Source organism: Trichogramma pretiosum, unplaced genomic scaffold, assembly GCF_000599845.2.
Source record: "Trichogramma pretiosum strain Unisexual culture from Peru unplaced genomic scaffold, Tpre_2.0 scaffold40, whole genome shotgun sequence".
Lineage (NCBI taxonomy): Eukaryota > Metazoa > Arthropoda > Insecta > Hymenoptera > Trichogrammatidae > Trichogramma > Trichogramma pretiosum.
Genome location: NW_019641657.1, coordinates 196,455 through 432,396, shown reverse-complemented (window position 1 = coordinate 432,396; position 235,942 = coordinate 196,455). Strand labels below are relative to the sequence as shown.

The following is a 235,942-nucleotide window of genomic DNA, read 5'->3' as shown; positions in this document are numbered from 1 at the left end:
GTGTGTGTGTGTGTGTGTGTGTGTGTGTGTGTGTGTGTGTGTGTGTGTGTGTGTGTGTGTGTGTGTGTGTGTGTGTGTGTGTGTGTGCGCGAATGAGTGAGGCGGATTAACCACTCTTTTAAAAATAAACATTTTACTTCCCTTATAATAAAAATTGTGTAAGAAAATTTTATTTCTTTTTTCTGTGAGTTGCCTTTCTCCTGTTACCCTTTCCCGATCGTAATATCGCTTCAAACGTCCCATTACGGGCCCGCGTCCTTCTTCAGTACGACTGTGTGGGGGATAATAGTTCATCGTGACGCAGTGCATTTGGTAGTGAGGAAGCTGTATTATTTTCATCACATTTCTGGGTAAAATTATTAGCTGACCCGATCGGTTAAATTCCACTATCTTCCGTCCGGGAGGCCATGAAAATCGATGCGGAAACACATAAGGTTTGGTTAACACCCAAATGCGAGAGTTTGCACTATACCCTTATGGTAGTTATTTTCCCATTGAAGAAGATCATTCACTTCGATTCTCTTTATGGACCCGCGAGTAATGACCGCTTTTCAAAAGATCCTTGAAAAATGATATAATTAATATACATCTTTGTAAACTCATCAATAAAATGATGCCGAATATTCGATTCCTTTGATGATTGGAAACTCCATCATCCATAAGATGTTCCATCAAAATTGCATGAAAATGGTGGATTGAATAATTGCGGTACGCATATTATCCTTTGGGGGTACCTTATCTTATCTGGCAAAAACTACCGATTCAGTGCAAATTCAATGCATAAAGCTAGACGATGGATATTGAATACCTTTAATCAGCCCCAAAAATGTCCCTCGTTCCAATTGAAACGAACTTTGCCAACGTTAATAAACAGATTAGCGAAGATACTTACAAGAAACAACTGTTTCCACAGAACATCTCAAATACCAAACCAATGATGAAGCGGACACTTTTAATTTTTGCGCTACCGTAGTGAAAAATGTACGAACAGAAAATCAACCATTCATTTAACACAGTCAGTAAGCCAGCCTAAGGTGTTAGAAGCTACTCTTTTTAGATAAAATTCGGTGTTGACGCAGAGCACAGCATATTCTCGTTCCGTTATAGTTAAATTATAGTTGAGTAAGGTTTTTGGGAAAAAATAATAGTCTTTTATATCACTTTTATTTGTTCACATTTTTTTTTAGTTTTGCTTGAGCTTTTTACTTTTTGATTTATTATAAGCATTTCTATTGTTTCACAACTTATGAACATCGTTTATTTAAAACTCATTTCAAACATTCTACTGAATAATAAAACTGTTCAAGCTTTTTTTTATTTCTACTAAAGTAGAAAAATGGCTTTATCAAACATATTATTTCACAAACATGATGTCTCAAGTAAAAATACAAGAAAATCAAGAGTGGTATAGGCAAATTTTTACTCAGTTTCCTTTACAAGTAATAGTATTGAAAATATGCTTTTTATGGCCGTATCAAAGTAAATTTACGCAAATCATTGGACGATTATTCATTAATCTTTTTTTTTATACTTCAATTATTGGAGTAGTATGTATCGTTGAAATAAGGAGAAAAATTTGTTCAACAAATAATTTCTAATGCCGAATTTTTTCAGTTATCAAAGATGTATGAAGGTATCCAAAAAGGAGGTGCTGACAGTAGAATGCTGGAGGGCTTATGTCAAGCTATAATTGGTTTCGTTACAATATATTGCTATGATTATGTAACTTTAAAGTACGAAAAGGTTACTATAATTTTTTAATTGTATTTTCTAATAATATATGACCATATAATAACCAAAACTGCACGTCATTTAGGTTCAGAATTGTTGGGCAGTAATGGGCAGAATATTTCAAGACAACGATCCGTCAGGTCAAAAAGTGATTTTGCAATCAGTAACAAAATTCATGAATTTCAATTCTATTTTAACAGGTAGTAATTATATTTTTTTGGGGCCGTACTAAATAATTATACAATTTGTATACAATGCCAAAGTCAAACGTTTATTAAAAATAGTATGGTACATGAAAATGAAAAAAGCCCATTTTCATGCGACCAAATCGGCATTTGATCGAATACTTCATCGGTCTCTTCACGACTGATTAAATAATTATAAAAGTAATAATACACTTCTGCAGTGACGTTCATTTTGATGTCTGTAATCGGTGGTGCAGGTTCAGTGGTTATTCCAGATTTACTGACATGGGCATTGCCAGGAAATAAAACATTTAAAAAATCATTGCCTTATAATTGGGATTTTTTCATGGACGAAGATGAGTATTTTTATCAAATTTTTGCTTTCCAGTCGATTCTTCTTGCTCTCTTCAATTTTATAGTTGTATCATTGAGCCAGTACGAATTCTCATGTATAGGATTTATCATTGGCGAATTCCTTCAATTGCAGTACGTGAGAAAGTTACTTCCATCTCTCGATAACGTTTTTTGCTCATGATAGTATTGTAATTCAACTTGACTTACTTTTAGAAATTATTTAAAAAAAACAGATGTCGAGTATATGCGTATGCTTGATGAAAATGAAGAAAACCCTCACCAATATCTTATCAAAAAATTAAACCGAGTAATACGTCACCACAACGAATGCATCGAGTAACTCATTTTACACCGACTGTGCTTACGAAGAATATCACTGTTTCAGTGATGTGCGATCAAAAAAACTCTCTTTCGAAGATGAGGTCAAGAAAATCTCTCCAAAAGAAAACGCGGTTCTTGACTGCAGTTTTTTTAAAGAGATTTTCTTGATCGCAGATTTTTTAGAGAGATTTTCTTGACCGCTTTTTTGAAGGAGAGTTTTTTTTCGCCGCAGATTTCTAACAGAGTTTTATTTGACCGCATTCGCATGAGTGATAGTCTTCGCAGGCACGGTCGATACGTATTTAGACAATTGACAAGTTATTCAAAAAGAATGTAATTGGTAAAATAAAAACGATACATTCTACCTGATTTTATAGGCTTTTCCAACAACTGTATAACTTGACCAGTACACTTATGTTTGTCCTTATCCTATGCACATCGTGCAACATTATTTTAAGTGGTACTGCGGTAAGTATGAAACCTATTATAAAACGAGTTATTAATTTCATTTATGATATAAAAGTATTAACTTCAAACTTATAGATATCAATGAAAATAGACTTATATTAATAATATATTTAATGACCGATTGCAGATGGTAGTTTTAATGGACACGAGCTCAGCGACAGCTATGAAAATGTTGATAGTACATTTTCTTTCTTTGATTTCCATTATATGTGTATGCGTTCCTAGTCAGTTTCTCAGCAATGCCTGTCATGATATTTTCATCAAATCGTAAGATTTCTGGATACTTCAAAATTAAGTATAATTGATAAAAATTAAAAATAATTTAAAAAAATTCACCTTTGTAGTTATTGCATCAATTGGTATGAATATCCACCAAAGGCTAGGCTCATGGTAGTATTGCTTTTATTAAGGTCAATGAAACCTTTGGTACTAGAGGCTGGGTCGATTATTGAATTAAATCTCGAAACGTGCAGTAATGTAAGTCTCTCAATTTATACCTGTTATATCAACTAATAACCAAAACAATAATTGGTTGTGATTGAAAAATTTCCTTTCAGGTTCTAAAAAGAACATTATCGTTTACAGCAGCCTTTCGATCATTTTATATTTCAGGTTCTACGTAAAACAAAAAGTTTTTCGTCTTTACCACGTCTTGTTGTGTATGTCTTTAGATAAGTTAAAAAAACTGAATTCCAGCCATTGAAAAATTTTGTATTATCGTTGAAAGCTCGTGATTTCATTTTTTTCAAATGGTACACTCGAAATAAATTTAAAAAGTCGGGCATGTATGTCTCTTTTCTTAAAAAAGACTCTGTGGTTATTGTATTAAGTGCATAGCGATTTAAACAAAAAAATCAAAGAGAAGATGAAAATGATTGAAACATATTTTGTTTTGTAATTTAAAAAGTATATTTTTTTGGGAAACTTATTGATTAGCATTTATCATAAACTCCTTAAAAGACCTTTCAATGCTCATATGCGTACTCATGCCTGCGCACACGTGCCTACAATTGAGCATTTTTCAAGGATTTACTGTATAAGACTCTCAATTATTTTGAAAACAAAAGTATTCACTGTGAGGTCATGGAAAAAACAAGCTTTTATCAATTACATATTCAAAGAAAATTTTTTATTGTTTCTAATGTTTGAAAACTTTTCCATTATCTTAAGAACTACTAGAAGCATAATTTATTTAGACCTCATTCTTCAAATTTCGACTGCATAGTAAACGAATAACATTGGTCAATTTTTTTTTGTTTGTTTCCATTGTTTTTCAACGAGTTCAAAGAGACAAGGAATATAGCGTAATGTTGAAAAAATCGTTACGTCCATATCTGCTGTCCTATAAAATAAAGGGTAATGCTCAGAATTGAATTTCTACTTTATCATAGCTCGAAATACATTAAAATATTTATATTATATTATAGCTAATACATATATGAATTCAATGAATCGTTATTATTATAAATATAAGAACTTTAAAAAAAAAAAAAAAACAATTATACCAGTCGTTGGTTATCAAATAATTCTGTATACTTTAGTACATGTACTTCTTAAAAGAGGGCAGCTTCGATCACACCAGTGACCGTAGAAAGTGGATTATTCAAATATACAAGTACATAAACACTATTATTACAAATATCTCAGACGATTATTAACTTAACAACAATTATTTTCTAAAGAAAATTCAAGATAATCAAGTTAAAGTGTACTTTTTAAATTAGCTATAAGTGACCTAGTCCGTTTCTTTAATATTAAATCGGAGCAATGATTTAATATTTCCTTACAGACGTTCATTGACAATTCAAGTTTTAAAAAATAAACTAGTGGCAAGTTAACGTAGTTATCACGCAACGACCCAATCGTAAACGTCGTTGATTTAATGAGCACGAAATTCTCAGTAAGGATACACGTTTATGCATTGAAATATACATTTATCATTTTAGAGTTCTGACGAGTGAAAAAAAAAATGTTGACGCGCACCGTACACCTACACACACACACACACACACACACACACTTGCAGACGCACGGCAAGAAGTCGTCCTCGTGCCTCATTGAAAGCAGCGGTGTGCTCGCGCCTTCGTGCCATCAAATCAGCCGTGTCATTCGGGAAAAATCGATCGCGACCAAATAACCAACGTACGTATAACAACCCTTGGCTGGCGAGGCACGAGACTCTGTACCGACGATAACGTCGTGCTGCACACGACGCACACATATATATTTAACAACAACAATATAACGACGACGAGGTGCTTATTCATGCAGTTGCGCGTCGTGTGTATCGCGCGGCGTCCTCGAGATTCTATTTTTTTCCGTTGCATTTTCACGTATATACAGCAGCAGCAGCAGTAGAGCTTGCGGATAGCGGGTAGACATCGCGCGCTCGATTTTTTCGAGGTCACGTGCTTTTTTGTCGTCTTCGTCGTCGTCGGGGGCGCCGCGCGCTTAAATTCGTCATTATATTCGAAAACTGCACGGCTCTCACGGATAGAGCGGCGTCGATGCTGTACAGATATACACGAACAAGATATTATTTCACCTGTTTTGTCATGGCTCGAAAATTGAAGTTACCGAGTTTTTACACGCTTCTTTAACGCGACTCTTTCTTTTTTTGTTTCATCAATCCTTTTCTTTCTCTCTCTTCCTTGTTCGTATATACATCTCTGTTGGCTGCTGTTGTGCGTCTGAAATATATAAGAGTGTATATATACGTAGAGAGCCACTGCAAGCTCTGCTGGCCGTGTCTGCAAGAAGCTCGAGCTCCGAATAAGCATGAATGCTTCGTTTAATGCGCATTCAGCGCTATCGAAGCGAAAGTATCGTTTTCTCTCGTTCTCGTGTTCTTTCTTCTCGTTGACGGGCGTCGTCGATGTCGCGAAACAACCTCCGTCGTGTATAAGGCAGCGGCAGCGTCACTCGGGCTTTCTCTCGTCGTCGAGTGTGTGGTACTGCTGGTGGTCTAACTCCCCTGACGGTGCAGCTCGCCCGAGCTAAAGCTCGTATCTTGTTAAAGCAGCTCGCTGCAGTGCAAAAAAAAAAAGAAAAAGAAAAAAAAAGAAATCTCTCGCGCTCGGCAATGGCTCTTTAAGTAAGGCATTAACAATTTTTCGTCGTGATTACTATTGAAAGTTGTTCTTGCGTCAGAGCTTTAACCAGATATATATTATATAAGCAGCCGTGTGCCGTGCACCGAGAGATAGAGAGAGAGCTTTAATGAGTAAAAAATGCGAACGATCAGAAATAACTTCGCGCGTGGCAAACTTTTTTTATATCAATGTCGCGCGCGCGCCTGCAACTTTGATGTTACGAATTCGGATTTGTTTACACGAGAGTTTGTTGCCGCGCGCGTGTTTTTCAAAACTCGCCTTCGTTGCGCCGCGGGACGCAAAAACTAATTTCCATTCAGATCATGTGCTTTTATTTATTTTTATTTTTTATTTTTTGCTTCGCCTTGCTTCTCTTGTATGTACGCGCGCTGTACAGGGATCGTTTTTTCCGTTTTCCCTACTGGGCTTTACGTGCTCGCAGTTTTCAATCTTTTCTTCGGTGAAACATTTTCTTTAATGTTCGTTTTATCACCCGTATTGTGTTCAAGAGAGAGAAAGAGCAAAAAAAAAAAATGATGGATAAAAGTAACGATCTCGGAAGTACTTGAAATTATCATTCTATTCCATGCCGAAACGCGAGTAAAAAAAGCGCAATCCAAGGCACGGCGAGGAATGAATCCGATCGTAAAAAAATAGAAAATTACGGTTCCCAAGATATAATTATATACAAACGACAAATATGCTAAGCCGCGCATTGATTGAATCAATAAGTAAAAGCATTAACTCAATCAAAGCATCAAAAATCCATCAATCTTCAATACACATCCATCGTATAGCGGCCCGCCGGGTATCTTTATCGCGAATCTATAACGCCCCGCATCCTGCACTTAAACTAACGTGTGGGCGGGGGAGGGTCGTCAAAGATGTTTTTATCGCGAGCGACATCAGCGCGACGTGTCGTGTGTCGTGGGAGACAGAGAGAGAGTGAGAGAGCCGAGAGAGGATTTACGCGAATAAAGTGCTCAAACGAGTGCTGCACTTTGAAGGAAATAAAAAAAGAAAATAAGAGCGTAGTAAGCAGTCGCGCTCGCGCTTCCATATCGAGCTTATATGTATGTACACACACAGACGAAAGAATTTGGCGAACTTTTCTCGGGATAGGAAAACCGATGCCACGCGCGACGTAAATACTGTGTCTCTCTCAATCGAAGTCGTCGTTTCGCGACACGCGAACGAACGACATTTAAGATCGAAAAGTGATGGATGGTTGCCCGAAGTATCTCATCGATGCCGAGGTATACCTATGCTACGTACATCGATAAATCAAAGCACGCGCGGGATTTATTTTAACCCTTACACGGCGCGGTTTATATTGTAACTTTAATTTGATTTATTGTTGCGTGAAAATACACTCGAATTTCGAAGCCGCGGAGAGTAGCGTTTCGTGTCGTTCCTAGCTTAACTATACCTATTTCGTAATAGGCTATTTTTATTACGTCGCGTGTCGTAAAATTAATTAGAGAAACAAAGAGATGTAGCTCCTGTGTGCTTGTGTATGTATACATCGAACATATTTATATATATTACATAGGTATGATCAAGGCCTGTATTTAAATTTCTAATCTCTCGCGCATTTCACTTGCAAATGAGATGCAGCGAGTAAATAGCACTCTCCATCCATCCCTTTCTCTCTCTCTCTCTCTCTCTCTCTCTCTCTCTCTCTTTGCCTTTCTCGCCCATCTTGTCGCGCGAAGAATGATTAATCGAAAATGTTAATTTCGTTTATGGGTCATTGACTATATCGGGTTTCTCCTACGCGCGCTGCGTCGTGTATAGGTGCAATACGTTACAAGTCAAATGTTGATCAATTAAGTCCTGGCCTAGGATAGCTAAAAATACTCGCAGACTGAATTTTTTGTTGTTGCAAATTCAATCTCAATACGTGGGAAAAATTATACCGACGAAATGTTACATTGAGCTAAAATGTATAATTAGAATGAAATTTGCTCGTGATGTACTATAAGAGGGAGCTTTTCGTCCCCGTCCTTAGCTCGTCCTTGATTTCTAATGGCAGTTGAAAAAAATTGTCCCTTGTCACGTTGATTTTTTTTTGCTGGTGTTTAATATTTGACGGACGATACAAAAGTGGTACGTTAATGCCAAAATCTAATTAAAAATTTCAACTTTTTTTGAGAACGACTGTTTTTTTTAATTCAAGTTAATCATGCACGCTCGATTTTTATATTTATACGCGGGGAATCTCGCTCATTTTTTAAGGTTGATTATCTGACTCTTTTTTGTTGTACGAGTGACCCATTGGAGTTTCCGAGAAAGTTTTAACGATATACGTGCGGTATAACGGCGATCCTTGTAATTATGAAAAGAAGCTCATAATAATTGTCCATTATGCGAAAGTATTAAAACCCCCTCGCAGGAAAGTGTATTATCTAAACTTCTTAAAAGCTCAACTTTAAATATTCAAGACTTATTCGTGCACGCAAAAAGATAACGCAATCTGTATGATGGTGCGTGATGTATGACGGGGGTTTCTGCTACCAAAAAAACTTTTAACAATTCATTGGTAAGAAGTTTCCCTCTTAAAAGTAATAAGTTATTTGTATTGATTAACAGACTTACATTACTTCTCGTGTCTCTCCTTCATCTAGAGGTTACAAATAAGCCCATGTCCAGAATATTGTGAGCTCTTTCCAGAATCATGCTCCGACTTATAGAATTATTTTAACTTTACCGCTAGCAGATTCAAAGATAAAGGTATACTCGCCATCTATTGTCAGAGACTTAAACTAGAATTGTCTTTTCAACATTCGTCGAGAATTGGTTTGAATTATTTGAAACAGTTAAAATGTAATTTTCATGTCATTTAAAATGTGCACTTGATATGTGTAACATAATAGTTCAAGAAAAATCGCTAAAAACTAGTATTAGTTTAGATCGGATGACCAGTTGCTTTAGGCTATTATTTGGTATCAGGTAATGTATTTGTTATTTTTATTAGTTCATTTTGTATTTCAAGTTTTGTAGTATTTTTTACTTAATACAAACACTCAAATTTCATAATCCAAATAAAGACATCAAAAAGAGAACGAACGATTTTTATTAATATTTTTTGCGAAGATTCGGATAATTTTCACAAAATTGCTTCCTTTCCTTGCATTTATAAGCTTTTTTCATATTCATTGAACCTCTATCAAATACACAGTATCAAATTGACTCGAATTTATATATGTCACGCGGTATTCGTCAAAGCACATGGCAAAAAAAGGCTCTAAATATAATGACGGAGCTATATAGCTGTGCTCGTCACGTCAGCTATGCGCGTTTGCGAACGCGAAGCGAAATCTTAACGAGAGGACGAAGCAGCTCCGCTCAGTACAGTAGATACAGACTACAGAGAGAAACACTGTTGCTGCGCGCGGCGTTCCAACCGGGCACCGGACTACATAGATAATACCTAACGACGTATCTTCGCTTCCTCGGTATATACACAAGCGTCGGCGGCGGCGGCGGCCCTTGCGGTCGATGGTATTAGTGCTTTTGCATAGATAACTTGATCTCTCCCTCTCTCCTTCTCTTTTCTCTGTGTCTCGCTACATTGGCCGCGCAGTGCACCGACTTATACACAATTATACTCCCTAAACTAAACATTATACAGAGACATGTAAATACGTCTATATAATATAGACGTTTTGCTGCTCAGCGCGAGACAAGGGCCAAGAAGTACACATACACACACAGTACCAACTTGGACCGCAAAGCTGTTATATATATAGCTGCACACGATGTTGCGCGAATGGACGTGCACAAGTATATACATATAGGTGCTGCATGCATGTATATAAGTTTTCTACTCGACCCATCGGGCGCTCGCCCAGGCCAGACCCGTACCGTCAGCGACCTTATATACACAGGTATATTATACAACGTATATGTACGGTTCCTCTTGTTACACTTTGACTCTCTCTCGCGGGCGCCTCTGGCTCGACGACACGAGCTTTTGAACCTGCGGCACAGCAGCTCCGCGAACCCACCCCCGCAGTCGCGCGGTCTTTTCTCTTTGTTTCGCGCGGCGGTGCGGACGGTCGTCGTCGTCGTCGTCGTCGTCGTCACTGCACCGATTCGACGCAGACCCCCTCGTTCTCTTCCTCTTTCTCTCTCCCTCATCTGCTTCTTCTTCTTCTTCGTGCTGCTGCTTCTCGTACGTGGCACGAATGTGTGCAGAGGCATGTACTCGAGGGCCGGTTCGTGTAATTAATGATACTAGGTCAAGTGCAAGCGAGTTGCTGCTGCTGCTATAGTCCCTCGCTTCCCTCTTCGCTCGGTCAGGTCGTTCTCTCGCTCTCTCGTTTCTCTAGCTTCTATACTTTTCGTTCTTTGCGATACATGATATATACTACTACTACTATAGCGAAATATAATGAGATCTACCATCCACTAGCCGCCGAGAGCAGTAGGCCAGCGGCAGAGCTGCAGCACACACAATACTCTGCCTGTGCCCTGCATCATCCCTTATGCATGCATCGTATATAGTATATGCAGCCCCTTTGGCAGCGCTCGAGCGGATCGTTATATATCTATACGCGATATACGAGTTAATAAATGAAATCGTCGTCGTGGCGTCCTTCCTCCGGCCTTTTACTGGAATACGTAAGCTGCCCGTATAACGAGAGCCGTTTTACAATGGAATAAAGTACGCGCCACCTCGGGCTAATAGTCGTACACTAATTTCGTATCACAGCCATACAATACAATAGTTATATGTGCACAGCGACGTCGAACGATCGTTTGTCCGGCGCCTGTGCACATTTCTCGCGTATTATATATGACATATACATATACATCACACACGTGTATAAATTGCCTCGCTGAGCTCTCGTTTATCGCGCGCGAGACTTAATACCGGAAATCAATCAATTTGTTCATGCACGAAGAACTCTCGTGACCGAACGACGGGAGCGCGAGCTCCAAAGAATCCTGTACGTGTGTACGTGTCTGTGTGAGATCGTCCTGGATGCGAGTGTTTAATAATCTCCGTCTCTCTCTCTCTTTCGAAGTAGCGGCTAATTGCGCTTCCGAGCTTTGTGGCGCCACGTCTATTGTGAGGCTATTCTCGCGACGATGTCAACATCGTGCCCGGGTCCATTTGCAGTGATTTACAATGAAAGTCGCGACTCTTCCAGCTCGAATCTCACGCGGATGAAACGTGTTTTAAAAATTTTTCCATCTCGAGTGTGCGATTCACGTAGATCGCTTTATTCACGCAGGAAAAAATGCATCACGGAGCATCGGCCAAACTATTCGGACGTAATTAACTTTTTTGCTCCTGCGTTTTGATCAACGAAATTGCGAGATGCGATCCTCGATACTCGATCGATTTTTATCCTATATATACCTCTGCGGTACGCGTATGGCCCAGTTATATATCGAATCTTTCGAGAGTTGGCTTTTCAAACCTCCGCTGCCGCCGCCGCGTGATAGGTGCTTCAATCGCTCGTTAGTGGCTGCGGGCTGTGCTCCCCCGGTTGCCGAGCAGCTGATAATTGAAGCGCCCGGGCGAGCACTCGAGGATACTCGCTGACTTTTTCTCCCTCTCTCTCTCTTTTTATTTAATTTTTAATGCAACAATTGCGAGTCGAGCTTGTGTGTGTTTTACCGAGGAAAGCAGCACCAGCTGCTGCTGCTGCTGCTGCTTCGATCACAATCAATTTTATCGCGCGATAATTCGGAATCTAGTTGCGCGTCGCGCACTAATTAGTGCAGACGACTCGGTGTTGCGTAGTCGCATCGCGCAATGTGTATGACGAACCAAACGAATCGATTACTTTTAATTGACACGCGGAAGGAGGGAATGATATCGATGTATTTTTAACGTCGACTCTCGTATACTTACACTTATACTTACTTAATCGGAAAAGGCCGAGGATTCAGTTTACTCGCTTCGTTTGTGTCTGCGACTTGTAGAGTATTATTATTTTCTGAACAGCTGATCCCGGATGAAAATTGCCTCGTAAAATAATAATAAATCTCTCCCTTGTTTGAATCGAGAATCGCGTTGAAATTCTATTTTTTTTGTGCTATACGTTTGGGATCAGTGCGTATATATATAAAAAAAGTTGGATGATTAGAGGACGAGGACGAAGGATGATTAAGCATCCGCGAGGAATAAAGCTCGTAAGCTTCAGCGGTGATATATTTTTAATTACTTCTCGGTTGGCGAGCGAATCTCTCTCTCTCCGTTGCATAAACTCTTTGAGTGCATAATGGAAAGTTGACCTGTAGCTTTTGCTATATCCACGAGGACGTCGCATTCACATGTATAATATGTAAAACCTCGGAAAGAAAGTGCTTCTTTCTTGAATTTATTTTTTTTTTTTGAAAAGGTATTCGAGAAACTTGGCTTACCGATTTTAACGAGAACGTATTTTGAAAATGTTTTATATCTGATGCGGCTTTGTGTGTTATATTTTATGAAGCTTCGGATTTTGAGTGAAAAATTATTTATTGAAACATCTGGTCACAGCTTTCATAATTTACATGAAAATATTTGAAATTACTTGGTAGCCGTGAATGACTGCTCGACGTCCTTTTAGTTGAGATCTTGGTCGTCGAACATATCGCCGAACTCTGAAAAAATATCGCAAAAAAAAATCGTTCTTAAAATTCAACACCTTTCATAGTATTTAATACGAAAAGAAGAATCTCGAAAATTCGACGATCGATTCGATCGTCAAACGGCGCGCAGTGCCGAGTCCGCGTTAGATTCAAAATATTTACATTCGCGTTCAGGAATGTATCGCGGGCCAACACGACGATACAATCATCGCGTCGAGTCCTCGAGATTTCTACCGCTCGTACGCCGAACAAGCTTAACTTGGATACTTTTGTTTCGTATTACGCTCGAATTAATCCAAAAAGTATTTTTTCTCGGCAACGCGATCGTAATGAAAATAAAATGAAACTCCGGGTACTCACTGTTGTAGAAATCCGCGTGCAGCATGTTTTCCGGCTCTCCAGCGGCCTCCATCATGATTTCCTTCTCCGTCATATCGTCTGACGAGATCTGAATTTCGGGTCCCGTCATCTGCCGTGCCACTTCCTGTTCCGTGGTACCGAATTGACTGAACATACTCATAACCGAGGAAAATCGAGTCGACGCAGCATAGTACGGTGACTCGTTCTGGTTCTGCTGGTCCTCCTGCTGAGTCGCGCCGACGTGGTTGTCGTTACGTTGGCGGCCGGACTCGGACGCGGATACGTCGGACTCGGACACCTCGGGCAAGCAATCGAAGTCGGGAACCGCCCGATCGGGCATCTCTTCGTCCCTGTAACCGTCGTCGATAACCGGGCAGTTGGTTGTCATTTTGCGAATGTATGCGAGTGTGTGTGTGTGTGTGTGTGTGTGTGTGTGTATGTGTGTGTGAAAATGTAACGTCGCGCGCGAGAGTCAACTTTAAGAGTGAGCAGCGGTGGTAGCAGAAGTTGAAATTATCGTACAGCTGCGTACCGCCGGCTATCGTGGCTCGCGCGTGAAGATGGTCGCGATTACGTGGCGCGGCCGAATCGAGATATCAATTACGCGTCGCGCTTTTATTACTCACCTCGATCGTGCTGTAAGGGATCTGTACAATTTCTGCAGTTTACCCAAGTTAAAGGCTGACATCCTGGAACACCGATAAGGGGAAGCCGCTGCGCCGCTTCTCTTTCGTAAAAATAAAACAAACAAAAACAACAACAAGAACAAAACGAGGAAGAAATTCGCGAGTAATAGAATCATGAATTTCGACTGACGCCTATTTACATGCAAATCGTTATTAAAGCTCCTTGCCGAACTCGAGTCGTCTGTATATACACGCGCTATCCCATTCAGACGGTACGTGTGTCGCTCGTCGCGCGCGACCTACTCCAGCCCTGTCTTTCTCTTTCCGCTCGCGCGGGGGAAACGAGAAGTTATCCCGAGCGTCCCTCGCCCCTCGCAGCAGCAGCAGCAGCACAGATTAAAACGTCTTGTGCTTGTCAAAGCTCGGCACCCGAGAGTTTCAACGAGCAACCCCTGCAGAGGCGAGAGACTAAAATACGCCCGCACCAACATCACCAGCGAGTTGCATATATACCGTGCACGAACGGCCTAATAGAACACGAAGAAAGTTCGCGAATATAAATTCACTTGGCACTCGCCGTATATAAATTGCGTATATTAGGCCGGGCCTCGAGCCGCGTCGTGTCCTTCTTTTTCGCGCGCCAAAAACTGCGTTTTTATATCCTCGAGCTTTTATGACCGCGCCGAGGATTATACTTATTTTTTAATGCCTTTTTCGAGCATGTAAATTTTGTCGATAAAAAGAGCGTTATACGACGATTTCGGGCGTTTACAGTTGGGAGGCGTAAGATTTTTCGCAAAATGTTTGCTCGACAAAGTCTCATCGTCGATGCTCTCTTAATCACCGAGGCCAGGCTCAAACGAGACCGAAGTTGCACAAGCTCCAAACTGTAGAGAAACTCGAGTATTTTACGTTTGACTTTGAGCGTAAAGGGTAGAGGCTCGCTAGTCACCGGGCCGAGACTCTCCGTTTGAAATTTCTCAACTCCTTTGGCGTTGTCACGAGCCACGGCTCTCAATGACGCGACGACGGTTTTTCAGCTTGGGAATAATTTGTTTTAGCCCCCCCTCCCGTTGCGCGAGAACCACGCGATACACGGCATTTTATTATTATCAATATTTGAATGCAAATTTTATTCTTGTAAAACTATTCATTTATTCCGGCGGGGGTAGCTGGTTTATTTAAAGCCCGCCACGATGCAGAAAGAGTGAGGGTTTTAGAGAGCTGCGAGCCGTTACGCGCGAAATATTGTTATATCGCTCGGCGCGCGAAAGAGGGACAATTGCGCGTCGTTTAATAACGATGCAATTTTGCACGCTCTCGAGAGCCAAAATATATATATCTGGTTGTGAACTATCTCTCGTCGAGTCTCGCGGATGGAAAACATTACTCGTTAAGGCAAAAGGATTTACGAATTTCTCGGTTGTACAAAATTGTGTGTTGGTTATAATGTACGTATACGCGCTCAAACGCATTTTAAGCAGATGTTCCTCCTCCAATGAAAGCACTTGATTACGAATTACGTTTCGGAAAATCGAATTTTCCCTTTCATCGACGTTTCTTTGTATAGTCAATTTTTATCGAAGTTTTTCCGCCCGATCGGCGTGTGATGAATAGAGAAGATGCCGAAAATTGAGAGAAAGCTGCACGCAAGGCATTATTTTCTTCGGAGGCGCGATAGGCTTTAACATTTCGCTATACATAATACCGAACGCATACGCTTATATGTATGCCAGCCATTTCGAGAAATCACGGGCAGAGAGTGATGCTCGGATATATACTGCGATATAAAGGCGCACAGACACAGAGACGATCGTATAGTATACGTTCTCGCACGAATCCAATTGGCAAAGAGCTTCAAGTGCGTCGTTGGCGTCGCTAGCCTATAGTAAATCTTGTCTCTATATCGCTCTATCTCTAGCTCTCTGTGTTCGTTTCTCTCCGCTCTGCGGAGATCTTCGTTGCCTATATAACACACAAACACACGTACACACAGGAGCGCAAACTAATAAGCACGAGCTCGTGCGAATCGATGCCACATTCGACTCCTGCGAGCTCTTGTCTGACTGCGTGCATGTGCCTTTTGTGCAATGGGTATACAGATATGCACCACTATGTATATACGTATCGACGGAGCTTGTAAAACATATATAGTAGTAGTAGTAGCTGATCGCACTGCGTTATATCGAAGACGACGAATCCACCTTGGGAATTAATTAACGCGGAGGTATAACCGATTGTATCTCCCCGGCAGGCTGCGACCGCACAAGCCGCTGCTTTTTCGTTCCGTTACACGCGCAGAGCTTATCGTTAAAACGCAGATATATATCCGCTTGTACCCGATATATATTATATGTACAGAGAGAGAGCTGCTCCAGTGGTCGAGAAAAGCTTTGTGTTTCGCCTTTGATCTTTACCATCCATTTTCACCTTTTTCTTTTCTTTTTTTTTTTTGCTTGCAAGACGCTGTGTGAACTGCTACTGCCGCTGCTGCTGCTATAGACGAAGGCAGAGAAATCTAGGTACGGAATAAAATTTTTGTAGCGCGCGAAAAAAAGATGCGATTAAAGGGCAGTATAGCAACGGCGGCCGCAGCGCAATTGGACCCCTCTCCCTAACAATGGCAAAGGCTTTTCTGCCCCGGTGTATACATATACGTACCACGTATGCAGTATATACGGTAGAGCGGTGCAAAAGAGTCTGTTACCTGCCGTACATATACATAGCTATACACACATGTGCGCTTGTTCGTTCTCGTCGAGAGCCGAGGCGCGACTATACACGGAGTTTAAGACGTGCCTTCTTGCCCGAAACACGCGAGAGTCGAGTAGAAGAAGAGGAAATTTTACACGTAACTGGGTCATGGAGTATAGCAACAGCAGCGAGTCACACTTGTTTCTTGCTCGCACATGCACGCTTGTTTCACCCTCTCTCTCTCTCTCTCTATTCTTCGCTACTTTATTTTTTATTTTTACACTCTTTTTTTCCTGCCCGAAAATTCTTGGGAAAAGATAATAATCAGATTGCGCCCGCGTGCGCGAAGATTATATAATACGCGCACGGCTGAGCAATGCGCTTTACGCCTATATATAGATTATGCTCACAGGGTGCAGTTCTATATACACGGGTTTTTAAATTCCTTTAAATTCCCGCGCTCAACGAGCATTACGATACGCGCGCGCACTTCGTTCGAAATCCTTACCATGCCGATATAGGTAGACTTTTTTGAATACCCTCGTGTTTATTATTCCATTTGAGCTTAGCTCTCGTTTGTTCATAAACTGCGTTTGGTCTGCTCCATTGTGCGCGCGAGGTAGAGAAAGGATATAATGCGCTTTTGGAAAATTTTCCGTACATTTCTGTTTTTTTTTTTTTTTTTTTTAATTTGTTAGCCGGCCGTTCATCGAAATGGCCCAAATGTAGTGGGGTTTCAATAATGTGCGATCAAAATTTTGTGTAAAAAATGAACAAGTTGCCCCGGTCTGCGGGGGAAAAAAGCGAAGTAGTTAATGCCGTAATGCGTAAATGTGGATGCGAGAGCCGAGAGACTAACGTCGAGCTTTTCCTCGCACTACATAACGCGGAGGCTAAAATAAACGATCATCGAGTTTATGTATGCAACACGTATGTAAAAGGGTGCACAATGACCTTGCTGTATACTTATACAACGCGAGTCTCACCGCATAAATATACGTTCGCCGACCTGCGCACATGTGTGTATGTGTGTGTGTTCACGTGTGTGCGACGTTTACCCTATGGCCTCACGTACCCCTAGTAATGGCTTATTCGATGCAGCCTTGCCCTGCTGAATACACACACACACACACACACACACACACATCACTTGGCCGAGCTGAAGCGTAAACGGTACATAACCCACGATATGGTAAATGTGTATGCAAGCGCGCAAAAGGCTGCTTGCGAGATAAAGCGAGCGCACGACGAGCTCCGGGCTGTGCTGCTGTGAGTAGACGTGTATGCAGTGGCATCAAAATGACCGAGAATTTTACCGACGAGTAATACGACTACTTCTTTTTAGGGGCTATTTTTTCTCGCTTCAACTACTCTCCTTCGTCCTGCGATTGATGCGTATATTACACGGTCGGTTCTTGTTGTTGAATTTAATGGACGAAAGAACAAATTTCTTTTCTGATTACGACTCGACGAACACGAGTGATAGCCTGAAACGATCCGGAATTTTACTAAAATTCACAGGGCAATGTTTGATGGACACTTTGCGATGGCTTTGAATCGGCAATTTTACTAGATTCGGGGTTTGACTTATATGATTATATACTTCATAATAGAATATTTTATTTAGTTTTGATCATTTTTTACATCATTTTGATTTCAAATAATTCAAATTCATAAAAACCCCTTCATTTGTTTAAATGCTCAATAGATTATACCTTTTCCAACATATATCAAAGCATCTAGGAATAAATATTGATAAATATTAGTACATAAAATCTAAATAAGTATAGTATAGGAAACAGGTTCACGGAAATAGCTGTATCTCAGTACAAAATTAAAATTTTGAAGTTTTGAATTATACAGTGGAAAGAGGAGGAAAAATCCTACTCAAAAATTCAATAAAAAAATTTTAAGTTATGGCGTTGAACTAAAATAGTGTTTCTTATAATTCAGTTACAGATCAGGATAAAGTAGAGATGTTTTAAAAAAATTGTCAATCCCGAGAAAAACTTTGAGACACCGAAAAAGTTGAGAGTCAAACGTAAGTTTCCATGAATTCTAATGTAAATTTTCTTGTTGAATTGATAGTAAAAAGTGCACAGCTACTTATCAATAATATATAACTTTCTAACACATAATTGACCTTAAATTCATTCATGTACAGCATAGACCTGGTTGGAATAATTTGTATGCTGAAGTAAATAAATTACAAAAAATAATTATCTCATTAATCATAAGTTTAATACCATCGAACCAAGCAAATATAACATGTCCACGTGAAAAATTAGCTTTATAAATGTTCATCACACGATCATTTTTTAATCTATTATTATTTCTCAGTTAATAGTTTTGTAAAATGTCGAACGTTGATTGACATGATAATTAAAGGAAAATATAAAAAATTAACAATATAAGAGGACATCGAAGGTAAAAAGATTTCGTTTTCCTCGAAATTAGAGCAAATAATATTGATAAACTTGTACGCTCGTTATAAAGTCTGAGGTATTTGAGTCTAGCCACGCACGATGATTGATCGTGCCTTCTTCCCGCTCCACAACGCGCGTAAATGGCGCTTGCGCGCGGTGATTAATTTTTCCGCAAAATTTTCAAGCGCGAGCTTATATGAGCTTCGATGAATGCGACGCGCACATTCCGCAAATGATGAATACATTTATCCGCGACGATCGTTTTTATTTTTGGGGAGAAAAATGAACTCAGATTTTCATTCGCGTCATTTTTCAAGTTACCATGGAGTAAAAAAAAAAAGAAAAAAAGGAAAGATAGACGTAGGGAAAAGGTTTGGCTTTATCGCTTTGCTTTCACGCAAATAACATAAACGTTGAAAGGAGTTTGCTCAAGTTTCATGGCTGAAAAAAAATATATAAAAAAAAAAATTTACAAGAGAATACGGTAAGATAAATGTTACTTATGGAGTTTTTTCCGGAGAAGGGGCCGGAGCAAAAAAATTTTCCTCTACAGAAAAGTGCGCGCGGTCTTTTGCCCGCAACTCTTTTCACGCAATACTTTGTTTGGTTTGCTTCTCTTTTTTTTTCAATGTTTTCCAGAACATTTTATTCGCTTATAAAAGTTCTCTCCTCTTTTAAATATAAAAAGTATACGTATATACCGTTGCAAATGTGGGATATGCGCGGCGTAAGTCGTATAAACGAAATGGCCCTGGGAACCGCGTGGCAGCTCTCCAGCAGAAGCAGTAGTTATAATCCTACGTAGTTTTTGCTTACTCAGAAATGCTCAACATCTAATTGTTTCAGGCGTGGGGAGTAAAGTGCAAGGAGAGAGAGAGAGAGAGTCCGGAGTTGTTGCTAATTAAGAAAATACTTGAAATTCTTTGGACGAGGGGGAGAGAGAAGAAAAAGGTGAAAAAGAAGAAAAACAGGTATTCGAACGATATAATGCAGTTTAGATCGTTACTTTCGGCAATGGGGGCTAATGGCAATCATAAAACACGAATTTCATTCTCTAACTTTAAAAAAGAAAGAAGTCACGTGTGTAGTGGCTTAGATTGCTGGATATACTTCGTTGATTACAGCTTTTACCCTCTCACGAAGGCTTAATTCTTACAATTTCTTACTTGGCGAAAAAAGATCTCTTACAGTCTGACCAACCTTTACGAAACTAGTGAATTTCGATTAACATGCGTATTGTATTTTCGTTGCAACCAATACACAAATTTTCAGAAAAAGTGCAAAAATCCTACTTCATAAAACAAACGCATCTTCTTATTTATCACGTTCGTTGCATATCACGGCCAGTAGACGACGTCGCGAATGTTTGCAATCGCAATTTTCTTTATAACCACGACTCGAAACCCTAAAAATATCCCCTCGCTTTAACGCAGTAGTAGTGGTAGTAGTAGTAGTAGCAGTAGCAGTACACAACGTGTATACCGCACACGCGTGTCTCGCTCGGTTCGAAAAATTCAGACTGACATAATATGTGCGCGCATGTGTGTGTGTGTGTGTGTGCCGCCGCTACACGACGCTCGTACACGATGTAGCTCGTGTCGTCTAATGCAATCGTCTAATCTCTCTCTCTATCTCTCTCTCTTTCGCTCGCTCGGCGTCGGATACCGGCTCTAATATGTAAAAATAAACGGGAATGAGATTCCGGCCACAGCTACACGTACACATTTATGCAGCGTGTCTCGCTACCTGTACATTATGTGTGTGTACATGTGTGTGTGTACGAGGTGAGCTTGCGATGCTGTGCGACGAGGTGTGAGCGAGAGAGCTTGACTATTATGTGCACGTCGAGCTCTCTAGGCCGCGAGCAGAGCTCTATAGCTAGCCAGAGAGCCGTGTGCTATAGGTGCTGCTGCTGTGCGCGCACGTTGCGCGTCTGCGCGCGCCGTGTAACGCCTTCGCGTACACACGAGCTCTATAACGTAGACAGAAGCAGCAGCAGCGAGAGAGAGAGCGACAGAGAGAACGATGCATCAGCGAACCGGCCGTGTGCTGTGCTGTGCTTGCAAGCTCTGCTACTGCTACGGCTGCTGACTGCTTCTGTGCGCGCGAGCTTGCGCTGCTGCTGCTGCTACTGCTGGTGGCGGTGGCGGTGACTCTCTCTCTCTCTCGCGGGCGCTCTCCTCTCTGTCTCTCCGTAGTTCAGTTGCTCATCTGCCCTGAAGCAGTGTGCCAGCCACCCCGCGCTCAACGCACCCGTTTAATATACAGATATATATAATTCACGTGTTTTCGCTATCGTCACTATAATATATATAATATATAACTTGGTTCATCTCATCGTAGCTCTCTCTATCTTTCTCTCCGTATACAGTGTCTCACGCGCGGCTCTCTGTGCGCGCTCGCTCGTCGACCGATCAAATTATCGGTGTGACAAATAAAGAGAAAAAAGTGATTATCAAAAAAAAAAAAAGCTTCTTCCGATAATTCGTCGCAGCACTCGCGCGGTCGATTCTGATCGTCGTTGCCAGCGCGTGTGCGATGTCCGCGATACAGTGAGTGTGAATCAGATAGTTGTATGGTTTATATATAAAACATCGATTTTCGCGCGTGAGAGAGAAAAAAAAGAAAGAATTACGCTACAGGACGACTACTGCTCGACTTCTCTCCGTAATGCAGTTTCTGGTTTTTGATGCGAAGCCTCCCGAGCCGGATTTATTTTCTCCTTCCTTTTTTTTCGTTCTTTCTTTTACTCTTCGAGTACCGAGAGTTGGAGTACGCACTCGACGCGTGCACGCGCATGCCTGCGGTGCATATACAAGTACGCGCAATTTACGAGTGTGCGTAAGCCGCAATATATACGACACAAGCGTTCCACATCGTAACGCGTAAGATATGTAGACGGGACGTGTATAAACAACCCGAAATCGCGATCAAAGTCAAAGGGAACATTTTTCGTGTAATTTCGAGTCGCGCACACGTGCGTACATATATTGACAGCTCGGACGATGTATGTACGTAATGTTATAAGCTTATATGTATACGCTACTATTGTAGCTGCAGACCTCGCGCGCAGATTGACGCTAATCAGCCGGTGAATATAATACAACGTATATACGTACGAACGGCTAAACGAATTTACCCGCGTCGACGTGTACGCGTATACGTACGTATTTTATACGAAGAAGAGGAAAAACTCGTCGCTAATACCTACGTTTCGCCCTTTTTCATATATACGCTTACCACTATTATAACTTGTTACACACATTGTCCGCACGCGCGCGCGGCTGTACATAACGTATACCCGCGTTGCCGCGTATTATACTTTATGCGAGAGACGGGAAAAAAGGAGCGAAAAGCTCCGCGACTATAAGGGAAAGCTTTGATGCTCGTACACACATGCTTGCGCGCCGTTACGTAACGCGCTTAAGATTTAACTTGGTCACAGACGCAGAAGAAGAAGCTTATTACTTCGAAAGTTGTGCCTTAGCTTTGCCGCCTCCGTCTTCGCCGCGTCGCTTAATCGGAGCTTTCGTGCCATCTTCGACGCATAGAGAGTATCGAGCATTCGTGGAAATTCTTTTTTCGTGTGTGTACCTCGAGTCAAGGTGTTCAAACGAGCTTAATAAAGCTCTTCATCGACGAATGCATGATTCGCGTTATATCGAATATAACAACGGTGGATACGACAGCGGTGGATTTCCAACGCGCTCATGTACGCATGTACGCGCGATGCATCGGCTCGAAAGCTCGCTGCAGGTGCGCGACTATCTCTCGCGCTCTCTTCACGCAGCGCTAATTGCGGCGCACGCATCCGCGCACACAAGTGGTTTATAACGCCAACGAATAACTTTGGCCCCCGTGCGTGCCAGCTCGCGCGTGTACGCAGCGATCGTCGTCGTATATAATAACGTACATATATAACGCGAGTGCGTGCGCGTGTTCAGCGGTGTGCCTCGAGTGTACTAGCGGATCGAGCACTACTACTAGCTGCTGTTCCGGAAAAGCGATCAGCGCTGCTGCTGCTGCAAGCTCGCCTCTATTTCTCATCGTGTTTTCACCCATCGCTGAACGGTGTGCGAGAGAAAAAAGAAAAGGAGGAAAATAAGGTTGAAGAAGAAGAAGGAGGAGGAGGTGGAGGGAAAATACACGCGCGAGAGAATCGAGTGGTAGTTGCTGCAGCATGATTATATTCTTCTTTCGGTTGATAGAAGAAAAAAAAAAGGAAGGCATCGACCACTAAGTAGAAACAATCAATCGTCACGAGCTCGCGAGAGACTACTACAGGTCGAGCTATATACGTATACACGTGGAGGATAGGGAATTGCTGCAGTCGAAGTGAGAGAGAGAGAGAGAGAAAAGTGCATTGAATTCGTTCTATTCCGCAGCAATGGATTTTCTCACTCTTTCTCTCACGAAGTCCGTAGGGGGGTAGGGGAGGAGGACTGTTGAAGACTACTACCACCGACTGCATAGAGAGAAAAAGAGAGTCAAGCGTCAGAGAGAAAGAGACGCTGGTGACGAGGAAACGAGGAATATATATATTTTTTTCCTTCCTTTTTTTCTATATCCTCTTTCTTCTTTTTTCTCGCACAATCGCAAACAATACACGGCAACTCGCAAGTAGTATATGCACACGCGGAATACGGAATACACGCGTATATTATATACAATGTGCCAACTAGCTCGTCTGTCACAGCGCTCTATATATACGCTATATATATGCACATAGCCGTACACACAGGTATACACAGACTACTTTTTCCGATTCAAATACGCGAGCGAGCGAACGCGCCCGGCGGAACAGCAGCAGCAGCAGCAGCAAGAAAAGTTTCAAACAAATAAATCCGGACGAGCTCCGCGCGTTCCCTCTCTCTCTTCTGTTGCATCCTATATACACCTATACACGTAGCTGTGTGTGTGTTTCGCGACTTACTCTAGCTCGCACTATGCACACTCCACTCTCTGTGCAGCAGCAGAAACGCGTGCGAGTATACTCTCCCGCAAGTGCGTGCTTGCGGCGGCAGACAAGCTTATATACAGAGAAGGCGGCCCGGTGTTTATACATATCGCGTATACGTAAGTGCACACGACGCACGTGCGTTATAACGAATATAAACAGGCGAGATATTTACACCGGATAGATCACTCGATAAATCGGAGATGCGGTATGCGTAAATGCTTATGGAATAAACGCGCGCTGGCAAATGTCGAATTGGCTACGCGTGTGTGCGAGCGACGAATATATCGATGTTATTACGTATACGAATGTGCGGCGTGTGCACTTCGCGTGCATCCCCGTATACGTAGTACACGCGACGATAATGAAAGTGTCGACGTTTCTCCGAGTTGCAGTTGTTTTTTCTGCTCGATGCGTAATAATACACGCGCTTAGGAACATCCTCGGATAAGAAGAAAAAAAAGAAATGTGATTGTTGCTCTCTGCCATCGTCGTCCAATCGTCAACGTATTGGAACCGGCGCACTTATCTCCCCGCCGTCGTGTATATGGCGACGAGTGTATCGTACCACAGGTAAGTTAACGAGAGTACGAGGACTCGTCGTCGTAGTGCGGACACTGCAGGCGTCAACCGGAGCAACAACGTCGCGGGCGATTGCGGCAGCGGCGATGATCGGGACGATCGTGGCGATGTCGCGCTACTGATCTCGAGGCGAGAATATATAGAAGATATACATTATTGCGAGCGACGAGGCTCGAGGAAAAGAGATAAGCAGCAGCAGCAGCTGTAGTGACAGAATTGTCAGAGATCGATCTTAGCTCATTCGCCACCTCCTTGGTAGATTATTTTTTGGGACATGGAAAAGGACCGCTATGTTCGAGGTGAGTGACAATTTCGCAGCAGTTTTTAACGCATTACCCATTGGTTTCGACACACAATGTCGAGTTTATAGTTTCATTGAAAATATACCACTTTTTCGTTAACGATTGACTATAACAAATTAGCAAACTAGTAAAAATGCCCAGCGTTTGTTAAGCAAAGCTAGCGATTTAAAATGTTTCAAGATAAGCGAGTACGATTGAGGTTGATTTAGTTTTTGGCGATTTTTCAAAGACGCATTCGAAATCTCAACCTCTTTACTAAATTTTCAATACCTTATACATTTTATATACATTTATTGTTACTTCGCCACTTGCGGGTACACAGGTAAATGTCCTCGCCATCTACTGGTGGATGCGTGAAATAAGTCAAAACTCGGGGTTTTAAAAATATTATCCTGGCATTTATAAAGTTGGAAAGTAACAATAGTTGTATGTAAGTCAAAGCTCGGATTTTTAAAAAAAAAGTTATAGTTTGACAACGATTTTGTCATCGAAAATTATTATTGCTGGTAATGAATGCGACATAATTAAATTCATTTCTAAATAAAGGCCTAAACGATTATGCTATTTAATCTAAACTCGAAACAACGAGTCTTCTTTATACCGAATTATAGAAAACGTAATTTTTTTTGTTGGCTATTCGATTTCACAGAGAATCGGCCGTATTATCCAGCAAAGAGGACAGAAACGGGTGAAAATTATACGTTCATTCGCTCAAAGGTTAGAGAAAGAGAGAGAGAGAGAGAACGAGAGAAAATGAGAGGAACGCTGGTTAAATCCAATTATCTGCGCGACAGTTTTCGGTCGATATATAGTGCGGGCGGGCGGGCGACACGTGCACACCGAGAAGAGGAGGCTTATCACACGCCCCGAGAGTTTTCAAACGAGCCACTGCTCTCTCTCTCTCTCTTTCTCTCTCACTCTCTCTCTAGACCAGGAGCAACATTTTCATCTCTGTTGATCGTGGAAGATGTCGTATAAACACGGCGCAATATTCGAATTTTGCATTTCTTCTGGCGGAGGAAGAGAGCCAGAACTGCGCTTGATTGCGCCTGGCAGCTGTGCTTTTGGGTATATAATATTATGTTTTGTTTAGATTAACGAAACTATCTTGCACGATTGTCAAAAATGTACTGGCTTTTATTTTCAACTATCGTTCAACTATGCTTGCTCCTCCAAATACTGCAACGCAACAACATTTCGAAGCGCCTGTAGAGCTCGGGTATAATTGATAAGCGTTTTGTGCATTTAGCGGAAACCTCGGCGGATTATAATAATTTATATATATCATATAATCGCCAAGCCCCTCCGGTGATATCACATTAAATTCGGTTGCATACGCGTATCGATGTAATGCCTACACATAATATACGCGTGCTTTATTAAGCGCATACATTGTAGTGCACGTATATCTTTGAACTCGCGCGCGCAAGTAGTGCGTGCGTTACGCGTAAAGTTCCCAAACTCATTTACGCGTTTACAGCGATGCTCGCGGGACTCGGTGGCTTTGCTCTCTATGCGCATATATTATATAGCGTGTAATATATATATATATACGGCCCCAAGCCACCCTATATATGTAAACTGGCGCGCGAATCGTCATAATCTCGCGGAGCTCGCGCGAGAGATGCTGCACTTCTCTCTATGTAGTACCCAAAGATAGTTGTATAAGGTACTACAAGTTGCAGTACGCCGCGCATATGCGGCTGTAAATGTGTGGTTTAGCGGCGGCATGACTTATATGTACGTATAATACACGCGACTGCGCACAAAACTACATAAGGATTTAGTTAATTGTATATGTACCGCGCGAATACCGCCGCCGGTTTATACTGTATAACAATAATAATAAGTGGCGACGACGACGACTATCTCGAGAAACTCAGGGCGTATTATACATTTAAACGCGCGCACATAGACAAATTAAGGCGAATCGCTTTGCTAGCGCTGAGCGCTGCGGCATTGCACTGTAAATTAGAGCAAAGGGAGAGAGAGATCCCCACGCGTATATACAGACAATTGTATATATGTGTGTGTGCGATACGTATGGCTCCTTCAATTTATTACGTCTAACTGAGTGCGCAACAGAGTGCATACTGATGTGTGTGTATATGCACGTTCGAGAGACACGCGTGCCATTTTCGATGCGCTTTGCGGCTTCGATATGCGTCGTAACTTTATATACCCGTGCTGGAGCTTCTTGAGATTTTTCATCTCAACGGTTGAACGATCGCTCGAGTATTACGATCGAGTCGCTTATACTTACGTTACTTGCGTCGTGCGACTATTTTCGTAAACTGAGCGCACAACTTGATGATTTTGTAAAATTTAATGCTGACTTAATGTATAATCAGACTTTGAAATTAACGTAACCCATATGAGCTTTTATTTAGGGTACTCTTACACGAGATCTTTGTTGAGAAATGAATGAGTACTGCTCCGTTTGTTCACATGATTATTTTTTATTATTATTTTTTATTATACTTCATTATTTCTATTTATTGTTTGGACCAATCCTATGTACGGGATCCTTTTCTGTATGATTTTTGTAATGAGAAGGAGTAATTGGCAAATATATTATAATTATAAGCTGGACGAAAAAGCAATCACATAATCTATATTCAATGCGCTGATGAATAAAAAAGATTTAATTATGTTTAATCAAATTTAAACATTTGACACGGTGTGCAGTTCAGAATCTGCCACGTGAACCACATACTCACATGCTCACCCTTACACCATATACTGCCACGTGAACGCTGTCAGTATATCACCACTAGATGGCGAGTACCTTTAAATCTGTTTATCTACAAGTGTTTGTGGATAAACAGATCTACATTATACAGATCTACATTATATATTTAATTTAACGCGACAATTCATGAAAAAGTCTTTTAATTTAGTTGCGCGTGGACACAAAAATCCCGAGCTAGCATCTTGCCAGCTTGCTAATAACTTGTATAACATAAAATAAAATCAATCTTTTATTCAGCAAAACTGATAGCTATATAGGCCTCGTCGCGTGTGGCTGTAAAATAGTGCGCATCAGCATCAATGAAACAACAGCGGAAATTGGAAAATCTTTTAAGAGAAGCATAGCATCGTCGTCGTAACGCGAGCAAAATCGTCGACGGTCGGCATTCCCAGTAGTGGCATCGTAGTACTGCGACGTGTCCTAGTTTCTCGGCTCTAGCGCAGCAGGCCAAAATCCCTGAGCAGCTGATAACAGCAGCAGCAGCAGTAGAGCCACGAGGCCATAAAGAGGCCGGTCCTCGCGTCGCCGTCGTCAACGAATTAATGTATCGGCCCCCCCGCCCCCACCTCGCGCGGACTCGCTGGATTAGGAGTGGCTGAAAATTTCCTAGCGTCAACCGCTGTGTATTTACTCGTTGTATCTATAGTACTACTACTGTTACAGGTGCGCGTCTGTTATTTTACATAATGCCAGAATGGCTGAGTTGTGGAGACGCTGCGACAATGTGTCACCTACATGTCGACGCTGTCATTATAATAATTTGCATCGAAACAAAAAACGAGGCCTCGAATTTGACGGCCAGTTTTTCGACGCTGACCCTTCGCATAATAATCAATCAGCTGTAGATGAGAGTATGTATTGTGTACGAGTATGTGTCTCCAACAGCTGCTCTATAAAGGCTCGGTTTAATCTTATTTTTACATTTATGCATGAGGTACATATTATGTATACCGTACGTATTTGACAGAGGATATTATCAATGCACACCCACGCATATAATCATGCATTTACGCGCGTAGCATAGCTGCAAGCGTTACACGTGCAGAATCCTCCGCGATGAAACGAGGTAAAACCGAAGTGGCGCGAGAGTCGTATTAAAATATTATCACAATTAAGAATTAAAACAATTGCAAAGTCAAATTGAGAAAGTCCTCATCCTGGAGATTTAGATCCTGCGTCCGAGCTTACGGAGATTATAACGCGTGGCAATGAAATAATTTGCTCATAAATTTAGCTCGCGCACGTCGAGAGAGCTCTATATTAACACAATCTCGAGGATAAATTTTGATCTCACCTTTATTTAATCTTCGCCCCGACACTCTACATCTCGATGTTTCAACTTGCTGCGAGTTTCAACAGAAGTTGATTCATTATCGGTGAAATCGGAGGACGTATCTCGAGCTCGTGGAGGAATAAATATTTAATAAGTTTTGAGCTCGTTTCGAAGAAAGTCAAATTCGATTGCGTATAGCAGACTATAGCCACGCGATCGACTAAATTTATTTTCAAACAGAAGTTTAATGCAGATTTAATTTAAAATCAGACATTAAAATTAATGCGATCGATTCTAAATTGTGTTTAAGGTACTTTTACTTGAAATTATTGTTAAATATTAATTTATGAGTAATCATTTATTTTTTTACATAAAGTGTACCAAAAATGCAGCAAAATGCAATAACATAAATTATTTTTAAAGCAGAAATAAACAAAATGAATTCATTTCGATTGGGTTTGAGCCTTTACTTTGATTAGCGCTTTGGTGATTTCAAGAACACCTCGATTCAAAGCTCAAAACACAGCATCACAGCTGACGTTTCGGTAGCGGACGTAAAGTTCAAAATCTGCCACATGAACTGAGCGCTGGCTTTACGACATGCTCCAAGCAAATAATAAAGTTTAAACATTTTGATTGAAATTGCTAAACAATTATATAAAAATTCAATCATAATGAAAGCCAGCATTCGCCACCAGATGGCGAGTATCTTTACATTTGTAAATCTGCAAGTGGCAAAGTAGAAATGATTTTATAAAGGCAAATTAGTGTATTAATTTTGATCCAATATACTTCTATATACATAGGTTTCAAAAAGACAATTTTTCTACACGAAATCCTCTATTTTTTAAAATGAATATCCTTGACTACTTTTTAATCACCGCTTTAATGATAAAAAATAGCGAGTAGCATCGCATTAAAGCTAAATCAATTTTTATTACGTGCCTTTGTTACACAAAACAAAACAACGGCTTTCTAAACCTCGACGCGCCCAGTTTACCGAAACTTTGGTTATTAAGCACAAATGTTTTTTGCTGCGCGTCAACATAAAAGTATTGCAATAAAGTGACGTAACGCAGTTTTGCCCCTCGTCGAATGTAAAAGCGCGCGTCGTCGTCGTCGTCGAGTGCAAAAAAGCCCATGAATATACGATCAAACTGGAGGCAAGTTTTTTACCCACCCCGTCACGTACTTATGTTATACGCGCGTGCTCTCAAGCTCAAAGTGTTCGGAAATCAAAAAATGTTTCATATATAAATCGCATTAGGGGAAGGGAGATGCGATCGAAGCATCTTGTGCATACACAATCGATTTACACAAAAAAGGGGAACCTTTTAAGATTTTCGCGTTGCGATGATCGCGCGACAAACGTGACGCGTGTTGTGTATACGTGCGTATATCTTCGATTGTATCGGAGGCACCATCAATTATTTTGACATATCGTGGATGCCCATGTGTAAACACGTCTGCCACGCGGCGCATAAAACGTAATTGGAGCAGAGAGAGAGAGAGAGAGAAAACTTCGCTCCAGTTTATATCTTTTAAAAGGCAATTTTTAATATTATCGCCCCCGCTCGCGAGAGTGTGAGAGAGAACACGATTTCCTGCGAATAACGAGCGAATATTGATTTTGTAGTAAATAGATGCACGAAATACGTTTGTGTCGTCGCCTCCTCGATTAATAATTTTTTTTGCGTATACGATTCCTGATTTTCTCCTCAGATTAAAAAAAAAAAAAATAACAATAATAAATGGCTTTAATATTTGACGGTATACGTGATACAATCTTCGTTAAATATCAATACTTTACGCATCGACGAGCGATGTACATAGCTATATAGTACACGGGGCTACTGCTACTGCTGCTGCTGCAGTGTCCGATCAATCGAACGCGAACAAGTATAAATAACTGTGAAAGTTCGCCCGTATCATATATTGTATAAATAAATCCCGCCAAAGCAGCGAACGTACGTACACGCTTTATTTTTAAAACAAAAAGTTTTAGCACCACGTAAGTCTTGATTAGATGACGCCATTTCAGTCCGCGACTCCTATATAGAATATTATTGATTTTGAGATGAGCTTTCGACGATGATTGGATTTACTTCTGATAAGTTTTAATGTGACGGCTATAGAGCTGCTCCTGCGTACAGGATGAAAAACTTTGATCTTTTATAACGCGTATAATATGAAAAGTGTACCGTATAGAGAGAGATATAAATTATGACGTACACATCGAGTGACAATTTGGGATACGTCGAAACGAAAATTATTACCTACGCGATAATGATCCGCGGCAAAATAACGAAAGTAGTGATTTTCATTATACGGGCCGAAGCGAGGCGAGGACGTATAAAACATCAAAGAATATCACGTGCGGAGAGCGTAACTCGATCTTAAATTACGCTGAAAATCCTGCCGGGGTGAGCTCTCGACGTATAACCTCGTAATAATAACGTTTTTGATGGAAGTCGCGGCGGTGAGATAGCGACTTCTCGAGGCTAAATGTGAATCCGCGCGTCGATAATACAAGTTTTTGCGCGTCACTTATGGATTCCATTGTTTGGCCGTGGATTCGCTCGAATTCAATACCTGTCCTCCAGTGCAAAGAAAAGGGAGGCGAAGAAAAATAATTATATTGAAATTCAAGTTTTGCCGACCAATATGCGTGCGCCATTAATCCGATATCGAGTTTCGTCGAACGAAATCAATACGATATACAACTTGTCCCGCGCGCCCACACATATACACGCGATAATTCGCGCATTGAAATTCTGCGCGCGAAGAAATTCGCGAACGCGCAGCAGCTGGAAGCGTTGATTTCGTTACGAGCCGCCGACCGCGACAAAATAATTCAAAATAATTCGCCGTGTAATTTCGAATTGTGCGAACACCACAACGCCTGCACCAAGCCCTTGGCCGTTGCGAGTTCGTTTACATAATTCGTCGATAATGCAGCCGCGCGCGTGCGATGAGATGCATTCGTGTTCCAAATTGTATCACACGTACGCTGAAAAACCGGTCGAAAGAAAAGCTCAAAACGCGACAGGTGTACAATCTGAATGAATGTATATTACAAATGCTAAGTACAGTCGCTCGCGAGGATCGAATTTCATAATCGCAACGAACGAGAGAAGAAGAGGAATAAGATAAGAAGAAGAATAATAATAAGAAAAAATGTATGCAAAGTGCCCTACGGTGTACAGCAGACACACGATATAATATGTGTATATAGCATACGATACACAACTGTGTGATTTAAAAGTGACGGAAGCTAGCTATACGTATAGCCTCTCGCGCTCTTCACGCAGGAAAGTAAGCTTGTTACAGAGAGAAATATATACCTACACGGTCGGACGTATATTACGCGCTCGGCTTCGCGGCTCTCGCCGCGCGCGTCTTATTAGATTATTTGTCTTTCTTTTTTTTTTCACAGACGAGCGCGTTTTACTCGCACATATAATGTACTCCATATCGCACTCATCTCTGTCGTCTTTTCTCTCTTTTTATGCGGCGTGGGTGTGCGTTAATTCTGCCGATATATATTCGCGATTTACGAGTCTAGCTCTCTCTCTTCGCTGTATTATATATGCATAAAAAAGCTTAGGGGCCAAGCGGAGTCAAAGGCCCAATCGACTGTTATTCGTGTAACACGCCACCGCCTTTTACTTTTCTTTATATTTTTTTTCTGTTTTTTTGTGTTTCTCAAGGCAGCACAAGCCGAGCGTCGATGCTCGCGGTTTATAGAATAAGGAGGTAGCGCAGAGGAATTTCATTCATTCGAGTAAATATCTTCGCCCTTCTCGTTTTAATGAAATATAAAATACGCAGGATCTTCGCGGCCGAGTAATTTTCGAAATTAAACGCAGGAGCCCATTTGTATTTGTTCGGGTCTGCGCGTATAGTTTGAATCTCAATTGAATTTTACGATGTAATTGATGAAGCGCTCTCGATATTCGATTATTTTCGCATAAATATAAAAACCTTATATAGTGGCTGATTTTTGTTTTGTTCCCGAGGCAGGCTCGAATCCGATTAATCGAGGCTTTCACAAAAAAAAAAAAAAAAAGATTTCGAACGCAAACAGAATCGGGTCGTTTCTTTTGTTTACGCAGCAATGTAGAAGGCAGCTCTCCGTGTGACGCGATGTAAAAGTCACCCTTTGAAAACCATAGACGAAATTTAATTAATATTTTTGGCGCAGTCTCGTCACGCTCGTCCGTCGTTCATCCGTATATTATTGTATATAAAAAAGAGGGAACCGGATTTAATATTAATTTTTGAAAAGAACTAATTGTCGGTGGCTTTATTTACTCCGAATCGGAAAAAGCGTCGAATTCTTATCGATCGTAGTGTACACACGTGAATTATACGCGATATACGTTCTCGTCAAACGAGGGACGACCGAACGAGGTCGAACGAGAGACTTTTTTGCGCGCACGAAAAAGTCCTCTCTCTATCTTGCTGTACGCGATAATAAATTACGACGACGAGGGACGTCTAATAACTCGAATTAACAAGAAAGAAAGAAAATATCGCAATTTTCAATTCACCGCGGAGAGATAGAGAGAGACAATAGCGCGAAAAGTGTGCGGCGCGCTCGATAGTCTCGTAAATTACACTTGTCAAAAACATTTACGCGCACTAATTTCGCAATAATTGGCACTTTGCGCAGCGACTGCAGCAGGGGCAGTAGTATATAGTCGGTCCAACCGGTGGCCCTTTGTTAAACTTTGCTCTTCATGCGGCTAGTGTTAATCTTCCCAACGCGCGCTTAATGTCCGCCTATATACGCGTGCATAGTATAGTTGTATGTATGCATGCGCGATGCAGTTCACGGAGTGTACGCGACTACATACAAGCCTTCACGTGGCTCTCGCGCGTTTATACGCGTCTATATGTGTAGTCGTCTATGCGCCTACCTCCATACATACATTATAGGGCTTTACGACGGTTCGTGGTGTGCGTATACATGGTATGAGTGCCACTGGCCATTGGTCGTGTATAGTAATTGCGATAATGCACACAGGTATGAGGTGCATAGAAACGGAGGTGGCGTGGTACACTGCACACAAGCGCACACAATCGCGTGGTGTTATAAGAGAGGGAGAGAGGCTGCGAGGCCGATAAATGCGTATAAATACACGACAAATTTGTATCGGGGGGATGAAGCGAAGCACGCTCGAGGCTTTCACTATACTTATAATCCATACTTGATCTCACCAAAATCATTCGAAATTCTTTTCTGATTGTCTTTTTGTCTTACGAAACATCGATCACTGAGATCCAAAGAATATCTGTTTGACATTTTTCGGATCAAATTCAAAACATCGGGAATTTGGGATATTGGACAAGGTCACAAAAAATTTTGAATGCTTGAATGAACTACAACCAAGTCGTGATTTTCGATGCATTTGTTCCCAATTAACGTACAGTTTACAGTGGTAATCAGAGGCCCTCGTTGATAAATATAACAGACAATAATGTATACAGATAAAATTATGATAAATTTTTTCCACGAAATTGAAATAAAATATATCTAATGTTAAAAAAGGACACATTTATAGTACATAACAATTTTTAGGCTTAACGGGTTTTGTATCAATATATTTAAAATCAATGTACATTTTGAGTTCGTATTTTTTGCTAGTGTACCCTAATAATGTTAATTTTCACATTTGAAGGCTTTAATACCTTTGTGTTTTAAGTTTGACCGAGTCCTACCTCTCTCTCTCTCTCTCTCTCTCTCTCTCTCTCTCTCTATTTCTCTCGCGCGCGCCGATAAAGGCCATAAAACGGGCAACGTGTGGTTGATGTTTGCCCGTTCGCCCGAACGAGCGCACCTTGATTAATGTATATAGTACTACCGTCGCATATCTGCGTATACGCCTCTGGTCCGTCCGTCACCGTACTTCAATTTTAGACTCAAATGTACATACGCATACGAGAAACATTAAACGGATCTGGGATTTATATATGTAGGCGCGGGACGCAAATCATTAGCCTATATAATACATACGTGCGCACGGAAAAAAGTATGATGAAAAAAAAAAGAAGAACAGGCATCTAGCCGAACATCCAGTTAAGGAGCTTAAGCATCCAAGTAAATGAAACTTTTTCACCGCGGCCGGCCAGGCTTACAGCTTTTACAGAGTTTCATTTGCTTGGGAGTACTTTTTTTTCCTCCTTTCAATACACGTGGAAAAATGCGGGTAGATGAAAAAAGAATGGAACGGCCCCCTATACGCGGTGAATAGAAAATAGTTCGATGCATTGTCGAGAGCGTTAATTACTCGAAAGTAATTAAAGGACGAAACGAAGACTTGGAAAGTAATCGAGCCTTTCCCCCCCACGTGGCGCGCATAGCAACGACAACGACGACGACGACAAAAAATTTTTTTGACAAAATCAGAGTCGGGAAAATCGACGCTCGATCGATTACAGAGCAGAGGAGCCGAGCGAGATTCCTCTCACGTTACGACGATTTCCACCCAATCTGTCAGGTAGCGCCTGCCGCTGCTGCTGCTGCTGCTCGAATTACAAAGCTTACAACTGCGACGTACTATGGGACGTACGTCGACGTCGACGACATCCATATATATAGTTTGACTTTATAAGTTGTCTGCCTCGCTCGTGTGCAGTACGTATATAGTATATAATTCCTACCAGCAGTAGTTTCACACCTCGGTTTGGCCGACTCGACTCGATTTTGCCTCACACATACACACTGGTGCTCGACTAACCACCTCTGCACAGAAGTCGCATCTTCAACTCGTTCTCTCGCTCTCGGTCGCGGTTGAATGCCAAATGGATATCGGTGGCTTTCTACCTGGGAGTTGCTCGACACTTGACTTCTATTACATTTTTAATGTTTACGAGTATGGTCCTCTGTACGATAGAGGATACAACCGCACGCGTTCTCGCTCCTCGTTTATATTCACCTTTGACTCTCGCTCGTATAATGAGACAGGACAGAACACGAGTCGAGGGTAAACTAGATTTTACTTTTTCATTTTTCTTTTTTGTTTCTTACGCTTGAAATCTGAATTATCATTAGACGTATATCAATCTCGAATACAATAACAGCAAAATCTTTGCACACAAACACACAAATGGCTATATAAGAAATGGCAATGATAAATTATTACATCATCGCATTTTACGCGCTGTTTCTGTTTATACATCATTCGGAATCTTTGAACTCCGATCGTATAAGGACGGCTCGCGCTCGCTCACGGTTTTATCGCGTTACTTTTTATATCGATCGTATAATGTATATGACCGATTCTCCGTGAAGTCGAACGTTCGAAAAATTTTTTTTCTGCAAATATGAAAAACTTGTTGTTTTAAAAAAGTTTTAGAAAAATTGGGACCTTCTATGACACTTTTTCAGAGGCCCAAAGTTGGACATTTTAACGTTTTTTCGAAATTCATTAAAAATCGCAAATATTCAACGAAATATTCATTCGGTAAATCGGCCATATATGTGCGTGAAAATTTTCATGCAAATTTTATGTCTCTGTCATTATATGACGCTCAAGGTCCTTTATGCAGAAAATAGCTCATTACGCGCGCGCGCAAAGTAGTAAACATACACTAAGACTACCCCCTCTCTCTCTCTCTCTCTCTCTCTCTCGCCGTTATGTTTTTGCATGATAAAAAAAGCCCATAACGACCGAGATAAAATATCAATGCGCCTGAAAATAGTGCTCCGAAACATCGCATCCTTTCAATTTTAATACGATCCTATTTATCGCGGAAAATACGTTCGAACTAATTCGCAAGCGTTTTCGTATATATATGCGCGCCCATATTCTTCCCGAGCACGAGTTATCGCGAGCGATAAGTACCCTCATTCACCGAACTTTGAACTAGTTTATGTTGTTTCATTCTGTAAGTCTACGTTGATGATGAATATTTTCTATTGTAATGACAATTAATTTGCGCGAAATTTCAAAACTTTGACTTCTTTTTGTTCGCTATTATGCAGATAATGTCACTTCAATGCAAATCAAGTTACACGTGTAGCGCAATTTCTGGCTTGTGAGCAATTTAGAAATTCACCGACGTGTAGCTGCAAATGTCAAGTGAAGATGCGCAACAAAGTTGGTTATTTAATTTTAAATTCATTCACCGAGCTAGGCCAGTTTTATTTGACATTTCTAGAAAAACAATTGTTTACAGTCGAGAACCAAAGCATCTAAAATTGAAAGCAGGTCAATGGGATAAAATTAACTAATGCAGTTAGAGTCTTTCGCGAAAAAAACCAGCACTCTAATTATCTCTCGAATCTCATTGAAAATTTACCCTATATATCAGCTTTTCTATCGCAAAAATACGTACGCATTTTGCCGCACGTCATTGTCATCGAAACTTTTTTTTCTCATCGAAAGATTTTCGACTGTGAATTCTTTTTCGTGGAACTCTCGAATAACTTCGAGCTAGATCTTATATATCGAAATAGCTCTTGATGTACTCGAAAAGTCAGCTTTTCGAGCTTCTTTTTTTTTCGAGCGTATAAGATAAAAAATCGAAAACGAATTCTGTCCTCGTCGTGGTTTCGAACTTTCACTCGACATTCTTTGGAATCTTCGATTTTCAATTCAGGTTTTGTAATTTGTTGTGCCACATTGTAATTTTTCCAGCTTCGATAGAAGATACTTATATAAAGAATGTTTTTCAAGATAAATAATTATTCTTCATTATTGAAGGAAATAGTTTGAAATAAACTTTTAATGACCAAACAACAGTGGTTCTTTTTTCTCTGAAAATTAATGAAAATTTTGGCAGACAGATTCAAAGGTTGAACTAACATTATTTAATTCGTACATTTCTAGTTAAATTTATCGATTCGTAAGCTAATTGTTGAAGCCTGTCAGTTAAATAAGGACACTAAATAATACGGCAAAGCAAACCATTAGCCATCAAATGGATTTGATCGTTGACCACGTTTGCCTAGAAATATAAACGTTGCGGGTGCTTTCGACCGTTTTTTTATTAAGGATTTTCTTTCCAAAAAAAGGTAAGGTCAGTAGTTTTGTCAATCGTGATTATATCGCCTCAAAATACTCGCTTGTTTACACTCAAAAAAAATTCTAGCTGTCGAACAGAACTTGACAATTCCATTGTCCATTTAATTGGCTCCCGATCAATTTGGCCAGTTAATGTAATTATAGTCGTTCAAATCTCTTAATGGCTCGAATTCATTTACGTAACAAGTCATCGATTTTACCATTGAAAACGTTCCCCGCCTACGAATTACAGAAAGCAAAAAAATATTGATAAAATTTTTGTGTATCAAATTGCATCGCCGATGAAAATAAAAGAGAAAAAATAAATAAATCAGAGCTGTTGCGAAGATACTTTTTACCCACTGCACATTTGTATGAAGTTACAAGTAGCGTTGATCTAGATTCAGCCAGACGTCGGCAAAAAAATTGATCCGTTTCTGCAGAGTGATATCATTTTCACCCTAATGATTCTGAAGAACTCTTCGCTCGCCTCGTAAATTAAAATTCCTGGTATTTTTTGAAAAATTTTCTGTCGAGAATCACCGCGCTATTTTGAAAAAATAATTATCGCGTACAATTGAAAAGTTCTATTTTTGCACTCTAGCTTCACTTAGTTACGAGATACTTTGAGAATTTCCAGAGGTTAAGTGGTAGCATTATTATCCGAATTTCGTTTTCATCCCCTTTTCATTTTATAATTTTTTTTCTCCTTTAACTCTTAGTATTTCTTACTAATATCAGTTACTGCAGTAAATTTATTTTTAAAAAAATATAAATTACTTGAAACTTGTTTCATATCAGTTGACATTATTCAAAATAAGGTGTTTTTTGACAATAGAAAGAGTTTCAGTTTGTGTACATAGACTCTTGGATTATTGAGCATTGTTGAAGCTAAAAAGATGGCTTCGCAAAGGTATCTAAGGACGTGCATAAAGTCCAATAAACTTTACTTTCAGAGTGTGCTAGATACGAAAAAAAATAATAATGTAGTTATAGCTATCTCATTCAAAAACTTGATATTGCATTAATAGTGTGTTTATGAACGCCAAGTTGTAAAAATTATCTACAATCTCGATTGTTTAAATACAAGCCAATTTCGTAATACTCTAACGATTTTGTCGAAGCAAGGTCACACGGACATATTCAAGCTAATGAAAAACGTCGTCAAATTAACTAATGCCTTTCTCGAATTTTCAGCCCGCTCGCGCGCAATATTTTTCAATTTTTTAAATTGAAACTTGAAAAATATTAAGCGACCTACTTCGAGATAAGCCCATTGTTAAAAATCAGCTTTGCCCGCGCGCTGGCGGGCGCCCCCCAAGTGTCAAGTGATCGTCAACGATGTCAAGTGTCTTAAAAGCCTATCCATATTCGTTAAAGAGAAAGCTACTTTCATCAATTTTGTTGTCGCGCGCGCGCGCGAGAATCCGTGCTTTTTATTTCGAATCTCGTTTTTTCATTTTTTATTACAGCGATAAAGCGGGTTTTAGTAGCAAGGACGGTTCGTAAAATATATGAAAAAAAAAAAAAGAAAATTAACGCGTTTTACACTATTCCGCGTACGCGGATTACAACGTTTATCGATTAAGCGGCACGAGTAAAATAAAATCAGCGATACAACTATCGCTATAGCGTAAAATAATTTTTCAAAAAATGTCGTCGTTCTCGTTGCTTTTTCACAGTTCCCCAACGTATCGTATTCTTCTTGGCCGGGTCATGAGCGTTGTAACTCGTCCACGATCAAACCATTATTTATAGTTTATTTACACAGCTCCGTGACGGTGACGTTTTAAGCGAGAGCTATATGTACACCGCTTGCTGCTGCAGCGAGAGAGTGACGCATTTGAGAAATCGGCCCGACATTATGGAACTATTTAACTACCCCTGCGTCGTTGTGTCGGTGTCCAATTACGTGGACGATGAATCATTTTGATATTTTTGCTCCCCGTCTTTTTCTCGTCGTCGTCGTCGTCGCTTTGTACTCGTCGCCGAGCCGCGCCGGCACTGTATATACACACGTCTCTTTTCTCTCTGGATACGAGCTTTTGCCCAGCATCAGCACCTGTGTGTGCGCGCGTGTGTGTATACCGTATCGTGGGCTTTATAGAGATATAAACTAGACAAAAAAAATCTATAAAAAAATTTAAAGCTCAAACAAGTCAAAATATAATTGAACAAACAAGAATATTAAATCGAAAAAAGTTGAATAAAATTCCAAAATGAAATGGGAATGTTCCCTTAATCGGTTGATGGATAGCGAATTTATAGAAGCGAGAGGGTATGCATAATTTCTTGAAAAATTATTCATTACCTATTAACTAAGTATGCATTAGTGTGTACTTACATGGATTTATATAAGCGTTTCATACGAAGTTTTACTTGAAATACGTAAAACTAGCAATAAGAAAAACCTAATTGTCAAAAAATCGTCGTTTCTGAAAGAACATCCGATCGAATGATCTCGAGCTAGATAGAGTCGATTAAATCACGACATAACACCTATCGATAAACTTCCCGAAACTTTGTCCACGAGGTCAACGGCTCAAAAACTAGATACCGTATACGTCGAAGCTCGCAGCAAGTCGCAGATTTCGAGAGCTGTTTTTGTATACTTCGTGACCCTCGTGGTATTCTGCAAATTGAATTCTCTTCGCCCGCTGCTTCTGCTGCTGGTCACACGAACGATATAGCTACGGGACCTCTTCATTTCCACTTCGATCACACACGTACACACGCTTTAACCCACACAACGATTTCTACTATAGCAGCTTATATCGCTGCGCTATTACACAATAGCGTGCCAGGACGACGACGACGACTGGCTTGATATTCCGTGCCATTCGGCGCGTCGCGCTCTGTGTGCTACTCTGCGCCTGGACGTCTATCTGCTGAAAAGCTGCTGCTGGGACGATGTCGTTGCGGCAGCGAAGGGCGCATGCAATTCGCATTATCTTCCGGTTACAAGCCGCGCTACAACATCTATATACAGGGGCGCCTTTACATACCCCCTTCGACGCTATACCGTACCACACACACGAATCGATGTATAGCTGTAGTCCGAGGTATAGCCGTCACCGACTCACGCGCGCATATAGTCAGTGTATATTGTTTCGCGTGTTTACTCTGTGGCAGGTGCACACATGTATACGCGTTTAATGTTTGTGCGTATGTGTAGTACTGTGATCAGGCCATATACCCACAATGAGCGATATATTGGCCGAGAGGTATGTGCAGTTTCCCTCCCATTTCTCCACGGCAAATATAGTCCGCACCGTACGTTGCTTACATACGCGTGCACTCGCGTATGTACGTGCCTATATGCGTGTGTATTCCGATCAAATACGGCGAGCAGTGTATGCCTTTCATATGTCTGCCTTCGAGGAGTGCATGTAATAGTCTTGTTGACACTGCACTGCACTCCCCGTTAGTGTACGAGATGATAATTGAATTTTTTTTCGTTGCTTATTCTCCGCGCGAGATTTCTTGGATCGATTGACACCTAACACCAAAGATTCTGAAAAAAATCGTATATACCTCTCGCGAGTTGTTGGGACGTAAATTTATGTTGAAGTCAAAAAAAAACCGGGAAAGACGCGAAACTAAATAGTAGCTTGAAATTATTCACAAATTCTGCAGAAGAAATAACCAGGCGACGAACTATTTTTCTTTTAATTTATCTGAAATACGAAAGAAAGAAAATAAACTCTTTTATAATCGATTAAAAAGTCTTATTAAAATTTTAGAAACCACATATACTATAAATACAGTTTTTTACAATAAAAACAATTTTTTCATAATTAAAAATACAGTAATTATGATCAGAAGATTATAAGTCATAAGGTTAACAGAAATTTCTCCTTTTAATATCTAACATAGCCAATGCCACTGCATCGATGAAGGAATTTTTTGTCGTATCGGGACTCACAGTCACGGAATTGATTTCTTCTTTGAAAAAGTTCCTCACGTCTTTATCCGATGTAATTACGCGGTTTTCTTCCGGGCTTGCAAAAAATTTAACGCGCATCGACCAATCGCTCAATTCTATTATGCGCGCTGGCCAGAAGTACTTATTGGACTGTCTCGCTAATATTATCTGGTCGCGTAGGTAACGCAGAGTAAAGCCAGGGTTTTCCGATTTCGACGCGACTGAAGGCGAAGCAGACTTAACCGAAGAAACTTTTGACTTGATCAATTTTGACGTGACTGAAGGCGAAGCAGACTCGACCGAAGAAACGACTGGCTTATCCGATTTCGATGCAATGGAAGAAGGAGCAGAATAGTCTGCGAATGTTACTGTTTTTGGAGGACGGGGTTGCTGGTAGTCCGTGGACAAGGTTGTTTCACGATCTTCGACGCGATCAAACGTATTTGGCGGTGGAACATTTTCTTTAGATCCACTGAGTGGACTGAAAAGGCTGTGCAATCAAAAATTACAATACCGTATGAGCTATTTTTAAAAACAAGTATTGCGACAACACCTAGCTGTCAAGAATAAAAAAATTATCGAGACGTTTTAATTTATGATAATGTAATTACTTACATCGATTGAATCGACGCTTGTTTTATATATGCCTTCTCTTCATCGTCAATTTCAATGCCTTTCAGATACGATCGTATCCTGTTCAATAATCCCTTGTCCTTTGTAAACTTCTGGCATCTGAAAAAAGATCTGGCCGATCTAATTACGAACTCGTCGGGTTTGTTGCGCTTTGGAAGACCGCACAATTCGTTGTACAGTTTGATCACGTGAAAGTCGTTGCTACGATATATCTTCTCGTATTCTTCGTCACTTTTGCCCGGATACATGACGTATTCGACGCAGGCTACGGCCAATATGCCGCGATTTATTCGATAAAGATTAACCAGCTTCAAGTAATCGATGGTAAGAGTGCGAATCGTTTTTCTGAACGTGTCCGATTCGGACGAGTCGGGTGGACAAGTCACGAATCTGGACATCCCGTCGCGCAGCACCTTCCACACCATGTCATCGTCCTGTAAATCTTCTAGTTCAATCTTTTCGGTCTTTAAATAATCCACCAAATTAATAAGATCGTCCGCGTGGATTTTATTAGTGAAGTACGCTGGACTCATTGTAACTGACGTCATTTTTTTTTCTTAGCGTCTAATGCTCTGACACCGATGAAACGATATATATTTGAAACTATTGGATGTTTGATGAATAATATAAATATTTTATTCAGAATATAGATTAATTAAAATTACAATCTGATTTGAGAGACGTCCGAGTATAATCACGAGTCTATCGATACTAGCAGTTACACAAACATATACCCTCTTTGTGTCGTGTCAACATCGTATTCCCGCGCTCACACTCATACCAATACAAACACAACCGTCGTAGAATTACAAATACGAGCACTTAATTTTAAAATTTCTCTTGTAACATTATTTTACTTTCTTGTCAATTAAATATTTCAGTTTTGAGAACTAAGCTGCCTGTCGTGCTTGATCGGTCAAAACTTCCGCCAACTAATCTTTCAAGATATCTGCATTTTCAGCATATGAATAGGCTTAATTTTCCACATTCTCTTTAGTTTCAAGATTCTTTCTATCGTCTCCCAGTGTATTCTGCAATGTGCTCGTCAAAAAACGACTCAAAATATGTATTTACAATGTATATTGATCCGCTATTAGCTCTGTTTTTTCACGTGGTTTTATTTTTCCAGGCTTTTTCGTGGCGCAACATTATATCATCATACATTGCGTTAAGTTTTTTTTTCTAATTTCTTTAACAAATCTGATTTATATCCAAATTTCTTTTGACACCTGTCGCATGTGTAATCTTTGTGACCTTCGAGGACTGTTTTTTGGTGTCTTCGCAAATTGCTTTGTTCCGCAAATTTCTTATCGCACTTGTCACAAGCGAAATCTTTGCAACCCTCATGGATTTTTTTTGGTGGGGCAACAAGTTGATTTATTTCTAAATTTCTCGTCCTAATACAAATCAAATGCGACTTTAGTTCGAATCGTGCTTCAACTTATGCGATTATTTTATCTTTACCACTTGTGGGTATGCAGATAAAGGTACTCGCCATCTAGTGGTGGCAGCTTAAAGTAATATCATAGTATTTAAAGTGATTCCAAATTGGCCTAAAGATTTCAAAACAATAAAATTACTATTTTCAGGTCATTCAAAATGCGCTCCGTACAGCCAACATATAATCCCTTAAAACCAGCCTGATAAAGATACAATAGACTTTCTAAAAAATCGATCCAGGAGAGTCCTCAAACTGCTCGATCGGAATCCATTTATGCCTTCTCCGTAATGAACCGACCTGCCAAAGACACTGCCATAAGCTCGTGCGCAACTTTGTCGATAGCTTTATACATCATACATATATTATGCAGATAAACGATCGACGCTCGCGAGCCTCGCAGGCGCAGCTCCCCGAGAGCTGCCGCTGACGCGCCCGCCGCGCGTTCGGTGCCACGTGGATATAAGATTCTATTAACGCCGCGATAAATGAAATTGATAAAGTTCGCCTGGCTAGCCCTCGTTGGGTTATCTCTCTGTATTATGCGCGCGTCGAGTCGACTAAAGACGCACGTCGGAGCTGCTGCTTCTTCTTCATTTTTTTTCTTTTTTTTTTTGGCTCTTCCTTATATATACACCTCTTTTTATCGACTATCGAGTGCAGCGTAAGATATTCTCTTTTCCATCGACTACGGACCTTTATGGTCGCGTGCGTTCTTACGCGATGTATATATAGCAACTTTAACGAAGTTTTATCTTTTGGTCTAAAGCACTTTACAAAGAAAATTAATAAAAGAAGGATGAAAATCTCATCTAGGACGGCAGCTGCATTGCGACACCTCTCCTCGTGATCGATATAGAAATTCTTTTGCTCGGATATCGAGAGATAATTCGCGGATCATTTTGAAATTCAATCGCTACGATTGCGCGCACGTTTCCATGTGCAGTATCGCGATAATATTAACCTTTCCCCGGATACATATGAGATATGCATTTCAAGCCCGCGAGCGAGATGATTAAATTTTTTTTTTTCGGAAAATTCATAGATACATATAAAATTTAATCACGGGCGAATTCGATTACTTCGCCTACATACACCAGGCAACTATCGGTACCGCCGCGCGCGTTTCTACGTATATAACGGCAGGGCTACTACGCGGGGGCGAGTAATATAAAAGTTTATATATACGAAAATCTCTCCGGGGTTATCGAACGCGCGAGCCCGAGCCCTGCAGAGTACACGTAATGAGATAAGAAAATGAGTTTCTTCTTCTTCTCCTCCTTCTTTTTTTTTAATCCCAACCAGAGATGTGCGAGTAGTGTATGTGTGTGTGTGGGTTAACTCGGATGCCGCACAGGGAGGTGAATCAACACGCTGCTGGTGGCGATGGCTGGTGCGGTGATGCTTGTGTATTGGTAAAGCGATACAAGAAGCGCGTAGCGATCGATAGCGCGTGTAAGGGGGTTAGCTGTACAGCAGCATCAGCAGCAGCAGCAGCAGCAGCACCGTGCTAATCTTGGGTTTGAGAGAAAAAAGTAACTTTCCCAGTCTCTCCAGTGTGTATAGAGCTCTCTCCCTCTCTTCGGTGAAGGAAACAGGATTTTTTTTACTTTTGCCCTTCTTCGGCTACTACTACTACTACTACGCGCACGCAACGACCTTTTGACTTTTTCCACGCGCGCGAAAAGAGAGATGCGAGTAAGAGTGCAGCGAAGAATGAGAAAAAAAGAGAAAGAGAGAGCGAGCTATAAGGCTGTACACACACAGTACTTTTGGCTGCTATTGCCGAGCAAGTTGGATTCTCTCGCTCTCTCTGTGGTTCTCGAAACTTTTTTCCTCGCTAGCCGGCCCTTTCGCTCCCAATCCATCCTCGTGCTGGCACGAGATCCGGGGCTGGCTGTCGATACAACATAATTTTTACACTCAATTTAAAGTTTGAGCCGTTGCAAGCTGCTGCGCGTGCAACATGCTATACAGCAGCTACATTTATACTGCTGACCGGGTGCGCGCCAGCCAGCAGGGCAAATTCCTTCGAAGATCAAGCGCGCGGGGGTCGTCGAGCTTTGAAAAGAAATATACCGGATGATCAGCTTACTGCTCCCTCTGGTTTTTTTTTTGTGTAAGACTCGTGACACGAGGAAAGTAGACGAAGAAGAAGAAAAAAGTAAATCTCACAAAAATGTTTGTATTGTATCGTTTTAACGATACCTACTGCACAAGTAATACGTCGGCGAAAGAGCTAAAAATAATCTTTTTTTTATTTTTGTTTCGTTCCATATAATAACACTGGAGATCGGAGATTTACCCTCATTTTATCATTGTTATTATCATCGTACGTATGGAAAAGCTAAAGGGCAATTAGTAACTGCGGAAAGAGAGCGAGGGAGATCCTTTAAGACTTCCGGCTATTTAGCCGGAGTTCTCGTTTTCGAACACGCAACTCCGGCTGTGTATTATAGTTGAAGCGTCACGCGCGTTTCAGTCGCGCCGAGACTATATCGTCGCCCCAGCGCAAGAACAGCACTAATAAACTCAAGTGGCAAAAAGGTGCCTTAATCGTATCCTTTTAACATAGGACTAAGGCACGTTTTTGCTACTTGAGTTATTTGTGCGGTTCTTGCGCTGGGGCGACGATATACCGATAAAAAAAAAGAACGAACGAGAGAGAGAGAAAAGGAAGAAAGACTTTTCATTAGTTTAAATGAACTTGCCACGCTCGGGGTTTATTACTTTTCCCCGAGACCTCCTCGCACCCGCACACACACAGACACACACACACATACACACACTATGAGCAATAAAGTTGTGCCACAGTCGCCGCCGAGTTTTGTTCTCCTATAAATCGCGCTTTACGCCGCGCGGCATTTAAAAGCTCGTTACTTAAAGAAAACTACACCCGTGGGAAAATCCGCGCAGATCTCTTCTTTCTCTCTCCCTCGGCTCTGTGTCGATGCAATAATCTCGAATGGGCGCCGGGGCGTAGTGTACTGTACGCGGTCGTCGTCGTCGTCGTGTTGTGTGCATGTTTCCCTTTGTCTTTGCTCTTATATGTCGTTTTACAATCTATTTAAAAACTTGTTTTCGTCTTTGACGAGACGTTTCGGCGCTGTGTTCCTATATTATATTAATAGAAAATCAATGCGGTGTAAATTCGTTCTGTTGTTGGACTTCTTTTTTTTTTTTTCATCGTGACACAGTGCAGTGGCCCAGCGTGTAGCCAACAGCTCGCCCAAATCCCCCCGAGGCCAAAGTAGTGGTAGCAAAGTGAATCCCTTGTCGAATTCGTTGCGAAAACGACGATGTGGATATATATGGCTGATTCTCTGGGAAATGGAGTGGCCGAGAAAATGATTTTCCGGTGGTGGTTATCATTTGTGTATGAAATTTTTAGAATGTTAGATATATGAATTTTAACAATTTAGCTAGATGCCTTTGAAAATAGGTGATTAGTGATATCCATAATTCGCTCTTATTCACTTTTGTGTTCAGTAATCAGCCGGTATAAAGCCAGGTTATCATCTGAAGTTTGATTGAATTGTTAATTTAATCTAGGTCGCATACAATATTGACTCGACTCAATCTTTTTTACTTTATTTCTACACAACAAATCAAGCATTGTATGTATTTTTAATATAGCTTGAGTTATTTATACTGGTACTTCGGAAGGTAAAATAGCAATGAAAAAATTCACGATCCCGATTAGTTTAAATTTTATTTTTAATCAATAACGCCGGTGCAAAAATGGCAATTGAAATGTGAAAAACAACTTTATTTATATAAATTGTGGTTAGCCAAGAGCAATGTAGATGTTGCGTGTATGCATTTATTGTATTAGGATGTTAAGGAAGGTCTCGTATGGAATACAAAAGTTATTCACGCAACGATGTACGCTGCACTTTGCGGTCGTTCGAAACTCGAAGTTATACGGTTCTCGAGATACCTGAATATACATGGACGAAATGGGTGAAACTCCTCAATGATTTTTGGTAAATAAAAACTGAATATACAAAAATACACATTTTATTTATTTCCATGGTAAAATTTACTAATTACGAAAATCAAATTATGCCCCAAATCATGAGCTTTTTGCTTTTATTAAATTCACAACAAGAATTAAAGAAAATCTTCACAATCACCACACAATTTGCAGCCTATCTGGAGCTCTTCTAGACCTCACGGGTCTTTTGTTATTACAATTGATTAAATCTTGTTTGCTGTCCTCGTGACTCGGGCTTGGGACCGCCAAGATAATACTGCATAGATCTTTATTCCTTAGCTTCTCAAGAATCAAGTCACAACAAAGAATCGGTAATTGGTGTCGTGACAGCTCCAATAGAGGATCCAGTGCCCAACGTCTGCAAAATCTTCTCGGAAGTTTCTCGCTAAGGTGCATAATGCACGGCCAAAAATCTTCGTCCGACATCCGTATGAATTTATCGCGCAAGAATGCGAAGTACTCCCAGGATGCGAATACTTTCTCGCCATCTTCTTCTAGATGGATAAGATCGCTGAGTGACATGCTCGGGCTTATCATTATTATTTTTTTATCACTCTCGCGATAGAATTCTCGGTCGACGTACCAAAATTCCTCAATTTTTGCCATCTAATCGTCGTAAACGAATACTTCGTACTTAGCGAACAATTTTACGATCGTCAGGACGTCGCTTCGTTTCAGTGCGTATCCTCTGCTTTCTAAACGCTCGATGACGCCCAAAGCCCCAGACATAATTTGCAATTTGGTATAAGCCCAAATATCATAAAACTGCTTTTTAATTCCCTCATCGAAAACACTCTCAGAAGGAAAAACGAATTTAGACATATCGGCGACACCAAGATCCAAAAGTAGACCGACCGAACGCGGCGAAAGATTCGCCACAGCCACTTGCAGTGGTGTCCGGCCTTTTTTGTCTTCGACGTCGGGCTGTACCCGACGACGTTTACCGTAACAAATCTCGAAGTATGGCACCGCCATATCATCGGAAATTCCATCCAACTTTCTCATGCAGATAATATGCAGAGGCGTCAATCCTTCTGCATCGGCTAAATTTGGGTTGGCGTCGTTTACAAGAAGCGCTTCGGCCAAGTCACTTTCACAACTGTGCAGAGCATAATGTAACGGTGCCCGACCGAACTTGTCCAAGGCGTTGACCCGTATCGGCAGATATTTTTCGTGGCTGCACTCGAACAAAATCCTCATCAAAGGTTCTTCACTATACTTCTTGCTTATAACGTGCAATGGTGTGGCTCCATCCTTATTTGCCAAATTAGGTTTAGCCCCACTTCTCAACAGCAATTCGGCTATTTTCTGTTGCCCTTCGTCGAGTGCCACATGCAGCGGCGAGTCACCTGTTTTTTCAACGAGGCAATTTGGATCCTCGCCGAACTCCAAGAATTTCTCGACGACATCGGCACAGCCATTTTTGCAAGCCACGTGAAAATGCGTCATCCCGGTAGCCTCATCGACGTAATTCACGTCGAATCTCGTGAAAATTTCAAAAAGTTTCCGAACGCAGTCGGGGTGTCCAAACTCACGTTTATCCGCCCGATGTATCGCAGTAGTGTGACGTAAAATTGGCTTGCCGTTTTGGTCGAGTTTGGGCTGGTCTTTGTAGCCAGTGTTTATCACAAAATTGATGAATTTTTCTCCCGTATAGTTGTCCATGCGATCACTCCAGTTAGGTACGGCGTCGTAGAGAAGTTGATCGATTTCTCTATGTTGAAATATGTCTTGGAGATTTGGAAGTTGGTCAATGTCATACCAATCATCGTCGGTTAAACGAGCAAGTTTCCATATAAATGTATATCGATCATATTCGTTATCCCACTCGATATTTTCTCGTAAGCTCTTCAATTTTTTGATAAGCTCCGACGTAGACATCGTTCTGTAAACTCACGCACAAACACACAGTCACTATTATAATTCACAATCTTTTTTTCGTGAATATCACTTGTCACGAACGATACGACAATTCCCTTCTTTACTCTGCGTGGCGTCGTAACCTCAACTGACTAAAACTTTTACTGCACTACGATCCGTGAACTGTTGAGACTGAAGCGAGCGATAATCTGTACAATTAGGGATTGCGTGTGCCAACTATAAGTGTCGTTTGATTGTATCAACCGACATAGTGCACAGTACACCAAGCGAGCGAGACAATACGAGGGCGAGAGGAAGAGACAACATTTCACGACGTTACGCACGAATAGTCGTTACAAAAAGGCGCGAACGCCGTAGGTATACTCACTCGCCGCAGGCCGCAGCACAAGTGAAGCGAGCAGACTCTCGGCACTCGACAGACGGCCAATCATAGCGCGCGAACCAGCTAGACACTCTTGAGTCACAAAACCGACACACAATATTATACGATTATCGCACTCGCTCATTTTTCACAAATACATTCATTACATAAGAAATTTAATATCAAAACGTAGTGAAGTGGTTTTTTATTTGCGCTTTGAATCGTTTGTGTTCTGTCACGTTGGCGAGACGTGAATTCACAGAACAGAGGTGATTGTCGTTGCCAATTATTAAATACTTCAAGAGTCGAGATCGCGTGATTCTGTATTTTATGATCTTGATACTTAATCTTTTATCATACCTAATTGTCAAATGTTATTCTGGTATTAGATGGTAAGAAATAAATATCAATTTAATCAAAGAGTCTAGCTCGACTAATATAAGGCTTGCTAGAATCTTGATGAGTTCCATCACATCGACTGTTAGAGTGTAGATAGGTATTTTTGGTTGATTTATATTGGGGCCTGCCAGGGTAACCCTGACAGGCGGCCTAATTAGCCTAATTCCAAAGAGCCCTATGAGCCCAATGCCGAACAAGCCTAATAAGCCTAATTTTGTTGGGGCCTGTCAGGGTAACCCTGGCAGGCGGCCTAATAAGCCTATTTCAAAAGAGCCCTATGGGCCAAATGCCAAATATGCCTAATAAGCCTCATGGTTGGCGGGTTTACACAGAACCTTTAAGGCCCCAAAACCACGATTATTCCAAATCAGTCGCCAGCTTATGTGCAAAAATAAATGCTTTTTCTCTTGCGGATTCGAAAGTGACACCTAGCGGCGGAGCGCGAACTGCCCAGCACGGCGATGTCTCGGTAGCAGCCCGCGGACTCGGAACGTTTCGAACGTCAAGAGTAGTAACGAGTTTTTCGTGCGGCAGTAAAGCCGCCGTGTGTACAAAATCAGGCCGTATAAATCCAATCGTATACACGGTGCGAATCGTGATCTTAATACACGTGCGTCGTGTATGTATACGCGTCAGCGTGCTTTAGTGCGGCCAGGACTGCACTCGGTCGAGTCTAAAGTCCGACGAAATAGGCACTTAAACTACTGCAGCGCAGCACACGTACAGGTCTACACCTGTTCAGTATTCCATGCTACGATTTCGCACGCGCGCGCGTGTGTGTGTGTGTGTGTGTGTGTGTTATTTGCATGTGTTGCGCATACGAGGCACACGAGGAGGGTCGCGCGAGATTCTCTTTTCCATCGTGTTTAGCTGCTGCTGCTGCTGCAGCTTCGTGTAGTGCGCGATGCACTTGGCGTGTCCTACATTGTCATATACACACACGTATAGCGTGTACAGTGGATAGTCGTTGTTGTGCTCGGCGTCTCTCTCTCTTCTACGGTGCTCTATACTGACTGCTGCTGCTGCTGCTGCTGCTGCTGCTGCCATGCCTGTCGTCGCCCCCCGAAGTAGACAGAGCGAGCGAGAACGAGCTCGAAACAACTAATGAGAAGTCATCAGGACGGAAGAAAGGCCGTGGGGGCGAGAGCGAACGAATTTGTGCAGCGATCGCGCGCGCAATCTCGCTCACGGACTTTTGCGCTGTAAAGGTAAAATGTTTTTACTTTTTTACACGACGACAACGGCAACGACAAAAAAAGTCAGGTTATGTACCGAGCTAGAGGAGAAAGAGTGTCATTAGCCCGGCACACGAGCGGCATGCGGCACAAGCCGTGTAAATGCTCTCTCCTCCTTACTATACTGTTGTTCGTGCGCGAGGCGCCGTCTTTCGCTGCAGAGATCGTTCCGAGAGTAAAAGAAAGAGACACACACGAGAACGAGATGTCTTTGTCGCCCTGTCGAGCTGCTATCTGCTGCGACTGCAGCATTAGTACAACCGAGCGACGGCCGTGTGTATAGTTGCTTTATATACTGGAAACGAAGAGAGAAAGAGAAAAAAGGCGACGCTTCGTATACACACGAATATATATAGGTGTGTGTGTGTGTGTGTGAGCTCCGCTCGCAAGCGGACGGGCTTTTGTTAATAAGGAACTAAGCAACCGAAGCTTGAAAGTGCGATAAAGCGAGAAAAATGGACTACATTGCGGCGCGCGCGCGCGCTGTTAACGTTCGCGCTGCTGCTGACGATGTGACCTCAACCTTCTATTATTATCGTTCGTTCGACTACACCTATACCTTATACACATGCTATAAAGCTCGTGTTATATAGCGCATCGTGAATTTCAGTGTGTATGTGCGTCTGTCTGTGTGTGTGTGCGTCGTTCTCTCCTCTCGCTGAAGCGAAGGTGGCTAGCGATCGATAACTATTCATGGATTGCCTGGATAAACGTCTACTGAACTTCTATATTTACCTACAAAAGAGAGAGAGAGACTGGTCGCTCTCGCGCGAGCTCCAGCTCGATCGCACGATACATAGGTATATATATAGGGGTGCACAGGGGGAGAAAGGCGTTAATTAAAGCTCTAGTCGTATGGCATGCTGTTTAAGATTTTGTGCCGTGCAGTAGATACTGGAAAAAAGGCGATAAACCGAGGCCATTGAATGTTGTTGCGCGCGCGGAGACATCGTTGTTGTTATGCGCGGCGAGGCTCGTGAATAATACGACCAAGTTTGCAAAGTCGTTAACGAGCGCGGGGAATTTTACATCGATGCACGGCTTTTATCGGCTATTTTTTTTTATTTACTTGAATAATTACTCTCGCGTTCGAAAGTACTCGCGCAGCTCGTCGATATTTTTCAAAGTATAATTTATTACAACGTACGAGAGAGAAAAAAAATGAGTCGAGAAGAGGATCAATCGGCGATCAAACGTACACAGATATCCCTTTGGCTATTTCAAATCGCGCGGTGGATACTCTAGACTTCAAAAGTCATCCTGTGCGCATTGAAACGAAATCCAATTTTTTTTTTTTTGCAGACCATTCGCGAAATTGGTACTGCTGCTGCTTTATACCGTGATCCCATGCTCGCGAGTCCGTTATCTCGTTATAATTTACCTTCCAATTATAATTTCGCTTTGACTAATCTTTCGTACTTTCCACATCTGCTTATGTGTATTACGGTAATATCGCGTGCCGCATTAAAAAGTCAAAAGTAGAAATGGACGTAGTTAATTTTTATCCTTTTTCATTACTAGCTCCTCGTCGTCGTGGTCGTAAAATATAAAAAACATATTTTTTTCATCCGCAACAGAAATGAAACACGAAAAGGACATTTCCTTTCAGCCAAAGCTATCCGCTGATTATATATTGAATACAAATAATGCACGAATTTCTCTGTATCTCTCAGGGCGATTGCGTTACCTCGCGGACTACTGCAAAGCCCCCGAAGCTTAATGACGTTCGTTAATTATGAATTCGTATAAAATGGCAAATCCACCACCTCGTCGCGTCTCTATATATATACGTATCGTGTCCTCGGCGAGGTTCCGTTCATTTTTGTCGATGCGTATATAACATTGAATAATTTGAGAAGCGCTTAGCCGACTCGTGCAGTAAATGGACTTTGCCGCGCGCGCAGAAATGACAAAGAATATCGCGCGCGCCATTAATCATAATATATAGTCTACTACTACTACTACAGCTCCTGCTGCGGATGAGATTTTCTCGTCCGGCTGGTGTATTATAAAATCGAGGCTGACGCGCTGCTGCTATTGCTGCTGCGGTGCGGGCAAAGCCCAGGTAAAAGGCTATCGGTGAATATTGAATGGGCTCAATCTTAAATATCGGCCGCAAGCTCGTGCAGAGAAAAAAAAAGCTGCCTCGGCTGTTATATTCGTTTTTGAAAACACGCGCGTGACACGTCGTTAAGCTCCGTAAAAAAAAAAGAAGAAGAAGAAGACGAGTATATACTTCAAGTTGCGAAGTTTTCGTAGACTTTAATTTTCCCCGTGTACATAATGAAGATGAACGAGAGAGAAAAGTGTACGTACACTCTCTTGCGCACGCGAGAGTCTTGTAAAAAACGCGTAATTAATTTTTTTTTATTTTGTATTCGTTGGCAAAATTTAAAAGCTCATCCTCGGCCGTCTTTACACTAAATACTCGTTAAAGTATACAGTACACCCTTCCCGCTTATTCTTACGGCATAATATGCTTAATTAAAAACTTATTATCGTATAAATCATTGCGTCTAATTTTACCATCGAGATAACGACTCGTGTAAATAAGTCTTGGACGCGTGTAATAGTCCAACGTGAAAATTTTATTAATTTTCGCTCGGTACGGCAGAGTCGCGAGCGAATCGTTCAATTAAACGAGAATTATAGCGTCGATAAAATGTGCTCCACATAAAGAGAGAGACAGAGAGAGAGAGAGAGAGATATCGAGAGGGCCACGCACACGCGAGGAATAATGCCCTACTTTACGATCGCGTTTGTCACGTATAGACACGCGTGTAATCAGCCATTACAGTGGCTGCGCGCGGCTGTGCTGATCTCTCATCCGCTGTAAGAGTCGCGAGCTTCCTCGTACTACTACTACTACAACCACCACCACCAACGACCGACGACGGCGACCTGTTGCGCGCCGCACGCGCGTAAAAATAAATGAATTTTTTTCTACATTACTTTTGCGTGACTCGCACAACTCCGCCCTCCTCCTGCTCCGCACACCGTATATATAGCGCTGTATTATTATACACGCGTCCTCCAATCCTCCCGCTGCGAACGAAAAGAGACTCTCGAATTTTCATTTCGCTCATCTCCCTCGCAGCGGCACGAGTATGTATATCTACGAATCGAGAGCTGCTATCTGCATAAACGCGTATACACGTGCGATCGTACACAGCAGCAGCAGCAGCTTTTTTTCCTATTTCTATTTCGTTTTTGTTTATTTTTTTTTCGCTCGCGCGCGTGTGGATTGACTGCCGGATAAATGGTCAAACTCGTTTATCATCTCTCTAACGGCCTGGACAAAAAGAGAGAGAGAGAGAGAAGGGGGAGGAAAAAAATAGTTCATCGCGGCGGCACGAGGCGGTGCATTCAGTGAATTCTCTCCATCCGCGTCGAAGGTATTTTTTTAGCTTATAACGCTCCAACTTTTCCCCTCAGCCATCGATTTTCCTTTTTTTCACTTTCTCACTCTCTGCAGTCTGTCTTTCTCTCTCGTGAATATATACGCCTCTCTTGTTCTCCATCTTTACGCTCTCTCTCTCTTCTCTTCTCTGCAGGCATAGCTGACTGCCTGCCGAGCATATCGTTCAATGGAATCCGGCGTGCGGATAATGAGGATCCCGGCGCGGCGCATCGAGCAGCAGTTCGATTCAAATTCAAATCCTTTATCCTATAAATATATCGATGCGGGTGAGCGTGGGTGCATAGAGTCTTCGAACCCTTTTGCCTATGTATAAGACGCATAGCGGAATATGAGCAGCGACTATATCTGCTGGATGACTAACATTCCAGCGGGCTAAAAGTGCGTTTGCGCATCTGTATATATACTATAATATACAACAGCAATTTCAGTATATAGTCGCTCGCGGAGTCTCTGTATAATAATTGCAGTTGCGCGACGACGACGACGACGACTCGAGAGGATCGACGTGCCGGTGCAGATAGACAGATATAGATAGAGAGACGCAGAGCAGTGTATATACTCGACAGCACACAGTAAAGCCCAGCGGCAGCTCGAAAAAATTTAATAATGCCTCGGCACTTCCGAGAAGCTTTATATATAGGAGATAGAGAGAGTGAGTGAGGGAGAGAGAGAGAGAGGAAAAGACATATAGGCGCTGCTCTGCCTCGAGTCCGCTGCTGCGGTGCACAGTACATATTACTGCGCTGAACAGAAGCTGCTGCTGCCTGCCTCTGCACAGCTGTGTGCCCCGCGCGCGGTGGTGCAAAATGGCAAAGTTTCTCGAAGTATTCCCCGAGACCTGTTGTTGTGTATATAGTTCACTATAGCGATCCTGAGCCGGTGGTAGACTGAGAGAGAGCCTTTGGCGGTTGTACGCGCGGCGCGGCCACATCCCTCTTCCCTCTCTGAGGAAGAGAGTGAGAGAGAGAGAAGCTGCAATAATCAGATTCTTGGAACGACTTCGCCGGGGCACCCCTTTATCTTAAGTGCTTCGTCTCTCTCGCTACCTCGAGCTCGTGCTCCATATACATACCCTTCATCGGGCTTCGCTTTCTTCTTCGTTATACTTTCCTTTTTTCCCCGCTACTTTTTTCCATATACGGCGTATACGCATACCTTTTTTTTCGACTCGAGAGTGCCGTAATGCGCGCGCACGCACACGTGTAAAACGCACGAATAAAACAATCTCTTTTTATGTACACGCGCGAAAACATTGTTTGCTCGACGAAAAAAGTGCATACGCGATCATCTCCCACGCGAGTCATTTTGCGCGAGTTGTCGCGCGCGCGGCTCGCTTATATTATTAGATTGCGCGCTCGAAGCGCCTGAATAACAATAAAAAATAAATAAAAGCCCGGGTAACGCGGCTGGCGCTGAATTATTCGTTGTTTGACGACGGTACGTTCGCGAATTCATAGTCGCCGCAGCAGCAGCAGCTACTGCTTGCATGTATTTAAAAGCACCGCTGGGCTGACAGTGTGGACACGGAATATATTACACCGCCCCCGACGTAACGATGACGACAACGACCAAGTGTGTACTTTCTATTTTGAAAAATTTAAGCTTCGTCACGTATATACTTTATTATTTGAATAAACAGAAAAAAAAGCGACAATATCGCGTTGTTGCGCCGATGCGCGCGAGGATGATGATCGTTATATACTATATAGCTTTTTTTTTCTTTTTCTTCGTCGTTCGTTCGTTCGTTCGTTCGCGTGCATGCATATATATCGAGCTCATTTTTATCCCCAAAAAGTATATATATCTATATATATACGGCGGCGTGTATACATAAATTCAAAAGAATCATGAAAACGCCGAGGAACGGTTTCACGCTCCAGTAAACTTTTTACAACTCTCTCTCTCTCTCGTTCTCTACACCCCTGCACTTGCCACCTATAGCTGCCGAGTGCATGCAGTTGTGCTGCGGAGAGCAGCGTCGGACCCCCCTGCGCTCGACTCTTCGGGAAAAGCCCGAAGAGTATTTTTACAGTCCGCGCGACGAGCGAGCGAGCTGTAAAGGGCTTTTCACTTATCGCGCTGGCACGAAGCTCTGTAGCTAGCTAGCTAGCTAGCTCTTGCTCGAGACAACGTGTACTACAACGCGTATTATATATAAAGTTAAAACGTTGGCTCTTCTGTAAGTGACAAGGCTCGCTGTAAAAAAGTATACGAAAAAAAAAATAATGTAAATAGCAATAACAACACTTGCGGAAATAAAAACATGCGAATGGCGACGGATGCAAAGTTTCTCGAGCGATTTCAAATTAGTTCAAAGTATCATGCCAACAACAACGACGACGACGGCAGAAACGTATTACAATTCTCCGAGACTCGGAGCAGCGAATCAATGATAGAAAAAAAATAAAGTAAGAAAAGCCGTACAAATAGAGCGATTGTTCCCGATGCATAATAATAAAAAAATGAAAAACGAGCCGGAGCACAGCCGTCCGTGTCACGTGATACTTTGGATTGTCTCTACCTGTGCGCGCCCCCGCTTGTGTATACGATCGCGCCAAACACACACACACACACACAGAGTCCGTGTGTATACGCCAACACGAGAGCGAGAGAGAGAGAGAGAGAGCAAAAAAAAATTTCCATATCTCGAGCTGTGCTCCGCGCGGCGCAAAAGAATACGAAAGATGACGAAAGAAAACTGCAGTCGAGGCTATGTATATAAGATTCAACACGCTCCAATTTGCATATCGTTTGGAATTCGCGTTTCGTTGTTCGGTGTACTACGTGTGTGTATACAGATAGAGAGAGAGCGAAAAAAAGGAAGGAAGGATGCAAAAGCGTACGCGCGTGTGTGTGCGCAAGTGCTCAAACTAAGAGGAAATACTCTGCGTCGTCGTCGTCGCAGCCACCAATTTCCAAATGCCGCACGCGAATGCATGAATTTCCACCCGATGACAATACGCTGCTGCTGCTCTCCAACTCTATCTCTTTCTCTCTCTCTGTACGCGCAAGTATTGAGCATCTCCTCTCGATCTCATTAAGGTCTCGTGGAAAGTACCGTTACTCGATGTCGCGCAATTCTAGTACGGCGCGCAGAGGCATCTCTAGCCTAGCTCGTCTCGATCGTAATGAAGCGCGCAAAACACGGCGATTTATTGTCTCGGCGAGTCGGAGCTTAAAATGTCGACCGACTGTACAGGCTATTACTTTTGACCAATTTCTTCATTTTTCGTCGATATAGACGGTAACAAAGTTCCGAACGAAGCTTCTTATACGTAGCTTTGAAATTGAAGTTCTCCGAGAGTGGATTTTTTTCCAAAATGTATTACGCTTTATTGCGAATTCATCCCGCCGTGAGAAATGCATTTCGACCGTGCGCAGTTTCTCGCAGTTTCTATTTTTCGGAGTAAGATGTACTCGAGATCCAGCTTTGACGTCTGTATAAATACATTTTACTAAAAATATAAAAACCATCGGATCGAAAATTTCAAAATGCAAAATTCCCTCGCACGCTCCTGTTTTGAGAGAGAGAAGAGAAAAAAAGACTCGGAATCACGTTTTTTTCGAGGCTTTACTCGCGCGATCGAACAACGCGCACACACACGAGTGGTTAACGTTTTGCTCGATCGCCTTTTTTTTCCTCCTCGCCCCTCCCGCATATATACTTATTGCCTCAAAGTCGTCGATATAGTATTTTCTTTCCGGCTTTTCTTCTTATCCGTCTATACTCTCTCGTATTATTTGATGTTTATTTCTATTCAATAAAATCCATTGTGAAACGCGGCCGAACTTATTCGTAAAAAAAAAAGGAAACAGAAATAAGAATGATGTATACGATTTATCCCAAAGGCTATCCCCTGAGAAAAGTTTTTCGAGATAAAGTATATAAAACAAAAAAAATGCTCGCTGATTTTTGAAACGAAAACTTTGATAATTTAACTTTGACTCACGCCGCAGCCCCCGAAGAGCCAATAAAACAAACTCGAAAAAAAATGTAACGATAAAAGAGCGACGCGGCTAAATTGATTTAGACGACGACGATATCGAGTCAATGTTGCTCGTCGCGCAAGTGCCAACTAAAACGTCCCTTTCTTGCCACTTACAACGAATCGCAGTTCTCTCAGGACGCGCACGACCGCAAAAGTACTGCTATGACAGTCGCGCGTGACAGTTCGGGCCAACTCCATATACTCTCTTTCTCTTCTTCAGTAGTTTGGGCACGCGTCGAGTCGGACACGTCTCCATGCGCAGCGGCAGCAGCCTGCACATTTCGGAGAACCTGTCGCGCTTCGCGGCGGCGGATCGCCGATTCATTAAGATTGCGGGTCGGGTACTGTCGGTAAAACCTCGTCGTATATATATATATAGAAACGCAGTTATTATATACGAGCACTCGCGCACACAGTCTCGAGGCTCGATCCATCATCTTTTCATCCGCGACTCGCCCTTTGTTTCACGCGTTTACTTCGTCGAGATAGACACGGACAGGGTCGATAATTTATCGTTTCGTTGTGCTGCTATACATCCGACGGGCTTTATATATCCTCGGGGCGCGGTATTAATGCAACAAACAATTTACCTTTATTCAATATCGTGTGTATACATGAAACGCACACGCCAGGTTAGATTTAGATTCAATTATTGTGCGCTCGATCAATTAGTAATTGTTTCCGTATATCGACTCTACTCTCTCTCTCTCTCTCTTTCGCATATATGTACGCATGCATGTTCGCCGGCTATTCACTCGCGCCCACAAAGCTGCCGCGTATCGTCGTTGTTACGAGCGCCAAATGGAATTGCTGGTATTAAAAGTCGAAACGAAATTGATAGGTGTGCGCGTATGTATGTGTATACGTGAATGATACAGTCGTCGTGCGGCGTCAGGCATGTAAAATTTATGGATGAATATTCATATTGCTCTAATCAAAGTCTCCGCGAATATCGTTCCTTTTTTTTGTTTTTTTTTTCTTTCTTTGTCAATATTCCAATGCTCGCGTACACACTAACGAACCTTAGAGATGCAGCAGTGGTACAACGACGCAATCAAAAACTTTATAACGAGCTTCGATAACTCTTGCGGTTATTATGAATGAATTCAAAGTCTTGATTTATTTTCGGGCTTTCGATGATGTCCGAACTTGGCTGTAAGCGAAGTGCAATTCAATGACTGAGTTGATTTTTGGTCTGGCACTCGAATACAAATAATAAATTATACAAATTAATTGTTTTAGGATTCCGACAATAAAAAAAAAATCATCCGTGCAATCAGGTTTCTGTTCTCGGAACAATATCTCCGCAGGACACGGTACTTCATATATACGCAGTTGTCCAATTCACTGAACTTCGACTACTTGGCCTCTCTCTCTCTCTTTCTCTCTCTCTCTCTCTCTACGTGTCATTGTTCGTTTTGTGTTCGATCACAAAGCTGCTGCTTTGCCCCGCGGGACGATGTCTGAACTGCTACCGCCTCGTCGATGTATGCACCTCACTTATACATTCAATATTCTTGACTTTGAATCGGGGCTGTTGCGAAATTTCGCCTCTTTTCGTATACATACGTACAAAATCCTTGACACACCCTCGGGCCTAATGTAGAGTACGAAGTACACGTTTACACGCGAGAGACTCAAAGATATGCTCTTGGCGAAAACATCCTTCGAACGACTCATCGTGACGATTCAATCAAAGAGATATAATTTTTAATTCGAGAAATGAATTTGTGCTCGGTCGAGTGGCAAGCATTCGCAATTTCGAGGGCTCTTATATACATTTGAACAGCTCGAAAATGTTATATTCATCCAAGAATCGCGTTAAATACGAACTTTATTCCGCAATTTTCTTTGCGCGCGACGATAAATTGATTGCAATTTGTCTCGCTCGGCGGCCTCATTAGCCGCCGTATATACGTATATCTGACGCGTACAAAGCACGAGCAATGCTATTTTCCGCTTTATGAGAATAAAAACTTTGTGACAAGACACGAGCGCGACGGCGGCGGGGGGTGCAAGAAAAAGAGAATGTAAAGCATATGTTATACGTACGCGAGGGAGAGAGAGAGAGGCAGAAACAAGCGAGAGTGAACTAAAGAAAATTGTGAAATCCTTTCGTTCTTTTACTTTTTTTTCTTCTTTTCCCGTCGTCGTCGTCGCCGTACACGCTCGTTCCATATGCCAAGGGATTATATTTCTGCTTTTGAATGTGCTCCATCGCGCGAATTTATAGAAGTTCCAGTGTACGTGAGCCGGAGTTTTGTTCTTCGTCCGTATGCACGCGTATGTAAGGGTATTATTTTATAAAAAGGCACATTTGGAGCTTCGCGTGACGTTGCCCCGAACTTATTATTATTATTATTATTATTATTACGATGTATTATCGAGAAATCATTTCACGAACGAAAAGCTCCCCACTGAATATAATACCCGGCAGCCAGTTTCGATGAAAAACATAGGGAATTGTTTACCGTATCGTTTTACCGCTGCTGCCTGCCTGCCTGCCCGCTAGATGCCAAAAGCTCAAAGTTTAATCACGTTAAAAAGAGCAAACTGCATAGAGCTATTAAAATTTACGCGCTTGATTATGGTCTGCGCGATACATTCCCTGTATAATGAAATAAAATTATAATTATTGTAATTTCCATGGCGGGAAGACAAATTTTTTTAATCGAAATTTAATCATTCAAATACAAAGGATTTGACTTTGGAAGGCTCAGTCTTCTACGTCAATAATTTATACTAGATTTTTTCAAAGTGATTATAAGAGATCTGCACACAGGCACGTCGTCGTTCATTTTTTACCATTCGAATCTTTTATTTAAAAAAAGAAAAAAAAAAATGTAGCGCGGCTGACCGAACGATTTTCAAATCCCTGCTGCTGCTGCTTCCGGATTAACGACGAGCGAGTAATCTTTCACCGTTATAACTAAATCTTTTTTGATAAAAGTGCCGACTCATCTCTTCGAGCCCCGACAATAAATGCATCGTTGCGAAATCTTTCAGAATTTTTCGTGGACGAGCGAGCGCTGCCCGAGTGGCACAAAAAAAATTTTTTTTACTCTCTCGAGTCTCGAGACTGCGAGCGACTCATTTGCGTCGATATATGTATAATTAAATTCTCGTCGTCCTCGTGTTATACCGAGGAGCACACGACTCTCTACGTTATTTATAAATTCGTTAAATTATTTCTTCGACTTCGGCTTTGATTACGTATGTGTGTGTGAGAGAGAAAAACCCCCTAGCTTGCGTATCCAAGCTGGCGACCCGCAGTGGAATTAATATTGAACAAACCACTCGTCCTAATCTCAGCTCAATATAAAATGTCAAGTACTCGCCACTATACATCAGCTGGATATATATACGTATAATAATATAGGAGTACATACTCGTAAAAAAGAACTAGGCCTTTATATTTCAGTCAATAGTTTTTGAAGAGAGAAAGAGAACGAGAATATATGTATAAGAACGACAGTGAACAAGAAAGAGAAAGAGAGACACGAGGCGAGATTCATGTCAATATGGTCGACTTGACTCATCGTTAAACTTTTCTCTTTCTCTTTCTCTCCGCGACGCGATCAGGCGGTAACTTTGTGGCTTGTTTTCTCTTATCCGCATCTTCCTCCCTGTTTTCCCTCTTACTCTCTCTCCGTCTTTCTTTCTCCCTCTCTCTCTCTCTCTCTTTCTACCGCTACTGCTTCTGCTGCCGTTTTGCGTTTATGTATGTGTACATAAGTGCGTGACTGTATCCGCACCCGAGTAACCTTTTAAATTAGCGTAGATATAGGTTTGTGTACGTATATTACCCGGCGTTTGCTCAACCCACACAGATGCACGCACACACATTCACCCGCGCCTCATTCTCCGAGCTTACGTCATCGAGTTAGGACTATATGAGCAATTCCACAATTTACAATTTAAATTTTCTGTTAGAAACGGATTCGATCAACTGGATCCCTTTTCATTGGATGCTTCTAATGTTATTGATTACTTTCCTAAAAAACTAGATAAATGAAGCAATAATAAAAATTTAAATATTTATTTTTTATGCCTATTTCTATGTAATAATACGTTTCTTAGAGAATTTTAGTTATCTTACACAGTTTTTTAGTTATCTCCTGCCATTAAGAGTGTATGGCATGGCCGCAATTACTATACACAATATAGAGTAGACCATTAAGAAATTCATTTTTTTTTGTTACATAAGATTATTTCTATATACTATAACAATATATAAACAGATAAATCCGTGTCTTAATTGTAAGCTATATAAACGTAAACAATCTTAACATCCTCTCTTGATAACTGAAAATTCATACAGCAAAACAAATTAGTACGAATGTTGTCTTAGACGACGAAACAAGACGTAACGCTAACTGAAAAATTTTGCTCGTTTAATTTTCATCGTTAATCGGAAAATCAAACATTCAATTTAAACATCAAAATGGATAAAATTAAGGAGAAATCCGAGGAAGTTTTTAAAAATAATTCAAGTGTATACGAAATTGTAGTTTCAAACGACGAAAAATATATTTGTGATATTTGTCACAAGGGATTTACACACAAATCAAACATAATTAGACACATAAACACAATTCATAATAAACAAACAAATTACGCATGCATTTTAGTCCACGAGGGTCGTAAAGATTTTGCATGCAACAAATGCGAGAAGAAATTCAGGGTTCGATGCAATTTGATAGTACACCAAAGAATAACACATGAAAGTCGCAGAGATTTTACATGCGACAATTGCAAACAGAAATTTAGTAATCCAAGAAGCGTGATCAGGCACAAAAAAACAGTCCACGAAGGACGCAAAGATTACCCATGCGACAAGTGTGAAACAAAATTTGCACAAAAATCAGATTTGCTCAAACACCAAAGGACAGTACATGAAGGCCGCAAAGATTTTGCATGCGGCAAATGTAAGAAGAAATTTGGATATAAGTCAGATTTGTTAAAGCACCAACAACTAGTACACGAGGGTCGTAAAGATTACCCATGCAACAATTGCGAGCAGAAATTCGGAGAAAAATCAAAATTATTTCGACACCAAAAAACAGTCCACGAAGGTCGTAAAGAGTACGTATGCGACAAATGCGAAAAGAACTTTGGGTATAAACAGCATTTGCTTGTTCACCAAAAGACAGTTCATGAAGGTCGCAAAGATTTCGCATGCGACAAGTGCGATAAGAAATTTGGATATAAATCAGATTTATTAAAGCACCAAAGAACAGTACATGAAGGTCGCAAAGATTATGCATGCGACAAGTGCGAGAAAAAATTTGGGAAGCAATACACTTTGATCAGACATAAAAAAACTGTACACGAAGGTCGCAAAAATTATGCATGCGACAAGTGCGAGAAAAAATTTGTGGGACGAGGCAATTTGATAAAACACCAAAAAGCAGTTCATGAAGGTCGTACATATTTTTCCTCTGAAAAGTACAAAAATGAATCTGGGACTCGGTCGAAGTCGAGTGTACACCAAAAAACAGTCCAAGAAGATTGCAAAGATTACGAATGCAACAAATGCGAAATGAAATTTGGACTAAAATGTAATTTGCTCACCCACCAAAAGGCAGTACACGAAAATTGCAAAGACTATTCTCGCGAAAAGTGTAAAAAAGTTATTCAAACTCCATCAGAATCGAGTGACCATCAAGAAACAGTCTATGAAGGTCGCAAAGCTGATGAATGTAACCCGTGCGTGAGAAAATTTGGACTAAAATGCAACTGGCTTCTTCGTCAAAATAGCGAAAATAACGAAGATTCACATTCTCGCGAAAGTGGCAAAAACGAAAGTGAGACTCCATTGGAACCGAGCATACAACAGGAAACGCTCAATGAAGTTCACAAGGATCACAGAGATCTGGAAGATCACTTATTGAACAAGTGTAATGAGTGGTACTGGCAAGTGCCCAATTTCATTCATCTCCCAATAAATATTTATGCAGACGATGAACTATGAAGATTGAGTATGTAGATGCAATAAAATGTATGCCTAAAAATGCAATTGGATTCATCACATTAGATTTGCTCGGGAAGGCAAATTTTTGCACGTGACACGTGAGAAAAGAGGTACAAAACAAGAATCCGTATTTTGACCGTTCAAAAATAAGTTTTTCATAACAAATATGAAAACTTGGAGTCTCAAAAAAATTACCTCATAAGAAAAATTGGAACTTTGGAAAATTAGTAAATTTCGACTAAAAAATGTGACATTCATTTAATAATGAACACTAGAAGTTTATTCTAGGTCAAATTTGATTTCGGTTGTGAATGTCTTGAACAATGTTTTGAATATTTGAAAAATTTGAAGAAAGTTTACAATCAGATAACCAATTTTTCATTATTTATGTACATAATTTATATGTATTTTATTTTAAATATAAGTATGAATTGCATTCATCAAAAATGTATTAATTATAATATTAATTACACGAGGTAAAAATATTATTTTCTGAAGTTTTTTTTTAATCTTTTAAATAAAAAATCATTGTGAAAAGATTCGTTATATGACCTAAAATATTTCGTGGATTGGATTTTTGAAATAACATTCATTGAAGAGAATATTCCCTTTTTTATGAATAAAATACAGAAAAAACGTAAAAATAAAATTGCTATCTTCGACGTGTGGCATACTATCTGAATGTTATTTATGCGAATGAAACTCGGTTTATAACTTGGCTTCACATTTCAAAAATTCGAGGGGATCGTAAGGGCAGTGATTCCGGCTATATCAAACATTCTTAAACGGCAAAAACGCGTCTTTTTTTCAAGCAATGCGTGTTACTGCAACGCTTGTTCTAATTTTAATCGTGGAAGCATTTCTCAAACTTTCCAGGACCTTCCAGAACAATAACCAATGTTTATTACAAGGGTCCAATGGAAAAAAAATTGGATGCGTTTCCCAGTGGAAAATTTGGCAAGTAAATCGCGGAATCGCTCGTATACATACGAGCAGCGGAGGCAAATCGCGATAAGGGAGACGCATGCGCTATAAATGATATTTCTTATATATACCAACCACTGTGTAGCAGCAGCCAAGTGTGTATAGACTCGCGGCGCGGCTGCAGCTTTTACACAGTCGGGACGAACGAGTAAGAGAGAGAGAGAGAGAGAGAGAAAGAAAGAGACCTACATACCGATGATCCACGTGGATTTGGCTCGCGCCACTAGCCGCCCCCTCGAGCATTAGTATCTCGCTCACTTTCGGACGGTTTATATGTCCTGCGTCGCCGCCGCTGTTCCGCAGTTCGAGTCCTTAATTTTTTCCTCCTTTTACTTTTTCTCGATTCAGTGATTGTATACAGTTTGCGTTCGTACTGCAGTGCCGACTTGTTTTTTAAAACAACAATAATAATAATAACTCGCGGCAAGTTTATATGTGCGGTGTAAAAGTTGTAAATATCGAAATACCGATCGCGTCTCTGGGTGTTAACTAGTGGTATATTGCTTTCCATTCATATATAGAGAGAGAAAATACTTCCGCCGCTATGTGTGCATCGAAACTGCCTGCGGGTGAAATTAGAAAATTCCAATACTTCGACAACGGTCTGAGACAATTTTTTTTCTCTGTCCCGTTGGAAGCATCGAGCTTGCGCTGCCGCGCCGCGCTGCTCTCGTTTCAATGAACTTTTTTCATAATGTTACAATGTCGTAACGGGCGAGCGCAAAGTTTATTGTTTGTCGATAGCGTCAATCAACCTCTCGTGTCTCGTTCGACTAAAAATAGTTTTCTAAAAGCCAGTCGCGATTACATTGACGAATTAAAGCTCCTCCCCCAGCTGCGTTCAGCGCGCACTCGCGCAAAGAAGGATTATAGCGAAAAACAATGCAATATTTAATCACGAGACACAACGCGTTCAGAGAGAGAGAGAAAAAAAAGCACGATAAATTTCACGTTTAATTCGTTTTTTTTTTGTTGTACTATCTACCCGCGGGGTGAAATTGTGATTTGCAAAAGTTATGCGCGCAAAATAATGCAGAAACTTATGCATGTTTGTGCCACTAAAAGCGGCATTTAATGAAATGAAATTAGCCAACGAAATCTTCTATTCGCTCGTCAACATTGCGAATAAATGCTGATTCTCGTGCCGCTCATTAAAATATTTCAATTTCGCATAAACCGTGCGTATGAATATGAAAAATTTGCCTCGACAGTCGCGCATTTTTTTTATTACGTCGCTTCATTCATTCTCAACGAATTCACGTCAAATTATCGTGACTGCAAATATTTTCCTTGCTTTCTTCGGCGTATATAAATTTTGGGTGAAAAAAAAATGTAAAGTTTCCACGCGCACGGAGCTCGACGTTCGTACATAATAACTCGTTTACGTATTACACAAGTTGTAACGCTTTGAGGCAAGTTCAACGATTCACTTAAGAACAAAACTTAAACGACGGGCTCGAATGCATTTAAGTCTTTTGCACAAAGCGAATGGCGTATAGTTAATGAATTTCGGGTGGAGTTTTTGGTTATAACAAAAACAAAGGACGCTATATCGACTTTGTGTATGAAATAGTTTTACTATTCAAAATTCTATTGACGTCTGCCTCTCTTTCTAGACTTGCTTTTGTGCTTTCACGAGCCACTTCAGAAGTGCAGTGAAATGAAAAAAAATATGAATAAATAAGAGAAAATCTTTTTTTAACTGTACAGACAAGTACATCGTTATAAAGTCTCTACGTAAAGAAATACAGAAAGTTTATTTACGAAAACACTATTATTTCCCACGTGAATACACAATTCCGTTTTTTATGAAAAAGCATAGGTTTTCGATTAATCAAATTGTGTCCTGAATAAACTAAATGCAATGCACGTATCTAATTGAATTATAAAAACTATTCTTGATAACGTTTCAATTATAAACCGCATCTTCAATTCGCTTTTATTTTTTCTTCCTTTTTTCATTTCCATCGAACTCGAAGTCTATTTTCCTCTCAGCCACTCTAAAATCTTATCGTTGCGGGTATTTGTTTTCTCCTGTCATTGATTTTACGTCTTGAGGTTTTCGAATCGCGAGACCCGAAAAGTGGTCCTTTCGAAAAGTGCCTCGCTCGACACCGACACGACCCTGAAAGTTAACCGCTATCGATTTGTCAATATAATCGCCAGATACAAATATATACACATGAAAACATCGAAAGAAAAGCAGCTCGCTCGAATTATCAGCTCACTCAATAATTGATGCGCCCGACACACACCGCACGTGTGCGATATATATTGTATATATTTTCGAGAGTGCTGGGGCTCTCTCCGTTGACGATAAAGTTTTGAGCTTGCAGCAGCAGCAGCAGCAGCTTCGTATATAATATACCAAGAGTTGACGTGCAGCGCGTCAAAACTTGCCGACGAAATTCGGTTTGAAGAATGTAAAGCGAGACAAGCTTATGTACGGTTTTGCCCCCTCGGGCGATCGAACGTGCACATATAATGAAGTTTAATTTTTGCTCAATTATAAATAATTGCTGCGGTTTATGTTTGCTCGAGTACGCCGCGAGAAACGACGATACGTTCTTCACGCGAACGTGTAAATATTTATTCTTTCTCGGGAAAACGCAAAAAAAAAGAAGAAGAAGAAGTTTTTCCGAACCGACGCGCGTGCTCGCAGCCAACTAATCGAAAAAGGTAATTACGCCAATGACTGATATCCAGGAGGTCAAAAAAGACCCGTGTACAATAAAAGCGCATTCGCTGTGTTATATATTATACGTATCGCAAATCGGAGAAGTTCGTTGTATTTTTTTGCATTATTCATAATACTTACTTTTTACCGATAATCGATTTTTCCGCATTCTCGCTGTTTTTGTCATTCTGCCGCGCGTCGTCGTCTCTCTCTCTCTCTCTCTCTCTCGTTCTCTGCGCTTTTGTAAATGCTGTATCGCATAAACGGGATATTCGTGTCTCGGGTTTTATTCATGGTGAAAATTTAATCATTGAATATTGCGGTTAAACCTCAAACGCGAATTGTGCAATCGATCCGACAAATTATTTATAACATCATTATAAAGGATGAACGGAAAATACTTTGAATTTATCCGAGCATCAAGCTGCAAAAATTCATGTTCGATCTGATCATACGGTGTAAATGTTATATTATAACAAGATAATCGTGAGAGATTATAAAAATTTATGGAATTTGCTTCTATTTGACTTAATTTTGTAACTACATTGAAAGATCTTTCAAAAAATCATGTCATTTAATGTTTTGAATTCGTGCACTTCTTGAATTTAAGATTGGAAAAAATTATTTTCGTCTTGCAAGTAGAGATCCCATTGAAAATATGTGGAATCCACAAGTCAAGAGTTGTCATATACCGTGCGCAATGCCGAAAAATCGTCACGGGGACAAAGACGAATGCGCGACGTTAAGTGCATTTCTACGCTAAATCGAATAAATATCAAAGGAGCCGGCGAAGCAAAATATATCCTTGTCATGCAAATTTCGAGCTAAATGCAGCAGCAGCAGCTGCCAGCACAGCATGCACACATACAAGCGAGGCGACGAGCACACACACACACATGCACAGTATATATCACATCGCCTCTCGTGTCCTTCACGTGGATTTCGTATATTATATAAAGTAAGAAGGCAATGCCCGAAAATACGGCCAAGTGTGCGAAGTGACGTCGCGCGCGCGCGGGGGGGACGCTCGAAAGTAACTTTTTTGATGTATTAAATTGTGCAAAAATCAAAGATTAAACTCGTTTGCGTTTGGGTCGAAATAATGCCCGGATCGTGGACGGCAATCGAGATTAGAGCCTCGACGAAACTTGAACTCCGAGCGAACTCTTCAAATATCTTAGATAGGATCGAGCGATAAATTTTTTAAGTTCAGAGCTAATAATCTAAGTACGTTTTGTAACGTCATTGTACGAGATTTGTACTTTAAAATTGAATTTCATAGATTCGGCACGTTTCGAAACGTTGGTGAATTTTTTTATGGTAGACATTTAAAACATCAAGAAAATAAATTATTATTGAAATCAATATATTATCTCCTGTATTATAAAAATGATGCAAAGCTGTTGTATTTTATATTGATACACGTATACTAGAAACACGAATAGTAATTCTGAACCTATGATCATTTTACAATTCGTATGGATTATAACGAAAAAACGTTACATTTTAATTTAATATTTAAATTTGTTCAAAACAAAAAGCACAATTTTTTTTCTTGAGAACAAACAATTTATTTATTTACATTTTAAGTTGTTTTCAATTGTGAGATAAAATAACATAAAATGAATTCATTATGATAAATATCATATAAACCGTCAAAATTTTTAAATTAGTATTTTAAACCGTTACAATAGATCGTACATCGCTATTTTAGTCACAATAACAAATAAATTTTATACATTTATTCGGACTTGATGCGTGAACTATGCGTTTTTTGATGGGCTTTGAGATTTTGTTTTTGACTGAATGTTTTCCCGCACGTGTCGCAAGTATGGGCGATATTATTATGTACTGCATTGACATGCTTTTTGAGATCAGACTTTTGAATGAAGGTCTTTTGACATTTATCACATGCATGAGTGAAACCCTTATGCACTGCATTAATGTGAGCTTTGAGATAAGTCTTACTTGAACATTTCATTTCGCAAATATCACATTCATGAATGATTTTATTATGCACCGCGTCGATATGTTTTTACAGATTACGATTAGTTGAGAAATTCTTTTCGCAAATATCACATACATGTCTAACACCATTGTGCGCCACATCAATGTGTTTCTTGAGATTACTCTTCTCTGAGAATTTCTTTCCGCAAATATCACATTTATGAGTGATTCTGTCATGTACAGAATTGATATGGCGTTTGAGATCATCCAGTCGTGCAAATGTCTTACCACATGTCTTACAGCTATGGGTGACACCATTGTGAACCACATCGATGTGTGTTTTGAGGTTACTCTTAGTTGAGCATTTCTTTCCGCAAATATCACATTCATGAATGATTTTATTATGCACCGCGTCGATATGTTTTTTCAGATTACGATTAGTTGAGAAATTCTTTTTGCACATATCACAAGTATAGATGACACCATTGTGCACTGAATCGATGTGTTTCTTGAGAGTATTCTTATCTGAGTACTTCTTTCCGCAAATATTACATTCATGAGTAATTCTGTCATGTACCGAATTGATGTGGCGTATGAGATTACCTATTTGTGCAAATGTCTTACTACATGTCTTACAGCTATGGATGATACCATTGTGCGCCACATCGATGTGTTTCTTTAGATAACTCTTATCTGAGTACTTCTTTCCGCAAATAACACATGCATGAGTGATTTTGAGATGTATCGAATCGATGTGGCGTTTGAGAGTATTTAGTTGTGCAAATGTCTTACCACATGTCTTACAGCTATGGATGATACCATTGTGCGCCACATCGATGTGTTTCTTGAGATTACTCTTGTCTGAGAAACTCTTTTTGCACATATCACAAGTATGGGTGACACCATTGTGCGCCACATCAATGTGTTTCTTAAGATTACTCTTGTTTGAGAATTTTTTTCCGCAAATATTGCATTCATGAGTGATTTTGTCATGTACCGAATTGATATGGCGTTTGAGATCATATAGTCGTGCAAATGTCTTACCACATGTCTTACAGCTATGGATGATACCATTGTGCGCCACATCGATGTGATTTTTGAGGGTAATCTTATGTGAATATGTCTTTCTTTTTTTATTTTTTTCAACGAGCTCGTAATTCGAATTCGGTGCTTCAGAAACGTCACCAGCAATTTCTTGTTTTACTTGTTCCACAGTTTCCATTTTCATCGTGCTTTGAGTTTTATAATAATCGTTATACTTTGCAAGCTGCAAGTGATTACGAGAATAACCGTCAATCTTATTATTCGCTAATAAACTCATGGTATGTTTGAAGTCTTCACATTCAATCTCAATTTTCACCTCGTCATTCATTTCACTTTCTGGATTTTTGTCATTTTCTCGAAACACTTGGGTCTGTTAATAAAATTTAAGTTTTGAAAAAATTTCCATTAAAAAATGTTTATCTTATTAGTCGATTATAATCGTAAACTCTTACGGTATTTTCTCGCAGAAATTCGAAAAGTTGAAAATTTTTAACATCAGGTTTCTCATTCTTATGATCATCTTCATTAAATGTCACATCAATTGGTTCTTTTTTCACTCTGAAATAGCGCAATATTATCAAGTGTCAGACTACAATATTTTTCATACTTTAAATCTCATAAAAAAAATAATTACCTCACCGCACCATAAAATATATCACTGGATTCCATCTTTCTGACTTGAATCTCACCGATGATTAATATACCTGTGACAATATCAAACCGACTGACTTGAATTTAATTCGATAATATTTACAAATCTTTGTACGAAAGTCGAAAATCTCAACAAACAAATGTAAACAAAGAACACTTAGTCGTGATGTGTTGTCGAAGAAATTATATTATTAATTTTCCTCGTCAAAAGTTGTTATTATTCTACGAATAATATTTTATTGAAAAGAATTCAAAAATCCCCAAAAAACATTGCTTCCACGGCGCGTGAATGAAACTAAGAGAAAACTATAGTTAGATTATAAAAATCAAAAAAATCGTAGTACGTTGGCTTCTTTAATAAAAAAAATGTCCCGAGTAAGTCCGCAAATTTATGCGTAGGAGCTACGCCGGACGTGTTTCGGATACAGAAACGTTCCTCGAGCCAACTTCCGCTCGTTGAAAAATTTAATTTGACGAGCATTTTATTTTCAAATTTACGATAACTTCTGGACTTCGAATCTCCGAGAAAGCAGAGACGCAATTCCAAATAAAATCTCTCTCTCTCGTAAGTTCCTCCACTCAGAGGTAATCTGCACCGCGAACCGAGAACAGTGGAGGAGATTTCATTTCGAGACACAAATAATTTTCTAAATAATCCCTCCTGATGAATATTTTAGCCACTGAAAAAAAGCCCACGTAATTAGGGATGCAGTGAGCGGCGGCAGAAAATCAGTTTCGAAACAAATAACTTTACAGGGCGCGTGGGCCACCGGCCGCAAAGCCAATTTCGGGGTAAAGTCGAGGGAAAAGCGAAGGAGCGATATAATGAATAAACTTCGTTCGAGATGAAGTTAATAACGGAATAATTTTAATGGCCGGGGGTAGACAGTTGAGCGGCGGCGGCGACGCGCATTAGTTCCATGTGACCAAAATATTTCGCAGCTGCAACGACGAGCGCCCCGCGGAGCGTGCCAGTAGAGAGAGAGAAAACAAGAGAAAATTCATGCATAACACAGATGCTGCAGCTTATGCTGATGTGATGAACGCACAGAGATTTTATAACGTGTGCGGCAGTGAGCAGTTAAAATGATTTGAAAAGTTTTGTGTCTGGAAACATAAATGATGATGTGCGTGTGTGTGATTTTGTGATATCATCGTGTTGATAATTTTCCTGCTTTTTTTCGTACACGATATGCAAAAATGAACGATGAAACTGCGAGCGACGCTTCGAACAGTGACAGTGCCGTAGATGACGCGTTAGCTGCAGCTGCAGGACAACGTGGGATTTTTGAAAAATGCCAAAGCGCGACTTTTCACCTGGACGGAGCGATTTATACCATAGGTAATTCCTATACATGTTATAAATTATTAAGATAAAAATTCGAATGAAAAATTCAACAATGAAACATATTTTGTGTTTGAAGTAAAAAAAAAAAACTACCCAACTGATATTACGCGATTACTTACCGCAGCAGCAGCTGCAGGCAGCGATGTGCACTACGCGGGCGCGCGTCACTGTTGATTTTCTCCAGAGCCGATGTCTTGAATATTTGAACAGACTTTTATTGGCACGACGAGGGATCGTGAATTTGAATGCAGAGAGAGAGATACTTCCCCCTTTTTTTCTCCTATTGTAGAAAACTTTCATGGATACGTAATGTATGCGTTTATTATTTTATATTGAAGGGTCTCGTATACCTTTTGAACATTTCCGGCAAGCAAGTGTATTATCCTGTGTATACGTAACGCTTTATTTACATTACGAGTATATCATTTATATAAATAAAAAGTACGGAGCATTATGTATTTTTATTTAAAACTGTTTTCACTTTATTCAGCCGGGGTAAAAGCGAATCCAATAATTGCAGGCCGAAAATCTATAATGACCTCCTTTCAACTGGAGCACGTGCTTGCATTTCACAGGGTTCATTTACCCCGAACAACTACGGATAAATTGTGGGAAATTTGACACCGGCGCTGCCGCTGGGTTATAGTATCCTTTTTTGTTTTTCAGCTTCTTTTTTTTTTATTATGAGTTTATAAGAGTTGAAAGAAAAATTTTAGCGGTGAAAACTTTTCAAGTATCTAATGCTTCGAATTAAAGTTTGATATTGCGTTAAACTCTTTATTATAATAAAAAGTTTCGTATCGATTATTCAAATTCATTTGCATTTCGATATAAGATACGATCCGGCAACGAATGCGGTATAATATAATATTTTTGCACTCCGGAGAAAGAGAGTAAAAAATGGAAGTAAGCAAATAAGTTTTTTGCACTTGAAATCCATTTATATATTTTATTGTAAATGTGTGGCGATCGTATCGAACATTTTTTCTCTCTCTATCCCAGTTGACGCTTCAATTTTCAACGATATTACTCAACGTAAATAAATCTAAACTCGAGGTTACACGTCATGAATGCAAAAAATATGCGCCCCTCTTACTCTTCTTTGTAAATGTGTAATATCGACATTTGCCGCGCACGCTGGAACAAAAATAAACTTGTTTAATTCGAACGAACATTCGCGCGATAAATTTAACTTGCAGCTTGATACGATCAACGCGAGCATGAAAGGGAACAATTAAAATTGTTTATTGTTTTGTCGTTTGTCTTTGTCGACTTTTACTGACACGACGCAAAAAGTTAATTATCGATATGATGTACTCCCTTGTTTGACTTGAATCGGAAAAGTCCATGCATCGATTGATAATCGCGCGCCGATCGACTTCGCCTCGTTTTTTTTTCTACTACTTTCATTCGCTTTACCCTCCAAAAAAAAATATGAAAATGTAACCGAATATTAGAATCCTGTTATTGGAATTTCCATGCGAATATTCGATTCATCGACACAAAATTCCAATAAAATGACTCGAAATGTGCCCGGCGCGATACGTCTGTGCGATCGCGTACACCCCCGCACGCACACACTGACTCACACTCGAAAGGGTTATCGTTTGCAGCCCAAAGAGTGCAGTATATGCGCTCGGGCGTGTGTATAGCCGCACAGACCCACTCGTATACGCGCTCACGGCACATAATCAAAGTCAGGAATGAACTCGTTCGTTCGCCCACTCTGTCCGCGGCCGATTTCAATCACACATTATATATCGCGGGGATGCGATTGCAGCAGCAGCAGCGCACGGAGCGCGACGAGTTAGTTCCCCCGCCAACCCTAATGCGATCGAACGTAAGAGAGAGAGAGAGAGAGAGAGAGAGAGAGAGAGAAACAGAGAGGAAAAAAGTGAGAGAAAAATTGATTGATTGATCGTATTTATACGAGCGAATAAAGCCCTCGTTACTTTCTCTCTTTTTTTTGCTACCATCTGCTGGCCCAGTTCGCGAGGCGTAAAGTAATGACGAAACAGCATTGAATTATAAAACCGTTTAGCAAAATTAATGCTTCGCGACGCGCAATGACTCGGAGAGTTGCGGCGCAGCATGTTTTTGGTTGCGCAGCTTTCGAGGGCTATTATCATGTATAGTTCCATTTTATCTATCGTTAAAGTTCGCGAATAAAATATATATATAGGCCGACGTTCGGACTGCGGAGATCGTTCGAGCGTCGGCGGGGCCATTCAGGTATACAAATTCAAACTCTGGCGAATATCAATCGGACGCGATTGTGTAACGCAATTTATTCATTTAAAAGTTTCAAAGGCGCGCTAAATTTTAAAATGATTACGAGGATATACAGTCGAGGATTCGATTAATTATACGTATAATTGTTGATAAATAGTTGAAATTGTGTGAGCGAAAGCAAGAGTGCGGCAACTTTATTTTCTCGCAAAATTCAAGCTCCATTAGTGGAGTCAGAATAGCTCGCCTGGATTTTAAATGATTAACGGGCAAGACAGAGAAAGTATTGTTGAATTAAAAAGCATGTTGGGTCGAGATACTGGAAAAATAGTGTATTGGATTATACGAAGTTTACGACTATTTATACTTATTATAATTAATTCCACGTTATAGAAGAATCACAAAAAATGCCAATGTGCTTATTTTATTTCATTTTTATTTTCATTTTTATTTGTTCAATTCGTTCACAATTCTGATAATTTTTAAATAATCAAAGAATTTTTTTTATTGCCTTAATTTGGCCATATAATTTTCTTGGCCAAACGTTGAAATAACATTCAACATTGGTCTGTTGAAGTTTTCTGAGGAAGATTTAAATTTAGATTTTTTAGTATACTTTGATAAAAATGTCAACATTTTTTATAATTTATAAATTTCAAATCCAGTGTTTATACGCTACGATAATAAAATTAGCAAATTTTTGTAAGAACAAGACCGGATTTATTTTGAAGATGTTTTTCTGTGAATGGCCTGCTTGGTTTATCGATCTTAACGTTGACACGTTAATAAAATACTCAGAGAAAAACATAAAATGAGAATCTATCCAATAGGTACTTTTCCGCAAAATCTATTGACAGAATTACATACAGATAAAAATGCGATGCACGTGTACACGATTAAACTGCGAATTTACGTAGTCGACGATAGAGGGGGAAATTTTTGCTAAGAAGCTATCGTAGTAGTCGAATCACCTCGCTAATACCTAAATGGAACTGATGTGTTCACTAGCTATTGTGCGAAGCTACATACCACTACGAGCGAGTGTTTTTTACAAATTATTATCGTAAAAGTGTATAGGTTAAATTGCAAGGTACATTGCCGGCTATTGTAGAGCCACGTTTAACCTCTAATTTTTTCTTAGTGAATACCGAGCAAATTCACAGTGCCATTCTATATAATCGAGAAAGCAATGGAAAGCATGAGTAATGTAGTAAGCTATAATATTTTTCTGTAGTATTGACATGATTGTTTTTCAAGCGATCGTCTGTAAAACTGTAAACTGTATTAATCTTCAGAGTAAAGGAAGAGCCGAACGATACTTTGCAGGATGTAGGTGAAGGTTATGTTTTTGATTTGGTCGACTCTTGCGAAGCCAAGACCTTAGAAACATTGTCATTTCATGAATTATCGGTGAGTTCGAATTATATTCTGTTGATTGACTTAAAAGACTTGAAAGATTTAAAACTACACGAAAATGTTTATTCTAGGCTAAACTCTCAAATAAGGTTGTGGCATTACGGAAAAGTTTAGATGAAAATATACGTATAGAGCTGGAGTGCAAAGATGTTAAACTTGAACTGCCTCCAACAATCTGTAAAACGGAGTATCAAAGTTGTCAACCTATTGTGAAAATAGAAAACGAAAACCCAACCAATTACATCATTCAAAAAGAGCGAATAATTTTTGAATGTAACACTTGTCCCAAATCATTTAGACGAAAAAGTGACCTCAAGAGACACATAAGTGAAGCACACGATCGTATTAAACCCTTCGAATGTGAGATTTGTCACAAATCATTTGGACGAAAAAATCAACTCAATAGGCACATAATGAGAGTACATGATCGCAGCAAACCATTTTTATGTGAGATTTGTCGTAAATCATTTGCGGAAAAAGGTACCCTCAAAACTCACATAAACTTAGTACATATTGGGAATAAACCCTTTGAGTGTGACATTTGTCATAAATCATTTGGACAAAAAAGTGGCCTCAATAAACACATAAATGCAGTACATAATCGGAGCAAACCCTTTGAATGTGAGATTTGTCTGAAATCATTTGGAGAAAAAGATAAGCTCAAAATTCACATAAATGCAGTACATAATCGGAGCAAACCTTTTGAATGTGAAATTTGTCACAAATCATTTGGACAAAAATCTAGCCTCAAATCTCATATAAATGCAGTACATGATCAGAGTAAACCCTTCGAGTGTAACATTTGTCAAAACTCATTTGGACGAAAATATGACCTTAAAATTCACGTGAATATTGTACATGATCGTATTAAGCCCTTCACATGTGACATTTGTCACAAATTATTTGGATACCAGGATACACTCAAAAGGCACATAATAACAGTACATAATCAGAGCAAATCGTTCGAATGTAAAATTTGTCATAAATCTTTCGGACGAAAAGACCATCTTAAACTTCACACAAGTACAGTACATGATCGTAGCAAACCCTTTGAATGTGAGATTTGTCAAAAATAATTTGGAATGAAGCAAAACCTCATGAAGCATATTAGTTCAGTACATGATCGAAAATAATGTTTCAATACAAACCCCTTCGAATGTGAGATTTGTCACAAGTTTTACCATCGCAAGTATAGCCTAAAAGTTTACATAAATTCAGTTCACGATCATAGTGAATTTTCAAAAAAATGAGATTGTTCCCCAAATATTTGAACTCAATAAATTTTTACTTGCTTAAATATCGTAATGGTTGAATACTTTCGACAAAAATTTTCTTTAATTTTGTGGAAAAACTTCAATTGTTTATCAACTGTTATTATTTTTGCAATGTCAATGAAATTTTTCTTTTCATCCTTTATAAATAAAACAATTTATTAAATAACCGGTGTTTGTTTTCAAATTATTTATTTCCTTTTAATAGAGTTCCTAAATCCAGAACTATTTTAACACTTCCCTTACATTTTCGTATACGTGAACGATTCTCAATCTTAAATGATCAATAAAAAATCCTCTTTCAGCTGTAACAATTTTGCTAGCCAAATACACATATGACGCTTGCTTAATATTATTTTTTTACAATGTTTGGACTTGAATCAACGACGTACATACATGGATATTTCTGCGCCTGAAATGTACAGAAGTGTTTTTCAAGACTGCTAATTACCGAGAAGGTACATTATATCTGCTGCCGTATCGTGAATAAATAAACTTTTTAAAGAGAAAGCATATCGTGTAACTAACAATCACATAACATTTCACGTATAGTTCCACATTCAATTACATACATTAAACAGAAAAGCACAGGTATGGAGCGGCGACCCTAAAAATTCACAATTTCTCGAATTTTATCGATTTCTGGTGGGAAAATGCATTTGAACATAAAAATAATCTTTTTTGGGGTCTAGAAATGTGAAAACAGGTGGTTGGAATTTCTGAAACAAAATCAACCACCAAAAAATCGATTTATTGTCACTAATTGGTGCAAGTCTTCCCTTTATGTTGATAAATAATGAGTAATGATCGTCTCACTCGTTAACGAGCCACTTCTCGTTTCGTCCGCTGGCAATCTACTACGAGGCGAGATTCGGGTCGTTGTCAATACGGTCGATCTTAGCGTGTAAGCCAAGGCTTACATCCAAAAAGTGCGATCCAGCGAGGATCGCGTTCTGTTGTCAGCTGTCCAATTGGAATAACGTTAATCCATTAGAGACCCGACACCGTGCACATATAGCGTTACAATATTGAGATCGAATTCTGTTCGCCGGATAATTTTCCCTTGTAAATCCACACGAGTTTTCTCTTCATTAATTTTTAATGACTCATCGCCGGCCAATTTTAACAAGTATGGATCGCCTGACTATATCGGTATATTACTACTTAATTGAATAATCAATGGTGTATTTTTAATCAACGATATGCATAGCTACATACGTTTATAAATAATCGCAAAATGAGCGAATGATTATTCATACGAAATTACTCGAAAGTATAAGCGCATTAAATAAACAAATTATTTCTTGTTTCTGTTGCAGGTATGAGGTTAATTTACTGTGTACTCAATTTTACGTTACTCAAAAGGTACGCTCAGTTTTAAAATTTAGCCCATATAAACCACGTATACAGCGATCATATTCCATACACAAATTGTGTACACGCGCTCGCCGAAATAGTTTTGCGTTGGTTCGCTTTATCGGGTCGTTCGGTCGGCTAGGTACGCCCGAAACGTGAAACGTGTGTAACATAACAAAACACTATACTGCGTGCCGTCTCTCGAAGGACCCGCTGTCGCCCGTCTGTCCGTGTTATTCCGCCGAACGAATTAATTAGAGTATATGATTGTGCGCAATGTCTGTGCAAATAGGATATCACTCGAGTGCTTTGCGCGCGGAGACTGGCAGCGAATGCAGAGACTTTTTTTAAACTGATGTCGTAATTTTCTTGAATACTTTTTTTTTATGCCTTTGAAATTGAACGGCTTTTGATGCGTTCAAAGTAAATGTATTGATTAATAAAAAAATCAATAGAATTAATTAGTGTATGAAAAGTAAATAATACGAAATCGGATATCTTGTAATTATTTTAATTGGTATTACTACATTTGAGTATGAAAGTAAGCATATTATGCACTAACTCTAGAGTTACGCTGATAATCTTCTTAAAATCATGCATCAAGTATTCAAAACTAATTATACTAAGCGACACAAGATAAATGCACTTTCCTCGTCACCGTAACTTAAGCCCTAATTATTCACATTACGATGCTTTAAAAAAAAAAACTATTTTTAGAAAAGATAAGTAATTTAAAATTTGTGAATATTGTCACATTTTCATACGAAATTTCTATATTCAAACTATGCGAACATCTCGAATATCTCACGTACCAAACGAGTTCGATAGGCAAAAATTTGCAGAATATTATAGAGGAAACGTGAAATTTTATACATTACTGAAGGAATGTAAAAAATATTCAATTATACCGTACAGAGTGATAATAATCACGATCTAGGAATAATTTTTCATTTTAAAATTAGCAAAATTTAGTAACGAGCGCTCGTTGGTTTCTTCGTTATCTCATTAATGTATGTTACTATTCGTGCACCTATTGAAAAAAGTGGTGAAATTAAATTTTATTTTTTTTCTTGCGTGCTCGACGAGAAAATTATAAGACGGATTAATACGTTTCGTACTGATTAAATTGCAGTGTACTAAATTCAGTGGAACAAGTTCTACATAAAACAGAAGTAAAGTAGTAAAACAATAGACTTTGAAGCGAACTCGCATACTCATAACTTTCATTTTAATAAACAGTCAAATTTGCAGTTAAATTTACAAACCAAGAACTTTTTGTAAATTTCAACAATGATTACGACGAGAGAACTAATAATTACAGTCAACTTAATTTCACGACAATCGAATCGCGTTTCATCCGTACAATGCATATCATTACAGACACGCACCCGAACCGTAGCTCGATATTCCGGGCGAATGAAGACTTTACCTTCACGTTTATAAGAGTATTATGCCGCGAAATACGAGCACGTGCAGTTTTATTAGACAAACAAAGCCCAGCAGTAGTATATATTTGTGTAGTTCAAAAGCAAACAGAAAAGCTAATTCAAACAAGTAGTAGTACCCCGCCCGAAAAGCTAGCTTTTCTCTCTCTCTCTCTCTCTCTCCATACGCGTGCTCTTTCGCTCTCTGTACGCAGTACGCCCTATACCCGTTTTCACGGTTACAAGATTTTCGCTAGACTTGGCTTGACAGTTGGCTTGGCTTCTCCAGCCCTGTAAATAGTTTACAGGGAAAATTGTGTACGAGGCACTCCTTTTAACGTGTAACCTCTGGGTTGAATGAAGCTTCGAGTTATTAAATATGCTTGCGCCGTTACGGTAACCAGTTTCACATTCCTCCGTGCTGCACCGACCGGATGTATAAAGTTTGTGACTCTGCGCGGAGCTTTTGATTTTGCCCCGATGCATCATCGCGTTAATTATGCACTTGGCTTCGTTACATAATATTCTGCTGCTGCTGCTGCTGCATCGACGTCGACGACGACGACGACGATGACGGCGATGAAATTCCCTGCAGAGAAATTTGGTAGCTCGATTGTCAACTTGATAATCAGTTACAAGCTGGAAGCGGTTATATCAACGTTAATTTAAAGCGATTTTAACATTTTTCGATTTAACGTTGGTTCGTGAAAAATTTAAAAATTATCAATTTATTTGACTAAACGTCTTAGCGCAAAGCCTCGAAAATGATGTAGACGTGAAAGCGTGACGGGCTTTTAGCTATTATATGGAACAGCGTGACGTTGCTTACGAGAGTAAAATAGTGCTTAATTTGCTTTTTTAATCAATTTTTGATGAATTAAAGCATTGGACTAAAATTTTACGTAATTATCTTTTCAATTCTGTTGAATATTCTTTCGAGAAACGTCTAGATTGTAAAGAAAAAAATTAAAGTTTATTTGTCATTTGATGGACAAATTCCTCATCAGATTAATTTAATTTAGTGTTTGGCTTAACATCTTTTAACCGAATAAATCACCCATTTTTATTGAAATAAAATTTTTTATCCTGCCATTTGTATACAGAAACTGCGATTAGCAATAATTAACTTAAAAAATCTTATAAAAATCTTTCTCTCGAGCAAACAATTTGCTGCGTCCCTCGATTCGTGCGTTATCTCGACATACTTTCGCGAGACCCGATAGTTCAACTTTCTTCCTTTTTTTTTTCATTCGATTAAACGCGCAATGACTCACGCGTTCTAAGTTTATAACGTATAAGAGTAACTTTGCGCATGTTTTATGCGCGCGCGCGCGGCAACCTCGTCGTCGTCGTCTATCGTGGCAGCCGTGGCAACCCCAGTATTTTACGCAGTTGACACAGAAGATACCGAGCCGAGGGAGAGAAAGTATAATCGTGTTATAGTTTAATAGAACGATAGGGATATAATTAAGTTTTGCAAAGACGCTCCGAGCGCTCATGGTGTATGTTATTAATAGTTAACGTAGGGTAAATACGATATAAGCGCGCGGAGAGGCTTTGACAGGTTCGAGTTTCATCGAATTAGCCTCCTCCTCCCTCAAATATACTTTTGAGTCGTGTAAACGAGTTTCGGATTTATTTTTTTGTTCCAACGAGCTCGTAAAGATTCGAATTGCAGAGTGTAACTTGATGAGAAACAAGAGGGAAACTCTGCAAATTGTGACAATTTTGTTGATATCAGATTATGTGCAAGCATATTGAAAATGTTAAACCATGCTTTTTTGTGTAATTTGTTAATCCTGCAACGATATATCACTCGATTCATGATTAAGAATAAATTCTTATTCATCGAAGAAAAAATTGTCGGTAAAAAATGAGGAAACTTGAATTTGATTATTGCAAAAAAAAACAGCGATACTTACCACGAGAGCTTTATGCAGCGTCGGTAATGTTGAAAATTTCCCGTCGCTACCGATCGTCAGCTTTTCTCTTTATACCCTCTCGAGTATTATAACGGAGCTTGCACGACGTATGCGGTAAATTTTGCAACTTTGCGCAGAGCTTACCCCTTGCAGCCGGTGGTAAAGTAGAGAGTTTGTGCTTGCGGAGTTTCTAGCTGATGGTGAACGTCGAATGAATTTGCCGGAAAAATCGATACTCACAAAGAACGAAAGTTTTTATCATATCCAGCTAGTTTCAAATACTTTTTAAACGACTTGGAATAAAAGCAATACAAAAACTATTTAAAAAACACTTGGAAAGCTGAAAAATCTTTGAAAATTAAAACGATGTATTATGCTTATGATGCAAACATAATCGCAAGTTTGCACGATAGGTAGAAGGGATCCAATAATCCGTCAGACTATAATAGTGACATTAACAAGATACGTAAGCAGCCGAGCATTTCTGGATTAATTTGTATGCTTTCAAACATATTTGACATTGAAAATTAAAGTTTGCTTACGCGATCAATGTTGACACGCGAAATATTTCCATAATACCCACTCAACGTATTCAGAATCAATTCGCATCGTGACGTCAGACAGGAACGTTTGGAATTGCTAAATAAGTATTTTGAAATATTTTACATTGCATAGGGACATTGTAGATTCATAAGACTTTTAGTGAAATTTGATATTTTTCGAGTTGAAAAAAAAAAATTAAATTTGTAATATTTTTTCAGTGAAAATATTTACGTAATAGTTCGAGTGATACATAGCTTGCAAACTGTAACATCTTAAAAAAAGAACGAGTCACTTTTTAAAAAGTAATGCATTTATTTTTTCAATTGAAAGTCCCCCGAGACAGCCTTGAAAAACTAAAAACGTTTTGCATAATTACGCGGAGAAAATTCCGGACGTTTTAGAATTTTTGAAAAATCGGACGTTGAGACTGATGATGAACGACGGACGTGTAAAGCGAAAGTCGCACACCTCGCGCCGTCACTGCCTATTTTCAGAGCCACCTTACAATCAAATTTTTCAATCAACTTGAGTCTCTCGTGGCGAAATTCTTCGCATTTTTTTTTTTTTTTTTTTCATCAAAATGCGAGGATGTCAAAATTATTTCTAATTATTATGTCGTAATTCTAACAGGTCTAATACGGCACTAATTCCAAATGCTCGCATTAATCCAGCCATCCGTAATCAGTACATGTCTGAACTGGAAGAACACGCGCGCGTGCTCTGTAATTAGATTAATTACTCCAACTTTTTTTTCGCGAATCTGAGTTTCTAGATCGAATTAAAACTTTCCTTCTGCCCCTCGTACAAGTACGAAAATGACTTTATGCACTGCGAGATGAAATAAAAAGAAAAAGAAGAAATTATGACATCGAAACATTTTTCGCTTCCATAAAAATGTTACTCCGACGCATGATAATTAGATTGCAAACTTAAAAATAATAATGCAGCCGATTGTGTGTACCTCTGCGAGATTGACATTTATAAAATTGCGAAATTCGAAATCGTCAATTACGTATTTCGCAACGGAATATTAACAATTTAATCGATGCATTAAATTTACTTTGGCTATTATTCACGTATTTGCCAATCGTATGCGTATAGAGCATAATGATGAATGTCTATTGCGCTCGAATCCAGCCCGAATAGTTATGAAACGCAATTTAAATATAATATTCAAAAGTTAATGCCACATTCGACTCAAAAACAAATAGTAAATCATGCGAATCTGCTGTGTACAAAAAGCAGAAATAATTCAGTATCTCGCATTATCATCACGAAATCATAATTAACAATACATGCATTACTGTATATCAATATGTATCGATGTGAAAATGATTGTCAAAATTACAATTTTATAAATATCAAATATTCAAGGATAACGAACGAAATTTTACATGTGATAATTGCTCTTTTGCAGGTAAATCGAACGCGTGACAAATATGGCATTTTTAAAATCCCTATACCAACGCGTATCGGACATTGTTAAAGAAGGTAAAAAGCAAACAAAAAAAAAACGAAAAGATCGATCGCGAGCTCGATATTGTCGTAGATAATTCGTACTTAGCAATCTCTTACTCTCTATCTATAACTTTCTGTCTCTATCTCTTTCTCAATCTTTGTTTTTGTTTTTTTTTTTCTCAATGTGACTGAACTGAAACCAATCGATGTGTATTAAACATTTTATATACACGAACGATTATCACACAAATATTATATGATATACCTCCATACGGAACGAGTTTACAACACATTTAAATGCGTCATATATTCGTTTATAATCAAGCGAAAAGGAAACTGACACAACAAGTGCATGTTTCAGTTTTATTATACTAATACATTTCAGGGCACAATATTATACATAACTACCGTTGGGGTTCAAAGCGACGCATTGATTACGATGAATAATCCCGTCGAGATTTATTGCTTCGTTAGGCTCTGTCTCTCTCGTTCGAAGACGCGCCACAGCAGCTGTTTTATATAGTTACGAAAAACACGTGTCCCGAGCCAGATGACTGTCACACATAACGTATTATTTTTCGATATTATTACACTCGAGACCAATCTTCAAACACCGACACGCACATCATCGAACAGACGAATGGAAGTGCCGTTCTCTCTTTTGTACTTTTGTTGTTGTTATTGTTGTTGTTTGTTACTTATGTCACGAAAATCTTCTCGATATGTTAGCGAGCACTTGTTTGTTGTTGTTGAAATTTTAACTGGCAATTAATGCATATAACTTTATATCTGTGTGTGTTACACTCAATTTATAGAGGCGTCTATATCGTCGCCCCAGCGCAAGAACAGCACTAATAAACTCAAGTGGCAAAAAGGTGCCTTAATCGTATCCTTTTAACATAGGACTAAGGCACGTTTTTGCTACTTGAGTTATTTGTGCGGTTCTTGCGCTGGGGCGACGATATACAAAACTCAAGGAAATCAATAAATTCAGATTCATCTGAGCATATTGATTGCATTGTTACGGCCGGGCATTGTTGATATTCAAGTTACAGTTAATTATTCAAGCAAATTAATTGATGTTTTTGTTTCGAAACTTGGTATATACCTTGCGTTGAATACTACACATTATTTGGAGTCACTCGAGCTGGAGAATATCTGTAACGACTCTCTCTCTCTTTCTCTTTCTCTCTCTACTGCATGTATTGACTCTATTGTTTCAAGTCATTGTTGATCTTTTAGTATATCTTACGTACTTGTGCAGAATTTAATTGAAAAAAAGCTCTTCGGAATGCTTGATAATATAGAAATTGTTTTGAAACCAAGTATTCGTATCAATTATTGATCTTTCATATAAATGTGCACATTGCACTCTTGTATAAGAGCTTTTCTGTCGAATGTGTTTTAATTACTGATATAGTATTATTTCATGTGCACGATTTTTTTTTATATTAATTAATATAACAATTATAAAGTAAGGTATGTTGATTAATACAATGATAGATAACATAAATAAATATATTTTCGACAATTACAACCTTTTTATAGGAAATTCGATTCTCTATAAAGATCAGTCAAATTTTTAGAGTGCTGCGCTGCTTTTAATGAAAAATAACCAAGTGTTAAATACGACCTATTCTGTTTCACAGCTCTCGTTCGTCAAATAACTTTGTTTGTAATTCAAACTACTGCGCAGCGCGAAGGCTCGATAAGCACGCATCGCTCGCGCGTGTATTTTTTTTTCACGCGCAGCGATGGAAAATAAAATAACACGCACAAAAAAAAGTGGCGAGCGTCGAGCTGGTTGTCAAAATATTTGATCGATTTAATCCCCCAATCGCGCGCCGCTAAAGCAAACGTATTTCCCCAATTACAAGCGCGCCCGCAGCCAGTGTACTCATCGTTGCATTAATTAAAAAAATGAGGTATAATTCGCACGTTTTCATTTTTTTATTATGACTTTGGAGCTCCCCAAACGAAAGCTGCACAAACGAGGCATTCAATAACGTCATCCTCATTGTATGTGTACGCGCGAGGTAAAAAGAGCCCATAATACATCCTCCTCACACAGTCACATTGACGTCTCTCAACTTTGAAATTCGTATATAGTCGTGTATATAAGGAAACAAAAGAGACGAGCGAGAGAGCTGTTATCAATCGCAGCCAAGAAGGTAATTCCCGGATATACTCTTGGATCCTCTCGACTCTCTCTCTCTCTATCCTATATGCTGCAGCTTTGGTGTGCGCGTATGCGTGTGCTCGTCGGCAGGAGAACGTCGACGATGGGCGCGCGCGCACATCTTCGAATCGGTATTATAAACTCACGCGCGCGCGTATACAGCGGCAATGGCGTAGAGATATACGTCATAATATATATATATATATACGCGCAGGCAGCAACTGCATCAGCAGCAGCTATATAGCCGCGCGTTATAAACTTCATTTCGAGGAGCTTACATCAGAAATTCAAGAGTCGAGTTGCTGCTGCTCTCGTGTTGCGCTGCTCGTATCGCAGCCCTCTAGGTATATAGTATATAGTACTATATATATAAAGGTAGGCAACGTTTGCACTCGCCTGGCGCATAATACATGCACATACACACACACATACTCACGCACATTTGCTCGTAGGGCCATTGATTCGCACACATCTGCACTCGTGCGTTTTAATGCAGGTGCGTTTGTGTGTACGTGTAATAATGTCGAGTTGTTGCCGCTGCTGCTGCCCTGTAATTGCATTACGCAGCGGCCGTCGTGTCGTATGGGCACATAATATCGTATATATGTATTCGTTATTATACATATACCTATAGGTATTTATACTCGCGCTGATTAGGTAAGAGGAGGATATATCGATGCGAGAGAGAGAGAGAGAGAGTTAAGTTAAATATACGTATATAATAATATAGCTGCTGCCGCTGGCGGGAAAACATGCGGTGCGCATCCCGCGCGCGCGCGGGCGGTAGAGCGTGTTTTTTCCGCTTGATTAACCGCTGGTACGTACACATATAAGTTCGTAGTACGTATACGCCGAGTACGTGTATACACATTATTACACATATACCAGTTGCGTCGTAGTCGTGTGCGCCTTCTGATTTTTGCGGTAAATTAGTAAGTAGTTGCCGAGGGGATTAATCGTTTCAACGGCTGCGATCGCAGCCACTGCGATGCTATCGGATCGATACTTATCTATATATGTACGTACATATAACGCGCATATAAACATTGAATATATATCTCATCTGCTTCTCGGTCGCGTAAGCAAGCAAGCAGGAACGGGTGTGGGCGAAATTTCCTACGCGGATACATGTACATTCGCGGGGGTGTGCGGGTAGATATATATATTAAAAGCTCGGCAACCGCACTAATGCCGGTATTCCTGCGATTTTCCGATTATACGAGCATTCGAGGAAACGCGATCCGATATATTGCGATGCTGCTCGCGAAATTGCGCGCAGCAGCTTGTACTATCGGAATATAATAATTTTTCATTTTCTATACGTAATCTGCACGCATACACGTACGCACACGCGTGGATTCTATCGTAGCCAAAGATACTAATAAAAACTTCGACAAGAACATCATTCATGTCGGCACGATCTTTTTTATTGACACTTTCGAATTTACAATAATACATCGGTCAATGAAATTGCTTGACGAAAAAATATATACAGATCAAGAGGTGCAGTGCGGTAGTACTTATCCGAAAAAACTAATTTTCATTAGTTTAAAATAATTATGTTAATAAAATATGATCATTCCATGGAGACTAGCCTTATTTAACTGAGAAATTTTGGTTACGGGGAGTGCATAGTTCGAAAAAATATTCTCAACCTTATTGATTCACGCGCGCGTCATAACGCATTTTGCCTCAATAAATCATTGAAAACTCGATGAAAAGGAAGAAGAAGTCGAAAAGAGTCGTTCAACGTGCACGCGAGAAAAGCCGCTTGCTGCGTCTCGTTTAAAAGAAACAAAGTGTAAGGAGATAAAGATGATTGAGCGACATACAAAGATTGCTAGCGAAAATATAACAGCACTTGTTTTTACGAATTTCGTTTTTATACTATCTCAAGATCTCAGGATGAGTTCGTGATTCATCACTTTGACTTAGCGATCGACAAACATGAAATATTTTGACAAATTAAATACATGGGATTATTTAAAAATGTCAAATGTACACGTTACAATTACATAGTTTTTTCTCGTATGTAAAAATTAATGTATCGTCGTATCCCGACGGAATGAATTTGACTCCGATTCATGATAATCGCTTTCTTTTTTCCTCGCTATTATCTTGTATCGATTCGTCGTTCATAATTGGTCTCTTGCGCGACTCTGTCTCCGCCTGCATACATTTGTTGATCATAAAGTAATCGTAACGTATCTCCTCTACTGAAATCTTTTCGTGTTCTACCAGTTCTCTGAGCTTAGAGATTCCCACTTTTAGTCTTTCCTCGGCAGCCAATAGATCCGAACTTGTTTTTTCCATTATCAACCTTTGCGCTTCTAAGATCTTGTTTCTATCTTCATAGCTTAATCTCGAGTTATTATAAGCGCGATTCCTTTCGCTTCTACTCCTTGAGAGAATGGACTGGAGCTCCGTAAATATCCGCTCGTGTTGTGTTATATCGAGCTCCTCGTCCTGTTCCATTTCAGTGACGTTCCCTTCCTTCGACTCACATAATTCCATACCTTCCATTTTTTGTCACGAGTTTCTTTTGCGCCTGCGATATGGATGGATCGATTTGAGTTTTTAATAGCCGATAATTGATCACACATCACACACATAGACTCGGCCGTTGAGACGTCTGACAGTTGCGCGAAAGATGCGAAACGAGTGCCCGAGACTCTCAACTCTCTTTCGGCTGTGTTTACGTTGAGAGCGAGATCGAGAAATCAACCACAACAAATGAGATCGAGGCTCAGGCTCGTGAGCGAGCGTAAAAACGTGACTTATATATTTTTCGATCGAATCAACTGATGAATTCGGAGTTTCGATCGAACGCTTTACCGATTTATCGAAAACTTTTGTTCAAACCACTGGCATCCAAATGTACTCATTAATAAATTCGGGCACCAAGTCAGTCGATAAAGAGTTGGCTTGAAAGCAACTGATTTCTATGAATCAATTACTCTCTCGGTGATGAGACCAGTTGTCGTTCTCACTTACCTAATTGATTGGGATTTTTACGATGTGCTCTGATGTATCATCATCAGCTCTTCTACTTTTATCGCGACGATGAAGTAGATCTAAAATCCAATTTTCTTGATCCTACCTATTCGGACTCATTAAAATCTCGATACGTCGAAAGAGTCTTGAAATATGATCTCGGTACTGGCGATCAAGAAATCGTTTTTAAACGCAAAAACGAAGTGCGTTTGTAAAATCGAAAAATGTTGAATTCTTGCTAAACATATTTTTGGCAAGGCATTTGAAAAGAAATTATTTTTTACAATTATCTTACGTAGAATAAGTATCTTAAGTAGGAATAAGTTTCACGTGAAAAATCGCGACACACCTCAATTAGATTCATATGATTCGTGTCAGGGGCCCTCGACTCGCTCAAAGCTGAATGAAAAGCAGGAAATGTTTGTACACACGACACAGCGTGCAATTCTATTTGCACGTAATGTAGGATAGAATGTATATTATTGCACGTTACATTATGGTAGTGTATCGCGTCACACGAATGACGTATTCTACATGCGATTATTACGATTATTTCGCATAAAATCGGTGTAGTGGCTTACATATCGATCGTCGAGAGAAAGACACATCCGTGACTTTTACTGATCGTTATATCATTGCTACATATATTTGTACGGGCGTTCGAGTCCGTTTACGCACGCGGAGCTTCGAGTACACACCCATCACAATCGTCTGCATTGTGTATCTCGAGCTATACACACGTTATATATTACGCATATCGATGAGATGGCATACACATGTATTATTAAGCTCTCGGGATCATCGTGCGTTCGACTTTTCTGCTTATTAGGTACACATATTAGAGTGGAGCGAAAATCGCCTATTTTTGAAAATCGCTTTGTAATAGTGTAAAAAGTTATTATTTCGTCATGAAAAAAATGTTACTCTTTTCTTCGATTCGGGATTATTCGATTCGGGAGCCACGAATCTCTTTGTTTTGAGTGTATTTTTCACAGGGTTAGTGCCGCGAGGGCCTAAGATGGAGGTAGTAATTAGGCATTTTTTAAGCTAAAAAAATCAAATCAAAATAAATGTTTATACGGTTGTAACTCCTAAACTATTCAATGTTTACGAAAACAATGTTATTTCATCTCATTCTAAACAAAAAGAAAAACATTTCCTTTTTTTATTCGTCTAAATACGAACATTAAAACCGAAGATATTATAATTATAATTAATAGTTAAAATAACGATATTGCATAGGGTCAATGCATAGCTCGGACTGCCGCGTCCATGCATCGTTGAATTACCACAATTTTTCACCAATAATATCTCCAGTTTCAGGACCCTTTCTAGCGTCTCTCAGGGTACTTTTCTGTGCTGGCATAAAAACTTCCGATTGGATACCGGTGGTTTGAACAAAAGTTTTCGATAAATCGGTAAAGCGTTCGATCGAGATTCCGAATTCTTCAGTTCCTCGGCTCATTCGATCGAAATATATATAAGTCACGTTTTCACGCTCGCTCACGAGCCTGAGCCTCGATCTCATTTGTTGTGGTTGATTTCTCGATCTCGCTCTCAACGTAAACACAGCCGAAAGAGAGTTGAGAGTCTCGGGCACTCGTTTCGCATCTTTCGCGCAACTGTCAGACGTCTCAACGGCCGAGTCTATGTGTGTGATGTGTGATCAATTATCGGCTATTAAAAACTCAAATCGATCCATCCATATCGCAGGCGCAAAAGAAACTCGTGACAAAAAATGGAAGGTATGGAATTATGTGAGTCGAAGGAAGGGAACGTCACTGAAATGGAACAGGACGAGGAGCCCGACATGACACAACACCACCGGATGTTAACGGAGCTCCAGGCCATTCTCTTAAGGAGTAGAAGCGAAAGGAATCGCGCTTATAATAACTCGAGATTAAGCTATGAAGATAGAAACAAGATCGTAGAAGCGCAAAGTTTGATAATGGGAAAAACAAGTTCGGATCTATTGGCTGCCGAGGAAAGACTAAAAGTGGAAACATCTAAGCTCAGAGAACTGGTAGAACACGAAAAGATTTCAGTAGAGGAGATACGTTACGATTACTTTATGATCAACAAACGTATGCAGGCGGAGACAGAGTCGCGCAAGAGACCAATTATGAACGACGAACAAGATAATAGCGAGGAAAAAAGAAAACGATTATCATGAATCGAAGTCAAATTCATTCCGTTGGGATGCGACGATACATTAATTTTTACATATAAGAAAAAACTATGTAATTGTAACGTGTACATTTGACATTTTAAAATATTCCTATTTATTCAACTTTCAATAAAAGAGGTCGACTGTACGACCGAAAAAGACATCTACAACTTTTTCGATAAATTATATACCTTTGGCAAAAATTGGCAGGGCCAACTTGCGAATCTGCGAGATATTTTTCGGCGCGAGCAGATGGATCGGTTTCTCTCGGAGGCCACAGGAAGCATGGGCAATCGTCCCGAGCGATTTATGGAGTTCGTGATCGAAACCGGCTACAGGGACGAGCCCGACAAAGTCGACGAACCACGCCGATACGTTGCGTCTCCAGACTGAGCGACGAGAGTCGCGCCCATCAGCTCTTTGAGATATAAGACAGGTTTGAGGCGAACTACGTCGACGAGGTGACCAGCTTCACACATTTTCACGTAGTCTGCATGGCTCGTTGCAACAACGTCGTCGAGAAATTTTTCGAGCTCGGCCAGGTGAATGAGAAATTTGTCACAAATCATTTGTACATAAAAGTACCTTCAAAGCCGTCGAATAAGAGAATTGTCCCACATCATTTGGATCTCGGAGTATACTTAAAAGGCACATAAAGGCAGTAAAACAGCTATAAAATAGCTATAGAAAAAATACCTATCAAAATTGTGGTTGTTCGCGCATTTTCAAATTTCGAGGATTTTTTGAAAGAATAGCTAGGAAAAAAATTCACTCGGTCGTACAAACGAGTACGCTACGCGCGCGAAAGTCAATAATGTAATATACGCGGCGTTGCGACATATTCTCCTCGTTTTTTCCACGCTCACAGGATACTCGCGCGGCAAAAAATAAAAACACCCACGAGCGAGCGAGCGAGCGAGTATGCAGAAAACAATACGATACACGTAAGAGAGAATATATACGCGCGCACGCAAAGTAGAAAAAGTTACGTGGCATATTGCATTCTGTTATATAGCGGGGGCAATTGTCGGTAGCTGTATTAGAGCTGCGCTCGTTGCCACACACATACACAGACACGCACATGTCTACGTACCGAGCCGAGAGCCGCGAGAGCGAAAAACAAAATTTCGCGCTCGGTCGTTAGATTTATATAGACGCGCGAGCAACGGTGAGCATAACTCGCGCAACGAGCCGCGGTTTGTCTGCCTTCGCACACTTGTACACATCGAGTCGTACTGCGCACTGCGCGAGCTTGCGCCTATATACACTATATACGCGGGGTATATTACGTAGGAGCTGGCGCGCACGTTACAGGTAAAATAAGCCAGATGGTTCGGGCGTACGCTCGAGCTGCACCTCGATATACAGATATACATACCGAGCTTTAGGGAAGGAAAAGAGAGAGAGAGAGAGAGAGAGAGAGAGAGAGTGCATTGTCCCAAAAGATCGATGCCTCGGGGTGTATAATGTACCGGCCGGCGCGTATTATGTATATATAACGGACTCGCTCGTGCTCGTTGCACATGGCAATAGTTCGCGACTTTGTTTCCGTGTTATATATACCTATATCGTATACCATACGTATACGTTCGTGCACTGGTCCGGGTCTCGCGGTGCGCGCGCGCGTGCTCGACTGCCTCGAGAAGCTCGACGTCACGGCTTTATATTATCGAGAGACTTCGCCGGCCGATCGCGTGATAAGGAGGGGCCCCATATACATATATACCGTACGTAAGTACGTACACGCCTTGGCGCAGCCCCGTAGACCTTTTCGATATATCGGCGATTGTACATCGACGCGAATCCTGCGCAGACCGTTCCGATCTATAGAGTTAATGTATATATAACGATCGATACATCGAGTCGACACGCGAAGCGACTCGATATAGTGGCGCACGAGATACACGAGTGTACTGTACGTCGTTGAAAAGAGTGAATGCTGATTGAATGTAACATCGGATCAACTCGACGTTACAGTGATTGGTGCTGATTTTTATGTAAGGTTCCTTTATATGAATTAAAATTCATTTGAAGTTAATGAAACGTACCGGATAATTGTTTATACGAAGTGCTCAAAAATACGCGTGAAAATATAATCGCGTTCATTAAAAATGATTGAAAATTAACTTCATAATTAATGTTAGAGTCCACCGCCAGGTGGCGAGTACCTTACGTCTGTAAATCTGCAAGTGACGAAGTGAATATAATCTTATAAGATAACTTATGAAGTTTTTACTCATAGCGAGACAAATTCTATGCTATGAATGTTTCCATGGCGTAAAACTCCTACTCAGTTTTGTAGAGAAATTCCATTTCTTTATTTCAAAGTTCCATTTTTTACTGCAAATAATGCTGATGATAAAAGGAACAAAAATTACGATTACATGCAAAGACTGTGGCTTATTCGACTCCACAACAATTGTAACGTAATTTCTTTCTGGGGTCATGCATGTAATCTTTGAAAAAATTTCAATAAAACTTGATCCATCTGCCCTGGGATCCGAATGGAACTCGAAATTTTACTCAAAGCACAAATGAATTGTCCATAAACTAGAGACTGAAATTGTAAATAATAAAGTAGCTATAAAATTTCCTTTGAACCTAAAATTAAGCTCAAGTAAGGAATTTCCTAGAGTACAACTGCGTCTACTTTTACATTAATTTTTACGTAATTATTTTTGATACATATTACGCTACAGCTCGGGAACGATTGCTCTTGCCACGGAAGAACCGATTTTTTTTTGTCAAGTATTAACGAACGTGCGCAACGCTCATCTCTCTGAACTGTCTTTATAAATAAGAATTCGAGCGATTCGACTCACTCACCTGTATACCTCACATACATAGCTTTTGGATGAGCCCAATTAAAGTTTCTAACCGCGTGCGTGTGTATAGTACAACTCCTTTCGTCCACCCCCGTGCCACAGCTGGAATATCTAGCATCGACCAGCTCTTTAATACCGACTTCTTTTTCTCTCCTTCTCTCTCTTTTATTCTCCTCTGATGGCCTCTCTTTCTCTCTTACTCGTGCGATGTATGTTTCCGCGCGCAGTATATATATACGTACGGCGCGCAGCCTTTCGTGCTGAGCGAAGCTTTAAATGATAATTGATCGCTTTGCGCCATCGCAATCGCTTCGAGGCGAGCAAAACGCGCGCTCGGGGACTGCTGCTACTAGCTTCTACTACAATTACTACTACTACTACTGCTGCCTAGTACTACTGGTACTACTTCCATTTTCCCCCCTCGGCATCAATGCGGGGGAAAGGAGAGACACACACACACACACACACACACCGATGGAAGGATTTAAACTTAAATTATTTTTGTAAAACGAAGCTTTTGCATTTAAGCTCGGGAGCTTGCAGCTGTTTGTGCTTATCCGGCGTTCGCCGATTGCGCGAGAGACTACTTTATACCGGGTGTACACTCTACTCGAGCCGGCTTGACCATTCGTCGCTCGAACTCGAAGCTAGAGAGAGAGTCGCGTTTCTCAATTAAAAATAATATAAAATCAATAATTCCCGTATATAGTTCGCCATCGAGCTTAATTGATATTGAGTCATTACTTCGAGTCCTTTTATGTCTATAGTCAATTCGCATTTACGCATTCGCGTATTGCGTTATTCCGTTTCATTGACTTCGTATTTTATTTTCTCTAATTATAAAAACAAAATATTTACGTATTTTCCCGAACCAATGATATATAATACATATTAAAAATATACATATGCCCGCTTCGCATTGTGTGCGTGTGCTGCGTTGTACGATGCATAATTCGATTTAACGATCACGACGACGACGCAGCCGCTGCTGCTGCTTCTTCTTTATTCTCTATTAATATGCTCGCATTGTTATTATTTTTTTTCTTCAATTTTATACCTCGTGCGCGCATATACTTCATTTTCTTGCGCGCGTATTATATATATTATTTTTTTTTTTTTATACATTGTGTGTGTGTGTGTGTGTGTTGACGCACACGCGAAGTCGCTACATAATATCATGCCCCGCGCGCGATTCTCTCATCGGATCCCTATTACGTGGTACCATCGCACAAAAGCCGAGAATCATAATTGTGAGCTAGGAAAAGAGAAAAGTCATCCTTCGTCTATATGCCCTCGCGATTTTTTTTTCTTCGTGTACATATAATTGTGCACACGATATTGTACACGTATAGGAGGAAAAAAAAAAAATAAGACAAGTTTTGTTGCCTTTACCGAGGCATTATGTTCCGTGCGCACGCGGAGAAAACTTGTTGGAAATTTTCATTACCTGTACCGCGGCTGCACGCGCAGTGTGTGGCGGCGGCGCAGCTGAACGAAACGCGAAGAGGGTCCTTATGATATAAAAAGCGTATAAGCAGCTGTGGCGGGTTTAGCGAAGAGAGAGAGAGAGAGAGGCCTTTTTTCCTCATCGCGAGTCATCCTTTCTGTCTGTCCACAAAAGCGATACAAATTGAAAGTTTTCGTTTTGCGTCGAGGATGCTCGAAAAGAACGAAAGAGAGCGAGAAGCGTATTGGGAGACAGTCGAATTATATGAAATATCGCCTTTTGTGAAAAAAAATAAGTAAAAAAGAAGATGAAGAAGCAAAGTCACGATCTGCATAAATGGTTAGGTAATGCCATGTCTCGATAAACGCGGATTATATCGTAGGTTCGGTGCGTATACATACAGCAATATCAAAAGATTGAAGGTTGCGCGAATGCAACTATGATTTATTAGCATTTTTAAAAACTGCAGGTAAACGTTTTTGCAATTCAAGCCAGCGCGCATAAATATTTATTCGCGAATATTTACATATAGCACACGCGTTGTTCAGGTACACGAAAAAAAGACCTCCTTTGCCGTTCATACGCCGAGCATAAAGTGTAAAATAAATAAAAAAGACCGACGAAAATATTGTTTCATTTTTGTTTCTTTTTTTTTCAAATAGCGGTTTAAAAGTTGACCTTGTTTCATGACGGCAAAATAGTTGTTAATTAAAAAGTCTGCCGCTGCCCATCGTCAATTTATTCAGTTCCTCTCGCGGTGTTTTTAATATTTTCTCTGACACTTTCTTTTATTAAGTAACCAAAAGTTAATTCTTCGTATACGCTAATCCGGTGGGATAGACGAGTTATCTTGCGGTGGAAAATTAAATTAACCCAACGTTGTGTACGAAATTTTCTTGGATACAGGAAAAAAAATGATTATTTTCTTTTATTTTTTATCAACATCAAACAGTTTAAAGTACAGAACATTTTTAACTCATTTATACGTATGGTACACGGTAAATAATACGAACTTTACTCTTCAACGTACGATAAATGTTTAAACATTGTTAATATGCGCGCCAGAGAAATAATTTGTTTTTGCAAAATATTAGATCGAGCCTTGGGTTGACTTTGGGTTAACTCCGCGGATAATTAAGTGAGCCGGTGTGCTCGAAGTTACATGTTTCCGAACTCAGTTGCGCGGCATAAGGAATATATACACGCAGGCATATTTTTTTTCCGCGAAGTATAACGATTATATATAACGCAGTAGCATATAAAACTTTGGTTTCACGAAAAAATTTTTAATGAGCTCTCCCTCCCTCTCTCTCTCACTCTGCGCCTTTCTCGTGTGCCGGAGTCGAACAAACGAATGTATTTACATTATAAATATTCATCCGCGCGAAGGAGGTAAAAATTGCGGGTAATAATTGAAAACCAAACAAGCGCGCGAGAAAGACTGCGAGCGTGGATTAATATAATACGTCTCGCGAGCGCGGCACGATTGCGAGTGAAAATTGTAAACAATTACTCTTTCCTCGGGCTGCGAAGAAATCGTGTTTTTTGACGGAAAAATTTTTGCTTCTCGCAAAAATATTTTTCCAACGAACGTGTACACATTAATGCGCGCGTTGACACACTCGAAGACGTATCGAGAGACCGCTCGCGAGCTTAAAAATAAAAGAAAATAAAAGAAAAAAATAATAGGGAAATACCTGTAACTCCTACAGGCCAATTGTTGTACTAAACAACACAAGCTCCCATAAAGCATAGAGGTGAGCATTTTAGAGCCTGGTATATACAGTCGTCATCGCGCGAGCGCGACGTCAAATGGTCCTGACGAAATCGTAAAAAACTCGCTCGCACTTTTCCCCAATCCTCATTTGACAAAGGTACGCATATATACGTACAGCAACACGTACGCTCATGCAGACGGAGAAAAATACCTGCAACAATATCGGCCAAACGAACAAGAGAGAGGCCGGAGCGAGAGAAACTTAACATGGAATTGCAGGTAAATGGGAGTACAAAAAAAAAAGAGAGAGAGGCAAAAAAAAAAAAAATTGAGCGAGAGAGCGGAAAAAACACGCGAAACGTGAAAAAAAAGAGAGAGAGAAGAAGTAGGAGAGCTGTAGCGAGCGAGGCAGCAGGCAAGTCGAGCACACACAGGCACAAGAACAGGAGCGAGCGAGAAAGAGAGAGAGAGGGAGCACACAGAGCGTAAGGTGAAAGAGGGGTTGGCGGCGCCATGACCGCGGTAGGGGCTGCTGCTGCTGCTATACAGCGTAGTATGCCTGAAGTGGTGGCGACGCTGCTTCAGCGCAAAGCTCTCTCTCTCTCTCTCCGCGCGCGCGAGCGAGTCATACATGCGATGTGGAGTAGCAGCAGCAGCAGCAGCAGTAGTGAGTCGAGGTTCAGTCGAAGCGCAATCGCCGTCCGGCTCGCACGATATATACATACACGTAATACGTTATTTTGTCATCATTATTATTATTATCATCGTTGTTATCGTACGTACACGCGCGCAGCAGCAGTAGTATATATATTCAAGCGCCCGTGTCGTAAATACATCGTAGCGCTTTCCAAGCGTAGTGTAGCGGGCGGATAATATAATAAATTCATTTGGGGGCTGTGATTTATAATAAAGAGCATACAGAGAGAGAGAGAGAGAGAGTAAAAGTGAGGGCGAGAGAGATGCGCACGATTCCGCTGCTGCTGCAACACGTGTGCCCATGTGACTTTCTCGGTGCTCCGCGTCGAGGTTGTGCGTGTGCGTGGGTATGCGTGTGTCTCTGTCCGTGCTGCTACTGACGATACGCGAGTGATGATGATGATGATGATCCACGCGCGAGCGAGCTCGAATTCGTGAACCAGTTTTATTATCCCGCTGACGAAAAAAAACCACTCGTTTAATGTAACACGGGGTTGGATAATAAAAAAAAGGAAAGCACGTCGTTATCGTCGCAAGCTCCTCGCTCACCGAAGCTCGTCGTCAAGCAGCATCGATCAAGTGTGTTTACAAAAAAAGAAACGAGAGAGAATTTTTTTTTGATGCGTTCTCCGCTTCTGAGACGCCGTGTAATAAGCGAGATTTGACGCATCTCGTATATACCGCTTATTATATATCCGACGAGCATTATATACAATATCTCTCGAAGCAGCTCTCGCCCAGCCGCCGCTCACTGATTGTTTTGGAAAAGCACCAGCAGCGGCAGAAGCTAAAGAAAAGAAAAATCAGACTCGCCACACAGCTTTTCTTCTCTTATTTATTTTTTTTTATTTTGTGCTCTCCGATGTAAACGGTGCTACGCGACACACGAGAGCATCGTAAGACGAAAAACGAAAAAAAAAATAATAAGAGAAGAAGACGAAGAAAAGTGGCTGTCGCGCGCGCGTCGTGTGCATCAAATACTCTCTCTTATTTTGCAGTGTGTGCGTGTGTTTCGTGTGTGCAACATTTATATAGCGTTTTCGTTCGCTCACTCGGCGAAGCTCTGCCGACGACGCCGTCGTCACCGCTAGTAGAGTTGGAAATAGAAGTTCTAGCTAGCCGACGCGAGGAGTTGAGCCGAGGCCAAATTAAACAAACACATAGCAGCAGCGGCATCTCTCGTGGTGCTGTGTGGCCGTGCAAGCACACACACACACTCGAATACACGCACTCGCGCATGGAGAGAGTACGAGTTTTAAGCTCCATATAAGCGCGCGGTATAACAGTAAAATAGTATATACGCCGCGGCAGTAGTGCCGATATAGCCCTTCTCTCCGCTGGCCATTATCGTAAAGCGTCGAGCAGTCGTCATTCGTACGAGAGATCTCTCTCAGGCCGCGGGTTAAGTTACCTGCCTGCGGAAGAGCCGCCGCCACCACCATCGCAAAAACAACTACGACGACGACGCTGTGTGCGAGCTTGACGAGCGCGTACGTCGGGGGGCCGCGCGCGCAAAAGTATAATCACCGCGATAGTTAAAGTTTTTTCGCCGAGTGCGTACAATTTTGTGTGTGCAGTGTGTACAAGTGTATGAAGTGCGCGTGAGAGCTTTCGAAGAGCGAAGAAAGAATCGACGAGCCATCGTTGCGATATAAATAAAATAATAGAGCTGGAGTATCGATAGTCATCAAGACGGGCATTATACAAAGTATAATATACAAGGATAAAAAATAAAAGCTCCAAACAACTGTACAAATAAATACTGGGACGAGTGTACGCGGCAGCTGGAGAATAATCGCGCGTCGTATAGGAGGCTAATGAGACAAGGTATAACAAGCTTCGTTGCTATAGTGCTCGAGTAAAATCGAGCCTGTCTCCTCTACCTCCAGCTGTTGCTGCTTCGCGGTGCGTCGCATCATCGTAATCATGCGCGACGCACGTCGGACCGCCGCCGTCGCTGTCCATCGTTCAACCAGATAAAAAGGGGGCGGCGATGCCGTTCACCGACGATGTCGAGACAGGCGAAAGAGCCGGTCCACAAGTGCCACGGCGATCGTCCGGCTAATCAGCAGCAACAGCAACAGCAACAGCAACAGCAGCAGGATCAGTGCGGCTGCAGTTGCTATCGAAGCGGTCAGTTGGAAACCGGCACGACGACGGTGAACGAGTGTAAACACGGCCGCGACAGCGGCCAAGACCAACAGCAGCAGCTACCGCAGCAGCAGCAACAGAACCGACTCGCCGCTGCCGCCGCCGCCGCCGCCGCCGCCGCCGGTGCAGGCCTATTGCCGGCCAGCGCCGGTCCGGTCACTCGCAAGTGCGTCCTCACGCTCGACGGCTACAGTTACGTTATCGGTGAGTTACGTTATGTACGTATAATAATGCGCGCGCGAAGAGAAGAAAAATGAAACGGCAGCTATTTATTACGAGCGTCAGCACGTCGAATTCTTTCGGCGTTGAAGTGCAGTGCCTACGTTGCACCGCTGTGCGTGCGTGCACATTGCCGATTGAATTACCTCGAATCATCGAAGATATTTTTCTTTCGGCCGTGACACGACGACGCCGCCGAGTCCGCACATATTTATTACGCTTTCGTTCGCTCGCTTTATTTACGTGTATACGTACTTACATAGGTATATTTGCGTATGTGTGTGCGCGCACGAAAATTAAAAGCTTTGTAAGACTGACAGTTCTCATTTTACGCCGTATTATACTGCTTCGCGGGGAATTGCGTATATAGCCGCGCTACTCGCGCACATAAATATACGTAAGTAAGGCTCGTGTGTGTGTGTGTGTCTCTCTCTGACGAATGGACTGAATTAGCGCACGTGCGCGCGTGTCTCGGAGCGTCGAGTCTATATATTAGCAGACGTACACACACGAACGCGTTACCTATATTATACATACCTACTTTGTATAGTATACATACAGCGACGTTGGAGCTTCTTGTTTTTCATCCGAATTTTTTCCATTATATACACATGCGAGCACGCACGCTATACGATAATGATACACATGCAAAGTACCGATATTATAAGTCGTGTGTGTGTGGGCTTCGCTCGTTGCCCGCGACGATATTATGGTGCGCGACCACGAAAGGACGACCCACGCACGCGCATTTTGTTTGCCCGTGTGATATCTCGGGTATATATAGTTCGTTTATAACGTCCTTTTTGATCGGCGCTATAAATATATCCTCGCGTTGGCGATGCAACAAGGAACAAATAAATCGTAAATCAGGGAAAATTTTACATACAAAAGTTGTAAGAAAGAGGGAATTGCGTGCGTTTGCGCCCTGGTGACAAAAAGCTCAACATCGAGAATGAACTAATGACCGAAACAATTATTATTTAAAATATTTTAAAATAAATGGCAATTACTTGACTTGTTGCCCATTTTTCTGTGACAGTGACATTTATTAACCGTTTAAAAAATTGAGACTAATTTTTAACCTCTTTAAATACGATAGATGCAAAAATTCACCACTAGATGGCGAAAACTTTATCTGAAAACTTGCAAGTAAAAAGTAAAAATAATTATATATATGTATTTAATAAACATCAACGCATATTATCTAAATGCACAATACAAACTTCTATAAACATTCTTCTATAAAACTGCTATTCTATCATTAAAATTAATCATTTTGATTGACATTATCAAAAAAAAAAATTTATCAAAACTCAATCGCTATTAAAGACGATCATCTACCACTAGATGGCGAGTACCTTTATTTCTGTAAATCTGCAAGTGGCAAAGTAAAAATGATAGTATAAGTCAAAGTATCGTTTAATTTAAAAGTACTGGTGATAGTTATTTAAACGAGCCTTTTATGACCAAAAAACTTTTTACTCTCTCAAAACCTCGCCACGAAATTGCGAGCATTTCCACCCGAATAGGAGCACACGCACGCACGATACGCGTGCAATACGCCGCAGGATCGAGCGTGTACGTCGCGCGATAGACACCGTTAGTTACTGCATATATGCGGCTTAACGCTTACTCCGTATCGTGCTGTATCGTGCTATATTATGTATACCCTGGCTACGACATCACACGTAAACGCAAAGTTATATACGCGCGGGTATCCGCAAACGTCGGCCGTTGCCTATATGCGATCGCGCGCGCGGAATCGGAAGGTACAAGAGGGTAGGGTTGAATTTGATGGCTGATTTAACGTTCTTCTGTTACACACTTAAAAGTTCCCCGGAGTATAAGTACGTGACCGACGTACCAAAGCCGAGCGAGAACGGCACACGGAATTGAGCCGCTGCGCCGCCGCCGCCACCACCACCACGAGCAGCGTCGTGGTGGTTGCGTTTAAAACGCGACGACTTTGCACACAGAGACATAAATATAAATATAGTTCGTACGCGTGTAATAGCCGCATAGTTATTGCGGAGAGGAGCTTCCATTAGTTGAATTAGCGCGTTATATACCTATGCGCTCGATGATACATCCACCTCGAGCCGCGCCAGGCATATATTTATTTATTTATTTTTTTTTTGTTTGCATTAAGAATACGTATAATAGAGCTCGCGCTCTGCGTACGCCAGTGTATAATTATTTATTTTAATTCTTTGAACGCTGTGTACGCTGTATATATTACATACGGCGATAAAGACGTGTACACGATGTACACATTAATGCATCGACACACACGCGGATAACACTTTTTAAAGCTCGGCCGAGTGTAGCGATCGCTTCGCGCGCGACTGTGGTCAAAGATCGAGGTAAGAGAAAAAGAGAGAGAATTTTAATTATACTCGCGAGACATTGTACACGCCGCGCGTATTTTACAACAAATAATGCATTGACGCGCTTAACAGTGAGTAAAAAAAAAAAGAAGAAGAGGAAAGAGAAAAGGAGGAAGAGCTCGCGTGGCTCGTCGCTATATATTTCGTGACGTCACTCTTCGTTCGAATTAACGCGCGAGAAAAATATCGTGACGTCTTGAAAAGTACTCGTTTTTCGCATTACGTTATATTTTATCATTATAATATAATGCATACGGGCTGGATTTAATGAGCGCCATTTGCCACATACGTATACGTTTATTTTTTTTTTTTTTAAACGCGATACATTTAAAAGGAAAAATTATGACCACGCGCGTATATGTAACTTGCGTACGAGCGCGCACGACCAATCGAGGTGTATCGCGTTACAGGAGTCGTAAGTTTCGTTCAAAATTTGTTTTTATATCGTTGTGAATTTATCGAATGCTTTTTTTCGTCGTTTGTTTATTTCGAATCGAGAAAACGATACAGCTCGAGTAAAGGCAATTGTTTACGATTCGTTATGCACTCTCTCGTTTTGCGCACCGATTATAGAGCGAGATGCAACTACCGTAGCATAAAATAAAAAAATAAAAAATTCGCGCTAGCGACAGCGTGAGATCTGCGTTTCGTCGGATATAATGCAGCTGCGCCGCTGTATCGCAGCAGCAGCACATAGTTACCTTTTATGTCGTATATGTACAAAGGTACACAACATAAAACACGTATACGATAGAAACAAATCAGAAAAGTAAGGTAGAACACAAGGAGGTAGGCGCGTGTATAAATCAAGAAGAAGTTTACTTACACACGCGCGCGCGCACACTGCAGCATACAGACAAACTTGTGCTGGTAGTACTATATACGTGCTCTAAATAGACGCTTACCGTACCCTCCGTCCCCGCGCGCAGGCATTTCTCTCTATTTCTCTCTCTCTCTGTTTCTCTGTGTTGCAGTAGTAAAAGTGCGCCGCGCGGAGCACACAGTACTACATATATCGTATATACGTATGCTTGTATTATATGTGATTCACGTCCGCGCGAAAGGACCGATAAAACTTTTCTCTCTCGAGCTGCTTGTATATGCCGTGTAGCTGCTGCAAGCTCCTGCGCGTCGATATTGCCCGAACCTGCGATCGTTTCGATTTTATCGGCGCAAGGACGCGTATACACGGGGGGTGAGAGCGTCGTAAGGTACATACATCGGTTGGTTCTTTTTTAATATTTGATACACACCGTGAGTGAAAACATCCTTGTTATCGTTATTGCGCAATTTTCATCCATACAGAAGAGATACCTTTATGAATCGCAGTATCGGAGCACGCGACAACGGATGTTGCCAATAACTTCATTTAGCACGCGTGGACGAGAAATTGCGAGCGCCGAGCTGCTGTGTATAAAACTCAAAGTTCGTGAACAAAAAAAAAAAAGGTTAATAATCCAATGATAGCCGCGCGCTTACGTCGTATATATCCCATATACGCACGTACGTACTCGTGCGAGTGTACTACGCGCTTTTATATGCTAAAGTATAACAGCAGGTACACGCGCTGTGGTGTACGAAACACGCGCTTTAACTCATGACTCGAGGAAGCAAAGTAATGATAATTTATACAAACGAGGAGCAGTAGGGCAGAGAGAGAGAGAGAAAAGAAGAGAGAGATTTTCATTGGAATTATCGTGTAATGCGGCGAGCGCGCGGGTCAAGAGCTTGCGGGGATTTATATATATAATACGCCACCCCTCGTTTATCGATCCCGGTGCTCGTGTATGTATACACGTGTGTGTGCGAGGATACGTACTTGCGGAGTTTTGTATATACACACACGCACACACACATGTGTATGCGAGCAAAATTAAATCTCTGCGGCTACGTGAGAATCGCCGCGAATAAGTTAAGGTCAATTTTAGTGAAAAATGGAGTTATAAATACAGAGTGTTTTGTTGCCCGCGCGCGCGAAAGAGCCGAGCTTATGTAACTCTTCAACGTTGGGGTTGCTTTTTTTTGTTGTGTATCCGAGGATGAGTATTTTGTAGCGGTTTTTTTTGTTTTTTTTTTCTTTTCGAGCGAAAGGAGATACTTGGTAAATTGAGAATTTATCTTCTAGAGAGGTAGAGGTTAAAATAACGTAGTTTTTCTAATGCACCTGCGATCGGCAGATAGAAATAAGTAGTGGTGGTGGTGATGGTAGAACGTTAAAAAAAACTTTTAATTTAGTGTAATATCAGAAATTAAAATTAAATAAGCTGATGTTAAAATTTATTCAATGTATTTTTATATGAAATCTTTGGCAGTCTATGGCCGCTGGATGGCGAGTATCTTTACTCGTTAGCAAATCCGTCATAGCTAGAATTATTCTCAAGTATAAGCTTTAATATCACTATTATTAAATTCAAGTTTTAAAAATTTTGAGTTATAGTTGACGCTTTACATAACAAAAGCCAAAAATTAATGTCAACACGTTAGTAATGTTGTTTCAATCAAATTTGAAAGTTGGTACATTAAATTTAGTCTCGTACGATTCATGACAAACTCTTTGCAATTAATTCAAGCCAAATTTATCAAATGTAAATATACTTTTTAACAGAGCACAGTCGCAGTAGTTCGACATGTGACATTGTTTTGGGTGAGTTTCGACGAGATGTTAGGTCTTGAGCGCGTTCTCCACGAATGTCCCGGATGTCCTTGGGCATGATGGTAACACATTTGGCGCGGATGGCGCACAAGTTCGTATCTTCGAAGAGTTAGTCCAACGAGGATAGGCCTCGCTGGCTTCTTGCAGGGCCATCACAGCTGAGCTCTGGAAACGAAGGTCGGTCTTGAAATCTTGGCCGATGTTTCACAAACATACCTCGCAGTGATTATTATTTCTCCGTGTTTTCTCGGATCGTTATCGTAATTCGAAGCAAAGGACGTGCGTCGAAGACCATACGATAAGATCGAGAGAGAGAGAGAGAGAGAGAGAGAGAGACAAGAACGGAGGTTATACAGTATAAGGATCTTTGACGCGCTCGACGTTTACGTTTTTGTCGAGCAGCGTGCTCGCCGAGTAATGCCACGGCTTAAAGAAACAAGCAACACGTGAAACGGCTTTGCTTCTCTCCCATAGTCGGCGGCGACGACGATGATGATGCTGCTGCTGCAGCTGTTGTTTACAAAAGCGCGTGCCTAACTTATCCCTTATACCTATCTACCCCCGCGCGAGCGCGAGGCGGATTTACGCTCGGTAAGTAGCGGATCGTGCGCTCTATATCGATGTATAATACACATCGCCTAGTATATATGTGCTCGAGGGAGGGAGGTACGTATATACACGCGATACACTTTGCCGCACGAGTGCAGCAGCCGAGCCGTGATTCAGGTGAATAATAATAAATAAGAATGTAGCAGCTCCTTCAAACCCACCCTCCACATATTATACGTGATATCTATATACCCATCGCCAAACGTCAATAATTTCGAGTCTGGGCTAAATACGGGACGAAATGTCTTTGGGTATTGTTATTCTGCCACATCACTATCGTATTTTGACGTTCCGTCTCGAGTATAGTCTCGCGAGAGAGAGAGAGAGGCGATGGGGGTGGTGGCTCTCCTCGTGCGGATGTATATATATACACGTATACATCGTCGAAGTAGATGAATGCTTGTTAGATGAGTTCGTAAGAGAAGGCGGCAGGTGAAGGGCTGAGGTTGACATGCTATACGGCTGCTGCTGCTGCTGGGGGGCTTGCCTGCTACTACCACCAACACTGCTGCTGCTGCTGCCGCTGCACGCGGCTATATACACAAACACAGCCAAGGATAAATATAAAGAGGAGAAAATGTATACAGTTTTGATGTATTATCGTGTTTTCCAAAGCGAGGGGAGGTGGGATGAAAGCCGAAGCACGAAGGCGGCGCAGCTATATACCGAGCCTGCCGCTGATCTCGAACCTTCGAAGCGATCCATCTTTTATGGGAGCTGGCCATCGTCGATCGCTTCGTGATAATCCGCTATTGTATATATGAATACGATGTGCTGCTGTGCGCTGTGTGTGTATATATATAGTCAAATGAGCGACGCATATATAGCTCTCGGCATTGATCAATTACATAATAATGGATCCCGATCCCGATCCCTACCCTTAAACCCACGCTGCCATCCCTCTCCGTTTGCTGTGCCTTTATAATATGCGATCGCAAAGTGAATATTCGACAATTGCGACTACATTGGGAACTAAACGATACCGCAGCGCGGAATGGAAAATGAAGAATCGAAGCAACTTTTTTTTTGTGCCCAAGTTCCAACGTACGCAAATAACGCGGATAACTTCGACGCAAGAAAATGCCAATTTTTTGCTAAATTTTTTCAACGAAAAATCACTCGCTCGCGAGCTACAGATTCGCCAAAGCTCGACTTTCGCCTACTACACGGCTGCCCTTGCTTTTATCTATTTTTTTTTTTTTTTTTGTTTCAAAGAGGAAAGAGAATCGGTGTAACTCTTGTAAACGAAGCACGATCGTGTGCACACATGTATCCGCACGTGTATACGTACTGTACACACAAACACACACATACAGGTATGATGTGTGCCAAGTGTGGAACTAATTTATGCTAAAAACGCGACTATACATACGAGTCGAGATTTAATCCAAGCGCGATGAATGTATGAGTAAATGTGCCACCCTTGCGGTTTTTCGTCTGGCTTGTTACCGGCTACGCTCGCGTCTTGACACTTTTATCATTTTTTCTTTTTTTCGCTTCCGTCACGTGTGTATGTGTGTGTGTGTGTGCCTGCACTCGTAGTGCATTTGCCTTTTCATCTTTGATCTCGACGATGTAGATGATGCGGCACGACGCGTGTATTTACGTTATTATAATTGCACACAGGCGCACGCATAGCAGCGGTCGAACAGAGGCGATGATGATGATGATGATGATGATGATTAATATTATGAATTAAATTTTTCGTGCGACGTTGGATTAGATTTGGCGTGTAAAGCGATTTTCACCTCTTTCTATCTGTATATCTGTCTGACGCGATATTTCGTTGATGCGATGACCTGAATCTTTTACAAGTATTCTCGATCATATGCCGCAACACGTACACTTTATACACTTACACGCATACACATACATGTTGTATATATAGATGCATTCGCACCGCACAGCACACAGACAGAGACATTCATGAATATTTCATTCCGATCGCACAAGTTTTATCGCCGATAGAAAGAGGAAGAGACCTAGAGAAAGGGGCGAATATGTTTTTATTTGATAAAGTGGACAACCCATTGATGATGTATAATTGAATTATTTTTTGCGAGACAAGCATCAACATAACTGAAAAATGTTATGCATTAAACAGTTTTTAAAATCATCCAAAGAACATTTGATTGGAATTTTTCGGATCTCAAAAGGAATTTGGGATTCTAGACCAAGTTTACAGAAAATTTAAAATATTTGAATAAACTGCATCAAAGACACGTTTTTTAATACTTTTATTCGAAATTGGGGTACAGTTTACTGTGATGACAAAATTGATAAGTATATGAATGTAATATAATATAATATATTAAGATAAATTATAATAAATTATTTGTGTTAAAAAAGACACATTTATAAAACAACAACTTTAAGGGGGGGGTAGGGTCTTGTTCGATGGTTTTCGAGCTGCATTTTAATAATTTTTTTTAAGCACATAGTAAAATGAATTTATCTATAAATTATATACATTATAAATGGTTATTTGAAGAACATTTAGTTAAATTTTCAGCTGAAAATAGTGAAAAATAAGCTAACTACAGCAAATTTTCTCACAAAACTGAAAAAAAAAGATCGATTGCGGTGGACACTGTAACTGAAAATCTACTCGACCGATTCTTTCCAAATTTTTCTCACTATTTATCTACATAAATTATGAGGTAATGACGTCGAGATATTTCGTTTAAAATGATTTTTGAGTTTTTGGCATCATTTTGAAGTGAAAAAAATGACTTTTTTGACAAAATGAAGGCAAAAATTCATCGTACTTGTTCGTAAAAAGCATTAAAAAATGCAAAAATTTTAAATATCTCGACGTCATTACCTCATATATCATCTACTTAAATAGTGTATAAAATATGAAGTTGATCGGTCGAGTAGATTTTGAGTAATGGTGTCCACCGGATTTTTTTTACGTTGCATGTGAAAATTTGCTGTAGCCACCTTATTTTTCAGTATTTTGGGCTGAAAATTTAACTGAATATTCTTCAAATAACTATTAATTATGTGTATGATTTATAGATCAATTTGTTTTACTATATGTTCAAAATAAAAAAAAAAAAAATTTTTTTTTTGAAATTCAGTCAAGACCCTACCCCCCCCTTAAACACAATAATTATTAGATTTAACGGGTTTTGTATTACTGTATTTTCAATTCAATGTGCATTTTGAGGAGTCTTTCATACACTCATCATCCACGAGGGATTTAATATAATTGTCGACTTACTTATACTACTTGTTTATGTTTGTTATTTGTATGTTTTTTGAGAGCACTCTTGGATGAATATAATTTGTTACATATGTCACATTTGAACGATTTGCTCGGATAGTGTATGTTATTAAGATGAGTTTTTAGGCGACTTTCTTGTTTAAATGACTTGTCACAAATATCACAATTGAAGGATTCGCTTGCGTGGACTCTAATAATGTGATCTTCGATGTGACTTTTTTGTCTAAATGATTTGCCACAATCATCACAATTGAAAGCTTTAATATCTTCGTGTATGATCTCGTGTCTGGCAAGGTTAGCTTTCTGTCCGAATGATTTTCCACATTTATCGCACACGAAGGGTTTTTTTTCTTCGTGTACTGTATTTATGTGAGCTTTGAGTTGATTCTCATATGGAAATAATTTTCTACATTCCTGACATTCGAAACGTTTACTGATTTTATGTGAGGCAATGTGTTTATTGAGGCCACCTTTGCTCTTATACGATTTGGGGCAATTTGCAAAAGTACATGAAAGCCTTCTGGTACCTCGTTGGTGTTGGTCTATATGTACTTTCAGGCACCCTTTTCGTTTGAATGGTTTGGAACAAATACCACATGCATAAAGTTGGTCATTAATATGCACTGACATGTGATTTTTTAAAATTTTTTTAAGAGCAAATGATTTGTGACAAAACGTACAATGGTATTGTTTTTCACCATGTACGACACGTATATGATCTATAATATAACTTTTTTTGGGGAATGATTTTGAACAAGTATCACATTCAAATGTTTCCCTAGTGCCGTGTTTTAAATTCTTGTGTTCATTAAGGTTTCCTCGGTGCAAATTTGGTTGGGGATAAATATTACTCTTGAATAACTTCTTACGATCTGGTGATGACTTTAAATGGTCATTCATATTAAATTGACAGTTATTGAGGTAATTAAATCCTTTTTTGATCACTATTTTTAGACTTTTTCCTTTGATAGAAACATTCTCTACATTCTGAAGATTTGCCTGCAAATAAAATTATTTGATGGGTTATTTTCATAAATTAGTAAAATTAAACATCATAATCCAAAAAAAAATAGCTGGGAAAAGAATTTGAAGCTCAAAAAAGTTCAATCAAGTGAAAAGAGATATGAAATCTCATGCAAGAGACTAATCACCCATTGAACATAAGAAAATATTTAGAAAAATAAAAAAAGTTGTTGAAATTTTGGTTGTGTTGAAGTGAACTTTTCTTTAACCAGACAAAGTTCAAAATATAGATACATGAAATTTAGATAAATTCGAAATTACTAATCGAAATTCTTGTACAAATTACTTGTCTGAAATTCTTCAAGTTTCAGAATTGGCTCTGGAATTCTTCCCAGCCAGTTTATCTAGATTGATAATTCAAATTTAACTTACCGATAAATCTTGGGACGAACATTGTTTATAAGTTGTAGTAGCGTTAAAGTCACCCAAACTTACATCGTTCACTGAATTACATGTGTCGGCTCCATTGCACTTGTCACTTGCATTTTTTTGTATTATAGACAATTCATTCATCATAAGCACAAGCTGTGAATCTTCGAATGAAAGTTTTTCAGTAATTGGTATTGAGATAGAGTCACCTGCGTCTAGCACAATATCGTTAGGCTCTTCATTTATCCTAAAAAAATAATTTAATTAAATAAAAATTCGCTTAAAAACTATAAATAAAAGAATAAAACATGAACAATATACCTTGTTATATCGCTATTATTGTCCTTGATCACTTGCTTGTATACACTTTCAAATTTTGATGGTGCCTAATAAGACAATGAGAAATTATTAGAGTTTACAAGCTTTAAGAAGGCAAGAAGTATATCTTTGAACGCATCTCTTGTTAAGTCTCTCGCTCAGATTTTAAATTCTAAATTTATTACTCAAATTAAACTTACGCATGACTCTTGGAACAAATATTGTTGATCCTCCGGCTTTTCATCCATTTTCAACGCCAGCACAGAGTCTTCGGTTGAACATTGCTCGTAACTTGTTATTGTTTTAAGGTCAGCTGTAGTGCACGAGTCAACTACACTGCATGTGTCGTTTGCTTTTTTTTGTGACATATTAGTCTCTTTGTTCATCCTAAAAAAAATTCAATTTAATAAATATTAGCTTAAAAATTATCCATTTTTATTTGACGTGAGCACGTGGTTAAAAAATTATTTGAGATTATGTAATACGCATTCTTACAACTTCTACTTCAATCTTGTTGCTAGACACTGTACCAAAGAATACAGATTACTTACAAATAGAAGTCCAAAGCCCTATGCTAAATTGACGCCGACTTTTTAGTTCTGTTACCCAAGAGGTTGTGGCGCAAGTGTCGAAAATTTTAAAATAAATTAAAAAAAGTCTGGTCGGACCGGATTTTGAACCTAAGACCCATAGATCATCAGGCCGGTGTGCTAGCCACACGGCCATGCGATTATTATCGATCAAGCGACCTTAGCTGTTCATTTGAACTGTGTTCAGCGATGATTATTTACAATAACATACTACTCGAAATATATAATGCGTAAAAAGTATATACTGACTGATAAACACATGTGCTGGGCTCTCTTTTTTCGTGTTGGAGTTAGATAAATTGTTTTTCATATTCATTTTTTTGATTTTTAAAGCAACCAAATCTATAGTGTTTCGAGAGAAAAATAGTTAGAGACAAAAAAAGTCTTTGGACTCGTAGATCATAAAATACATAAAATATAATATCAGCGAGAAATTCGTTACTTGCCAAATAATTGCATTTTAATGCGTAGTGAAACGTGTTAATGTACACTGAAAAAAATCTTGCAGACAAAAGTCCAACAGAAGTAGACAGCTGGATTAGAAAAAGATATTTATCTGACGCACAGCAAAATTATTGGGCTTATGTTACAATACTACATTTTTCTATATTTTTTTCAAGTTTTGGAGGAAAAAATATTTTCCAATGGTTGCTTTAAAAATCAAAAATGAATATGAAAAACAATTTATCTAACTCCGTCACGAAATAAGAGAGCCCCAGCACATGTGTTTATCAGTCTTAAGCATTCGCTGAAAATATTTTTTTTCGTAGCGAGGAGTAGTAATTTATTGTTTTTTCGCTATTTTGCATAAATATATATTTTTTACGCATTATATATCTCGAGTAGTATGTTATTGTAAATAATCATCGCTGAACACAGTTCAAATAAGCAGCTTAGGTCGCTCGATCGATAATAATCGGATGGCTGTGTGGCTGGCACCCCGGCCTGATAATCTATGGGTCTTGGGTTCAAAACCCGGTCCGACCAGACTTTTTTAAATTTATTTTAAAATTTTCGACACTTGCGCCACCAACCTCTTGGGTAACAGAACTAAAAAGTCGGCGTCAATTTAGCATAGGGCTTTGGACTTCTATTTGTAAGTATCTATATTCTTTACCGCACACCAGTGTCCAAAAACGCTTTTCGTGCACTAAAAAGTGTGCCCAAAAGGGGATTTTTCGCTATACAATTGCATAATAGTTATTTATGTAACAACATGACAATTGTATTGTAAATTAATGAGTAATAATGATTTTAAATAATAGATATTGTCCTCTCATAATATTAATAAAAAATAATTAACATTAAAACATCAATTTATTAATGTAATATCGATTTGAAATTTAACTTCTCAATTGAGCTAATTTTTACAAAAGAAATTGCCGATAACACCCATAGAAAAGTACTTGTAACTTTTTACGTATGTGACAATTTGGTTTGCAAATATCATTTTTACTTACTTAGTATATCTATTTAATTAATGCGTCGATATTAGTTTGATTAGTTATATTTTTCTACAATAAATTTGAAAAATAAATTTAGTTACCTATTTTGAACCGATGTATCAATTACTGCGCACTGTATGTACCTATTACTATATTTCATTACAAGTGTCTGCGTGGCCCAATTAAACAAAATAACTCAGTTTCTAACTCACGTAAAAAGTATCGAAATGGACCTAGAAGAAAAAGGGAACCCATCATTTCGATGGGAAATTACCTCAGCTTTCCGATGGCGTGGTAAGATTTTCCGAAATTTTCCATTTTCATCGGGAAAAATTGACATAAAGTTTAAAATGCAAATATCTTAAAAAGCCCATTTCTAAGATTTTTTTAAATAGTCGCAATCGATAGCTGAGGAAATTTCCTATCAATATGCAAGTTTTCAAAGTGTGAAAATGATTAATACTTAGTAAATACTTAGTAATCACGGAAAATTCAGTGCGCAGTAATAGACACATGCCCGCGCAGTAATACCTACACCCGCGCAGTAATAGGTGCATCAGTTTTTTTTAAATTCATTATTTTTTTAATACTTTTATCTCATAAACCCGAAAAAAACGTTAGAAAAATTATTACCGATATCAAAATCATTTTTATTTTTTGTTAAATCTACTTCAGAATCAGAGATGCGAAAGGTGCGTAGTAATACCCCCCTTTACCCTATGTACCAATAATTGAATAACTGTCATTGAACAATTGACAATTATATTTTGTTTTACTTACAAAGTTTTACAAGTTTAATACTCGACTCATGTTTATGATTTGACAGCACTCAAATGACTGAGGTTATGTCTGCCTACACGTGACTATAATTAGTGAACTTTTATTTAATAAATCGTATTTAAATTGTTCTAATGTGCCCGATAATAGTTTTTTCTATGTAATCATCCAAGGTGGATTGTACCTGTTAAATTAGCTTTTCTTTTTTTATCTGAACGACTTCATACAAATGATACGAATAGTCTTAGCCATTTTAAATAGAAGTATAAAAAATTAACAATATACCTTATTTCGTTGTGGCTGCCTGGTACTTCGTTAAATATTCTGCTGTTATCCGTTTTTATTTGACGTATGCACGTAGTTAAAAAATTATTTGAGGCTAAGTATTCAATCTTACAAATTTTACTTCAAACCTTGTTGGTGGCAGCAATCAAAACAACCTGTACTCCTGAGCTAAATAGACACAAGTCAATGATCATGATGGCAAACGAAATGCTCCGTTTTCTGCTTCATGGAGTCACTACTCACTAGGCGCTAGATTATGAGCATGCGCAAACGCCAACAGTCATGTGCAGAGTTACCCGAAATGATCGGTTGATTAACAAATTATTTTTTCGAAAAATTCATTTTTACAAAAATCTAAAATATTGACAAATTATAAAAATAAATTTGGCAATTTTTCATCCAGTTTGTGTTTCTTTCAAACGATTATTCCGGGCTTGATCAACAATTTTATGTTATTGTAACTTTGATTGCTTGTACACAAAAAACAATTGGGTATGCTATTAACAATATTTATATGTTCAAAAAATGCTATTAAAAACTTATCGATTGGTATTGTTTAAATCATTTTATTGTACAATTCATCTGCCAACTTCCTGATGCTCCAAAATTTGCCATATGTGGCACGAAGCCTTCTCCTCGATAACACGCATTTACATTCTTCCTCTATAATAAATGATATACACGTGTATTCACTTTTTTCATTATCTCTATGTTTTTTTTTTCATCTCTCTCACATGTGCTGCAGCTGCTCGCTTGATTATTTTACCTCGCATTATATTTGAATTCGAAAAAACCCCGCTACGCATCCACTGTTGCTCGCGCCTGGATTATCAAGTTAAGTACTATTTCACGTGCGCGTAACGGGGTAGGAGATGATGATAAATGAAAAAAAAGCAAATTATAATGACGATGAAGAATAGAAGTGTACTATTTCGGTTGTTATAACGTAGACGACGATTCGAGCGAGCTGCTCCTGGCAATTTTCATATGCAAATAATTTTGACGGCTGAAAATCCGTAAAACACAAAGATCATATGATATTTTGCCTTTTTGCGATAACGAAAAAAAAAATAAAAATCATGCACTGCTAATGGTTTCTCCGCCTTGCGCGATCGGTATATCACAAAATTCATCTTTATTTAAAAAAGACGGGCGCGCAATTAATATTAAAATCGTATCATCGTGTGCGCAATTTTTCACGCTATTGTGTGCATACGTATATAATAAGCTGCTTATATAAAAAATTGAAACGGTTAAAGAAGTTTTGTTGCGCGTGGCACGGCGCTAGGCCGCTGTCATTCGCTATGGAAGTTGAATTTTCTAAAGTTTCTTTATATGTGTGTGTATGTATGCGAAGCGAGTCGAGCGACGTTTACTTGTATCCGTTTGTGTGTGTGTGTGTGTGTGTGTAGGCAAGATGCACTTCCTTACAAGTTAGATAACGACCAAACTTTGTATTCAACGCGTGTACCAGCCATCCCGAGCGAAAAAAGCCAATAACAGCTGTGTGTGTGTGCGCGCGCGAGCTGCAGTGCTTACTTCTTGCTTCAAGCGCGATCATGCCGACGGAGGTGGAAGCGCCGCGCGTCAAGCTTATCCATTGTTTGGAGACGCTCTATGAATAGATTCATAACTTTTTTTTTTTATTTTCATCGTCGTCATCCGAAAATTGCAAAGTTTTCCCCCTGCGGTGGAGCTGATTGAACGTTGTTTGATATTTTCTCTCTCTCTCTCTCTCCTTTTGTTTGCGTGTATAATATACTCGCGAGCGAAAGAGAGGATTGATTGCGTTTGAAATCAGATTGCGCAACCGAAAATCGAGGCTGTTAATAATAACGGCTCGTAATTTTCCGGCCCGTGTTTATGAAAGTGTCGCACAGTTATTAACGATATACTAGTTTATAATGCGATCGTCGCACTGCGATATATCATTATATTTTTGGGGTAACGCTTACACGTGTAATGTGCAATTGCAACGTGACTAACGATATGACGTATATGGAACGATGATGAACAACTAAGCCTTGAAACTTAAAAAAGTAGACTTTAATGTATCTTTCAAACAAGGCAATATTGAAATATATTTTTGGAAAGATCAAATTACAACATTTTCACCAATAATTTTATATAGTACATACACTGGTCTGTCTGATCGAATCGAATGGTGCAACATGTATAAAGGCAGAAATTTTTTTAACCTAAAGATTCGATTTTGTACTTGGATCGGATGGTCCCTCGCTCTCTTGCACACGTCTCATCGATGCAAATGATCGATAAATAATGAATAAAAATTGCACGATCGAAATCGATTTTCGGCTACGCCACTTCGACTCGCTTTGCTTTCCATTATGCGTCGTCGCAAAACTGAAAATGCCTCTCGCCTATATAAGAAACTTTATGTATTTGGTGGAAAAAAAATTATGCATTCGCGTCGGCAAGAGCCATCGAGAAAAAAAATATTGAAAACTGCCGAACGATCATTGGGGTTGTTTTGAGGCAAGCACACACACACACACACACTAGTCTTTTTCTCCTTCTAGAGGATCGATCGATCCTCTCGTGGAGCTCTCGTCTGGCAAAGCTTCGAAATAAAAGTAAGCAATAAATACACAGACGCGCGGTGGCTGTCTTGGTGTTTATATACGCGAAATCACGAGGGACAACATTGTCTCATCCACTTGGAAAAGGTGCCACGTAGTGCTGCGCTGCGCGCCGCTTGCCTCCTATATCTACGTATATACACGTGTGTTCTACACTGAGAGAAGTATCGAGGGGCCGTTCCTCAGTACAGTAGAATAGCTTCTCGATACGAGAGGGAGCTGCTCAAACTTGCGTCAGCGTTGATGCTGACCAACTATAGAGTAGCCGCTGCTCGATACGAAACAGCGACAACTCGAAAAGCAACGCACAACGGTCCCGCGTTTAATTGTGTAGTCGTCCCTGTTTTGCACGCGGCAACTGGCAAGCGATAATCGCTGTGTTCGTTGTTATAGTTTGTGTTCATAACTTTTGTAATCATCGAGAAAATTACTATGAACCATGGAATCGTTTAAACAACTGTATCCAGAATTTCAGGAGCTATACAAAGAACTGGAAGCAGGTAGTTATATTTTTTATATCACATCAAATTTTTCTTTAATGTTAGGTTAGAATTAGTTACATTTTCATTCATTCAACCTCATCCTTTCCACACAGATCCTGACGTGACTGAACAGACATTTTATATTATACCCGATGAAAAATTAAAAACTATTTTGAAGAAATTTTGTCACAAAGATCAACTGCTCTTTTTATCACGTTATAACTATGAAAAAGCAATGCTTATGAATAATAGTGAGGAAATATTATCTTTGGATGACGATTGCAATTTAATACAACAGACTGAGGTTCCTAACGAATCTTCACATGACGAAGTTCGTGAACCTCCTAAGAAAAAGCAGAAGAAAATTCAAAAAGAAAAGATTTTAGGGTTAAACTAATTTTGTGCACATTATGCCATTTTAACAATCAGCACATTATTTACAATATATTCATGATTCATGATTACAGATAACTTCACTTTTAAAGAAAATGAAATATACTATTTAATTGCAAACATACCTTTTGGTAGAGTTCTGCTCGATAATTATAAAAACTTTAGAGAGCTCAATTTTCATGAAGTTAAATTAATTGTTATACATCATTTCATGCAAAAAGACCCCGTGAAGTATGAGTAAGTGTATTCAAACTTGATGTGTACTTTCTTAGTGCAAAAATACTAACTTCTACTTTCTTCTTTAAATCATTCATCATTAAGTGATTTTGATTTTTTTCTTTTGTAGAATAACGACTGAATGTTTCGAATGGATTGCTGAACAACTCACCGAAGTTTTCCCTACAACGGAACAAAACTTATGGTATTACCCATACTGTAAATCTACTGTAGATAGTAACGGGTCCAGTGAAGGAGGTACTCTCTATTGGTTTTACAAAGCTGCTCGCACAGTTTATGGTCTCAATTATCTTGACAAAGCAAGTGAACCATCCGCAGAAGAAAATAGAATTAGTTCCTGTCCAGGTAAAAATCAAAATATGTGTTGATTATCTGATATATCATTGAAAAATTGTTTATACTTTTTTATTATTATACACTAATTATTAAAAATTGTATTTATTTTACAGCAACTTCAAAAACTAAAAAGGTTATCTTAGATTGCCTAACGGATCCAGATAGAAGCAAATATGATTCAATTGATGTACAAAATAAGTGGCGTGACAGATATAAAATACGAATGGAGGATTTTTTTATGAAAAGGGATGGAAAAACTTATACTACTACACCTGCTGAGTACTTCAAGACTTTTCCATGTTTAAAAGATAATACAGCTATACCTATGGTAAGACTGAGTAAATTTGATTTATTATAATTATTTCTATGAGATAAAACATTGAAATATATATTTATTTTTACAGCTACTATCAGACTTCAATAATATATTACTCAGTCTCGCTCAAAGAAAAAACCCAGTAATTTCTGAGAATGATATTGAATCATACCGAACCCTTTTTCAAGAACAATGGCCATTGTTGAGTCCTAAAGTTCTGGAACAAGTAAAGAAGTCAAAAATTTGTGAAGATTTTGTCACTAAATATAGAGAAATATTGGACTCAAATAATTCAGCTGATATTGTACCTAAATACACATTAGCACTTCTTGCACTGCCACTGTTAATGACAGTAGTGAAGCCTTTGAAAAAAGATATAATTGCAAAGTCTTTTATTTTGCACGTAGAGGTATACTTTTTTCTTGAATGCATTACAAATATATACATATATTTTTTCATAATAACTTGTATTTATTAATATGAATTTTTATAGAATCCCAGTGAATTAGACGAAAATAAAAAGAAGTTTGAAAATGATCTAAGTTCACATTACAAAGACGATATTATCTTCTATGTAATTGTAACTGGAGATATTAAATGCATCGAGAAATCATACGTTGTGTTCAACGGAGATGCAATCTTGTGTAAAGATCCCCTGAATGCAGTCGATATTTGTTTTAAATGCCAAGCGGCGCTGCGTTCTTGGACATCTTTGTCAGACTACGTCTGGGGGTTTCTTCAAGTGTACGTATACAAAGTACCGTTCAATAAATCTCCATTCTTTGGGATTAAAGCTTACCAGGTAGTAACAAGACTTATTCATAAGTTAAAATCGACGAAAACTAATTTGTAAAGTTACAATGGAATCGCTTAATTTCATTGAACATTTTTCGACATTAATATTAGATTTATATGGGGACCCAAAACTACCTAGAAATGTAGTCGATACGGTCTTCGACTTTTTTGAAAATTTTCATAAAAATATATATTTACCTTCATTAAAAAAAGATATAAAAGAGGTTTTAAAAAATGAAAAACTTTCCAATTACACTAATGTCAGATTAGATTCGGTTTTTACTGATCATATGAAAATTTATGAGCGTATAAATTCTGAGCAAAAACGTTTTACTCTTCTTAAAAGTAAAGGCTTTTTTGAACCGCAGCCGGTTCAAATTGGAAGTTACCTCGATGAAAGTAAAGATCCAGCTCACAAAAAGCGAAAGGTATTTGTTCCTATCCGTGCAGTTTGGGTCCCTTTGAGAATTAGTTTTAAGTATTTTTTAGAAATACCTGGTGTTCTTGCAGATATTTTTAGTTATGTTCAAAAATTGTCCTCTGATACAAATCCACAAATAATTTCTAACGTAATGCAAGGTAACTTATGGTTAAAAAAATATCGCCCAATGTTTCAAAATGATATTGTGTTTCCATTTTATTTATACTTTGACGACCTAGAATGCGGTAATGCCCTTGGCAGCAGCGCAGGGAAAAATAAATTCAGTGCAATGTATGCACAAATAGCCTGTTTACCAGATTATTTAGCGTCTCGTCTAGAAACAATTTTTTTTTGCATGCTGGCATATACTGAAGATAAAAAAAAATGCTCCAATGAAGAGTTTTTTGAAGAAGTGATTAATGAATGTAATTTTTTATTCACGAATGGTATCAAAATATGCGATGGTTCAAAAATTTATATAATTAAATTTCAACTCATCTTAATACTTGGCGATAACTTGGGTCTTAACGATATATTCGGATTTACAAAATCTTTCTCAACTGATTATTTTTGCAGAGTGTGCAAAGCAACCTTACTCGAATCTACTTCTCTAACCAGAGAATCCATTTCATTACTTAGAACTAGACAAAACTATGAACAAGATGTTTTAAAATCAAAAAATCAAAAATCAGGAATTGTTGAGAGGTGCGCTTTTCATAAAGTGATAAATTTTAATGTTATTGATAACTTCAGTTTGGACGTTTTACATGATCTACTTGAGGGAGTTTGTTCCTACGTTACTCATGCATTACTGTGCACATTTATATTCGATAAAAAATATTTCACTCTGAAAACATTAAATGATGGTATTGAAAGTTTTGAATTTCCGAATTCTAATAAACCCCCTAAAATTACACTGTTGAGATTAAAACAAAATAATATGCTAAAAATGTCAGCTTGTGAAACACTGAATTTTGTTAGATATTTACCATTGATCATTGGTGAGTTTGTTCCTGAAAACGATGAACATTACGAATTATTAAAATATTTACGCCAAATTATAGATATTCTAACATCTCGTTCATTTAGAAAAGAGAGTAAAAATTATTTAGAAGAATTAATACATTCACATCATGATCTTTATTTAAAATTATATGGAAATCTGAAGCCTCGATTTCACTTACTTACTCACTATGGTCATCTTATGCTGGAATTTGGACCATGCATTAAATTCTCAACTATGCGCTTTGAGTCTCGGCATAGACCAATAAAAGCCAATTCCCAATCATCAAGTAATACAATCAATTTGTTGAAAACTATTGGTACAAAACAAATGCTTAATTTTTGTCGTACAATGTATCAAACAAAATTTGAAACTCAAATTGTAATAAATGCGAGCGACGAAATTTTTGAAGATATACACAATTTTGATGTTCAATTTTATGAAAAAGTAGAGATCGATGGAATAAGGTATGAAATAGGGATGTATTTTGTAACGCAGTTATCAACACCATTAAAATTGTTCGGTGAAATTGTGAAAATCATACGTATATGGAATAAAATATATTTCACAATGAAAATGTACAAAGAAACATATTTTCATTCTCATTATCATTCTTATGGTGTGCAACGCGATGATTCAGAAGATTTTACTATTAATCAAAAGTACTTATTAAAGTTTGATCCAGCTATAGTTGTAACAAAAAATGTTAAACCGTTGACAAAAATACCTATGTATCGAAAATTATTATGTATGCCATCATTTTTATAACTCAGAATTATTGTAATTACTTATAAATAAACTAAGTATTTCAATACATGTATTGAAATCATTGACTTAAATCACATTTGTATTGTTGGTCTGTTCCTCGACGCATCGAGCAGCAGCTACTCGATGAAAGTGAGATGCTGTCCCCCTTCTCTTATCGAGTCCTAGCTTCCCGAAACTCGAGCAGTCAACCCTCAAAAATGAAGAGGGAGCTGCTCTCCATAAAATTAACAGTGGAAGCTCGATACTTCTCTCAGTGTAAAGTCAAACGTGGCGCGCGCTTGGCACGGATGCACGCCACGACACTGCAGCACCTTTATAGACTTTTTAGATACGTAAAAAAAAAAAAGAAAACGGAGCAAGAGGTAGAGTAGGATAGAGAGCAGAAGAGAGAGAGAGATCTAGAGATATAGAAAGGTGCCGTCATCCTCGACGAGGCGTTGCGACGCGTGCCTCTGAACTTTCACTGAATATTGAATTTAGAAACTTACATGTTCGATTCCCTTATATATACACGTACGCCGAGCCGCACTCGTGTGCATCCCGAGAGCTCGACTATCTCTCCCTCTCTTTATGTGCTATTTGAGTGCGAGTCTCTGTGTATGTGTGTGTGTGTATGTACACAACGCGTGGCGTCGCGCGCCGAGACTCTTCCTCTCTTCGACGAAAGGAGGAAGAGAGGAAGATAGAGAGGCCGGGAATTCAATCCAGGGAAGCAAAATCGCGACCTTCTTTTTTTCCCTCTCCGGTAGTGTATATCGTCGCAGCGACTTGATGAATACGAATAATCCCGCTTAGTTCTTTTATGTATGTATGCGCTTGCAGGAAGGCCGCGCGCCGCTCCAGCGACGCACAGAGAGAGAGAGAGAGAGAGCTTTTATATCCTCAATACAAACGCATGAAAGGCTGTGTGTACTCCTTTACTTTTTTTTTTACCTTACCTCCTTTTCCCTTCATTGAATTAAAAAAAAAAAGAAAAGAAAAAGAGAGGAGAAGAAAAGGAAATCTTGACTTGAAAATTTTCCTGCTTCGAGTCTCTCTCTCTCGGGCAGATTGAATTAAAAATAAATTACGCGTGCACGGGCGCTCGCTCGTGCGCGCCAGGAGCTCAGCTGCGTACTTTTATACAAACTCCATTCAGAAACGTCTCACGAGAAAGTCTTATGTTTCTTTTTTTTTCTCTCTCTATATACCTCTTACTCTCCGACTCACTCAACATCCAAAGTAACGATGATCGACACCTTGTTACAAAAGTTCTCTACCCCCGCCTGCTGCGAAGAGGCTTCGCCGCCGCTCCTCGTGTATATTTTGCACTTTCGAGGAGAAAACGACGTTCGTATAATGCTTGCTACGCGCGAGCGAGGGCTTATGCAGTGCAGTTAACTCGCGAGCTTAGCGCAGTACGGCGCAGTCGAGGAGCGAAGAAGAGAAGAGGAGACTCTTGTACACAATTTCGAACTTTGGTTAATTGATTCGATTAAAATTTAACGAGTCTCTCGGGTAGAAGGCGAAGGAGTAAGGCGTTTAGCAGCAGCGCGAGGCTCGCGCGGATGGGTTATAAGAAGGAAAAAGCTGTATTACCACGAAATACAGACATACACGCACGGACGCACGACCCGGAGCACAATCCAATCGAGCAACAGCTTAGTTCACCGCTCGATTGATCTCGCCGACGTGCACGCGCGCACACAACTGCGGGTGCCGATCTTTCTCTGTGCCTTATGTACATTAGGGTGTACCCCTTTTTTAAATATTTCGAATAAAAAGAATAAAATAAAATATATCTCAGGAGCCGAGTGAAAAACTGTAAGATGGTATATTTTTGCAGGTCTGTGCACAACATGGGTGCTGAAATCAAAAATTTTCAGCTCGGAGTAGCACGAGGCAAATAAATACTAATAAAGCTTTGCGATTTTTTTTCTCCCATAAGAAGGGTTTAACGAAAAATTTTCTCTGAACAAAAAGTGCTTAATTTTGATCAAAGAATATGTGTGAATTTTTTCAGATTTTTTCGGACCATTTTTGGATTTTTGGAAATATTGACGAACGCCAAAAATCCAAAAATGGTCCGAAAAAATCTGAAAAAATTCACACATATTCTTTGATCAAAATTAAGCACTTTTTGTTCAGAGAAAATTTTTCGTTAAACCCTTCTTATGGGAGAAAAAAAATCGCAAAGCTTTTCATTTCCACATTAGTATTTATTTGCCTCGTGCTACTCCGAGCTGAAAATTTTTGATTTCAGCACCCATGTTGTGCACAGACCTGCAAAAATATACCATCTTACAGTTTTTCACTCGGCTCCTGAGATATATTTTATTTTATTCTTTTTATTCGAAATATTTAAAAAAGGGGTACACCCTAATGTACATATAGCTGTTATGTACAGGGAGGCGAGCGCCGGAGCTTTTCTCATTTACAGAAGAAATATACTCGCTTCGGGTGCCGTCTGCGTCCGATGCAGCCGATCGATTTGCCATTTTACTTCTCTGCTCTCTCTCCTCTCTCTCTCTCTCTTTCTCTGTCTCGCTCCCTGCAGCTGCCTCCGACGATCGCTTCTTTTCCCTTGTATATATACTCGCGCCGAGCATTTTACACAAACACGCGCGCGCGCGCTCGTCCATGGCACAAACGCTGCAGTGTTGCTGCAGAAAGAGAGCAAGAATCAAATACGCGCGCGAGAGAGAGAGAGAGAGAGAGAGAGCGGCCGATGCAAAATGCAAAGATTGGAAAAAGGCTGTGTGCTGCTGCGAAGCCGGGGAAATCTGTGTGAATTCGTTCGAAATAGCTTATATATGTATATATCCCGCGCACTGACTCAAATCTCAATGGGCTAGCTGCTGCTGCCTCTCACGTAACCGTTTTTGCTCTCTCTCTCTCTCTCTCTCTCTCACTCGACTGCCTTCGCAACGCAACGGGTGCAGTCCCGCTGAGCGCATACGTTTCACCTGATATTTCGCACTTCGTTTTTTTTTTTCCTTTTTTTGCTCCCTTAGCTTTCTTTCGTTCGTTCGTTCGTTCGTTTTCAATTCGTACATTTCTCAGCGAGTTGGTTTTGCGACGCATGCATATGGGCGGTTTTACAGCAAATGTCCTGGCGCTAGGCAATTTTACCGGGGAAAAAGGAAAATTTCGGAAATTCTGACCACGCCATCGGAAAATTCGAGCAAATTTTCTATCGTAACCATTAGTTAGTTATTATTTCTGAGTAGCACTTTTGATACTTTTCACCCAAGAAGATAGAAATTGAGTAAATTTGCTTGATTCCGCTTTTGCGCTAGTACACTAACTTGGTGCGAAATGACGCGTATATATATACCCAAGTCTCGAAACGAAGCAGTTGCAACACAAAAAAGTGAAGAAGATGAATTCAATAAATTGAAAAATACATTTAAAATGCGCAGTTATATCGCCGCCCGCAGTGGCGTATATATAAGATAATTAAAAGATACTATTGTACGCATTTATACCTGACGTAAATCAAAGCCCGGTATACGATTCTGTGAGCGCTTTGTGTGTCTATATGATGCTGTTGCTGCTTCTGCTGCTGCGGAGGGGGATTTCCAACGTAGTTTCATCGCCGAAATATAACTGACGGGGGATTCATCCGTTTTTCCCGAGTCGCCCAGCTTCGTTATATAGCCGCGTACGCGCAGGCCTTTTGTTTGCGCGCGCGGTGCGTAAATAGTTCGGCAGTAGTTGCGCGCGCTACAGCGAGGCCATAAAATTTCTAATGTCCGTAATAAACAACATTTTCACGACTCACCTTTTCATTCTTTTCTTTGTTTTTTTTTTTTTATGTAAACGGAGCGCGATTGCGTATAAATATGTATTTGATTTTCAGCTTTTTCATGATCCTTTCGTGTTTCAGTCGTCCGGTCGAATTATATATCGCGTCGTCGGGAGGTCAATAGCATCGTCGTCGTTGCTGCTGGTGGTTGGCTATACCATATAGTGGCGTGCGCGTCTGCGATATCGCGCACAAACTCAATTAATTTACGACGAGAAATCGAGTGTATTTCTGTGCGCGAGCAGCGGTGTATGTGACAATTATTGCCGAGACTCACGATTCTATATACGATTCTATATATACGTGGAAAACAATACGTACGATACACTTGTATCGTGTATCTATACGTGTATCTCGTGTTTGTGTGTGTATACGCCGTCTTCGAAAAAGTTCGACCTCTGCGAGCTGGTTTGAACTTTGGAGATGAACTTTGCCGCCGTTTTTTTTTTCTGCTGCTGTCGCTAATTAAATGCTGAATTTTCCACCGAGTATAAGTGTACCGTTCGAGGGAAAAACACTCACGACCCTCGTGTTTCATTTTACGTATATAAATACAGTCCGCTTGAAATAATAATCATTCGGTAATGAAAAAATAATCAACTTTCGCGCTAAGCTATAAGCCGGTCTGTATGGACGCGCGGGGATCTGTTGCCGATTGTGAATGAACAAACTTTTCTTAATTAATACGTCGCGCGATTAATTGCGAGGTGGAAAAAAATATCAACTGCTCGTTGCAAAAAAAAAAAGAAAGAAATTAAAAGTGCGATATCAATTAAACTGTCAATCACTGCCGTTTTACATTTCATTTACTTCGCGCGCGCTGCAACAGCTGGTAAAATTTACGACTTCATAAAAAAAAAAAAAAAAAAAAAACGAGTATTACATTTGACAACAATATTGTTCATCGTTCGAATGAATTTTCTAGGATGCGATTGCGAAACGAAACTCGGTCAGGATATACATAAAGCAACGGTTTAATTTAGCAAAGATAAAATAGCATATATAGATTTATGCTATAACGAGCTATATACATGCGGATTTTGCAGGGTAGGCAGCTCGGCAGATATATGTGTACGTCTAGTCCGTTTCCTACTGCTGCTACTACTACCACTTCTACTACTGCTGCCTACGACCTGTCACACATCCGAAATTCTCTCCATTGGCCTAGAATTTCACGCGCGATATATGTCGGCCGTACGTGCACAGTTAGGAACGTCGACTATATCTAACGTTGTACTCAGGACAATTTTATAAAATAAATATTGCGACATCTCTCTTGTTAATCGAAAATAAAAAATTAATTTCCTCGACACTTATGCGTTATAGAAAAAGTGAACCCCACTCGAGATCATTGAATTAGCGAACGACGCTTGGAATTTTTCTTCATCCCCATATCCTCGCAAGTAATCCATGCAGCATCGTTTATTTCTTTTATACAGATTATATACAATCTCACTTGTATTTATGTTCCCTTTTTACGCGGCTACACGTGCGGGCAATCATCTTAATCGAACATTTAACCTACTTAGTGGCCTAAATTGTCCTCTCTCTCGACCGTTCCATACGATATAATCCTCGCTTCTTATCTACGCATTCCTTTAGACGCAAAAGTACGCTCTCGGTAATGAAAACTTAAAATATACACGGTTCTCGTTTAAAAGAAATTTCGCCGCGCACGTGACGCGAAATCGGAAAAAAATGTCTCCCAGCGAAGAGAGAACCTGGGATTCGTTTGTTAAGAAGTAATCGTCTGAGCATATAGTTTCAACGAATGAAATCTCCCTGCGAGCTTTTCTCTGCCCGCCTCTATATAATATATACTTTTGCATTTAAACTCGATCGAGTCGGCACGAGCGGACGGGGGCGGCTTATATCGGATTCCATTGGAAAATACACGCGTAGTGTTTGCTCCGCGCGCGCATTGATATATCGGTATAAAGTCCGCTCGTGCACTCGCCGCAAAAGCATCGCTCGGATTTTAAAGGATTTTTAATACCGATTCGAGGCTATTATACTTACGCAACGTGTATAATTCTTTCTTTAAATAACGCACACGAGACTGCTCGCGTCGGAATCCCGTATATATATAGTTTGCACGCGACAAGTTAAAATTCATCCTCGCGCGCGGTGGCTATATTATAATGGTTATAATATAAGCGCGCACTGAATTTCTAAAACGGCAGCGACAGCGGCACTGGATAAAGAAACGCTTATGGACCTTAAAGGAGTCATAACCGCACGTTCAGCTCTCTCTCTCTCTCTCGCCCTCTCCCTCCGCCATATTAGTACGTAATAAAGGTTCGTGAAAATTTATCCCCCTTGCGAGCTTCTGCTGCGGAGAGCAGCTCGTGCTCTTCTCGACTGTGTGCTACATATACGCATATAATATGAAGGGAAAAAGAAAGAGAAAAAGAGGCCATTATCGTATAGTCCACGTGTGTCTGCGTACTCGCAATATCTTCAAGACTATAGCAGCAGCAGCAGCAGCAGCTGAAACGACGACGTCATTCAAGCGGGCATACATTCAGTATAGTAGTGCATAGTCATCGCGACGGCGTCGTCGTCGAAGCGCTCGAGAGCTGACGTCGTCAAGAAGTCTCGCGGGTGAGCTGCTGCTGCTGCTGGCGTCGGCCGTTACCCTAAATACCCGTTTAAAAGACACGCAGACTCGCAGAAACGAGAGAATATATCTTGATGCAGAGATATATGTAAATACCGCACGCGCTCACTTCACAGAGTGAAAAGTCTTGTACGTGGGCTTTGGCGGCGCATACGCTAAAGCTCGGATCTAGTATATGTATGCGCGCGGATGAGGATCTCTTCTGTGCTGGGATAGGAGGCTATAAAGATTCCGCGACGAGCCACCACCGCATCCACCCACACACTCGCACTGGGCGCCCATTTCTTTTTCTCATACGTGCTATATACTATACACGTAGTCTATGATATAGTTTCTGTCTCGCGGATCGTTTGAAGCTCTCCGAGAAGCTGCAGCGGCGCGCGCGATACAACATTCAGTGCCATTGGTCCGATGTGTGTGAAGCGTTGATGACGATGACGACGACGATGACAAAGTCTCGCGCGAGATAGCAGCTTTCGAGGGCCTACCTCGATCGCGTACTCGACTCGGAGCCCTCGGTGCTTTATGCAAAGCTCGTATATACCCATGGCATTCTTCGTAATTGCGACACTTATAATGTGTCGCGCAGCAGCTCATATAATGTGTGCACGGGGATAGTCGAGGGTAGAGATTATGCAAATGATCGCGTTGTAATATACGCCTGGCAGCTGACGATGTAACATTTTATTAACTGCTCCCGCGAGCGCGTACACACCTCGGACGATTACGAGGTTACGACCGAAGATTATATTCTATGTGCGTCTTTCTTGTTTTTCATTTTTTTGTTGCGGTTTATCGAATAAAAACTCGTGACCACCGTTCAACGTCGTGCATGTAACGTATGAAAAATATAAAGTCTGGACTTTTCCCCCCTTGATTTACCAGTGAACAAATTAATATCATTTTCCCATTTCGTGTGTATGTGTGTGCGCGCGCGCGCGCGCCTATGCAGTCGACGTTTTAATATCACTCGAGAGCTCGAGCTGCAAAAGATAACGCGAGCGCGCGGAGGCCAAGCAGTGCTCGCGCAATCAATCAGTCGAACCGTTTATACTTAGCCACACATAAATTTACCCATTCTCAGTTCTCTCTCTCTCTCTCTCTCTATCTATCTGCGAGTATATGCTGGGGCACGCGTATATGTGTTACACAGCTTACTACCACTGCCACCACTAATACGCGTTGTGTATACCGTCCGTGCGCCGGTGATGCTATAATATAAACGCGATCGATCAAGTCCGAAGCGGTGGCGATGCGATGCGGTGCCGTGGTGGTGGTGTATGTAGCAGCGGCAGCAGCAGCTTATCTGTCGCAATCCTAAGTTTTCTCATAATAGTCCTCGCGTGTTATACACGCGTATAGTGTGGGCAGGTATATATCTATAAGTACCTGCACAAACTGCGATAGGCGAGCTTCTCGCTTCATCCCTCCGCTCGGCTCGCTCGGCTACGCTGCGCAGGCACATGATATATAAATTGCACATGCGAGCCTCGAGTTGCGCGCGGATCCGTTGAAAGAAATCAGTGTATAGCTCTTTCGCAACTCGTATACGTATACTTTAACGCGAGTGTGAGCGCCGTGCCCCTGCACACACGCAAACACGCATACGTACACACAAACACACGATCGCTCCCGTTTAACCAACGAGAGAAAAAGAGAGAGTGAGTAAGGAAAACGACTCGCTAAGAAATTTATCGAGGCTCGTGTATATCGTGCATGAATATATGAGAAATTCTACAATTCGCCAGTCAAATATTCGGTTGAAAATCACCTTGTTTTAAAAGCCAAAATATTTATTTCCTGACGTTGGGTGAGAGTTCTCCGCTCGAACTCAGTCACTGACCGCAGTACAGAGTAGAACGTTTGACAAAATATAAACAGGCGAATCCGTCTGTTATTTGTAAGCGATACAAACGTAAACAATTTTGACATCGACCCGTGATACGCAGCAAAACAAATTGATACACGCGTGTAGGGTTCTACGCGCCCGAAGCAGCTGCCGCGCGCGCGCGCGCCGATAAGTCGCAATTTTTTCTGAAAAACTATAACAGGAATAGGGAAAAATTATAATAGGCTTTTTACAAATCGTCACGAAGTAGCCACTTTACCCAAGAATTGATTTGCCTGGTGGCATAACCGCGCGCCCGTATATACTCTACGTATTAAACTTTATTAATACACGTGCTTCTAATTAGTTCACACTTTAGTCAACAAATAAATAAATAATATTACAATAAAACCCAAATACTCTTCTTTCCAAATATTAAATAATACATTACACTTACGAATGCGCGAAGTGAGTGATTCTCAATGAATTCAGTTTGATGCCCGAGCGTAGCGAGGGTTCAAACTGGATTCATTGAGAATCACTCACTTCGCGCATTCGTAAGTGTAATGTATTATTTAATATTTGGAAAGAAGAGTATTTGGGTTTTATTGTAATATTATTTATTTATTTGTTGACTAAAGTGTGAACTAATTAGAAGCACGTGTATTAATAAAGTTTAATACGTAGAGTATATACGGGCGCGCGGTTATGCCACCAGGCAAATCAATTCTTGGGTAAAGTGACGACTTCGTGAATATCTATAAAAAGAGTGTTCAAATGTACCTTTCATAGACATCACACGACATAATTACCAGGCATTTACTTGTTTAAAAAACACGTATAAGCGCATAGTCGATGTTGACCTCGTGCGGTCGATTTTTCGACTTTTTTCGGACGCCGGTATAAATTATTTACAGAGCTCGAAAAGTCCTGTGTTTAATACAGATTAAATATCTGTTAATTATGTTTGTATTAAGATTATTGGGCCTAACTCTGCGGTACTGCAATGCAGAGAAGACCCGTGGCAAGGCCGGAGCAAGCCCCAGGCGCCATGCCGAGTTTCAAAAATCAGTTCGATATGCTAGAAGTCGTATAGACTTCGTATTAGATATCAAGCTAATAAGAACAGATACTACACTTTGATCTTAGCCAAAAGGCCGAGAAGCGATGCTGCTGCTTAGTTTTTAGTCAGATTTAACTACAGAACTTTAATTTTTTACGTTTGGATTGAATTATGACCTCTAGCGGTGGAATCCGAAGCTCGGTGCCGGCGAGCGTATGGGTTTCCCTCTCTCCGGCTGCTTGTTTCTTGCCGTACACACTACACACGTCTGCTGTACTGCTACAGCTGCTGTTATTCAGCCACGTATATAAAATATATTTCTTGAATTAAAAATACTACGATATAAATCGTACGCTAAACGTTCGAGCGGTAGCGCGTCACCGAAAAACGCGATATAAACTTTCTCGCATTGAAGACTCTGTATTGCTTTAGTTCTTACATTTCTGCATGCATTTATTTATTTTTTAGCTATAAATTCATTACTTGAATAAAAAAGTTACATTTTAAATTATTGAAATTGTTAAAGCGGTGTACTCGCCTCGCGCGCACGAGAACTTGAATTTTCCATGCACTCCTCGAATTTTTCATAACTCATAAAGTTAAGTAACAATGTTATTTAGCTTACTATACATGATTGTCACTGTAGGATATTATTTCATTTTTAGATCGGTAAAGTAGGTTTTTGCTTTTGAAAAAGTCTGTAAGGGGTCATTAGTGCGTGCGCATGCCTTCGGCAAGTTTAGGATTCATTAGCCGCGGAAATGTCGATATTCGAATGTCCACTCAACGTGTTAAATTGTGTTTAGCAAAAATTTATTATTTTAATTATAATTCAAGAGATAAAAAATTATTTTCTGAAGTTTCTGTGAATCATTTTCAAATGACTCGTGTTATTATGATACCTAAAATATTATCTAAAACATCTGAGGACTTATATGGAATATAAAATTGAATGATTCAACTGTAAATGTTTCAAATAATATTCGTAAAGAAAAAGTTTGCTTCATATTATGTATAAAATTAAAAGAAAATTCAAATGTAAAATCTTCATTTTTTGACGCGCGGTACCTTTTAATTGTAATTTATTTGCACGGTACTAGGATTTTTTCTTGGTGAATAAGTGAACAAGTCGAGTAGAGAGTGAGAGCAGTGATTGCGGACATATTAAACACTCTTAAATTTCAAAAAAAGCGTGCTTTTTCCTAGTACAATTGTAATGATTGACTCATTTGTCTAACTTTCTATCCCTGCAAGAACAATAACCAACGATGGTTACAAGCGTCCAATTGAAAAAAAATTGGACGCGTTTCTATTCAAAAATTTGTCCGGTAAATCGTGGAATCGCTCGTACGTATACACGCGAAGGAAGATATCCTCGATTCTCCACCACGTGCGCGCTACACTATATATATACACGAACGCGACCGGAAAAATACTCCAGTAAATACCCCCGCTGCCGCTATATCGCTCCGAGTGCTAATGCGCGCTCTGCACTCTCGTACAGCGACTACTACAACTACTACTACGGCGGATCCTCGCAGTCGAGCTTCCTTCCAGTAGTATATAAAGCTCTCGTGTAATGGAGACCTCGAGAGCCTGCTGCCTTACTGCAGCACGAGCGGACGCGGACGACGTATACGCGAGCGGCCACAGCTGCGGGGAGAGAGAGAGAGAGAGATGCGCCCCCAATGACGTCGACTCCATTTCCCACTTTACGGTGCTACTTACTTTCTCTCCGCTTTTTTTCTTTCTTACATTTAAATGCGTACGTATACTTCTCGCATTAAATGCGACTTCAACAGGAAGATGTATACTTACCGATTGCTATACGCGGGCTTTGCGCGAGATGAATTAAGTATATTCGCAGTGTGCAAATTGACCGATATGCGAGTCAGTCGGAACGGCCGGTGGCAGTTGGGTTGCACGTGCGCAGCGTTCTTCGCTCGTTTTTATTTTTATAGCGACTCGAGTGGAAGATAATTATTTGTTTATTCGATGAATCGCTCGATAATTGTTTTTAAAGAGCAAACTCTCGGAGTCGACCTCGTATACAAATTAAGAAAAAGCTCGTTGCTGCATAATTTGTGACCGAAGAGCTAGAGAGATATTTCATTTCAGTTGATTAAAAAACATTACCTCTTCGTTTCGTGTATATACTTATTAGCTCTCGCCGAAGCTTTCACGATAAATAATATTTTTTTTTTCACTAAGATGAAGAAAAAATATTAAATATTGATGAAGCTCGACATTTTTCGCTCGCGAGATCAAAGAAGTTACGTTAACCCGCGCGCGCGCGCACAAAGCTCAAAAGGCTTCGATTACGAGCTTTATATTCAAAGTCTTGCTTGCGCCTTGCCAACCGATGAAAACGTTTCTATGAAAGATCTTTAATGTTTGCACCTTACATATATACAGTATACGTAGTATACTGTGCAGCGAGGCGCTCTCAAAGCGCCCTCCAGTGTATACATCCAGTCGCTCGAGTCTCGAAGCTTTCGATAATTTTATTTTGCATTGAGTTTTCGTTACAGCGCACTTTAACGTTTCTCATATTCAAGTATAGAATCTCGATCGATAGATTTTAAAGGTGCAGATCGCGAGAAAAGATTGCATACACATACACGCACGCACGCGTTAACGACGATTCGATCACGCAAAGATATATTATATAATTGGAAAGTAATTTAGACCGACAGCGCGGAGAGCACTCGAATTTGTCGAAAAACTATTTAGCCGAGCTCGATGCGGGTTATAAAATCCCTCCGCACCCGAATGAATAACTCTTTTTTCTCTTTTTTTTTTTATAAGCGCCAGAATATCGCATTAGCTCTCGACGAGCGCGGCGGAAGTTTTACAGTCGAAAAGATAGATCGATGACAATTTAAAAGCGAGAGAATTGCCGTCGCGGCGCGCGATCAATGATACCCCATTCAGGAGGAGGAGGAGGCAACAAAAAAGAAAATAACAGCGTATACGTGTTCCCAACGCGATATATATAGTACAACGTATTATATCCTTCCGCGCGCACATTATCATCGCAACTGTTGCTACCGTAAAAAACGTATACCCGAATATAACTTTTTGCCCACGTTGCCGAGCACATCTCTCCTCGTTTATCGATCCATGGCGGCGGCGGCGGCGGCCTTTCCGATGCTAAATGAAAGCTCTCCATATAAACACGCGTTACTACTACACACGGACTCGCGAGATCTGTCCTGAGCTTCCGCGTAGTGCGTGTATCGTGCCAGTAAACTACGTCGCTGCGCGCGCGCGCGTACATCGAGCGCAACGATGTACCTACAATGATATAAAGAGAAAAAGAAGAAAAAAAAAATTAAGTATTAATAAAATAGCTGGCTTTAATGGCTCGCCCGAACCCCCTGCGCCCTTCCCCCCCAGAAAGTTGTTATACGCAGTTTTGCATGGGTATCGCTTTCTGTTTTTATAGTTACGAGTCATTGACGACGCGGCGATGCTGCTGCTGTTGCTGCTGTTCATGCGTTGCTTGCTCGACCTTTATAACGCATAATAAAGACGCGCGCGCGCCCTTACATTCGAGTTTTCTGCGTGCGTCAAGAAGTGCGTGTACATGTACCACGTGTAACGTATATATGGTACAACGTCGTATACAAGCGAAGACGAAACGCGTGGGTGGGGGTCGCGTTGTAACGTACTGCGCGCTACGATGTACATATCAAAAGTATCCGTAGGTGCATTTAATCTCCGCGAGTCAGGATCGGATATTACGAGCCGTAAACTCATTATAGCACGGAAACCTCTTTTTTCCCCGTTATAAATAGTACGTCAGCGATGACAAAAAAAAAGCTCAAAGGGCGAGCTTTAATTGAGCGAATCGATCGTGCGCAGAACTTAGCGCGCGTTGATGCACACCTGTATCACTTTGATAAGCGCTCGCGGTATTAATACCGGAAACGCAATAAAAAAGGGGGTCGAAAGTTAACCTCCCTGCAGCGCCCAATATTCAGTCGGTCGACGTCGGGGGCCACGGGGATGAAAAATATCGGATGCGCGGCTCGTGAAAGTTGCGGCGTGTACATCGTATAGTGCAGCGTCGAACCGGGGTAACAATATCGGGCGCGGTCTGGGCGCGCGGTAAAAGAGCACCACAGCAGCAGCAGCTGGGACGCAGGAGGAAAAAAATGAGATAAATTCATGAGGCGGAAAAAGATTGCGACGCGATCCTCGTGGTTAAAGGTCGATTCCGTTATACAAGCTGCTATATAGCCGAGCGGAAAGCATAACTCGCGCGCGAAACTCTCGAGGACTCATCGAATGGAAATTTTGATCGAGTGGCTGCGACGCGCACTCGACGAATTGGTAATTTTTTTTATATACGAGCTGCAAGCTCGACGCTCGATGTTTTTATATAATTAAATGGCTTTGAAGATATAATGAGGATTGCCGCGCGGGGATGCGATATTTCTCCCTGAATTTGTTCGCTGTGTATATACACGATCCGAAGCTTTTCGAGCTCCGTGGGAGAAGGAGCTTTTCCGCGCGTTTAAAAAATAATAATAGGAGATATTCGAACTATTCGTGATTATCCAAACGTGAATGGCAAACAATTTTATAACATTTTCGTTGTATTTGCGCGCTCTCGAATTTCACTGTTCGCAGGAATATTTTTCCTTCCCATTCTGCCGATATGGATGCACAAAAATGCTATACAATGGGAGAATCTCTATGAGTTTTGTTATGAGATTGCATCGAAAATCAATAAGTTGATGACATGCTTCGGCAGAGAGAAAGAGAGAAAGAGAGAGAGAGAGCTTCTCTCTGCGACGTATTGCGTTTTTTCTTTGGGCATGGCTCTCGAGGAATCGATATTTATATATGGGCGGTCAAACGTATACATATACACAAGTTACTTTTAAAAAAATTCTGCCCTCTGCCCGAGGTATATATAAGCCACAACACGCTGCACGGCCAGGGCAGAGATTATAACTCGCAGAAGCGGTCCCTTGAAATATTTAATACTTTAATCAATATTAGGCACCCGCGACGAGTAACTCTAACCCACATTTCGTATCGGGTTATGTATATTCGCAAGTGTCAGCGCCTAGTTTAATGAGTTTTAAAAAAAAAATACATACGGACGGAAAATTCAATTATGAGCCTCGTAAATGAACGAAAGTAAACATGCTTTTTACGACGCAAGATTGAATCTATTTGTATCCCAGCTATATGTTGTTCGAATATTCGAAAGGTATCGGAAAGGAATATATATTTTTTTCACTCCATCGAGCTTTTATCTCAAAAACTTGAAGAATTTTCGTCGGCTTTCCGAGTTCTACACGCCGAAAAAAATATTATTTTTACGAATATAAAGCTTAAAGCTTCGAAGCGCACTGCAAATTCCAATTCGGAATATGCATTCAATTAACGAGTGAACATGTCAAATATTATAAGTTCAATAACATTCGAGCGAAGTTTGGAAGCTCGCGCAAGATCAAGTCGTCGCAGGCAGCAAACTTTCGCTCTGTCCCCCATACGTGTATATACGCGCGCATACGTACGTACGTATACGGTACGGAATATACAGATATGTATACCTACCTACCCGGTGTGTATACGTGACAAAGGGGGAGCCAGTCGATTACGTCATTTCAATCCGCTTACGAGTTCGGAGAATAATACAACGTATGTCGAGCTCTCTCTCTCGCTCGCGCGTTATATAATATGCGCGCGGAGTTTCCTTACGGATGCAGCGAGAGAGAGACCCGCAGCCAACCAACCAACCAGCCGCGCGTACTTCTCTAAATTTCGGATCGCTCGCAAGAGCTCGCAATCGGTTTTAATTAATTTGTACATACGGTTTATGGGTATAATTACTCCATTTTTTTTTCTTTGTCGAGTCCTATATACTTCGTTGCGAACAATTAAACTATTATACCGCCGCGAATCAAAGTAAAATTGATTATGAAAGGCATGTATATAGCTCGGAATTACGAGGAGAGAGCTGCACTTTGAAAGGATATCGAATTATGCTGATCGAGTTTAAAAGGCGCATAACTCGCCGATTGAATAATTTGATGAAATTATTGATATACTCTCGAAACTTATTCTTGGGGGAAAGTATTTTTTTTCCGCAGTGCAGTTGCTCGGACTCTCAAAGAGGGTGTAATAAGGTTGAAAGTTTGATGGTGTATGCAAGTGAATAATCTCATGAAAGTAAATTTCAAGCATGTCGAGCATGACTGTAATTAGCATTACTGTTTTTATGGTATTTATGTAAGGATTATTAAACATATTAAAAAGATTATTCGAAGATTATGCTGAAACTAATGAGTCATTTTTTGTTTGTTCTAGGTAAGTTTGATGCAAAATTATGATCGATGAGATCATGCGTGGATCCAATAAAAAAAATGCCATAGACTTGATGGTGCACATTTGAGTCAATGTTTTACGACAGTGACGAACTGAACTGAACGATGAGATGGTATGTGAACTGTGATTAGATTAAGCTTTATGTGATAGTAAAAACGATAGACAACATCATTAACAATAAATGCATAAAATAAAGACGTTCGCAATATTTTTTCAAGGTCACTCTAGTCTCGCATCTGTCCAACCTATGCGTTGACTTATTTAGCTTCTCGATCAATCACTTGAAATACTTGAGTAAATCTGATAATTTTATAATCTTATAGTTTTACAACTTAATTTTTTTTTTTTTACGTCGAGTTTGTTTTATGGATGTTTTTATTATATTACTTAGATGTTTTACAAACATAAAAAAAATTTATATAACTTGCATTAAAGTTTCGCGCTTACACAAAGCTCTCTTCGGATTTATGTACAGTCGACCGTTGTAAAACTTTTCTTTCATAATACAATAGTATATAATAATGAATAATTTGAATAGATTATGAAATTTCTAATACGCTATATGTTAAACGTAAACTCGGAATACTTTGTCTCTAGTGATGTTTTTTTTTTAAATGATTCGACCAAATCACTCCACTCGCAAATTTACATCGAGTACAATTTGTTCGCGAATATGCCGAAAATGATCAGTAAATTGGAAATCACTGCGAAGCTGGGCGCGTCGTTGCCTCTGAGAATCACCGATGCCTTGGCCTGAAGTTTCACCTTGTTCGTTGGCGTTTTGGTTCTAAAAAAAACGACAATCGCATGAACATTCGGAGATCGCATTAGGTCAAAAGTTTCGACGAAGAAATGTCATACCCGGTAGCTCCCGATCCTTGGCTAGACAGGATGACGTCGAATTCTCGCTCTCCGTTCGTAAATTTAGAAACGTCGACTTCTTGCGACTCCGCGTCCAAGAAGTTGATCACGAGTATGATCCTTTCCGGGCTCTCGACATTTTTACGGACGACGGCCAACGCTTTGCCGTTGTTCAATACCTCGGTCATCAGTTCGCCGTGCTTCAGCGTGTCCGAGCTAGCTCTCAGGCTCGTCAAATTCTTGTAGAGCCAGTAGTGGGATCCGTAATCTTTCTTTTGCAGATCGAGGTTCAAATGCGGATAGTTTTCGTGTACCGGCAGCCACGTAGTATTGGCTTTGCTGAAGCCTATATATCAACACATATTAAATCGTGATTTTAGCTAGTATACGATGCGTTTTGACTTGTATACAATTATTGTTACTTTGCCACTTGCAGATTTACAAGTAAAGGTACTCGCCATCTAGTGGGGCAGGCTCGAAGTAAAATGAATGTATACAAACTAGTTAAATACTTATTATTTTAATAAACATAATTGTAATAGAAAAATCGCTAAAAGCAAGCCAATCAATAGTAATGTATTTTAAATAGTCTCTTTAAGATTATCAGACCCTTATCAAAGGTAGGGACGATGAAAAAAAAACAAATTTAACCCAACAATTACCTGCATTGGTGCTATTGTCCCACTGGAAGGGCGTCCTGTTGGGATCGCGCGTGCGCGACTTGTAGTGCTCGGGATCGGTGTTGCAGGCCTGCGGGTCCATGGTCTCCTCCCAGCTGATGTCCAGCTTGTCCTCCATGGCGATCTCCTCGCCGTTGTAAGTGACGGCGATGCCGGGCAGTATCATGGCCAGCATCGTCATCTGGTCGGCGCGGCCGGGATAGCGAGTCGCCGTGCGGCTGCGATCGTGATTGCCCATCTGTGTGGGTGCGGGGCGAAAAATATTTAATTGATTTGTCGCGTCGACCGCAAAATCGTATGTATACTACTTACCACCCAGTTGGCGACGCCGTGAGGCTTCGGCGTGTGACTCATCCAGTCGTCGATCACGCTTTTGAACTCGGCCGCCGTTGATTTGTTGTTCACGCTCATGATGAAGTTGAAGTTGAACGGCACGTGCGAGCCGTAGTCGTAAAATTTCGTCGTGTTGACCAAACTCGTGTAGGCTTCGGTCATGATAACCTGCGGGATAAATTTTGCGAACGTTACTTCGAGACGGATCCGGCGAGTTTGGAAGCGATAAGAAGAAAATCGAGGCGCGAACCTTTTCGTCTTCGTCGCGCTCGTGGGCCCAGTCGTCCAAGATTTTCCGCCAGCTCTGAATGAGATCGTAGCTGCGTTGGTCGTCCTTCGTGTAGATGTGATTCAAATAGCCGTAATCCCTCGGCCCGGCATTCGGATCGTTCGATCTTGGCTCGTCCAGCAGGTCGTCGTTTTCGTAAACGTGCGGTATCGCGTCGACTCGGAAACCGTCGATTCCCTTGCTCAGCCAAAATCTGATGATTTCCTGTAAGGAAGTAAATTTTTCGACAATAAGAAGTTTGAAATTTTTTTTTCAAACGAGAGACGAAGAGAGAGAAACAATCATTCGACGCACCTCCATTTCTTGTCGAACGTCCGGATTAGCGTAATTCAAATCGGGCTGCCTGTACTCGAACTGATGGAAGTAGTGCATGCCGCGAGTCTTGTTGTAGGTCCAGGCGGGACCGCTGAAAACACTGATCCAATTGTTCGGCAATTTGGACGAGTCGTTGCCTCGCCAAATGTAGTAATCCTTGTATTTTCCGATCCCGTTGAAACTCTTGACGAACCAGTCGTGCTTATCGGACGTATGGTTGGGCACCAAATCCATAATGACCTGCGTACGTGAGTTTTATCACGATCAAAATACAAGCTGAGATTTTCGAGCGCAACGTAATTCGTGTAAAAGTAAAACGATAAAAAAACCTTGATGCCCATTTCCTTGGCTTTTTTCGTCAGCTCCTCGAGATCTTTCATCGTTCCGTAATCCGGCTCGATGTCGCGAAAGTCCGAAATGTCATAGCCGAAATCGACCATTGGACTGGCGTAGATAGGCGAGAGCCATATGGCCCCTATTCCAGAATCTTTGAAGTGCTGCAGTTTCATGGTAATACCTGTGGAAAACAGCAACAAGTGCAGATGATTCGCGTTTTCATTCTTTTAACGCGTACATGAGTTTTCATTGAATAATACAATTAATTCAATCGTCGAAATTGAAGTCATTTTATCAACGGAATCAATAAATTTTTATTAGTATTATTGCCCATTACTATTACCGCTATTTAATCTATATTTATAGCGACAATTTTCTCGAATGCAGCGATGTTCTACCCTTGAGGAGTGAAAAAAATTTCTGATAAGAGATAATTATCGATTAGCTCGCTGTATCATGCATTTTTTCTAAAATACAAACACTTCCGATCTACGGCCGCGATATCGATTACTATCGCGTGCATTTTTTTAAATATTTTTATTTCAAAAAGTTTTTTCTCGTAAAAATGTACGATTGAATGTGTGTCATTCATAATAATGGTACATTCGTTACGTGAAAATCGTGAAATACTAGATGTGTGCTTTATTCTCGAAAATTTTTCTCTTTATATTTGATTAAAATTTTGTAAATGATGAAAATTTTAAAGTTTCCGGTTACAGGTAGTGTAACTTAATAATGTGCAATAATTATTTTATTTATGTGGCATATATTTTTTATATTCTATGAAACGATACCAAACAATAGAATCGTTATACAAAATTAGTACATCACTGTACACTTATGCTCCTTCTTCAAAGTTAATTGCTTCATAATTGAAAAACGTCAATTATTTTTGCAATTGAAGGAATTAAAATAAAGGAATAAAAAAATGTTCGCGACTAGTGTTTGAGACCTTTACGAACTAATTTTGAGATGAAATATTATTCTACTTGCGATTGAAATAAAATTTTTCTAGTTCAAAAAATACTTTACGTAAAAACAAATATTTTCCGAAAGATCCGTATCCGAAGAAAATTCTCATCCTCGAGACTCACCCTTCAAATCTCCGATCCCGTCGTCGTTCGAGTCCATGAAACTGCGCGGATAAATCTGATAAAACACCGTGTTCCTCCACCATCCTGGGTTCTTGATGACGGCGCCAGCGAGATTGGCCCAGCAGCAGAGCAAAAGGGCCACGGCCGCGCACAGCCTGAGAGTCAACATGGTCGTCGTCGTCGTCGCGTTCGATAGCGCACCGCCACTGCCTCGTTCGCGGCTCCGCTTCCAGACCTTTATATAGACGTTTGAGGTGTTAAGGCCTAGAGTCTCTCGTCGTTCGTTAATTGCGTGGGAAAAAAATTCTTCAGCGAGCGATACCTTATCTGCGCGCTCTTGGATAATGTACAGAGCTGGTGGTAGCGTAGGAGAAAAATCGGTTGCCTATATATGCAGCTGGTGGTGGCTACGCTCGAGCGATGCGCGCACTCGATGAGAGGCCGTGATTTCGACCTTACGTATGTTTCGGTAGAAATTTTCTTTTCTTCGGAGAAAAAAACAACTTTGACGAACTGTCTCGTGAACGCGTTCAATCAGGAATCTGCAATTTTTTTGCAATGATTATGTATTAATATTATGTCAACACAAAAATCATATAAACTTTTATACAAATCCAAACAAATCACACGAGTAGATGACAAAAAATCAAACATATAAATGAAAAACCTGTCTATTATTTTTTTTCCTTCAAATCGATGTCTTTCAACGGAAGCTAAAAATGATTCATCGCGCGCGCGCTCCTATACCACGCGAGTGTGCGTGTATCCGTGTGCTCGCGCGTGCCAACACACCGCGCGACAATGGAAATACAGCGGAGAAAAATATTATATATTATAAAGAGCGGTGGCAGCTGCAGCTCGATGCACTGCACACTGCGGCGACGTCGCGGCGTCACAATCGCGTCGCATGCACGCAGGTGTCCTTGCGCACGATCGCGGATGGACTTTGTGCATATACATATAAAGCTGAGCGACAGCAGCAGCGTATTAGACAGCTCTATGCGTGTGGTGGTGGTAGTGGTGCATGTGCGCGTCGCGCTTCTAATCTAATCGCGCGCACTAATAACCGAAAGACTGCCTCTGCTGCTGCTGCTGTTGCTGCACTCGTATTCGCGTAGATATAAGTGTATTTGTATAGCATGTGAATGGAGAAAAACAACGTATATACGGGAGAATTTTCGATGCTCGTATATGAATATGTTTTGCCGCGGTGAACTCGTGCGCGGGTTCTTATGTAAGGCGTGCATGATTTTTTGTAACGACACATGCGATATTTACGATGCAGAGTTCGCACTGATTATTTGCGTGTACCTTAAGACTGGATTTAGAACGCGTAGCAATATCCTTTGTTTGAGTTATTAATCATTATTGAAATGTAAATATTTATTTATCAAAAATATATTTACGCGATCTCCCCAAAATGAAACGCCTCGGTCGATTTTTCGAACCTTGGGAAAAATTATCACTCGTCAAAATATATGGCCGATTCTCTGTGAAATCGAATGGCCAAAAAAATTTTTTTTCTGCAAATATGAAAAACTTGCTGTTCCCGATGTCAGAAATGTCCCCAAATTTTATTAGAATTTTTGGGACCATCTATCACTCTTTTTCAGGGGCCCGAAGTTGGCCATTTTAGGGTTTTTTTGAAATTCATGAAAAATCACAAATATTAAAATAATTCCTGGATTAAAGTAGAATGATTCAAAAGTAAAAGTGCCCAGCAACTTTTTTGTTGGAAATTGTCCAAATTTTCAGAAAAAAAATATGCCAAAGTGATTGGAACAATCGAGGTAAATCTAAAGCAAAAAAACTGCAGAAAAAAACATAAAACAAGAAATCTACTCGAGTTCGAACCGGACTTTCATTTCCTAAACTATGTAAAAAGCTTCCCAAAGATGTCAACTACTGCCTGATAAAGTTTTGTAATGGGCCTTAAAGTTTAAGTCAATGTAGACAACAATGTGTGGTGAAAAACTTGCAAAAAAGGACTGAAAATGGCTGTTTTTGGTGATTTTAGGCATTTTAGGCCCATTTTTGACCTTTTTTGCACGTTTTTCACCACACATTGTTGTCTACATTGAGTTAAACTTTAAGACCCATTACAAAACTTTATCAGGCATTAGTTGACATCTTTGGGAAGCTTTTTACATAGTTTAGGAAATGAAAGTCCGGTTCGAACTCGAGTAGATTTCTTGTTTTATGTTTTTTTTGCAGTTTTTTTGCTTTACATTTACCTAGATTGTTCCAATCACTTTGGCATATTTTTTTTCTGAAAATTTGGACAATTTCCAACAAAAAAGTTGCTGGGCACTTTTACTTTTGAATCATTCTACTTTAATCCAGGAATTATTTTAATATTTGTGATTTTTCATGAATTTCAAAAAAACCCTAAAATGGCCAACTTCGGGCCCCTGAAAAAGAGTGATAGATGGTCCCAAAAATTCTAATAAAATTTGGGGACATTTCTGACATCGGGAACAGCAAGTTTTTCATATTTGCAGAAAAAAAATTTTTTTGGCCATTCGATTTCACAGAGAATCGGCCATATACAAGTTTTTAATGTTTGTTGTACAGCTAATTAATGATACATCATAATTTTAACTAAACACTAACATAATTTTAGCTAAAGACTTATTACTTCCTTGAGTTAAAAAAATACGAGATAAGCAATTGGACCACTCGATGGTTCCAAATTGACGCAATAAGTTTCCAATTTCTTTCAATCATAGAAAAAATAGATTGGGACAAAAACGCAATTACTTACATTTTAGGGGGGGGGGGAAAGNTTTGGGGGGGGGGGGGGGGGGGAGAAAAGGGTATATAACTGCGTTACGTTCATTATGTCATCGGATCGTGGACTAAAGTTGAAATAAGAAAAATCATTTTATAGTCTCTGGATAAGATATAATTCGCGCTATCGATCGCTGCGTCTGCCGCGCACTCGAACGATTATTGTACATTTTCTTTGTTATAAAAAATATTATGTATCGCATCGTACGAGGAAGTATCTTCCGAGTATTGTATAATTTGCAACTATACGCACGAGTCGGCGCGTCAAAAATTTCAATTCAATTCAAAGCTGCTAGTAAGTACGCGCAGACACATGATTCAAATAAGTTTTCCGACGATCACATTCATACGCACGCGGGGGATATTTTGTATGAAAGCACGAGCGGCAAGCGTGGCCTCTCTCTCTCGCCCTCTTAAGAGTCGAACGTTATGTTTTCCCGGTGATGGCGGCGAACATCATCGATCGACGCAATGCGTCGCGCAAAACGTTCATGAATCCAAATGAGAACTGCATACAGCGGTAGTATGTGTGTACGGCCTCTGCGTACGTATGGAACACGTGAATGCGATTCGAAACTTGTTTAATTAATATTTGATCCTGAATGATGCAGCAAACTGTGCTGCCGCTGCTGCTGCTTGCCTGATGCACTGCCTATGCTATACTGCCTAGTTGCTGCGGCTTGTTGCAAAAGCGGATCTCAAACTTGTCAGTCTGCCGTATAACAAAGCCTTTTCGATACCCAAGTTAAACATATTTAATAAACCTTCTTTGCTTGCCCACCGCGTTTGTGTCAGGGATCCTAGAGCTCGTGTACGTTATGAAATATATACCGGCCGTTTTGCGCGCACTGGACGCCCTGGTTGGGGCAATCAACGCGGGTTGACGTCTCTGACCCTCTGGCGCGCCGTACGCGTCATTCCTGCGCAGCGATTGATGGACGCGCAGCACGTTGTTTTATTCACAAACGCGCGTTGCACATTTAACAAGATTGAAATAGCAACATTGGAGTTGAATCGCGATTACGCGCTAATCGCAACGAGAGGGAAAAGTGAAAAGTTGAAAAAAATAAATCAACGAGCCGTTTAGTATTTACCATCCGTCACTCAAACGGCACACAAGGCTTTAACCCGCCCGAGCTCGCCGATCGACTGTGTATGCGTATTTAAGCGAGATTAATTATTCGAAATTGCCTTCACTTTTCAATGAACCGATCGCAATTATAACGCACTAACTGACAGGCACCACTGATTGCAAATGTTATTATATACAGTGAAGATTTTCAAATTGCTTATCTCGTGTTTTCACTAAGAAATAAGTCACGTAGCTGTTTTCGTGGTTTAGGAATTTTTATGGTGTCGAAAAGAGATTAGAGCGTAATTTTGATCACGAGGTACTTGTAAAAGTCGGGTAGTAATAAATGTAGACGTACACGAATGGGCAGACGGGTCAATTTTTATGCGCTACGCTCGTAATTTTATTGCTATTTTTTTTATCGGCAGTGTGAACTAGTTTTATGAGAAGCTAGTCGTTTTATAATTCAAATATTATTATGACAAGTGTGTGATGTCTACAAAGAATGAAGCGTCAGATTTATTCGATCTTTGTGTTTAGCATTTCTGATGCCTACATAAAAGATGATTAAACTTCTGTTTTACGGATCAATAATTATAATACCTTGACATTTTCATCGATGTACTTGCATCAACTCAAAAGACGCGTCGGAATCAGCGTATACACAATCTAAAAGGAAGCTATATAAAAATCAGGAAAAAAAATAACGCCAACGTCTCTCTGCAGTCTCTCTTATCCAAGTAATGAAGAAGAGCTGAGGATAATTAAGAAAGTGCCGGGGTGCCGAGCGCACGCACGCATTCCTCCCGTGCGTCGCATACATTCGCATTCAAATATATATGGGGAATATGCGTGGCAATTATCTCTCATATATACTTATTTTGGCCTTATACAGTTCCTTTAATTAAAACTAAAAGCTCTCTGTCTCCGCCACTCTCTTTCTCTCGCGCTCAAAGCCATGCTTCACGGTATGCGCGCAAGTTATGAGATACGGCGCGCGCGCGAGCCCGAGAGAAAGACGAAGAGAGCTTGCGAGCTTGCGCGCGACGCGTTTTTTTTTCTTCTTTTATAGCCGGAGACTCATTTTCTCTCTCGAATGAAATTATATACAAGTGGATCTATATATTATACACTTTCGATCGGATATACCTTGGCGTTGTGCTGCAAATATTGCTTACGACCCAGTCTTTTCAAGCTGCACCTCGGTTACGTATATAACTGTATATCACGCTGGAGCTTGCGATGAAAATGAGACAAGTATCCGCGCGCTGCAGCAGCGGCGACGGCGGCGATAGGATAGTCCGGCTCATTTACCAATATACATAGAATGAGCTATATAGCTATAGGAAGGGGAGGAGATTGAGAGAGTTGGCAAGAAGCGGCGGATGTATATATACACAGGGCCTTTATATCAATCGAGTTAACGATTAACTATAACGTAATTATTTTCTTCTCTCGAGTTTTTAAAACTCATTAAGGATTGAAATGAGAAAGTCGATTGGATATACACTCGAAGTGAATTATTTATTGATAAAACGTTTAAATAATAAATAACAAAACAATACACATAGCTCGGCTATTTTTAACTTATACAACAATATACAGGTTACGTTATAACTAGTATACAACTAAAAACTAAAAATAAAATAACTCATCGCCCACAACAAGCAACAAAGTTACAGATACATCGTGTGTGTGTGTTTGACTATACGTATATAAATGTAGGACACATCCTCGGGCGCGCGGGGGTGATTCGAATCTTTCAACCACAAAGTGACCATCGAAAAATACTTGGAGCGTATGATTTCTCTCTCGCTCTTGTTCTCTTTGGCTGCTGTTGTTAACCTGTGCGCTGCACTTTCATTCGATGCAGCACGACGATTTCGCGTGTACGCGGCTGACTATGTTGCATGGAAAAAGTTCGACGACTGATTACAGACAGACAGAGAGTACGTAGGCCCGAACCGTATCAAAGTGCTATATGGAGCTTGCAGCGCATTCGTCGCGAGCGAAAAGAGAGTGAGAAACAGTAGAGAGAAAACTTGCGATACACACGATCGCAGAACACTACGGGCCGATACGATATTTCTCTTTTGGCGTGTAAATTATACAGAGGGTTTCGTCTGCTCCAGCGCGTGCAGATACATATACGGCAGAGCTTTCTTCGTTGCTGCTGCTGTCACCACCGGTGCTGGTAATCCCCAATGTTTTCCGTTTTGCTCGGTATATAGTAGTAGCTCGGTGGTCGGTTAGTAGACCCGCCGCCGCCGCCGCCGACGCCTTTGTGCGCGCGGTGAACTTTACGCGCGCGCACACACACACGTTTTATCTCCCACCGTTATATACACGTTGTATTTCTATCGCCAGCTACTTCGTACCTCTTAGAGGTCGGAGGCTGCGGCGACAAAGACAGCGGCGCCGCGCGCAGGTATCCTGAGAGCTCTCGATTCCATCGTCTCGTCGCTGCGAATGATAAAATAATAATATTAAAATTACATTTCGTGAATTTAAATGCACACAATTATGTATCTATTTTCGCAGAGTTCGAGATATTTTTAATTGAATCGTTGTCGAAAGTAAAACAATTCTCTGAAAGATTTTGTCCTCGTTCATCGGGGCAAAGAAAAAAGTATTTTTAATAGTAACTTTTTAATAGCCATTAAATTGAAAAAAGGATCGTAAAGAGTATCGGTTCGAAAGTAACTTGTTCCGCAGCCCGGATATTAAAATAAACATACAATCATTCGCGCTGAATGCCGTAAAAAACTTCGTTTTTATCGCTCGGACTCGAAGTCGATATAAAGTGGAGAAGGAACGTTACATTACTATTTAAATGGAGATGCGCAGCGCGAGCTCACGTATATATGTACGTATGCGCTAATCGGATTCGGAGCTGCTGCAAAGATATAGAGAATTGCTGCAAAAGTGTATAATACAAAATACGTATAGGAATGAAAAAATTCCCCGATGGCTCAACGCGCGCGTGTATACCGATTATGAGAAGCAAAGGCGCTTTTTCCATAAACTGCGAGCCGCGTATGTAATGAAAAATACGTATATCCAAACTCGAATGGATTGATTACTTTTTTTTTTCTGTTTCATTCGCGCTGCACGCCGTACTCTTTGTTTCGCGTGTAATACACACGGGTGTATGCTCGATCTAAAAATATGCTGCTCTCTCTGCCAATATGTGGGTGTGTGTGTGTTTTATTATGTACTCACCTAGATGGGACGTTTTTATCGGTGCTCAATAATTGCCTCACGTACGCCGCCTCGGGAAAATCGCTCAAGTCGACCGTGGCCTCGCGATAATCGAAATTCAACAGTACGTAAACGCTGCTTTCGTTTTCCAGATTTCTGCGTTAGCGAGAGAGGACGAGAAACATGAAACAATTTGAGGCTCGGTTAATGATGAGTTGGACGATAAAATAACTCGAGTTCAATCATTACCTGGAAAAGCCAAATATCGTTTCTTCGGCTTGGTCGTTCCGCAGGTCTCTGAGGAGGAAAGTTTCGAGAGTTCCGTTGGAGACGGCGGGCAATTTTCTCAGCTCGCCCAGTCGTAGGAACAGCTTGTAATGCGACCAGTCGGCTACCTTTTCCGCCTCGAGATTCACCTCCTTGTAATTGTCGTTGACGCGTAGCCACGTTTTCGGGTTCGAAGAGAATCCTGTCGATACAAAACGTCATAATTCACGTTTGAACAAAATCATCCCCTCTCCAAAGTCGCAGTGCAAGCAACGCTACGAAACGCAATCGTCACTTACCAGCTGCGGTCGTGTCGTCCCACTGGAAGGGCGTCCTGGCGGGGTCACGGGACGCGGCCTCGTAGTGCTCGCGGCCGGCGTTGCAGCCCTGGGGATCGCGGGTCTCCTCCCAGCTGAGCCAGGTGTCCTCCATGCCGATCTCGTCGCCGTAGTAGGTGACCGCGACGCCGGGCAGCAGCTGCACCATCGTCGTCACGGCTTTGGAGAAGTCGCGACCGTAGCGCGTGGCCAGTCGAGGCTTGTCGTGATTGCCCGGCTGTGAATATTAAAAAATACAAACGATATTACACGTTATCTCGGAGAAGCACGAATGTGATTTCCTTCGTTTTCGCGTGTATGTCGCGAAACACGCACGGCGCTATGCACATATTTTTAGTCGCGTTCTCGCGCAGCCTCGATTTAACATGCAAAAGCGATATATTCATAATTTAATGACAAAAGAAGCGGAAAAAAATTCCAGTAAAAAAAAAAGTAGGACTCGCAGCGCTCGCGATCTCTGGCAATAAATTACGTCGAAAAAGCTGCTGGCTAGACGCGATCGCGAGAGAGGTGAATTCTCTCGGTGCGGGTCGACACAAAGGCCCTTCCGACCCTTTTTTTCGCGCGTGTTCGAAAGTGCCTCTAATTAAGAGAATTATCACACGAAGGAAAGAGAGCGAGCGAGAGACTAATCGCGTTCCATAAGTCTCGAGCACTCGTGTACGCGAGGCATACATACATGCGGGGGTGTAGAGTGCAAAGTAGTCGAATAAAAAAAAAAAGGAAAGAGAGAAAACTCACAGTCCAGTTGGAGGTGGCGTTGTCGGGCAGGGCGTTGCTCCAGTTGCCCACGATGTGCATGAAATCCTCGGCGGTGGGCGAGGCCGCCACGTCGCCGATCAGTCCGAAATTGAAGGGGAAGTGGGCCCCGTACTCGTAGTACTTCATCGTGAGGGGGATCGTGTCGTAGGCCTCGATCATCATCATGCGCTCGTCCTGGCCATCCTCCTCTTGACTGCTGTACTCGTCGAGGACGGCGCGCCACTCGGCCACCCGATCGTACGTCTCGGGCAGGCTCTTGGTGTAGATGTGCTCGGTGTAGTCGAAGCTCTCCGGGTCGGTGCCCGTCACGGGCTCGTCGCGCAGATGCTCCGCCTCCATTAGGTGGGGCACGGCGTCGATGCGGAAACCGTCGACTCCCTTGTCGAGCCAGAATCTCATGACGTTCTGTGAGACATGATAAATCGTTATGATTATATCGTTGTTATTTTTTCTATTTGATCGAGTTTAGGGAGAAAAAATCATACCTTCATCTCTTCGATGACGTGCTCGTTGCGGAAGTTCAAATCGGGCTGTCCCGCTGCGAACTGATGGAAGTAATAGGCTTGCCTTTCCTCGTTCCAAGTCCAGGCGCTTCCACGAAATACGCTCACCTATGAACAACGACATTTTCAAACATCTCGCTCCAAAGCGCTCATAAAATAGTCGATATACATACCCAATTGTTGGGTGGTCGTCTGACGCCGTCGACGACTTTTCCCTCGTGCCAGATGTAGTAATCCGTGTAGGGCTCGATCTTCTTGGCGCTCTTGCGGAACCAGTCGTGCTGATCGGAGCTGTGATTCGGCACCAGGTCCATGATGAGCTTGAGGCCGAGCCTGTGCGACTCCTCGAGCAGCAGCTCGAAGTCCTCCATCGTGCCGAAGATCGGATCGATCGCCTTGAAGTCCGACACGTCGTAGCCGAAGTCGACCATGGGGCTGGGATAGATCGGCGACAGCCAGAACGCGTCGATCTTCGAGTCGACGAGATGCTGCAGCTTACTGATTATACCTGCGCGTATTACGGATTAATTCAACGATCAAAGTAAAAAAGAAGGAAAAATATACGTATATTCGTGGCCGAAATAGGAATAAAAGCTGATTTTCATTACGGAAATGCTACCGCGCTGCTGTTATATAATAATATATAATAATAATAATATAGCCCGAAGCCAGCGTGCTTGCAGTGCCTCTCGCAGCTTCCCAAAAATTCAATCAGCCGCACGGCGCTGGTGTACTCACGCACAGAGCAAACACGTGCATAAATTGTACACGGCATCTCGCTTCGTACGCTCTCAGACCTCGAAAATTATTTTCTCAGCTTCTGCAAGCTCGACACGGTCTTTGACTATATTAGGAAACTAAGTCACTCATTTCTCCATCAGAGGTAACAATATTTACAATTATAATCGTAACAATTTATTAACGGCATAAAATAAGAATTCGTTGCGTAATTCATGTCAGCTATAGCTGCTCGAGTAAGACTAGATGGACCGCCGTAATGGACATCATATCCGATTTGCTCTCATCTCCCTCAGCTCCTCGCGCTGTATATACAATACAATACACTGCGAACCACGCGAACGTGTATAACTAAGACGGATAAACAAGGCACTACTATATATATGGCACACGCGGGCTTACCCAACTCTACATATATCTCTGTGTGCGTGTGTGTGTTTTGGAGCGTATTGTATAGCGTATTGCTACTCCACGCGGCGCGTGCTATGTGTGCAGTGTGCATATGGGGTGCGCTTGCGAGAGAGAGCTTTGCAGGTCATTGGGTTTCCGATGAAATTCTAATCGTGTGTGAGCAAACTAGCTCTCTCTCACCTCTCTCTCTCTCGTGCAGCTCCGGTAGCCACATACCACGTGTGTGTATGCGTATATATACGTATTCTACAAAGACAACCCCTCGCATATATTAGTGGTCTCACCGCGCCGAACTGCTCTCTTATGGCGATTACGCCATATATATATATATATATCGGGTACGATACGTGTGTGCGTGTACTATCTGCAATACACACGAACTTATATCTGTACCTGTTTTCGCTGCTTACTGTACGAAAACAAAAAAAGCGTCAACTCGATTGTTTTTGCCCGAATTTCTGCATATATTGTATTATGTATACTCTCGAACGTACGCGTTACCATTATTGTTATATGTAATTTACGTGTGTGTATATACGCGCTCAAGTGCTGCTGACCCGGTGGACGCGCGCGGAGAATCCACACAGCTCGGAGTTGCGAATTATATTATTGTTCTCCTTCTGCCTCGTGAATCGAGCATATTGTACGTAGCAGCGCAGCTGTTTGCACTCGCGTAATAAAGAGCCCAGATAGAGAGAGAGAGAGAGAAATGTTACTTGCAGCCGCTTCATCCACAGTCGGGCGGATTTTTTCTGATAACTCAATTTTGCTCGACGGAATTTCGAATTAATCTACGTTTCGCGTGGTCCCTTTTTTTTCTTCATACACTTTTACGAATGTACGGCTCTCAAAACTTCCTCTTGTTATACCATTGCGGCATAGCGAAATTAATGATGCGAAATTCAACTGCAGCGATCGCCGAGACTATTAGGTAGGTATAGTAGCAGCAGTTTGGCGAATACTCGATTAATCTCCGACTTACACACGGACCTGCATACACACACACACGTGTATAAAACAATTGAAATTTCGCCTCTCGCCAACCATCATCGTTCGCCCCGCGCGTCAATCCAGCAAACGTTTGTTATATTATCTTCGCGGAAAAGGGGAGGCGATTGTTTCACTCGTACGGTTGCTACGATTGCTTCAAAGTTTCGAGCTAGTATATAGTACGATGGGAAATTTCAATTGGCGCGTTTTCGTGCATTGGCTTTATCGATCTTGCATTTCTACCGCGCGCAATGTCGAAGAGAAAAAGAGAGATAGAGAGAGAGAGAGAAGTTGACCGGTCACTCACCGGGGGGAATAATTTTCTTTTTTTCGACCCTTGTCAATTGAAATATCTTTGACATTGAATTTGATTGATTGACTTGAAAAATAAAATTGAAGACTTCCGAGCTTCATGGAAGGAAAAAAATTTCAACCGTTTATCGAAGTATCGTTGAATGGAAATTCGTGACAAGGGCTTCGAAGTGAGAATTACTTGTTCGATACGAAGCGAGCAGAAATTATTTCATCTCTAATTAAAACATTTGATACGAAGCTAAATTATCAATCTCCGAAACGAGTCAAATATTTGAATACACCGAGCTTAAAATATTCGTTTTATTTGCAACTGCTGTACATATTTGTACAAAGGTGTATGCAAAAAATATATCTTGATAAAAATATATACCAATCGATTGTTCGTTTGAACTTGGGAATTAATTCGTGAAAAGATATCCAGACATATTTCGCTCGATCTTCATTCATGTACCAAAAGTAAAGTGAATCAAAAGTGTACGAACCTTTTATATCGCCAATTCCATCGCCGTCGCTGTCTTTGAAGCTTCTGGGATAGATTTGATAGAGCGACATCGTTTTCCACCAGCCCGAATCGCCGACGACTCCTAAAACCAGGAGCGCCAAAGCTCCAATCCCGAATCGGATCTTCATTTTGCCGAGCTGAAGTTGAATTTTATTTATTCGTCGATATGTAATTTATTTGAAACTCGAACTCGTTTAAATTGATTTGAAGCTATGTGAAGCTCGAATGTGAAGTTCACTTGACAAAAAAAAAAAAAAAAAAANTGAAAAAAAAAAAAAAAAAAAAATGCTCGTACTCGATAGGTACGTATTTGAAAATGAATTAATACTATTACAACGAGCACTTCGTCATTCACTGGATGAATCGGTAGTGGCTCAAGTTCGAATTTCGATCTGTCTTTTTATAATACAGAAAAAAAACTGCTGCTCGCGAGCGAGAAATTGGTAGGGAGGGATTTCCGGAGTTTGAAATCGACACGGGTCTATGATTTGACAACTTAATTGTTGTTAGCGTACACATAGCTTATCGCTAATTGTCTGGGGGGAACTTTTTTTTTATAATCTCGGGCGCGTAATTGTGAACGTTTTTGGATACGATTGACGGCCCAGACGCACCCGTATAAAATCTTTATCATAATCGGTCGAAATTCTTTCGGTAGGCTCGACTCTCCTCGCGTAGATAATAAAAGTAGCCGTGAATAATCCAGATCTTGTTTGTTTGCTTGTAGTATATAGAGATGTCATCGTTGATAAAGTTACTGAACGATTGTATCGATAAGTATTCCGCGAGTTACAATGAAAAGTTATCCAAACGACGTACAATTTTGTGCATTCGTTTGGCAACAATTGCATGCACATATGTAAAAGAATTTCATTTATTGCTCTGATAATAATAAACGGAAATATACCAACATCTGTCATTTATTGCATCATTGTGATATTTTTTCTTCTCTTTTCTTTTTCACGAAGTTTTTCGCCTGAGAAAATATTATTCATAATTCCGTCGCTAAACTCGCGTGCCTAAAATACTTAAACAAAAGTAAAATATTACGCTGGCACTATATACATTTGCTTCTCTCGCTCGAGCTCTTTAGCGCCTGCAGTGGTTCTAGAAGTGCCTAAAAATAAAATGACTGATCCCCGTGTGGCATATTTTGCGGTTGAAGTGATACACAGTGCCAACACACGCCGAGTGCATACACCGCGGGGTAATTTTAGCGCGGTAATTTACTCATTAACAGTCGCGTAGTACGTATACGTGACTAAGAAGCAAAAATATTTAAAAATAAAAAAAAATGTAACGATAGCGCGCGTGACTGTAAATATATCATTACAATCATAAACACGAATATATAAAATACGCTTCTAATGTTATTATGGCGACCAAAAATTTGACGAGTACGTGATGTGCGGTGTACAATACACATTAGTATGATTGCGATCGCGCCGAGATTTTATCGGGCCCAACTTTCGAATTCTATATTGTTTCCGAGCCAATCCTCCGTATCGAGCCAATAAAATAGCCGAAAACAATGGATAAGATAAACGAGCCCCCGAGAACGAAAAAAAAGAAGAAATTGTTACGATTCGACTTACAAACGAGAACGTGATTTTTTTATTAGATGATAATTAACGCGGCTGGGGGCACACGAGTGAAATTTTGTGTATGAGTGTGACGATTGCTTGGCGATGAGTTTTGACTGATACGTGCCTATTTACAGATATCCGTACTAATTATCCTGTACTATACACTGCTTTCTTGCCTCGGGTATAATCTCGAATGTATATAGTTCCGATCGAGACGCAACGAAGACACTGCACTCGACTGCATTCGATTTACCTGATTTCCCCGTACCTCTTGCGTTTTGTTTTGGCTTTACTTCGTTTACGTTCGAAATGAATTTCATCATGCGTCAACGTCGTTAAAAAAAAAACTTGCTGAAAAAAGTTACTTGCACTCGACAAACGTACTTTTACATACGTATACGTGCGAGCTCGCACGCGCATAAACATAAACAACTACATTACGCCCAATTGGTACAACTATTAAAACGTAATTATCATGCAACATATACGTATGTATGTGTGTGTGTGTGTATAACAACAAACCACTGCGCGCGGGCCGTACGCGCGTAAACATCGAAATTTTCGACTCGATACTAATCGAGGTCAAATCTTTCGGATTTCGGTGGTATAACCTTGTATACAGTGCTCGCTGCTGCTCTATACGTGTGTGCTATATACACACACAGGCTCTATAAAGAGAATTTCACATTAACCTGCACAAAGAGATTAGCATAGGGACACACCGTTTCTAGTGTACTACTACTAGCACTGCTATTACCACTGTGACTTTCGAGCTTGCGATCGCTTATACCGCTGTCGCATGCACACATACACCTGCGCACAGATGTCAACGGGCGCGCGGCGTACATGCATGTATTAATACAATCGACTGCTACTAGTCATGTGGTATAGATATTCATGTGTGCGCGTGCGTGCGAGCCAGCATGCGAATATACAGTCGCTTGCATCGCATCGCACACACATACTTGCGCAAAGACAAAGGTATAAATCAGTTAATTTAGCGCGCGCGGAAGGTTGGTCCACTTTGTTGCGGACGTATACATACATATACACGCAGGGCGCACGAACTTATGTATATATGCAACGCGAATAGCATCGACGGCCCCGAATTTCTCAAGTTAGGCACGTTATCCAAGCGCGTGTATATATTATGTGTGCTGCATCGCACATTCTTTGTCGTGTGCGACGGTATGTGTATACGCGACCGACTCCCCCGCCCCCGGCGGCCCACCGCGGCGTTGACACTGCAGCAACAGCAGCACGACGATCGAGTGTATGTACATTAAGGCGGTGTATATAGCACCTGCACAAATCGCAGTGCATATATACCGTGTCTCTCTATGTGTGTGCGAGGATGACGAAAGCAATGCGACGACGACGACGCGCAAAATGTTTGCGGGCACGAGATCTCGCGCCAGCCGCGCGTTATATATAATATATATAGCCGGGCTACACAGCCTCGGGTAAGATAGAGAGACACACGCGATATACAAGTACACAGTCGCGCTCGCAGGCCCGCGAGACATTGATATAATTGTTCGGCACACGTGATACACGCGCTCGTTATTAAGTGTATCCGTATATCTGCGCGCCGGTGGTCGAGCTACTTTTTTATTTTTTAACTTTTTTTTATTTTCAATAATAATCTTTGCCGCAGTTATTTAGCGTGACGCGCTGATATATTTTACACGTTTTTGCTCGCGACGATCATGTACGTGCGCTAATTTCAACGATGCGGATTTCGATGTAAATATTGTTTTTTCGTTTCTTTTCGTACGTCGTCGATAACGATCGTTCGTTGTATGCACTTGTATGCGTCGTATATACCAGCCGTCTCGTTTCCGTTTCGTCACGAAAAATATTAATCATCCGGATCCTCGCGTTTATACAAACCTCGGATTCTTAAAATGAAACTCTCTTATATATCCCGCCCGTGCCTGCGCCGCACGATTTCGTCGCTGAATCGCGCGCGGATATCTTGCCGAACACGTACGCATCTCGGGCGCGTGTCGGAGAAAACTAGAAGCTCCGCACACGACTCATTGAGGGATTAACAAACGACGCTATGGTACATGGGCAACGGCGGCGGCTGAGCGAGCTCTGCGCGCATTCGGCGATTAGCGGAAGTAATTGCAAAATGTAATTACGATTTTCGGTGCAGCATCTACGTGTACAGCGTCGCTATTTCTCCTGCTGCTGCTGCGTCGCAGTGTATCTCTCATTCGTATACACTATAGCGCACGAATGACTGTATAAATGGCAAATATAGATTTGCAATATAGTGTCGAACGCAATACTGATTTTGCGCACAGTGAGAGAGAAGAGAGAGATGAGCAGCAATTGCAATTAATCCCTAATTTTATTAATCCGTCACAGTCTTTACTCGTTTATTTTTCGAGTGTACACGATTGACGTTGGAGTATAAGAGATTTCCATTGAGCGTATATTGGAAATTCCGACGATGCTCGAAATTTCCTCCACGTATACGTGTACATATATATTTGCCGTTTTAATGTATGTACGACGCGAGGTTGATGGAAATTGATATTTGATTTGTCCACAAGCGGCCCGCGACTACGACGACGTCGACGATATTCCAATAAAATTTGATCTTTGGTCATTATACATACATGTGTGTGGCTCGGGTGAAGTTAAAGGCTGCAAGCGCGTCGAGTACGTGTACGCGCGTACACGACGTTCGAGTGGCGAGCTTTTATTAAAACTCGCCAAAGTGATAGTACGCGGCGATTGTATAAAACGTTTATCGCTTCCGTGTAATATTTGCGAAACTCTCGCGCGCATGTCCCTTTTTAACCGACGAGTGTAGAGTAGTTCGCATAGTTTTTATTTCTTTTTACTCTCTCTCTCTCTCTCTCTCCCGAGCAAGAAAAAAAAATCGTGCTAGTCGGCAAAGTGAAGCGATTGAGTTACACGAAAGAGACAGAGAGAGAGAGAGAGAGAGGGTATCTCCCTTGGGGTGAGCGTAATTAAACAGGCGAGAAACCGCGTTTCTGATAGAGCTTTTACAGTTCTCTCTCTCTCTCTTTCTCTCTGCAGCAGGTCGTACGCGCGCATGCACGCTCGAAACCAACTTGAACTTTTTTCCATTATACGGGATATAGCCAGTGACGTGGGCAGGGTAAAAAAAAAAGGAAAAAAGAAAGGAGGAAGAGAGCGAGGGAGGGAGGAAAAAAAAAGATAAAGTACGCACTGGACCGAAGAGAGCTGAAGAGCAGCAGCCGACTGTTACCTTTATATCCTAAAGTTACGTGCGCGCTCGGTCTGTTGGGTATACGTGCTGAGTACAGAAATGTAGGTGGAGGCTCGTTCGTAACGCGCGTCTTTGCATCGCATCCCTTCACCCCTAGCCCATCTCTCGCCCCTAAAACGAGAAAGAGCTTACGAGTTATTTGCCGTTTTATCAGAATTATCCTGTAAAGAGCATAAACTTGGAAGATTTAGTGGTAAGAAACGATCCACCCAAAAATTTGACTCTCTGGCTTATACATTTTTGTTACATATAATAGAATTAAAATGTAGCCTCCTCCACTCCTGCTGCTGCTGCTGCTGCTGCTGCTGCGTCGACGACATTTTTCGTAATTTATTCAACTCGCGGGAGAGTTGATTAACTATCCTTGTCGCGTAAAAGAACGAGTCGGTTGCTTTGGCTCTTTTTTTTTTTTTTCGTTGTCGTTGTTTCGTTTGGTTTAATAAGTCCAAGCTGCATAAGGGGCGAAATACTGCGTGGCGATTTAATTAAAGAAGAGAGAGAGATTTATTAGAGACGAGATTTTTTTTTTTTATTGTTGCTTTAATTGCGGACCGAATAAGTAAAACTTTTATTCGTGTACGAATGTTGAAGATTTCATCTACTCGCCGTGCTAGAAAATTTTTTCCCATCTACGTGACTTTTGGTCGGTGTCTGGCTATAATTTTGAGAACCAAATTAGATAAAATGTGGTCGTTTTGATAATAACGCTACCAACACGAAGTTTGAGTAATTGAATTAAAGAAATTTTAAGAAAATTAAAAGCAGGAATATTTTGGAAGGTCTTTTCCGTACATCTTCATTTGTCTTGTTTTTTTTTTGCATACTTTGAAACATTAAGAGCTTTTAATATTCTAACAACAAAAGCAAGTTCATCTAAAACAACTCATTTCACTTTTAGGTTTACTTTCAAAAGCAATTTCGCCGCGCGAAAAAAATGGTGAGTCAAAATTTTATTACTGTGGATTTCTTTTAAACTTTTTCCTGGAAAAAAAAAGTATCCTATTCTTCTTCGTCCTAATGTTTTTTCACTTGTTATCTTGTTGAATAAAATTTTACCTACTTTTTTGCCTCATTTTATCTGCTCTATCTTTTTTATAAATAAATTCATTTTTACAATTGAAATATTTCTTTTTTTTTCTTCCTTTTTTGACATACTTTTTTGCACGCTGGTTTTTGGAGTGAGCTTACTTTTTTACACACACCTCTATTTTTGCATATCCTAAGAAGAAAGAAAAACCAATGTATATCCACCCGACGAAAAAGTAATCCCAGCAATAAAATTTCGATGTCTGAACACTATCATGTGTGTGTATTCACCGATTGAATGAAAAAAATGTTTTATCAATCACTCATAATTTTCTAACAGATTATACAGCTCTATTAATATCCTCGAAATTAACTATCCAAATTGGCATCATAAAATAATAATTCGCTTCGTATATATCGTCGATAAAAGTTGTAAATATTGACGTCGAGTCTGGGCTCACAAAAATGACCGATACTTATAAACGTATACACGCATCAATCACCGCTGCTGCCGTATATAGTTTCGAGCACGCAAATTTATCAAACCTCGACTCGCACGTATACTTTCGAGTACTTTGGGCAGTCCTCGCGTTTATTATCATTTTTTTTCTTTTTTTTTAACAATCGTTTTTGCATTTTTATGGAATTGGAATCACGACGCCGCCGGGCTCTGACAGGTAGCGCGCGCTCACACGGCCTATTGTTAAGCAACAGTAGGCAGTTATAGTAGCTAGTAGTAGTATAGCAGGAGCAGCAGTATAGAGCCTCTGTGTGTACCTATATATACCTTGCCTCTGCCTGCCTGGCGTTGTACAACGGCGCGGTCGAGAGAGAGAGAGAGTGAGGTGCGTACGCGCGCGCCGCGCTATAATCAATATCCAGGTGCACACTGTGTGTGTGCTGGCACACACTGCACTGCTGCTGCTGCTGCAGCTCTCTGCACCTCCTCATACAATACTACTGTATAACCAACCCCCTGGCGCCCTGGAAATGTGCCGAGTGAGAGAGAGAGAGAGAGAGAGAGCTTGCGGCTGGCGTTATATATACATATATATAATACGCAATAACATGCACCAGGCTGATGTTCGTTTGTTTTATTTCGTTTCGTTTTATTTTTTATTTTATTTCACTTTAATGCCTCGGCGTTGGTCAGGGTTCATCGTCGCGTTAGAGAGAGAGAGAGAGAGGCAGAGCGCCGTTTATAAAACATTATTTATGATACGCGTCGGTATTGAACATCGAATTCGAGTAAATATATATTTTAATACTAATTGAGCGAACTTTGGAGCGAAGCGAGTGCATCACGCTGACGAATGAAAACGTTTCATCAAAAATAGATTATATGTATAGCCGAGGCGTAAACAAGTATACTTTGGTCGTGCGTGATTGGATTTAATCTTATCGGTAAATCAAAGGTATATACCCGCCGACGCGTTGCTCAAACATTTTAGCGAGATCAAGCCTTTCGTTTAAATCTCATGGTTTTGACGCCTTTCGACGATCCTTCTTTTCGAATAATTATAGTTAACGGGATTAAAAATAGTGCAAGCTCTCTCCGATCGAACGGAGTTTCGAAGTAAAATTTTTCTAAATAAAATTGCGTTATTTTTAATTTTATTAAATAGGGACGGACGCGTGTAAAAAAATCCCTACCTGAAGGAATTTTACTGTGCTAGTTATCGTTGGTTGAAGTTGAATGAAATATTCTCGTAAAAATTTTTTCTATAAATCTTGAGAGCATAGTGATGTATCGACATAAAATTATAAACTTTTTTTCTTATGGAAATAGTTCAAATTTCATGAAACTTAGACGGAAAACATTAAATTTTTCAGTATACTGCCATTATAATATCAAATTTTTCATCAAATCTCAATTTCAGAAACACGAGATATTAAAACTTTCAAATTTCACGAGTAAAATATTGTCCTTTACACGACGAATATGGCACGACTCAGACCAGGACATTTGATTCGCCGTTTGTACTTTTATACATTTTATTCCTCGCTCGACTTTTTCGGAAATAAAAAAAAATCGTCCCCAAAAAGTGCACACACACACACCTGATAAAGCGTCTTAACGAGTTGCGCGCGAGGACGCGAGAGACATGGCAACAAAAAAAAAAAAAAAAAGGNAAAAAAAAAAAAAAAAAAAGGACGAATATCGACCGTGCGACTGTATATATACAGGCGAGGCAGAGAGGGCAGTATGTCGCTGCTCCCCTCGCTATCGTTTTCACCAGATAAAAGTGCACTCTACACCATCGTCGTCGCAGCTCGCAATGTCCACTGCAATATTTCATCCGCACACACACACACACACACACGCGCGCGCGCGCAGGTGTTGTCGTGCACGTACGCAGTCGAGGCAGCATACATACGTGTGTGTATATATCGAGCGAAAACAATATTTTGCTCTCACATGCGCCGCACGCGTTATACATCGGGTGACATCAAGAAGCGAGATTCAACCATGTCACAAAAAATGATTAAACATAACTATATACGGATGACAAAAAATATATATATACAACGAAGACGCTACCCCGTGTATGCTCTCTCTGATACAGCTTTTGACAATGCGAGAGTGTACGATATTTGTCAAAATAAAAAGAGAGATGGGAAAAGAAAAAAGATTGCTCTCGAAAGTACTTTTTCGGTTCATTTTTTTGTGTGCTGTTGTTGCTGGGGAACTCGGTATATATACGAGTTAACAAATTTCTGTTCCGATTGCACTTACGCGCGTCGTTTCTCGTTGGCAGTTTCTGAAAAGTTGAATGCACTTAATTTTCAATGCACATTTGTATTTGCATAAATTTATGAAAATCTGCGCGCGCGCGCGAGAGCGAAGATTTCGCAAACGTCCGCGACTCGAATTAACTTATGCGTCACGTTTTTGTCGCGCTCGATCGCAAAACGGAGCGATGTAAATTGCAAAGATGCGAATCAGCTCGTATTATTTCAATTGTCTGGATGATATTTTGCATTATGTAATTTGTAACAGCTGTTAAAATTAAATCTCCGTCGGAGCGAATGATGTCATCGAGAAAAAAATTGTATCATGTTTGTTTTCCGATCGATGCTGGTGTTATGAATTTTTTCCGAATAAAATTATTTTAAAATTAATTAAGTAGGAAGTGAAAAAAAAGTCGATTCGATTTCTTCAATTTTATGTCGCAGTTTAGCTACTTGGGCGTAGATTTACGGGGTGTTAATTAATTTCACATCTTACAATTCGCTACTGAAGCTTCTTACATGAATAATTGAGTCATCAAAGTATAATATTTTTTTAGCATATCAGAAAATTATCCAAGGCGAGCATTGTATAACGAGAACGTGAATTAGTGTACGTAAAACGTTATACAAGCATAATTTGTATGCAGACGATGAGAAATAATAGCCCTGTGTGCATTTTACTCATCATTTTTTGATTCGTGTTTATACACACACTTTTAATCACGTGCTTTTATAAGCCAAGTATCAATTATGCTTCTTTAATGGCAATTAACCGTGCTAACATAAACCTTTTAAGTGTGTGTTTTTATTACTTGTAAAATTTGAAATTTCGACGATATGGACTCGCTTCGAGCTCGTAAGATAAAAAAAGTTTAATTACACCGTACTCGCTGCTACCGATTTGAACTATTATTGTCGATTTTGACTTTTTGCTCGATTCAATTATTTGTCTATTTTATTAAAGTGATAATTCTATCTCTCTCGATCGATTTTACTTCTTTTATGTTATCATCCCTCGACCCGTGCCACAGATAGAAAATATTTCTGTCATTTCCTTTATCTCGCGAACGCTTCGAAGTCAATTGATCTGGAAAACAGTCGGGAAAGTTTACGCGTCACTTCATAGTCTCGTAAAACGTGATCGATAAAATGAAACTTGTCTCTTTCTGTCTCCGGTACACCCAAAAATGCCATTTCTCTCGTATACTTATCCGGCGAAATAAAACATCGTCTTTACACCGAGCTCAAAGAACTGTAAAACAACAGCTTAGAGTCATCTACTCAAAATTCGAGGATACGAAACTCGGCGTCGTTCAATTACAAATTGAGTAATTATCGAGTATCGAGTTTCAAAGTAGCTTATATAAACGGCGAGGTAATTAAGAAACAAAGACGTACCTTCTTGCGCGCTCCTCGTTGCGAAAAAATTTTCCGACCTCTGTATATATTATCAAAGAAGCTCGCTCGCCGAGTGGAAGAGAATCTCGGATGCGGAATATTTCCTCTGTTTTCGACGCGCGCGCGGCACTTATGCTGGTCCGCATTATATACCGAAGAGTTAGACCACTCGAGCCATTATGCGTGCCGCCAAAGCATCAGAAAGTATATAAGCCTGCGGAATTCCAGTCGGTCGGACGGTCTCTGGATGCTGCTACTGCTGCGTCGACGAGTAATTTAGTTCGAGGCTAATTTCTCGAATCATTACTCTAGGAATTACTAGCTCAAGGCTTCTCGACTACTAGTTCTGCGCCCGAGTCGTCCTATGTATATACATCTAATACACAAGACGTCGCAATCTTAAGCTATATATACATTGGTCTATAGGATAGTTCACAAGAACACAATTCCGCGCGCACCGCGTCCTCCTCCGGCTCTCGAAAACTTGCAACGCTACGGCAGATACGTATATATATATATATATAGAAAATAATCCCGAGTGGTACACACACACTTTATCGAAGAGTCCTTCCGTGTCGCTGTGCTATTTACAAGTTCGGACTTTATGCCGCTGTGTATACGCGCTTATAAGTATGTAGACGTAACGTACGTATTTCTCTCTCTCGCGAGAGAGCTCGTGTCTTGTAATTAGTTAACTTATTAAACAAGTTACAACGGGGGCCTGTGTAAACTTGTCGAATCGAGTAGGAGCTTTTATTAACGCTCGGTCGCTTTTCCCTCCCATTGTGTCCGTATGCGTGCGTGTGTGTGTGTGTGTGTAAACGTGCGCACATCGAGAAACTCAACCTCGCACGTAGAGCTGTGGAACTGTAGGTACTGCTGTGTGTGTATACATACAACTCGGTTCGGCTGCGATCAGTCGATATATAGTATGGTATATAGACGAGCCGAGCTACATGGCGAGTTCGTAATTGACGAAGAGGATGCTCAAAGCTTCGCGCGAGCTCGCGTGTATTCTCGGATTATCATCCAGGGGCGGGTATATAAGCTCTTACTCACGATGTCTAGTGTTTACGACTCAAATATCGTATACATACGCACGGTAGCAGTGTGTATATACGTGTGTTTGTGCGCGTGTATATAAGTAAAGCTCTGACCTTTCAAGAGTTTCAAGAAAACGGTCGTGCCTCGGCTCTCGCTCTCTTTCCCTTAAGGTCTCTCTCTCTCTCTCTCTCTCTCTCTCTACGTCTATGGGAATTAATTAAAATTCAACGATGAGATCTGCAGCGGGCGCTAAAAGGCAATAACTTTACGCAATTTCCGCGAAAGGCCTGCCTCCGAGATTGGCAGTGCAGCAGCAGCAGCTGAATTACATGGCTTTCATTTCTTACGTCGCTTTTGCCGAGGGCTTCGGTTAGTAATATTATCCTAGTCATCGCCGCCGCGACGCGGCCTATAAAGCAGCAGAAGCATATCGCTTCGAGAGTACTTATAATCTCTCTCTCTCTGGCAGAAGTGCCAGGAATCGTTGCAAAAACTTTGCGGTTTTCTTATGAATTCGTAAATTGCAATTAGCGTTTCCTGCTAAAAGCTCGTGTTTTCAAAGCCGAGAGAGAGAGAGAGAAATATTTCTCTCTTTCACTCGTGCCACGAAGGAGAGCCACGCGCGCGCGACGTTGATTGTGATAAGATCTTATTAGGGTGGTTAGCATCGATAGGTTACCTGCGCTCGCCGAGAGGCAAAATGAAAACGCAGGGATCAAAGGGACGTATACACTAGGGTGGTCCACTTTTTCAAAAATTTTTTTAATCTTGGGGGATCCAACGGAATCTGAAAGTTTAAGGTTTAAAATGAATTTTCCCGTAAAGTAGAGCTAAAAAAAATGATTTTAGATGGTGTCGATGGATTTTTGAAGTTTTTTTTTTGACGTAAAAAAATCGCAGCCGACAGGAGGCACTTCGATAGTTTGCCAGATTTTCTATAAAGCCATAATGGGTTTTGTGAATACATTTTCTTTTGTATTTTTTGCCGTAGAATCGAATGCCATCATTAGTTTTGGGCTATAAAAACGATTTCAGTGAAAAAATTGCGATTTTTGAATTTTTTTCTGTTGAAAAATCGAAAAATTCGTCTTTTCACGTCTGGCAAATGAACAAAAAAAATCGTAGAAGCTTTTAATCTACGGATTTAGTTAGGAAATTTCATAACGAATCGAAGCCCGTCGTCGGTTTTTGCCTACAAAATTATTTTAAGTCATAAAATTGCGATTTTCCGTAGCTATGATTACGAAAAAAATCGAAAGATGCGCCTTTTAGCGTGTTAACATACACTGAATGTAGCTGTGAGCATTTTAACATGGTTTTTAATGGGATTTTTGGCGTAGAATCGAATGGCGTTGTTACTTTTACGCTACAAATCCATTTTCAACGAGAAATCGCTCCTTTTTGAATTTTTAAACATGAAAAATGACCATTAGGCGCCAGAAAATCAACTAAATAGTCTAGTAAGTATTCAAACATGTTATTTGTCGGGATTTTTTTCGTGGTATCGAATTTTGTTGTTACTTTTACTCTTTTAATTTATTTTCAGCAACAAATTGCCTTATTTGGATCACGTTCTTTTACTTATAAAAGAAATATGATCAGATAATTTTATAAATTTTTACGTTGCCAAAAGTAGCATTTTTCGATATTTTGCGTTAGTAAAACTACAAAAAAGGCAATTTGTTGCTGAAAATAAATTAAAAGAGTAAAAGTAACAACAAAATTCGATACCACGAAAAAAATCCCGACAAATAACATGTTTGAATACTTACTAGACTATTTAGTTGATTTTCTGGCGCCTAATGGTCATTTTTCATGTTTAAAAATTCAAAAAGGAGCGATTTCTCGTTGAAAATGGATTTGTAGCGTAAAAGTAACAACGCCATTCGATTCTACGCCAAAAATCCCATTAAAAACCATGTTAAAATGCTCACAGCTACATTCAGTGTATGTTAACACGCTAAAAGGCGCATCTTTCGATTTTTTTCGTAATCATAGCTACGGAAAATCGCAATTTTATGACTTAAAATAATTTTGTAGGCAAAAACCGACGACGGGCTTCGATTCGTTATGAAATTTCCTAACTAAATCCGTAGATTAAAAGCTTCTACGATTTTTTTTGTTCATTTGCCAGACGTGAAAAGACGAATTTTTCGATTTTTCAACAGAAAAAAATTCAAAAATCGCAATTTTTTCACTGAAATCGTTTTTATAGCCCAAAACTAATGATGGCATTCGATTCTACGGCAAAAAATACAAAAGAAAATGTATTCACAAAACCCATTATGGCTTTATAGAAAATCTGGCAAACTATCGAAGTGCCTCCTGTCGGCTGCGATTTTTTTACGTCAAAAAAAAACTTCAAAAATCCATCGACACCATCTAAAATCATTTTTTTTAACACTACTTTACGGGAAAATTCATTTTAAACCTTAAACTTTCAGATTCCGTTGGATCCCCCAAGATTAAAAAAATTTTTGAAAAAGTGGACCACCCTAGTATACACGTTTCGCGAGATCTTACGACCTCTCCGACCAGATTAAAGTGTATTTATGTATTTTCCGATGGAATAAATTCAATCCATACCGCAGCTTTCGAGGATTATTTTCATCGGTTTCTTCTTCTTTTTCTTTTGAAACTTTGATGTTTTGATAAACTTAAAAGATAATCGAAACATCGTGCTTCGATTATTCGTTTCGTTATACCGTTGGCCATTACAGTCTGACATCGTAATTTGTCTATGAAATAAAAAAAGGCTTCAACTTATTTCTGCATTTTTCCGTAATTAAGCCAATATTCAATTAAAACATACCAGGAGTAATTTAATGAAGGGCTCTTTAGATTTTTTTTTTATTTTCATCCGCTCCGTCGCGATGTTCATTAAGCTCGCGAATATTTCTCGAGCGATTTATAATAAATTTGCTTTTCACTGAAAATGTTAAGTCAAGTTTTTTATTTGGCTCATTAATAAATGATAAAACAACAATTTTCTATCTTTAATTTATCCAGAATATACTGTTGAAAAAATTATGACTTCTCCATTTCAAATAGTCAGTTAAAATTATGCTGCAGATAAAGAAATGATAAAAATAAAAAATGTTGAAGGATGTAAGAGGATGTACGAGCTTTTCGAGGATGCTAGACGTATTCGCTTGAAACCGGTACACTATTTTTTGGCTCGAAAAAAATTGTTTTGTGAAAAATATTCTTGTAAATGATGTAAATTTGGTTAATTATTTCTGTACTATTTTAAAATAATGTGCACGGTGCGTAGTCCATTTGAAATTGTCCATTTCAGCTGTCTTTTCTTTTAAGCATTATTTACAGTTTATTTTAACGCAATTTAATCAAATTTAATATAGCTACAACTATTTATTTAATTAAAAATCTCAGAAGAATATATTTTAAAATAATTAATTTACCATCCGTAACAATTATTTTCAATGGTTTGTCAATTTGCAAACCAGAAATATTTTATATCGATCACTGGATGTACTTTAATTTGTTTTAATTATAGTACTTTCTAGTACTACAAGATATAAATGGCCCATTGAACAAATAATGATTATTTGAAATCATTTAAATTACCTTACTATCAATTGACTATTAATTTGAAGATTTTTCTATATTTTATGATTATAGAACGCATTTTACACTACTTAAAAATGAAAATTAAATTGTTTCAAAAAATCAAGGTCAGTTACTCACCACTTTAATACTATATCATCACTTTAAGCTTCCGCCATTAGATGGCGAGTATACCTTTATCTTTGAATCTGCAAGAGGCGAAGTAAAACTAATTGTATAAGTCACAGTTTTAAAAGTTTTAAATCTCAGGTCTCTCCATGTACCATGGTAAATGCCTACTTCCCGTGGCCCTTTTATGTCTAAAAAACTTTTTTGTTGGCTAAACAATAGCCATCAAATGTTAAGCATATCAACTAGGGTATCAAACTATTTTCCAAACAGAACTCCAAGTGTGCACCATCGAATCGTAAAAAAATAAAAGCAAATAAATCAAAATCCTCATAAAAATGACTATAAAAGCATATTTTTCCTTACTGCTTTATCTTATTCATATATTTTATGTTTCAGTCGCATCTCCACCAGAAAGACGCGAGACGAGAGAAGAGTTCGAGGTCGGCAATGAGCAACAGAGCAGCGGCAGCAGCGTGGCTCCACCTGCCAATGCGAGCTGCGCATCTCAGGGTGTGCCCGCTGATACGATTTCGCAGTCACAAAATTCGTCCACCTCCTCGTTCTCGCCAGGCCGTAATGGTCAGCTGTCAAGTGAGCTATATAATACACCTAGTAACAACACTACATCGTTTTACACATTTGGACACAGTAAAACAATATTTATTTCAAAGTTGAAATATTCAATATTTTGAAAAAAATGTGTTAATCATGTGCATAAAGAATAGATATCTTAACACACAAACACGAGAGACTATCGCACATTATGAAACTAGTTTAAAAAAAAAGAATACAAAAATAAATGAATAACTTTTATTTTCAGAACAAGGCACTTTGACAATAACACGTCGAAGCTCCGCTAAAAATCGCACAAACACAAGTGGAAGCTTCGAAAGCACGTGTCATTCCAACAGCCCCGAAGCTTATCCACGGGGCCAATCGGTTGATATTGACGAGATTCTCGATAATGTAGATCTTGCTACAGAATCTCTGCCCGCTATCGATACTCCAGATGCCTGTGACAAAGCAGCCCTTCGGTAGGATATCCTTTTTTCAATCGAATTCCAAATTCGATGTAACCCAAAGAACTCAAATTACGTCATTGGTTTTTCTACTTTCAGATTAAGGTGCCTGCTGCGTAAATTGCAACATGGCGAAATATCTGCAGATCTTTTACAAAAAAATTTGCACTATGCCGCCCGCGTGCTCGAAGCAGTCTTCATCGATGAAACAAAGTGAGTACTGCTTTAACAAGAGATGTTTTGAAACATGAAAGAAGTACGCAATATATTGATGAATAACTGAATTTCAAATTCAAATGAATAATCTATTTTAAAAATGGTTATATTATACACGACTTTTAGTCGCTTTTCAGTGATCAAAGAAGATCAATCCTTAGGCATTTTTACAAGAGTTTACTTAAGGCCCTAGTTTTTACAAGTTATTCAAGAATCTTGATTATTTTACTTATGAATTATATTATCGAAGGATAATCTTCCTTCAATTTCGAAGATTTCAAATAAAACATCCTAAATATTATTAACGATAGAAATTCAAAGATTCAAGAATATCAATTGTAACGTATTGTACAATCAATTTTGAAGATCTGAGATATTACTTGGAACATTTTACTGTGTCATAATGTAAAAATCGTATTTTTTATTGAACATAAAGTTTGAAGTTATTAACATGAAAATTCAAATTGGAAGTTAACTATAGAAGCGATAAAAAAAAGCAGAATGTAAACTTAAAATTTGTTTGTAAATAAACTCAAAAACCCGTATGATAATATCGATCTATCAAATCTATATCTCAAACGAACTTCTGGAATTTTTAATGATAACACTGATCTCAGTGTCCCTGTTGATTTAGAAAGCATTCTTGGCAATACTTACACAGATAAGTGTTTGTTGTTTCTCGTTTCTATTGATCAATGTTAATAATTTATTCCAAACTTCTATTCACTGGAATATTTTTCAAAAGTATTCAAGTACATCAGTATTCTGATTTTTACTACTTCAAACGTAACATTTTTTAAAGTTGATGCAAGTTTTTGCAATTTTTTCTGCAATTTTCATCTATCTTTAAAAAAAATCTCAATCATTCAAAATATTCTTTATTTGAGAATGGAAAGTAATCATCGAAAATTATATCGAATATAATGTTGGATAAGATTTTTATTTACAGCGCAGGATGATATTATAATTTAAAATTTCAATAGGCAAGGTTTCATTAATCCTTTATTGAATAGAATTTTCTTTTAATTTACTTCTTCTTTGAGTATTTAATTGGTAATTCACCAATTTCAATTTTCGCTTTTCTTTCAAATATTTTCAATAATTTCACAAATGAACAAAAAATCGAAACAGAATTATAATTGTACTTGAATCAAGACAATTTTCCATTGACAATAACAATATCTACAGAGAAGGTCAGAATTATGAATGATTAATTCATTAGAAAATTAATCTTTTTATTACATAAAATTCTTGAATTCACATTTTTTCTTTCTACTAATCCTGGCAAATTCTGTTGAATACTTTTTTTACTATTGAATTCATCATAGTAAATCCATTCAAAAATAATTTTTAGCTTCAGTTACAATAAGTGTGTATTATTTGAACGAAAATTATAAAAAATCAAAGGAGAACTATAATCTCAACTATATTTCATCATTGAGTTCAATATGCATTATTCATCGAACATCCAAAAGTGATATCCTTAGATAATTACCAAATTAATCTAACGATGATCAATTTTTTTTGCGGCGATAATAGAATTTAAACGAAAAATTGTTTGTTCCGAGTTGAAGTAGATTTTACAGTGGAAAACAGCGCCAATGAAAACGAATATATGTCCACAAATCTCATTTGTCACGTGAAAATTTTTTCCATACATGACTAATGAGCACTACCCTAGGGTGACCTCGCGAACGTCAGGTAGAGCGACAGGCTTGCAATCGGCGCCCTCGACAACGTCACCACCGCCAGGCGGCGGCGGCGGTTTCGACCACGATGGATCGCAGAGTCACGCCGTGGCTACGCAAAAGCGGAAGCTGCGCACCCCCGTGTGGGCCAGGTTGCGACAAACATTAACAATTTCCAACAAATGACCTCCTCTTTTCAGTTTATATTATATTTTACACCTCCCTTATCATAGAAATGCGTCGGTTGAATGACCCTCCCCCTTATTACTGGAGATGAGCCACATGTTTTTTTTTTTTCGTTCTTTATATATTTCTTTTTCACGAAGAAAGTTTTCTGCAACTGTGTTCCAGAAAAAATTCTATTTACAGCATCCATTATTTCACTCCCCAACTTTTTCAACCGACGCTTTCTGACATAAATTGTTCAGAATTTTTTTAAGAATTTGTTTTCACTAGGTATTTATTTTGTATATGACAGTATACTACGAATTTTATCTACTGGGAGATGTTAGTGTTCTTAAAAAAAATGTATTTAAATTTTCAAGACCGTTGAATTGTTATTCAACATGGATCGAAATTTTAGCTATAATTGCAAAACGGAAACTTCTCTCAGCAGATGTACTTTAGATCGATTGGAATATTTTGATTTTCAAAAGTCTGTTGTCAATAGCATTTTTTAAGTCACCGTTTTCAACGCAAACAACAAACGGTCACACACTCATCCACTACAATCAAAAGCAACGGTTTAAAGTTACTACACTATTTTCCAAAACTTTTTTCTAAAAATATGCTACAGAAAAACTAATTTTATTATTTCACGGCGAAAGCCATAAGAAATAACTTTGTCGAGCTGCAAAAATGCTTTGACTCGTGATCGAGTATTTTTAGAAAAAGTATTACTATTACCAAGTGATTATTGTTTTGGAAAATGCTTCGTACAGTTCTGTAAATATTTCCCAAACCTTAGCATGCATATGGAAAATTTTTCGTGAAAATTAGATATTTTTTACTACATGTCTACATGAATGGGGACCTCTTTTTCAGAAACGTTTTAGTTGTTTTTTATCGTACGCACTTTTGCACCTACCCTATTTCTATAGCTATATTCTGTTATCCTTTCGAAACAATAGAATTTTTAAACTAGACTAAATTCTCATAACTATATTGTTACATTATATCTGTTTATGTACTCTGTACTTTCGACCCAAAGCTCTTATAGCATTGATCTAGTTACTAAGATCAAGAAGTGTATCTTAAAATCGATTAGCAAAATTAATTTAGTACAAAAGTGGATTCCTTTTTTTTTATCATAGACAGAATAATCTATTACATTTCAGTAAAATTATTGATTTGACTTGCAACATGCTTGTAATACCTTTTACAATGCATAATTTATAAGTATTAGAATTACAAATTTTTTCAATATCGAAAATGAAAAAGTTCAATTACTTTTTATCAAAGTATACATTTACGATAAACCATAATATTTCGAACAATATGCTTCAATTTCATTATCTACGTGTGTTTTTAGAATATTAAATGAATGCAAATGAATCAGTAAAATCAAGAAAATGCAATTATTGTGGAATTTCAATGAAAAAAATATCAAATTAAAAAAATTTGCGTGGCAAAGTGTTACATGAAAAGTATTATTTTATATCGACTAATCGATTCATCAAAGCCCATTTAAATATCCAAAAAGCACAAATGACTTTCAAATGAAAGATTTTAAATATTCAAATTTAAAGAGAGTAGTATATACACCAGTCAAATATTTTTATTACAGTCCTCTCGTTCGAGACGTCTAAAAAAGCCAAAGTGATTTTACACCTGTATAGTAAATTGCATAACACATCTTGAACGACCCGTCACAAGACTTGCCACGTACACATCATTTTTATCCTAAAAAATTAAGTTGTACACATGAGCAAATTTTTCCGAATTTCATTTGTTTATGAATGTTATGTTTCAAATTCAAACACTGAAGTTAATTATCAAATACACTTTAGTGACAATATTTCGGTAGTTAATTACGACTTATTAAAAATTAATTCAGTTACACGTCCTCTTTTACCATGGTTGTTGTTATTTTCTTGGTGTTTTGCTTTGTAGAGACGCCGAGAGAATGGAGAAGGAAGCCAGTGGACAGCAGAACGTGCGTCGTAGGTTTGTCCATTACTGAAATTGAAAGCTCTCTTTCTATCTCTAAACTTCTCTCTCTCTCTTTCTCTCTCTATCTCTCTCTCTCTCTCTCTCTCTCTCCTTTCTATTATATTTATTTTTTTTATCACCTGAGTGTCTTTATATTTCTCTAATTATCTCTAACAGAATGTTTACACAGTGTGTAAAAATTCAAGCAAAATACAAAAATTATAATGTAATAAAAAACACTGCATGAATGTATCGATGTTCAATTATAATTTATGTATAGAAAAACGTGTTAGATGGAACTCTCTTTTGATACTTGTTGTTTCCATACCTGTCGAAGTATAAGTAAAATATTTGATTCATTTTCTTTTTAGTGGAATCTATCAGCTAACATTAACTTGAGAATAGAATTTTAACCATCTTCAAAAATAATAAACTATAAAGATGAAAACATTAATGAAATAGAAAATTATTTTATATCATAGATCTATACACAAGATTTTACTGAATAAAAGCAGTGGAACTTTTCATTCTAGGCTAAATACAAATGTACAAATACTTTCTAATGTAGCCAAAGAGTAAACATTGAAATTTTTATATCAAGAATTTGGGAAGGGATTTTTACATAAAAAATTTTACACTTTTATCATAGATACTTGATTATACAATTTGAATGAACATCTCCGGCATTTGTTAATTATTTTTCATTAGTTTCAAAAATAGTTTTTCATTATCACATGTGCACGAAGTTGAGCTTTTTCGCTATTACCATCGAAAAGTCAACTCCTTGCACATGACAATGAAAAATAAAATAACTGGTTTGGGGTAATAATCAAGTTTATACACTCGCATCTTGACGATCAACTCACGTGCGAAGCTCAACCCATTTTTATATCCCTGCTACATATTGTACTATTTTATTAGAAATACTCCTTATACGGTCGAAAGAATTACAATTTTAAAAGTTTTAGAGTATACGGTTGAATTAGAAAGCTAGATTAATGCTTCAAAGAATTGTGGCTCCTTTTTTTATGAAAAGCAGCACCAATAACATTGTCATTAGAGCTAACAATTTTTGTGGTAATAAAAAAGTTGAACATGTAATTTCTAACGATACGTATTTAAAATTGAAAAATAATAATTAACACTCTCAACACTCCTGCTAATCTCGAATAGTGTACAATATAATAAACATTATCGATAGTACGAAAAAAAAAACACATGAATGTGGCTGCGCGTCCTCCCAACGAGGACGCGTTACAGTAAATGCAAATACACTGTAAAAAAATATTGTCAATCGGCGATTGAACCCCGGTCGAACCGTGTAATATAACGTTGTTTTTTCTTCTCTTTTCATTCTCCATCCCGCAGACGACTGGCCGACGAGGATGACGAGTTGTCGGAGGTGCAGCCGGACGCGGTGCCGCCCGAGGTGCGCGAGTGGCTCGCGTCGACGTTCACCCGCCAGCTGGCCACGACGAGGCGCCGCGCCGACGAGAAGCCGAAATTCCGCTCGGTGGCGCACGCGATACGCGCCGGCATATTCGTCGATCGCATCTACCGACGAGTCACCAATACGGCTCTCATGCAATTTCCTCCCGAAGTCGTGAAAGTTCTCAAGGTACTGCGCCGATGGTCGCGCGAAAGATATATATTTTCTCCCGCGTGTCTATTCACGTGCGTGTTCGTTTCGAAATTCCAGACGCTGGACGAGTGGTCCTTCGACGTGTTCTCGTTGAGCGAGGCCGCCCAGGGCTCGCCGGTCAAGTACATGGGCTACGATCTGCTGAATCGCTACGGCATGATTCCCAAATTCAAGGTGCCGCCCACTGTCCTGGAGAACTTTCTCAACAGGATCGAGGAGGGTTACTGCCGCCACCGCAATCCGTATCACAACAATCTTCACGCCGCCGACGTCGCTCAAACCATGCATTACGTGCTGTTTCGTACTGGACTAATGGTAAGGCTCGAGCTTGCAATAGATATATTATATGTGCCAGATAACTAGATACTCTGGTTTGAAATTAAACTTGCCAAAAACTGGAGCTATTTTGGATGGAAACAAGTTACTTACTCTCATTATTGAGAGTGAGGAGTACCAATAGGTCTATAACCTTGTATAATGGCGGTTTATTGTTAGGGCATTTCCGTATTATTTATTAGACATTAAAAAAAAATATTTTTAGTGTGTAAAAATTGGTTAATAAGTGTTTGATTTTTAGAATTAAAATAACCAACTGATAGCCCAGTTCTTAGGATGTGAATATACCAGGGTAATTTTTGCTTGTTTTTAGCATTTTTTACGACTACCAAACTACTTTAAATACGATAATGCCACTTAAGGCTTCTATCACAGACCCTGAGTACCATTATCTGTAAATCTGCAGGTGACAAAGTAATTGTATAAGTTATTAAAATGGTCACCAAAAGAAAACCTTAGAATCAAAATGTCTTTACCACTTTAAATACGACAATACAACTTCAAGCCTCAATCGCTAGATGGCGAGTACCTTCATCAAATCTCAAAATCTGCAAGTGGAAAAGTAAAACTAATTGTATAACTTATAAGTCTGCAAGCACGGTTTTTTATGATATGGTATGAATGCGCTGTCGGATTATCAAAAAATGTGAATATATTGTCTTAAAATTTTCCAACAATTTTTTTTGTTGGTAAAAACTAGCCATAAAACGTTATTCATTTCTACCAAGGACATATGCTTACTGTACTTGTTTGATTTCAAAGAATTGGCTGACGGATTTGGAAATTTTCGCCACGCTGGTTGCAGCTATAATTCACGATTTCGAACATACGGGTACAACGAACAACTTTCATGTGATGTCCGGCAGCGACGAAGCCCTCCTCTACAACGATCGAGCTGTATTGGAAAATCATCACATTTCAGCGACTTTCCGGTGCGTTTTTAATTTCATTTCAAACTGAACCTTTGAAAGTTACATTCCTTTCAATGTATATTTATTGATAAAATATTTATTGGCAATGCAAGGCTATCTAATTGTATTTTTTACACGGAGAACATTAAAAAATTGTAACTTACGTCATTGCAGATTACTCAAGGAAGACGATTGTAATATCCTGCAAAATCTCTCGAGAGAAGAATTCCGAGAGTTTCGAACTCTCGTTATAGACATGGTTCTCGCTACAGATATGAGCTTTCATTTCCAGCAGCTTAAAATTATGAAAAATATATTGAGTCTGCCTGAACCAAGCGTCGATAAAAGCAAGGCTGTCAGCCTCGTACTTCATTGTTGTGATATCTCACATCCTGCAAAACGCTGGGATTTACATCACAGGTAATGATGAAACCATTTTTATCGGGAATTCCGCAATTTTTCTTTCGTTCTAATAAGCGTATAAATTCTCATTAAGATGGACAATGCAGCTACTCGAAGAATTCTTTCAACAAGGCGATCGAGAAAAAGAGCTCGGCCTACCTTTTTCTCCTCTGTGCGACAGAAACAGTACGCTCGTAGCCGAATCTCAAATAGGTTTTATAGAATTCATCGTTGAGCCGAGTATGCAGGCTTGCGGAGACATGCTCGAGGCTATTTTGGCTCCGTTGAATGCCAAAGAAAGCATCGACGAGTCCGGTGGAGGTACGATTTACATCTATTAAATGAGAATAAAATTTAGTCTATAATATGAGTAATTATCAATAATTTGTTGTTTCCTTTTACAACAGCTTTGGAAAATAAATTTGAGATTGGAAAACCGTGGACAGAATGCCTTGCTGCTAATAAAAAAATTTGGAAAGAGCAAGCAGTGAAAGGTGAACAATTTCACGTAACGCAGTCGATCATTTTCTCGTTCGTTTGCTCACGATTGAAATCACTTGTTTCAGATGCCGAGCTCAGAGCACAAAAAGAAGAGGAGAAAAAAGAAACTTCGGAGAGCGTACAAACAACTGAAGAGTGATGATTGAAAAATAAAGAATATTACTGCTAAAATTCTTTATGACCAAAGCCGACTATCATACAGTATTAACGTTGGACGTGATACTAAACTAGTTCATCTTCTAATATAAGGCTAAGGTCAAAACTCCATTAAATAGAGAAAAAAAATATGCCATTGAAGTTAAAGTAATAGTTTATTAAATGATAAGAATATTATTATAAGTGAGGCAAGTTTTTGCTTGCAATCGTACATAATTATTTAGGGACATGATTAAAATAGCACATTGTTTTATTAAATGAATACACTCAGGTAGACTGAACGAGCACATTAATTTTTCATTTGACTCAAATATTCTCTAGAAATGTAGGGAGATCAAAAACAATTTTTTAACTGCATTTTTCATTGATATTGTAGAAAATAATTAGAATGTGAATTCGAACGGTTTTTTATCCTAAGAAATATTACGATACATCAATCAGTTTATCACAATTCATCGTGTTGCAATGATATTCATCCTAGTTTAAAATAAGGTCTGTTGTGAGCCGTGATCATCTTCTATTTCTGTATAAGAGCAATTTGCAAAAATGATGCTAAGCAAAAAAAGACGTGCAACAAAAATAAGTTTTTTACTTTATAACATCGTGAAAAATATATTGTATATATTTATGAAAAAAATTATACCCAAAGGGCAAATAACTTTGATTCATTTCGTACAAAATGATTAATAGTTGAGATTAACGACACAAAAATTTATTTCACAAAATGTAGGAATAAAATAATGTACGTTATCACTCGATTCACTCACCATCTTCTATACATGTAAATAAAAAAGTAAACGTAATTATAGTAAAAAAAACTACTATGCAAAACTATTAAAAATGAACAAAGTAGTATCGTGCCATTTGTACAGATAATTTTTCGAAATTCTCTTTATTTTTCACTCACTAAGCTCTTTGATCGGAGTTAAGTATGAATTTCAAATGATTTGGCGGTGTTCATTTAGAATTGCGTTTAAATATAAGATACTTATTGTTTATTATTTTCTTTACTTTCGTTTAATAAACCACGAATTAAAATACTTTGTAATATTACCATAAAATAAATGGAACCAAACGTGCATGTCAAAACGTAATAGTATCTTGGCATGAAGTTAAACCATTATCAACTTGAAATTATCTGATGTTTTCTGAATCAATAGCATCAGCTGTATACTATTAATGGAAATACACAAATGATTTATCGATATAATATATCACTTGGAAATAATAATAGCAACTTTAATTAAGTATGGCGGTAACTTATATAACAAAAAAAACAAATGGTAATGTAATATGTATAATAATACAATTATTGATGTGCGTAAATATTTCAGCGATTGTCAATACACCGGCCGAAATCGCGCTGGCACGCAATTCTCCAGCCTTAAATTAATTAATCGTATAAGACGCTTAGACATATAAATTAAAAAGAAAAAAATGAATGTAGAACTCTTCAAACTATTAAGAAAAACGTCACGAGAGTGCATGCATGAAGTTCAAATTATTTATGATTGCTGAGCAAATGACCAAAGTGTTTTCTATCCCTCGCAATAGGTGAGATACTTGTGACATACTGAGTAATGCTCACTAGAATTACATTTAAATGTAAAATTCTTATACATGTAAGTAGATTATTATTCATATTATCTCACGCAGGCGTGAGAAAAACTTACTATGTAATAAACTATATCCATTTACGCTATTATTCCGACATTTATTATAAATACGGATAAAGTCCGACGTATCAAAGTATTGAAGAAAATGAACAAAGAACTCAAAAAATATACGCACGCAGGCGTGTGTGCTGTCTTTTTTCTATTTTAAGGTATCTGCCCGTGATTAATGTAACATTAAAAATAAACAATCCATATTATATAAGTCTATCCAATAAAAATAAATTCGAAAACTAATGTGGTGGTTAAAATTCATATATTAATATTGATATTGATATATTACTTGAAATGAGACCAAATTCGGCCTTACGCTGGGATAATAGATAACCATGAATCAGCATAAATGCTCAAGATCAATATTATTTTGTTACACATGCCATGAGGGATTCTTCTTAATTTCAAACCTAATTTGTATAAATTATCAATTGCAATGAAATGAATCGAAAAAATTACATTCAAAATTCCAGAGGCTTTGATTTTGCATTCTCAACGTATTCTAAATATCGTTACTAAATTCAATGCTCTAATCTGAGACTGCAGTAACAAAAAACTTAAAGACCATAATATGCATGTATTATAAGTTAATTTAAATATAACGTATCTCAAAAAATAAAGGAATCAAAATGAACTTACTATCATTAAAAGCACCTTTGTCTTTCACAAATTACAATTCAAGTGCTGTACTATTAATTTTCGATAAATGAATTGAAAATTTAAAATTATTTGGAAAAATTTATTAATATTCATCGAAAACAAAGAATAGTAAAGCTATAAAAATATACCCTTGTAAAGAAAATCATCTGTTTTATTCTTGTCTAGTAAAAATCATAATTATTAGTATTTACAATTGAAAGAGCTATATGGCATGAAAACCTCTGCAATATGCAATGTAGAATTCCAATTTCAAAATTCAAATGATCAGGTTATTGATTTTACATGAACCATTTGTTTTCATCATGGTTTTGATTTATCCTAAAAATTATTTAAATAGCGAGTTTCGTGAAAATTTTACAATAATTTAATTTTTCTTATGTAAATTGTACACCTTTTTCATTTATTCATTTTTGAATTTATATTTTATAAAAATTTGGAAATGATAGGTGCAGCTATATTTTCAACCGATTCCAATCACTTTATGATCTAAATATTGACCAATTACTTTTTAAGGTTTTTAATAGATGGATAAAATATTTGTGTTTCATAGTCATTGATCTGGCGAATTGAAGATACAAAATTTAATGCAGTAAAAAAGGGGCCAAATTTGAAATTTAAAAAATTGTTAGGATTCGAGCCACATTTTATGTTTGTACATATAACTATAAAGTAATAATTACTTGCTTATGATAAATCTCGTAAACATATATTTTAAAATATGAACAAGTGAGGTGTTCAGTTCAGTTTAAAAGACCTGTCATCTCTAATAATCGAGTAATTGCAAATATATACTAAAACATATTAGTTATTGTTACTTCTATAAAAAGAAATATCGAAATCGTTGTAAAAATGATTATTTTCAGACACGCATGCGAATATTAATAGATGTTATAATTAATGACTCTATGGTTATTTCAATGAAGTAAATTTAATGCTGCTTTAGAGATTCGACAATTTTTCAAAGAAATGCATCCAAAATTTGTACCAACACCAGCAGCGCTAAAGATTCTTTTCAATTCTAGTAAAAATCAAAAACGTAGCTAGTATTTACCCTTTGCATATGGTGCATTACCATCTATAGATCAGACAATTTTTATGAAAATAAACGATCAACATTTCTACCTTATAAAATAATATTTTTATCAAAGCATTCGAAAAAAATAAGTCTTGCTCTCAATGATTTAACAGAAAATCGGTTAATCAATGTTTTCCATGGAATGCAAACGTGCAGTTTTGTTATAAATAAAATTGTACTTTTTCTAGTCATTGTAAAACTGATAACGAAATATCTGAGTGGAGCGTGGTCTCTATGACTTTTCATGAATGTTAATCAAAAATTGATTGTAACTCGAAAATATGTTAAACGAAAGTTTATGAATTATGTTACATTTTTTTGGGCACAATCATATTGAATGGCTTGTACATAATTCAATATTAGCTCTACGTATAACATTCATATTTTTGATTAAATCAAATAAAACATTGTTATAGGTGAGAATACTTTTAATTATAATTTCGATGTCCATAATGCAAAAATATAACAAAGTAAATGGGTTAACATGTAAAATAATATAATGGAAAAGTTCATTTTACCTTTTACCTGTTTCAGTCTTGATTTCATGAAACTTTGATTATCTAAAAGTTATTATTATTTTTTATTTTTAAGAAAATAGTCGATAGAAATTGTCCTTATTTTTTGCTACTTTGAAAATTTCAGCAGAAACATGTAGCTTATACAGTATTTGCAATAAACGTTAAAAGAACTAGAGAGAAATCACATCGTTTCTGTTGGTATGTAAATCTTACGTCACGGTACGTTGTTCGCAGTAATTCATAAATTATTCCTATTGATGCTTTATCAATCGTGCAATAATAAATGGTTCGCTTTTATCGGGTATTCATTAGCCACGGTCATCGGCAAAGGAATTAAATTTTTATTTTATAAAATTTATTTATTCATTTGGATTATATAAAAAATCAGTAAAATTTAATGGCACCAGGCATAGAAAAAATATTAAAAATATTTCATTTTTGTCTGGTTCTCGACACTCGAATCGGATTTGTCATTAGACGTGGGACATCTTTTCGCTCATCAGTTTAATTTATTAATAAATGTATAAAATTTTCTACCCAATTTAAAATGTTTCAAGTACAGTGTAACGCTTTGAATTTTATCTATTTTATCTAAGTAAGATATCCAAAGGAGCCGATAAAGAAGATATTTAACATATCGACTTCCATGACAAAAAAAATACGAGGTAAGCGTGTATTAGTGCGCCAACAAGTTGTCAAGCAGAAGTTTCTCAAACTTTAAGAAAATTTTGTGCATTAATTTGCCAATATGTCAGTTAAAGTAGATGAAATTACATTGAGTAATGGGCAAAAAGTTCCTGTTCTAGGACTTGGAACGTGGCAGGGAGGAGTATGTACTTTATTTATAATTTACGTGAAGTCAATTTAGTCATAAATGCAAAAACAAATTATTAAAAATTGAATATTCCCATATGGATAATTATAATTGTAATAATAAATACGTAAAGTACTTAAATAAGTTCAATTGAAAGTCCGGTACCTTACATTTATTCAATACATATTTAATTAACATGCATTGGATCTTTTTCGCTACTATTATTGAATGTAAAATAAGTTCAAATATTGAACCGTCTAAATTATATTTATTTATTATATTTAATATTAACAAACAGGATGATCCTGCTGCAGTAGGTAAAGCTGTAAAAATGGCTATCGATGCTGGATATCGACATTTCGATTGTGCAGCCGTTTACGGAAACGAAGAAGACATCGGCCAAGCCATTAAAGAAAAAATTGAAGAAGGCGTTGTTAAACGAGAGGACTTGTTCATCGTTACTAAAGTAATAAAATAAACTTTAATTTTCAAAATGATATCATCTGTGGATTAACAATAATTATATTTAATATCAGGTTTGGAATGACGAGCACAGGCAAAATCAAGTGGTGCCAGCATGTAAAAGATCTTTGAAAAAATTCGGAATGGATTACATTGATTTGTATCTAGTACACTGGCCATTTTCGTATCCTGTAAGATTTTTGAAAACCATGATTTTTTTCAAAAAGTCTAAGACAATTGAAAGTATAATATTTATTAAAAAATTATAGGAAGATGGCATTGATTATCTTGAAACGTGGAAAGGAATGGAAGAATGTATGAAGCTTGGTTTGACTCGTAGCATCGGTGTGAGCAATTTTAATTCTCAACAACTCAAAAGATTATTAGAAAATTCAACGATCAAACCTGTGATGAATCAAATTGAAGTACACATTAACTTAAACCAAAAAAAATTGCGTGAATTTTGTGCTAGTGAAGGAATAGCTGTTACAGGATATAGTCCATTTGGTGCTCCAGGTCGTAACACTTCTTTTCAACCATCAGGTCCAGAAATCGAATTGCAAGCTCGTACTGTTTCGGAGATTGCCAAAAAATATAATAAAACTAATGCTCAAATTGCATTACGCTATTTAGTAAGATTTTTTATTAATAGATAAGTGATAATGGTCGTACATAGAATCTTTAAAAAATTGTTATTTCAGGTCGATATTGGAATTATTACAATACCAAAGTCTAGTTCTGAAAAACGCATCCGAGAAAATATTAATATTTTCGATTTTAAGTTGACTGCTGATGAAATTGCAGAAATTGATAAACTTGACCGAAATTTTAGAACTTGCTCTGCTGATGAGTACGTGTATAATATATTTCAAAAAATGATTTGCATTACATGATATGAAATAATATTTTATTTATATTTTTAGGTTCAAGAATTGCAAAGAATATCCATTCAATATTGAATTTTAAAACATAATGAATCAATGGATAAGTTGATATTGTTATTTTGAAATCTATTTACAATTTTCAAGAACATAAAACTGTGATGTTTGTTAAATGTTTCATAATAAATTTATAATATTTTACATATACAAATTGTTTGTTTAATATTTTCCTTGTTAATAAATAAAAACTTAATTGCTAGTAATCGTAAAAACAATACTATTATAGAGCTAATTTTTTAACCATACGTTTATATTGAACTTGTTTATTATAAAAACTCATTCAACACAATTATAATTAGAGCAAATCGATTCTGAATGTTCACGATACCTACAGAAAATATTTTTATATTTTCAACGAGATTATATTCAATTATACTACACTATATTATGCAGGTAAAATTCATTATATGAACACACTAGTGCTATAATTCATTTTATCATTAGGACTTAAAAATAGATGTTCATTGATAAATATAATGCTTATGTAAAATTTTCTGGCAATACCCGAGTGTGGTCGTAAAGCGAAGTAGTCGAGAGGCATCGCTCAAGTAGAAAATGTCTGTGCCCTCAGTAACTTTCAATGATGGTAATAAAATGCCCATGTTTGGGCTGGGGACGTATTTGGTAAGCAAATTTGAAATACTATTTCCGATAATTCAACAATTTTCATTGAAGATTATATTCAAATAAATAAACTGAATTCTCTATCATAAAAATCTCTAAATTGATGCATTGCCAAAAGCTGAAACATAACTATATATCGAATATTTTTATGTGATATTTCAAAAGTCTAAACCTGGAGAAGTCGAAGAAGCGGTAAAGTGTGCAATACAAGTTGGATACCGTCATATTGATACTGCATTTTTTTACGAAAATGAAAAAGAGATTGGCCAAGCGATTAAGGAGAAAATTAACGATGGTACTGTCAAAAGAGAGGATTTATTCATCACAACAAAGGTGAGTATATTTTTTAACCGCAATAATTGAAGTGACGGTAAAAATAAAATTTTTTTCAGTTATGGTGTAATAGCCATAAGGAGAGCGAAGTTGTACCTGCATGTAAACAATCTCTGCAAAACTTGGGGCTCGACTATATAGATCTATATCTCATTCATTGGCCGTTTGCTTTTAAAGTAAGTGTTTAATTACTTAAAAAAACCTGGTTAAATTATTTTTATAATTTTTACGTAGTCTGGTACAGAACTTACACCAAGGAATGCTGAAGGAAAAATAGAGTTTGAAGAAACCGATTATCTGGAAACTTGGAAAGGAATGGAGAGTTGTAAGCAACAAGGACTTGTTCGTAGTATAGGCGTCAGCAATTTCAATTCCGAGCAATTAGAAAGATTAGTTGCTAGTGCTCAAATAAAACCCGTTAATAATCAGGTAATCGTTGCTGATTTATTACTATACTTTAACTTTCATTTGTAAAAATGAGAGTTCTTAATAAATTTGAAAAAAAACAGGTAGAGGTGACGCTTAATTTAAATCAAAAACCGTTACTTGAGGTGTGCAAAAAACTGAATGTGACTGTTACTGGATTTTCTCCCCTTGGAAGACCAGGAAATCGTTATGGAATTAAAAATTTATGGGATGAACCAGAAATTCAAGAGCTTGCTAAAAAGTATAACAAAACTGGTGCCAATATTGCATGCCGATTTTTGGTAAGTTCTGATCTACAAAAAAATTTAATTTATTGATTTTTCCTATAATATTGATAGTATTAAATTTTTCGTTAAATTAGCTTCAACGAGGAGTCACTCCAATTCCCAAATCTGTAACTCCGTCCAGAATAAAAGAAAATTTTGATATTTTTAATTTTAACTTAACGCCGGAAGAGATAACGAAAATTGAAGCCATGGGAACTGGAGCTAGAGTTGCGCCCTTTACAGAGTAAGTAAAATATTGTTACAAACGCCTTTTAAAGAAATTAATATCAAAATAAATAATAAACGATATATTTCATTGCAGGGCTAAGGATTGTACATTCTATCCTTTCAAGATTCCATTTTAAAGTTTTTTTACGAGGGAAATTTTTTATCTGAATCAGTAAATACACGAATAAGAGAAAAATTACATCAATTGAATATTCTGTTTAATCATAAATAATAATGAAGTAGTGCCATTTGAAGAAATCTTTCTTGCTATCAATGTCATATCTATGATTAATCAGCTGATTCTTGAACTTAAACCATGTTCGTTTACTCTTATAATTGATAAAAGTTCTCGTAGAGAAGTTACTATAATACAAACGAGCTGCAATAAACTGCAGTACCTGTTAAGCCAATAAGTGTTGCTACCAATTACAAACAAACAACATCTCTACGACTCCATTTTTTATTGTTATCAATGGGTATAGAATGCTTATGCTTGATTCATTTGCAAGCAAATAAGTTGTATTCAGATTTAGGCTTTTTTTTGTACAAATTGAATTAATTTTAAAAATAATAATCGTTGATTTTCAAAAAAAAAATCATAATTAACTATGTTACATTATTAATTTCAGTGTGCGTTACTCATTGTAATGCATGAACAACCAACTATCAACAAACATCGAAAATTGATATCTTTCAATAATAATAAATCAATTCAATGATAAACAGTTTTTTTCTAAAGAATATAGAATTATAGAAAATGGTTAAATTGAGCCGTGATTTGAATTGTCAATTTAGTTTTCTGCAATAATTACTGAATATTTATCTCAAAGCTTCATCGCGAATTTAATTTTGATGATTTATAGGGCGCCAATAAGTCTTTTGGTAAATATATTTAGTTGAAGATATTTTAAAATAATTAAATTTAAAGAAAGGTTATATACTTGCAATGTTTGCACATAAAAACGTTATTATTGGTGATCGTGTTAATAATGTTATCACGCGGATGATAATTTCATATCAATGTATTTAGATTGAATTTGTTTGGTAAGAAATATCATTACACTTAACTAAAAATTTTGAATTTCACAATTTCCTCTGTCAATTTGTTCTTAAATAAAAACAATGGGATTAAATTTAATTATTCTACGACATCTAACACGCAGTAAAATTAATACACTTATGCCCTGATTCATTTTATCTTTAAGATTCACAAATACGTGTTTATTGATAAATGACAATGCTCGAGTGTGGTTGTAAAGCGAAGTAGTCGAGTCACATCGCTCCAGTTGAAAATGTCTGTGCCCTCAATAATTTTCAATGATGGTCGTAAAATGCCCATGTTTGGGCTGGGAACTTATTTGGTAAATAAATTTAAAAGATTACGATAAAAAATCGAGCAAACAATTTTTTGAATTAAATCGAAACAACCTCCTTGTGGCTGAAATAATTAAATCGATGAGTTATCAAAAAATGAAATAAATGTAAATAGCAAACTTTTTTATGTGCTATTTTCATAGGCAAAGCCTGGAGAAGTGGAAGAAGCTGTAAAGTATGCAATAGAAGTTGGGTATCGTCATATCGATACAGCATATGTCTACGAAAATGAAAAAGAAATTGGTCAAGCGATTCGAGAAAAAATTAATGATGGTACTGTCGAAAGAGAGGATTTGTTCATCACAACAAAGGTAACTATATTGATTTACCGAAATAATTGAAGTGTCAGTAATAATAAAATTCCTTTTTCAGTTATGGTGTAATAGCCATAAGTTTAACGAAGTTGTGCCTGCATGTAAACAATCTTTGCAAAACTTGGGGCTCGACTATGTAGATCTATATCTTATTCATTGGCCATTTGCTTTTAGAGTAAGTGCTTGAAATTATAATTTTTTTTTTCGTTAAACAATGTATTCTAATGTAACGACACAACAGTCTGGAAAGGAACTAATGCCAAAGGATGCTGCTGGAAACATTGAATTTCAAGATACTGATTACCTGGAAACTTGGATAGGAATGGAGTTTTGTAGGCAACAAGGAATGGCTCGCAGTATAGGCGTTAGCAATTTTAATTCTGAGCAATTAGAAAGATTGGTCAACAATGCTCATATAATGCCCGTAAATAATCAGGTGATTGTTGATGATTAATTATTGTTTTTTAACATTTCTTTTCGAAAACTGAAATTTTTCACGAAAATTTCAAAACAGGTGGAAGTGACGCTTAATTTAAATCAAAAACCGTTACTTGAGGTGTGCAAAAAATTAAATATTACTGTTACCGGCTTTTCTCCCCTGGGGAGACCAGGAAATCGTCACGGTATTAAAAATTTATGGGATGAACCGGAAATTCAAGAGCTTGCTAAAAAATACAACAAATCTTGTGCCAATATTGCTTGCAGATTTTTGGTGAGTTCTGATTTACATCCCATAGAAAGATAACCATTATATTGATATGATTTTAATATTCAATCAGCTTGAACGAGGTGTAACTCCAATTCCCAAATCAGTTACTCCATCTCGAATAAAAGAAAATTTTGATATTTTCAATTTCAACTTAACAGCGGAGGAAATAAGTAGAATTGAAGCCATGGAAACTGGAATAAGAACTGCAACCTTTGGAGAGTGAGTCAGATAATTTAAAAAATACCACTGCATGAAATTATGCAATAATATATTGAATTACAGGGCTAAGGATTCTTTATACTATCCTTTCAAGATTCCTTTTTAACGTTGAAAATGTTTCAAGTGCACCAGTAAAATATACACATAAGTGGAAATTCATGTCAACGTAATATTTTATTTTTATCATAAATATTGATGAAGTAGCTCCATTAGAGGAAATATTTTTTACTATCAATGTCATATCTACGATGAATCAGCTGAATGTTTGTTTACTTTGAAAACTGATAATCTTTCTCGTAGAAAAGTAACTACGAAAACAAACGAGCTGTAATAAGGTGTAATACCTGCTAAGTCGATTAGTATAGCTGCCAATTACAAGCAAACAACATGTCTACGACTCCGTTTGTAACTTTTAGCGATGGGCATAAAATGCCCATGATTGGTTTGGGGACTTATTTGGTAAATAAAATTTTCTTTACGTCATTGACTCATTTTTTCATGCGTTGTCCTACTGTTTTTACGATATTTTTTGTAGTCTTGTGTTGTAATATAACCTAAAAATATTAACTATATGATGTAGCTACTATAACGATGCAATAGAAATTATCTTTCGTCTGTATGCAATTCATCTGTCAAAAAGATAACTACGATTTGGCGGGTAATACGATACTCTTTTCTACATACTTTTTCTCAATGTAAAAATTAATGTCTCTTTTAATACTACCAATAAAATGTAAATTATCTTTAAAATTATCATGCTATTTTTTACGATAATCAAACATTAATGATAAAACTAATTTAGGGTAAAGAAGGAGAGGTGGAAGAAGCTGTAAAATATGCAATTGATGTCGGATATCGTCATATAGATACCGCATCGTTTTATGAAAATGAAGCGGAAATCGGAAATGCAATTCGACAAAAAATTGCCGAAGGAGTAGTTGAACGTCAGGATATTTTTGTAACAACGAAGGTTAGTTTCATTATTTTATTAATATCAGAATCCGTTTGTTTATTGATGATCGGTTACCACAAATGAATGAAATTCTTTTTAGTTGTGGTCTAATTGGCACGAAGAAGCTCACGTGGTACCGGCTTGTAAAAAATCACTGCAAAAATTAGGACTCGAATACATCGACTTGTATTTAGTTCACTGGCCATTCGCTTTCAAGGTAAAAGCTTTTATATTTTGTTTGCTTTGCTTTTATATTGTGTAAAAGCTTTATATTTTGTGGCTTTTAATTTACACAAATCAAATCAAACTTATTGGCACACGTTGACAGGAAGGAGAATATCTTTTACCAAAGGATGATGCCGGCAACTTAATCCTTGCCGATACCGATTACTTAGAAACTTGGAGGGGAATGGAAGAATGTAAAAAACAAGGACTTGTTCGCAGCATCGGTATAAGCAATTTTAATTCCGAGCAGATAACCAGATTATTGGAATCTGCAAAAATTAAACCCGTGAACAATCAGGTATCGTATTGCAAAATTCATATCTCAACGTGATTTTTACATAAAAATGATAAATTTATTCGTAGATTGAAGTGTCGATCAATTTGAACCAAAAGCGCCTAATTGAGTTTTGCAAAAAGCATGACATTACGGTCACCGGCTATTCTCCGTTCAGCAGACCTGGCAATCGATACGGAATATCAAATTCATGGGATAATCCGAAAATTCAAGCGATAGTAAAGAAATACAATAAAACGCCAGCGCAAATAGCGTGTCGATTTGTGGTAAGATCAGAACTAAACGCATCAGTTGAACATTTTTATCACCACGTCAGAATTACAATTTATCAAATGATTTCCAATAGTTTCAAATGGGTGCCGCTCCAATACCGAAGTCTGTGACAAAAAAGCGCATCAAAGAAAATTTCGAAATATTTGATTTTTCTTTAACCGACGAAGAAATGGCAGAAATTCAATCTGTAGAAACTGGAATCAGAGTCGCTCCCATGAACGAGTAAGTTGATTCAAGATTAATCTTTTTAAATCGAAAAAATATTTACTTTTATGATTTTATTTCTTTTTACAGTGCTGCGCCGTCCATACACTATCCGTTCAACATTCCATTTTAGATAATATGTTGTAGAAATGTACTCATATGTAAAAAATGTAATTTTTAACAAAATCTATTATTAATAAATAAATAACGTTGGACATGTTGTTTCGACAATGAAAATAATTCAAATTATATCTTTTACTTTCGAGCTCGATACAAATCAAAAAGAAACATTTTTATCTCTGCTTTCACAAGTGAAATGTTTCAAAAGACTCCATGGACACCAAAAGCACAACAAGTTTCATTCACTCTTAAAATACTTATACCAAGTGAAAAAAAGAAGTAGATTCATTAGTTTTTCTGTACCGAGATTATTAATTGACATGCTACGTTCGATCACGTGCGGCTTATTATGCTCGCGACTATACTCGCATGCATAAAAAGCGTTGAATAACACACCGGCTGCCACCACCAGTCGCGATTTCGACTGCTGGTAAATTTTGCCGAGCAGCAGCTGTGCCTCGCTCTCGCTCGAGGTTTTTTTCCATACCGCGTTTGTGCTTCTGCTCTCTCGCTCTCTTGGCATCAGTTCGAACTCAGATTTTGAATCGAATACACTCGAACGTCGAACGAAAAAAAAAACAACACACAACACCACTGCGCTTGGCTAGTTCTCGTATACTCTACGATTTGAATAAAGTTAATTTGAGTTTGCTTGTTGTTCGTTCGATAGAATAATGGAGACGAAAATCAAATTCTACAACGGCAATGAAATCTATGCTTTCGGCTTGGGAACGTGGAAGGTAAGGTTATGAATATGTATTAATGCCGGATAATTGTCACAAATTTGCGCGTTCCTCGTCGAGACTGGTTATTATTATGCACTTGACATAAGAAGTTGTTCGATTAGGCTTAAATGTTAAATTTTAGAATTTAGTCGGTGGTAATTGAAAAATTTTATTGAGAGAAAAATCATCAATATCGAGCTTGCGTGCGTAAACAAAATCGATCGGATGATTTATTGAAGTTTTCTCTCTTATCTTTGTCGTGCATAATTGCATCAAATATCGTTACGTTACTTTATCATTGTTGGCGTAGATAAGTTCGATTATGCTCGGTACCAACGCGATAACGTTTCTACCAATTTTGTGCAATTTTGTGCAAAGCACTAAAAACGGCCGATACGGCACAAAAAAAAGATATCGATCGTTCGCACTCGCGCGTTCGAGTTTGTTACGATTGAATTTTTTATCAACTCTCTCTCTTTATGCACACAGTCCAAGCCCGGCGAAGTGACACAGGCCGTGAAGGACGCGATCGACATCGGCTACCGACACATCGACTGCGCCCACGTCTACGGCAACGAGAAGGAGGTCGGCGAGGCCATCGCCGCGAAGGTCGCCGAGGGCGTCGTCAAGCGCCAGGACCTCTTCGTCACGAGCAAGCTCTGGAACACGTATCACAAGCGCGAGCTCGTCGAGATCAATCTGCGCAAGACCCTCGGCGATCTCGGCCTCGAGTATCTCGATCTCTACCTGATCCACTGGCCGATCGCCTACAAGGACGGGCCGGAAAATTTCCCGAGGGACGCCGCGGGTAGCATTGTTCTCGCGCCCGAGGTCGACTATCTGGACACGTGGAAGGGTATGGAGGATGTTCTCGCCAAGGGTCTGGTCAAGAACATCGGCGTGAGCAACTTCAATTCCGAGCAGCTCGAGAGGCTCATTAAGAATTCTAAGGTCAAGCCGGTGACCAACCAGGTAATTCATTATTTCGAGTATTTTTCATAATATTCGTGACATTTCTCATTTCTAATCGCTGACAATTTTTTAATTTTTCAGATCGAATGTCACGCCTACTTGAATCAACGAAAACTGTCGGAGTTCTGCAAATCGAAGAACATCGTCATAACCGCTTACAGCCCACTCGGCTCGCCGGACAGACCGTGGGCCAAACCCGACGATCCTAAGCTCATGGACGACAAAAAACTCATCGAGATAAGCAAAAAGTACAACAAGAGTCCCGCTCAGATCCTCATTCGTTATCAAGTAAGTCGAACTATGCTCGTCTCTGGCGCTTCGTTTATGACATAAGATATTCATTTTTACGCCTTGAAGAGAGATCTGCATCTTATCTTGGCGAAAAACATTGAACACCGCATGAATGTTTTATCGTTTTTCAGCTCGACAGAGGTCACGTTGTCATTCCCAAGTCCGTTACGAAATCGCGAATCCTCGAGAATAGTCAGGTCTTTGATTTCAAGCTATCAAAAGAAGACATTGATTACATCGATACGTTCGATTGCAACGGCCGAATTTGTCCCATGACAGGGTAAGTTGACGAACACTCCTTTCGTTTTGTGGATAGAAAATATTGATAGAGAATATTTTTGTGCCATCTACAAAAATTGAATTGACTCGTTAATGTCAACACGAACGACAGAGTAATAATCATTCAATTTACATTTCAGGTGCGAATCGAGCCCACACTACCCTTTCAACATTCCATTTTAAGCTGAGCTGAAAATAAAATTGTTATCTATAATTTTACATTCTATAATTATTACCATCAATAAAACGTTGAGGTCTTTAAATTTGTATATTTGTACTTTTATTCATATATTAAAAACACAACATAAATAAAAAAGCCGCTAGATATTTTGTAAGTTTTGGACTGCTCGTGATCTTGATTAATTAAAGATTTAATTCAATTAAACTGAAATTTATATTAAAATCAAAAATATATTTAAATTTCAAACAAAAAAAGGTTTTCATACTGAGATAACTTTTTTTAATGAGTCAGGTAGAATTTTTCTATAATCAAGTTCATAATAATGAAAAAAGAGGATTCGAAAGCAGGGTAAAAATGATATTAATACATTTTTAGTTTTCCAATCATGAGCAATAATTGATTGCAATGTGAAATTTTTTTGACATAACACGCAGGCATTATTGAATTAGTTCAGAGAAAAGTCTGAATCGTGAGTCAAGAAATCACCTGCGATAATAGCTGCGTAAGAAGTGAACTAAACTTTTGTTATCAACAATTTTTACTGCTCGAATACGTCGGGCTTGCTTGGATGAATGTTGCTCGGCCTGCAGCCACGTAACCAAGCTTGCTTCTCGCTAATACGGATAGAGGTAATTAAGGAGTGAATATATCAGAGAATGATTGCAAAATGTCCTTTGACCACATGTGTTTCTTGAAAATTTGAGCACGGCTTTTAAGCACCTATCTTGCTTGCTTTATGTACATATTTTACGAAGGCTGTAGACAAGCCATCTGGCGTTCATAATCTTAATTTTCCTATCGACGGTGATCGTCTAAATCTGAAATATTACAGATCAATAATGACAATAATAAGATATTCAAGAATTTTTCAAAGTATAAACAATTATTTAAAATTATTATTTCAGAGTATGTGTGCTATCAAAATATTTTAAAATTACTGCGTTTCTTTCTGTACGCTGTCACCGAGTGACGCGCATCACTCCTTTCGTTGGCGATCAATCTCCCAAATAAAAAACAATATTTCGGCATGAAACTAGTTTCGTATTTTTAATTTTATCATACACGAGTTCGTAAAAACAATTTGTGATTATTTTTTTTTTTTTTGACGATCGTACATAAAATAAAAGATGTTATCATATCGTATACATTACATAAAATAACTCATTCAGACGTTATAAAAAATATTCATTAAAAAATCATTCTATTATTGAATGATTCTGCTTCGGCAGTACAGTACAACTCGCTTCTTTTTTCCTTTCTTTTATCGTTATTACGAACGCGATAACATATTATACTCGCGGGTAAATCCTTTCATTGATACTCTATTCGTGTTTCAGGCGCCCAAGCAGCGCAACGCGCACCGAGCCATACATGCTGCTCTGTATTACTTTTTTGTCTTTATACATATGCAGCAGAACCACGAGCGATAAAATCGGTCTATATGTACGCATATAATTATTGAGATATTTACAAAAATCGACGAGCTTGCGTTCCTTATAGTGACGCTTTGCGTCATCGATCGTCGATTTCAATTTAAAAAACGCGAACGTACACTCGTGCTTGCCGCGCAATATACGCACATCGCGCAATTTGATTTGTACCGATACACAATTTTTTCATACCGATATTATTTATCGGTAAACGACGCGCAGAGACACACACACATTAATCTTACACAACGCTATGTAAACAAAAATCGGCATACACCACACACAATAAAAAAAAAATCTATCTCTCGGCGTCGGCCGCCTTCTTCCGCTGCTGCTTCAAGAATCGCTCGATCTCGAACAGATAGAAGTGCGCGTGCCTGCTGGAGCGCATCTGGCGGAAGTTGGACGGGCTGGCCTCGAGGGCGCGATCCCTCGCCGCCTCCTGTACCGGGCCGCACCAGCGGCACCAGCGATCCTCCTCGAGCCGGCAGCTCAGGTAGTGTTTGAGCAGTTCCGTGTTGAAGGCGCAGTGGGCCTCGCCGCACGGCCCGTCCTGATGCTGCCTGCCGAGGCACTCGCAGACGTGCCTTAGAATCCGAGCGCTGTACGGCTTGCAGCTGCGCACGCTGCACTCCCTCGTAGATAATTCTCGTTCCTCGCCACCTCCTCCTCGGTCTCTCCTGGGGCAGTCGAGCGCGTGGGCCAGCAGCATGAGGCGCTGTCGCGTCATCGCCGCGCCAAAGTTCCTCTCGCGCTCGGGCCTGCGCTCGCCCTCGAGCCACCGGTCGTGGATGCGCCTGACGGAGCGACAGCTCGCGCAGCGCGGCACCGGCGTCTTCTGGGCGCAGGCGATCCAGTGGCGCGCCAGGGCCTTGACGTGCCGGCAATGGGGCTCGGGGCAGCTTTCGTCATCGTTGATCCGGCAGAGGCGCGCGTGGGCGCAGACGCGGCCCATCGCGGCGCACTGGGGCACGCGGCAGGGCGGCCACTGGCCGTTGCGCGCCGCACGCTCGGCGCTCTGGCAGTCGCCCTGGCAGCGCTGGGCGTGCAGCAGCAGCAGCATCTGCTGGCGAAAGTCGCAGCGCCGGGCACGGGACAGGCTCGCGTGGCGACGCTCGCGCAGATGGGCGTCGCGCGCCTCCTTGATCGGCGAGCAGTAGGCGCAGTCGCGCTCGTGACAGCCGTCCCAGTGGCGCATGAAAGCGGCCACCGTGCGACATTCGCACGATTTTGGTTTTTCGTCGTCGTCCTCGGCCTCGTCGTCTGCTGGACAGCGCCTGCGGACGACGTGGCCGATCGATCGACGATAACGAGCGCAGAAGGTCTTGCGACAGTCGATTCTCCGGCAGACCAGAGCGTGCAGTACTCGACACATGGTCGCGACGGCTTCATAGCCCGGTGGCATCGGTAGCTCCGAGCCCGTTTCAGCCTCGATTTTTCGGACTTGTTTCTTCTGCTGCTCCGGCTTCGATTGGCTGGACGGCTGATGTTCGGATGGACGATAGCGGGGGCAGTGCGGCACGGGACAGTCCAGACGGCCCAGCAGCCGACAGACGTACACGTGCCACACTCGAGACCCGAAATCGGTATAGCCCGGCACGAATTCCGCCGATTGATTATTCTCGTTCTTCGCCTCCTCGAGGACTTTTGGATTGGCTGCTGCTGCTGCTGCTGCTGCTGCTTTGCGTTGCAGTTCCGATTCTTCTCGCGGTACTATTGCCAGTGTTTGCCGCTGCTGCTGCTCCTTCGCTTGCTGCTTTGTTTTCGTTCGAGGTAGCTCCTTGTCGAGCTCGTATTCGGTCTGCTGATCTCGCTGATGCTCTCGCGGATGCTCTCGCGGATGCTCTCGTGGACGTGGTGCCATTTTTTGCGCGCGCAATGATATATTTTAGAAATATACTTCAACGCGTAAGCTTCCACCTGTAATCGTCATTTTATAAATACACGAGATGTCATGAGTGCGGTGATAAAGACACACGCGATCCGTTGTGTTTACAAGAGAGCCTCTGTTACGCTCAAACTTCAAAGAAGACGCGCTTATTAAAATCTAGCTTCGCGTGAAAATAAAAATAACGCGCTGGGTAAAATCGAACTTACCCCTGTTATATTTAATTCTTGTTATGCGCTTTCAACGTCCGGACACTGGGTAAAAAAATAAACAAATTGGGGACTCGTATTATTTGTCCGTGTGTGTGTGTGTTTATGTGCGAGCGCGCCTTCTGTCTCTCGTGTGTGTGTGTGTATGCGAGCGTACGAGGCTTGGGTGCCTTCGTATTTATCTCCTCTCGACAGCGAGGCTGGAGAGAGACTAAACCTGAAATGCGAATACATGTCTGTACATACGTAAACAAATGTGTAAACGATGTTTACCCATAATTAACGTTATTGAACGTATTAAAATCTCATTTCTACTTTATCGATATACTGATGTTCAATAGGTATTCTCGAATGCATAAGTATACTAAGAAGTTTTCAAATAGAAGCAGCTTTATTAATGCCTTGAACATGCCTTGTATAAATAGTCTGCGGACTTTTTTTTACCACTTGCGAGTTTATAATGCTCCATCTACGTACAGAATGGAAAAGCTCGTACTCAAAAATGACAACTTTGATTGCCATAAATCTTGTTACAATACGAAACAAATTTTGAGCATACTTGAAGTGATTCGATTGAACTCATTAATTTTAATTTAATTAAAGTAAACTAATGTAAATGTTGCCATCAATTGAGTGCACAAATTTTTATTCATCATTTATTTTTTACATGTCTATAAATTTTTTACGCAATTAATCGTATTTTTCAAACTGGATTACGGTCGCAAAGTTGAATAATATTATTCTTTACTTTCTATAATTTAAATTGAATTGAAAAAATATTTGGATATCTTTGCGAGTTTTTTGTTCGTTGGTAATTTTATATTTTTTCAAGATATAGTTCGATATGTCCATTGCTAAGTAAACTCTGATAAATTTTAAAACAAAAAATTGATAACTCTTTTGACAATAATTCTATTCATCTAGTGCATCGTCAGTAAGAAAATTTATCAAGAGTGTTATGATAATTATTTTGAATCGAGTACCGATAGAATGACGCGTCACAGTACATGGAAATAAGCATCGAGGCATGCCTTAAAAATGTGAACGAACTTTGCGTTCAACGACTGCCAGACTCCGGAGTGTAAACACATATGTCGGCAGCAATCAGACTGCTACAAGCCGACACAAGGCGTTCAGTTGATTGTAGTCTGCTTGTTTTTAGTTTACAATTCTATAAAATTACGCAGCTTAACTGACTCAAGAAAAGTGTTGGAATTTTGAAATTATTAAAATTTATCTTTGATTAGTTATAATTATTAATACTATTGATCAACGAAAATGAGTGGCTTACAAACGGCGTCATTTTATAATGGAAATAAAGTACCAGTGTTAGCTATTGGAACCATGAGTGTAAGTTTATTTTGTATTTTTAATCTTACTTTCAAAAATGCTCACCTCGTTCTTTTTCTTTTTAAATTTTTGAATTTTGTGTACTTACTATTGATGTCAATTTATCGTGCAAGACTGTTCATTAGACTTTTAATCTTAAAAATAATAATTAATACTTTAAAAAGAAATTAATTTATACGATTTGTCATTTATACGAAAAATTCATTTTACTTTCATAATTAATTATTTAAAAAAATTTTAATATAGTATAATTAGTGTACAACAAACAGTGCAATACAATTTTTATCGTCTATCATTTTCAGATAATAGGTTTAATTTCAAATTTTCATAAGATATATTTTTATGCTGTACGTAAAATAAAATGTAAAAATGACAAAATTATTTTTAAATGTTTGCAGTCCATGTCACCGGAGGCTATTAAAGATGCTATCAAACTGGGATATCGACACTTCGATATATCTCCAGTACACAGCAATGAAGAAGAAATTGGCGCTGTACTATCGGAACTTTTCACTAATAAAGTGATTCGGCGTGAAAATATTTTTATAACAGCGAAATTATGGAATACTTGTCATCGACCAGACCAAGTGGAACCTTCGTTGAAAAAGACCTTGTCTCTTTTAAATTTGAAATACGTTAATTTATATCTTATGAACTGGCCAATGGGATTTGAAGGTAAATTACCAAAATAAGTATAATTTAACACATACGTTTTAAATTAATAAAAGTGTATGTCTCTGTAAATTTCTTCAAAAATGGACAATTGTTGTAATTGGGTTTATTTCATTTTAGAATCAGACGATCCTTTTCCGACGGATGACGCTGGTCAGCTGCGATTCAGCGATGTGGATTATGTTGATACTTGGAAGGCAATGGAGCAATTGGTCGAAAAAAACCTGGTAAAAAATATCGGCGTGGCCAACTTCAATTCAAAACAATTGACACGAATCATTGAAAATTGCAGAATAAAACCGGTAGTGAACCAAATTGAATGCCATCCATTTTTGCCACAATTAAAGTTAACGGAATTCTGTAAAAGTCACGGCATACTCGTATCGGCCAGAAATCCATTCGGTGCTCCTGATCGACCATGGTCAGATCCAATGAGTCAAGGTCATTTGCAGAATCCGCAATTGATAAAAATTTTCCAGCATTACCAAAAGAAACCGAGTCAAGTATTTTTGCATTATCAGGTAATTGAAATGTAACCGACACATGTTTTTAGTCTTTTATATTCTTTATTCATTGTATTGTAAATATTTAGGTGCAAAAGGGGCATTTGGTGGTTCCAGAAGGGTCAATAAAATCTAAGTTGGAAGATCACTTAAGGATCTTTGATTTTAAGATAACTAAAGAAGACATGGGGCTTCTTGACAAATTAAATAGAAATAGAAGAGTCGATGCAATGCTAAGGTAAATAATTTATCACAAAAAATTGATCGGTATTTATTGATTTTAAAATTTGTATGATATTTTCAGTTGTGAGGACCACCCGTACTATCCTTTTCACGAGGAATAATCATGTGATATTAAAAGTTCAATAGGATTGAATTACCACTCATGTACTGATTTTCGTGTCTACTTGGTAGACAAAAATAGTGCATCAATTGTACATAGTTTTAAAGAATCATTATCATTAAGAAACTAATCATTGAAGAATATTTTCTGACATACAGCACAAATAAAAAAATAATTATTTTAAATAACTCTGAATTTTATTTTAATCAATAACCGAATATAGTTCTGGAATTTGGTATGCTTTCTAATAATGTACACAATCTGACACAGAATTATTTACTTACTATCATTCAAATCAAAAACAGAAATACGTTGACAAATTGTACACTGCTATGACATACTTTTTTGATAATTATTACGATTCTTGGGTGAACAATTAAGATACATACATACATTACATTAAGATATCATTTAAAGTAACGTTGACGTATGTCTTAAATGATTGGAACTTGGTTTATACTTTTTACGCGATAAAAACTCGAAGTACTCGTTTTTGAATAAAATTATAATTTCTTCAATAATATAATAACATCTTATGACTGGTAATTTCTCTGCTTAGATTGGTTCAAAGAAAATTAGTTTTCTTATTATAATTTGTAAATAATATGAAATTCGAGTTACTTAGTTTGATGTTTAACGTAAGCAGTGATTTTCAGCTTAGTCGTAAACAAAGTCCTAAGCCAATAAGATGGAATCGGGCGATAATTTCAACGGTGATCTCAAGTGAATTTTACTTTTTAAGAATAAAACTATAAAAATAACTTATTCTAATACTCAATCTTATTATATTCATTACAGAGTAAAACTAGAGCCACGCGATGTGTCTCTTGATGATGATGAAGATTATCAAATTAAATTTTCCCAATTTATGCATGAAAATCCAGTAAGAATAACTGTTAGATTTTGCAGTCAACATATTGAACCATAATATTGATACGACTTTGATTTTATTTCAGATCCAAAATTTTAAACAAGAATATGATGAATTATCTGAACCTCAAGAAGACATGGAAATAATTTTTGAGTGTAAAGACGTAAAGCCCGTCACGGGTTTATTAGTTGATAAAATTAACGATTATTCTCAAAATAACTTGCAGAATATAAATTACAGCGCTGACTGTAAAATTGAAACTAGTATTAAAATAGAGACTGAATGCAAAGTGGAAGAAGAAATAAATTCAAACTATAAAAATAGACTCGATATACTTATCGATACAGGAAAAAAAGGTATTAGACATGCATGCGATATATGCAAAAAGAAATTCACTACGTTGAGAAGTCTCAAAGAACACATTGATGGAGTGCACAATGGTGTTAGACATGCATGCAATACGTGCGGAAAGACATTTTCAAAAAAAGGTAATCTCAAAACCCACATTGAAGCACTGCATAATGGCGTTAGACATGTATGTGATATTTGCGGCAAGAAATTTTCAAGCAAGAGTTATCTCAAAAATCATACCGATGTGGCACACAATGGTCTCAGTCATTCATGCAACATGTGTGAAAAGAAATTTACAACAACGGGTTATCTCAAAATCCATACCGATTCAGTGCACAATGGTGTTACTCATACTTGTGATCTGTGCAAAAAGAATTTCTCAAATAATGGTAATCTGAAAAAACATATCGACGCGGTGCATAATAAAATCATTCATGAATGTGATATGTGCAAAAAGAGTTTCTCAGACAAGAGTAATCTCAAGAAACACATCAATGTGGCGCACAATGGTATCATCCATAGCTGTAAGACATGTGGTAAGACATTTACACGACTAGATGTTCTCAAACGCCATATCAATTCGGTACATAACAAAATAACTCATGAATGTCATATTTGTGAAAAAAAGTACTCAGATAAGAGTAATCTTAAGAGACACATCGATACCATGCATAATAGTGTCAGACATGCACGTAATATTAGGGGAAAAAAATATAAAAATCGATCTGATCTGAATAGGCATGTCAAATTGTCGCATAATGGTATCACCTATACGTGCGAGACATGTAGTAAATCATTTTTAGAAAAGAAAAATCTTAAAATGCACGTCGATGCGGCGCATCGCTGACGCACGGTTTTTGTTCGCTGGTATCAATAACTGAAGAGCAGGATCTGATATATTTTTTAAGAATATCAATGAAAAAAAAAGTTCATTCATTCTGACATTACGTATTGTATTCCTCTAAATTTATAGTTATCTTACTGCAAAAAATAATTTCCTATTATTTAACAAATAAATAAATTTTGTATAGAAGAATGAGACCATGCTTCTTGATTTTTTTTTACATTGTATTCAATAAAAATTCTGTATTCAACTCTTTTAAGATTTTAAAAGTCTAAAATATTTTCTTCTATACATCCAATATTCTCAAAAATTTCGACTATCCCAATTTTTCTCATAAACATTTTATCCTTTGAAAATAAAAAAAATTTTAATTTTTAAATGTTAAGGAAATCTTTCAAATTAAGAAAAGAATTTTGAAATCACTTGCACAATGCAAGTTTCAAAAAGATACATTAATGAGTAACACAAGAAATAAATGAATATTTATCTATAGCGCGCACAATGTTCAAGCGCACCCGAGAAAAAATGTTGCAATAACAAATTATAATTTTGCAACAACTTTCCAAAACTCGACATCAATTAGCCACGTTGATTTTTACGACTTTTACTGCTTTGTTAGGCTTTTATACTTTTTTTGAAGTAATCACGAGTTAGTTTCTAATTGGGAAGATAATCATCGACAGGAAAAACTTTTATTTTTTTTCATCATTCTAATCACGTTTATTCTTTATTACACCGAGCCTTTGCATCCTTGCAATTGGTCTGCGACTCGATCTTTTTAAAAGCATCCAAATCGCCGGACGTGCACCACGGATTGTCCTGCTGACAATTTTCCTCCTCCTCCTCCTCTTCTTCTTCCTCCACATCCTCCTCCTCCTCTTTCATCCGGCACGCGGTCCGCTCCTTCTGTTTGCCCTCGCCGCAGGTATGCCTGCTGCTGTTGCGTAAATCGTGGCCACCGTACCCCTCGCATCCCTCCTTGGAGTTGACGTGCTGGTTGGCGCGTGTCACGTCGCATTATGATCGATACTCATATACATCGACGTGCGTGGCTATTGCAAAAAATTTATCGAATGTTATACGCACCTGCGCTGATTTGGACTCGACGTATTCCACCACGCGATGATGGTGGTGATGGTCCTTGACGCCGTGGCAGCAGCTGTGGCACGACGCGTTCGGCCAGAACTCCCTCGAACGATTTTTCTGGATCTGCGAGAAAACAATGAATGAAATTCGCGGTATGCCAGAAAGAGAGAGAGAGAAGCGGTAAATAGAGTGCGGGGCGTCACCGCGAAACCGACAAGTCCGGTTTCGTCATACCCTAGCGCATACTCATTTTCCCACGCACCCACACACGTACGCAAATCGCAATAGATAAAAAACCAACTCACGCATCGCTTTTTCTTCAACTTGGGCCGATAGACGTGGTGCTTGGGGCGTGAGGAGGCGGCCGCGACGTTGTTCTCGCACAGTCGGTAGCAGCGCGCGTTGCCGGACCGGAACACGGCCTCGACCCGGCCGAGCATGAGGGCCTGGCGAGCCTCGAGCGCCCGGATGTTGCGCTTGGTGCGCACCGCCTCCTCGGCGAGGCGACGCATGCGCGCGATCCCGGCCCGATCGGCCGAGGTGATCGTGCCGATCGAGGCCTGTCGCTCGAGCTCCAGCTCGGTCTGCTGGATCTGCTGCTCGAGCTCGCGATTGCTCTTTTCCAGGTTGGAGAGCTCGTCGCGGCCCTTCAACAGACGCTCGTCGACGCACTTGATTTTGTCCTGTTTTTTGAAACAATATATAACACGGGTGAGAGAAGATTCGGTCGGTAGAAAGGGCAGAAAATATTTTCAACAAATCGTTCGCTTCGTCGCTCGTTCTCATCTCTCCAACCTCTTCCTCACGCACACGCACACGTTAAAAGACTAACCCAAACGATTGTCGTACGTGCAACTGTGCGGACCGGCCGTCGATCTCCTGGATCTTCGCGCAGAGCTGGCCGAGCAGCTCGTCCACGGGATCGGGCGACTCGGGCCCGAGCTCGCGCATCATCCGGCGCACCCGCTCGAGGGCCGCCCGGGGTCCGCAGTCGCGGTGGGCCTCGTCGGCCTGCAGCAGATTCTGCACGATCGCCACGGGCACGAAGCTCTCCATGAGTTGGACCCGATCGTGGAGGCTGCGCTCGTGGTCGAGCAGATCCTCCTGGCTGTGCTCGTAGCGATCGATCGCGTGACGCAGCCCGGGATGGCATGACGGGATGGTGGTTGCGGCTGCTGCTGCTGCTGCTGACGACCCCGCGACGTTCACGATTTTGTTGTTCGCTGGTGTGGAAGATGCGATGTTTATTTTTCTGGATGTTTGGTGGGCTTTCGCGGTGATACGGAGTACTTACGCATTGTTATAGTGGCTGGAATTTTTTTTTTAATCAATCGAAAGCGCAGCGTCGATGAGGATTATTTACTTACATTAATATCGACGATGATGAGCCTGAAAAATTGATACATTTCTGTTAACCGAATACAGAATTTTATTTTCTCGCGTGACTGATTCGAAATTTCAGGTTAAACCTGACATTATGATATGACAGTGAAGTTAGTCTCGAATTTATAACTACTCAACTCGATGCAAATGCAGAAGTGTATTATGACGAAATTTGAAGAATAACAGTTTTATTAAACGATGTTTACCATCGGATGTTGGTATAGGTTTTGTCGTGAGTCAGAAATTTTAAATACACCTCACTGTATAGGATGAATATGATTTACAATTCAAGATATAAATGTATGAGTTATGTAAATTTAAATGACTTCTGTACAAAAATAGCAAAGTCTTTTTTTATTAAATGTTGTGTGAAATTGATCTTAAATATCGAATTTTTAAACTCCTCGCACTAAATTTCATATTGTCAACAATTACCACGATAAATCTCAATTCAATTCACTGATAAAAAATAGTTATTTGCCGTTGTTGTTGTTGTTGTTGAAAAATTGAGATCTAAACCGCCTGAGCTCGTGCATATACTTACGATCGTTCACACGCGCAAGCCACAAAACTAGCTCTATCTCTCTCCCTCTTTCTCTTGGGCAAGGATACCGTATCGTTCGTCGTCGTCGTTGGTATTAAATGGGCTTCCCGATCAAGTTACCCCGCGCAGGATGCATTACGACTTCAGTCGCGAACGGGAGAGAGAGAGAGAGTTCGAGCGATGTCGTTTACCTCAGCTCTGATTTCCATCGAGTTTTATTGCAAATATTTTGTAAATTTATTATCGTCGAACAAATATCTGTACAATTCGAATGATATATATATATAGTTCGAAGAAAAGGTAAAAAAAATTAAATTAACTCGTGAATAGCATCCGAACGTATTATACAATAGTTGTAAAGTACCCCGCGCCTCCATCGAAGTTATCGGTGCGTTAGTCGAACTTTACCTCTCGCTACGAGCAGTTCTATCGTCGATGCGTTACACCATGAACGTTATGTGCCACTGCTCGCTTTCTCCGCTCGTCCATGCAGAACAATACTCATCATTGTGCGATGTTATTTTTTACGACAAAAAAAAATAGCACGAGTCACCGGTGAAGTGTATTTCATAAAAATCGGTGTGTCGGTGAGCGAAAGCGCACAATGGGGCCCATACTGTTGTGCGTAATTTTCGTCGCGGGCGTGTACTTGATGATCACGTTTTACCTGCACGTATCCGATTATTTGGAGTCCAACACGGCCCTGAGGCACATACCGAACCCCGGAAATTTGCCCTTCGTCGGCTTGAGCTGGCAGTGGAGCAGAATAGCGCCAGAAAGTAAAGCGACGATCATATACTATTGTACTTGAATTAATGCAGGTGATTAATGAAATTTTGTCGTGTTACGCAGACAGATTCAAGTGGTTCAACGAGCTCTGCTACTCGTTCAAGCGGGGCATCATAGTGACGTGGTTCGGATTGCATCCCATTGTCAATGTACGAAAACCCGATCAAATAAAGGTACGATGACAATCGTTCGATGAATTTTCACGGCAGTGTAAAAATTAATTTTAATTTTTTCGTGTTTCTTATTAGACCGTATTGAAGAGCTACTGCTTTGTGCAAAAGTCACAAAAGTACAAACTCTTGAGGCCGTGGTTGGGAAAAGGTCTATTGATTTCAAATGGTAAATATTTCAATATTATATGAATTAATATTTAATTTTGAAGCTTACAGAAAAAATAGACGTAATCATATCAAAACATCCTCTGTCAATAACATTAGTCAAGATCTTTCCTAGAAAAAATGATTTTCTTATTTTTATGTATAAATGCTAGCTAAAGGTTAATTCTATTGCGATGATTTGTCAGCTTTTTTCTACTTCTTTAATCGAATTAAAACATATTGTTTAAGTTAAACCAAAAATTGTTATTTTTTGAGTAAGTTGATGTGTTTTTACTGTAAATATCGATATAATCTCATTTCGACAGAAGATACTCAATCGTTTTGAGTAGCTTCACTGCAAAATACATTTGTTTCAAAATAAAATTTCGACTTAAAATTAAGGGTATTTATGCAACTTTCTTTGTATTATACAATTTTCTCACTAATGAAAATAGCATAACAATTTGACCAGTGATTGATTTATAATATACTATCGCGTTATTGTGAACTTAAAAACTGGTGTTGACATACTCACTGGTGTTCACTGGTATTACGTAGAGATGGCGCCACCAAACTAATCCTAACGACCAATCACGAGGCCGCGGTGGCTGTGGGGCTTGAGCTCTTGCTTCTCAACCGAGAAGTCGGGGGTTCAAATCCCGGCGGTGGGCTGGTTTTTTCCCGAGGATTTTTTCTGCGGGGTTTGCACCGTTGGGTGTAATCCGTGGAAATTTTCCTTGGAAAAAAGCCGGTGCACTACAACTGCGGTCTCTGGTGTTGGGGGTCACACCATTATCAAAGCGTAACCTCAGTGGTATGGGAGGCGCAACCATATCGACTATAGGTACACGCTAATACACTAACACACACACTTACATATACACGCAAGACCCACCGTTGGGTAGAACGGTGAGGTTGGCCAATTAGCCTAGTAGCAGAAAGGGCCGTAATCAACTGAAAAAAAAAAAAAAAAAAAATCACAAAAACTTTTATTTTTCGAGCGTCTAGGTGAATGCAATTTTCATCGCAATTTTGGCGTAGTTTCAATAACATGCGATTGTCTATGTTGCATTATATTTCTGCACGTGGCTAGTCAACGACAAAGGTCGAAATATCGCTTAGCAATTATAATAATCGTGTGGGGAATTTATCATTAATGTATAAATAAGTAGATTCAGTCACTAGTAAAGATAGTGTTTACGAAAAATACCAGTGAAAAAATATTTGATATCGAGATACAGTGTTTGCAACCCGAGGCACATAACCTCGAATATTTTTTCTACGCATATCGTAAGAAATCACAGTGATTGCCGGTAATCGAGTGAGTGATGGAAAGCAGAAAGGATACAGTTAGGTACAACTATTTTTGTTCATTCTACCGTATTATTTAAATTGATCATTTCATCAATCTTGATTTTGTCTTTAGAGTAAAGGAAGAACCAAATGATGCTTGGCTGGATGCAGGTGATAATTATAATTTTGATTTTGCGGACTCTTGCGAAATCAAAAACTTTGAAACATTTCCGTTTCATGAATTACCGGTGAGTTCGATGTTTTGAATTGTGTTCTATTTTTTCTCTATTCAAAACTCAAAAAATTTGAATTTTAGTCAAATCGCGTGAATGCAGCTATGGAGTTACAGGAAAAATTACATGAAAAAATATTCGTAGATTTTTAGTGCAAAGATGTTAAACTTGAGCTAAAGCCTTTATCGACAACCACTTGCAAATCTGAGGATCAAGGTTATCTATCCATTGTAAAAGAAGAGAACGAAAATCAGCCTAACGAAACGAATGAAAATGTATTCGTTGATTTTGAATGCAAAGATTTCAAACTTGAACTAACATCTCCATCAACAACCATCTGCAAAACTGAGTCGCAAAATTGCCTGCCTACTGTAAAAAAAGAAAACCGAATTCGAACTAACTATTTGAATGATAAAGATCAGATAATTTTGAGAGAAAACAAATTCAATTGTAATAGCCAAGTTCTAGTGAATTCTCAATGGAAACCCGAAGAACATGAAAAGGGGCCAAAATCAGAAAAGACTTCTCAAATCGAACCATCATTTAAGTGTAAAACGTTTTACAAGTCACTTGAAAGAAAAAGTCACTCCAAAGCTCACACAGATGCAGTGCATAATCCGATCAAATCCTTTCAGTGTGAAATTTGTCACAAATCATTTGGACAAAAACAACATCTCAAAGTTCACAGAAATGCAGTTCATATTCGGAGCAAACCCTTCGAATGTGAAATTTGTCATAAATCATTTGGACAAAAACAATATCTCAAAGTTCACAGAAATGCAGTTCATATTCGGAGCAAACCCTTCGAATGTGAAATTTGTCATAAATCATTTGGATACAAGAATGTACTCGATAGACACATGAATGCATTACATAATCGTAGCAAGCCCTTCGAGTGTAACATTTGTCACAAATCATTTGGCCTGAAGAGTGATCTCAAACGTCACTTAAATGCCGTACATGATCGTGTCAAACCCTTCGAATGTGAGATTTGTCACAAATCATTTGGATATAAGGGAGACCTCAAAAAACACATAATAACAGTACATGATCGTAGCACACCCTTCGAGTGTATCATTTGTAACAAATCTTTTGGTCAAAAATGTTCCCTCAAATCTCATATAAATGCAATACATGTTCGGAGCAAACCTTTAGAGTGTAACATTTGTCAAAAATCATTTGGACAAAATGGTAACCTTCACAGACACTTAAAATTAGTACATAATCAAATAAAACCCTTTGAATGTGATATTTGTCACAAATCATTTCGATATAAGGCAGACCTCAAAAGGCATATAAATTTAGTACATGATCAGAGCAAACCCTTCGAATGTAAGATTTGTCACAAATCATTTGGAGAAAAAGGTACCCGGAATAGACATATAATTGTAGTACATGATCATATTAAACCCTTCGAATGTGAGATTTGTCATAAATCATTTGGTTATAAACATCAGCTCAAAAGTCATATAAATGCAGTACATGGTCATATTAAACCCTTCGAATGTGAGATTAGTCACAAATCATTTTCAGAAAAGGGTAATCTCAAAAAACACATAATAAAAGTACATGATCGTAGCCGACCCTTCGAGTGTCAATAGACACATAAATGCAGTACATTCTCATAGCAAAACTTTCAAGTGTAACATTTGTCGCTTGTCATTTGGACAAAAAACATCTCAGAACTCACTTAAATTTAGTACATGCTCTTATCAAACCTTAAGACTTTGTGCCGAGGACATTAGGATGCAATGAAGACATCTGCAATTACACGAATGCCCTTTTTAATTTGAGAAAATCATTCTTATAAGCCTTCAATTTTGTAATGAACAATAAAAGTATTTCAAACTGTTATCAACTTTGTCGTTATTCTGAAAACCCGTATACACATCTTTCTGATATTTAACTAACTTGCAAACAATATATCCCATATGTATGTCTAGTAATAGAAAACTCGCGTCTTAAAACTAGAATCATTTTTAAACTCCTCATGACGATCCTCAACTAATCTCTGTACCGATGCAAAATATATCGCCTTTATCAAATGATGGAAAAACATTATTTTGCAATAATCCATGATTTTCTAGATGAATATTCGGAGTGGCATCGTTCACTAATATCACGCACATTTCACCAGTCCAGAAACGACGATTTCATCGAGATAATACAGAAAAAAGTCACTATCCTCTTGGAACAAATACAATTGGAAATCAATAAAAACGTCAAAGAACCAATAGATATCTTGCATTTGACGTCGAAGTATTCCTTGGACGTCGTCTGCGAAAATGTTCTGGGCGTGGATTTGGATTGCCAACGAGTGCCGTTCAATCCATACGTCGAAGCGCTGCAAAAGTGACTATAAATTTCATTATAACATTTTTCACATCATACGATTGCAATGATTATAACGTTTCTCACTGTCGATTAGATTATGCAACGTCTCGATAGATAGATATTACGAATTCCTGATGAAATGGGATTATTTGTTTTACAAAACTGCGAAAGGCCGAGAATTGATGACCGCCATCGATATAATTCGCGAATTTACCGAAGAGGTAATTTTAGAAAATGATATCACAGCTCTTAAATAGTTGTTATGACTAATACACATTAAATACAAAAATGTTTTTTTGTCGCAGATAATAAAACAACGGATAAGCCTGCGAAAAAATACCGAGGAAAAACCAAGTAAGTTTTGTGTATACCAAAATTCGACACCACAAAAATTCATTACATTCGTATTGTTATCTTTTTTTCCAGAGTGTAAGTCATTTTTGGACGCTCTGTTGGACGTTTACGAGGAATTCAAGTACGAATCGACGGTGACGATTGAACAAATACGCGAAGAATTAGACGCGTACATTTTTTCGGTTGGTATGCACCGTAGCGACAATTCTACAAGCATTCCATAAAAATCTTTTGTTTTTTTTTTCTCAAATAGGCTTACAGCACGACATCCGTGGCGATAAGCTGGGCTTTGTTCGCCCTCGGCAATGCCCAGAAAGCTCAGGCGCGAGTCAGCGCGGAGATGCGCGAAGCGGCCGAGTCGACGAGCTCGAAGCCCGCGTCGATTCGCCAGCTGCTCGACCTCAAGTATCTCGACAGGGTGGCCAAGGAGGTTCTCCGACTGTATCCCAGCGTGCCGACCGTCGGTCGCTGCCTGGAAAAGGATCTCGTCCTCGGTAATCATTGCATCGTTTCCCTAGTACCGAAGCTCGCTCGAGCCATCTAATTGAAAGAATTTTTTTTTTTCCCCACGCAGATTTCTACTTCATACCCAAGGGAACTCAGGTGGATCTGCACGTGTACCAGCTGCATCACGATCCGGACGTCTGGGACGATCCGGAGCGCTTCGAGCCGGACCGATTTCTGCCGGAGAACTGCAACGTCAGGCACAGTCACGCGTACGCGCCGTTCGCCGACGGGCCCCGTGCCTGTCTGGGCCGCGATCAGGCACTGCTCGAGATGAAGCTCGTGCTGTCGGCGCTGCTGGCCAAGTGGAGGGTCTACAGCTGTCTGCGCCCGGCCGAGATGAAATTGAGGGCCGATTTCAATCTGAGGCCCGCCGACGACAAGATAAACATGTACTTTTTCCCCGTGGACAGGATTGCAGAGAGACGATGACGCTTGTTTTTGTCGATGCGCTGCAGTTAATTGCGCGAGAGCTCGCTGAAGCGTGGGAAGTTTTGTACGCGTGTTGTATCGTCTTTACAAATAATTATAATAAATAAATTTTACCGAACCCAAAAATGTATTTTTTGTAATTATTCATCTTTCGTAAATAAGACATCATCGTTCGAGAGGTTGTTTAACTATATTTCGCGTTTAATTCTTTTTTATCGAGATACCTCGCAACGTCAAAATCGCTCTCTTTTTCGTTCACCATTGTTTACATTTAACTCGCGAAAACAATTCTTGTTTTCATTGCGCTAATATTCTAAAAAATTAATTGCGTTCTGAGAAAAAAATCGAACATGAGATATAAACAAGTAAAAATTGGCTAATGTCAAAATAAGTTTTTCAGGCTTCATCAATGAGTTTTGAATGAATTTCTTAGTTAGATATATAAATAATCATTCTAAAAAAATGCACATACATTTCTATAGCATCATTGTTTTCTTTTAATACAATTTTTTTCTGATCTCATAGTTTACCAGGTAATTTTTTTTTATGTACGCCTCTTGTTTACTCATAAAATTTCTACCACCTTGGTTTCATCTGCTGGTACTCAATCTTTTCAATACTCATAAACGTTTCGAGCACTCGGAATTGCTCAGTTTTTTCTTTTGCTTACATCGCAAAAAATGAAGTCTTGTGGTACAGTCAACTATGCGAAGTAATTGTCATTGTGCAAATTAAAATAACAAAATGTGTTGGTGTTTGTTTTTTTTTTAATTTTATCGATATTTTCAGAATAAAGGAAGAATCCAATGATATGTGCTACAACGAAAACGACGATGGTGTAATAGAAGATCAAACATCTGAAACTGAAAATTTGCAGTATCTCAGATGTCTGCAAGAGAATACCGTAAGTTGATTAATAATTGTATTTGATTTCATTATTATTTTTTTAACAACGTTTTCTCAATACTTTAATTTAATAATAGATTCACACGCTCGAAGAACAGAGAAAAATAAATGAATTCCAACCTAACCAAGAAATTAAAATAGAATTCGAGTGCAAAGATGTGAAACCTAATCGGAATTCATTAGTACATAATAATGTAAACGATTGGTCTGATCAATATCAAGATGTTAAAATGAGTGATAATTTTGCAACTCTCTCTTCGATTAAAATAGATACTGAGAGTATAGAAAGAAAAGAGTTTCTCAGTGATACTATAAAAACTAAAGATTTGATTACTAACTGCAAACTGAACAAACAGAATATGAACATTTATCCTCTAGTCAATGTAGACAAACAATCTTTTGAATGTAAGACATGCTTGAAAAAATTGTCTTGTAAGAGAACACTGCAAGTTCATACTGATTCAGTGCATAATCGTATCAAGCACGCATGTCACATTTGTGAAAAGTCGTTTGCTCAAAAGAATAATATCAATACCCATATTAATTCAGTGCCCAATGGTCTAAAATCTGATATCTATGACAATTGCGGAAAGTCATATGCGCATAAGGATGATCTGAAACGACATATTGATTCGATGCATAATCGTATCAAATACCCATGTCTCACGTGTGAAAAGACATTTTCACACAAGTCTAGTCTCAAATTACATATTGATTCGGTACATAATTCTATTTCTTACCCATGTAAAATTTGTGAACAGACGTTTACGCAAAAGAATTATCTCAAAGTCCATATTAATTCAGTGCACCATGGTCTAAAACCTCACATCTGTGATACATGCAGAAAGTCGTTTAAAAGAAAAAGTGGTCTAAAAAATCACATTGATTCAATGCATAATTATATTTCTTACCCATGTCACATTTGTGGAAAGAAATTTTCACACAAGTTTAGTCTCAAATTACATATTGATTCGGTGCACAATTCTATTTCTTACCCATGTCAAATTTGTGAACAGACGTTTGCACAAAAGGGTTATCTCAAAGTCCATATTAATTCACTTTACTTGAATACAATCAAACTTCCCTTTTTCGAGCCATGTTCACATTTCGGAACGATAAATAGTAGAAATTATAAATATTCGGAATGCGTAAAATTCGGAATGTTTGAAAATCTGAATATCGAAAACGGAACAGGAAAAATTCGGAAATGCGAACATGGCTGCCTTTTCCGAGGTAATTCTCTGTACAAGTTATATTCACACATTTATAAATAAAAATTTTTTGGAAATGCGATGTATAGTTAATAAATATGTAAACTAAATTGTTTTACGACACCCTGTTCATAAACTCGTTTTCAATATACCAAAAATATATTCAAGCTGCATTTAAGTAACGTACGAACGAGTACAGGGTCAAATTTTCATGTTCAATGTCTCTCTCTCTCTCTCTCTCCATCTCGCTCGCTCGCTCCGACGACGAAAAACATGCGAGTAACGACGTTTTCTTCGTTGTCGACTCGTGCCAGCTTTGCATCGGCTCGGTTAAGCTGCTGCAGCCAGCAGCCGCGGGCGACCTTGGACTTAACGCGCGTGTCCTAGAAAACTCGCGGCTGGCCAAGACCTTGCATTATTACGAATGCCACGTACTGGTAGCGGCCTCCGCAGACACATCGTATATGCTCGAAAACGAGCGAAATTTCTCAGCGAGATAGAAATCGTCGCTTGTCAAATTATAAATTGCAATATAATTTAAAAAGAAAAACAAAACACGAGGTACAGAAGGTACTTCGTTGCACTCTTTGTTCTTTTTTTTTCCTCCAATACAGCTACCTGCTCCGAACGAAAAAAGTAGGATCGAGGAGGCAAGATAGCTCGTAGTTGCATCGTAGGATGTGTCTCGGTGCATCCCGTATACACACACACGCGAGCGGATAGTTCATTTCCCGTACACGCGTGTACCGTGTGTGTATGGTGCCGACAATCGAGAACTCGATTGTTATCTCTCGCGAACTGCGCAACTCATTTTACGCGTATACAATAATAATAATAATAATAATGGAAGCGCGCAGGTAGACTTAAGCACACATACATATGATACAGGCGTGGGTGTTTTGCCAGAGCCGAGAGAGGTCACGGCAAGGATTATTATTATATATTTTATGCGCTCGCGTAACGGAAGATGAAATTTTCATTTCTAATGCGTTACTGCATGATTCACGCGTATATATCGCTCGTGTGTCTGCGTGAAACGAGCCAAAAATACGTATGTATGTAGCCATTGCTCCTCGTCCTTATCCGATTTTTCCGTAGTAATTACTGCGATATATTTCATCATGTGTGCCATCCTCCCGTATGCGGCCGACGATCACCTGATCGCACACATGCCCAGCAACGCGTACATACATACATATGTGTGTTTTGCTTTTGCGCAGATTGTCCGAAACTCGCTTCGCTGCTGCCGCTGCCGCTGCACCTACGCTCGCACATTATTATGTACATACCTATCTATCTATATACATAACTACGTGCAATACACGATATGGCCTTCCTCTCGGTGGCGGTGGAGCGGGGCTCCTTTTCAACGATCGAACTCGAGTCCGACTCCGACAATTTAATACACGTATACGTATACGTACACATGTTATATATATAGCTGCTGGAACATCTCGGTAGTCATGACGATCGGATGAAAGCGGTACGATATTGAATGCATACGCGTCGAGTGGTTACTACTGCGATGCTGTATTGACCATATATATTGCCTTGCAACGACGCATACCGAAATTTCTCGACTGACGTGCTATTGCTCGTGTGACGCATAATTGCTTTTTTATACGCGTACATAACAATAATAATAATAATTGTTCAAACAAAACAAAACAATAGGATATTGTATAGTTTTGAAAGGCAGACAATTGATTTTTTTAATGAAGCTTTTTATAAGTTCTAAGGATTGTCCCCAATAATTATGTTTACATTATTCGTATTAACCATGTGGGGTATAAAAAAACTAATTTGACTATAAAAATCGATGCTATCCCATACGTACGGTCGAGCGATGCTATATATAGTAACGCGTATTCGAGCACGCACGCACAGATCGTTGACAAATTTCACAGTAGCGTATAGTGGCCACTGGTAGCCGCTTTATTACGATTGAATACGTAGATTAGCGAAATTTGACTCGGTCTTTGATCGGTGCTTGTCCCATCGCGCGTTTCTCACTCAAGGCCGCGAGTTTTTAGCGCAGTATCGAAGCTTGTCGTGCGTCGCGAGCATTGGATTTCGAAACTATCGATACATCGTTAAAATTTAATAACAAACCCATTTTTCAGCTTACGCGTCCATTAAAAATTAAATGGACAATTGGCTTTCGGCACTTATTTATCGATCCCACACGCGCAAAACTCATATGATACACGTCTCGATAATTGATAAACGATCAACGACACCGATGAGTCGTATGACGTTTTTTTTCTGTTTTAAGCGGTATGTAATAGTCAGTACGCGTTACGACGCCGCCGAGCGAGCAACACAAGGAAAGAACACGTATCGCGATTATATCGCGCAAAAATGTAAAAAAATACATATTTTATCTTACGAGTGCGTAAGTGAGCAGCTGAGCGTGTCGAAAAACTGGCGATTATACGAGTGGCGGTCGACCAGCTGATCGACTGTGTCATATCGATCTAGGCGTATGTAGCAAAGTTAGATTGAGAGATGATGATGAAAGAGGTTCGCATTTTTATAATGTTTACATATATGCAGCATTAAGGTATAAAAGCTAAAAAATGTTTTTTTAAAAAACAGGCACGATACTTTATCAACATGAAAATATTAATCTAAATTGTCTACACTACCTCGATCGATAAAAAAAATACTCGATCAGCCACTTGTATCGTCGATTCTTAACAACGCCAACGCAGAACGATATCGTCACGATGGATCAGCACCGAGACGAGTTGGGTAACACACCGTTGCACTTGGCACTGGAGCAGGAAGACGAGGAGTCGATCGAGTCGCTGCTGAGAAGCGGGGCCGATCCTAATCTGGCCAACGCCGATGGATCGACGCCACTGCATATCATTTGCAAGAGAGACAGCGACGATGATTTTTTGGAGACATTCTTCCAAATCATCGATGACGTCCAGCAGCAGGTGCGGATCGACGCTCGGGATAAGTCAGGGAACACACCGTTGCACTTGGCAACCGAGTCCGGCAACGCGAACTCGATCGAATCGCTGCTGAGGAAAGGTGCGGATCCTAATTCAGCCAATGGGGAGGGATCGACTCCGCTGCATATCGTTTGCGACAGAGCCGAAGACGACGAATTGGCGGAGATGTTTCTCGGGATCTGCGACGAGGAACATCGACCGGTGCGAGTCGATGCACGGGACGAGTTGGGTAACACGCCGCTGCACTTGGCTCTGGCCCACGGCAACGAAAAACTGTCCGAGCTGCTGTTGAGACGAAACGCCGACCCGAATCTGGCCAACGCCGAAGGATCGACCTGTCTGCATATCGTTTGCATGGGAGACGACGCCGACGACTCGGCGGAGATGTTGTTCGAGATCAGCGACGAAATGAATCAGCCGTTGCGCGTCGACGCGGAGGACAATTTGGGACGAAGGCCGCTGCAGTGGGCCGCGGCGAGTCTCGATCCGAGCGTGGTCGATCTGCTCTTGGATCACGGTGCCGATCTCGAGAGCTTCGTTTTTCCCGGTAGCGATTACTTCGGCAAGGGATTCGACCCACTGAATGATTATTCGGGTAATTTCAAATTGATACTGGCTTCCGGCGCTCTGGTCGTCGTCGAGCGTCTCGAGAAAAGGGGGTACGAACTGGACAGGAGCGGCGCTTCGACGATCGTGAAATTCTTCGCCGATCACGGATTGTTCGGAAAATCGACGATCCTTCGTGAACCTTGGTACGACGAGGGGTTCACGACGGAAGCGAAAAAGATTATGGTACTTCCGAGTCTGTTTCTCCACGATCTGATCGAGTTACGTGCCGAAGAGGCATCCAAACGACTCTCACATCACGACTACTTCGAGTTCGCGTGCTCGAGAAAATTGTCGAAGCTCCCCGAAGAATTAGGATCCTCTGTTCGGGACAGTTGTGTCGCGCATCTGTGCGAGAAAATGTCGAGTAAATTTTTCCGGAGATGGACGCTGGATGCTTTCTCGGAACTGACCTCGGATCGGCTGTCGATCGAGGGCTGTCGCATGATTATGAAGCATTTAAATAACGAAGATTTATGGCGCATCAGCTTGGCGGCCGCAGCAGGAGTAAAATCGTAAACATATACTGGCAAGTCTCTTTAAATTCTTAGTGTTAATTTTCTTCGTCTTTCAAATAAATAAATTAAAAAGGAGAAAAAAAAGTTTTTATTATTTCCCTACTGACATGACGTAGACGATCATTCAAAGTCGAAAGATCTCGAGTCCACGTGTAAATGCATTCGATTTCCTTGCGCTTGAGTTTCGAGAAAAGCTCCCAATTATTTACATCATCATCATCGTCGTCGTCGTATACATACGCAGCACCGAGAATTCAATACGATATCCGATTGGCCCATGCGTGGACTGCACATTATACACTCGTAACGAGGCGAGTATCTTATATTACTGTTATATGTATACGATTCATTGTATCACATGTGTATATGTATAACAGTGTAGGCGCTCCGGAATTGCGCGACGATCTCTCTCGGCTGCTCATTGTTTTGATCGGCGCGGCAGAGAGCTCCAACATGTGTATAATAGAGAGATCAAATGTATACATCACGCGTAACGTCATATCATCTGTCTCTCTAACTCGGCTGTGTAGCAGCAGCAAATGTCATATGCGTGTGCGCGTGTGTAATGTAACGCGTGGGAGGCGCGTCGTCTGTGTATGTGTATATAGGTATTACGTAATTTCATTGAGTGTTGCGCTCGAGCAGAGAAAAAAAAAGAGGAAAAAAAAAACCCCCCCGAGAACCAGATAGATCGATGCGTTACGACTGTGTGTATAGCCGCACATGTGCACATGCACGAGTATATAATACACCAACACACGCGCGACCATCTGCTCTGCCTATACACCTCTCTATCCCCTCCACTCACTATAACTGACGAGAGACTCGTCGTAGTCGTGTGTGTGTGTGTGTGTGTGTGTGTAAGCCAAGCTTTAGCGAGCCCGCGCGCGACTTGTGTGTATCGCGAGAGGTATATCGTTGTATTATAGTCGAAAATTCAGTCATGTAGCGCTCGCTGCCTCGCGTACACGCATCGTGCACATTTCGATAATACGCGTGTGTCATTATTACTATATATAGTTCGCGCGAGCACGAATTGATATATAAACGCAATCGCGGAGCAGTAGTGTGTACCGTATATAGTGCTAACATACCTGTGGTGTGACATGTTGTTGTTTGTTGACAGCAGCAGCAGCCCAACACGGAGAAGAAGCGTGCAACAATAATAATCACAAATAATAATCATTGAGCAGCAGCGAGTGATGCACACGCGTTCGCGCAGCAGCTTAATTACCTCTCGCGCGAATTTTTCCTCGGTGTTGGTGTCGTATATAGGTATCTATATGCGCGACGAGACGCGCCAGTGAAATGATAATCGGCACGCATCGATAAGTAATAATATCGAGATCCGTCGTCGTCGACTCTCTCTCTACGCACCACCGAATCTCACTACTGCAGGTAAGAGCGAGAGAAAAAAAAATTTTAAACAACAACGCGGACGGAGAGAGCGAGTGTGTAAATGCATTATATTTTTAGTGGTGCTGAGCTGCACACATATACACACACGCGCGCACGCACTGCAACGACACGCAGGGACACGATTTAACCTTCGGGCCTCGTTCCCTATTGTTTGATCGTGAAAATTTGCACGCACACTGTCGTTTTGTTTTTTTTATACGCACAGTGTTTGTTGCATTGGTTTTTTTTTCTTCTTTTTTTCTTTTGACGTTGCTCAATTATATTGGCTCGACGTTCACGCATGAATTAAAGATGCATATGAAATGCGTTCTTGATAATGAGAAAAAAAAAAAAGGAGATAATTTATTCAATGTTACCTGCTTGGATAATGCTATACCTAACTTCTCCTGTGTAATTTCATTTTCAGATTGACAAGAGTGCATTCTCAAGCACTGCGACTCTGACGTATACTCAAAGACCATAGAAATGAATATTTTCTGAGTGAAATTACTAATTTATGGATACTCATTGATTATAAACTACAAAACATGGCTTTACACGACACAGCCATCAACAGTCTTGTACCATCGTATGATTCTTTAAATATAGAGAACGGTACCAGCAGTGCAAGTTCTCTGGAACCGTTGAGCAATACATCTACTAAAAAGCTTGCCAGAGGTATATCCAGAGCAACGGAAAATACTGACATAGTCACACATGCTCGACTAAAGTTGGCTGGCGGTGACACTCTTGAATTTACTTTTTCATTGCCTGATTTATCCATTTATCCAGGTATGTAACTCGAAAGCTACAGAGAATTCTTTTTAAACGATTATTATAAGCTGTCCTTGCCTTTCAGATGACTTTAGAGAATTTTTGGAAAAAGATTTAATAGAGCGTGGCTGCTTGGTTTCGTTGGAAGCAGCTGGAAGACTGAACTGGTGGTGCGGAGGAAAACATAGAGTCCTCTGGCCACTTGCCACAACGGGCGATGGGAATTGTCTTCTTCACGCTGCTTCACTTGGTATGTGGGGGTTCCACGACAGAGAACTCACATTAAGAGAACAATTACATACCACACTTTCAAATGGAGAATTTCGACTTGCTTTATTCAGGTAATACTAAGTTCATTTATTTAACTTGATCATGAATATTGAAAATAATTATATGATATTCTTCAGACGTTGGAGATGGAGACAAATGGCTTTGAATGAAGCGGCTGGTTTAAAATATACAGAAGCAGAGTGGGTTTCTGAATGGCAAGGTATTGTGGATATGGCTTCTGCAAATCCTAGAAATCAAATGAGTACTTCTTATCAAAGTTTAGAGGAGGTAAAAAATAAAAAAATATTCCAAATTTGTAAAAATATATATAACTTACAGGGAGTATAGCTATTTCATTTCTACAATTCATTTTTAGGTACATATTCTTGCCTTGGCACATATCCTGCGACGAACAATCATTGTTGTAGCTGAAACAATGTTGAAAGATGCAGAAGGTGTTGCGATAGCTCCCATTCCTTTTGGTGGAATATATCTTCCTTTTGAAATAGCTCCTGAGCTATGCCACAGAACACCTTTATTATTAGCATATCACTCAGCACACTTTTCACCACTGGTTACAGTGGATAGTAGTTCTGATCCCAGAGAAGGAAGTCTCGAGGGTTACAGTATACCTTTAGTTGACCCAGACACAGGATCACTGTATCCCGTTCACTTTGCCGTTGATCCAGGACCAGACTGGGTTTGGTCTGCATCACAGGAATTGTTACCTTGTAAAAAAGAAGACGTAAGTTCATTGTCAATTTTAAAAATACTAATGAGCTTTATTTTACCAAGAGGCAAAATTAAAACAACTTGTCAATTTATTGGAATTGCAGATGGAAATTCTCATAAAACGCTATTTGGATTGTGAATATCAAATTTTTTCAGTCGATGAGGTAGATAGGATGGTTGAACCGGATTCCATAAAACATAAAGTTAAACAATTGAATAGTGTAGCTAAACAATTTGGATCTATAGGAAAATCAGTCAGTAAATTTTGGTCTAAGAGACCAAAACCAAATTCTTCTTATGGAGATACTTTACTCTGTGTCAGAGTCAGAAGCAGAAGGCATCAATATGCTGATCAAATGCTGCAAAATTATTTAGAAAGTGCTCACGATAGGTAACTTATTTTATATATTTTTCATTAATTAAATTGGGCCATTATAATTATTCAATTTTCATTTATTTTTAATCATAATTTTTTCCTTTACATGAATTAGATACCTCCAAGACTGCAAAATTAGTGATTCTGGTACTCCATTAAATTACGGAGCTGGAAAATCGAAATTTTATACTGCATGTGATAGCAATAGTCATGCCAGTGTCAGCAAGCTTCCAGCAACAAATCCAAATAAAGATCGTGATTCTACATTATATCTTTCAAGGTAGAGAATTGGTTTCTCGTAATAAAAATCGAAATAAGCTTTCAATTAATTAAAATTTTATTTTTCCAGATCTACCTTTTATAACGACAACATATTATCCGAAGAATCCAAATCACATTGGAATAATAATTCGGCAAGTAGAAATTAAATGTACTTCTTCGATTGTTTCTCTCGTCATTTGTCTAATTATATTGTAATTTTTAGGACTGCGTTAAAAATTGTCGCACTGTAGACTGTAAGTTCTTCGGTTCGCCGCAAAATCAGTACTATTGTTCTCAATGTTGGGCAGAGCTACGACGTCTTTGAATGAAACTCGATCTTTTGACAATAATATAATTTATTTTTGATTTAAATTGTGCAAAGCATAAATTTCAGTGTGATAAGATACATTATAAATATCGAATTTTTGTTAAATTTTGTTTTTTTTATCGATGTGTACAGCCTCAGTTGCTAATGAGTATTTCCTCTGCTAGTTGCAATATTTTATTAGAGATCTTAGATTTTCGCTCTTTATAGTCCTACCAAGAGAATTATCTATTCTTTTTTGTTTTGGTGTGCTTGCAATTAAATTAATACTCAACAGTACTTTGAGCTTCTCCAGTGTTTTTATTTTTAGAAAGAGAAAAGTTTATTTACTGTGTGCTTGCTAAGTTCACTAATAGTATTAGTAATAAATATAAAATAGAAAGATTTACAACATTATTTTTCGAATCTCGTTCAGTGATATGCATATAAAATGACGGAAGATATATATATATATATATATATTTGAAAACATGTATACATATTTATGTGAAATCTTTGTGTCCTCGAAAAATGCGCGAAAACAAACATAAAAAGATATTTTTATAAACCTGCATTGAATTATTTGACACTTTATTTCATTGCAACCTAATTAGATACTTATTTTTGTAACGAAACATATCAAAATCTACACATTCCCATTATGAATTATTAATATTAAAACAAATTAATGTACTTTAACTGGTAATCACAATGTTTTTATAGTAAGTATGTTTTATCTGAACTGAAATCAACAATTTCTCCAAAAGGTGTTTTGTCACCAATCAAATATTTTTTGGCTTCCTTGAAATATATTTACAGTTTTTTTTATGTGAATTTGGTTATGAAAGTATAATCCATGGAATCCAAAATGTCTAAACTGTTAAGCAGATCTTTATGTTTTTTGATCCATGTAAATTATTCCATACTTTGATATGTATAGATAATTGGACAGATAATTCTGAAGTATTTTCAATGATATTTTTTGCTGTGAAACTAGGATCAGGTAATCTATAATTTGGTGGCTGCTTGCAGACGTAGATTCGGAAATAAAATAAATTATTTTTATTCTTTTTCATAAAAAGTGGTAAATTACAAAAATTTTTCCTATGAGCATCAGCTGATGAAATTGACAATTGTTCTGTTAACATGTCAAACAAAATCAAAGATAAGCTGATAAGATTCTCAGTAGATGCCATGTATACAAATTAATTAGTACTGCAAAATAAGTTTGTATATAGTTTTAAAAACAAAAAAATCAAATACGATTTTGAATGATATTTAATAATATTGAAATGTTCTATGAAAATTGTTGATAAAGTTATCTATTTTTTTTAATTTCATTCAACGATTAATTATTATCTACTATTCACGGAGAGATAAGTTGACCCCTGAAAGCATCTGTTAATAGTAGAGACATATGGTATTTTGTAAAAAATTGTAGTACCGATTAAAAATTTTGATTACCAATTTTCTAATTGAACGTGAATAATCCCTTTTTTTTGTTATTCTCACATACGCTCAATCGATCTTGTTTCGATATATTTATACTCGTGATTCCAGCTATTCATGGGTTTGGTATTTGCAATTATTCTTACTTACAAGTCATTAAAATATGTTAAAAATGTTTGAAACATTGAAAATATTATTTTTCCTGTTGTTTTGCTTAGTTGAAAGTAAAATTACCTCTTTTATTTTAAAATCGTTAATCGCTTACAATTTTATAACAGTGCATTATAGAGAAAATTTCTATACCAACATTTTGAGATGTAGTCATAGCAAAATACTAATTCTATTAAAAAATCCTGCTTATTGTTATAATAAGTAACTTTCAATACGATTTATCGTAAAAAATCAATTTTCAGTTATTCGGATGTGTAGACTGATCTAAAAGCTGCTGCGTAAGAAAATGAGGATTTAATAATCTGTCATTAAAAAATCGGTTTTTGTATTATTCTGAAAATATTAGTTTTGCAGTATCTTCTAAAATACTCACAGAACTACACGTTTCAAAATTTAACTCAACTATAGGTCCAGCAGTCAGCACAAACGATTTTTCGGTTCTCATCATTATGAATAAAAAGATCTTTCTGATTTTTGGTGGATAATTTGGATGATTCATTTCACAGCTGACATAAAATGCTCATTCGAATGATGAATAATTTAATGAATATTGATGTGAAACTATTACCTCACGAGAAACATGTCATCACTAGCATTCTTCATCATTTGGCTGGGACCACAAACGAAGATTATAGCCATTATTAATGCAAAACTTGCGATGAACATTCTAGCTGATTGAGTAAAGTCTGTACCCATAAAAACCACTATCTGTTTTGAAAATAAAACATTGTTATGAAGCGAAAAAACTCATAAGCACTCGATCTCGATGTCAGGAGTTCTATGAATATCGAATTGCTTACTGCTGTTGTTGTGATTATGATGCCACAACTAGTGCCAGTTAAAGTTACGAACATTATGGGGCTCCAAATTTCCCGAGTAAATTCATAAAAACTAAACAAATAGGGATAATGAGAAAAATATTAAAGCAAACAATAGAAATACATACTTTGTCAGAATTTGGTGATTGCGAATGAATTCTCTGAGCTGCAGATAAATCCATTTATTTGCATTTTTATCACCCAACATAATTTTGTAACTGTATTGGGCATCAATTTTTTTCAATAATTGTCTGAAATAAAATTCATAGTTATCATTGGTTTTCCAATCAAACGGCCTTTGGAACTCATAAATTATGATATACGAACTCTAAACCACGAATTCCTCCAACAATCCCTATTAAAAACGTATAGTAAAGAATATTGAAAGCGCCTATTACAATACCAAAATCAATTGCAGAAATAAACTGGAATGTAAATATTATATAAAAGAATTCATCTTCATCAACCAAGAATTCTTCGCGAAAGGGTAAGGTTTTTTTAAAGGTTTCATTTCCCGAACTTGTTAAAGTCAATAATAAAGGTACAGCTACTGGAGCTGATGCAAAAGTAGCACAAGAAACACATAAACATGCTGTGAAGGAAATAATTACTGTCATTAATTGTCTTAAAAAAAAATAAAGAGGTCAATTTAAAAAATAAAAATAATTTTAACTTGTTACAATCGTAGCAATATGGTATACTTTTGAGGCAATTACTAAAATAATATTTTGAATATCTTCGGTATAACTGTACCACACGCGAGCCATCACCCTATATATCTAAAGTATTTTGATATGATTACTGAATGAATTAAAAATATGCCAATTAATTTAACTTCTTAAGGGGATACATACACATAAACGCAAAAATTTTTTTATTGAATTTTGGAGTAGGATTTTTCCGTCCCTTTTATACAGATATTTCCGTGAGCCTTTTTCCTATACTTTAGGTGTTAAATTTTTTCTTTTTTTGCGTTTTCTAGCGAGTAGTGTTTTTGGTCATCTATTGTAACTTTCAGAGGGTACCGATTAAGCTTCAGCGCCAAGGTCGCGTACACTTCTTCAGAACATCAATGGTTACGGTCACTACCTCGGATGAGACGATCGAACCGGCAGATTGCTCTGCATGAACAGTTAAACACACATTTTTTCCATTTTTCGTTTTTACCGAAATTTAAGTCATAAAAGTACTGTTTGAGAGTGACGTATTAGTTCGATCGTCTCATCCGAGGTAGTGACCGTAACCATTGATGTTCTGAAGAAGTGTACGCGACCTTGGCGCTGAAGCTTAATCGGTACCCTCTGAAAGTTACGATAGATGACCAAAAACACTACTCGCTAGAAAACGCAAAAGAAGAAAAAATTGAACACATAAGTATATGCTCACGGAAACAGCTGTATCTCAGTGCAAAATCGAAACTTTGGAATTTCGAAAAATGCAATTGAAAGGGACGGAAAAATCCTACTCAAAAATTCAATAAAAATTTTTTTTTGAGTTCAAGGTGTATTTGTTTCCTTAAATATTATGATCACTCACCCCATCATGATAAACTTACTAAAAAATTAAAACTCAAGATTTATAAATTGATTACTTTCAAAAACTACCTTTACTGTAGACGCTCTAAAGTACATGTAAACAAATATCATACTAAAAATAAGTATAAGTTGAAATATAGATTCAATCATAGAGTTGCCAAGAGTTTCTGTTTCTTTCTTCTCTTTTTGGATCCACAAAACCTTTAAGTTGGTATTATCATTATCGTAAAAGTAATTGAATGTGTCTCGTAAAACTTACCGTGACAATTAAATTAAAAAATATAATAAAATAATGGCAAAGACATCCAAAAAATTGAAAGTTGCATTGAAAAGGTGTTAAACAACTTAATCTTAATATCACTTGAATCGAAGGGAAAAGCTTGAACCAATATTTTCCGAAATGAATATTTATCACATCAAGATGCTTATCAGTTCTAGTGTAAGGAATCATTATAATTTCAAATTGAGAAAAAGTTTAAAAAATTGTTAGTCATTAACTTAAAATTTACTTGGGAATTCTATGATTAGCGTCAAACATGATCAAAAATACTTCGCAAATGATATAAATTCTACTCCAAAATTTTTCGATTTTATATTAAAATTTCGACGTATTTAAACAAACCAAAAATGGTGAGTAAAATATATATCAAAAGAAACTCTTTATTACGTAATTATAATATAAATGCTACATTTATTGAGTAATATAACGAAATAATTAACAATAAGAATGCGAGTAATTTATACACCAACTCGAAAATCAGTAAACCACCAACTAGTGTTCTTTCGCGAAGTGTCAGTCTTCAAAGGCATTTATAAATAAGAACCACATTTGTTTTTGTTTTTTGTAAGAATTGCTTATAGATATAGGCAAACGTATTAAAATTGCATCTAATTCAACCCCTAGGCTTTTATTATTTTTGTGTGCCGAGTCTTCAAAGTTATAAATTTTTGCAGTTGCTTGTGCCTCTTGTATTGATTCTGGTATACTCGTGGAAAAATTCTACAGCTGCATAAAAAAATCACACCTATTGTTAATAACCTTTGATGAGATTCACACTTGCGTTTAAAGTTTTTTGCAGCTCTTTTAAAATGTTAGTTTTTTAAACAAATTATAGTATTTTATGCAACGCCGTTGTTATAAATCGGTGTTGTAAGTCGATGAAGACCACAGGTTGAATTGATTAATTCGAAAAAAAGTTAAAAAGTTTTAATACGGAAAGTTTTCGGAGAAAGTGATGCCGTCATTTTATATTATAAATAGCTAATTGGTGTTAAAATTCAATTAACGTTTATAAAGTGAAAAAAAAATACTTCTTTTACATTATTCGACGGCATATTGAAGTTTTTCCATCCATTCTGATTTTAATAATGAGATTATTAATGAGATATACAGCGGATGACTTCTGATTTCCCTTTTGGAATCAACTTACATAGTATATACCATTGCTTTTTACGTTGAAAAAACGTAACTGTAACTCTTGCAAATACAATTCAATCTTCATTTACAAAATCTCCGACATAACGATTCAATTAGTCTAACATAAAGATGATGAATAGATCGAGAATTTCAAATTGTCAGATAAATTTTTTTTGGATAGATTCAAGGATAAACATTGACAAGTGCGACCATTCAACTAAATCCTCCAACCAATCTACGTAGTTGCAGCTAGAGAGAGGAAAAAGGCACGTAACAGAGATTTTACGCTTGTTTGCACTACAAATACCTAGATAGATGTAAGTGTGCGTCCTTATATGTATGCCCGAGTACGTATGCGTGTGTACGCGTAGTTAAACTATAGACGCTCGAGGGCATAATATTCTGATGTAGTAATTTTTGTGCTGTAGTTCCGCGTGCGAGCGCTTGTTTACGTACGAAAAATTATATTATAAAAAAAAAGCTCTCTCGGTTAGACGCTCCGTGTGTTGATGATGTTTTTATCAACGCACCGGGGCAAAAATCTACGAGTCGCTCCAATTTCTGCGTTGCGGCGTTTTTTCCGAGGCTAACTAATCGTCTAATTTTCATACACTAGTTGAAACTCAAACGTAACGGAGATAAGAAAAAAATTCACCCTGCGAGTGGCCAGAGATACGTAAAGGTACGTAACGAGAGTTTAAAAAACAAATCAACGCGGTTTATACAAATAACAACCGGTCGAGTCTAAAAATAAATGAACTTTCTCTCGAAGCGTCGGGCTTTTATCTTGCGTTCATTGTATCGTCGTCTGCCGACTTTATGTAAACAAAATAATGCAATGCCACTGCGTACAGACGAAGCGGCGTTGGTAGACATCTCGTGTGTGAAACTGTATATCACTATCGGCCGGCGTCGCTCATCCACAAGTTGCATAATGTATTACATATCTTCTCTTGACGCGTGCCGGACATGCGCGTGATAATACTACATCATTCTCGCCGCGATCGCGTCATGTATTATCGTTTTTATTTGCTATTTAAAGAGCATGTGAAAAAAAGATTGAACCCAGGGTAAGTATGAGCAGTTTCTATGAAAATTCTTTGAAATTGCAGGCTAAAATTGCTATAAAAATGTTTGTTACTTGTATGTTTGACTCGTATATACTCCAATTGTATTCAGATGGTTTTTGATTCCCTATTAAAAATAGAGATTATTGATTAATAAGAAATAAATAACAGGTAATTTTTGGATTACATTTGAAGGATTTTTTAAAGAATCGCTCATGTAGATGCTATATGGATGTTGCAATATAAGAAATGAAGGGCTGAAATTCTGCTTTATCGCGAAAAATATTTTATTTACATATTAGAATATCGATCGTTGGGGTGATTGGACTTCAGCGTACCTGTCTTTTCTCTTTCTGTCTCTCGCTCAATGTAGAGTCAATAACTCGTTTTAACGTCACATATTGAACGGTTCTTTCCACCCCCTCTTATACTCCTACCTCTTTTTGCCGTCGTGGCCCTTCTATGTAACTCATCAATGATCGAGACTATTATTTGATCCATATACGTCGAAGCTATACCAGTGCGAAATTTCAATACCAAAATCGGCCCATACGACTTTTGATTAATAATTAATTTCGCGCGTCGAAACGAAACAATGGAGGATTATTTTTTTTTTTTTGAAAAGCTCGCAAGCTCAAAGCGAAACCGAGTATCCAATTAATGTACACCGCTACGCTTTTATCGGATTACTTTTATTCCACGACTGGCAGCATTTATAAGTGAAGATGGGAGCCGCCGATGACAATATAAAAGTTCTGCCCGCCGCACTATACTTCGCACCTGAATAATTGATCGATTAATTCCAGAAATAAATTCGTTGAAATGCTCTACAATGGCTACGTAAAATGGGTCCACGATAAAGTTAAACGTTTATTTTACGTTGTAATATATACGATGGGTCTCGTCGTCGCACAAAAATTTGCTCGTTATACCTGCGGATAACGCGAAGCTTATCGTCATAAATTATATCGAGTATGTTGGTTGATCCTTTTGCCGATGAGCAAAGCAAGACAGTCAGTGATAATACCGTTGAGCTCAATGAAAAAAATTGCTCGAGTAAAAGCTTGTTTTGAATTATCGAGTTGTACGTTTTTCTCCTATATCTCATTTAAAAGACAAAGAAGCAATAAAGCTTGAAGTTTATGAAAAATAAATTTTAATTTTAGTTGCTTTTTACGTTTCATCGTCATACGCTCAATCGCGACAATAACTTTTTTTGCAAATATTTACTTTAAAAATGATATATAGCAGCAGTGATAAATGAAATGAAAACAATGTCGCTCTATTCAATCGTAGCGGGATCGTATCCATGCGAAGGAAAACCCGAAAGTCGGAGCCATTAATACAACAATAACAATCCGATGTTTGTTTTACTGTTTCTCAGTGCGCTTCGCAGACCATAGAATCGTTTTTTTTTAGTTCTCATTTTTCCGTAATAATGAATCATTGATTGAAAAATGTTTATCATTCATTGAATACGAGATGCATACAGTGATTTATTCTATATGATATAATAATAAAGACTCTGTATTTTATTGAAAACTTCGAAATTTTATACCATGATTTGTAAATATTATTGCATCGAATCTAAGCTATATACTCAGATAAACTAGCGAAGGTGCAGAGCTATGCTCGTTTTGTTGTTTACGTCTTGCTTCGCCCTGTGACCTCCGTGCGTTTGTCCGACTCGGTGTTTTGCCTTGCTGACCGTGAAACTAGTCGCGCATAAACTGGCGTTCTTCGCCGAGACGCAGTTTTTCGAAATGAAGCGAGCACGGCACTTTGCTACTTGCCAGTTTTTTTGAGTTTAGCTCGTTTGATACGTGAAATTGTCTGCTGTGAGATCGATTATTAACGAAATTCCAAGCGAGGAAGATGGAATCGAGTGATTCATTCGACTGTGCTGCGAGGTAATTCTCATTTTATGCCAGTGAAATTGCATAACACACTGCAACAGAATATTTGATTTTATTGAGGTTATTTCAGAGTGAAGGAGGAGCCTATCGACGTGTTCATTTTTGAAAATCATGGTGAAATGATTGACGAAAAACCCGATGTTAAAAACATCCAACTCTTCTCATTTCCACGAGAAACTACAGTAAGTGTTGATAATTGTGTATAACTAGATCAATTTGTTTTCTTGATAAAAATTCTCATATACATTTGCTTTTTTAACAGACCCATATCCTACGGAAGTGTGACATTAAACTTGAAAGTGAACTTGACAACGAAGTGGAAATAGTCGTAGAATGCGAAGACGTCAAACCCAATAGGAATTTATTAGTGAAACAAGAAATCGCTGGTGTCGTTGCAGAAGAATCAAACTTGAATTTCGAGCTTGTTGAACAAAATGACAAGGCTACGAAACAAAATGAAAATACCAACAATGGTAACACTAGTGGAAAAATGCTTGCACCAAAGTGTATTCTCAAAATCCATAATGATGTCACACATACATGTAATACATGCAGAAATACGTTTTCACAAACAAGTACTCTCAAACGCCATGTCGATTCAGTGCACAATAAAGTCACTCACGCATGTAGTATTTATGAAAAGACATTTTCACAAAAAAGTATTCTTAAATCACACATCCATTCTGTGCATAATGGCGTTAGATATGTATGTGATATGTGCAAAAAGAAATTCTCAGCGAAGGGTAATCTCAAGAAACACATCGATAAGGTGCATAATAAAATCATTCATGAATGTGATATTTGTGAAATTACGTTCTCAGGCAAGAGTAATCTCAAGAAACATATTGATGTAGCGCACAATGGTATCATCTATAGCTGTAAGACATGTGGTAAGACATTTGCACGACCAGGTGTTCTCAAACGCCATATCAATTCGGTACATGACAAAATCACTCCTGAATGCAATATTTGCGGAAAGAAATACTCAACCAAGAGTGACCTCAAAACACACATCGATGTGGCGCACAATGGTATCACCCATAGATGTAAGACATGTGGTAAGACATTTGCACGACTGTATGTTCTCAAACGCCATATCAATTCGGTACATGACAAAATCACTCATGAATGTGATATTTGCGGAAAGACATACTCACAAAAGAGTGAACTCAAAAGACACATTGATGCAGCGCACAACGGTGTCACTCATGCATGTAGTATTTGTGGAAAGACATATTCACATAAGATTACCCTCAAAAATCACATCGATTTGGTGCATAATAAAATCATTCATGAATGTGATATTTGCGGAAAGAAATACTCAAATAAGAGTAATCTCAAGAAACACATCGATGTAGCGCACAATGGTGTTAGACATGAGTGTAATATTTGCGGAAAGACATTTTCAAAAAAAAGTAGTCTTAAAACACACATTGATGCACACAATGGTATGGCCCCTATTTGTAAGACATGTGGTAAGACATTTGCACGACTGGATGTTTTGAAACGCCATATGAATTCGGTACATGACAAAGTCACTCATGAATGTGATATTTGCGGGAAGAAGTACGTACAGAAGGGTGATCTCAAAAATCACATCGATGTGGCGCACAATGGTAGCACGCATGCATGTGATACATGCGATAAGACATTTGCACGATTGTATATTCTCAAACGCCATATCAATTCGGTACATAATAAAATCATTCATGAATGTCATATTTGCGGAAAGAAATACTCAGATAAGAGTGATCTAAAAAAACACATCGATGTGGCGCACAATGGTGTCACCCATACTTGTGATATGTGCAAAAAGAGTTTCTCAGACAAGAGTAATCTCAAGAAACACATCGATTCGGTGCACAATGCGCATGGTATTGCCCCTATTTGTAAGACATGTGGTAAGACATTTGCACGATTAGATGTTCTCAAACGCCACATCGATTCGGTACATGATAAAATCATTCATGAATGTGATATTTGCGGAAAGAAATTCTTACATAAGAGAAATCTCAAAAAGCACATTGATTCGGTACATGATAAAGTAGTGTAAGACGATCAGACGATCGGGTGATTTCAAAAGGCACTTCCAATAAATTCATAAAGAACCATCATAAATGTTCATTGATGGTATTAGAACATATGCAGAAAGAAATTTTCAAATAAGGATTTTATAAAAAAATACATTGATGCAGTGGATGATGGTATCGGGTATACATGTGATGTATGTGGAAGGAAGTTCTCAACCTAAGGGTAATTTCGTAGTCCATATGGATATAATGCATAATTGCGTCGCACATCCGACCGATAAATGCGGAAAGAAATTTTCAGTCAAGAGTACTCTCAAAATCCACATAGACACATAGCCCAATTAACGGTGTCACACATACTCGAAAACACAAAAAAAATCTAATTTATAATAATATCAAAATTTTCTCAAATGTTATCTCAATATGTAAAAACAATGTTTACGTCGAAATAAAAGTTAATAAATGTTTGCAGAAAAATGAAGCATAATCGTAAGCTAATAACTGACCAATCCTTCAAGTTAATTATGAATTTTACAATGTTAGTTACGTTTCAGCGCGCATCGCTCACCCTAAAATCCTATACAAGCTTGTTTTCGCGACTCACACATCTCCGGGTACCGAATCGTTTCCAAGACTGTTTACGCTATTTTGTTCTTTATAATAAAACCGACGAGTAAAAATTCCTCCGTGTATGATTCATCCATCTTGTACGTCGATCTTAACAAAAACGTTGTCTCTGCGCCATAATCTCAGCAATCGCGAACGATAAGATAAAGAGGGTATTTCGATATCGTTCTTTTATACGTACAGCATAAATCGTCACGTCGTTTGGCTAATTTTTGCATATTACACTCGCGCGTCTCACAAACGAAAATCGAACGATGGAAATTCGTACCATAGAAATTATGTACCCACGCGCGCCCACACATGACATATATACGAAATCGTACAAAGAGGGGTGCTGAAAGTTCGAAACTACAGCCCTGCCAGGGGTCCTGTATATAGGTATAACATACCAAATAATACATGGGAGGGAGAAAAGTGGAGTGTGCACACACACACAAGTACTGAGACGTCGTTCAGTGGCGCCACGTCCTGGCGCGTGGCCGCCTACAGGAGAGGGATCGCGAACGAAATACATATATACGTATATATATGATATCGGCTATACCCCCTTCGTACACATACGTTTGACCTTTTCTACCTCTCGCACACTCGCATATATAAGCCCGTTGGAGCTGTTGTATACACACGTATATATATATATATATATACGGGAGGCAAAAGGGGGCTCTCTTTGTGTCGAGCTTGCCGCCCGCGAGGCGCCACTCGCTCGTTTATATATGTGTGCATGTATAAGTGTATATAGGATCTTCGTACTCGTGTACGGGTGTATGTGGAAAGGCAGAGCAGCGCCCTCGTTGCTTCTCTCGCACACACACATACACGAGCAACCCCTGCGCTAACGTTGTAGATCCTATGCGGACGTTGGGATACTCATCTACCACCACCACCACCACCAACAGAACCTCGTTGTGTTCTCTCCGTCTTTTTCTCTCCCTCCTGGCCAGTATATAATACAAGCACACGCTACGAGGGAGCTTTTTCGGCTTTAACCTTTAACATCGCGACCACGGAACACGAAACAGCCACGCTGGGCTTTTCGCAGTACAGCTGCAGCTGATATTTTTGCTCGTCGCGGAATCCGTCGTGTGCAGCTTTTTTCCTGCCGCACGTTTATCGCGTATACGCGTGTGTGTGTGTGTGTGTGTTTACGGTGCGGAGTGCCCGCGTTTTTGTGTGCGTGTGTGTGCGCGCTATACAAGAAAGAAAGAAAATTGACACAATCGTTTTCCCCCGTGCGCGCACATCTCTGCACTGCAAATTGCATCAATCGTTGCTGTATATAGGTGTATAGTAGCTATAAGGTGGCCTGCTGCATCCGAGTATATATTCCACGATACGTGCGCGTAACGCAGTGCGGCCGTTGTTGTTTACTCGAATCGTCGTCGTGATCGATGGCCAAAAAAAAACGGGTAATTTCCTTCCTTACGTGATATCAGTGTCGCAGTGCGTGTGAGTGAGTTCGTCGAAGTTCGGAGTCAGCGCGGCCGAAGATTTCCTCGTTTCTTCGTTCGTACAATTTTTTGAATCCAATTCGCTTCCAAAGAAAAGGATCGTGTGTATACATACATATATACACGGATCGCGAGTGCAGCTGTGCAGCTGGAGCTTGCGCCGTTCGACCCCCCTCGCCGCTGCTGTAACGGTAAGTTCGACTATACTGCTGTGTCTTCTATACACATGTATATAGTGGGATGTATTTACCGAGGACCTCGTACTGCAATTTCGCAGCGATTTTTTTGCTGCAAGGGCTGTGAGTTTTTACCACGACGAATTAGCTTTCGAACCGACGCTGCTCGTAGCTTAAATAAATGGTATATTATAATTGTCACGGTGCAGCGTATACGCGACGCACGAACTCGTTTACACGGCGATATAAAGGCTCGGATGAGCTCGGTACTACGGGAAAATTCCTCGACGTTTAACGTTTTGACACATCTCGTTGGCATGCAAATTGCTGGAGCTGCTGCTACTGCTGCCTGTCGCGTCGTGATATTCGACTTTATTCCCTTTTTTCGGTGAGTGTGTGTGTGTGTGCAAATCTCCGCTTAATCCGTAACTTCGTTTAATTGACCCCGCGAGAGAGAGACAGAGAGGAGACACACAGATGGAATCCGGAGGTCGGCAGATCGGCGCGAAACGTGTAAAATTAATTATTCAAATTCGTCTTGGTCGTAATCGAGTTTCGCGACGCACGGACAAAGAGCACACGACGAGAGTGCCCACTAATTGCTCGGAGATTTTTTTTTTTTTTTTTTGTTGTCTCGCGTGACGTTATATATAAATATACCAAGCGCGGAAGTTGTTTTTTTATTATTTCTCTCTCGACATCGAGCGTAATTTTTTTTTTTATGCATCGTCACCCCTCTCGCACGTATACGCGTGTCACGCACGATACTATATACTTACGCGCGAGTATACACCGACTCGACGTGTATAAATTTTCTCCGCAGAGCCCGGTATGTAACTAACTTTACATCTGGTCGATATCTTCGGGTCGTTTGTATATAGGGAGGGAAGAAAACGAGGAGGGAGCTTAAAGGTGCCGCATTTCCAATCTCGCTGCATTATTCAAATAATAATGAGCGCCACGACGGAGAGATCGTGCGAATGGACGAAGCTATATTTAATGCACGGCGCGTGATATCCTAGACGCGCAGTGTCCGCGTCGTTATCGAGAACGAGGAAACAGGCACGAGCGTCGATATGTATAAATTTTTGGAATTAATCAATTTCCGAAAAAGGTAACCTTGAATTCGTTTGAGCAATTATCGTATTGTTATGTAGGAAAAGGATGATTCAGTTCGTAAGAGACTTTTCCGAGATGATTGTTATTGTCATCTCTACTAGCAAATAGCTTGGCTATTAGAATTTCATTATTGTAAATATAAGCCAAGAATTTGCGTCGAGTCTCGATTTTTAATTCGAAGCAGCAGCAGTTGAGAATCACGAGATTATACTTCGTCGTTGGCCTCGAGGACGAAAAGTTAATCAGCGGAGGACACGACGATCTTACACATAGTTGCGGTGCCGCAGCGTGTACACAATATATATACACTCGGCCAATTTCTCGTTACGAGACGTGACTCGATTGCATTATTTAGTATCATTATATGAAAGCAACGCTCCCACTGTCCTCCTCTTTCTCTCGTCGTTGCGCGCTGTATATTATGTAGGCGTCGAAGCCCGTGTCGGACAGTAGCGCAGCTTCTTCGCGATCGTGTGTCCGTTTCGATTTCGACCGCAAAAAAAGTTTGTACCGTTGTCTCTTGACTGCTCGCACGACCTTAACCCCGAGAAGAGCGACCAGAGCTTGCGCTCTCTATATACGGGGCGGAGGAGGTATCTCTCTTTGAACTCGATATACTCCAGCGATTTCTCTCGTATATATATTTCTCGTGGCGTGCAGCGTACGCGGATGCGGTGTATATATAAGGTCTGTAACGTACGTATCGAAAAAATAATGTGTATCTCTGATTTCGAGCTCGAGACGATCCGAAGGAGATTTTTTTTGAACGAAGCTTTGGGATATAAAAAGCTTTGAGGGCTTGTTCTTCTTTTTGTCAGCGAGCATTTGATGTTTTCTTTAACTGAAAACCGTAGTCTCGGTAAATTGAAAGGGCCAGATGTGTATGATAACCTTCAATAACGCGGCTGTCCTGAAAATCAGACTCTGTACGATAAATTATACTGTATATCCAACGCACGAATTAAAATCAATTATGGAAAGAAAAAAAATATGCAATATTCGTATAAGCGAATCAGGAATTTTCATCTATCAAAGCTTGTATACATCGCGATGTAGACGAAGTTATCGG

At 39.1% G+C, this 235,942-nt stretch overlaps 21 protein-coding genes and 1 non-coding gene across 32 annotated transcripts; 15 read left to right on the top strand and 7 right to left on the bottom strand.

The window, feature by feature from the left end:
- Positions 1-12,610: 12,610 nt before the first annotated feature.
- Positions 12,611-14,024, bottom strand: LOC106656157. 2 transcript variants are annotated; one of them, XM_014376851.2, is made up of 3 exons: positions 13,729-14,024; positions 13,103-13,452; positions 12,611-12,754 (listed from the first exon to the last, which is right to left on the bottom strand). In XM_014376851.2, exons 1-3 carry the CDS (start codon positions 13,902-13,904, stop codon positions 12,717-12,719), a joined length of 564 nt encoding a protein of 187 aa, XP_014232337.1. In that variant the 5' UTR covers positions 13,905-14,024; the 3' UTR covers positions 12,611-12,716. The 2 variants fall into 2 exon arrangements, with proteins under 2 accessions (XP_014232337.1, XP_014232338.1); XM_014376852.2 differs by lacking the exon at positions 13,729-14,024 and having other exon boundaries at positions 13,103-13,637.
- Positions 14,025-21,069: 7,045 nt separating this feature from the next.
- LOC106656175 (calcium/calmodulin-dependent 3',5'-cyclic nucleotide phosphodiesterase 1-like) lies at positions 21,070-181,749 on the top strand. Of its 9 annotated transcripts, XM_014376878.2 has the most exons (15): positions 21,070-21,296; positions 24,201-24,686; positions 159,878-159,916; positions 169,276-169,470; positions 169,700-169,913; positions 169,998-170,111; positions 171,796-171,954; positions 173,915-173,968; positions 175,322-175,571; positions 175,653-175,910; positions 176,694-176,863; positions 177,017-177,262; positions 177,339-177,565; positions 177,652-177,738; positions 177,811-181,749. In XM_014376878.2, exons 2-15 carry the CDS (start codon positions 24,662-24,664, stop codon positions 177,882-177,884), a joined length of 2,112 nt encoding a protein of 703 aa, XP_014232364.1. In that variant the 5' UTR covers positions 21,070-21,296; positions 24,201-24,661; the 3' UTR covers positions 177,885-181,749. The 9 variants fall into 9 exon arrangements, with proteins under 9 accessions (XP_014232364.1, XP_014232368.1, XP_023315952.1 ...); XM_014376882.2 differs by lacking the exon at positions 159,878-159,916; XM_023460184.1 differs by lacking the exons at positions 21,070-21,296; positions 159,878-159,916 and adding an exon at positions 85,208-85,281 and having other exon boundaries at positions 24,652-24,686.
- LOC106656178 lies at positions 41,479-43,013 on the bottom strand. Its single transcript, XM_014376890.2, has 2 exons — positions 42,266-43,013; positions 41,479-42,140 (listed from the first exon to the last, which is right to left on the bottom strand). Exons 1-2 carry the CDS (start codon positions 42,829-42,831, stop codon positions 41,567-41,569), a joined length of 1,140 nt encoding a protein of 379 aa, XP_014232376.1. The 5' UTR covers positions 42,832-43,013; the 3' UTR covers positions 41,479-41,566.
- LOC111693939 lies at positions 131,891-132,083 on the bottom strand. Its single transcript, XR_002763531.1, has one exon. It is a non-coding gene; the product is annotated as a U2 spliceosomal RNA (small nuclear RNA).
- On the bottom strand, positions 138,683-142,775 carry LOC106656176 (maltase 1-like). Its single transcript, XM_023460187.1, has 8 exons — positions 142,234-142,775; positions 141,133-141,320; positions 140,783-141,043; positions 140,450-140,692; positions 140,179-140,367; positions 139,849-140,104; positions 139,187-139,532; positions 138,683-139,112 (listed from the first exon to the last, which is right to left on the bottom strand). The coding sequence occupies exons 1-8, from the start codon at positions 142,400-142,402 to the stop codon at positions 138,971-138,973; spliced, it is 1,794 nt and encodes a 597-aa protein (XP_023315955.1). The 5' UTR covers positions 142,403-142,775; the 3' UTR covers positions 138,683-138,970.
- Positions 147,599-164,931, bottom strand: LOC106656177 (alpha-glucosidase-like). Its single transcript, XM_014376888.2, has 10 exons — positions 164,690-164,931; positions 164,137-164,628; positions 154,103-154,259; positions 151,340-151,674; positions 151,149-151,274; positions 150,643-151,068; positions 149,863-150,118; positions 149,546-149,765; positions 149,318-149,452; positions 147,599-148,558 (listed from the first exon to the last, which is right to left on the bottom strand). The coding sequence occupies exons 3-10, from the start codon at positions 154,248-154,250 to the stop codon at positions 148,477-148,479; spliced, it is 1,728 nt and encodes a 575-aa protein (XP_014232374.1). The 5' UTR covers positions 154,251-154,259; positions 164,137-164,628; positions 164,690-164,931; the 3' UTR covers positions 147,599-148,476.
- Positions 181,750-182,513: 764 nt separating the features above from the next.
- Positions 182,514-184,163, top strand: LOC106656109 (aldo-keto reductase AKR2E4-like). Its single transcript, XM_014376784.2, has 6 exons — positions 182,514-182,650; positions 182,934-183,101; positions 183,172-183,288; positions 183,367-183,729; positions 183,799-183,947; positions 184,021-184,163. Exons 1-6 carry the CDS (start codon positions 182,570-182,572, stop codon positions 184,061-184,063), a joined length of 921 nt encoding a protein of 306 aa, XP_014232270.1. The 5' UTR covers positions 182,514-182,569; the 3' UTR covers positions 184,064-184,163.
- A 401-nt stretch (positions 184,164-184,564) lies between these two features.
- On the top strand, positions 184,565-187,062 carry LOC106656244 (1,5-anhydro-D-fructose reductase-like). Its single transcript, XM_014377068.1, has 7 exons — positions 184,565-184,662; positions 184,828-184,995; positions 185,055-185,171; positions 185,230-185,424; positions 185,505-185,702; positions 185,783-185,931; positions 186,010-187,062. The coding sequence occupies exons 1-7, from the start codon at positions 184,594-184,596 to the stop codon at positions 186,050-186,052; spliced, it is 939 nt and encodes a 312-aa protein (XP_014232554.1). The 5' UTR covers positions 184,565-184,593; the 3' UTR covers positions 186,053-187,062.
- A 90-nt stretch (positions 187,063-187,152) lies between these two features.
- On the top strand, positions 187,153-187,790 carry LOC111693930 (aldose reductase-like). The gene is made up of 3 exons (XM_023460142.1): positions 187,153-187,276; positions 187,433-187,600; positions 187,662-187,790. The coding sequence occupies exons 1-3, from the start codon at positions 187,208-187,210 to the stop codon at positions 187,788-187,790; spliced, it is 366 nt and encodes a 121-aa protein (XP_023315910.1). The 5' UTR covers positions 187,153-187,207.
- A 27-nt stretch (positions 187,791-187,817) lies between these two features.
- On the top strand, positions 187,818-188,637 carry LOC106656243 (1,5-anhydro-D-fructose reductase-like). Its single transcript, XM_023460156.1, has 4 exons — positions 187,818-188,027; positions 188,118-188,315; positions 188,383-188,531; positions 188,595-188,637. Exons 1-4 carry the CDS (start codon positions 187,818-187,820, stop codon positions 188,635-188,637), a joined length of 600 nt encoding a protein of 199 aa, XP_023315924.1.
- A 12-nt stretch (positions 188,638-188,649) lies between these two features.
- Positions 188,650-190,919, top strand: LOC106656242 (1,5-anhydro-D-fructose reductase-like). Its single transcript, XM_014377066.2, has 7 exons — positions 188,650-188,990; positions 189,334-189,501; positions 189,584-189,700; positions 189,812-190,006; positions 190,072-190,269; positions 190,350-190,498; positions 190,571-190,919. The coding sequence occupies exons 1-7, from the start codon at positions 188,919-188,921 to the stop codon at positions 190,611-190,613; spliced, it is 942 nt and encodes a 313-aa protein (XP_014232552.1). The 5' UTR covers positions 188,650-188,918; the 3' UTR covers positions 190,614-190,919.
- A 157-nt stretch (positions 190,920-191,076) lies between these two features.
- LOC106656241 (aldose reductase-like) lies at positions 191,077-193,136 on the top strand. Its single transcript, XM_014377065.2, has 5 exons — positions 191,077-191,340; positions 191,815-192,297; positions 192,379-192,585; positions 192,720-192,868; positions 193,008-193,136. Exons 1-5 carry the CDS (start codon positions 191,275-191,277, stop codon positions 193,048-193,050), a joined length of 948 nt encoding a protein of 315 aa, XP_014232551.1. The 5' UTR covers positions 191,077-191,274; the 3' UTR covers positions 193,051-193,136.
- A 795-nt stretch (positions 193,137-193,931) lies between these two features.
- On the bottom strand, positions 193,932-196,810 carry LOC106656069. The gene is made up of 2 exons (XM_014376714.2): positions 196,576-196,810; positions 193,932-196,398 (listed from the first exon to the last, which is right to left on the bottom strand). The coding sequence occupies exon 2, from the start codon at positions 196,340-196,342 to the stop codon at positions 194,777-194,779; it is 1,566 nt and encodes a 521-aa protein (XP_014232200.1). The 5' UTR covers positions 196,343-196,398; positions 196,576-196,810; the 3' UTR covers positions 193,932-194,776.
- An 869-nt stretch (positions 196,811-197,679) lies between these two features.
- On the top strand, positions 197,680-199,621 carry LOC106656070 (aldose reductase-like). The gene is made up of 5 exons (XM_014376715.2): positions 197,680-197,925; positions 198,324-198,600; positions 198,718-199,118; positions 199,190-199,338; positions 199,405-199,621. Exons 1-5 carry the CDS (start codon positions 197,854-197,856, stop codon positions 199,442-199,444), a joined length of 939 nt encoding a protein of 312 aa, XP_014232201.1. The 5' UTR covers positions 197,680-197,853; the 3' UTR covers positions 199,445-199,621.
- Positions 199,622-199,756: 135 nt separating this feature from the next.
- LOC106656136 (zinc finger protein 596-like) lies at positions 199,757-201,722 on the top strand. Of its 2 annotated transcripts, none has more exons than XM_014376825.2 (3): positions 199,757-200,156; positions 200,242-200,326; positions 200,400-201,722. In XM_014376825.2, exons 2-3 carry the CDS (start codon positions 200,312-200,314, stop codon positions 201,510-201,512), a joined length of 1,128 nt encoding a protein of 375 aa, XP_014232311.1. In that variant the 5' UTR covers positions 199,757-200,156; positions 200,242-200,311; the 3' UTR covers positions 201,513-201,722. The 2 variants fall into 2 exon arrangements, with proteins under 2 accessions (XP_014232311.1, XP_014232310.1); XM_014376824.2 differs by having other exon boundaries at positions 199,757-200,166.
- An 804-nt stretch (positions 201,723-202,526) lies between these two features.
- Positions 202,527-203,651, bottom strand: LOC106655934. Its single transcript, XM_014376543.1, has 3 exons — positions 203,445-203,651; positions 202,901-203,278; positions 202,527-202,718 (listed from the first exon to the last, which is right to left on the bottom strand). Exons 1-3 carry the CDS (start codon positions 203,649-203,651, stop codon positions 202,527-202,529), a joined length of 777 nt encoding a protein of 258 aa, XP_014232029.1.
- A 1,475-nt stretch (positions 203,652-205,126) lies between these two features.
- Positions 205,127-205,673, top strand: LOC106655933 (cytochrome P450 4V2-like). Its single transcript, XM_014376542.1, has 3 exons — positions 205,127-205,301; positions 205,375-205,484; positions 205,560-205,673. Exons 1-3 carry the CDS (start codon positions 205,127-205,129, stop codon positions 205,671-205,673), a joined length of 399 nt encoding a protein of 132 aa, XP_014232028.1.
- A 1,633-nt stretch (positions 205,674-207,306) lies between these two features.
- Positions 207,307-208,959, top strand: LOC106656160 (gastrula zinc finger protein XlCGF7.1-like). The gene has a single exon (XM_014376857.2). The coding sequence runs from the start codon at positions 208,015-208,017 to the stop codon at positions 208,753-208,755; it is 741 nt and encodes a 246-aa protein (XP_014232343.1). The 5' UTR covers positions 207,307-208,014; the 3' UTR covers positions 208,756-208,959.
- Positions 208,764-210,778, top strand: LOC106655932 (cytochrome P450 4C1-like). The gene is made up of 7 exons (XM_014376541.1): positions 208,764-208,796; positions 209,292-209,506; positions 209,583-209,709; positions 209,794-209,842; positions 209,915-210,024; positions 210,096-210,336; positions 210,417-210,778. Exons 1-7 carry the CDS (start codon positions 208,764-208,766, stop codon positions 210,776-210,778), a joined length of 1,137 nt encoding a protein of 378 aa, XP_014232027.1.
- Positions 210,779-215,624: 4,846 nt separating this feature from the next.
- LOC106655929 (ankyrin-1-like) lies at positions 215,625-216,983 on the top strand. Its single transcript, XM_014376538.1, has one exon. The coding sequence runs from the start codon at positions 215,625-215,627 to the stop codon at positions 216,981-216,983; it is 1,359 nt and encodes a 452-aa protein (XP_014232024.1).
- A 919-nt stretch (positions 216,984-217,902) lies between these two features.
- LOC106656183 (OTU domain-containing protein 7B-like) lies at positions 217,903-221,671 on the top strand. The gene is made up of 9 exons (XM_014376897.2): positions 217,903-218,380; positions 218,808-219,172; positions 219,240-219,495; positions 219,562-219,712; positions 219,801-220,169; positions 220,261-220,547; positions 220,648-220,812; positions 220,882-220,945; positions 221,017-221,671. Exons 2-9 carry the CDS (start codon positions 218,929-218,931, stop codon positions 221,116-221,118), a joined length of 1,638 nt encoding a protein of 545 aa, XP_014232383.1. The 5' UTR covers positions 217,903-218,380; positions 218,808-218,928; the 3' UTR covers positions 221,119-221,671.
- Positions 221,672-229,322: 7,651 nt separating this feature from the next.
- LOC106656180 (zinc finger protein 569-like) lies at positions 229,323-231,827 on the top strand. Its single transcript, XM_014376893.2, has 3 exons — positions 229,323-229,464; positions 229,541-229,652; positions 229,733-231,827. The coding sequence occupies exons 1-3, from the start codon at positions 229,430-229,432 to the stop codon at positions 231,521-231,523; spliced, it is 1,938 nt and encodes a 645-aa protein (XP_014232379.1). The 5' UTR covers positions 229,323-229,429; the 3' UTR covers positions 231,524-231,827.
- The last annotated feature ends 4,115 nt before the right edge of the window (positions 231,828-235,942 follow it).

Excerpts from the sequence above, each read along its gene's own strand:
- LOC106656157 (XM_014376851.2), bottom strand. The coding sequence starts at position 13,904 with ATGATTCTATTACTCGCGAATTTCTTCCTCGTTTTGTTCTTGTTGTTG. Across the intron at positions 13,453-13,728 it reads TCCCTTACAGCACGATCGAG|GGACGAAGAGATGCCCGATC; the intron begins GTGAGTAATAAA and ends CGACGGTTACAG. Across the intron at positions 12,755-13,102 it reads GCACGCGGATTTCTACAACA|AGTTCGGCGATATGTTCGAC; the intron begins GTGAGTACCCGG and ends ATATTTTTTCAG.
- LOC106656178 (XM_014376890.2), bottom strand. The coding sequence starts at position 42,831 with ATGACGTCAGTTACAATGAGTCCAGCGTACTTCACTAATAAAATCCAC. Across the intron at positions 42,141-42,265 it reads CAAGCGTCGATTCAATCGAT|CCTTTTCAGTCCACTCAGTG; the intron begins GTAAGTAATTAC and ends TTGATTGCACAG.
- LOC106656175 (XM_023460181.1), top strand. The coding sequence starts at position 73,482 with ATGAACGATGAAACTGCGAGCGACGCTTCGAACAGTGACAGTGCCGTA. Across the intron at positions 169,471-169,699 it reads CCGTAATGGTCAGCTGTCAA|AACAAGGCACTTTGACAATA; the intron begins GTGAGCTATATA and ends TTTTATTTTCAG. Across the intron at positions 177,739-177,810 it reads GAAAGAGCAAGCAGTGAAAG|ATGCCGAGCTCAGAGCACAA; the intron begins GTGAACAATTTC and ends CACTTGTTTCAG.
- LOC106656176 (XM_023460187.1), bottom strand. The coding sequence starts at position 142,402 with ATGTTGACTCTCAGGCTGTGCGCGGCCGTGGCCCTTTTGCTCTGCTGC. Across the intron at positions 140,368-140,449 it reads AGCGCGACGAAGACGAAAAG|GTTATCATGACCGAAGCCTA; the intron begins GTTCGCGCCTCG and ends TTTATCCCGCAG. Across the intron at positions 140,105-140,178 it reads ACGGCGTCGCCAACTGGGTG|ATGGGCAATCACGATCGCAG; the intron begins GTAAGTAGTATA and ends GCACCCACACAG.
- LOC106656177 (XM_014376888.2), bottom strand. The coding sequence starts at position 154,250 with ATGAAGATCCGATTCGGGATTGGAGCTTTGGCGCTCCTGGTTTTAGGA. Across the intron at positions 151,275-151,339 it reads GACGACCACCCAACAATTGG|GTGAGCGTATTTCGTGGAAG; the intron begins GTATGTATATCG and ends CGTTGTTCATAG. Across the intron at positions 151,069-151,148 it reads ACGTCATCGAAGAGATGAAG|AACGTCATGAGATTCTGGCT; the intron begins GTATGATTTTTT and ends CATGTCTCACAG.
- LOC106656109 (XM_014376784.2), top strand. The coding sequence starts at position 182,570 with ATGTCAGTTAAAGTAGATGAAATTACATTGAGTAATGGGCAAAAAGTT. Across the intron at positions 182,651-182,933 it reads TTGGAACGTGGCAGGGAGGA|GATGATCCTGCTGCAGTAGG; the intron begins GTATGTACTTTA and ends ATTAACAAACAG. Across the intron at positions 183,102-183,171 it reads ACTTGTTCATCGTTACTAAA|GTTTGGAATGACGAGCACAG; the intron begins GTAATAAAATAA and ends ATTTAATATCAG.
- LOC106656244 (XM_014377068.1), top strand. The coding sequence starts at position 184,594 with ATGTCTGTGCCCTCAGTAACTTTCAATGATGGTAATAAAATGCCCATG. Across the intron at positions 184,996-185,054 it reads ATTTATTCATCACAACAAAG|TTATGGTGTAATAGCCATAA; the intron begins GTGAGTATATTT and ends AATTTTTTTCAG. Across the intron at positions 185,172-185,229 it reads ATTGGCCGTTTGCTTTTAAA|TCTGGTACAGAACTTACACC; the intron begins GTAAGTGTTTAA and ends ATTTTTACGTAG.
- LOC111693930 (XM_023460142.1), top strand. The coding sequence starts at position 187,208 with ATGTCTGTGCCCTCAATAATTTTCAATGATGGTCGTAAAATGCCCATG. Across the intron at positions 187,277-187,432 it reads TTGGGCTGGGAACTTATTTG|GCAAAGCCTGGAGAAGTGGA; the intron begins GTAAATAAATTT and ends CTATTTTCATAG. Across the intron at positions 187,601-187,661 it reads ATTTGTTCATCACAACAAAG|TTATGGTGTAATAGCCATAA; the intron begins GTAACTATATTG and ends TTCCTTTTTCAG.
- LOC106656243 (XM_023460156.1), top strand. The coding sequence starts at position 187,818 with ATGTATTCTAATGTAACGACACAACAGTCTGGAAAGGAACTAATGCCA. Across the intron at positions 188,028-188,117 it reads ACAATGCTCATATAATGCCC|GTGGAAGTGACGCTTAATTT; the intron begins GTAAATAATCAG and ends ATTTCAAAACAG. Across the intron at positions 188,316-188,382 it reads ATATTGCTTGCAGATTTTTG|CTTGAACGAGGTGTAACTCC; the intron begins GTGAGTTCTGAT and ends ATATTCAATCAG.
- LOC106656242 (XM_014377066.2), top strand. The coding sequence starts at position 188,919 with ATGTCTACGACTCCGTTTGTAACTTTTAGCGATGGGCATAAAATGCCC. Across the intron at positions 188,991-189,333 it reads TTGGTTTGGGGACTTATTTG|GGTAAAGAAGGAGAGGTGGA; the intron begins GTAAATAAAATT and ends AAACTAATTTAG. Across the intron at positions 190,007-190,071 it reads TTAAACCCGTGAACAATCAG|ATTGAAGTGTCGATCAATTT; the intron begins GTATCGTATTGC and ends ATTTATTCGTAG.
- LOC106656241 (XM_014377065.2), top strand. The coding sequence starts at position 191,275 with ATGGAGACGAAAATCAAATTCTACAACGGCAATGAAATCTATGCTTTC. Across the intron at positions 192,298-192,378 it reads TCAAGCCGGTGACCAACCAG|ATCGAATGTCACGCCTACTT; the intron begins GTAATTCATTAT and ends TTAATTTTTCAG. Across the intron at positions 192,869-193,007 it reads CGAATTTGTCCCATGACAGG|GTGCGAATCGAGCCCACACT; the intron begins GTAAGTTGACGA and ends TTTACATTTCAG.
- LOC106656069 (XM_014376714.2), bottom strand. The coding sequence starts at position 196,342 with ATGGCACCACGTCCACGAGAGCATCCGCGAGAGCATCCGCGAGAGCAT.
- LOC106656070 (XM_014376715.2), top strand. The coding sequence starts at position 197,854 with ATGAGTGGCTTACAAACGGCGTCATTTTATAATGGAAATAAAGTACCA. Across the intron at positions 198,601-198,717 it reads CTGGCCAATGGGATTTGAAG|AATCAGACGATCCTTTTCCG; the intron begins GTAAATTACCAA and ends ATTTCATTTTAG. Across the intron at positions 199,119-199,189 it reads AAGTATTTTTGCATTATCAG|GTGCAAAAGGGGCATTTGGT; the intron begins GTAATTGAAATG and ends GTAAATATTTAG.
- LOC106656136 (XM_014376824.2), top strand. The coding sequence starts at position 200,132 with ATGGAATCGGGCGATAATTTCAACGGTGATCTCAA. Across the intron at positions 200,167-200,241 it reads AATTTCAACGGTGATCTCAA|AGTAAAACTAGAGCCACGCG; the intron begins GTGAATTTTACT and ends TATTCATTACAG. Across the intron at positions 200,327-200,399 it reads AATTTATGCATGAAAATCCA|ATCCAAAATTTTAAACAAGA; the intron begins GTAAGAATAACT and ends ATTTTATTTCAG.
- LOC106655934 (XM_014376543.1), bottom strand. The coding sequence starts at position 203,651 with ATGGAGAGCTTCGTGCCCGTGGCGATCGTGCAGAATCTGCTGCAGGCC. Across the intron at positions 203,279-203,444 it reads GCCGGTCCGCACAGTTGCAC|GACAAAATCAAGTGCGTCGA; the intron begins GTACGACAATCG and ends TTCAAAAAACAG. Across the intron at positions 202,719-202,900 it reads AGTTGAAGAAAAAGCGATGC|ATCCAGAAAAATCGTTCGAG; the intron begins GTGAGTTGGTTT and ends GTTTTCTCGCAG.
- LOC106655933 (XM_014376542.1), top strand. The coding sequence starts at position 205,127 with ATGGGGCCCATACTGTTGTGCGTAATTTTCGTCGCGGGCGTGTACTTG. Across the intron at positions 205,302-205,374 it reads GAGCAGAATAGCGCCAGAAA|ACAGATTCAAGTGGTTCAAC; the intron begins GTAAAGCGACGA and ends CGTGTTACGCAG. Across the intron at positions 205,485-205,559 it reads GAAAACCCGATCAAATAAAG|ACCGTATTGAAGAGCTACTG; the intron begins GTACGATGACAA and ends GTTTCTTATTAG.
- LOC106656160 (XM_014376857.2), top strand. The coding sequence starts at position 208,015 with ATGAATGCATTACATAATCGTAGCAAGCCCTTCGAGTGTAACATTTGT.
- LOC106655932 (XM_014376541.1), top strand. The coding sequence starts at position 208,764 with ATGCAGTACATTCTCATAGCAAAACTTTCAAGT. Across the intron at positions 208,797-209,291 it reads TCATAGCAAAACTTTCAAGT|TCCAGAAACGACGATTTCAT; the intron begins GTAACATTTGTC and ends ACATTTCACCAG. Across the intron at positions 210,025-210,095 it reads TAGACGCGTACATTTTTTCG|GCTTACAGCACGACATCCGT; the intron begins GTTGGTATGCAC and ends TTTCTCAAATAG.
- LOC106655929 (XM_014376538.1), top strand. The coding sequence starts at position 215,625 with ATGGATCAGCACCGAGACGAGTTGGGTAACACACCGTTGCACTTGGCA.
- LOC106656183 (XM_014376897.2), top strand. The coding sequence starts at position 218,929 with ATGGCTTTACACGACACAGCCATCAACAGTCTTGTACCATCGTATGAT. Across the intron at positions 219,173-219,239 it reads TGATTTATCCATTTATCCAG|ATGACTTTAGAGAATTTTTG; the intron begins GTATGTAACTCG and ends CTTGCCTTTCAG. Across the intron at positions 220,813-220,881 it reads TCTACATTATATCTTTCAAG|ATCTACCTTTTATAACGACA; the intron begins GTAGAGAATTGG and ends TTATTTTTCCAG.
- LOC106656180 (XM_014376893.2), top strand. The coding sequence starts at position 229,430 with ATGGAATCGAGTGATTCATTCGACTGTGCTGCGAG. Across the intron at positions 229,465-229,540 it reads TCATTCGACTGTGCTGCGAG|AGTGAAGGAGGAGCCTATCG; the intron begins GTAATTCTCATT and ends AGGTTATTTCAG. Across the intron at positions 229,653-229,732 it reads CATTTCCACGAGAAACTACA|ACCCATATCCTACGGAAGTG; the intron begins GTAAGTGTTGAT and ends CTTTTTTAACAG.